Source organism: Coptis chinensis, chromosome 6 (genome assembly GCF_015680905.1).
Source record: "Coptis chinensis isolate HL-2020 chromosome 6, ASM1568090v1, whole genome shotgun sequence".
Taxonomy (NCBI): domain Eukaryota; kingdom Viridiplantae; phylum Streptophyta; class Magnoliopsida; order Ranunculales; family Ranunculaceae; genus Coptis; species Coptis chinensis.
Genome location: NC_141461.1, coordinates 1,324,764 through 1,587,661, shown reverse-complemented (window position 1 = coordinate 1,587,661; position 262,898 = coordinate 1,324,764). Strand labels below are relative to the sequence as shown.

At 36.2% G+C, this 262,898-nt stretch overlaps 26 protein-coding genes, 3 long non-coding RNA genes, 2 other non-coding genes and 3 pseudogenes across 85 annotated transcripts; 17 read left to right on the top strand and 17 right to left on the bottom strand.

Moving 5' to 3' along the window:
• Positions 1-15,363: 15,363 nt before the first annotated feature.
• On the bottom strand, positions 15,364-17,908 carry LOC147490583 (uncharacterized). Its single transcript, XM_086566543.1, has 2 exons — positions 17,248-17,908; positions 15,364-16,013 (listed from the first exon to the last, which is right to left on the bottom strand). Exons 1-2 carry the CDS (start codon positions 17,500-17,502, stop codon positions 15,600-15,602), a joined length of 669 nt encoding a protein of 222 aa, XP_086422669.1. The 5' UTR covers positions 17,503-17,908; the 3' UTR covers positions 15,364-15,599.
• Positions 17,909-25,091: 7,183 nt separating this feature from the next.
• On the top strand, positions 25,092-25,460 carry LOC147490582 (uncharacterized). Its single transcript, XM_086565385.1, has one exon. It carries the CDS (start codon positions 25,092-25,094, stop codon positions 25,458-25,460), a length of 369 nt encoding a protein of 122 aa, XP_086421511.1.
• Positions 25,461-39,977: 14,517 nt separating this feature from the next.
• Positions 39,978-44,999, top strand: LOC147490581 (uncharacterized). Of its 28 annotated transcripts, XR_015199372.1 has the most exons (12): positions 39,978-40,249; positions 41,332-41,361; positions 41,550-41,579; positions 41,774-41,796; positions 41,984-42,013; positions 42,208-42,271; positions 42,738-42,836; positions 43,035-43,155; positions 43,709-44,027; positions 44,161-44,215; positions 44,436-44,596; positions 44,704-44,999. XR_015199372.1 is itself a non-coding variant. In XM_086567030.1 (11 exons), the coding sequence occupies exons 1-11, from the start codon at positions 40,121-40,123 to the stop codon at positions 44,508-44,510; spliced, it is 975 nt and encodes a 324-aa protein (XP_086423156.1). In that variant the 5' UTR covers positions 39,979-40,120; the 3' UTR covers positions 44,511-44,722. The 28 variants fall into 28 exon arrangements, 27 of the variants coding, with proteins under 27 accessions (XP_086423156.1, XP_086423159.1, XP_086423160.1 ...); XM_086567030.1 differs by having other exon boundaries at positions 39,979-40,249; positions 44,436-44,722; XM_086567031.1 differs by having other exon boundaries at positions 39,980-40,249; positions 41,767-41,796; positions 42,208-42,237; positions 44,436-44,722.
• Positions 45,000-45,396: 397 nt separating this feature from the next.
• On the bottom strand, positions 45,397-46,402 carry LOC147490580 (uncharacterized). Its single transcript, XM_086567058.1, has one exon. It carries the CDS (start codon positions 46,183-46,185, stop codon positions 45,634-45,636), a length of 552 nt encoding a protein of 183 aa, XP_086423184.1. The 5' UTR covers positions 46,186-46,402; the 3' UTR covers positions 45,397-45,633.
• Positions 46,403-47,725: 1,323 nt separating this feature from the next.
• Positions 47,726-52,331, bottom strand: LOC147490579 (trihelix transcription factor DF1-like). 8 transcript variants are annotated; one of them, XM_086565616.1, is made up of 5 exons: positions 52,247-52,331; positions 51,274-52,079; positions 51,086-51,190; positions 50,286-50,808; positions 47,726-49,128 (listed from the first exon to the last, which is right to left on the bottom strand). In XM_086565616.1, the coding sequence occupies exons 4-5, from the start codon at positions 50,654-50,656 to the stop codon at positions 47,928-47,930; spliced, it is 1,572 nt and encodes a 523-aa protein (XP_086421742.1). In that variant the 5' UTR covers positions 50,657-50,808; positions 51,086-51,190; positions 51,274-52,079; positions 52,247-52,331; the 3' UTR covers positions 47,726-47,927. The 8 variants fall into 8 exon arrangements, with proteins under 8 accessions (XP_086421742.1, XP_086421744.1, XP_086421747.1 ...); XM_086565618.1 differs by having other exon boundaries at positions 51,394-52,079; XM_086565621.1 differs by lacking the exon at positions 52,247-52,331 and having other exon boundaries at positions 50,286-50,574; positions 50,665-50,808; positions 51,274-52,119.
• A 1,072-nt stretch (positions 52,332-53,403) lies between these two features.
• LOC147490578 (uncharacterized) lies at positions 53,404-55,193 on the bottom strand (annotated as a pseudogene). The gene is made up of 2 exons (XR_015198445.1): positions 55,021-55,193; positions 53,404-54,846 (listed from the first exon to the last, which is right to left on the bottom strand). The product of XR_015198445.1 is annotated as an uncharacterized LOC147490578 (transcript).
• Positions 55,194-59,136: 3,943 nt separating this feature from the next.
• Positions 59,137-61,791, top strand: LOC147490577 (sm-like protein LSM3B). The gene is made up of 3 exons (XM_086566579.1): positions 59,137-59,356; positions 60,158-60,253; positions 61,483-61,791. The coding sequence occupies exons 1-3, from the start codon at positions 59,231-59,233 to the stop codon at positions 61,561-61,563; spliced, it is 303 nt and encodes a 100-aa protein (XP_086422705.1). The 5' UTR covers positions 59,137-59,230; the 3' UTR covers positions 61,564-61,791.
• An 878-nt stretch (positions 61,792-62,669) lies between these two features.
• LOC147490576 (uncharacterized) lies at positions 62,670-83,595 on the bottom strand. Of its 2 annotated transcripts, none has more exons than XR_015199106.1 (2): positions 83,463-83,595; positions 62,670-64,368 (listed from the first exon to the last, which is right to left on the bottom strand). It is a non-coding gene; the product is annotated as an uncharacterized LOC147490576 (long non-coding RNA). The 2 variants fall into 2 exon arrangements; XR_015199105.1 differs by having other exon boundaries at positions 62,670-64,362.
• A 5,823-nt stretch (positions 83,596-89,418) lies between these two features.
• Positions 89,419-91,480, top strand: LOC147490575 (rust resistance kinase Lr10-like). Of its 3 annotated transcripts, none has more exons than XM_086566874.1 (4): positions 89,419-89,934; positions 90,123-90,300; positions 90,402-90,479; positions 90,579-91,480. In XM_086566874.1, exons 2-4 carry the CDS (start codon positions 90,192-90,194, stop codon positions 91,460-91,462), a joined length of 1,071 nt encoding a protein of 356 aa, XP_086423000.1. In that variant the 5' UTR covers positions 89,419-89,934; positions 90,123-90,191; the 3' UTR covers positions 91,463-91,480. The 3 variants fall into 3 exon arrangements, with proteins under 3 accessions (XP_086423000.1, XP_086422999.1, XP_086422998.1); XM_086566873.1 differs by having other exon boundaries at positions 89,419-90,012; XM_086566872.1 differs by having other exon boundaries at positions 89,419-90,300; positions 90,579-91,477.
• Positions 91,481-93,726: 2,246 nt separating this feature from the next.
• LOC147490574 (uncharacterized) lies at positions 93,727-97,176 on the top strand. The gene is made up of 3 exons (XR_015199284.1): positions 93,727-93,984; positions 95,046-95,141; positions 96,914-97,176. It is a non-coding gene; the product is annotated as an uncharacterized LOC147490574 (long non-coding RNA).
• Positions 97,177-98,196: 1,020 nt separating this feature from the next.
• Positions 98,197-100,085, top strand: LOC147490573 (uncharacterized). Its single transcript, XM_086566870.1, has one exon. The coding sequence runs from the start codon at positions 98,282-98,284 to the stop codon at positions 99,728-99,730; it is 1,449 nt and encodes a 482-aa protein (XP_086422996.1). The 5' UTR covers positions 98,197-98,281; the 3' UTR covers positions 99,731-100,085.
• A 630-nt stretch (positions 100,086-100,715) lies between these two features.
• LOC147490572 (exocyst complex component SEC5A-like) lies at positions 100,716-111,273 on the bottom strand. Its single transcript, XM_086566869.1, is given in 22 exon segments — positions 100,716-101,116; positions 101,554-101,769; positions 101,927-102,076; positions 102,236-102,292; positions 102,405-102,482; positions 102,823-102,916; positions 103,270-103,510; positions 103,614-103,729; positions 104,037-104,247; positions 104,332-104,458; positions 105,252-105,395; positions 106,221-106,301; positions 106,303-106,410; positions 106,525-106,659; positions 106,802-106,876; positions 107,422-107,526; positions 108,028-108,186; positions 108,272-108,399; positions 108,887-109,081; positions 110,292-110,386; positions 110,471-110,622; positions 110,903-111,273. Coding segments are annotated over 22 exon segments (3,222 nt in total). The 5' UTR covers positions 111,242-111,273; the 3' UTR covers positions 100,716-100,900.
• Positions 111,274-113,466: 2,193 nt separating this feature from the next.
• On the top strand, positions 113,467-118,739 carry LOC147490571 (G-box-binding factor 4-like). The gene is made up of 4 exons (XM_086569084.1): positions 113,467-113,706; positions 113,799-113,870; positions 115,196-115,225; positions 118,148-118,739. The coding sequence occupies exons 1-4, from the start codon at positions 113,482-113,484 to the stop codon at positions 118,232-118,234; spliced, it is 414 nt and encodes a 137-aa protein (XP_086425210.1). The 5' UTR covers positions 113,467-113,481; the 3' UTR covers positions 118,235-118,739.
• A 1,068-nt stretch (positions 118,740-119,807) lies between these two features.
• LOC147490570 (uncharacterized) lies at positions 119,808-120,964 on the top strand. The gene is made up of 4 exons (XM_086565798.1): positions 119,808-119,972; positions 120,068-120,183; positions 120,268-120,624; positions 120,767-120,964. Exons 1-4 carry the CDS (start codon positions 119,837-119,839, stop codon positions 120,827-120,829), a joined length of 672 nt encoding a protein of 223 aa, XP_086421924.1. The 5' UTR covers positions 119,808-119,836; the 3' UTR covers positions 120,830-120,964.
• Positions 120,965-122,632: 1,668 nt separating this feature from the next.
• LOC147490569 (uncharacterized) lies at positions 122,633-124,887 on the top strand. The gene is made up of 2 exons (XM_086568691.1): positions 122,633-122,745; positions 122,839-124,887. The coding sequence occupies exons 1-2, from the start codon at positions 122,718-122,720 to the stop codon at positions 123,768-123,770; spliced, it is 960 nt and encodes a 319-aa protein (XP_086424817.1). The 5' UTR covers positions 122,633-122,717; the 3' UTR covers positions 123,771-124,887.
• On the bottom strand, positions 123,902-129,539 carry LOC147490568 (uncharacterized). Its single transcript, XM_086568690.1, has 3 exons — positions 129,037-129,539; positions 126,206-127,826; positions 123,902-125,412 (listed from the first exon to the last, which is right to left on the bottom strand). Exons 1-3 carry the CDS (start codon positions 129,440-129,442, stop codon positions 124,254-124,256), a joined length of 3,186 nt encoding a protein of 1,061 aa, XP_086424816.1. The 5' UTR covers positions 129,443-129,539; the 3' UTR covers positions 123,902-124,253.
• A 2,392-nt stretch (positions 129,540-131,931) lies between these two features.
• Positions 131,932-134,190, top strand: LOC147490567 (polygalacturonase-like). Its single transcript, XM_086565998.1, has 4 exons — positions 131,932-132,452; positions 133,057-133,346; positions 133,530-133,758; positions 133,854-134,190. Exons 1-4 carry the CDS (start codon positions 132,009-132,011, stop codon positions 134,070-134,072), a joined length of 1,182 nt encoding a protein of 393 aa, XP_086422124.1. The 5' UTR covers positions 131,932-132,008; the 3' UTR covers positions 134,073-134,190.
• Positions 134,191-144,057: 9,867 nt separating this feature from the next.
• LOC147490566 (protein BYPASS1-LIKE pseudogene) lies at positions 144,058-145,780 on the bottom strand (annotated as a pseudogene). Its single transcript, XR_015198591.1, has one exon. The product of XR_015198591.1 is annotated as a protein BYPASS1-LIKE pseudogene (transcript).
• A 5,373-nt stretch (positions 145,781-151,153) lies between these two features.
• On the top strand, positions 151,154-151,275 carry LOC147490565 (U12 minor spliceosomal RNA). Its single transcript, XR_015200551.1, has one exon. It is a non-coding gene; the product is annotated as a U12 minor spliceosomal RNA (small nuclear RNA).
• A 5,030-nt stretch (positions 151,276-156,305) lies between these two features.
• Positions 156,306-163,165, bottom strand: LOC147490564 (serine/threonine-protein kinase rio2-like). 2 transcript variants are annotated; one of them, XM_086565672.1, is made up of 14 exons: positions 163,019-163,165; positions 162,901-162,947; positions 162,738-162,808; positions 162,552-162,665; positions 162,289-162,464; positions 162,091-162,179; positions 160,465-160,582; positions 160,292-160,365; positions 160,091-160,138; positions 159,386-159,554; positions 158,027-158,152; positions 157,318-157,422; positions 156,943-157,008; positions 156,306-156,857 (listed from the first exon to the last, which is right to left on the bottom strand). In XM_086565672.1, exons 1-14 carry the CDS (start codon positions 163,100-163,102, stop codon positions 156,672-156,674), a joined length of 1,473 nt encoding a protein of 490 aa, XP_086421798.1. In that variant the 5' UTR covers positions 163,103-163,165; the 3' UTR covers positions 156,306-156,671. The 2 variants fall into 2 exon arrangements, with proteins under 2 accessions (XP_086421798.1, XP_086421799.1); XM_086565673.1 differs by having other exon boundaries at positions 157,318-157,419.
• Positions 163,166-166,328: 3,163 nt separating this feature from the next.
• LOC147490563 (chaperone protein dnaJ GFA2, mitochondrial-like) lies at positions 166,329-178,246 on the top strand. Its single transcript, XM_086566054.1, has 19 exons — positions 166,329-166,466; positions 166,800-166,971; positions 167,057-167,129; positions 167,210-167,278; positions 167,484-167,575; positions 167,891-167,974; positions 168,244-168,282; positions 168,997-169,104; positions 170,690-170,734; positions 170,837-170,924; positions 171,030-171,094; positions 171,183-171,257; positions 171,900-171,972; positions 174,034-174,125; positions 174,240-174,311; positions 176,492-176,548; positions 177,322-177,370; positions 177,644-177,710; positions 177,811-178,246. The coding sequence occupies exons 2-19, from the start codon at positions 166,885-166,887 to the stop codon at positions 177,911-177,913; spliced, it is 1,338 nt and encodes a 445-aa protein (XP_086422180.1). The 5' UTR covers positions 166,329-166,466; positions 166,800-166,884; the 3' UTR covers positions 177,914-178,246.
• A 1,096-nt stretch (positions 178,247-179,342) lies between these two features.
• On the bottom strand, positions 179,343-182,412 carry LOC147490562 (tubby-like F-box protein 8). Of its 2 annotated transcripts, none has more exons than XM_086566052.1 (5): positions 182,160-182,412; positions 181,241-181,697; positions 181,038-181,125; positions 180,460-180,592; positions 179,343-180,320 (listed from the first exon to the last, which is right to left on the bottom strand). In XM_086566052.1, exons 2-5 carry the CDS (start codon positions 181,586-181,588, stop codon positions 179,612-179,614), a joined length of 1,278 nt encoding a protein of 425 aa, XP_086422178.1. In that variant the 5' UTR covers positions 181,589-181,697; positions 182,160-182,412; the 3' UTR covers positions 179,343-179,611. The 2 variants fall into 2 exon arrangements, with proteins under 2 accessions (XP_086422178.1, XP_086422179.1); XM_086566053.1 differs by having other exon boundaries at positions 182,244-182,412.
• A 9,789-nt stretch (positions 182,413-192,201) lies between these two features.
• On the top strand, positions 192,202-192,274 carry TRNAF-GAA (transfer RNA phenylalanine (anticodon GAA)). The gene has a single exon. It is a non-coding gene; the product is annotated as a tRNA-Phe (tRNA).
• A 332-nt stretch (positions 192,275-192,606) lies between these two features.
• LOC147490560 (WAT1-related protein At1g43650-like) lies at positions 192,607-196,818 on the bottom strand. Its single transcript, XM_086565682.1, has 7 exons — positions 196,479-196,818; positions 196,335-196,397; positions 196,131-196,247; positions 195,781-196,039; positions 195,272-195,430; positions 194,091-194,242; positions 192,607-193,068 (listed from the first exon to the last, which is right to left on the bottom strand). The coding sequence occupies exons 1-7, from the start codon at positions 196,679-196,681 to the stop codon at positions 192,921-192,923; spliced, it is 1,101 nt and encodes a 366-aa protein (XP_086421808.1). The 5' UTR covers positions 196,682-196,818; the 3' UTR covers positions 192,607-192,920.
• Positions 196,819-202,587: 5,769 nt separating this feature from the next.
• On the bottom strand, positions 202,588-205,092 carry LOC147490559 (uncharacterized). The gene is made up of 2 exons (XM_086566875.1): positions 204,514-205,092; positions 202,588-203,236 (listed from the first exon to the last, which is right to left on the bottom strand). Exons 1-2 carry the CDS (start codon positions 204,766-204,768, stop codon positions 202,823-202,825), a joined length of 669 nt encoding a protein of 222 aa, XP_086423001.1. The 5' UTR covers positions 204,769-205,092; the 3' UTR covers positions 202,588-202,822.
• Positions 205,093-208,295: 3,203 nt separating this feature from the next.
• LOC147490558 (uncharacterized) lies at positions 208,296-208,805 on the top strand. The gene has a single exon (XM_086565383.1). It carries the CDS (start codon positions 208,296-208,298, stop codon positions 208,803-208,805), a length of 510 nt encoding a protein of 169 aa, XP_086421509.1.
• Positions 208,806-215,290: 6,485 nt separating this feature from the next.
• LOC147490557 (uncharacterized) lies at positions 215,291-219,684 on the top strand. Of its 12 annotated transcripts, XR_015199303.1 has the most exons (11): positions 215,293-215,597; positions 216,232-216,261; positions 216,450-216,479; positions 216,667-216,696; positions 216,889-216,918; positions 217,417-217,515; positions 217,714-217,834; positions 218,395-218,713; positions 218,831-218,885; positions 219,106-219,266; positions 219,374-219,684. XR_015199303.1 is itself a non-coding variant. In XM_086566915.1 (10 exons), the coding sequence occupies exons 1-10, from the start codon at positions 215,469-215,471 to the stop codon at positions 219,389-219,391; spliced, it is 861 nt and encodes a 286-aa protein (XP_086423041.1). In that variant the 5' UTR covers positions 215,291-215,468; the 3' UTR covers positions 219,392-219,684. The 12 variants fall into 12 exon arrangements, 10 of the variants coding, with proteins under 10 accessions (XP_086423041.1, XP_086423038.1, XP_086423045.1 ...); XM_086566915.1 differs by lacking the exon at positions 219,106-219,266 and having other exon boundaries at positions 215,291-215,597; XM_086566911.1 differs by having other exon boundaries at positions 219,106-219,684.
• A 385-nt stretch (positions 219,685-220,069) lies between these two features.
• LOC147490556 (uncharacterized) lies at positions 220,070-220,948 on the bottom strand. The gene has a single exon (XM_086566921.1). It carries the CDS (start codon positions 220,850-220,852, stop codon positions 220,304-220,306), a length of 549 nt encoding a protein of 182 aa, XP_086423047.1. The 5' UTR covers positions 220,853-220,948; the 3' UTR covers positions 220,070-220,303.
• A 1,466-nt stretch (positions 220,949-222,414) lies between these two features.
• On the bottom strand, positions 222,415-225,344 carry LOC147490555 (trihelix transcription factor DF1-like; annotated as a pseudogene). The gene is made up of 3 exons (XR_015198279.1): positions 224,973-225,344; positions 223,416-223,817; positions 222,415-223,348 (listed from the first exon to the last, which is right to left on the bottom strand). The product of XR_015198279.1 is annotated as a trihelix transcription factor DF1-like (transcript).
• A 2,569-nt stretch (positions 225,345-227,913) lies between these two features.
• LOC147490554 (uncharacterized) lies at positions 227,914-230,011 on the bottom strand. The gene has a single exon (XM_086566055.1). It carries the CDS (start codon positions 229,452-229,454, stop codon positions 228,123-228,125), a length of 1,332 nt encoding a protein of 443 aa, XP_086422181.1. The 5' UTR covers positions 229,455-230,011; the 3' UTR covers positions 227,914-228,122.
• Positions 230,012-231,728: 1,717 nt separating this feature from the next.
• Positions 231,729-232,549, bottom strand: LOC147490553 (alcohol acyltransferase 9-like). Its single transcript, XM_086565382.1, has 2 exons — positions 232,431-232,549; positions 231,729-232,323 (listed from the first exon to the last, which is right to left on the bottom strand). Exons 1-2 carry the CDS (start codon positions 232,547-232,549, stop codon positions 231,729-231,731), a joined length of 714 nt encoding a protein of 237 aa, XP_086421508.1.
• A 12,629-nt stretch (positions 232,550-245,178) lies between these two features.
• LOC147490552 (sm-like protein LSM3B) lies at positions 245,179-248,280 on the top strand. The gene is made up of 3 exons (XM_086566662.1): positions 245,179-245,354; positions 246,638-246,733; positions 247,972-248,280. Exons 1-3 carry the CDS (start codon positions 245,229-245,231, stop codon positions 248,050-248,052), a joined length of 303 nt encoding a protein of 100 aa, XP_086422788.1. The 5' UTR covers positions 245,179-245,228; the 3' UTR covers positions 248,053-248,280.
• Positions 248,281-248,742: 462 nt separating this feature from the next.
• LOC147490551 (uncharacterized) lies at positions 248,743-256,876 on the bottom strand. Of its 2 annotated transcripts, none has more exons than XR_015199168.1 (3): positions 256,778-256,876; positions 249,713-251,476; positions 248,743-249,087 (listed from the first exon to the last, which is right to left on the bottom strand). It is a non-coding gene; the product is annotated as an uncharacterized LOC147490551 (long non-coding RNA). The 2 variants fall into 2 exon arrangements; XR_015199169.1 differs by having other exon boundaries at positions 249,713-251,421.
• A 1,912-nt stretch (positions 256,877-258,788) lies between these two features.
• Positions 258,789-261,188, top strand: LOC147490550 (rust resistance kinase Lr10-like). The gene is made up of 3 exons (XM_086563754.1): positions 258,789-259,606; positions 259,703-259,780; positions 259,880-261,188. The coding sequence occupies exons 1-3, from the start codon at positions 259,498-259,500 to the stop codon at positions 261,085-261,087; spliced, it is 1,395 nt and encodes a 464-aa protein (XP_086419880.1). The 5' UTR covers positions 258,789-259,497; the 3' UTR covers positions 261,088-261,188.
• The last annotated feature ends 1,710 nt before the right edge of the window (positions 261,189-262,898 follow it).

Here is a 262,898-nt window from a genome sequence, read left to right as displayed (position 1 = left end):
AACATCAGCTCAGATTGCAATAAAAGGGTGCACTCCTATATTACCGAATTTAAAGTGACACAGAATTTAAAGTTACTTACAAATAGATGAGAAGGAATCTCAAGCTGGGTGTTGAGATTAACATGTTCCATCCATTGCAAACAAACTTTACCACGGAAGAAAGACATAATAATTTGTATTGTATTATGTCCTCCCAAACTTTACCTCATCATCACGTAGTTAGTTTCTAAATTAGAATTGGAAACATGACCGCCACCACTATTTCTCCTAAACGGTGATGAACAAGTAAATTGGTTTTGGAAACCAATTACTACTTTGGTTCTTCACGTTCTCTATAAATACCCCACGGTATTTGAGAATTAAGAAGACACAACTAAGAGAGATCATAGTGTACGGGCGTAAGCGAGTATATTATTGGAGCAATAATTAGTATAAGACAATAGCCAAATTTGTGAGTGCATTATGATAGAGTAATAGCATAAATTTGTGAGTGCCAAAAGTATGTGCGTGTGAGAGAGAGATTGGTGTTTGTGTGAGGCTTGTGACATTGTAAACAACTCTTTGACTATAGTGGATTTTGGTGTGTTTGTGGACGTAGGCAATTGCCAAACCACGTAAGTTTCTTGTGTTCATTTATTTTTTGTTCTTTCATCATTGCTTTAGTGGTTGTATTGGTATTCTTGTTTTGTCATTGATTCCAAGATCTTGAGGATAACTGTCGTTAGTCAGGATTAGTGTGATCTCTAATTCTTAACAACTGGTATTGGAGCGTGGTTTGTGAATCGAATTACTGGAGGTGTTTGAAGAAATTCTTGAGTGGTGAATTCCGCCGTTGTTTGAGACAAGGTGTTTGAAGAAAATTTCTTGAGTGAAGATTACTCCACCGTAGTTTGGTTCAAGTGGGAGCAATGACAACCGAGAAGACGACAACCATGGTTTAGAGGTTTGATGGTATAAACTTCGGCTTTTGGAAGATGCAAATAGAGGATTATCTTTATCAGAAAGATCTATATGAACCGTTGGTAGGAAAAAAGTCTACAACGATGGAACAAGCTAGGAGCATGGGATTCGCTTGATAGAAAAGCATTGGCGACAATCCGATTGAGTTTGTCTAGGTCTCAGAAATTGACATCAAGAACGAAGACATCGTCTCTCATGAAAGCTCTCTTAAGTATGTATGAACAACCCTCTGCAACGAATAAGGTACATCTTATAACGAAACTCTTTACATTGAGAATGTCTGAGGGAGATTCTTTCAGAGAACATCTTAATTTGTTCAATAAGACCAAAGACCAACTTGAGTCAGTTGAGATCACTTTTAGTGATGAGGTGATGGCTTGCGCGAATTCTTGGGCGAGATGCCACCGAGTTGGAAAGCCACAGTTTACGCAATTAGTCGTTATTTTGGTAAATCTAAGTTGAAATATGATGAAGTTGTTAGTATAATACTAACCGAGGAGATCCGGGCGTGGATAATGCCTCCACTTTCGTGTCCATTGATCACAAGAGTAGATGAATGATCGAAGTTCATACAAAGGCCGACATCGGGTCGAACATAGAAAGGGGAGATGGAAATCTCATAGTCTTGATGATATTGAATATGAACCTAGAGATACAAGTGATGATTTGTGTTACAATTGTGGCATGCCAGACCATTACAGTTATGAATGTAAAGCTCTAAGAAATAACAACAAGAACAAGAATCAAGATGTTAATGTTGTTGAAGTGGATGATGACGCATTGATATATTCTATGGAGACATCGGTCAGAACATAGAAAGGGGAGATGGAAATCCCATAGCCTTGATGATATTGAATATGAACCTAGAGATACAAGTGATGATTTGTGTTAAAATTGTGGCATGTCAGGCCATTACAGTTATGAATGTAAAGCTCAAAGAAATAACGACAAGAACAAGAATCAAGATGTTAATGATGTTGAAGTGGATGATGACGCATTGATATGTTCTATGGAGAAGAACAATTGGGAGTCTTGGGTCATAGATTTCGGCGCATCATTCCATGGTACTTCAAATCGGAAGTTCTTTGTGAACTACACCAAAGGTGACCTAGGCAAGGTATTCCTTGATGATGATCAACCTTGTAACATTGTTGGCAAAGGTGATGTGCAGATCAAGTTGAAAGGGTTTGCATGGAAATTGAGGGATGTGAGACATGTCCTTGATTTCTATGGGGCAGTTGGCGGATGAAAGTTATGTGACAACCTTTACTGGTGATGCTTGAAAAGTTTCTAGGGGTTCTATGATAGTGGCAAAAGGAAAGAAGAGTGGTACTCTCTATAGGACCATTGATGCATGTGGTTCATTTGCTATTGTGTATAGCAAAGAAGATCTGGATGTGTGACACCACAGACTTGGTCACATGAGTGAGAAAGGAATGCAAATCCTTCACTCAGTTAGAAAACTACCCATGTTACAGTCGACTGAATTTGGCTTCGTGAGAATGCGTTAGAGAACAAAAACAGGTGAGTTTTCGAATGTAAGCGTAACTCTAAAAGCGTAAAAAGCTTGAGTTAGTCCATACGATATCCGGGCGCGCCTATAGTCTCCTCCCATGGCAGAAAGTCATATGTTGTGACTTTTATTGATGATCACACGAGAAAGGTGTGGGCATATTTCTTGAGACATAAATCTGAGGATTATGGAGTGTTCATGAAGTGGAATGCCAAGGTTGAAAATGAGACAAACTTGAAAGTAAAAGAGTTGAAATCCGGTAATAGAGGAGAGTACGTTGATGCAGGTTTGAGGAATGGTTGTGCAGATAATGGAATGGGGATGGAATATACTTTGCGAGGGATGCTTCAACTGAATGAGGTGGTAGAGTGTATGAACAGATCACTGATAAAAAGAGCTAAGTGTATGTGTATACTAGCAGGTATGCCCAAGCAGTTCTGGGTAAAGACCATTAGCACGACATCTTACCCGATCAACGAGAGGATCGCCAAAGATCATTGCCACGTACTGATGGCGGTGTGCCTCGGTGCTATGATAAAGCATTGGAGGTTGATGATGCAAGCGAGTGGGAGTTTGCAATGAAGAATGAGATGAAGTCCTTCATCTCTGATTACACAGTGATATTCTCTCAAGTTGTGAAACTAAATACTACGATGTCAGTTTCGAGTATTGTTATAGCAGAAGATTTACACCTTGAGCAATTAGAAGTGAAAACTGTCTTCCTCCATGGTGCCCAAGAGGAAGAGATGTATGTGCAGCAATGTGAGTGTTTCATTGAATTGGGTAGAGAGAATATGGTATGCAAGCTAAGAAAGAGTTGTATAGTTTGACACAAGCCCCTAGACAGTGGTACATGGTTTGCATGCGCCCAGATATTTTCCGTCGTTGCAAAGGGAGCTTCATTAGCGTGTTGATGACCAATCGCGGCAAGCTTCGGGAAGCAATGAAGTGGATACTGCGATTTCTAAGAGGTACTACTGATGAATGCATATGTTATGTGAGAGGTGATGTGCACTTGCAAGGGTATATTAATACAGACTTTCCAGGTGAAATTGATCGCAAGAAATGCACTACTTGTTATGTCTTTACAATGGGAGCTACTGCAGTGAGATGGGACTCACAATGGACAAAGACAGTGACTATTGAGAAGCTGAAGCTATGTCTAGCTTCAGTTGGTCTTCTAATTTGAAGATCGTGGATGAAGCACACCATTATGCATTGGAAATGCATTGAGTTGATTTACTTTGGTTATCGGTCTCCACGTGGGAGATTGTTAAGTATGGAGCCTGATCATCACGTGGTTAGTTTCCAAATTGGAATTGGAAACATAGACCCGCCAGCACTACTTCTCCTAAATGGTGATGAACAAGTAAATTGGTTTTGGAAACCAATTACTACTTTGGTTCCTCACGTTCTCTATAAATACCCCACGGTATTTGAGAATTAAGAAGACACAACTAAGAGAGCTCATAGTGTACGGGGCGTATAGCGAGCATATTATTGGAGCAATAATTAGTGTAAGGCAATAGCCAAATTTGTGAGTGCATTATGATAGTGTAATAGCATAAATTTGTGAGTGCCAAAAGTGTGTGCGTGTGAGAGAGAGATTGGTGTTTGTGTGAGGCTTGTGACATTGTAAACAACTCTTTGACTAAAGTGAATTTTGGTGTGTTTGTGGGCGTAGGCAATCACCAAACCACGTAAGTTTCTTGTGTTCGTTTATTCTTTGTTCTTTCATTATTGCTTTAGTGGTTGTATTGATATTCTTGTTTTGTCATTGATTCCAAAATCTTGAAGATAATTATCGCTAGTCAGGATTAGTGTGATCTCTAATTCCTAACAAATCCGTCTCCTCAGTCTTCAAGCAACGAATCCGTTGCTAGAGCTGTTAACTTCTCTCATTAACATCAAAATTGGTTGCTAGAGCTTCAATGTTTAGGCAATTTCAAACATGTGGATCAAATGCCACAATTATAGGTAACTTCAAAACAGGTTTTATGTTGCAATCGTTCACAAATCTAAATTGGCGCTCATCAAATTTTGGATGAATATTGTTATGTGCTTTGAATCCGACTCACTTGCATAGGCTAACGTTAGGTTTTGGTTGATACTTGAAACGAGCTTCCTAGACACGTGTTGGAGTTATCCCTCACATGAGGAGAGAAACCGAGCGACAAACGGGCAAACTTCGACATCGCGAAGTCGAAGCGCTACCAAGGCCAGATAAGGCGCGACTTCGCGCCGAGTTCCAAGAACATAGGCGACCAGCGCCAAGTGGCAGCGCCAGCTCCGCTTCAGTCTTTAGCGCGACCAGCGCCAGAGTGTGAGCGCCACCTCAGTCTAATTTCGTGGGCCCTTGCTACAAAGTACCCATTGAATTTGGTTTTGGAGATAAAACCAAAATCAAGGTTTTGGAAAACCTAACCTAACAGAACCAAACAAGTCGGAAGATTGGAATCCGGACTAAAACAAAGAGAAAAAACCTTTACGAGATACAACCCTCAGAAAGAGATAAAGAGTGATCTAGTAAGGTGAGAGACCGAAAAGGAGAGATTGTAATCTTCCTTCCCACTTTATTAAGAACTGGCTCTTGTGGAAGTAGGCATCATTGGCGAACCACGGTAAAATCTTTGTGTTGTGGTTTTGCTTTTTACTTGCTTTTACATTATTATCTGTTGTTAATAGTTGTTTAGCGAGTTGGGCATGTTAGTATAGGTAGTTTGTGATATTTGAGATTCATCTGGAGTTGAAGTGTGTTCATACAAGTTATCTGTGTAATGGGGGAACCGATTGGTATTGGTATAATCTCCCAACAAGTGGTATCAGAGCCTTGGTTAGAATAGCCTAGGGTGTTATCCGAATCTTGGTCAGAAGGTGTTTGACGAAATTCCTGAGAGAAGATTTGAGGTTAAATAACTTGTAGAGATGGACCATTCCGTGAACACTCGTATGATGAGTCTGAATAGGAAGAACTACACCATCTGGAAAGCCAAGATGGAAGACTTGCTATACTGCAAGGACTTGGCACTTCCCATTGAGAATGAGGGAGTAAAACCAGAAAAGACTGATGAGGCTGAATGGAAAAAGCTTGACAGAAAAGCTATTGGGTACATTCGACAATGGATAGACGACAGTGTCTTTCACCATGTGGCCCAAGAGACTACAGCCTTCAGTCTATGGAAGAAACTCGAAGACCTTTATGAGAGGAAGTCGGGTGGAAACAAAGTGCTAGTCGTTAAGAAGTTTGCAGACACGAAGTACCAAGAAGGTTCTTCAATGTCTGAGCATCTTAATGAAGTACAGAATATCATCAATCAGATGCATTTGATGAAGATCAATTTGGGAGACGAAGTTGAGGCTTTGTTTCTATTAGGCTCTCTACCCGAAAGTTGGGAGACATTAGCAGTTTCTCTACATGGAGCAGCCAAGGATGGAATTGTTACCATGGAGATGGCTACCACGTCTTTGTTGAATGAGGAGACTAGAAGGAGTGCAAGAAGCAGCTCTTCTAACTCAGAGGTCCTTTTCACAGAGAAACGGGGAGAGGTCGAAGCGAAAAACCATCTCGCTTCTAGAGGTGATGACGTGTAAATCTAGGGGTGAAGCTAGAACTCCTAAGGCGGAGGCAATGTTACTATTGTGCCACCAAAGGCCACTTCAGATATGAGTGCGGAAAACACCAAGAGGGATGAGAAGAATAACCGTGGTACATGAAGACATGGTGCGAGGAACGGAAACAAAGCAGAGATACCACCGCACTAGTCGGCGACCCAGTGGGAATTGTGTCGATTGTGGTGTGTCTTTGCCTTAGTACCTCATGTCGATACGAGTGGGTGATAGATACAGAGCATCGTCCTATCACGTCACAATCAAGACAAGGGATTCTTCACTACCTACAAACGGTGAATATGGTGAAGTAAGGATGGGTAACAATGGAGTCTCAAGATTATAGGCATTGGAGATGTTCATGTAGAAACCAATGTCGGCTACACCTTGACACTCAAGGATGTAAGACATGTCCCCGACATACGGCTAAGCCTAATTTCTTTGGCCGGAAATTAGATGATGATGGCTTTGTAAACTCGTTTGGTAACGGGGTATGGAACCCACCGCAGGTTCCATTGTAGCAGCCAGGAGGAAAAAAATCTTGCTCTCTTTACAAAACACGGGCTAGTTTGTGTAAAAGCGAGAATCAACGCGCGTAAGAAGAAGAAGAAGCATCCGAATCGTGGCACAAGAGACCGTGTCACATGGGCATAAAAGGGATGGAAGTTCTTGCTAAGCAAAAGGCCATGCCGCACATTAAAGGTACACATTTAAATACATGTACTCATTGTTTGGTAGGAAAGCAACACGGGTGTCTTTCCAAAGATTCCTGCCTCACGAAAGGACAATCGCCCTTGAAGCTAGTGCACAATGCAACTTATGTGGTCCTATGAGAGTGAAGTCCCACCGGGGAGCTTCGTGACTTCTTGACATTCATTGATGATCGTCAAAGAAAGATATGGGCCTATAGTCACGAAGACCAAGGATGAAGTACTTGGCGTGTTTGAGAAATTCCACAAAGATGGTGGAAAGAGAGATCGAAGTTGTTGAAGTGTATTCGCTCCGGATAATGGGGTGAGTACATTGGGCCATTTGAAGAGTATTGCCAGAGTCATGGGATTCGCCATGAAAGCAGACCGTTCCCAAGACACCGCAAATGTAATGGAATAGCGAGAGAGAATGAACCGCACCATTGTAGAGAGGATAAGATGCATGCTATCTCACTCTAAGCTACCTAGAAGCCACCGGGTAGAAGCAATCGTCTGGTATGTGCATGTGATCAACCCGTCACCAAAGAAAGCCTCCGAATAGTGATTATCCGCAGCAGAGTATGGTCGAGCGAGATGTTGATTATGGATACTTGAGGTATTTGGGTGCGGGGCATTTGTGCATATTCCGGCGATGAGAGATCCAAGCTTGATGACAAAGCCAAGCGGTGCATTTTTCCGGTTATGGAGATGAAAAGTTTGGTTACAAACTCTATGATCCGATTAACAAGAAGGTAATCCGGTCGAGATGTTGTGTTCTTAGAAGACCAAACCATAGCAGACTTTGAGGAGGGTGAGAAGCTACGTGCTTTCACCAATGATCTTGTTGATTCGGAACCGTAAGTTCCCACTAACGTGGAACGTCGAAGGCATTGAGAATGCAGAGAACCATGAGTTTGAAGCTCATGATGAGAATCCTATATTGCTCATGATGGGATAGAACCTATTGGTATAGAAGATGCATGAGATGCATGAACCACCACCGAGAGCAAGCGAGTAGTCAACCTCCCCGAAAAATCACCGCCAGATGGGGCAAGGAGGTCCGACAGGGAGAATAGTTTCAACCAGTATCCACCACACATGCGACGCGCTTACTATCGGATGGTGGAGAACCTATGTACTATCAAGAGGGCACTTGAAGGTACGCACAAAAGAAAAATGGTTGAAGGCCATGCATGACGAGATGGATTCTTTGCATAAGAATCACACTTATGAAGTTAGTTGAGAAACCCACGGGAGAAAAGTTCTCAAGAATAAGTGGATATACAAAGTCAAGCATGAGGAGAACAATCCTCACCCAAGGCACAAAGCTCGCCTTTGTGTGAAGGGATTCGGTCAAAGGAAAGGGATTGACTTTGATGAGATTTTCTCTCCTCAGTAGTGAAGATGACTTCTATCCCGGGTGGTATTGGGTATGACCGCAAGTATGAACCTAGAGGTTGAGCAGCTAGATGTTAAGACAGACTTTTCTTCATGGAGACCTTGAAGAAGATGTCTACATGGACCCGACCCGTAGGGTTTTGAGGTCAAAGGCAAGGAGCACCTAGTATGCAAGGCGATAAAAAGAGCTTGTATGGGTTGAAGCAAGCACCGAGACAAAGGTACATAAAGTTTGATTCCTTTATGGTGAAGCAAGGATACAAGAAGTCCGCTTCCATCATTGTCGCGTTTGTTCGAGATTTCCGATGATGGGGATTTCATAGTGCTATTCATTGTATGTGGATGATATGTTGATAGTTGGCCCCAAACATCAACAAGATATCCAAGCTGAAGAAAGACTCGAGTAAGTCCTTTGAGATGAAGGATTTGGGTCAAGCAAAGCAGATACTTGGGATCGCGGATCACTTTGATGAAAAGAGTGGAAAGTTGTGGCTTTCTCAAGAAAGCTACATTGAGGTAGGTGTTGAAGAGATTCAACATGGATCAATGAAACCCGGTCGGTTATCCGCTTGGTGGCCGCCCGCATGACCAAAGAGATGTGTCCTAAGGGTGAGCATGAGCAGAGTCGATGGAAAAGATTCCTTATGCATCCGCATGCGGTTAAGGCGCTTTGATGTATGCCATGGTGTGTACTAGACCGGATATTGCTTTACCGTTGGGGTTGTAAGCGATTCACCAAATCCGGGTAAAGAACATTGGGAAGGTGTTAAGTGGATATTGAGATATCTCCAAGGCACTTCCAAATCGTGTTTGTGTTTTGGTGGAAGTAAGCCCTTGCTTGAAGCGCTACACCGATCGCGCATATGGCGGTGATGTTGACTTCGATGAAGTCCACCTCCGGTTATCCGTTACTTTTGGTGGGGGAGCGGTTTCTTGGCAATCTAAGTTGCAAAAGTGTGTTGCCCCTCCACTACGTACCGTTTAGTATATTGCGTAGCCAATCGAAAGTGTTGCAAAGAGTTGCTATGGATGAAGAGGTTCTTCGACGAACTAGGGCTAAAGCGTAAAACAGTTTTGTAGTTCTATGTGGCCGGTCGAGGCGCCATCCACTTGAGCAAGAATCCGAGTTTTCATTCTAGATCCAAGCACATATACGCGCGTTATCATTGATTTAGAAGTACTCGAAGACAAGCATTTGTGTATCGAGATCCATATACCGACAAGAACGGGTCGGATATGATGACCAAAAGTCTTACCGAAGGTAAGTTTGATGTTTGTTGTCTTATTGCCGGAATGGCGACACTCCTCCCCGCTGATTTGGCAATTGCATGGAGGTAGCCCCCCTCACCGCTCGGGAGGGAGATTGTTGAGTTATCCCTCACATGAGGAGAGAAACCGAGCCGACAAACGGGCAAACTCGACATCGCGAAGTCGAGGCGCCAGCGCTTTCGAATAGAGCGACTTCGCCGAGTTCCAAGAATAACATAATTCGCCAGCCAAAGTGGCGCCCGCCAGCCGGCTTCAGTCTTTAGCGACCCGCCAGTCTAATTTCGTGGGCCCTTGCTACAAGATTCCCGCTAATTTGGTTTTGGAGATAAAACCAAAATCAAGGTTTTGGAAAACCTAACCTAACGTAACCAAACAAGTCGGAAGGATTGGAATCCGGACTAAAACAAAGAGAAAAACCTTTACGAGATACAACCCTCAGAAAGAGATAAAGAGTGATCTAGTAAGGTGAGAGACCGGGGCGAGATTGTAATCTTCCTTCCCACTTTATTAAAACCGGCTCTTGTGGAAGTAGGCATCATTGGCGAACCACGGTAAATCTTTGTGTTGTGGTTTGCTTTTACCGCTTTTACATTATTATCTGTTGTTAATAGTTGTTTAGCGAGTTGGGCATGTTAGTATAGGTAGTTTGTGATATTTGAGATTCATCTGGAGTTGAAGTGTGTTCATACAAGTTATCTGTGTAGTGGGGGAACCGATTGGTATTGGTATAATCTCCCAACAACACGTTCCTATACTTCTACTATCTATATACTAAAGCAGATCGAGACCTCTAATTGAGGATTTTCTCTTTCCTATGTGGCACTCTAATATGAGAGAGTTAGTTTTTTCTAATAGCCTACAATCTCACATACATAGAACCTCTTAGGAGAGTTTGAGTGTATTTCTAATTATTATATTTGGAGAGTTTGAGTGTATTTCCAATTCTTACATATTTGATCAAATAAAAAAAATTGCTAAAAAATAGGTGATTTGTAAAAGGTAATTTTCTATTATGAATCAAACACTTTTAGTGTTCAAATTCTTATATATTTGATCAAATAAAAAAATGTAATTTGTAGAATTCCTTATTACAAATCATACAATTTTAGTGTCTATGATAAAACACCGACTTATTTCGAATATATTCTTAACACGGCCTCAAAACATAGTTAAAAACAATTATACAAAAAATAATATCACAAAATATATAATAGAAAATGAAAAAAAAAAATAACGGCAAAGCAATAATGACAAATATTTTTAAAAATTGCTAAAAAATAAGTGATTTGTAAAAGGTAATTTTCTATTACGAATCAAACACTTTTAGTGTTCCAATTCTTATATATTTGATCAAATAAAAAAAATTGCTAAAAAATATGTAATTTGTATAAACTAATTCCCTACTACAAATCATACAATTTTAGTGTCTATGATAAAACACCGACTTATTTCGAATATATCCTTAACACGGCCTCAAAACATAGTTAAAAACAATTATACAAAAAATAACATCACAAAATATATAATAGAAAATGAAAAAAAAAAAAAAAAAAAAAAAAAAAAAAAAAAAAAAAAAAAAAAAAAAAGCAAAGCAATAATGACAAATATTTTAAAATATATATAATACTGAATGAAACTAACGTAAAAAAACAATTAATGGGAAACCGAAAACTGGATGCAAATGTATTGAACTAACCTCAAATAATATTTAACGGAAAATCAGAAACTGGATACAAATGCAAACATTAAACTAATCTTAAAGAGTAATTAATAGAAAATTGTAATATATATGGATACAATTGTATTAAACTAACCTCAAAGAATAATTAACGGAAAATCAAAACTTAAATGCAAATACATCAAACTAATATAAAAAAATAATTGTCGGCAAATCGAAAATTAGATGCAAATGCATTGAGCTAACCCTCAAAGATTAAATTTATAGGAAATCAGAAACTGGATGCAACTGCATTGAATTAACATTAAAGAAAAATTAATTATTAATTAGAAACATGATGCAAATGCGTGGAACTAATATTAAAAAATAATTAATGGGAAATCGGAAACCGGATGGAACTGCACTGAGCTAATCTCAAAAAATAAACTGGATGCAAATGTATTGAACTGACCTCAAGAAATAATTAATGGAAAATAGGAAACTTGATGCAAATTCATTGAACTAATCTCAAACAATAATTAATGAGAAATCGAAACTAGATGCAAATGTAACTTTATCAAATAATAAACGAAAATCGAAAACCGGATGCAAATGCATTAAACTAATCTCACGAGAATAATTAATGAGAAATCGAAACCTAATGCAAATGCATTGAACCCGACCTCAAAGAACAATTAACGGGAATTGGAAATTGGATGCAAATGTATTGAACTAATTGAAAAGAATAATTAACGGTAAATCAGAAAACTGGATGCAAATCAGTATTTGAACCGATCTCAAAAAATAAATAACGGAATTGAAATTGGATGCAACCAGATTGAACTTACCTCAAAATATAAATAACGGAAATCGAAACCTGGATGCAAATGCATTGAACTAACCTCAAAACATAGTTGGATTATATGTTGTGGAAATGTCTCGATAAGTATAGTTTTGCATTTAAAATGATGTTTACCTTATCTCTTTCCGTATGATTGGGAACTCTTTGCTATTCAAGTAGCTACAATATATATGAACTTCACCTTATTAGGCAATCTCACAAAACTTTAATCAAACTTCTATTATTAAACAACAAAATGAAGTTGAAGGGTTTTATTAAAGGTACATGAGTTATTTTTTTTAATGAAGAATGAGGTTTTCACGTTATAAGAAATTTGGTTGAGTGATCAATATAATATTAATATATAATAGTTTTGCATATTTGCAAATATTTTTTAAAATAATTAATATAACAACACCCGTTCGTAGATAATCTTTGAAGATTTTACATAGTAAGTCATGCATAATTTAAAGAATAATTAATGGGAAATCGGGAACTGGATAATCTTCAATGATCCCACATAGTAAATCAAACATAATTTACTTTTTATGTCATGTTTGCAAGGACACTACAGATGGATCAGTAGAAGTTGGTATTATACACCACATTGGATAATTAAAAAAAAATCGGAAATTGGATTCAAATACATAACTGAGCTCAAAGAGTAATTAACTGAAATTGGAAACTTTATGCAAATGCAATAAACTAAACTAAAAAAGTAATTAACTACAAATTGAAAACTGGGTGCAATTGCATTAAACTAACGTCAGATAATAACTAAAGGGAAATTAGAAATTGTATGCAAATCCTTGAAAAATATTTAACGGGAAATCGGAAACGGTATGCAAATACATCAAACAAACATCAGATAATAATTAATGGGCCGAGAAATCGGAAACTGGATGCAAATGCATTGAACTAATTAAACTCAAAAAATAATTAACATAAAATAAAAAACCGAATGCAACTGCATTAAACTAACCTCATAGAATAATTGGTGGGAAATCGGAAACTAAATGCAAATGCATTGAAATAATCTAAAAAAATAATTAACGGGAAATCAGAAACCAGATATAATTGCATCGAACTAACCTCTAAACATAAATAATCAAAGACTAGATGCAGATGTATTGAACTAACTTTAAATAGTTATTAACGGGAAATCGAAAACTGGATCCAAATGCAATGAACTAACCTCAAAGACTAATTAACGAAACATTGAAAAATGGATGAAACTACACTGAACTAACCTAAATGAATAATTATCGGAAAATTATAAATTTGATGTAACTGCATTGAACTAACCTCAAAAAATAATTAACGAGAAATCAAAAACTTGATGCAAATGCATTGAACTAACCTCAAATAACAATTAACATAAATTCGGAAATTGGATGCAACTGCATTGAACTAACCTCAAAGAATAATTAACAGAAAACCAAAAACTAGATGCAACTGCATTAAACTAACCTCAAAGAATAATTAATAGAAAACCAAAAACTAGATGCAAATGCATTAAACTAAAATAAGATATTAACTAACGGAAAATCAGAAATTGGATGCAAATGCATTGAAATATCCTCAAAAAATAGTTAACTGGAAATCGAAAGTCGAATGTAACTGCATCGCACTGACCTCAAAGCATAAATGTCCGCTTTTTTAGCCTTCTCACATGAGTAATTACGAGTAATTAGGAACCCAAAATGAAAGTGAGTTAAAAAAAACAGACTCTTACATGTATGCAAACTGTATAGAAATTGTAAACTATCGAACTAACCTAGAAAAACAATTAACAGTAAATCAGAAACTGGATGCAGATGTATTGAACTAACCTCAAAGAGTAATTAACGAGAGATTAGAACCTGGATGCAAATGCAATAAACTAATCTCAAATACTAATTAACGAAGCATCAAAAACTGGATGCAATTGTACTTAATTAACCTTAATGAATAAGTAACGGGATATCATAAAATGGATGCAATTGCACTGAACTAACCTTAAATAATAATTGATGGGAAATCAGAAACTTGATGCAACTGCATTGAACTAACCTCAAAGAATAATTAATGAGAATTGGGAAACTAGATGCAACGTACTACATTAAACTAACCTCAAAGAATAATTAATGAAAAATCATAAACTTGATGCAAATGCATTCAACTAATAACCCTAAAATATATTTGTATTATATGTAGGGGGAATAAATGTCTCGACAAATATAGTTTTGCATTTTAAGTAGTGTTTATCATACTTCTTTTATTGTGATTGGGAATGCCTTGCTATTCAAGTAGCTTCAATATTATCTTCACCAAATTGGACATTCTAAAAAAACTTCAATCAAACTTCTATTGTTAAAACTAACAATGAAAAGAAGTCGATGAGTTTTATCAAGGTTTGATGCTTCTTTTTTATAGAGAGTGGTACAAGAAATTTAATTGAGTATTTAATATAATTTTCATATCTCATAGCTATGCATAGTTGCTAATATTTTTTAGAATAATTTAATATAACGGCACCCGCTAAGAGGGACACGCTCATGTGATGAATCTTTTCAAGTGGGAGTAGTGTATTCTTTGAGGATATGGAAACAATCAATCTATTTTAGTGATTTGTACACATTAGTATGTAAGCTGAGCGATGATGATTTACCGTTAAATCACCATAAATCTAATAAAACTATTATACAAACTAGATCGAGTTTAAGATAATTTCATTTGAAAATTACGGATTAATATCCTAAACCACAAAGTGAAGAGGCTATCTCAATTTGATCCCTTAGTTTCCAAATACTTATACACCATAATTTCTTTCTCGGCTATCTCAATTTGATCCCTTAGTTTCCAAGTACTTATGCACCATAATCGCTGCTCATTAACGTATTTCGTTTATTTTCAATAAAAATATATTTTGATTCAAAATTTCCTGCTAAATCACCATAAATCTAAAAAAACTATTATACAAGCTAGATCGAGTTTAAGATAATTTTATTTGAAAATTATGGATTAATATCCTAAACCATAAAGTGAAGATGCTATCTCAATTTGACCTCTTAGTTTCTAAGTACTTATGCACCATAATCACTGCTCATTAACATATTTCGATTTATTTTCAATAAAAATATATTCTGATTCGAAAATTTGTGTGAGACATTTTATAAAGCCTTTTCAGCACACAAAATATTTAATAGATCCCGGGCGTATGCCCGGGTTCAAAATCTAGTTAGTACTGTACTAAAACCTTTTTTCCTTTTCGTTTCTTTTTCTCATCTGGTCGTGACTGGAGAATCAAATTTCTTAGATCTCACAGTCTCACTCATGAGACTCATTGGTAAGCACGTACAGCTAAAGTTGCTTGGTGCACGATGTGTATGATACAAAACTATACAAACAATTAACTCCAAACAAAACAACTAGAAGAGAAGCAAAAGACTAAATGAATCAATCCAATTCTTCTAACAATCCATGTGTTCATTGAAACGTAAAGAAAGAAGTAACAAATATGACAAGGATCAAAATCCAAAGGAAATCAAATTGAATTTAAGGGACATACACAACAATGCAAAAACAAATATTTCACATTACTATACTCTCTGCACTTCATTCTCTATCTTCATTTTCCATTTCAACCTTCCAAGCAGATGACACCGTCTAAACTTCAAGAAATTTTCAATGTCTAACATCCTCCTCTGCTGCTCTCGACTTTTCAGTCTTTTCCTCAGATTTTTCAACCTGTACAGCCTCAACAGTTGGTGCAACTTCAGTAGGTTTTGCTGTTTCAACTGTCGCTGGAGAGGCGACATCTATTTCCACTACCTTGGCTGTGATCTCCTCTGGTTTTTCAAGCTTTTCAGTCTCTACAGCAGGTGCTACCACAGCAGGTTCCTCTGTTTTGACTGGTTCAGAAGTTACCACAACTGGGACAGATTTTTCTTCTGCTGTGCTTTCAACCACTGTAGGAGTATCGACGACATTAGTACTTGATTCCTCGGTGATCTCTGCCTTTTGTTCTTCTTTAGCTGGCTCAGCAAGGACAGGTTCAGCTTGGGCTGTATCATCCTTACTTACATCCTTTGTTTCAGTCTGCAATATGCAAATGACAACCAAGGTTGAGGATGATAACATGGTCCACTACGATGCAAGACCTACATGATAGGCATTCCGCGCACAACTAGAAGGCGTATTTTTCGCATTGGTCTTACCAATGGTCTTTGTAAGACCAGTGCATGCTGTGGTCTTACTATTCCAAGTAAGATTGAGAATACAATTCGATTGGGTAGGCACATTTTTATATCGAGAGACTAACTCTTACAGTTGCACCTCAAGTATAACTCCTATAGGTGGAGATTTATTTGATTGATTAACAAGAGCTGCCAAAAAGTGACCATATATATAATTTTTAAGCAAATTGAGGATTGTCAATATGTTGTTTTAGTTGAGCAAATATGCGAGCACTATTAATAGAGTATTTGACACCCTTGTTTTTTTAACAAGTTTGGGGGTTAAGGCAGACGACCCTTGACCTGTTTCATTAAATAAACCAAGAAAACACTATTATTGACACCCTTACCATAAGAGATAAACAACATACGTACATACTAATGTTTAAGTACTTTGGGAGATCAAAAGTATGTTACACACACACATATATTCCAAACCAAGAAAAGATCAATGGGAAAAGCTACATGGGTAATAATATTGATTCAAACGGGTATAGTTGAGAATGGGCTCCACTGTCCTTGTAATCAATTAATATTAAAAAGTTGAAAGTTTGACCTTCTAAAATCAAGCCAGATGATATGAGCTGGACCAGCTATGGATGTTTAAAAATTGTCCAGAATTATTGGTATGAATCTAAATGGTTAAAAAAACAACGCAAAAGTTCAAAGTTTCCATAAAAAAATTGTAAATACTTTTGAAAAGAAAACAACAACTAGAGAAATAATAATTTGCTTACAAAAGCTCCACGAGGATTTGATTCTTCAAAGTTCATAATTTTTATGGAGAAAATTTTCACAAAATTCGTGATTAACACTTTAGTGTAAAGTTCTAAGAATTTTTTCTTAAAGCCCAAGACAAAATTATATTGGCTCTTACTGGCTGAGTTCGTCAACTTTACATTACATTTGATGGACAAGCCTCTATTTAGTCGTACGTGATAATATAAATGCAAATAAAACGTTACCAAACAAATTATAACTCACAGTTTTATCAAAAATCATAAAACACGAAAGTAAGATCAATCCATCAAACTTGAGGGGAAAAAAAAAGCTAATCAAACTTCGAAAGGAATGAAAGAAAAGTTAATTATATATACCTGCTTGAACAAGACACCAAGAGATCGCGTCTTGTTACCATTCTCATCAACCTCACCATCGCCGACAACTTCCTTTTCTTCATCTTCGACCTTCTTCACTTCACCTTCTTCCTCAACTTTCTTAACTTCTTCAACAATCTCTTTCGTTGTTTCTTCGTCGGTTTTCACTTCATGAGCCGGTGAACTTTCTTCCTTGGCTGGTGCAAGAGGCATAGCCGTCTCAGTAACTTTCGGCTTTGTCGCACAAGCACCCATGATGATACGATAAGATTTGTTTAAATAAACAGATGAAGAAGAAGAAGAACGGAGAACGGAGAACAAAGAAAACAGACCTTAGCTTGTCTATAAATCTTTCTCTCTCGTTTGTGTTAAGAGAGAAAGATTATGGAAGAACTAAATAGAAAAGAGGACAAGGCAAAGAATAACAAGAGAAGGGTGTGTGGAACGCGAGAAGTTTATGGGAAGGAGTTGAGATTTTTATAAAGAATGATTGAAGCGGTTTACTCGTTCCGACATTCTTTCTGCGGCGTTCAAACTTTTTAGCAAATTTAACTGAATCGCGATTCGTGACAGAGAGATAGATAGTTTATTGCACGTATTACTACTGGCTTTGGTGTTTTGTTGGACACCCTTCAATAATTATATTAATTTAATGAGGTTTTCTTCAATGCGGCAGGCCCTCTATAAATTCCAATGTGCGCTAATCTCAATCCCACATCTGATTTTTGTTTTAAAATCCAAAATCTAAAATAAACTTGTTAAACAATCCACCCTAAGGGCATCTCCAATGGGGAGTGTAAAGTTACACCTCCACGTAGGTACTATTAGGATTTTACAACTCTAATTGCATACTATTGTATAGCCTATAAATATTAACACTCTATATTTTTCCAATGGAGAAGTGTAAAAATAATTGGATTTTAAACTCAGACGTCAAAAATAATTGGATTTTAAGTGACGTCTCTCTTTAATTTAAATTGCAATTGGGACGTTACTTTAAGTGACGTTCGAGTTAAAAAATTACTTTAGAATTAGAAATGGACGTTACTTAAAATGATGTCCGATTTTTTTTTTATTCAGACATTGGTTAAAGTGTCGCCCGAGCTATTTATCAACTAATAGTAAGATGGGGAATTCCCCACCTCCTCTATCAACTAATACTCTATTATCTACGGTATACCACCCCTATTAGAAAGAGTTTTTTGACATTTGGAGTGTAAACTCTACACTTTATACGGGTTACACCCCCCACCCCCAATTGGAGATGCCCTTAACCATAGATCGAAAGTGGAAAGTGATATAAAACCTCGCTAGTTCGAAAAAAAAAGGAAAACAGTTGGCGCCAATCTCTCACACTCTTTTCGGGCCAGTTATAATTTATCCACTAAACTATCGAGTTCATCTCTATTGTTTTCCTCTCTCACTATCTTACAAGAGAAATCCTCTGCTATTCAAACTCTGGATTAGGCATCTCTCAAATACTCCTTCAGGTTTGGATATTGGTTTTTATAAATTAGGTACTGAAATTTATTAGCTTTTTGCTAAATTTCTGTGAGAGACTAATATACACAACCAATGCATATTATACATGTGTACGTCTAGCACAACTTATCGGATAACACTTCTCCCCGACGACCTCATTATGAACTCATAGCGAACTGACAATCTCTCCATGAGATCGTCGAGCAGGTCGCCCGAATACTCATCCACGAATTGCCATCACGATGCACCATCGTAACAGTCAGTAACGGACGAGCCAGCTGTCTCCATCAAGTCCAGAACTTCAGCCACGCTCATCAATGCTTCGCCATCAATGCTCCATAAAATCTCACATTAATACGACCTGAGCTGACAAAAGAGAAGACAAATGATCACCAAGAATACTATAAAAGCAGACTCCATTCTCCTTCCAAAGGGAGGGGAGGAACTTCATCCATAGAGGGTGGATCATATCCATTCCATCCGCTCACCCCAAATCGACTCCATCTGCTAGGGCTGGATCAACTCCCCCCGAGAGATCACCAAATCTACTCCATCTTCCCCCTAGGCTCTCCAGAAGAGACCTCTCTATCTACCATACCATATCTAATCACACCGAATCATGAACTACGTCTAACTTGATTCAGTTTCCTCAGGGAGAACCTCGATAATTAGGGCAGTTAAATCCTGAATCGAACTTCGATCATATCCCACAATCTTTCCCCAATTTCTCCCAAATCTATACATTTGTATGGTTAGACCAAACTTAACATTTACAATTTCTATAATAATTTACCTCAATAATTTATGATTTTAATATGGACATAATCTTGTTGTTCTTCATTTGATCAAAATTTTGGGTTTTTTCCATTATCGTATCATACCAACTTCGACATTGAAACTAATCGATGCTTTTTCACTTTGTAAAAAAAATGTTGTTAGGACTTTATTTTAGGTTGAGATAATGAGGGGACATGGGTGAGGTAGTTGCCTCAGCTTCTTTTTCTTCGTGGGTGTCATATTGGTGAAGATTCATGTTTACATGCACTGATGCTTCCCCTTCCTTTATTTAATTTGATATGGCTAGTCAAGTTCAAAATTTCTTCGCAGCCATATTGTTTGTGTTTGTAACATGTGTTATATGGAAATGGTTGAAACGGATTTGGGAATCATGCGTTGTTCAAATGTACATTATTCCATGTACTGAAGTTGATTTAAATGTTGATAATTTCAGTCACTTGATTGAGGGGAAAAGAAGAATATGTGCATTGAGTATAAAACTGGTTTGGCTTCTTTCATTTTCGTCCGGAACAAAGATACAATCACAACATTATTGTCAATAGTCCCTAGTGACACATACGAGGAAGATAAATAGTGCAAGATAAAATGAGGTATCTCAAACCTTTCATGCCAAAATAAAATATGAGCAGAATTAGTGCATTTTATCGAAATACTTTGATTTCATTTGGTTTCAATTATACTAAAGAGCTCAAGTTGCTGGTAGTAATTTTTTCTTTTTATGGATTATTGGATGTGATTGTTTGCTTGTAAATATTTTAAATGGAAACTTGAGATAGAACATAGTAATTTTGAAAAAAGTATGTTATAACTTATAAGTGACCCACAACTAAAAATTTGACAAAAAGGAAAGCAATTAATTTGGGTAAAGACTATACTGCTATTTAAAAATTATAAAATTACCTGTATTACATCTTTCCCGAAGTAGTTTATAGGTCAAAACACCTATGAATATCCTTTTTGCAACTTCAAAAGAAAAACAGGCAAAGCCATTGTGGTTTTTTTTTTTTTTTTTTGGTTTATAAACATAAGAAAAAACCTTACAATTTCCGTGTTGTCTGATTACTTCCGTTAGTTTGATACTAGAAATTTCCCATTCTTAATTGTAAGGTGAAACACAAACATGATATCTTTACTGTAATATTACCACTTAATACCCTTTTAATTAAAAGTATTAACTAATGAATGACATCTATATTAACAATACAGTGAGGCGATTGTAGGGCCCCCATCCCACGGCTAAACTTCTTTTTCTCGCATGGCGTGGACAATCTAAGTGAGAAAGCCGTCTGCTTTTTACGAGAACATCCGACCCGCGTTGGATTTAATCTAATCTAACTCTCTCAATCGTCTCTCTCTCTTCTCGCTCTCTTTTAGTTGCTACCACTCCCTCACTCTCTCTGTTTTAAAAACAACCTTAAATAATCTCTGTGTTTTAAAAAAAAAAAAAATTTATAGAGTTGTAGATCCAACAACAAATAATCTCTGTTTGTTTTTATAAAGTTTTTTTTTTATAAAGTTGTAGATCCAACAACCTCACTCTCTCTGTTTTAAAAACAACCTTAAATAATCTCTGTGTTTTAAAAAAAAAAACTTTATAGAGTTGTAGATCCAACAACAAATAATCTCTGTTTGTTTTTATAAAGTTTTTTTTTATAAAGTTGTAGATCCACGTAGATCCGATCGGTCATTATCTGACTTTCTTCGTTTCTGAGCTGCTTATTTCTATTTAGTCTCGGCGGTTTCTCATTTCTCAGGTGCATTTATTTTCATATGGACTCAAAACTTCAATACACATTTCTATTAAAGCTACTCTTCTCATTTGAAAGATCTCCATCATTTATTCACCGAGGTATCATGTTTTCTCGATTCCTACTTTTTTTTGTGCCTTGAGTTAGTCTTTATCTAATAATTGCTATCTTGTGCTTTATGATATTTCAGGTCATCACATCTATGCACGGTAATATTAAGGTACTTTCTCAATAATTTCAGTTTGCGTCTTTTGTTTCATTATTGTGCTGGGTTTCCTGTAAAAAAGTATTGTAAAAAAGTCTCTCTGCTGCAAAATGTGCAAAATGCAAGCGGGTATTGTTCATTTTGTAAAATAAGTTTTTATTCTTATTTTAATTTGAATTTAAATTCTTCATATGGAACAGTGTAATTGACAAAGAGTGTAATTGACAAAGAAAGGAAAAACAGTACAAGTTAGTTCAAACGCTTAATTGTCACCAACTCATTATGCTCTATGGATGTCTGAGAAACTTTTCTAATTTTCTTCTGCTGACTGAATTTCGTGCCATTGTCATGTGCTTCTAGGTAGTTCTTTGGAACTCGCTTCCGTATACTGGGACTTCACTCTTACATCCAAGTACTTGTAAGAATGATTCTTTGATTGTGTACTATGTGATGTAAGCTAGACATATTCATGCGTTTTACGTTCATGCCTTCTTCTTCACAGCCTCCTAAATGGCGGACAGGGGCAAGCGCCCCATGAATCCACGCGAGGATCCTTCAAACCATGAAAACCATAATTCTGATCCAGCCCAAGATAGGTTGACCCTTCAACCACCCCCCCGCCTTCGGTACTACTTCAACTTCTCACACTTTTCTATTATTTTGTTATGAATTTTACTACCCTTCGTACTTGTGCGCGATGCCCGTTGCTCCTAATTATTAAATTTTTTTCCTTCTTCTATATTGCTTAGTATTGACTTAATCTTTTCTGCTTTATCTTTATTAAGCAACCCACCAGACCAAATGTGGATAAGGGCAAGCCAATGCACCTGCCCGTCGAGGCACCTTCAAACCAAAAAGGCGTGTTTACATTCCCCCTCAAGATAGGTTGAGTCTTCAGCCACCTCGTGCCTTCCAGGTCTTACTTAAGTCACCTCATGACTTACTATCTATACATCATTGCTTTGATGCATTGCAATTAAGACTATTATTTATTTGTTTATTGTTCAGCGCCCAACGGATGACATTCCTCCCTCTCTTCAACCGTCGTCTGGTGCTCAGGTCAGCTTCGAATTGAACTTCCCCTATTATTAATATTGTCGATGTGTTTTATTCTACCATCGTCTACGATTATTTCTCCACCAAACTATATTATATATACTGTCTATCGTGTTACTATAGAGCTCTTACTTTCTGTCTTGTTTTTGAAATTTTTGAAATTTCAAATTGTTGTCACTACTCCAACACATTTATAGCTATTATTATATAGATTTTTATATTGTTTCCTTTGCTATAGATATTAACAAAAAGAATGATGGCACAACGTGTTAGAAGGGAACGAGAAAAACACCTTAAACAAAACAATAACTCGCACTGTTTGTTCGCACAATCTACCGCACCAGTCTTACCCGATTTCCAGCGGTTGCCCGGGTCCTCACAAAATATCTTTCCTACAAATCTATGTACTCCTCCTCAAGCTGTGAGACGCCCAACTCACCATAGCCCTATTACACCTATTCCTGGATTCGAGCTACTCACTTCCTCTGAATCTCTTCAACGAGTCGTGGGACATCTTAATCCTGTAAGGCTATTTACATATGTCCTCCCATCACGTGCTCAGACTGATTCTGCAATGGGTCATCAAAATGCAAGGTATTTAAATAGGCAATTATTTGTTACCGTATGATCTTTACTTTTACAAATCAACTCTTACATGTATTCTCTACATTATGCCCCGAGTCTTCAACCTCATCATTACTTCATGGGATACCACATCCAACAACATCAAATGGTGCTTCAACATTGCATCACCAAAATGCAGGGTATCGCGCTTTGTTCTTATCGAAAAATTTGTCATTATTTGCATTTTCGCTCTACTTTGTTCACCTGATCGCTATTATGTAGACAACAACAATATGATGGAAATGATGACATGACCGACAATGAAGATGATGTACTTCCTTCTAATGTTCTTAACCGTCCAATTGAACAAGGACGCCCTCCTTAGGGAAATGAATGTTCAGTGTCCTTTTCGCCATGCACTTCATTGGAAAGACGAAACGGTTGAGTAGATCGTTAAGCTAGCAAATCCTCGGTTTGGGACTTGCTGTTTGCAAGGAAAAATAAAAATGCCTCCATTGCGGACATTGCCTTTGCCCTTAAAACTTTGTATGCGAGGGAGATGATCGCAAGTCAAAGTCTTTTTCGAAAAGTCTAAGACAATACAATCTGAGCGTTTGCATTTACAAGTCTAGGTGTCGATGAACATGTCTTTGTTGGTCGAGGTCCACGACCTTTCACTATACATGGAGAACTTCTGGCACCGAGCGGGAGCTCTTATTCCCGATCCAGGCATTGGCAACATACTCTCAAACTCTATATTTATGATCCAAGTCACGGCATTGGATATTCGGCGACCGAAATCCTAATCGGATGTAGATGTTCTTAGGATCCCGCACGAAACTATGCTCCAATATAACCGTTTCTCGACACTTTCCTCCATGCATATGAGGTTCTTAGATCGGCTTACGGTGAGAATGATGAAAATCTCAACATCCATGCTTATTTACATTCTGGTCGCCATCGAATTGACGCCGCTACAACTTGCCATCACCGGTGATGAAATTCTTTATTTTACCCGGAGATGGTAGTGAAGCGGGACGATTATCGCGAGACATTGTGATTTATCTTAAAGGGGAAATGAATTTGTTCATATCGGTGAATGTCATCCAAAGATACTTACCTTTGCACTATGTGTTAATGTTTCCTCGTGGAGAGCTTGGGTGGTCACCGGATCCGAATGCGTTCGAACCCCTCAACTTCAACCACCACTGGCGACCGCCTCACCTGAGATGGACTTCTATTCTTACCTGCTTTTGGTAGCCAAATGAATATTCTTCTATTCTGCGGGTAAAAACTATTTCGGAATTCTTAGTTGATGCATGGGCTGCGCCGAGCGACGAACAGTCTGGTACTACTGATTTAGGCAAGATGTACCGTCTTTGAATTATATCAAAATCTCACCGATGTCCCAAAGTAGAAATCTTAAATCCGGATGAAGTTGGAAGCGTGGTAGTTCTACCCGGATCATCGTCGGCGATCAAGGCATATGTTTGAGATTTTCCGGGGACTCAATGGCTATAACTTCGGTTCAACAACCATCCAGATATATTCCTCACCATGACTGCGAACCCACATTGGGAGGAAGTTATGAAGGCCTTGCGGAAAGAACGAAAGCGCTCTTGTCGACCGTAAGTGGTAGCCCGTGTGTTTGAACTAAAGCGAAGAGCTTTAATGAGAGAGATCGAGACAAAGGTGTGCTTGGTATTGCTGTTGCACACATGTTTACACAATTGAATTTCAGAAACGTGGTCTACCACATATGCACGCTCTTATATATCTTCGACATCAAGACAAAATTCGTGTGCCTGCTCAGGTTGACCACATTGTTTGTCTTTGAATTTCCGATCCGGATCTTGAACTGAATTGTTTATGCTTTGTTATCAAATGTATGGTTCATGGGCCATGTGGCTTAAAAATCCAAGTTGTCCATGTATGGTAAATAGGCGTTGCAAAAAGTCATTATCCCCGTGCTTTTCGAAAATGTTACGACCATGGATAAGACTGGATATCCTATCTACCGTCGTCGTGACACTAGCAAGAAATATAATGTTAGAGGGCATGAAGTTGATAATAGGGATGTTGTTCCATACAATCCTTATCTTTCTAAGATGTTCGATTGCCATATTAATGTCGAAGTTTGTGCCGGGATACGTTGTGTCAAATACATTCACAAGTACATATTCAAAGGACATGATAGGACAACAGTGGTGTTCAATGACTTGGATGAGATACAACAATATTTAGATGCACGATATATCGGGCCACCTGAAGCGGCTTGGAGGTTGTTCGGGTTTTCTCTTCACCAAGAGAAGCCGGCTGTTGTGAGATTAGCACTTCATCTCCTGAATGCACCGAAGTAGTTTACAATCCTAATGAATCAACGGATGTTATTCTCTTAAAGGGCTCGGAACAAAAGTCAACTCTAACTGCATTTTTCGAAATTGTGCTTCGGATCCCGATGCACGAGGGCTTACATATCAAGAATTTCCAGAACATTATGTTTGGAGTAAAAGGTGGCATAGATGGACAAAAAGGACTCAAGCACTGCTATTGGCGAAATGTACTTTGCAAGTCCTAACTCGGTGAGCGGTTTTATTTGCGGTTACTTCTAAGCTGTTGTAAAAGGTCCATGATCCTTTGATGATCTAAAGAGAATTGGAAATGGTCCTCCACCCATTACTTTCAAAGAAGCATGTGTTATCGTGGACTTCTTGAAGACGGCAAATGAATGGGTGCAATGTTTACAAGAGGTCGCAATCATGCAAACCGGGTATCAACTTCGTCGACTTTTACGTACTATTCTCCGCGAGTTAAATCCGGTGCAACCTGAAGCCTTATGGAATGAATTTTGCGAAAGCATTTGTGATGACCTCCCATACAAGCTTCAAACCATGTTCTTCATTCCTCATCCAACGGATGCCCGGTACAAGATTATGGGTTATTTCTCTTAAATGATATTCTCTACGAGTTAGGTGGTAAAACTCTTGCTCATTTTCCTACAATGCATCCCCATTAGAAATTGGAGCTTGGTTGTTGGGAACGGACTTATATGGGAGCAAAGGCAATTTCAATTTGACCCACACAATGAAGAGGCACATGCCAATGTCATCCACTTTAAATCTTTGAGCAACACTTTGCATATAGTGAAGTGACAAATTCGAGAGGCTCATATAACAAATGACTGACTATTTTTTTTCTTGAATGGGGCAGCCGGCAGGGAAAAACTTTTGTTTACAACACCATTGCTGCTTACGTGTAGGTACTCAAGGACACATTGCTATTATGGTGGCTTCATCCGAATAGCTTCTTTACTATTGGCGGTGGTGGGACTGCTCCTCAACCTTTTGCATCCCATTAGATATTATGGATAACTCTGTATGTGGGTTCGATGGCGTTCACCACAAGCTGATTTATTCGGACAAAGCTAACCTAATCATATGGGATGAGGTCCCGATGCAAAACAAGTTCCGTTTGGAAGTTGTTGATCGCACACTTCCGTGATATTCAAACAATGACAACCCATTCGGGGAATCACTGTTGTTCTTGGTGGTGACTTCCGCCAATGCCTACCGTTATACCCGAGGGTCCCGAAACAAATTGTCCGTGCTTCCTTGCGATGCTCTTTTCTTTGGAATCACGTCAATGTTCTCCTACCTGTACACGTAACATGCGATTAGAGCGTGGCACTTATGAGAATTTACTATTTGCGAGTTCTTAACAAAGGTACCAACATTCTGTCCTAATTTATAATATTCCTCTATTAGAATTCTCATAATATTGTATTTCACATTTTATGTCATCGGGTTGGAAACGATCCCGGAGCGGTTATTGAGCTACCCTCAACGATCCATCATTGCACACATCTTCGGGACTTGATTTACGCTACATATCCTAATTTGGATGAAACTTCCACTTTCACCCCCGACTATTTAAGCTGAGCGGACAATTCTTTTCTGCGAGGAATGATGATGTCAATGCCATTAATGCGGCAGCTTTTCGTATGTTCCCGGGAGAAACTAGGACTTTTCCGCTCACGACAAGTTGGATGAAGCGGATGCAAATAATCCTACAAATATTAATCGGTATCCAAATGAGTACCTAAACTCACTTGATCCCCGGGTCCGCCACCATTTCGACTCAATCTAAAGAGGGTTGTCCAATAATGTTCTTTGCAAATATTGCCCCCCCAGAGATGGGTTATGCAACGGGACTTCGCTTGATGGTCTTGCAATGTCAACCACCGTTATCGGGCGAGAATTCTTCGGTGAAAAATCGAGGTAACCGTGTATTTATTCCAAGGATCTCTTTGTCACCATCCTCTTGATTTTCCTTTCAATATGACAAGAAGACAATTTCCTATCCGTTTGGCTTATTCCATGACTATAAATAAATCACAAGGACAATCCGTGAAGTTTGTGGGAATCGATCTTGGCTGAAGTTTTCAGCCATGGCGGTTATATGTGGCATTATCCGGGTGCACTTCCAGCCCATAAGTATTCTTCTACCTCCAAAACGCGAGAAGCTTACTACAAATGTCGTATACCACGAAGTCTTGCTTTAAGCATTTGTCAGTCGATGCATCGTAGTTTCTTTTCCTTATTATTAGTTTTATTTTATTTTCATGGTTGTTTACATTTACTTATTCAACAAGTCGATCTATTTGCACTCACTTTATTATTAATTCTTTTTTCCTTCTTATGTATCATTATGCGGTATGTATCGAAGTCGATGGTGACTCTGCATCAACCATCATATCCCGTGGAACATAGAAGCTCGGGATATACAATCCTAAAAGTCACGAATAATGAATTTGATGTCCGTTTTACAAAAGGAATTTATTGTGAAGTATTTATGAAATACTATGGTTAGTTTGGGTAGCGAGGCAATATATACAATTTAGAAGATAAATAACTGTAGTAATGCGCTTGCATGGGTCATTCCAGCCTAAAAGCATGTTTAGTTGGTTGGCTCTGCTTAGCTGAAATTTATTGTGGCTGGCTACAAACTCTTTCATGAATGCCCAAGTGTCTGCCGTTTTTGTACAGCCAAGACCTTTGTGGTTGTGTTTCTTTATGTATGACTTGGTCATACAGTCAGTCATTACTTAATCAACTAAAAAAGACAATTGAAAGCTACTAGGATATACAGCTTTAAGTTAGCCTCACAAGTATGCATCTCATTATGTTATTCTGTTGTAGGCATGGAGAGAAGCAGCTGAGGCTACACATGAAGGACTTGATCTTTGGGGGACGCTTTTGGGACTGCTTGGGCTGTTCTTAAGATATGTAAAGCACTCAACCCAATGGCAGCCATGAAACCCACTTCCCTTGTTAAATCTGCTGCCAAAGCTGCTGGTAAACATAAAAAGTAGCCACATTGGAATCCCAGGTCATTTTGTTTTGTTTATTTATTCTTGTTGCAGGAACTAGATAACTATCCTTTGGTTGAGCACGGTTCCTCAATTTACGTAAAATGCCGAGGTCTTCCTTTGCTGCTTTGTAGATATTATTGCTTTAGTTATTCCATACTCTGTAACGGATAATTAATATTATTTATTACGAAGGTGTTATATCGATGTTATATGCGTCAATAGTGTGAGTTGTTTATCTGTACCGGGAGGCAAGGGCATAAGTATATTGTTTCGTGCCGAAGGCGTGCTGAGTTATTTTGGCGCCGAAGGCGTGCTGAGTTATTGCAGCATGAGTGTGTGCGAGCAAAACAGATATGAACAATAAATGTTCGTACCCAAAACAGATATGAACATTGATTGTTCATACTTTCTTTAGGTATGAACAATCCGTGTTCATACCCAAAAAAAAACACGAACCCAAAACAAATATGAACATTGATTGTTCATATCCAAAACAGACATGAACATTGATTGTTCATACCCAAAACATATATGAACAATAAATGTTCATGCCCAAAACATATATAAACATTGATTGTTCATTTTTCGGGATAGCGACGCGCCGCGTCATACCCAAAAAAAACATGAACCCAAAACAAATATGAACATTGATTGTTCATACCCAAAACAGACATGAACATTGATTGTTCATACCCAAAACATATATGAACAATAAATGTTCATGCCCAAAACATATATGAACATTGATTGTTCATTTTTTGAATAAGCGGACACGGACCTTGAACAACGCTGCGGTGACTTCGGTTATATCTAAAAAAATGGGGCCGAAAATTAATTAATATTTATAATTTTATTTTATATAAATTAAACATTAAAAACTTAATTAAATGTATCAACATTCATAAATTCAAAACTATTAAAGATAAATAGCCACAAAATTAAGTTTAATATTTCCTAATCAAACTTTAAAAACATGTTATAAGTCTTAACAAAACAAAAAAAAATGAAAAAATTGAGTTTTTTAATATTATTTTGATTTATTTTTTATTTTTTTAGGTCAAAATCCCCGTCCTGACCATATTGACCGCGTCCTGACTGTGTCTTGACCCGCGTCCTGACCATGGACGCCCGTCGGACGTGGTCAACATATATCAGAACGTTATGATGGTCAGGAGGTCAACATATATCAGAACGTTATCGAACATTGATTGTTCATACCCAAAACATATATGAACAATAAATGTTCATGCCCAAAACATATATAAACATTGATTGTTCATTTTTCGATAGCGGCGGCCATCACCCAAAAACATGAACCCAAAACAAATATGAACATTGATTGTTCATACCCAAAACAGACATGAACATTGATTGTTCATACCCAAAACATATATGAACAATAAATGTTCATGCCCAAAACATATATGAACATTGATTGTTCATTTTTCGAATAAGCGGACACCGACGCTTGATTAATCGACGCCGGTGACTTCGGTTATATCTAAAAAAAATAGGGGCGGAAATTAATTAATATTTATAATTTTATTTTATATAAATTAAACATTAAAAACTTAATTAAATGTATCAACATTCATAAATTCAAAACTATTAAAGATAAATAGCCACAAAATTAAGTTTAATATTTCCTAATCAAACTTTAAAAACATGTTATAAGTCTTAACAAAACAAAAAAAATGAAAAAATTGAGTTTTTTTAATATTATTTTGATTTATTTTTTATTTTTTTAGGTCAAAATCCCCGTCCTGACCATATTGACCGCGTCCTGACTGTGTCTTGACCCGCGTCCTGACCATGGACGCCCGTCGGACGTGGTCAACATATATCAGAACGTTATGATGGTCAGGAGGTCAACATATATCAGAACGTTATGATGAGAAAACAGTATATATAATAGGCCGGTTTCGAAATGACATTTAAATGGGATTCTAAATATCAATTGGGCTTGGGTCAGCCCACCAAATAAAACCCAACTTCTCCAAACATTTACGAACACACAAGATAAGGTACTTACTCGTTTCTTCTTCACACTCGACTCTTTTTCACTCGAAATGGCAATGGTAGGCGCCAATTTCTCATTCTCCTTGTTCAAATGCAAAGAAACTACGCCCTCTCATTCTTCTTCTTTGTTCACTTTTAACTTGCCCATTTGTAAAAAAACCTTCACTTCAACTCCCAACAGAACTGTTTTTTCCAAGAGAAAAGATTTCCTCAGGAGAAACTCTTCTTCCATTGGTAAAACTAAAGATGAGATAAGAAAGGAAAAAATATACAGGCCATTGTTTTTCTTTTTCTGTTTTGAGTAGTGGGCTTATTTTGTTCTATTTTGTGAGCTAGATTGAAGCTGTTCCTCAAAAGAGATTGAAAAATTATAAGCAACAGAGTTCTGTGATAAGCAATAGGTATGAACATTGATTGTTCATACCTACCCATGCTGAACATCAGCTATGAACATTGATTGTAGCTATGAAAACATGAACCCAAAACAGATATGAACAATAACTGTGCATATCCCAAATTATGAACATTAGCTATGAACAATAGGTATGAACAAAACAGATATGAACAATAAATGTTCACACCCAAAACAGATATGAACATTGATTGTTCATACCCAAAACATATATGAACATTGATTGTTTATACCCAAAACATATATGAACAATAAATGTTCATACCCAAAACATATATGAACATTGATTGTTCATTTTTCGGAATAGCGCCGCAGGCGCGTCGATGTCTCGTGGGCCGTAGGCACGGGCATACCCTAGTAACTATATATTCTTTATACATCTCTTGCAGGTTTAACTGTATTTTTCGATGCATCTTCTTTGGGTTCTTTAGCCAATACCCCCACAGTAACAATGAAAAGGTGAATTCACATAATACTCATTTTACTTATTACAAGCACCAAGATAACCATTTGTTAAGTTATTGTTTTAGGCTGAGTTTGATAAGGATATGGGTGATTGCTCATTCTATCGCTATCTGGACTACTTCCCATAAGTTGTACAACCTTTAATTTTGGATATTGAAGATCCAAAAGGTGACGATTAACTTGGATTTAGGGCCTTGGCCATGGCATTTAGATGCGACAAAGGAAGGTTGGGTCCGAAAGTACGGTGATTTGATTTCAGAGTTGCACGAATATAAGGAAGAGTACATATGGATATTTTATCATGAAGACTTGATTCGTTGTGAGGGAAGTCTAGCTATTACACTTTAAGGGTGACACTCCTAAGAAGAAATGGATGTTGCTACCTAAACATGGTTATCTTGCAGCGTCAAAGTATAGCGTTGCAATTGTGTATTTCACAATGGCAAGTTGTTTAACTTTTCTGCCATTAAGGTCAACATTCAATGAGAATGACCATAAAGTCATTGGTATTGGGGGTGTTCCAAACCACTTTTTAAAGTTGAATTTGGAAGCAAATTGTCCAATGCCAAAGATAGCGGCGCTTTCGGAAAAACATCATCATGAAATCGCAGATGAGTTGAAATCACATTTCATGTTTTGCTTTGATGCATTTCCACTTCTCTCTTGCAAAGATAATAATTTGGGCGACTATATGATTCTGGATGAATCAGACTGACTTGGTAGAAGGCCTATAAGAGGAGAGGATTTCACATTTGTTGAAGCTTTCGCCCTATTATGGCTGCAGTAGACTTTAAGACCTTGGAATCTCGTAGCCAATGTTTTTTTTTCAAGTTTAATGCAATTGTTTAAGTTCACTTTAAATTTTTGTAGAAAAAAATAATATGTTCTTCATAATTTTGGATGTTGTTTGAAACAAGTTATTGCTTTCTCTTAAATTATTTATGCACAAGTAAAAAACTATCGAATCTAAAGCCTTGTGTGTATGTAAAATCACGAGTGATGTGATTTTGAGTTGTAATATGATCATGAACAGTTGTAATATTATCCCAAGTTGTAATATGATCATGAAATAGATGGAGAAAGAAACAAAAAAAAATGTGCCTCTTTCATATTAACAACCTTTCAAATAATGAGAGCTCTTACCCTTTTGAGCTTATGGATCCGGTTATTGACAAAGACAAACATTCACCATATGATAAGTAACAAGTTCAGAGAAATCAAAGCACCTTGACAGTTTATATTATGTCTTCTATGTCTCTTATATCTTAAAATTACCTTCAAAGAGCATGTTTGAGACATATCGACCAGTTTTAGTCATGATGATCAGACATTTTATAATGTGCTCGTTTACATATTCATATTGCTCTATAAGGCTTGGGTCTGACATGGGAACAAACCCTGCCTACAAAACATTATTGTGCAGTAAGTGATAAGAGCCCAAAACTGTAGTTTAAACCCTTTAATAGTATTTATATTTAGCCAATTATGTTATTAATAATATAGGTTTATATCTAATTACGTGCTTTTGAATATTTCAAGCTTCGAAGTTGAAGAAATGTAAATTCGTTACTAATTAGGTGCTAAAAGGAGCTAAATTGATTGCTATGAATGCTCTATGAAGAAAGCCCAAGTTTCATGGAGAAAAAGCCCTTAAAAAGCCCAAGTCAAAGCTGTTAATTGAAAGTCAAACCGGATTAGAAAGTTGAAGAAAAATCAACATAACTTCAAAAGGCCATATCTTTGGACTTAGACCTCGGATTTGGGCCCATTTTATATCAAAATGACTGGCTCAGAAAGCTCTTTCCAATGGTCTAGAACATGACTCTATCAAAGCAGTATAAGTTGGTTAAAACTTGTGCTACAGTAATACGACCAGAATTAGAAGTCTTGGATTCAACAAATTGGGTTATGGACTTGATTTATGGGTCCATAACCTAGCTTAAAAGCCCATGCATGAAATTGTAACCTAACCCTCTCCTATATAAAGAGGGTTAAGGCTAAAACAAAGTTGGCTACTCCCGCTTTAGTTTAATATAGTTTAGAGTTTTCTCTCTCTCTCTCTCTCTCTCTCTCTCTCCTTTTGTAGTTTAGTTTAGGTTAGAATAATTTAGTTTGTAGCCTCCATTAAATCCTTCAATAAAAACCCTTAGTTTAATATTCAATTTTTGTCTCTTTAATTTAATGTCTTCATCTTATTGTTTTGATATTGTTCATCCAATGAAGCAAGGCTAAAACCTCTATTAGAGGAGGTTAAAGAAACCATGTGAGGATGACTGCTTGTTAGAATAGTTGCTATTTAGAATAGAATTTCAAGTTCATTATTATGAGTATTTAGAGATAAACCTCATAATGATGAACTAGAGTTTAGAGCCACCATCAAAGAGATTTGTGGTGGAGCTAAACTCGCATGCTAGTGGTGGAGCTAAACTCGCATGCTAGTGGAACCTTGATTCGAGAGGACTTGGTATTCACTAGGGATCAATATTCCATTCGATGACTAACTAATAGTCAATCGAATTGCATGGTGGAATTTCCCCTCTCTAATTATTCTTCTCATCATTATAAACACTGTTTTAGCTTCTTAAAATTACTGTTTTCATATTATTATAATTACTCTCATCATTGTTCCTTTTGTTTGATTAGTTGAATTCTATTTATGTCTTGATAGTTTATGAGTGGAACGAATTCGTACTATTTATATATTGTATAATGAATTGAGAGTAGGAATATTGATCTAAGAACTTGTTTATGTGGATTGATTAATTGTGTTTACGCATAGATAGTTAGTTTACACGTAAATTTGTCTTTATCAGCAAGTACTTATTATGTAGTGAGTACTTATGAAATAAGTCCGGTAATAATACTCCCAACAAAAATGGAGTGCTACATTTGTGCAAGACATAATACAAGCTACTCAAGACACATACTATATAACACGTCCGTTTAAAAGAAAGCAATGCATGGCTAAAAACCTAGAGGATGAAAGTCAACTGCCTATCAGCCTATGGCAAATATTCTAGAGTAAAACATTCCCACTAGGCCCTTGAAAAATATTTAAAACTATCGAGGGATAGAAAGATATACAAACCCTAAAAACAAGGAAAGAAAAATAATGACAGTTAAGAGACTCCAAATCCCAGGTTGTTAATTTTTAGCGGCTCCTTTTTGTTTTGTACGAAAATGGAAAAGAAATCTGAAATAGGATTGCTTTTGTTTCGAAGTATTAAAAGCTTAAAAAAATCGGCTATTTTTCGAACTTTTGTTGCCCTTAATCCATGTTGTTATTCTTTGGTATTACTTTATCGGGGTTATAATAATCTTGAGTATTTTTGGCTCCCAGTTGGTTTCTCGAAGTGTTCCAAGGGAATTATCAGCCCACACACGTCTCATTTTTTCCGCAAAAATAGGGTAGTTACACCTCGCACAAAATCCTCAAAATTCCTAATCTATATCTTAATATTCAAGCTCCCACAAGGGGTATTTTTCAAACTCTATTAAAATTCCACGTCATCTCCTATTAAAACGAGAATTTCTTTTCTATTTTCTATTTAAAAAATGGAAATTTCTTTTCTATTATAGCGAGAATAATATTAAAACAAATTCTAACATTTTTAATTAAAGCGGGAATCTTTCTCTTATTAAAATGAGAATTTCTCCCTTATTGAAAATTAAACGAAAATCTAGCGTATCTAATTAAAACGGGAATCATTCTCCTATTAAAATAGAATCTCTCTCCCAATTGAAAAAACGGGTTTTTAAAACTTAATTTAAAACAATTTGTTAGAAAATTAAAACAGGTTAGCGACTAAAACGGTAGTCCCAATTTTCTAAAAAAAATATAAATGTTTTCAAAAGAGTCGGTGCGTATGCACGGGTCTACAAACTAGTTTTAATAGTTTGTCCCTCAGTCATAACTAGAAAGGAAATAAAAACAAAACGGAAACAAAACAAAAAATAGGAATCAAAATATGAAAAACACGATAGATGCATTAAGAACAAACTAACAAGAAGATAATATTATTGTTATTAACACGTTTTTGCGGAAAAAATATGAAGAAGAAACACACACGCTTGTTGGTTTATTCCACTTTACATTTTTTTTATTTATTTATTTTATTTCCTTTATGAGGGACAAACTAGTAAAATAGGGAATTTTGAGGATTTTGTGACAGTTGTAACCACCCTCTTTTTGCGGAAAAGATGAGACTTATATGGCTCAAAATTCCTTTGGAGCGTTTGGAGGAACCAACGCTGGGAGCTAGGTTTTTTGGGCATAAAATCTAATCTACTGGTTAATTTACACATAATCAAACTGTTAAATAATTCTCTAAATTAGTAACCTAGTTTTTTTGGGCATAGAATCTAATCTACTGGTTAATTTACACATAATCAAACTGGTAAATACTTCTATAAGGTAAATACTTCTCTATGTAAATAAATAGAACATCACCCACAATTTACAAATACTGTAACTTAATGCAGATTGAACCCAAAATTAAGTTTCTTTTTTTTTAGGCTGAGTAACAAATGCTAAAATTAAAAGAAATTAGCCCAGTTATAATGTGCCCTTAAGAAGAATTCCTAGTTAAGCAGACACATATAGTTTCGCCACTATTATACACAAGGTTTCTCCTTCCATGGAAAGTTGAAAGATTTGCACCATATTGGATTTTGGACCTTGGAATCCTTAACTTAATTAAAACTGGAGCGCTAGCCAGAACAACCTTGTTGATTTTGATTAGTGCGATCCCCAACAACATCACCTCTCCCCTCATTGGTCATATTCCATGAATCTTTGTCTCCGGCTCTCCGCTTCCAGTCACGACCAAGGGGTTTCTTTCTTTAGTTCCCTCCATTATCTTAGTTTCATCAATTATCTTTCATTAGACTTAGCTAAAAAGCTAGTGAATCATATCTAAGTATCTAATATACACAAAACCAAAACTACATTTAATGGGCTTCTAGGCCGCCACTTCTTATTCCACGGAAAGAACTAAAACTGCTAGGTAATGCAACGGAATATAACTTGCGTGACTTTGTCTAAATGGTAAACGCATGAAAAGATTGATTCACAAATTCATACTGAAAAAACAAAATTTACCGTTGCACCTTTACAGAATTACAGGTACCTTAAGTTGGTGGGGGTGGGGTTGAGCCTATAGCCCTACAATTTGCAGTGCGTTAAGGTGAACATTCTTGGTTCATTCCAAATTTAAGAAAAGAATTAGAATAAGTCATCGTGTTTGGCTTTACTTGACACCTTTAGCACAGCTCTTATGCTAGGCACGATTCAATGATCAATCCACCATTAAGGTTTGATTGTTTCCACCTTGGAAAGAGTTTCACATCTTAGAAGTCCCTCAAATAGGGAACACAGAAGTGAGAAAAGTTATTTTCTGGTCGGAATGACAACTTTTCAAACAATAAAGAAGTTCAACTGTTTTTATTGAAAATTGGGCGTCTTAGTCCTTTGAAATGTAGATTGGTCTCAGCAGGCTCTTTAGCTCTTATCATCATGTCTACTCTCCCAATTCTAAATCCACCGTAGAATTGTTTTTTCAGCAGATACATCAGTGTTGCCAAAAAAAATTTAAGCAATAGATGTCATATATACAATTTACAAACAAGAAACCTACATGGCCTTCGTCTGAGTACTAGTGTACAAAGATTCCTATGATCATCATTATCATTTTATTTACGACATGAGATTATTGATCCCAGAGGCCACAAGTATCCATCTATCCATCATCTGGTTGTAATTTTTACAATAAATTAAAGATGCATGGCGTCATTGCGTTAAACCAATTAGACAGCAATACAAAGAAAGCAACCTTGTGGTGTGTTGAAAATGAAAAGCAAAATCCTGGTTCCATGACTGAAATACATTATTCGTATATTTTTAAAGGTAGATGAATTATGGCAACAATACTTTGCATATGACTTGGAGCGTTAGAATATTCTTTTGTATACTGTACGTCTGTACGTGAAGTGGCGGAGCCAGGGGGGCCAGCATACACCCGGGCGTACCCTCACTTTGAACAAAAAAAAAAAAAAACTATTAGCTAGTTATGGCGCAAGTACACGACTGTTTGTAAAGTTACACAAACTTTACCAAGACGTTTAGATTCTTCTATTGAATGGGAACCTATTAAAGATGGTTCTCAAGTTAAGTTGAAAACTAGATATGGGAAATTTTTAAGAGCTAATCGTGCTTTATTATTATCACCTTGGGGAAGCTCTCTTACTCATGACATTCCACATAGAAGTATAGAACTACTACTCAAGAATGGATTTTATGGGATATTGATGTTTTAGAGTTTCAACATCATGCTGATTCACTACCGAAACCCATAGAAGAAGAACAAGTCTTAGAGGTTGGGTCTTTTGAGTCTTGATTTAATATTGTATTCTAAGAAAAGGGTATTTGTCAAAATTTGAAGCTGGGCTAATTTGTGTTTGTAATTTTGGATTTTGCAGTCAAGTGGTTCTTTCGCTAATTCGATGCAAAAGGCGGGAGATGATCGGATTATATATTATCGTACTGCTGATAATAATCAAAATGTTAACTACGCGATTGAAGAGGATTCGTTTAATTTTAAAGGGAATGAAATAAATGAATTGATTCAGAAGTTGGAAGAAAAAACTAGAATTGATAATATTACTATGAGTACTCCAGTCCGTATATTTCAAATATTACTATGGGTACTCGTCATGTATGATGTTAAGTATTTATCCGTATCTGATGATTTGGCAAATGGAGTTAACTAATTTCAAATTTTGACCGTTGTCAATTTTGACCGTTGTACAATTATGAAGCAAACAAATTTTGACCGTTGTAAAATTAGTTGACTCTGTTTGCCAAATCATCAAATACGTATAAATACTTAACAACGTACATGATGAGTACCCATATTAGTAATATTTGAAATATACGGTATCCTATTCTGCAAAAAAAATAATACAATACCCATAATGTAAAACCCACTATAGTTCAGTACCTATATCAATAATATTTTCAACAAAAAATATAGCCCCCTTTTCAACAATTGCATCACTTTATGTGACATGCATTAGTAAAACCTAATCATATCTAGAACCACTTGAGAGGATTAAGAAAATAAAAAATGTAGATGCAAAAACTACTTAAATTAGAGTCATTATCGGAAGAAAAAAAAAAAAAAAACTATTTAAATTATTTATAAAAATCTGGATATTAGTATATAAACAACATTAATGGGTCTAGAGATTTGCACGGACATTCAGTTTTGATTCTTTTCATTTTGGGTGAAATAAAAATTTCAAATAAGAGTTATGAATAATTAGTTAAAAATTGATTTTTACTTTTTTTTTTTTTTTTTTTTTTATATTTTGTAGTCAGGGTTGGCTCACCCTCATTCAATTTCCTGGCTCCGCCACTGTGTATGTCTGGCACCCCCAGACTAACACCCTTTGGTAAGAAGTAAAACAATAATGGTTATTCTTTATATGTCATTTTACACTCCATATGCCTATAGTTCTATGATATCGGGTTGCCGCGAGATCTCATATCCCACGGCAGGCAGTTGCCGCGATATTGCACAATTTACGACATTGGGTTGCCGTGAGATCCCATATCCCACGACAATCAGTTGCCGCGACATGTTTTTTTTTTTTTGTTTTTTGTTTTTTTTTCCACTTCAAATTTTGCATATTAAACACACACAATATATGGATACCTCATTTTCTTCTTTAAAGTTTCTTTATACACTCCAAGAATATCACTAAAACCATGACAAAAAAAATATACAATCGAACCATAATTTTACTATCTCGTGGTAAATATTTTCATATGCTATAAGAAAATTTTGTGATCAAATTAATAAAGAAGAGTTTTGATAATTAATACAAGCAAAGACTCCATTTTAGTAAACACAATCATCTCGTAGCAACTAACTTTTTTTTACAGTTGCTACTAAAAAAAATTAAAAGAAAAAAAGACCCACGACAACCACCTTCTGTGAGTTATGAGATCTCGCGGCAACTCAATGCCGTAGATTGTGCGTTCTCGCGGCAACTGCTTGCTGTAAATATTTTGTGTGATTAATGGAGTGGTGCTAGTACCTTTGAATTGGTCAAAAAGGTGCTAGTCCTATTTATGGGGGTGTCCATAATACAAAATATCGCGATAAATATCCATATTTCAACAAAAGATATATAAATATCACGATATATTTAGATATATATAAGACGCAAATATCCGTGATATTTCGATAATATTTATGATATTTTGCGATATTTTACTATATTTGGTGATATTTTGTATAGATAATAATTTTATTTAATATTTAATATTATATTTCAAATAAATATAAATTATATATTAAAAAATATCTATAATATCTATGATATTTATCGATATTTTATATATATATCCACAATATTTACATATGAAACAATGTCAAATATCTACAAAGAAAAAGATATATCCACGATACAAATCTATAAATCAGGAATCAATATTTTGGGGTGTAAATACTGTGGCACTTCTTTTTTGGGCCACTTAATTTTGTTGATTGGGCTTTGCCGCCAATTATAGCAAACCACTTTTGAGCTGCTCAGCGGAATCATAGGTTTCGGGGGTTGGTCTTTTTGAGTAGCAGTCCATTTTTTCTCATCTCCAAAAGTCCAAACCAACCATCCCTTTTGCAAAATCCATGGAACTTCATAATTCTGCAGAAAAGTTTTCCATTTTGCTATTTTTTTTTTAAAGAGAAATGCAAATGCAAATGCCCAAGTGGAAAACTCTGTTCATTTTAAAGAATTCTATCTCCTTGTATTCTCATTATGCTTTCTTTCACTCAACTACTGCAACTCTAGCTAAATGGAAGAACAAGTGGAATGATGTAAGTTCTCTTCTCTTAAAGTTATTATCTTTTCTCTTCTTTTACCTGTTTGAATTGTTTTTCTGGGTTTTTTTTATTGGTCAAAGACTTAAAGACTGAGAATTTATCATTGTTTAAGGTGTAGCCAGACTCTGTGACATTGTAATGTTTGGTCCTATTTTGAAAAAGAAACAAATTTCATGAACTGATGCTGAGAAAGGTTTGATATGCATGGTGGGCAAATCATTAGAACTCTTCATTTTGTTTGCCAGTAAGATGTACTTTAAAGTTCTAGCTGTTAGTTAGTTCATCAAAAAGGTCTGTAGGATTGAGGCAAACAAGGAATCGAGGCAAAGCTCAAACACTTTAAACCACATTTAAAACCAGTAATCTTGTTTATATATATACTAGGGTATGCCCGTGCCTACGGCCCGCGAGACCTCGACGCGCCTGCCACATTACCCCGACAACTCATCGCGCTTCGTCGCAAGGCGTACACGCATTTTAGGTGTAAAATATTCGGCACAAGACCAGCGAAACAACTCAATTTATAAATACACCCGCAAGGCCATCCCAATTACCCATTATCTATAAACCCAAATCAATTGGAGGCGCCAAACGGTTTATGGGCTTGCCCAACAATTTATAAGTCCAAAAATTGTTGTTGACTTTTGGTTGATTTTTGGATAGATCTCATAGTATTAACTACACTTAACAAAATTACACAAACTCTCCAAACACTTGGATCTGCCATGTCACAACTTAGAAAAGACAATGACAACCATTGGATGGAGTCTCTGTGGGCTCCACACCATTGCTTTTTATTATATATATATATATATATATATATATATATATATATATATCACATACTAAAAAGTTATAATTTCCTCATGTTTAAACATGACTGTCACCAATGGGTTGAGTAGGCAAGTTGGTGTGGTTTACTGGATGGCAAGTTTCATTTGTACACCTTTTAAAGCTTTATGTGTTTAGTAACTCAACTGCTCCTACGAGTATATCTCTGTTTTCCTTGTTTTTCCTTAAAAAGTTGGCGTTATCCTGTTTGCACACAAAGTTTAAATTGGAAAATCTGTTTGCAGGACCCAGGAAGAGTGCAACGACCTACTAAGGTATGCAAACCCAGAAGCAATTTTGATTAATCTGGTAGTGTAAGTCGTGGAACATATGGTTAGTCTGTTATGCTTTTAGTAACTCAACTGCTTACCTACAAGCATATCTCTGTTTTCCTTGTTTTTCCTCAAAAAGTTGGCGTTATCCTTTTTGCACGCAAAGTTTAAATTGGAAAATCTGTTTGCAGGACCCAGGAAGAGTTCAACGACCTACTAAGGTATGCAAACCCAGAAGCACTTTTGATTAATCTGGTAGTGTAAGTCGTGGAACATATGGTTAGTCTGTTATGCTTTTAGTAACTCAACTGCTTACCTACGAGCATATCTTTGTTTTCCATGTTTTCCCTTAAAAAGTTACGTTATCCTTTTTGCACGCAAAGTTTAAATTGGAAAATTTGTTGTCAGGACCCAGGAAGAGCTCAACGACCTACTAAGGTATGCAAACCCAGAAGCACTTTTGATTAATCTGGTAGTGTAAGTCGTGGAACATATGGTTAGTCTGTTATGCTTTTAGTAACTCAACTGCTTACCTACGAGCATATCTTTGTTTTCCATGTTTTCCCTTAAAAAGTTATGTTATCCTTTTTGCACGCAAAGTTTAAATTGGAAAATTTGTTGTCAGGACCCAGGAAGAGCTCAACGACCTACTAAGGTATGCAAACCCAGAAGCACTTTTGATTAATCTGGTAGTGTAAGTTGTGGAACATATGGTTAGTCTGTTATGCTTTTGGTAACTCAACTGCTTACGGACAAGCATATCTCTTTTTTCCATGCTTTTGCTTAAAAGTTATGTACTTAAGTAATCCTTTTTGCACGCAAAGTTTAAATTGGAAAATCTGTTTGCAGGACCCAGGAAGAGCTCAACGACCTACCAAGGCATGCAAACCCAGAAGTACTTTTGATTAATCTGGTAGTGTAAGTTGTGGAATGTATGGTTAATCTGTTTGCACAGAGTGGGAATCTCCTAGAACGGAGGTGTCTATTTCAGTTTCCTTCCTTGAAAACGGGAAGTTATTTTTTTATCACTGGAAAAATGCAACAATGCTGAAAATAAGGAAAAATCTAAAAATATGAGTGTGTGATGTTCTGGTGGATATTAACCACCCCACCCACACACAAAAAGTAGAGAAACAACAACAAAAAGAAGAAATAAAAGGAAAAGAAATCCATTCGTGATACTGATTCACCAATAGGGTGCATTAAATGTGTACACACTTGACATGGTCACCAAGTATATATATGGGCTTAAAACGGTGTTGCGAGAAACTTATATTGGTTTTGAGGTACTACACTGAGTGAAGTTTAAGTAGATTTTTTTATGTGCACCTGTGTCGGGAATATTTTATTTGTCCACTGACAACAACCTTTGGATTTAGACTAATGTCAGATATGAAATACGTCAAAGGCGTGCGGATGCAAAAAAGGCGCTAAATGATTTTATCTTCAGTAGAGGTTGCTCTACTTTGCCATTTAAGGTAGTCCTCTTATTTATGCTTGGAAAAATATATATGGTTGTGGCAACTTAAAGGTTTATTTATGTCTTCTTTCCATTGACTAGATGCAATGAAGAGATGAAGTCGCCTATCCAAAAATCAAGGATGCAATGTTGGCAAAAAACTATTATTTCCCATGTAGTTTTTTTTTTAGCTTGACATCTGGTGTTTACTGTCCAGAAAGCCAGTTCAACATTGGAGACTGACAGGGCAAGTGGCTGGGATGCAGTAGAAGCAGATAATTCTAAGAAGAAGCAGTCTCGATCAAAAAAGTTATGCCGTTCATCACAAGCTAAAAAAGGCGAGTCTATTGGATATAACCTATGTTACATGGACACGCCATATTTCAAAAAAAATCCGTGTCGGATACGTATCCACGTGTCCGTGTCGGACACACATGGACACACATATTGTATGTAACCTAAATTTCTTATATCTTACCGTGTCAGACACTTCGTATCCGTGTCGGATACGGACACACGTGTCCGTGTCAGTGTAACTTAGGATATAACTTTTGCTGTTTAAGCATTAATAACCCCTGACTAGGCATTGATATTTCTAGAAAATGTGTATTTTGCATTGTTTGAAACCTTAGTGGATGAGCGACATACTGCATATTATTTCTCTTTTGTAACATGTGATTAAGGTTCTTTGACATAGTAATAACCTTATTGGTATTGATACCTATAAGGTAATAGCCTTCTAATATCATAAATAACATAATAGACTCTATTAGTATCAATACCAAAGTTTCGAAGCTAAGGTCTCTTTTTTTTTTTTTTTTTGGGAAAGGGTTTGCATTTTTACAATTGCACCCTCTTACAACTGGGTATCTCATTGTGTCCCATGTTCAGGCAACCGAAGACGGAAGAAATTCTGTGCTGACTCTGACGAAGAGTCGGACAATGTCTTTCGAGCTACATTTGGAAACAGATGTTATACGTGGTCATTTAGAGACTGGGATGAACCCAGTTTCCAGACTTCTTCGGCTGAATTTGAGTGGAGAGATCAATCAAGGTGGAATAAAAATAGGAGAAGAGTTTGGGACTCTGCTAGTGATATTGATGATGATGATGTTGATGACAAGTCATGCATTGTAGGTTCATACTCTGATAGAATGGTTCTTGGTTTGCCACCAACAGGCCCTCTAAAGATTGATTTCGTCAAAAGCACGTAAGTAGGCTATTACTGTTGTGCATTATGAACGTGTAGTCATTGACATGGTAGTTTTTGCCTTTACGCTTGGAATGGGTAAAGAAAATGTTTCGCCTTTACTTACATGTACATTTCAAATTGCTTCTTATAGATTCCGCTCCTTGGCTTTGAAGTGGCATCCTGATAAGCATCAAGGTCCTTCACAGGTAAGGTTATATTTCTTGTGTGTCTTATTCATTTGTCAAGATGATAGATGGCATACTATTGTGAGTCTGTGACACAAGACTAGAGAAGGTAGATGAAGAGCATTAAATAAGTCGGGTAGGATTTAAAAGGGGGTACTACTTCTTGTTAACATATTGACAAAAAAAGCACTTAAACTTAGAAATGGTCCGTACAATTCTGATTCACATGTGTTTGGGACAGGCACAGGCCGAGGAAAAGTTCAAACAATGTGTCAATGCATACAAGGCCTTATGCAATGCCCTCCCTTCGAAATGAGCTAAGGGCAAACTCTTAGTGTTATTCTTCTGGACAAGTTCTTCCTTGGCAATGTTGTCCCCGCTACTGATGACTGGCGTCCAGTGGTGATCGACGTGAAATTATTTGCCTCAATAAAATTATATCCAATTTATTATTTTTTATCATTTTCTTGTTAATAAATGAAATATTGTTGATTTGAACTGTATATTAGGTATCACAATTTTGCTGAAGGCCTTGTGGTGGTGGCTGTTACTTCTTGTTTTTTCTTTTCCTTCCCCAGCATTTCAGCAATACTTATGTGTAATGTGTACACTGGAATGCATCCTGACCAATTTTTGTTACAACCCATCGATCACATCCTTCAATTATTCCATTGAAGACTTTTATGGGAATATTTTGAAAATCTGGTGCGTTTGTCTCTTTGATCAAGGTCATGTCATGTTTACTGAAAACAATAACAGCATGATGCTGGAGCTTAGATTTATAAGCACCTTCTGAAGTTTCTAATCATAGTTTTGCCAATGATTCTTGTGTTCATTAAGTTATTTGAGGGTTTTGATGAAATTTGACACGAGTTCAAGTAGCACCAGAAAGGCCAACAAAGCACCACTTAATAGTCTTACATTAGTCTTTTGTCTGTAATTTGCACTTTGAGATGCCCCATTGGAATAAGTGAATAACATGTCATTTGCATAAACTTGCTGTAAGATTTAGGCCTACATATCAGAATGATAACGATCACTTCCAATGAAAAATGTTTTAATTCCAAAACTATAAGATGACAGGGTATAATACAAATTCAAGAAAATTAAAACTAAAATTGAATTAACAGAAATAGTTATTGATAAAAATAGCATTCTAATAATTACATTAAGCAGGATTCAGTAAACTCATACTTATGGTCTTGTTTTAATAACAGTAACAAGAATGTTTTCTTTTCTTTTTTGATAAAGACTGGTAAACCAAGCATGGTATCAATGTTTAACTATTTCCATCATGCATCATCCATTGAACTTCTATTATAGAAAAACAACATAAAAAAAAATTGCAAAATTAAGCAAAATATAAAAAGAAAAAAAATTCAAATAATCCATTCTCCTGTAAATCCTGCTTACAGAACAAACCCTTTGTCTAGAACCTTCTAGAAACAGAGTAGAACAACAGAGGAAGAAACCATAAACCCATAGATCAAAATCAAGAAGCCAAAATGCAAAGCCCAATTCCTCTTGAACTTACCAAAATAACTCTCTGGTGGTTCTTGATAATGTATCTCAAACTCTTCAGCACCACTCTCATCTCCATCAATATTCCTACTAACCCTCATCTTCATCTGCCTTAATCTTTCAGTTGCAAGGCCCAAAGTTAACTTATGACACCTTCTTTGATACTTGAACCCATTAATGCATCTAAGTGTTTGAGCAACTGAAACATAGAAGATTATATGTGCAAGAGAAAGAAGCCCAATGGGTATCCAACAATGTCTACATTGTAATCTTGGTGATTGAACTTGGGCTGCAAAACAAGAACCAGAAAAAGGAAAAAAAAGAACTGAAAAAAGCTTCCAAAGTTCTTTCTTTTGAAGATCAACTGCTCTTTTTTTCTCTAAAGTTTTCTCAAAGTGAAGTTGAATAATGGTGTTTAGAGCTTGTAGTGCTGTTTCTTTGGGGATGATTTGGTGTTCATAGTCTGCCATAGCTGGATAGTTTGAGTGTATCAGTGTGGTGTAGAAGAAAGAGACTCTTTTGGAATATGGAGTTGGTCTTAGTTGCTACTTACTACTTACTAACGTTTACAGTGATGACTGTCGAGTGTGTTGTGAATTTTGGTATCTTGTACAGTTCTATGCAAGTATGTAGCATTAGTCGCACACATCAATCAATTAATTACTCATGGCCTCAAGGGACAATCATAATTTATAAGAGCATTTTTAGGTGGTAGTATCACATATTAAAATCTGAATTTTATCGGAATTCCAACTCTAGATGGTAGTAAATTCAATCGTATAATATATTCGTTTGCATTCTTGTTCGCAAATTTGGTAATTTAGATGCGGATATGAAGTGACATTGGTAATGTTGCCCAAATATCTGAATTTTCTCGGAATTCCAACTCTAGATGGTAGTAAATTCAATCGTATAATATATTCGTTTGCATTATTGTTCGCAAATTTGGTAATTTAGATGGGGATGCGGATGCGAAGCGACATTGGTAATGTCGCGGGCCATTGCAAATGTCGCCCAAATTATTTTTTGACTTTGATCAGCACCACGCGCCAGTGGTACTATCACGCGAGTTATTTTTATTTTTTACTTTTTCAATTTGGTGCAATAGTGGGAATATCGTGTGAGTTTTTTTTCTAACTTGGAGGCGACAATGGTAACCAATAGCGCGTGGTATAGTCTACAATCTCATTTGCAGTCGATATTTACCAACCTAGAGATGCTCTAACTATCTACTAGTATCTAGTGCCGAATTATAAGGATTTCTTCTTTTGTGAGGACTTTTGTATAAACCGACTTCACTTTTCTTCTTTTACAATAAAAAAAAATTATATAAAATGATCCATCTTAGCTAGAAGATTTATGTGAAAATGAAAGTAGAGTGTTTCTAAAATGAAAATTGCATATTTTGTATTGGGGAGCATGGGACCGTTGCTCTTGCATTTGTCCTATAATTGCGCAGGGTCGTTTGGCTTTGGGTGTTGGTGCCCCACGTAAAATAAAGAAGCGCATGTGAGCTTGGTCAGTTCTTTTTGTCATTAACTGCTTCACTTGATGAGCACTTTTGATTCTGCACTTCTGTTATCATTGTCCCTTTCAAGACCTGCAACGGAATGTTATATGGATCTGGGCCTTTTTGTCAATTAAGCATTCGGCCCACTGTATTTCTTGACATCATTTAACTTTCCCTCTCTTTCTAATGACGCCCTCTTGTAAGGGTGGAAGCTAATCAAGCCGAGCTTTACTATGTTCAAACTCTAAACTCCGTTCTTTTATTTGGCCGAACTTTAAGCGAGCCGAGCCCAAATAGCTCAGTTATTTTACACTATAAAGATGTTATAAACGAACTATAATATAGACTCAAGTTTGGCTCATTTAACTAAATGACCGAGTTCAAGCCGAGCTGAGTCGCTCGGCTCAAATTCTACCCTTACCCTCTTGTACTGTGATTGTGTTAATAAGTGAAGCAAATAGACAGCAAAACAATTTAGCGCAACTGCACAAGAGCCAAAAGCCAAAGTGCCAAACCTTTTCTTAAATATGGACTTTTGTGACATGTTTCTTTGTTTCTCCCCTTGATATGTTCACAAATTTTAACCAAACAACGTACACTTCGTACAGATTTTGCAGTATGAAAAACTCGTCTATTTTGAAGTTCATGGTACACGCCCTTCAGCTAGCTTTAAAGAAAAGCGTATCTGTCTTGGTTCTGGGTCTACTCAGTAATGGTCCTTGAAGAAGGGTTGTTGATTACATTCTCATAAACATCTTCAGCATCTCCATTTTCATGATCATTCTCGTTTCTGAGATCTTCGGCTGCCAAATCAAGGCCCATATGTTCTAGTCGAAGGGATTCAGATTGGTGTCTGTATTGGCTCGTCATGTGCATTACCAAGTCTTCTGCCTTCAAACCATAACTTGGACTGAGCACTTTGTCGATTTTATCCATCTTGTCTTTGTAAAGAGCTTCAAGTTGGTGAAAGTAGGGGCATGTCTTAGAATCTTCAGGTCGCATCTTGTTGCTCTCTTTAACCTTCCTGAAGTACTTGTTGATGTTCTCCCATTTCTCCTTGCACCTCTTAGCACTCCGATTGTAACCAAACCTTCTCATTGCCGCTGAGATTTCCTCCCATAAAGATCCTTTAGGTATATTACCTTGATACCTATGTTCAAGGTCACTCCGGAGCACAATCAAGGCCTGAACTTCAGCTTTAGGCCATCGAGAACAACTCATTTTGATGAAATTCCGACCTTTGTCCAAATGCAGATTGTCGACAGTTCTCTCCATTGATAATGGGCTATCCTTCTGTTCAGATACCTTCTCCAAAAATGCAATCACAGCAGCATTCCTTGTGGTTGCAGCTAGTCGCTCTTCGACTAGAGTCTCGTGCTCTCTGTTAAGTCTCTCCATTTCTTGTGTCTTCCAAGCTTCTTCCCTTGCCATATGCTCATGTTCGAGTCGCTCCAAAGTTTTTAAGAACTGATTTTGGAAGATCTCTTGTTTTCGTACTACCTCTTCTATTAAATTCTCAAAGAAAGTACTCCACTTCCTTTTCGTGTAGCCAGACTTTTCGCGTAAAGACGACCGTGGTGAGAGGGAAGTCGAGATGAATTCAGAAATATAAATATTTTGGCAAGATTGGTAAGCATTAGCCTGAGGGCTGTCTGCTGGATTTGTTGGTGTCACATTCAGTACTGTTGTTGATATTGGAATTGGATTTGGAATTTGAATCTCAAATGAAAGTGGTGGAAGAGAGGGACGGCTGTCTATAGCTTCTAATTGGTTAGAGAAACGGTAGGGTTTGCCATCAACTCTTGCAGCCCGCTCTTTTGTTCTTTTGTGGTACTTGTATATGTTCTCAAACTTCTCCTTGCATTTCTTCGCACTTCGGCAGTAGCCAAGCTCTGCTAGTTTCCTGATCACAACACTCACTTCTGTTCATTTTACCTTGTAAATACAAATAAAGACCATATAAAGGCAGTAACCAAGCTCTGCTAGTTTCCTGATCACAACACTCACTTCTGTTCATTTTACCTTGTAAATACAAATAAAGACCATATAAAGGGACTCGCATTGAAGATGAAAATGCACCAATTGAACTATTAAACAGGAGTCCTATTCTAAAAAATTCCTTAACATGGGAAGGTGTCGAGTATGGTACCTTGGTATAGTAGAGAAACTTACCTGTTTTTTAACAAGTTAGGATAAAGAATGTACAAGGTTAAGATCAATAAAAGCATAATATCTTTTAACAGATAAACTTACACCACGAGAGGCAAAACAATCAAAAGATAAATTATTAAAAGAAGAAGAAAATAACACACAGCTATACTTTTCACATTGGGACACACACACACACACACACACTAAAAAAAATAAAAAATAAAAAAATAAAAATTACGTCTAAGATCAGAGAGAAATCATACAATTGGAGTGAGGTTCAAATTTACCATAGAAATATTGGGAAAATAACCGATTCAAAGGGATTAACTAATGTCTTCGAAACAGAAATCAGCACTTTTTGAGGAAGTAATTTAGTCCCAATCAAAATTTAAACCCACCTTTTCAAATTACCATTTCTTTTGGTCAGTATAAAGACCAAAGTTATATCAGCTTTGTCCACAAACAATCAATTTTACTTGAACTTAAAGAAGAAACGTTTTGCTCAAATTAGTCCCTCCATATTTGAGCTTTCAAACTAGTAAATATATTTTTTTTCAACTTTCTATTGTCAAATTGGCTGACAGAGTGCCCATACATGGAAGGTTTCCCTAGAAAACTGAAATATATTTTGTGATGAGAATAGCAACTTAATTATTAGGAGGTGACCTGTATAAAGTTGTCTCTTTCGAGATTGTTTTGGCATGCTCTTGCATGATAATAAATATATTTTAAGAGTAAGGTTAATTATGTCCTCCCAATCTTGGTGTAAAAGTTTTCTCTATATTTTAACAAATTCTCGCTCCAATTCTGGATGTTCGTAGAAAAAGCTAACACAGATAATAACTGAAGAATAATGAAACTGTTGCCAAGAATTGAAGCGGCAAGTAAAAATAAAAATTGAACTGTTACCTAGAAATGGCTTCCCAAAGTGGACCTTTAAGTGTAGATTCTTTAAATGCGATGTCCATATCAGATCTAATCTTCAACAGAGCCAAAGTTTCTTGTCTGGGCCATCTAATAGCAACCGAACTTTGACCACCTTGTTCACCTCTTACACCATCTTCATCTACAATATCATTAACTGCAACTGAATTTCTGCAACCTTCTTCACCTCCATCTCCCGTGTAATTAGTGGATACTGAATTTTGGAGACTTTCTTCACCTCTCCCTCCATGCCCATCTCCAGCATCATCAGTAACTGGATTAAAAACGATTACCTCCTTAGCATCATTACAATCGGTGGTAGTATTGGGATAACTTACCAAACTAGTCACCAACATCGACTCACCGGAAAATTACAGTTAGATATCTAACAGTAGGAAGTAAATTCAGGAGTTCTGTGAAGATGGTTTGGATGAATTTATTGTGGTATCAAAAATTTGTCTTCAATGATGGAATCTTTATCTCTCTCTCTGTGCTCCTTTGCTATTTTCTGTAAGGGAAAATACGTGTTTGATGCTCTTCATGGTTGGTAGTAAATGTCAAAAGAAGTTAGAAAGATAGAAACAATTTCGTCAGCAGGAACAACAGCTGCAGATACCGACAAGAGTGACAATAAATTGATTTGTTTGGCCATCTAAATTTAGTTAGAAGTTAGCTGTGTAGGTCATCTTTGCTTTTTGAGAAGATGTTCCCTCGATATCATTATTCAGTTTCCTTGTTCCAATACTGTGGTATGATGGAATGTTTTACGGCTCAAAAGATCATACCTGAGAATGGTTGTCCAGGGAATTCATCTTACATCAGAGCGATCATATTAAACAGCGTGGAACTAAGTCATTGTATTCCAGCTCCAAGCAGGGGAGTGCGTCTACCTGTTTACAAGGGATATGTTGATCAAAATAGCAGTCAGTAAAAACCATTCTAAGCAACTTTGAAGAACTCCATTAATATTCACCTGAGAAAGCAATTACTCTCAAAAGCTAAAGACAACAGCTCATTTTCTTAATCAAGACCCTTAAACATGGTGCAAGAGATTTGACATGTTGGGACTTCCATAAAGGAATCAGAAGACTGCCTGGGAAAAGGTCTGTTCTACGGTAGACTGAAATGCACGAATAAGACCACAACTGAAGAAAATATGTCAAGCCATCAAGGTGGAAACTCTTGTGAGGTCAGTCTCCATTCGTAAATAAGTGGGTATGTATGCTTCGTTCTCATTTCATGGAATATTTGCATTCTGCAATCTGAAGTGTAAGTTCTCCACAAAACAGTAATCGTTGACAGATCTCATAACCACCATCATTACTGCTGTCGCAACTATCACCAACCCTACTAGCATCACCACCAAAGCTACTACGGCCATCACCACCAGCAAAATCAATTGGCATACCCAGTTGCCCACCACCAGCATTGCAGCCAGACACCACCACCTTCATCATAGTTAGTAAGACCACCACCAAAGCTACTATTCACATTACAACATCACCGCCACCATCACATTGCCACCGTCAAAATCATTACTGACACCACCAGGGCGACCACTATACAATAATCACCGCCACACCAACACCACCACCAAAGCCACCACTTTACAGCTCCCCTCACCACTGCCACCACCACTTTACAGCTCCCCTCACCACTGCCACCACCACCAAATCCACAAATTTACCACTTGCACCAACACCACCACTGTAAAGACACAGATTAAATGACCACTCTCCCACCACAACCATCACCATCAACACTAAACCACCGCCAAGCCTATGCCAAAGAAAGATTCAACTATCATTTTGTAGCCCTGTTTATCTTAATGTAAACCAACAGAAGAGAAAAATTAAAAATGAATAAATATATGCTAGAAAATTGTGCATCCTAACAAAAATGGAATCACAGTTATCTTTGAAAAAACGTAGCCATTAGTGTATTACCTTCTTCCCTCTTGAAAGAAATCCCTGGGCTTACATGCCAAGACACAGCAAATGTAGCTTTCAGTTCACTTGTTCATGCATCAAACCAATAATGACGACCAATCCTCCTGAACAAAAAAAAAGTACCGATATATACAATTTGTTCAGGGACCCTTTCAGATGTAATTGCAACAATGTGCTAGATCTGTTGTTCTAGTAAGTGCAGCTAAGAGTTCAAACACAAGTTATCACACATTTGGGGCTGCAACTACTGGGCGTGCAATAAATGACTAGTGTATAAGTCGCTTTCATATCTGGCATATAAATACAAGGAAGAACATAAAGCAATATGGATTAATTGCTTACTAAAAAAATTTGCTCACCTGAACACCACCATCCCAAACAAGAATGAGAGGCTCTTAATCTTTTTGATGATGAGGTCGCCCGAACTTCGATAAAAGACCTGGAAAAACTTACCTACTCTTCAACACTCCTCCCCCCTACACACATACACAAGACTGGCACAAGAAATCTTTAAACATGTACATAGTATCACCGTGACAAATCTTAGACCAAAACAACTGAAATATTAGAGGATTTGTAACATCAATCAATGTGTACATAGATAAGATATTTGGCAGCTGAAAAACTAAACTAAACATAGTATTGGTATATCAAATAGATAAGCATGTCAGTAACAGTCATAGTATTGGTATATCAAAATAGATAAGCATGTCAGTAGCAGTCATGACTACCGAAAATACATTGCACCACATTCCCGTCTTCTACATGGTCTCCATGGATATTTTCCTAGCATTGTCTCAGTCCTCTCCCAGCTGACACCTAAAGTGGAAAACTGAAATAGCCGTGCCAAGCTACCACACAGCAAGATCTAAGCCCAGCCAACTCACTCAAATTTGCTAGAAATTCAATCATGAGACGCACCAAATCGAAACTACAATTAACATATTCAAATGGTACAACCACATACATGAATATTAGAAGGAAACAATTTTTTCCATAATGCACACGATTGAGTAATATCACATTTTTAAAACCCACAACACATATATTTGCCCTTCCGAGACTTTTGAGCAAATTTGGGAATAGATAAGATGTATACATGAGTCGCCATCCTCCATTGATGTACAGGAAATTAAAAGTTTTTTTCAGCCCTGTGTATAATATGATGCCTTGCATCTGTCAGTTATAGCCAGCTTCTAATTCCTTCCGTTTCAATTCTAACGCCATGCAGCTCATTTTCAAGCTTCATCCGCTCATTTTCAATCCTCAGTTTATCCAGCTCTCGATCTTTTTTCCTGCTAAACCGTTGCCACTTGAACCGCTGCTTCTCTAGCTCCAACATTTGTGCCTGAATCTGCAACTTCTGTTCTTCCAACTGAAGTGAGCGAGACTTTATCCACTGCTTCTGTAACCAAGCTGTTTTACTACCTTCTGAGAGCATTTGATTCATGTCGACAGGGGTGTTCTGTGGGTGAGGATAAGATCTTTTGTCACAATCCTGAGTTAAGGGGTTTCCAAAACTCACATCTTCATGGTCATGCCCCTGCTTCATCCTCTTTGCAAAACCGCCTTGAAACCCAAACATGGCCCCATTATCATGATTCTCCTCAGGCTCGTCATCACGGTCGTCACTGTCAGCGTCTTGATCGCCGTCGCCAACATCATCTTGTTGGTTCTTTCTTGTATCATGCATTTCATCATCCTCTCTGCTTCTGAGGGCCAGTTGCAAGGACCGCTGCAATGATGGATCAGGAGGGAGATGCAGTCTGTTTCCATTGTGGTATGAGCACATCTCTTCATAAAACAGATGCTTTGAGCTTAAAATCTTCCTAACAGTCTCCTTAGCTTTCTCCGAAAGGTGGTCCATCATATCTAAAAGTGCAGGATTTTCAACAACCTTACATGAAGTGCCCCTTCCAAGGATGTCTGTGAGTCTCTTGTACCTCTTGTTGAGGTCATTGAACTTATCTTCACACTGCTGAGGCGATACATAATATCCCCTTTCAGCCATGACTTTCGAGACTGACTTCCACTTCCCCTTCTTTTGCATAATTGCATATTTTCTTCTTCCCCCATTGCTACATTCAGCAGCAGCATCCTCACCCATGTAAGAAACAACAGTGATCAGAAGTATCACCATTGTATCATTCCACTTCATCCTTTGCCATGGCGACCCCCCTTTCTTCCCTCTACCCGCTTCACAATGCCCATCTACCCCACCTTCAGTAAAACTGGGTTCATCCTCATCACTCGTCGTTGTCTTTGCCCTCTCCCCTTTATTATATTCCGCTATGGCCATCGTTTGTTCACACTCGTGCATGCTCCCAACCGTGAGGGGGAAAACATCGTGCATTGGTTGGTGAGCCATCGATCCCTGCTGAGAATTCGGCTGCTGTTGTTGATGCAAAGCATGTGGGTGTTGTTGATGATGAACGTGCATCCCCCCTTGCAAGTCTACAACTCCATACGAAGAACCCGAAATCAAACTCCCTGTCGATAAATTCCCCTCCATTTCTCACATTCCAATCAAACTCATCTCATATTCTCCTCAATTAACTTAATTCCAACACATCTTCCACAATAAATCTAAAGATTCTCTGTCATTAAACACTTGGATAGTAAAATCTCTAAAAATTTCAACTCAACAATCAAAAATGGCATGCCACAAAATCACTTAATACACCTCACATAAAAGTTTAACTAACAAAATATGGAAACTTTACTGGCAATAAATAAAAAACCACGCCAATTAACTTATCTGGAATTGATACCTTGACTAAAGATTGTAACTTTTGACATTTGAGCTGATGCCAATTTTTGCAATTACAGATTTGAATCGAGCATTTTTCAAGTGAGAGTAAAAAATTTAAAGATGACGAAAAAGAATAAAAGAAGACGCTTCTCTTATTCTCTGTTTGGCTTGGGGAAAAAAATGAGTTTTTTTGGGTGAAGGTTCATTGAATTGAGGGTTAATAGTGTGGGACCATCTTATTTTTATGTCACGGTCACAACGTCTCTTGTTCTAGACTTGTGGGTGAAACAGTGGACTAGTTTTCTTCTACGCATACACAATAATTTTGTCAAAAGTTATTGTTATGTTTGAGATTTTATTTCACCAACTATTAGACCTAACCTCGCTCATTTGTAGGTGTTTGATATTTTTACTAATGGTTCAATCTACTATTAAGTCTATAACTTACACCACATATTATAAAGATCTACCTCCTCCCATCCATTTTCTTAATATACCAATGTTTTTTAGGGGATTAACTAAATTTATGTTTGTGGATTGATATTCATTTTTTTTTTATAAGTATTTGGGATATAATGATCTACTCTCTCAATGAGACGATTCAAATTCATAAACATCTCATTGGTTCAGTTTTACAAAGAAATGAACATTGCTGTTTGATAAGATTTAGCGAGGTAAAGTTCAAAATATTTGGTTTTCAAATCTAGTTCAAGATTGTTAATTGAACTGTTAATGTGTTGATGTTGAGAAATTGCCAATTTCAACTAATGTAAGATCGATAGCTTCCACATTAATGGTCATTTCACTTAGTTGAAAAGTGAATAAGTGATTACCAAAAAAGTGACTCAGTGTATTTAGGTTTGTATTGGCAGCATGAATTGACCAACCTGTGGAATAAGACCATGTATACTAGTTTTTAGTGTTCCCGTCCATTTTATGAATTGGGGCCACAACTAACGAGTAGGGTATAAACCAAGTAGATTGTGAAACCAGAAAAAAAGATATTTGGGGAATAGGGTATAAACCAAGTAGATTGTGAAACCAGAAAAAAAGATATTTGGGTTTATGTGAGATAACGACAGGAGAGAGAAATACATCATTTTATTATTCATTGATTTCATTCAAGTTATACACTCAAAAAATTGAGCTTTCTTTTTCACCCACTCATTTTCTTCTCTCACAAATTTCTCCCTTCATCTTTCCAGATTAAAATTAGAGATCATAAATAGGAGGAGCAAACAACAAAAAAAACATAAATGGTCTATGATTAATTCTTTTTCCCCATCTCCATTCCAATCGACCGACCATCACTTTGATTCTTCAATAAAATTATGTTGAATTGAGTTTGGTTTTTCTTTTTGAAGTTATTAATACGGGTTTTTTTTTGTCGATTTGTGTGTGTGTGTGTTTTTTTTTTTTTTGAGATTTTTATTCTATTGGGAGAGTTGAAAAAAAATACAATGAGAAACAGCCACATGAGACAATCTCTCTAAAGAAAAAGAGACCAAACAATTTATAGAGTAACTACTTTTTGAGTATCCACCACTCGTTTTCTATATCCTAAACATGGTCGAGTACTATCGATCAAGCTTTTTATGTTTAGTGTGTAACACTATCATTGCAAAAGGAGTTCGTAAACTTCATATCTCCTTCATGTGCTATGTAAACTAGTGGTGTGCATGAAAAAATAGTAAAATCAACTTGTAGTATAGCTCTCTATACTTTTTTTGTTCCAAAAGTGTCGTACTCTCCAATGGCATATATATATATTACTAATAAGATGGTACTAATCGGTCAGTACCATGACCTTGTACATCCAAATTTAATACATGACCCAGGAAAGGTGGAGGTATCTTCCACCAATACAAAGACCCAGGAGGTAAAACATTGGTAAATTCAGTAGGTTGAGTGATGAGATGATCCTATGCAAAGACTCCAATTCAAATGAGTCACCAAATTGGAAGCATAATTAAGCAAACAATCGCCAGCCTTGTTTGCTTTACGATAATTCCATTCAATTCTTTTTTCAGCGAATCTTACTCAAGCCATCACAAATGTCATCATAGAGAATCTTAATTTAATGGGGACTTCCTGATCACATCTTTTGGGGAGCAATTCATGTAAATATTTTGAATCGACTTCAATAACAATATTCTCCATTTGTAACTTAATAAGAGCAAGAACACCCAACCTTAAAGCATAGAACTTCAAAGAAAGATGGAAGTAGCATACTGAATAGGAGCAAAGAATACCAAAGATAAAACCACCTAGGCTATCTCGAAGAATGCAACCAGCACCAGCAGCTCCTGGGTTGCCTAATGAGTTTTTTGGGTTGGAGAAAAAATGAGTTTTTTGGGTGAAGGTTCATTGAATTGAGGGTTAGCGTGGAACCAACTTTGTGTGTCTCATTTTATGTCACGGTTCTAGGTGAAACAGTGACTAGTTTTCTTCTACGTATACACAATAATTTTGTCGAATTGTCCGAAATATCGACAAGTCAATGTAATATTTCCCCAAATTATGTGGAACACAAAAGTTATTGTGATGTTTGAGATTTTATTTCACCAACTATCCGACCTAACCTCTCTCATTTGTAGGTGTTTGATATTTTTACTAATGGTTCAATCTACTATTAAGTCTATAACTAAGACAAATGCTACTTTAATTACTTGATTATTTACACCACATATTTTTATAAAGATCTACCTCCTCCCATCAATTTTCTTAATATACCACTGTTTTTTAGGCTTAACTAAATTTATGTTTGTTGACTGACTGATATTCATTTTTCTTATTTTATAAGCATTTGGGATATAATGATCTACTCTCTCAATGAGACTATTCAAATTCATAAACATCTAATTGGTTCAATTTTACAAAGAAATGACCATTGCTAGCTGATAAGATTGTCAATTGCAACTAATGTAAGATCGATAGCTTCGACATTAATGGTCCTTTCATTTAGTTAGTGAATAAGTGATTATCAAAAAAGTGATTCAGGGGCTATTTGTTTTTTTGGGTTGAGTTATAAGAGGGTCTTATAAAGTGGTTTGTTTTTTATTTTAAGTTCCTCTTATAAACATTTGTAAAAATAGAAAAAAAAAAATAAATACACGACATTCTATAGATGATTATTTGACAAATATAACCCTATTTTATATCATATTTAACTTGAATAGATTAATTTGAAACAAGCGTATAATTTGATTTTCGGTTTCAAATCAATTTTGATAATTAGAATATCGATTTTAAGAAATTACCTTAATTGACAGTGGTAGTGGTAGTGGAGGTGATAATATTGGTCTTAATATCACGGTGGTGGTGGTGGTAGTGGTAGTGGAAGTTGTAGATATTTTAATAGCACGGTGGTGGTGGTGGTGGTAGTGATAGTCTTAATAGTACGGTGGTAGTGGTGGTGGTAGTAGTGAAGGTGATGATATTGGTCTTAATAGCACTGTGGTAATGGTGGTGATAGTCTTAATAGTACGATGGTAGTGGTGGTGATAGTCTTAATAATGGTGGTAGTAGTGGCAGCAGTGGCGGTGGTGGCCAGAGCAATGAAATTATTTGAAGAAAAAGATAATGAAAAGGGAAAAAAAGATAAATGAGGCTAGGGGTAATAGATCCAATTTTGGTACTTATAGAATTGGAAAGATCTTATAAGACATTTCTAAGAATGCCTTTTATAATAGGCAAAAAACAAACAAAAAAAATATCCAAAATCACTGGAACAGGACACATCTTATAAGAGGTTATAAGACCGGTTTTATAATAGACAAAAACAAATATCCCTCAATATATTCATCAATCAAGCTTTTTATGTTTAGTGTGTAGCACTGTCATAGTATGATTACATTAGGGAAAATCTAGATTTGCGGAAGGAGTTCGTAAACTTCATATCTCTTTTATGTGCTATGTAAACTAGTGGTGTGCATGAAAAAAATAGTAAAATCAACTAGTAGTATATCTCTCTATACTTTTTGTTCAAAAAGTGTCATACTCTCCAATGTCAGATTATTACAACAACTGAAGACTTTTAGGACTTAATAGTAGTAAATTCGTTTTAGAACAGAATCGAAAGTTTCAACATAGGTCTACATTTCAATTGCCAGATGATTTATCGACATTTCACGAAACAAAGAGTCGGCATTTCCTGGCAAACAAAATAAGCGGCCGAATGTTAAAAACTGGGGTGGGCTGAAAGAAGAAGAAAAAAAAGAGTAGTAACAATGGCGAGTAGTAACAATGAAGAAGAGAGTGCAGTGAAAGAGCCACTCGATCTCATACGTCTAAGTCTTGATGAACGTATCTACGTCAAGCTTCGTTCCGACAGAGAACTCCGTGGAAAGCTTCACGTAATTTCATTTTCTACTTAATTTTCTCTGGGTGTTTATGTCATGGGCTTGTTGTTAATCTTCTGTTCACTTAGGCAAATTATTATACCCTTCTTTTTGCAATATATTTCGTTAGGCTTGTTATTGTCTTCATTGTGTACTCATGAGCTGGATTGTTTGAGTAAAGATCTCTTTTTTATTGGTTTCTTTAGGTTAGGGAAGTCTATCCTTGAGTGGTTCCCAGTCTAGGATGTTTACTTGGGTTTAAGCCATGGGGTTTATGCTTGGGTAGATATATAGTGGAGTTTATCTATAAACGGATCAAAGACAAAAAATTTAGTGTTTGTGTCCAGTTCCTTTAAATGTTTAAAATTAGAGTATGGCATGGATAAATTCATATAGTGATTGAAAGTTTAAATAAATAACCTTACCCCTGTATGGTCTCGAGAGCGTTGGAGCTATACTACTTTATGTTGTTTTTTGGCATCACTACTTCATAAGGTTCTTAGAGATAAACCGTCTTTGGTTTAGCATACCATCCTCCATAGTTTAAAAGAACATAGAGAGCAGGGCTTATACATTTGGAAGACTATGTTAGATCAGATGCTGGGTTTGTATTTTTGGCATTTTTTTGCTGTTTATTGTTTTCTTTATATAATTGGTGTGTTATCTTCTCACCAGCTCCCACCCTTGCTCCTTTTGTGCATTCATCATTGGTTCTTTAAGGAACAAATGAGGGAAGCAGCGTGGGAACTCTGCTCAAAACTTATCTGAGGTTTACTAACTATCTTTCACTGGTTTGGTGGTGGTTTTAATTTCCAGGCCTATGACCAGCATTTGAATATGATACTCGGGGATGTTGAAGAAACTATCACGACAGTGGAGATAGACGATGAAACCTATGAGGAGATTGTTCGGGTATGCCACTCTTTACATTACTATGTTAATTTAAGTTTTCAATTGGCGTTGTTGCGAATTTAATGCCTTAGGGAAGGTTTCACTTGAGATCATTTTTAAAATGTTTGCATAAATGTTGCTTGATAAAGAATCTGTAAGAGTGTTAGAATTTTTCTAACTTGGAATCTTGATAGTCTTTACTTTGGAAGTACAGTTGGTTTTCATATCCGCAAGTGATATTTAACTCCATAATAGGAAGGGAAATAACAAATATAGCCACATACCTAATCCGTTATGTTAAATTTGTTTACTTACTTACCCCTAAGTCTGTATTCTTGTATAAATAGGAAGGGAAATAACAAATATAGCCCTATACCTTTTCTCTTATGTTAGGTCTGTATTCTTGTATAAACATTGCTGCAAATTCTTTCATTAGCTATACTGATGAGATTCCCTATTACCATAGTTAGAGATTTGAAAATTTGTGGAATTTTGAGAATTTGAGTAGCTCAAAAACTGATTTCTGTACACTCTTGAGATGTTGACGTTATTGGATTACATTACCCAGTGACCCTATATCTCTGCTCATTAACCCGTTGACCTTATTGTACCTAGAAGTTTCCACATCATGTCTAACAGGATTTTGTGGTAGTGTTGATTTACGTAACATTTCTTTCTTGCTAATGTATAGCACAGAGTTCCCTTGTTAAGACCTTTTTGTAAGCTTCTGCCTCGAATGTTTGCTTCATTGCCTTCATGATCTTGATCAGCAGCTCTTAAATGTATAACCAAATAGCTTTAATTAAATTATTGTGCACACCAAAAATAAAGCATATATGATCCAGGCGTTATCTGAATTAATTGCACTTGACACCATTGTGCATTTAAGCATCATATGATCTAGTGCAAGCCTCAACTCTTGGTAGTCTTCCTCGTCACCTACTCATCGATCGCTTCATTGGCGTCGTATGGATATTTTGTTTGACAAAAGAAAGATCTACTTAGGTGATGAGAGGCTTTGTTCTTTGCGACATGATCCACTCTAGCATAAGAAAAAAAATCACAATTAGAAAGAAAGGAAATGACTTGAAAAACAGTGGGTACTGCATATGATGGAAAAGAGAAATCTAGTCAAACCGCAAATACTTCTCTACGTGTTTTATTAATTGTTTAATCTTAGTTATGCCTTTGATGTTTTGAACCGTTAATCATAAATATGATTTTGCTCTCTTGTTTTGTTTGTTTTTCAGACTACGAAGAGAAATGTTCAGTATCTGTTTGTTAGGGGAGATGGTGTAATATTGGTTTCACCACCATTAAGGACTGCTTGATGGAGATATACAGCGTAATCAGAAGGGATATTATTGCTGTTTCGCTGGATCATGTTTCTGTTTCTTTCATGTTTGTTAGGTTTGAGCCCCGTCCCGAACGACTATTTTTTCATCAACGGGATTGAAGTTTCATTGAGTTTGTAGAAGGTTGAAAATGTAATTCAGTCATTTTTTTTCAGCACTGGGCTCAACTTTTATGTCATATATATGAAATTATTTTAGGATGCTTCTTTTCCCCTCCTTTCTTTATTGCAGTCTATACAGTTGCTAAGTTGTCGAGATATTAGTGATTACTGACCCACTGACCCCCATGACTTGAAGTTGGAATTCACCCCGAGTGTTCTTGAGTTTCTTCAGTGGTTCCCACTGACATATATCATGATTGAATTGTCATCCAGTAACATTATACCCTTATGCCAAATGTCGGAGAATCTCTTGTTGCTAGTGTTGAATTCTGCTTTCCATTCATACTATGATTACTCTTAATAGAACTATGGGCCGATGTGGCATTGCTCAAATTCTAAGCTCCTTTTCCTCATATCTATCGTCTACGTCTCTAATTGCATGTCACTCTTTCTGTTACTACGGTTTACTTCGTGGAGAAAATACAGAATTAAACTTGGTCGAAGAAAACAGCTTAACGTTTCAGCTTATAGGACAAAAGTTTGAATAGTAAACCATGAACCTGGAGCCAATCAGCCAACTTAAATGATAATTGTTTCTCTGCGCAAACTATGATGGGTTTATAATTCCATGAGCGGAAGTGTGGAACTGTTTAATAAGAACTAGTTGCCTGGTTTCCATTTGAAGGATAGGGTGCAAAGGACGATGGATGTGGCGCTGGTATTCGGTTCACAGCCTTTACTGTTGCTTTCTAACCTCTTTCATTTAAGTGAAGCGTGAAGCTAGATAAGGCTTGAAGCTTTCGTCATTGTTTTTATAGAGTAAAAAGAAAGCCTCAAAGAGTGAAACATTCTCTCTCTACATACCACAGCTGTGTATGAGACATCTGGAACACCTGCAAGCTGCAGCTGCAGCTGAACCAAAGCCATCTACAAATGAAGTACAGAGTTTTAATGAAGTGTGTATTTACATAGAATTGAAAGTTTGAAACAATATCCTGGAATGGCATTCTGAACTCCGAATATTTGTCTGAATACTCTGAAGTGTATTTACAAGCAGCTGAGTATACTTGTCACATATCTGAGTATTCACTTGCTTTTAGTTGGTATTTGGAATAGAACATAAGAAAACCAACCTCACATACATACACATATAGGGGCAATATAAAAGTTGAGCTCCAAACATCATAATTACACAAAGACCGACAGAAAACTTGTTCTTCATTTGAGATGTATCTGAACTACCACGATCAGATCGGGATGGCAGGGACAAATTGCCATCATCACACATCACAAAGAAAACTTCAAAGGAATTACAGGTAGGATTTTGACCCAATCAGCAGCATTTCCATTACGGGAACAACACAAGATCACATTGCCTAGAGGTTTAATATGAGGTTCAATGATGTAGGACATCAAAATATTCTGCTATTAACATGAACACCCTAAATATACACTGGAAAATGGATCAGAAACGTGAGAGTCTAACAACATAATAAAATAAGCAGCTGACGATATATCACAGTCTAAAGAGGTTAAAATGGGATAAGCTTACTTCTATATGCAAGCCAAGGACACCTCAATATGATTTAACACGTCAAATGGTTTAAAAATCAACACACATGACACACATTATATTAGATAACTCCAGGGCCCTAACGCATAAATACTTGTATAGAAAATTTGGCAAATGCCTGTTACTATGGTTTTCAGTTTGAAAAGAAGATGTTTTCTGTTGAGGAAATTCTTTTCTCTACCTATTCTCTGTCAAACATGTTTTGGCAATATTTGCGCAAAAAAGACTCAATAGAGAGTTTGGTGGCCACGACTGATTGATAGAAGAAGTTTGACGAGCAAACCTCAGTTGATACAAAAGAACTTCCACAGAGTAGGAAAGCCAATTGCCAAGTGAAACTTGAACACACCATGAATTCTTCAATAGAAAAATTCACAAGCATGGTGAAGAATACCTTAGCAAATGCCTATTACTGTGGTTTTCAGTTTGAAAAGAAAATTCTTTTCTCTAGGTATTCTATGTCAAATGTGTTTTGGCAATATTTGTGAAAGTTTTACAACAAGGAGCACAAAAAGATTCAGTAGAGAGTTTGGTGTTTTGTTTTTTTGATTGGCAAGCCTGTTTTAAATGAGATCAGTAACTTTTTGAAGTTGGCGGGGTTCGACCCCAGACTTCTGGTATCATCACCCAAAGGTTTTACCAACTTTGCTAGTCGGCACCTGCAAGTTTGGTGTTCACGAGTGATTAAGAGAACTTTGACAAGCAAATCTCGTTTGATACAAAAGAAAATCCATGAAATAGGAAAGACAATTGCCAAGTGAAACTTCTCCACGCCATGAATTATTCCATGGAAAAATTCACAAGCATGGAGAATACCTTAGCAAATGCTTCTTCTTCCTGCAAAAAATTATACCTTAGCAAATTCTATAATAGATGGCAACTTCAATATATATATAGCAAATCCTAAAACCGGGTAGCGTGGGAAATAAGCAAACCGCGTGAAATTTAAAAACTCTTAGTCCAAGCCCGGTCAGATCTAGTCCAAAGCCCAGCCCATTATCACCCTCACGTAATCCACTTGGGTCCACTATCGAAAGGTTACAACTTACAACCTCCCCATATAAGATTCAGCAATATCAGGCCTCGAGGGTAGCTGAAAGCCTGAAACTAAAAGGATATTTTTTAAAACAATAGGGTATTCAAAACCAACCCGAACCCATATATTATCGTGCATCTATCAAATTATATCAATTAATTTTAACCACACAATTTATATAATCTATTCAAAATTAATCATAGAGAGCAAATCCAAAACCAAATCAATACCTATCGAAACTCAAAATTGAAACCATTACCAAAACAAAACCAAATTATCAAACCAAAACCATTTTTTATTAGTTTGGTTGGGTTGGTTAATTACATGGTCATTCGAATCCATTTGACCGTCCTAGTTGAAACTCGTATTTCCTAACCACTTTCCATTCCATATAATAATTAATTATATTAATTGCATAGCAATGAAGAGTGAGTGAAGATAGAGAAAGGGGGAGAGAGGTTAAACAGTTTGGTCAACGAGAATAACAAATAAATTGGATAGAGGGGGTGAGACAAGTGTGTAGATTGTATAAGAAAATCAAAACTAGTTTGGAGGGTGTTTGGTATCATTTTTATTGTAGTTTATTAACAATCCACAAAATAATTACTTTTCTCAAAAAAAAATATATAGAACAAAAAAAACCACGATTGAAATTGAATAATGGTAAGATCAAGAAAGACACATATTACAAATTCATTAGAAAATCACCATTTGAAATTTCATATTGGTATCGTAGACCCCAATTTAAATAAAACAAAAAAAAAACTTATTACTGAAAATAATACTTTTATTGAGAGCTTCAAAATGAATAACCATTCTCTAATTAATCCAAATCAAATACGCAAACTAATACATGGGCTAAAAAACCCTAAATTCTACACAATTCATCTTCAAAACTTTTTAACTAAAAAATGTTGTGAAAAGTGGGAGAACTAAAAAATGTTGTGAGAAGTTGGAGTAAGGTTAGAGATGGGTTTAGAGAGATGGAGATATAGAAAGATTGTGATCCCTAGTTTAAATTTTTGGTGGAGTTGATGAGACTTACTGGAGAAGAAGAATGACATAACGTATTTTTCTCTTTTCTAATTTACACTTAATTGGCATAATATACAATATACTATCACCATTTTTGCACTTTAGCTATTATATAATTTTGTTTTGTACACTTTCGTTCATTGTACTACTAGTTTTATTGGACTTTGATACTAGGTCCCATTTTCAGTCAGTCAAGTGCTCACACACAAGCTAAAATCCATGCACGTGAGCAGCATGTGATATCAATTTCTTCCATTTCTCCTCCTTCTTCAACACCTCCATTAAAAACACCCAACCAAAAATCAAGAAAACCAAAAAATAAATAAATAGATAATTGGTAACCAATTTCTCTAATTAAATATTTTAATCAAATGTCTCTTGAACCATCTCAACTCCTTCGTCATCATGAAACTATTAATCTTTAAAAATATATGTATCTTCCGGCAAATGGGTTGTTGGTATATGGTAAATGCACCCATCGTCGAACTCCCCTTTCTCTAATTTTTCTTTTTCTCAATTGGTGGGTTTTAATTGTGAAAGTTGATTGAATTGTACGGTTAAATGTGTATTCATACAAATGGGTATTTAATAATGGAGTATTTGATTCATTGATATATGGGCATTTTTTCAATTGAGTGATTTAGTTTGTGGAAATTAAAAATATATTGATTTAATTTATTAAAAAATTTAAATCATGTTTTGGTTGTGTTGGTGGTTGTACGTGGTTGGTGGTGGGGTGGTGAAGGTGCTGGATTAGGAAAAAGATGGAGAAAATGAAGCTAATAATTAAAGTATGTCCGCCATTGGATCATAATCTTGATTTTTCTTTCTACAGTTCAGATTACAACTTAAGTTTGTTATGAGATAAGATCTTTACCATTAAATTGGATGGTAGATGAATATTTAATCTTGTTAGGTGATGACGTGTGTTTTGAGTCGGTGTTTTTCAATAATAGTTTCTGAGCTGGTGTGGAGACATAAACAATGACTCTATACCACACCAGCAAAAACAATGACACGTGTAGGCCACGTTAGCTTTAGCTGAATAGAATTTAGGTCATAGTCGTCACCTGAAACAAAATTTATAGTACATTATACTGCAGTGCATAGAAAATTGTATAGTAGCTAAAGTACCAAAAAGGTGATGGTACATTGTATACTATGCCAATTGGCTAAATCTACTGTGCGCGAGATATATCGTGTGCCTTCACATCTGGGCTACTCACACACAGAGGTGATGGTGTATTTCACCAAAGAAGTACTGATCCAAAAACCCATACATCTTGCGTACCATATAGCATGCGCAATGAAGACATGCTCATGCCAATTAAGTGTTTAACGCTTTTATTTATTTATTTATCTTTTGCCCTTTAGTTCACCAGATCTTCTACTATCAAGTCGTTAGATCCGCGTGTCTTGACCATATTACACGCTATAGGACTCTTATAAAATATATGTGATTCTAATAATGTCGCCTATCAGATATATGATATGATTCTCATAATGTCGACTGATTAATTAATCCACGTCAATATTTTAATATGGCTTAATTAGCATAAAGTATAGACTAATTATGTTTACAAGAACGATAATTGATATCGATGAGAAAACTATAGGAATCGACCATAATAGTTTTATGAAGCTCATTACTAGAATAGTAGTTATGTTTTTTCTCAAAAGTCACGTGGTAGATAATTGATGAGCTAAGGCAGTTAAAATAAGTTTTCAGAGCTAATCAGTCAAGGAGCAATATATGCAATTAACTGTTAATCAATGATTAATCGTTGATTTAATATGATTAATCGACATATTAAAAGGAATAAGTAAGGGTTGAATTTGAGCCGAGTAGCTCGGGCGTGGCTAGTTTAAGCTCGGTTTGAGCTCGCTCGTTTAACTATATGAGCTGAGCTCGAACTCAAATTAAAGTTCGCGTAACAAATGAGCTTGAAGAAACTCGCCTCGTTTAGCTCAAATAGCATCTTTGTAGTGTAAACTAACCGAGCTACTCAGGTTCAATTTGAGCTCGCTCATTTAACTAAATGAGCCGAGCTCGAGCTCAATTTAAGACTCGTATAATAAATAAGCCGAGCTTGAGCATAGTAAAGCTCGGCTCATTTAGTTTGAATTCCACCATTAGGAATAAGGGGGATGGAGAAGAGAATATATATAGGGTTAGGATACGTGACCACACAGTCTTGAGCCACATTGTGGACACTGACCGATCCACACCTTTCATCTCCCCATCAACCCAACCGATCCTACGGACAACGGAAAAAAAACGAAATTTCGAAAAACCAAAATTTCGTAAATTTTGAAAACAAAAACACGAAATGTTTACCTTCTTCTCCAAAAAAAAAAAATCGATTGGACAATCTCCTCCAATTTCAAGCAGACAATCATTGTGACAATCGATGTGATAAACAATCAAAATAGGATTCAAATAAAAAATCGAATGTTTACCTTCTTCTCCAAAAAAATCGGTGTTTACTTAATCAATCTCCAAAAAAAAATGGATGGACACAAATACACTCTCCCAAAACAATTAAGGTTTGTGTTTACATTCTCTCTTTTAATCTTATCTCCAAAAATCAAGTTTCACTTCGAAAACAATGTGCTAATTAACCATTGTTGTGTTGAATTAAGGTGTTCATTGATCTAATCAATCTTCGTTTCAAGCTTGGTTTAAGTCGAGCAACCCTTTATTTTCACAGTTTGTTTCTTCCATTCAAACAAGATTTTGTTGTTCATAAATTGGGATTTTGCTTCTTTTTATGGAACTAATTGGCGTTGCTATGGGTTTGTTTGATATTTGTTTGCTTTATAAACATTTAAGTGGGATTGAATAATTAATTGAAGATATTTTGTTTGTTTTACTTGATTGGATTTATAAGAGATGAATGATTCAAAATAAATAAATCATTAAATCAAGCAATGAAGTTATGAACGGTGAACTCATCGAGTTCGGTGAACTCTATCGAGTTTTGAACTCTTCGAGTTCGAGTTTTGAACTCTGTCGAGTTTTGAACTCTTTCGAGTTTAAAGTTTTGAACTCGGCCTGTCGAGTTCGGTGAACTCTTTCGAGTTCGAGTTTTGAACTCTTTCTGAGTTCTTGAGTTTTGAACTTCAGAACTCGGTTTTGAACTTCGTGAACTCTGTTAGAGTTTTGAACTCTTTCGAGTTCGAGTTTTGAACTCTCTGTTAGAGTTCGGTGAACTCTTTCGAGAAGTTCGAGTTTTGAACTCTTTCAAAGTTCGGTGAACTCTGTCGGCCGAGTTCACCGAACTCTGAAAGAGTTCAAAGTTTTGAACTCTGTTATAAGAGATGAATGATTCAAAATAAATAAATCATTAAATCAAGCAATGAAGTTATGAACGGTGAACTCTATCAGAGTTTTGAACTCTGTTAGAGTTCAGAGTTTTGAACTCTGTTAGAGTTCAGAGTTTTGAACTCTGTCAGAGTTCAAAGTTTTGAACTCTGTCAGAGTTCGGTGAACTCTTTCAGAGTTTTGAACTACTCTGTCAGAGTTTTGAACTCTGTCAGAGTTCAGAGTTAACAGAATTGGCTCATTTGAAATGAAGTGAGTTAGGAGCCACCCTCGAAATATGTATACTTTTTCCTCTTTGTCTCCAGTTAATGCGCCTGTGAGCTACAACAAGCTTTTAGATGCATCCGCATTGTGCGCTTAGGTTTTAAGTTGTTCTTGGATCTCCGGTTTAGCCCCGACTTTCTATATAAAATTGGAAAACTCAACTTTTATTGGTTTGTTGGACAAGTGAAGTAGGGAAGAACTCACTTTTATGGTTGTGCATGGGCTTTCTTTTGTATTTAGTCGGATCGAGGGGACTTACGTGGAAATGTGTTTGAAGCTTGCGATGTTTTGGTTTTGAAAGACATTTGATTCTCTTGCGTAAAACCGGAGGCCTCTCTTTATCTCTTTCGCTCACATTGCCATGAAGAGAGTGTGGAATACCCTCTTCTCTTTAGTTCACCTTAACAATCATTGTAAGAGATCTGAATTTGTACAAAGTACGACATATGACATCGATTGCATTGATTTTATCTTAAGTCTTCTAAGCCATATTTCCAAGAGCCTCCTCTAACACTAGGTTTAAAGCCCAAATGTTCACCAAACTCGTGGTCAAAAATACTTTCATGAGTAATCGACCCGCATTGGACTAGGGTAATAGACTTGACCCCCCGCTTTGTAAAGGTTACTGCAGGGAAGATACTTTATGTGGTTGGTTTTCCTTCTTTTGACTATGTACTTTTACTATAGGCTAATGGAAGCCTTTTTTTCGTGAAGTTTTACTTAGTACCTCGTGACTTTACTTCTTTAAAGTCTATATGAAAAAAGAGCATTGATACAAAATTGGGAAGTTGAAGTTAGAATATCTAATGTGAAGGCGTGAGGCTAATTCTTAAATACGCTTTAGAGATGAAGTTGCAAAGGAAAAGGTGATTTGGATAGTTATACAATCGAGGTGGTGTCCAAGAGATATCTTCAAACCTTCGAGTGATGACAAAAATCAAATTTTGGATTTTGCTAAGTAACATGGACACTTTGTATATGACATATGGCCACTTCCATAGTTATTTATCTGTAAAGAGACACTTTTAAGGTCTTGAACCCAAGAGTTAGTTGTGTAACTAAAGAATAGAAATAGTTTTCTTTTTAATTAGTCGCGTCCTTGTGTCCTAGTTCAAATAGGTCGTAGTTTTCTTTTTATTGGTTTGTTAGACAAGTGTAGCTAAATGGATGTTTGTTTGTTTGGATTTTTGTTATCAGAGATGGAAAGAACTCTGTGCAATAGGTGTGGTGATAACACTCATTCATCGAGAAATGTTGTTGGTTGTCTTCGCCTTGTTGCATTCGAAAATGCCGTGGAAGTAGGATCCCGAAGCAAATCGAGCCAAATCCATCTCTTGGGAAAATTTTTTGACTGTCCGCTACGGAGACTTCCAATGGTTGGAAGACGCGAGAGCATCGCATTAGTACCTCTAGAGAATCTAAGATGCATAAATTTTGAATTGCGCTGGGTTTGAAAGGTTAACACAACAATGAAGAAAAACGGAAAATAAAGGCAGAAAATTCTTGAATTGCACCGAGTGTGGGAAGGATTTTGAATGGTTGGATACTTTGTTAGCTTGGTTAAGGAGCAACATTGAGTTGGCAGCGAGTTCAAGCTCTTCCACAGTCACCTCTTCCTCGTCTTCAAAAAAAGATAAAAAGTCAAAATTACACTTGAAATTGACGACGATGGTTTGTCGAAAGAATTCGAGTTTCATTGTAAAATTAGATGAGTGCGTGGTTGATTTCAAGTTCTTTGTATTGTGTTTTTTTTGTGAACTTGTGGTGAATGTAATTATGCTGGTTAATTCATTTTGTGAACTTGTCTGGTTAATCCATTTTGCTTATCTTGGTAACAACTTGTGGTGAACTTGTGGTTATGACTCATGTAACTATGACTCGGTTATAAACTTGTGGTGAACTTGTGCTTATCTATCAGAAACTATGACTCGATTTATTTGCTACGAATCTTGTGTTGATGTAACAATGAATAAATTTGATTGGTAGTTTGTTCTAATAACAATGAATAAGTTTGATTGGTAGTTTGTTCTAATAGTTTCGGCCGTAAAAATAAAAAAAACTAAATAAAAGCTCCATCACAGTTCCTACAATTTAAATAGTTTTTTTGTTGTCATAAACATAAAGATAAACAAGTTCCTACAAGCCGCCGAGAACAAGTACAAGCCGTCCGAGTATTGGTATTTCACGAAAACATACAAAAAAAACAAGTAGAGAATAGAAAAAAGACAATGAGAACACCGACTGAAAAAGCACAAGCTAACATAACATAACACAAGTCCGTACTAGTTTTACACTCGGCGACAACTTGCATTTTAGTTTGTCATTGCAGAACGTAATGTTTTGCCAAAACACATAAAATACTGTTTTTGCATCTTGAACGGTGTGGCCTAAACCCTAAACACCTTTTGAACGGTGTGGCCACACCGCTCAAGAGGCAAAAAACAGAACAACACCATTTTATCCAAGCTCAAATCCCAAACGACATGGCCACACCGTTTTGGGACTAAATCCAAACGGTTTGATCACACCGTTCAAGAGGGAAAAAACAGACCACCATTTTTATCAAGCTCAAATCCCAAACGGCGGCATGGCCACACCGTTTTGGGACCTAGTGAAAACGGTGTGGCCGCGACCGCTCAAGAGAGAAAAAAAACAGATCCACGCTCAAATCCCAAACGAAATTTCAGAAAAACAAAATTTTGCAAAGCAAAAAACACGAAATAAACAAAACATTACATCGAGAATTCTTCTCCAAAAAATTACATCGAGAATTCTTCTCCAAAAAATTTCTACCCTCTTCTCTCCATAATTCACGAGCTGGGTTCTCTCTTTGGGCGTGGTGCTTCTTTCACAAAAGGTAATTTCTCTATTTCTCATTAATTTCTCTATTTTGAATTTCCTTATGCATTTTCTCGACTAGCCTTATTATACATTTACACTTGTGACTTGCTTAAATGGACAACAATTTGTTTGAGTTGTAGTTGCTACTATACTTTGTTCACAATGCCCTTGTTTCCACAATTTTGACATTTTTGTTATCAGATGGACGACTCAATATTGATTGATGAAGTCGGAGAGAAGGAAGAATACGGTTCGGAGTGAGCTAATGTTTCAATTTTATTTTCGATTTCTACCAACTAATTCAATATCAGATATTGTACCGCGGTTAGTTTATTTGTTTTATTTTTGACGTGGACACATTTATTTGCAGATACGAGTCTTTTGCGGCACTTCGTGGCATTTTCTTCCTCTGTTCAACCTCCGAGTTTGAAGTGGAAGTGGAAATTGTGAAGCCACCATGTTTGGGAATGTGTTTTGAAACTCTTGAGGCAAAGAAAACAATTCTATATAGCTTACGGAAAATCGTTTGGATTTAGTCCAAGAATTGAAGCTCAAAAAATCAGTTTCTCGTTCGGATGAAGTTAGTAGTTGTCAAATGACTTGCTCGCGATTTGGGGTTTATAGAGATCGAGGAGGCAAAAATAAGAATGTGGATGGAACTGAGAAAGAAGTGAGAAAAAGAAACACAAATACTGCTTAAATGTGGGTGCCTTGCTTGAATGAGGGTGACAAAGCAAAATAGTGGAATCACGGAAAGTGATGAAATTTAGTAGCGAGCACAATCACAACCCGGGTTAGTCCGCAAAAGAATGCGTATGCCCTGTTAATAGAAATATGCCCGCTGCAGCTAAGGTGTTGATTGACTCATTTCGTGATGGTGGTGTACCTGTGAATAAAGTTGTTGATATACTTGACGGAGTACAAATTGGTTTTGATGATAGGGATTGTTGGAACCATTTGGGCCCCTCAAAAGAATACAAGAAACCGTGAGAGGTGATGCTACCGCGGTGCTTCATTTTTCAAGAAAAAAGTATAGAGGATCCTAATTTCTTTTTATGCAATACGGATGGATCATGAAGCAAGGGCCATTAATTTTTTCGGGTAGATGGTCGGTCAAGCATTACCACCTTCAATATTTTGGTGACGTGGTTTTCTTTGATACCACATATCGGAAGAATGTATATGAAATGCCATTCGCCCCCATTTCATCGAGTTAACCACCATATGCAATCAATCCAATTTGGTTGTGCACTACTTTTGGATGAAACGTAAGATTCTTTTTCAGTGGGTTTTGAGACTTGGCTTGAGCTATGGGCGGGGCGTGCCCCATCCGCAATTATCACAGATCAAGATAGAGCTATGACTCTAGCTATTGGTGCGGTATTCCCTAATACTTTCGACCTGATTCTATGGCATATTATGAAGAAGTTCCCTGAAAAACTTCCAAATTATTATTATCTAAGTCAAAATTCAAAAAAGAATTCAAACAATCGTATTCGCAAATATTTATTCCCTGATGTGTTTGAAAGGAGGTGGGCAGAATTGATGTCTAGTTTTAAGTTGGAGGAGAATGAATGGCTTCAAGAGATGTACAAGATTCGACACAAATGGGCTCCAGTTTATCACTTGATACTTTTTATGTTGGCGCCACTTCACTACCGGGCGCTTTAAAAGCATGAATTTCGTTTACAAGAACTTTTTCACATCTACGACAACTCTTAGAGAGTTTGTAGTGAAGAATGATAAGTGTTTGATGAGGATTGTTGAAAGAGAAAAAAAAGAGGATTATATTCTTGAACACTCGAATCGGATTATAGGCGAATTCATTTCTCTTGAAAAGTGCGACAAGTGTATACACAAGGAATGCTTATGATAGATTCAAGCAAGAATTCGTTAAATTTAAACCGAAGTATGTCCCGCATGATGATAAAAAGGTAATCGACATGAGAACCTACACTTATAAGTCGCGAAGTTACGGTGAAAATGAATGGAAGGTGAAGTTCAACCCAAATGACAAAAGAAGGTAATTGTGAATGCAAAACTTTTGAATTTCGGGGATACCTTGTGGACACCTCATAAAGGTATTTCGTGAGTCGCGATATTGAGATTCCCGAGCTCTTTATTCTTAAGAGGTGGATGAAAGGGGCAAATAAGTATAGCCGAAAGTATGACCGGGATCGGGTAAGTGGCCATGAGAACTCGAGGTAATCGAGAATTACTTCGACTTCAAATGGTTGCTAATCGGTTGGTTTATGAAGCCGCGGAAACCGATTCAAATTTTACCAATTAATGCTACAAAGACTGCAAGAACTGTCGCTGGAGCTCAAGAAACGAAGGAAGTTGACCACTCGGTGTTTCGGTTGTTAATTCATGCACTATTGCCGATAGTTCAAAGATCGCCACTTGACCTATCCCAAGTTTTACTTTTGAATCCTAACATCTCTCAAACAAAAGGAAGAAAAAAAAAGTCGAAGATTTATAAGAAAACTAAGGACGAAATGGTAGAATAAAAGGGGTCTTGAACAAGCATGCGCCAAAAGCCAAAGCAAAGACAGAGAGGAGATGTACATGTTGTAACAAAGTTGGTGTTAACCATGACAGTGATTTAAATTGTCCCGAAAATCCAAACAAAAAAGAAGCGGCCCAAAGTATAATATTGTTTCCTTAAGCTTAATTCGTAGTATCCTATCTTACACAATTGCCTTTAAAACTTAACGCTTTTCCATTCTTTTGATTTACGATTGGATGTAGAGTTAGAGGACGAGAGAATTTTAATTGAGAGGAGAACGGGAAGACGAGGATGGGGAGGAGAACTAAGACGAGGGGCACAAATGATAACATTTCCCTTTATCCAGGTTTTATCCCGCCAGATGGAACCTAGCAAGGAGCGGTGGTGGGGCTGTTTGAGGACACCGAATATCTACGCCATTCATGTCACCAACTTTATTTGGTGGGGCTGTCGAGTTCGAATTGTGAAGAAGTTTTAGTGATTTGAGTTTTATTTGGGTTTTAGTTATTTGGGTGAATTGTCGAGTTTTAGTTATTTGGGTGAATTGTCGAGTTTTTAGTTATCATAGTTTTAGTAAACTATTTATTCATTTTGGAACCAATCGGAAGTTTAGTAAATTATATGAACTTGATTATATGTCGAACTTGATTACCTTCGTAAGTTTTACAAGTCGGGTTTGTGTAAATTATATGAACTTGAGTTTTAGTATAACAGTTGAACTTGGATAAAATGGTGGTGTCTGCGTGTTTTTGCCTCTTGAACGGTGTGACCACACCGCTTGGACTTACTCCACCGCTTGGGATTTGAACCGGGTAAAAATGGTGTTGTCCGTTGTTGGTTGTTCCTTAGTCCCAAACGGTGTTGCCACACCGCTTGTTGGCATTCTTAAGACAAAACGATGTGGCCACACCGCTTGTCCTTAATTGACCAAACGGTGTGGCCACACCGCTTTTTAGTTCTTAAAAAAACGGTGCCACACCGCCGGGATTTGAACCGGGTTAAAAATGGTGTCCGTTTGTCCTTAGTCCCAAAATGGTGTGTCCACACCGTTTGGCCTTAGTACAAAAAACGATGTGGGCCACACCGCTTGTCCTTAGTCCCAACGGTGTGGCCACACCGCTTGTCCTTAGTCCCAAACGTGTGCCACACCATTTGGGATTTGAACCGGGTAAAAATGGTGTTGTCTCGGTTGTCCTTAGTCCCAAACGGTGTGGCCACACCGTTTTGTCCTTATCCCAAAACGGTGTGTGCCACACCGCTTTGGGATTTGAACCGGGTAAAAATGGTGTTGTCTGTTTGTCCTTAGTCCCCAACGGTGTGGCCACACCGTTTGGCCTTTAGTACAAAAACGATGTGGCCACACCGTTTGTCCTTAGTCCCAAACGATGTGGCCACACCGTTTGTCCTTAGTCCCAAACGGTGTGGCTACACCGTTTGGCCTTAGTCCCAAAACGGTGAGTAAAAATGGTGTTGTCTGCTTTGATGATTCGTGTTTGAAAGAGGGAATGAAGAAATAGTTAGAAGAATCGTAAACGCTACAAATTGTCCGAATTTTAAGTCGCCGAAAGCATTTCGTTTGAGTTTTTAGGAATCATCTCGAAGTTTTATTACTTTTTTTTTCAGAAAACCATGGGGTTATAGTCCGCCACTTTTCTAGCAAAACGCAATGAAGCGGGATATTGTCGGTGGGCTAAGCAATAAATTCAAATGAAGCAATGCCGCGTTTATCCGAGGAGACCAACAAAATGAAATGAAAAAATTATTAGATCGGGCTCGGGTCAAGTTTCGTGCCCCTTTGCAAGTCCATATACTTTCGTGCTATGATGAATCCATAGACTTATAGAGGCAATAATACACAACACAACATTTTGCACGTAACACAAACAAAAAAATAAAAGTGTAATCAATCAGTCGCAAAAGAATAGTGTTTGTTTGTGTAATCAATCCTCGACCACACCAATAATAACCATACACCCTCCGAAAGTACTAATAAGTTTTCAAAATCTATGTTATCAAAATCTAAAATGTGAAATGGATAAGTTACTCAAGCTTCTCGTGAACTCAGAGTAACATGTTTCAGAACAGAAATTTCAGGGTTAACATGTTTGTTACGCATGCTCAAATACTTTGACATCCCAAAAAATGACACTACAGCTTCTCCAAGACCAAAAGTCTGCAATCTCTCCCAAGAAGTGGACATAACTTTCAAAGAAATAAGCGGATATATAATAGACCACCGCTTTTATCGCCTAAAGAGAGGGCACTCAAGTCCGAACCCGCTTTCCTCACTTTCTTAACTTCAACTTCTTCAACATTCTTTGCGTAAACCATTATCGCGAACCTGCACCAAGAGGAACACTACAAGTCTTATAAGGATGAACATTGTAAGCAACAACGATTATTACAAATGTTTCCGATAAAGCCAAATATAATTAACTATGCAATAGACCTTTTGCAATCATTAAAGCGTAATATCTATTCTATTAAGGTCTCCAAATTCAAAGATTCAGTTCTCAGAATAGTCAAGAAGAGCAAACAAGCTTCTATTAACAGCCTATAAGATAAGTTCGTAATGATCAAGGCAAATTGGACAAATTTCCATCCTGATGAAGTGTGTGTGTCTAATATTTGTAAAGTTAAGTATCCTTTCATCAAATAAATTTAGTAGGGTTAAGTATCTTGAAATTCACCAAGAAAATTGAGTTGAATTGCCATTAGTATAACAGTTTGAAAGAGACAAACTTTTTAGTTTCATGGGTGATCAATGATTCCGGGATACAAGATAAATGTATATCAAGTTTACATGAGAAGGTGAATTATGTGGGTAATATTTGAAATTTTTAGTAGCATCCACTCTTTAATCAAAGAGTAATGGGAAAGAAGCAACTTCAATTCTCGAAGAAAATTGAGTAAACATGCCATTTGCATAACAGTTTAGAGTAGACAAACTAAGGCTTCTGTCTGTGGCAGTGGGGCTTTTGTTGTCGTTCAGTGGGTAGAAGGTGAAATCCATCGCTTGGACTGATAGTCCAGAGCAATTTACCTTTAGATAACTGGATACTTGTATTAGTGAATTGGGAATCATACTTTGTGTAAGTATCCTTAGGGCCTTCCTAAACCCCATGTTAGGGACTATCCCGTGCTGGTGGATCATGAAGGTATATCTAAACTTGCCTTGTTGTCCTAATCTGTTATACACTAGCACAATCCTTAAAGCTTTCCAGTTTCAAAGTCAACATGTGTGGAGAGGTTATTCCTACAAAACTAACCTCTCCACCTGCTTCCTCATGTTCACCATTTCCATTTCCAACACTCGTCCCAACACAAGATAAAAGGAGGTAAACTAAACCCTATGTTGAGTTTGGACTCAACATACCTAAATCCTATGCTAACCACTAAACCCTAAACTAACCAAACTCAACATACCTAGTATAAGATGCTCATTCACGATATCGTCCGCCAATGAACTTGCACCGGGTCAAATTGTATGCCTCCATGAACTCGCTACGTGCATCGTCACGAATCGCTAGTCCCACCCAATTGCGCCTTGATTGAGCAAGCGAGAAATTTCATCGACGACGGGTTTGTCAAAATTAAAACGAAAAACTACATTAGTATATACATTTACATTTATAAAATACCAAAACAAAACAAAACAAAAATTAACGCTGTAGGATATTAACTCACCGTGATTATGATATGGAAGACTCAGGGAGGAGTAGTGACTAAGATGATCGGGGTTTATCATTCTCATATGACTATTGTTTTCGCACCAACTCATGTATCTACTAACACACTCCCATGGATAAGACGGAATGGGTCCTCGTTGTTCAAGTTGAATCAAGTGATTCGCCATTTACTCCAAGTAGAAGATGCAATATTAAATTTCACATCATACCCGCGTCGGCCCGAAGTAGTTCGCTCGAGGTCTTTGGTCTTGGGGATCCGAGGGTACAAACTGCATATGACCTAACCGACGCATAACCCTCAAACATTGTAATTGCTTCGACATTATCAAGAAAGCATATAAATCCCTCGAAAAATGCTATTTCATCCACCGCCGTGATAGCTTTCGGACTTGCACATAGGGATACCATTCAACCTGTCAAATTAGCATATGATCGAGGAAATTAATCATTAACCACATACTAATAATATCAATTAATAAATAAAACTATTTACATACAAAAATGCTTACATCGGTACAAGTCATATTATCAATGGTGGCTCGGGTATGCTTCAATGCAGCTGTTGTGCTAGCATAAAAGATCGAGTAATCGAGTACCTACGAGCACGGCACATGCTCAACTGATAGTCCTCATTTGGGTATGGCCTGAACACCGGGAAGTACTCATAAATCCATGCCTACATTAATATAGACACCCAGTTAATATTGTAATAGATAGATAATTGAAAAGAAAAACAAAAAAAATAATACCGTAGGAGAGTGAAATAGCCCCAAAACACCCTTCACCTTGGTACTTGTGGCGGTCCCAAGACCCCTGCACAAGTAAGCCGTAAAGGTCGCACCCCACGCCAGAAGTCTCGATCTCGCAAATTTCGAAAAGCAGCCTCAGATAACAAACGGAACTGCCAGCCTTCCGACGGTCGGTGAAGGCGTACATCCAAAGAAAAATAACAGATAAGCTCTCACAAAGAACTGCACCTCTTTTTGGGTTGACGCTTTCTTCACAACAACCCCATTTTCATCACGTAAATCTTCATCGGTTACCTTCCCAAAGAAATCGCTTCATCAAGAAATCCATCCTAACTTTGGAAGTGAACTTATTGGATTTCATCTCCGTGATCTATCTTATCCATGGGTATGCCAAGATCTTTGTGGAGGAGTCTTTTTGTTCTGTCCAAAGGTCAAATCGGTGTCCCCACGCCAGCTGCTTTCTCGATCGGAACTCCTAAGAGTTGGGAAACATCGTCCAACGTGATTGTCATCTCATCGCCCCCACGGCATATGAAGAAACGTTGTTGGTCTCTCGAAGCCACCTCTCCACAAACGCAGACCAACACAGATCCCCGATGCCTGTATACACCTAAGACCGAGCACATAAGCCGTTCTTCTTTGAAGCTCCACGTGAAAAGTAGAACAGGTTTGAACACTCTCCGAGGATATCCCATTGTACCAACTTGTTTAGGTGCCCATGGCACTTCAACACCCCTCGCCCGCCTAAAACAACAAAAAACTTAGTATTAATGTATGCACAAGTTTCGTAATACAAAATTTAAATACTAATATTACCTGCCCCCCAAACATCGCGAGCCAATGCAGATAGTGATAGTCATACAACAGATGTGACACACAAGGGCCACCTCCATAAACACCTCTCTTGAACTCCAAGTCATTGTTAGACTTTCTCACAATATTCACCGGAGGTACAGTACATGGACTTCCTCGTCATCCTCCTCCTCCTCCTCCTCCGTCCTCTTCCTCCTCGGGCCGGTCTTTCTTCGTGATCATCAACACCCTCTTCTTCACTATCGGCATGACTTAGAACTACACTCTTCCCACGATCCATATTTACGCCATCGCCATCGCCATCGTCATCGGCCATCGCCATCTACATCTACATCTACATCTACATCTAAATCTAAATCTAAATCTAAATCTACATCTACATCTACATCACTAAGAACCGTGCCCCTTTCTTCTCTTTTTGATTTCCTAACTCTACACCACTTACAACATTACCGATCATCCGCTTTTCCGATCCCTCTACTTAACCGATGCGAAGTGGTTGTTCTCCTTCCTCTTTTTCAGGCTCCTCATCGCGACCAACTACTACTCCCCCACCTAACAACTTCTAGCACCCGCGGAAAACACTTTTGTCGCATTCTTCATTTCAGATTCTTTGTTCGAGGCATTGCTACAAAATAAATAGGAGTTAAAAATAAGACATTCAACTAATTCAAATTGTTGCAATACCAACGTGAAAAAACAAAGAACGAAATAAGGCGGTGTGCATGCCAATCTATATCTAAGTTCAAAACTCTGACAGAGTTCACCGAACTCTAACAGAGTTCAAAACTCTGACAGAGTTCACCGAACTCTGAAAGAGTTCAAAACTCTTACATAGTTCACCGAACTCTTTACAGAGTTCAAAACTCTTAACTCGAAGAGTTCACCTAACCCTCGACAGAGTTCAAAACTCGAAAAGAGTTCATCAACTCTAACGAGTTCAAAACTCGACAGAGTTCAAAACTCAACTCGAAAGAGTTCACCTAACTCGGCGAGAGTTCAAAACTCAACTTCGACAAGTTCAAAACTCGAAAAGAGTTCAAAACTCGATAGAGTTCACGAACTCTTACAGAGTTCAAAACTCGAAAGAGTTCAAAACTCTTAACTCGAAAGAGTTCATCAACTCCTCGACAGAGTTCAAAACTCAAAGAGTTCACCGAACTCTAACAGAGTTCAAAACTCAACTCTCGAACTCGAAGAGTTCACCCGAACTCGACAGAGTTCAAAACTCAACTCGACAGAGTTCAAAACTCTGAAAGAGTTCAAAACTCTGATAGAGTTCACCGAACTCTGACAGAGTTCACCGAACTCTGAAAGAGTTCAAAACTCTGAACACTGACAGTGAGATTGGTAGACTAAAGTTTTTCAATGAGTTCGACAATCGCATCTTAATCAATGGGCCTTTGTATCTACCAACTTAGTTGTCCCTCGCTACTCAACCTCAACAATATTAAATATGTTGCAAATTTTTCTGTCCTAAAAAAATAGAAATTGGATATTCGACAGATGAAAGAAAGGATGGTAGAAATAAAAAGAAATAACTAAGCGAACGTGTCAAAGTTCTAGGACAAAAGAAAAAAAAATTAGAGTAGTGCTTCTAGGTTTATAACATTTTATCCGCTCACACTCCTCGCCATACCAAATGTCCGATTCACGACCTTACATCTATGAACCTCTAAAGAAAAAAAAAAAAAAAAAAAGAAGAAATCGCTAAAAGAACAAACTCATTGAAAGAGTTCAAAACTCTGATAGAGTTCAAAACTCTGACAGAGTTCACCGAACTCTAAACTCTGACAGAGTTCAAAACTCTGATAGAGTTCAAAACCAATTGGATTAATATTATTTAAAGCCGGTAAAGTTTAATCATATCTGATGTATTACTAATGAGTAAGTAGAGGTTGTGGTTTCTAATCATATATGATGTAACTTTACCGACTTTAAATAATATTAATCCAATTGGTGACATATTTATTGGATTGTATGATTACAAGCTGGGTTGTCAGCTCAATTAATAGTTCCCTTTCATTCAACAATTTAGAGATCTAGATAATACTCACTAATGAGTAAGTAGAGGTTGTGGTTTCTAAATTTTACACAACATCGCAGACTAACTAAAGCTTGTCCTACAAAAAGGAAGACTTCCATAATAATTCATTGCAATACTTGCTCAATATACGGTCAAGTCAAAGCGACGATTTTTCATATCAAGATCAAAACATTTACTTGCATAGTCGAGCCAATGACCATCACATATAAGTTTTAACAACCAACATTTTATCGTCTCGGTAGTAATTTCGTCGTCGATTGACATCATAAAGTCCGATTCATCGCTGAACCAAAACCATCACATATAAGTTTTAACAACCAACATTTTACCGTCTCCGGTAGTAATTTCATTAATGTCGTTGACATCATAAAAGTCGATTCATCAATGAACCAAAAAACTTCATGTATCACATGAAAGATTGTGTTTAACATGAAAGTACACAAAAAAAAAATTATCAAAATTAGAAACAAATTATTAAAAGAAAAAAAATTATCAAAATTAGAAACAAATTATTAAAAGAAAAAAAATTCTTACTCGCTCGTTCCTCGCGTATGAATCGATCAAGTGCTTACCGGGCCCTCGCAAGAATAAATTCAATTACGAAACCGTAAGAGTATAGTACTTGAGATCAACAAACTAAGTGTACAATAATAAGTTAGAACCACATGGCAACTCACGGAAGAGGAACAAATTTACGGGTGTTTGGATTTGGTGCAGAGGTAGGTGGAGCAACCGCTTGTGTAGTTAGGGTAGGTCCGCTTAAAGTCATGAAGAATGCTCCATGAGATGACATAAGAAACATAAAGGTTAATCATCACTACACACTAGCTTATCTCATTGCAAGGAAAAGAATACATAATCATAATTAGTCACACATAAATTGAAGAAGAAATTTGTGAACTCTGTCGATCAAGAACCATTAATACCAAATAAGATTAATAATGAATTTGTGAACTCGTCATCAAGAACCATTAATACTGATTTGTGGAGAATACATAAAGGTTAATCATCACTACACATAAATACATAATCACCAAGAACCATTAATACCAAATAAGATTAAGTTGAGAGAATAATTATACCTAATTTCTTCTTCAAATGAATCTCTTTATAGATTTGTTTTCGCTTTCTCCTTTATAGATTTTGGAGAGAGATCGGTGAAATTGGAGGAGATTTTGTTTTTCACAACGATGAACTAATTAGAGAAGAAGGTAAACATTTCGTGTTTATGTCTGATTTCGTGTTTTTTGGTTTTTCTGAAATTTTGGTTTTTCTGAAATTTCGTTTTTTCTGTTGTCCGTAGGATCAGTTGGGTTGATGGGGAGATGAAAGGTGTGGATCGGCTGTGTCCACAATGTGGCTACAGTACCTGTGGCTGTATCCTAACCCATATATATATTAGAGAGTTTGTACAATAATTTGCATGTTTAACTATCGTTAAAGATAAGAAAATTTAAAAAAAAAAACTTTAAAGCTGTGTGTTGATGCACGTACAACTGATAACCATCAAAATTCCCCATATTCAGTGGGGAAAATGACAAGTTCACAAGAGGCATCATCATTCATTTGACTGGAAATGGAGGCAAATTGTGAGCAAATCTAATTTTATATTTTTTTTTCTAGCTAGAAGTGCTTCTGCTCTATGTAGGGGTGACTTCAAATCAAATAGGATCAGATTGATCTCTTTCCGAATTTTTTCGGAATCCAATATGCTAGCCAAATCCGATTCAGTTTTTTTTTTTTAATATTATTCAAAATCTATTTCCAAATTCAAAAAATTTGAAAATTTATAAATAATTCATAAATTTCATAATTATTGATAAATATTCACAGATCTCTTTACACCACAAAATTTCAAAACATACAATAGGAGAGCTAGTGAGTTTTACTTACCAAGGACGAAAAATTATCTTGTAATTGGCGAGGGAGAGAAATGTTTGAGAGGAGTGGGAGTGGGAGTGGGAGAAAGTGGCTAGGATTTGTTTTGTTTTGTTTTGTTTTGGAAAGGATAGAAACTAGAAAATGTTTGAGATCTAATCTAATTGACAACACCCATAGCTGTATGGATAATGACACGAGTTAATAACTTAACATTGCGTATTTGCGTGTAGAATGGACTAGTGCTGTCAAATGGGCCGGGCCGGGCCAGCTCGGCCCTCAAAACTTACAACCTTCACAAATTGAGGGCCGGGCCAAAACGGGCTAATAGAAAATGTATGAAGCCCTTGCCCGCTCTTCAGCCCATTATATAGGGGCTGTTAGAGGGTTAGAGAGTCGGCCGGGGCGGGTTAGGAGCTTTTTACTCACTGTAATCTTTGGGTGTGGTTAGCAAAAGACGACAAGGACTTCGGACTCCAAAGAAATTCAGGAAATAAAAACGTACATGTCCAATTAGTACAAGTGTACAACACATTTGAAAAGAACACTAGTGCCCAGATACTCAAACTTAGCCACCAGCCCACCACATCCTAAACTTTTTTATTCGTGGACTACAGCTTAAAAGATCAGATGTCACATTATTGCACGTAACAATACTCTACTTCCTTTACTCAACTAACCTACATAATTAATGAATTTGTGGACGTGCATCAAAAACATGTCGATCCACACGGCCATCAACTTATCATTCAATTATCGCTTCAACCGAAAGGCTTTCATCTCCGCGGCCATGATTGGGGACTATTGCTTGGAGGATGTCCAAAAAATACTCTCTGGGAGAGTCGAGAGTGTAGCCCATAGAGGAGCACCACAAAGAATTTTGTGAGATTGTTTTTGATATTTAAGTCTCGATGAGTTACCTACTCACCTCTCATAGTTTTGTCGGCTTGTTGCAATATTCCCAATCCACACTCCCCCCGTGGAAACATAGAAAATTAGGTGCTCCCCATCAGCATCGAACACATAAAAACCAATATATAAAGAGGCTTGGTACGAACAATTTAAAACAAACTAATATTCCCCGTAATTTAGCAAACCGGGCTAATATTAGGCCATTCAAATTTCTGAAAATGGTGTTCAAGAATCCAAAGAGCGGATAAACTATTTGGGCTTCCATGTTGAACAATTTTCACTCCTTACGGGTAAAGAATTATGCGTTAAATAAAGCAAACAGATAATAAGATGCATTCTGAGTATGGTAGTACACATAATAGATAATAAGATGCATTCTAATGTTGCATTCTGACAACATTAGAATTGATACACATAATAATATCTAGGAAGTACAAGTAACAAGTATCTCTAGTAAGTTAAATTTTATATGGTAGTACAACGATAAGACTACTCTATTCCATTTTCAAGATACCCTCTAACTTGATTTCAGAACTTTGTTGCTCCTCAATGGGTGACAAGTCCGACAAAAGGCTTACCGAAGCCTCGTCTGCAACTATTTGATGTTGCTGGGAATCAACAGGAAGAGCTTCTACAAAATTATCTGATGGCTTGCTCAAAGAGACACTTTTGTAATAGAAAAAATTTGTAAGCAAAACACATTGGAATTGTAAGAAAGCACCTATCAATGGCAGACGATGTCCTATCAGCAAAGCGAAAAGCGTGCATATTAACCATAATAAGGGGTAACATGGGTACATACCATTTGGCTCACCCAACATGAAGATAACCAAAGACTGCAGAAGTGCAAATACACGAAACTCGCAGACTAGCAATCTTCATTCAATATTGAAATACTGATCTTATCCCATACTACAATACAAACACTTAGACCCAAAATAGAGTGTTGATTTATGGTTACAAATACATGTATAATGTTTGGGATCCAACCATACAAAATGAGGAACAAATACATAGTTTAAGTCTCAAGTGGTTTATGGCCCCATCCACTGTCATGATTCAGCAATCAGGTCATGACTTCAAGGCATACCTGAACATGCAGCACAATGAGTCAACGACAATATACATGCCTTTTAAGAAAAATGTGGTCTCACTACTATAGAATGACACTTATACCACTGTTTTTAAGTGTGGTATAAATATATTTACCACTGTTATACAACCGTGACAATAGGTGGTGTGGTATATAATAATAGCAAAACTGTGGTATATATGTTTAACGGATACCACGGTTTTTCAAAGAACCGTGGTTTGTATGTCCATGATATACCACGGTTGTCAACAGAACCGTGGCATATAAGCTATTGAAACCATGGTTTATATTAGTGTATGTGTTATAATACGTAGTATATAGTTATACTAAACACTACGGTTTATGCCAAACCATGGAATATATATATATATATATATATATTAATAATAATACTAGTAGCATTCTTCCACTTAAAAACCGAACCTGCGTAACAAAATTTACACAGCCTGCCTACGTACTACATTTCCATTTTCCCAACAAATTTCAAAATGTACAATAAACTATCAAACATTGCCAAAAAAGATAATAATAATAAATAAAAAAAATTCCATTAATTTTTTGAGTGCACTAAGAAAACAAACTTCAAATTCCTTTTCATAAATTAAAAAGGTAAGACTCATATATTAAACTGGACCCAACATAGCTAAAACTCATCCTCATTCGCTTCTGGCTGAAACACCCCATTTTCCTGGATACCAACTCTACCACTATAGGATACCAACTCTAATACCATACAATCACACGAGTAATGATGTGCACTGAAGGCTCAGAAGCCCGAGCCATACATGTTCCCTTTTCACCAATTAAAATAAATCAAAACTAGGTTGATTTTCTCCCTCACTCCAGATGTGGTCGACATTTCACTCCCCTTAGTCGTAGGTGCTCGCTTTTGATTTGCTAAAGTAGCCATTCTTCCTTTCTTCTTGCCGGCTTCTGCTCTCAATTCTTGGTCGAAGTCCCTCTGCCTATAAGTTTGCTAAAGACTGGCACGAACAAACAAAAATGGAATACTCGGATTTCTATTTCCTCCATCTCTTGCACAGCCTTAGTGTAGCGCCCCTTAGCGCTTTTGGTCTCTCTCCTAGATCTGTGCAGGTCAAATAGAGAGTAAGCTCAAGCAGTTGACAACAAGCAAAGGATTGGGGATTCAGTACATGCATGTGCTAAGCGTGAGGTGTCCATTAGAAAAGAGAAAAAACAGTAACAATTCTAGCAGAGTGCGGTATATACTGAGTTTCATAATATAACATATTGGAATTCTATATTAGACCACAAAAATTAAAAGGAATCCATAACAAAGTAATCTTTCTCATCTTAAGCAACAATGCTTAAAGGCCCCCTCTTAAAAGAAGAGTTGAATCCACTTCCCTCGGTCTGCAACCCTGTGATAAACCTTCTGCAAAATATTTAATGACTCGTATTTGGATGGATTCTTCGAATAAAATGGCCAATGACATAGCCAAATTCAAATTGTAGTAGTTCAAAGTTCGACTTTCATTAGAAATTTCATAACGTATCTACCCTAAGGGACAACCTCGGACATTCAAAAATGAATCAAACAGTTTGTCCCACTACTCTAGGAAGAAGAATGATCCAAGACTGAGTCTTGAATAATTTAACTTTACATTTAAACAATTGAGCTTTCTTTCACTACCTTCCTTTGTTATCACCGCCTAAATCCATTAGAATCGTCGGTCTTTTTTATGCGGTTTTGCGAACTTCGCTGCAATGATACAAGTGAAATAACCTTTGTCCGAGTTGAGAATGGAGATTCACAAGAGAAATGCGGCTTCGATATTGAATTCATAGAAACATAAACAATATATTGCAAATAAAATCCGACACCTTACCTAAAAGGTTCATCTCCAAAGTACTTTTATCGCACCATTTGCATCCCTAGAGCACACGGTTGAGCATCTCTCGATTTTTCTATACCAAACATGTTAGCTAACTTATCAGAAAGCTCTTCGACGACCCAAGGACCGAAAGATCCGTGGTCCTTCCAACATCCTCGATTCGAAAAAAAACTTTACAAAGGGCGGTTCGGACCGGCTTCACTTAGCTACGCTCTACAAAGTAAGGGTGAGGGTTACATGCTCGTAAAAGTTTGTTGCATATGCATTTTACAAAAGCACATTATATATGTAATTAGACAAAATTGATATTTATACGAGTAATTGCATAATTCGGTGTACCAGACTCGAGTACAAAAATCTAGCCTTATACCAACTCCCGTCTCAAATACTACCCCTCCCCCAAAAGAAAGAAAAATAAAATAAAAATAAATATTTGCCACATTTGGTTTGGGTCCATAGTCAGATCTTTTCTTTTCACTTCCATACTCAACCCAAGGCGACGTTAGCTGCGAGGCGCTAGGGGTGACCCTATAGTGTAAGCAATGGGCCTACTCAGGCTTTCGATTGCATACTAATAAAGGTATACTCTTAAATGGGCATCCAACTTATAACCAATTGATGATAAGTGGAGAGGCCCCATGAATCATATACTTTTATGCATGGCTTAACATATCCCATGTGGGACTAACATCTCAACATATAGAAATCTTTACGTGTAAACTTATGATAATGTAAACTCGAGTACATATGATAAGTGTAAACTTGTTAATGTCACTTCTCATTTTTTTTTAAATCTTTTATTGGATAAAGAAGTATCTACATATAGCCGCCAAGTCAAGTAGTATTTCTTCTTACCAATCCATTAAAGGGGGAGGGGTGGTTTACACAGTCGAAATCCCCATTTTACGACAGTAACATTTATTAAACAGTACTCTTTTTATTTGTTCTTTTCCTTTTGTTTTGGATTTAAGAGTAGTGAAAAAAATATTCACTTTATTAAATGTAGTGACATGAGAAAACTAATCTTGAGAGATTCAACCTGTCGGCAACCATGGTGAAAATGAGGGGCTGGGAAAATAGGGTTTGTTGTTTAGTACTTTTTATATTAAGTACAATGACAACTTTACCCAATTTCTAAAAGGGTAGATATTATAACTTTAAGGGTATTTTAAGTAAAACAAAATTTTAATATGGTAATAAGGTAAATAGGTAATTATAGATGAGGGCTTATTGCAGGGCTGAATGAGGGCCTAATTAGGGTCGGGTTGTGGGCCGGGCTTAAAATTTGAAGTCTAGGCCCACCTCCCTCCCTTCATGTTTGAGGGGCGAAATGCCTATCCTCAAATCAATGTGGGCTTTGTTTTGAGGGCTTTTTCAGCCCATGGGCCGGATCGGGCGGAGGGCTTAAGGGCTATTTTGACAACACTAGAATGGACTAGCTGCCTAGCTTTATGGTTCCAGGATAATGACATCACTAAATACAGTACAAGAATTCACAAGTCAAGCAGTGTTTAGAAATCACTCAACACAGTACAAGAATTCACAATTCAAGCAGTGTTTGGAAAATCGCCTAGCTTTATGGGTCCAGGATAATGACATCACTGAATACAGTACAAGAATTCACAAGTAAAGCAGTGTTTAGAAATCACTGAATACAGTACAAGAATTCACAAGTCAAGCAGTGTTTAGAAAACCGGACCGGTGGTTGACCCTCCTTGAGTTTTTTATTAGACTCTCGGTCTAAGTTTAAACCGTGGTTGAACCGGTTCTAAACCAGATCATTTTTATTATAATTTTTTTTTTTTTTTTTTTGAAAAATTAATAATATAGGAATTAAACTTAGCACCTCTCCAAACCAACATACTATTATGTGTTTTTTGTATAAGAAATTCATTTTGTTATACAAAATAATATTAAAATAAAATATGTATTTATTCATTTTGTTATTATAATTATTAAAAAATTGGCTAAATAAACATCAATCAGTCTGACTGAGTCGAACTATGGTTGAATCTGGTTAAACCATTTTAACAAAAAAATCGGTTCGATCACCAGTTCAGTTTTCAAAACATTGAAGTCAACCGATACTTGGTGCCAAAAGTCCAAGTCGAGCTTTAACTTTTGAATATTCCCGGCAATATATGCATCCCCTCCCCTTGAAAATAAGTGTCCACCAAAAGAAAGACAGAGAACTTTTTTTTGACAAAAATGAAGATTGCACTACACCATATATTGCAATTCTTATTCTTCTTCTCAACTTTCTTCCATCCCATTTACTCGGCCACCAACTCAACCGACTACTACAACCAGTGTGCACCATCAACATGTGGAAACTCAATCTTAAAATTTCCTTTTGGAAGAAGCCCACTTTGTAGTGGTGTAGACAGAACGATAACATGTGAAAACAGCTCAGTTTATATCACAGTTGAAGAGACACACAGGAAGTTCAAATTGTTACAAAACCTTACAAATGAAGTCTACACCAATAAATTAATAAGAATTGTTGACACATCTTTTTTTGGTTGTGGTACTATTTCTTCTTATACTGGTTTATTGCCAAATTCAGGTGAAACACAAAATTGGGCCATGACAGATACTTTTCATAGCACTTCTGGTTATAGGAGAGGTATTTTTTTAAATTGTACTAAAGAACCTGATAAAGATACTCTGGGTAAAATGATCAAGTCTCCTTGTTTGGAGTGTGGTGAGACTAGTAATTTTTGTTTTTATTATGATGGGTTTCTTGATCATGTTGATTATTGTAGTCTATTTAGAGTTAATATTCCAGTTACTATCTATGGTAATCTTGGTAAGGTTGGGAATTTGCGAAGAGTGCTTCAAGAAGGATTTGAGGTTAGTTGGGATGAAGATTGTAATTCATGTATGGAAAATGATGTCGGAAGATGTGGGTATTTGAATCAAGAAAGGAAGGCTAATATTGAGTTGAATTGCTTTTGTAGTGATGGGGTTCACAAACACAATTGCACTGATGGTAAGTAATCAGGAAGTGATTATTTATTTTTTTAGATTCAAGATTGTCATGTTGATCCGATCCTCTGGTTGATTAATGTAGTTTTTATTGTTGTTTTGAAGGGGATCCTGTTATTCTTAATGCTGTAGGAATGAATTTTCCAAGCAAACCTCACAACAAGACGATTCGACTTATTTTAGGTAAGTTAATAACAGGTTCAAGTTGTTCTTTAACATGAGAGATTCATTTGGTTTGGATCTATAATACAGTTACTGATCTATTTCTTTGTGTGAAAAAAGGGATTGGGTTGACCGGAGCAGCATTCATATTTCTATGTGCCTTGTACATTTCATACAAACGAAGGCATAAGAAACATAGTCGTTTTAGAAGCACAGATGATCATGAGTTGCAGCGCTACTTTGAGCGGGACAACGGTACAACTCCAGCTTCAATAGAGACTTTCTTGCACAACTACACTTTAGAAAGGCCAACCAGATTTTCCTACAAGCAACTCAAGAAGTACACCGATAACTTCTCTCAAAAGATTGGCCAAGGAGGCTTTGGTTCAGTTTTTAAAGGCCAACTTCCCAATGGCTTCATCATTGCTGTTAAAGTCCTCGATGAGACTACTAATCAGATCGAGACTCAGTTCCTCAATGAGGTCTTCACGATCGGCTGCATACACCACAATCATTTAGTTCGGCTTCTTGGGTATTGCTTTGATCATTTTAGAATAGCTCTTATTTACGAGTACCTGGTGAATGGTTCTCTAGAAAAATACATTCTCCAAAAGAAGCATATGAACAAAGGTCAATCCAAAAACACATCGTCACCTCAAGATGTACCAGGAATAATGACTTTGACTTGGAGTCAACTATTTGACATTGCCATTGGAACAGCCAAAGGACTTGCTTATCTCCACGAGGAATGTCGAAATAGAATACTACATTGTGATATTAAGCCGCATAATATCCTTTTAGATGACAAATTTCAGCCAAAGGTGTCAGATTTTGGGTTGGCAATGGCTTTGAACAAAGAGAATAGTCACATCTCAATGACACATGGTACAGGCACTCCAGGCTACGCTCCACCAGAAATGTGGTATGAGAAGTTTGTTGGAATCTTCATGTGTATTTCAAATACTTGTGTGTTGTTTAGTCCCACATTGATGAACCACCACTAGCTAGTGAGGTATTTGAGGTGAACCTCTAGCATAAGGGCGTGCCCTTAGGGTACAAAGGCTTTTGTGTTAGGAGGGAGGACTCACCCAAAGCCACCCGCCCGCCCCGCACCGAGCCGTGTCGTGGGCTTGGGCATTTAGTCTAGTAGAGTTTCGGCTGGAGTTGACATAAACACAGCTACAGAAATCGTGCTGCCTCCATACACACCAGCGAAACAGAAGTTGAAGTCGTGATACACCCTTCTCTTACCTACACGAAACAGATAAGTCTTTGATTGCTTTCTTCTTCTTCTTCTCTTCTTCCCGTCGTCCCCGCCAGAGAGAGTTATATTGCTGTTCTAGAGGGTAGTCTATTCTAGTGCAAAAGTTAGACCGCTGTTAACCATTGAATCCTCGTGAGGAAAGACGCCACCGCCAGCCTTTCCTCGCACCATTGAAAGGGCTAAATCTTTCCTTAAGACTGACCTAATCCGCGCCTTGGTTATTACACGCTATTCGTCGTCCTTTTTCTATTGTTTTTCTTTTATCCGCATACAACAAAGTTTGGTCCAAAGGACGATAAGTCCGATGTCTATAGCTTTGGAATGGTTGTGTTAGAGATGGCGGGGAAGAGGAGGAATTTTGAGGTTGATGTTAGCAAGACAAGTGAGATGTACTTCCCTAAGTGGGTCTTCTCAAGATCATGTACGTAACACATATGGTGATGGAGGAGGTTCAAAATGGCATGAATGCCAAGGTAAAGAGGAGGAAGAGATTGCAATGAAATTGGAAATGGTAGGATTATGGTGTATCCAGTTTGAACCTTCGAGGCGGCCTTCCATGAGGAAAGTGGTAGATATGCTAGAAGGGGACGTGGGCCATTGAGATTCCTTCGCCCCATTTGATACCAACATGTTAATGTATGGATATGGAAGGGAAGTCGAATCATACCATAACAATCAATACTCTAAACCATAGTACAAAATATCAGGATATAGATATTTATCGATATTCAATTTCTGGATATGTATCGTGGATATATCCCCCTCTTTGGGAATATTTGACATTGTTTCACATGCAAATATCGTGGATATATCCAAAATATCGACAAATATCATAGATATTGTGGATATTTATTGATATATCATGATACATTATTTATATTTATTTGAAATATAATAGTAAATATTAAATAAAATTGTTATATATACAAAATATCGCCAAATATCCATAAATATCACAAATATCGCAAATATTAACGAAATATAACTGATATTTGCAGTCGTATATATCTCTAAACATATCGTGATATTTAAATATCTTTTTCTGAAATATAGATAGATATCCCCAAATATCGCGATATATCGGGATATTTTGTACTATGCTCTAAACTTCTATAAAAATACAGAAAGTACGGAGTTCTTCAAATTGAATGGTCGCTCATTTGCGGACTTGCACAATGCTCTAAGGGTTGATTTTTGGTAGATATTACCTTCATATTATGAATAGTATCTCCACAAAAAATTAGCTCAATCGGATGTGTCTAGTCTTGTCAAAAGAGTGTTAAAATTCTGGACCGTCAGATAAATTTCTAACTTAAACACAACCTTTGGTAGGGTTAGACATGTTCAAAGAAGCTGATTTTTTGTGGAGATCACATCCTCATAAAATCAGTTTTTAGTTCATTGTATAGGAGATAGAATTGCGTATGTTAATTAGATATGTCATTTTCTGTATCTCAACGTAGCCAATATATATAGGCTATTTGGCTTTTGGGCTATTTTTCAATTGGATAATTTGCAGTGGGTCACCTATTGATCGTTTATTTGTATTTAGGTCAAAATTGACGGTTGCACATCCATATTTTATATATTGACACATTTACTCTTATGACCAAATTCTAATTTACCGTTAAAGTTTGGAGGCCAAACCCTAATTTTGAGATAAGACTTGGGCATTTAATAAAGTGCCTAAATTTGTTATAATTCCGATTGTATGCTCTAATTATATGCATCTTTTATGTAATTGGTAGTTGACCTTAAATATAATAACCAACTCTAAATTGATATAAAATTAGCCGTTAATTGGGGTGTACAATTTTATATTTTTTTTTAAACCTATTTTAAATAAGATCAGTGACTCTTTGATGTTGGCAAAATTTTACCCACTTTGCTAGTCGGCTTGCTTAACTTACGTTAATGAAAAACAAAAAAATAGTTGGTGTACTTTTGTTGTTCATGGTAAGCAAATAGTTGGTGTACTTGTTCAGGGTCTGTGGGTAACTAACTATGAAGCAGAATGTAGGACCTGCAGATCAGCAACAAGGTTGGTTGTTCACTTGTTCTAGCATTTCATGGACCGAACACACCATGACACAGTGCCAACATGTGAACTGCACGTGTGTTTCATAACGACAATCCACATTTCCGAAGAAGAAAAACTCGAAAAAAGAGAGCCACGAAATAAATTCATTTCAACTCCTCTTCTTCTGCTCTTCTCTAACGCGCGCAGATGGAGAACTATTCCTATACATGAGTTTGTGCTTGGTAAGTTATGGATTCCACCAACTTTTTGAGTATATATGATATGTCGCTGTGGTTATTTGTGTGTGCTTGTGCATTGAGATAAGGTTGAATGCATTCCTTCCTCCATATCAAGTTTGGTCCGTCTACTTTATACTTTTCCCGTTTGTTTGTTTGTTTATCTCATTGATTTTTGCTCGGGAAGGAAGTTGTTTGAGTTTAGCTAGTCCTATATAAATGTTTAGTATAGGGAATGTGTTGTACCTAGTCTAGGATGTAAGCCATGGGGTTTATGCTTGGGTAGATCTGTCGTGGAGTTTATCTTTGTGTGGTTTTAGGGTAATAGACGGATCCAAGGCAAAGATTTTGTGTTTGACCATTTCCTTTAAATGGATTAAATATAATTATGGAATGGATAAAATTATCTAGTGATTGAAAGTTGCAATGAACAGCCTTACTCCTGTATGGTCTCGACTCTCGACTCTCGACAGCGTACTGATATGCAGTGGGGGCGTGAACGGAGAGGGAGAGGGAGAGGGACAAAGAGAAGAGATGAGGAATGAGGACTGACAGAAACCAACCAAATGACTTTTTGTCCACATACCCCCCACTCGGCCCAGAACGTTCGCTCCGCTCACTTGACTACCTTTATATTGCTTTTGGGCATCACTAGTTCATTTTGTTCTTAGAGATAAACCGGCTTTGGTTTAGCATACTATCCTCCAAAGCCCAAAATAAAGCTTTTCATATGGTGTTGGAAGTCTTGTGAAATAGAGAGGAGGGGTTATGCATTTGAAAGACCTTTGTTAGATCAGCTGCTGAGTTTATAAGTATGTTTGGCCTCTTTTTTTTGCTGTGTATTGTTTTACTTTATAAAATTGGCGAGTTGTCTTCTCACCAGCTCCCTCCCTTACTCCTTATGTGCATTCATCATTGGTTCTTATAAGGAACACATGAAAGAAGCAGCGTGGGAACTTATGTCGAAGTGAAAGCTTTACCGGTGGGGGGATGAATTATTTGTGTGTTATGATTCTCTCTCCTGAGGTTTACTAACTAGCTTTCACTGGTTTGGTTTTAATTTTCAGGCCCATTACCAGCATTTGAATATGATACTCGGGGATGTTTAAGAAACTATCACGACAGTGGAGATAGATGATGAAACCTATGAGGAGATTATTCGGGTATGCCACTCTTTTCACATTTCTATGTTAATAAGTTTTGAATTGCCATGTTGCAAGTTTAATGTCCTAGGGAAGGTGTTACTTGAGATAATATTTGTTGCATAAATATTGTTTGATAACGAAACTGTCAAAGTGTTAGAATTATTCTAAACTTGGACAATGTATATTTTCTTTAGTTTGTAAGTAAGGTAGGTTTTCATATCAACACATGATAATTATCTCCATAAGAGCATCTGCAATGGGAGGTGTAAAGCGTAGAGTAGGTAAATTTCACACCTCCAACTTAAAAAAGACACTCCCAATGGAGTATGTATACCGTATATGTTAGCTAACAATTTGTAAACTCGTTGGGAAATTCCCCCCCTGGGATACACACCACTTAAAAGAGACAGGCATTATTTGGTCTCACGTGTGTGTTAAAATGATTCAGACGATTTTCGAAATGGCGTTCCTGCTGTGTTAGGTCACATTAGACCACAAGACAAGAATTCCAAAAATAAGTATTATTACACAAAAGAAACAAAAAGCCACGTGTTGACTTTTTAAACTGGAGGGAAGTTGTACTGTATTTATGACGGCATGTCATTTCTGATGACGTTTAGATTAGAATTTAGAAAACACACTAGTACATTGTTTTATATAACGCCCGTGAACTTAATTTACAAACTGCTATCACTCTCCATTGGCTCATCACCTAGGGTGTAAATCTAACACTGTATGGTAACGTGGAATTGCGGGGGTAAAAGTCTAGTGGCTCCTATGTGGAGCCTAGGTGGAAGTGTATATCTACACTCTCCATTGGAGATGCCCTAATAGGAAGGGAAATAACAGATATAGCCCTATACCTTTTCTCTTATGTTAGGTCTGTATTCTTGTATAAACATTGCTGCAAATTCTTTCATTAGCTATACTGGTGAGATAACCATAGTTAGAGATTTGAAAATTTCTGGAATTTTGAGTAGCTCAAAAACTGAGTTCTGGAAACTCTTGAGATGTTAACGCTTTTGGATTACAATACCCATTGACCCTTTTTTTTTCTTTGCTAGTTAACCCATTGATCTTATTGTACCTAGAAGGTTCCACATCTTGTCTAACAGGTTTTCATGGTAGAGTTAATTTACGTAACATTTCTTACATTAGCGTACTTGCTGATGCAGAGCACATAGTTCCCTTGTTAAGACCTTTTCGTAAGCTTCTGCCTTGAATGTTTGCTCATGCTGAAGTCAAGCTTCATTGCATTTATATATTAATTATGATCAACAGCTCTTTAAAATGTCTAATCAAATAGCTTTAATTAAATTATTTTGCACACCTAAGAAAGAAAGCATATATGATCCAGGCATTATCTGAATTAATTGTACTTGACAACATTGAGCATTTAAGTGTCATATGATCTAGTACAGGCCTCAACTCGACAACTCTTGGTAGTCTTCCTCGTTACCACTCTGAGGCTCTGAGTGGGGTCGATCCCTTCATTGGCGTCATATGGGTATTTCGTTTGACAAAAGAAAGATCTACTTAGGCGATGAGAGATTCTTTACGACATGATCCTCTCTAGTATAAGAAATAAATTCACAATTAAAAAGAAAGAAAATGACTCAAAAACAATGGGTACATAGCATGTGATGGAAAAGAGAAATCTAGGCAAACTGCATATACTTCTCTACACGTTTTTTTTTTTTTTTTATGGTTTAATCTTAGTTATGCCTTCGATGTTTTGAACAAGTTAATCATCAATATGATTTCGCTCTCTTGTTTTGTTTGTGTTTCAGACTACAAAGCGAAATGTTCAGTATCTGTTTGTTAGGGGAGATGGTGTAATATTGGTTTCACCACCATTAAGGACTGCTTGATGGAGATATACAGCTTAATCGGAAGGGAGATTATTACTGTTGGACTGGATCATGTTTCTTTTTCTTTCATGTTTTTTACATCAACGGGATTTGAAGTTTCATTGAGTCTGTAGTAGTAGAGGTTTATGTCATATATGAAATAATTTCCTCTCCTTTCTTTATTGCAGACTATAATACAGTTGCGATGTGTGTTGAAATATTAGTGATTACTGACCCACTGACCCTATCTTGAACTTGGACTTCTTCTTTCACCCCAATTGCTTTCTTGAGTTTCTTCGGTGGTTCCCACTGACATTTATTATGATTGAGAATTGTTTCCAGTACAGATTCTAAAGCTCCTTCTCCTAATATTCAAGTTCTAAAATATTAAATTCGGTGAATATTTTGATGTATCTAAAAACTGATATATATATTGAAAATATCAGAAATATCTATTTTTTTTATTGACTAGTCAAAATTTTGTGTTGTATATTAATATATTAGAAATATTGTTGATTATATTGTAAATATTGTCAATATATAGGTTAAAATTAACAATATTTGGTCAAAATCAATAATATCAGTCAAAGTTAACAATTTATATCGTATATATCAGTTGATATATATCGTTATATCGAGAATTACAATATATATCAAGAAAAAAAATCAATATTCAATTGAAATATATCGAATATATTTATATCGGTATATAAAAAAACAATATATATCGATAATATATCAGATATATCGGCAATATTTTGAGCCTTGTTTAGATCTACGTCTCTAAGAGCATTTGCAATACTGGTGGTTTTGAGAGATGTTACATTCCGTCTCAATCAAAATGCTTCTTAACGGAATCTAACATTTCGCATTTCATCGAGATTTTTTTTTCACCTCTGTATTGCACAGCTTCACTTTGCTTTTTGGTGAAATGAGAGGAAATAAATGTCTACGTGGAGGTGGCTAGGAGGCTTGCATTACAAATCCTCTAATTCTTGATGGAGGAGAAAGAAGAGAATTAAACTTGGTAGAAGAAAAGAGCTTTACGATTCAGCTTATTATGATGTGAATTGCACGTGTATTTCATTGAAATGGATAGTCGACAGAGTGGTGTACTAGAATTATATCTCGTAACGCGTGAAAGCATATACGTGGCGTTGATCTTAATTACACCGCGGTCCCCAAACCAATCATTGTTGCTTCCCATATATCTCTTGTGTTTCATTTCTTCCAAAAGAAAATAATAAAAACGAGACCCAAGAAAATAAAAACTCTCTCTTCCTCAAATGCCAAAACCCTAAAATTACAATGGAAAACTATCCTTACACGTCATCATACCCCGATTCACACGACTCATCACCCCGATCTGAATCATGGGATGACCAACAACAACAACAACAACAATCATCAAACTACAAAGTGAAATTCATGTGTAGCTACGGTGGAAAAATCCTCCCGAGACCACACGATAATCAACTGTCTTACGTTGGTGGAGATACGAAAATCTTATCAATGGATCGAAACATTAAATTCTCAAACATCATCTCAAAACTCTCAACGATTTGTAGTGATTCCGATATTTGTTTCAAATATCAATTACCAGGTGAAGATTTAGATGCTTTGATTTCAGTTACTAATGATGAAGATCTTGAACATATGATGCTAGAATATGATCGTCTTTATCGTAGTACTAGTACTGGTGGTGGTGGTGGTGGTGGTGGTGCTAGACCAGCTAGATTAAGGCTGTTTTTGTTTGTTTTGAATAGTAATAATAATTCAAATCAATCGAGTTTTTCAGCTGATGGTGGTGATAAACCGAATCAACAGTGGTTTGTAGACGCGTTGAATTCGGTACCTAGTATTCAATCATCGTCTCCATGTTCTACTGCTTCGAATCAAGATTTCTTGTTCGGTTTCGAAAAGCCGAAATTACCGGATCCGAAGATTGAATTATCGATTTCAGAACCGAAATTGCCTGATATTTCGGATCGGAATGATGAGATTCAAAGACAGATACAGGAGTTACAGAGGCTGCAGATTGCAAATCAGGAACAACAACAACAACAAGCTATGTTTATTAGGAAAAATGAGGAGAATCTAAATATGGCTGGTAGAGGATTTCAAGGTGATTTTTTCATGCCGGAAAAACCAGCTCCGACGGTTGTTCCGGTGCCACGTCAGATGCCGGCTGGTGGTTATTGGCAAGATAGAAATATGTCGGCAGTGACCGGAGGAGGGTATTCAGATCCGGTTCCCGGAGTAGAAAGTCAGATACAGCAAAACCAACAGCAACCGGTGTATATTGTTCCGCCACCGGCGGTGGCGGGAAGGTATAATACTCCGGCGATGAATGTGCGACAGGTTACCGGACAAATGGGTGGTGGTCAGGGTTATTATGGAGTAGGAGTAGGAGTGCAACAAAGAGGTGTACCGGATGTTTACAGGGAACAACCGGTGTATAGTATGGGCCCACCACCACCACCAGTGCTTCAGCAGCAACAGATGCAGCAGCAACCACAACAAGTACAGGCACTGCCTCAAATCACGAAAATGATGATGGGAGAAACAGGTGGGTATAGTACACAAGTGGCGTTTGATAGTGCGGGAAGGCAAGTCTACTATACTGCGCCACCACCACCACCAAGTGGAGTAGTGATGACTTCTTCTTATCCAACGGCGGTTACCACTGTTGGTGTGGACCCGAGACAAGCTGGTGCTTTAAATCCTGATGTCAAGGTTGTGAAGCCACCTCTTTGATTTTTAATATACTAATTTTGAATAATAATAGTGTCAGTAAAACTATAAAAAAAAACATTCTATGTTTGGTATCGATCAGCTCTGAGTTATCTCACTATCCGGTGGACATTAATATTTTATATTTATATATATATATATATAACAAAAGTTGGCTTGTGTCGACAAGTGTTACTTAAGTTGTTGAGTTGTACTTGAAATATTATATTCTTCGGGTACGCTATAATTGTTTTATTTTCTATATGTTATCTATAGGACTTTTTCATGGTTGAGAACATTTTAAACATTTCTGTCATTATGTTGAGAAATGAGAATGACTTGAGTTTTGGATGAGAATAACAAATATATCTTGGAAGAAGTCTTTCATTTAGTAATTATTGAAGCATTTTATTTACTAGGTTCTCACTTTTCTAAGCTACCGACAGCGCTTCAACTTTTTGAGATGCTTCAGGACTGCTTAGGAGATATGATTCAATATTGCTTTTGAGTATGAACAGTGGAAATTCTGAGTGGGCCCAAAACGGAACAAAAGCTGCAACAATATTGGACATTTTCCCATTTCAAATTGTTCAAAGCCAGTCTAAATTGGTTTCTCTAAGCCAAGACAATCGAATATCACTAGGAGAAAGGATTGAGATATCCAGTAGAACCAACATCGCCTGGTTCAATATATGTTTAGGGCATTATTCAAACGCTGCAAGCAGAAGCATGGGACTGCTACAGTTATGGCTGCCGTGTATTTCACAGGACCACTAATCATTGGTCATACCAAAGAAACCTTTTCGGACCTGCGGCAAAATCAGTTAACCAAACCCAATGGTTCGAATCTTGGCGTACAACATATCCCACAAAACTTATAGATACAGTTGACGAAAACAACAAAACTTTTCTATGGATAAGCAATTGGTAATCAACGTCCTCTCCATAAACAAGAGCTTTCAAATGCATCACTACGTATGCTAATACAGGCACACTTCACAAGCACGACTAAATAGCAAACAACTCTCTTTTCTTTTCTTTTTTTGGTTCATTTGAAAAAATATTCTAAGAAATCAATGCATTCGTAGTATTGTAAAACTAGAAACAACTACAATAAATGAAAAATAAGCTTATATTTTCATGATGAGTTATTACAACACAGATACATCAACCAATAAAGAATAACAATTGCCGTCATCTGCGTCTTTGCCTTGAAAACCCTGGGGACCCAACTGGCTGTGATCCTCTGAAGCTTGGAGAATCCATTGTTCCTCTAAAATTAGAGTAAGCAGATTTAACGGGTTCAGGAACCGAGTCTAATGGAATAGACTCCACAAAACATGCAGTATTGATCCGTGTCCTCTCGAGCTCAGCTTGGAGCAGTTCTGTGCTATACTGTTGTGCAAGTGCCTGAAGCAAACATGGAGCTAATTTAACAGGGGGTAAAGAATATTGTAGTGGAGGGGAAATATATCTCCACTCCCTCTTCAATAACTTGGGCATAAAACTCAAGGAGGTTGGATCCACGAAGACTTGGATCCTAAGTATGTTGCATGGACACTCCATATTTCAAAAGTAATCGGATGCGTATCCACGTGTCCATGTTGGACACACAAATACCTATTGTATTTGATAATATACCTTAATTTTTTATATTTCCGAAAAGATGATTATTACAGGCTAAACTCATCCTATGGACACAATTTAGGTTTAACCCCATAGGAACCAACTGTTCAGTGGTTTTGAAGCCCTTTACACATGTATCTTGTTAACCTAATATGATCATATTTACTCATTCTTAAAATATCAGAGAACAAGTGAAAGAGTGATTACAGGAGAAGTCTTACTATTAAGTCATCCGGTGACACACTCATCCCTTGGTGTCTATCATCAGCAACTGCTTCCTCACTCCCACGAGTTGGACGGCGATGATGCCCAGGATTTTCTGAAATTTCCGTCACATTCTCACAGGCTTTCTCTAACAACACTGCTTGCAAAGACTTGAGAGACTCACTTGCATCAGGTGTAAAATACGGATTTAGTATAGTCTCGAAATATTCAAGCTGCAAAAGAACATGTCAACAATTCATCCGTTTAGAAACCATGCCTGACATTTGCTTGCAGTAATTTTTATTCTTTTTTAGTCGGAGCTTAACACAGAAATATTCTATAATTAATGCAAGAAACCGAGGAAAGCCTGAGTGCATAGCATAACTTCACCTCAAGCATGAGCTGACAGAAACCATTTGGGTCCAATGACTTGAGATTTTTGGCTTCGTTCTCATGGAAAAGACTAAGAAACGTATCAATCAAGCCTTCCACAAGAATGCCCAAAGTTTTATCCAACAGGGGTTTGGCACCAGAAAAGACCTGAAAAAAAAATGCAAAGCAGACATGGCAAGAAGAAGAAGAATAACTTTAATTTATCAATTTTTGCACATGAAATACATACGTTACGCATATCAGTTTACCACTGTTGGAAGCAAAAGGAACAGGGCGGGCGGGAGGGGGGGAAGAGAGAGAGAGTACCTCTGCATGCACAGCAACAAGGGTGTGCAGTAACTCCACGGCAGCATCTCGTACACCCTACCAGATATATCAATTTTCATTAGAAAAGAAGTTACAATTGTATAGACGAGTTTGATTTAGAGAGAATTCAAACTAAAATGCCAACTTATGTGACTTTATCTGCTCATACTTTGACAGAAGGTGCTCCTCCCCATTGAATCCCAGCATCCAGTAGATAGTTTACAGCGGCCACTCTGATGACGTTTGCCTGATGGAAAGCACAAGACTCTCATGTCAAATTGTTACAAACAACTTAGCAAAGCACAGCTATAAAGTATGCAATGAATGAAAGAAATAGATTTCTCAAGCTCCACCAGATGGCTGAAGCTTGTGCCTCCTTCAAGCTTTTGACACATTAAATAAGCATTTGGTGAATGGTATTGCTTAACACTTCACAGACAATTCAATTTGCTACAAGCAAATTTATCTACAGTCTTTGCATTGTTCCTATACACAGCTGACAAAGAAGAGGAAGAATACTCTCGACAACCAACATTTTTTGAATACAGTCAATAGTCAATACATCAATGACGCAAGTTATACTATACCTTAGCAAAAGTATACTGTGCAAGTACTTTTTCTTCAAGTGCCAAGAAAGACATGACTAGATCACGTATATCAGTATCATCTTCGTCCTTTACCCTGCAACAAAAACAAAAAGAAATGTGCAAAACTTCTATTACTTATTAGTTGATTTCAAAATCAAGCAACTCAGATAGTGAAATAGGCATCTAAGATGATAAATGATATGATAGAAATGCTTAAAGCTTGGTGTGAATGGCTCAGTACTCGTATCCCTTTGTATCACTAACTTATTTCTAAAGTAAACTAGTATATAATTTGGTGCTTGAAGCAAGAAATTTGAGTAAATGGATTCCACCACAGTAGCATGCAGGTTCGGTTTCAGATTAAGTTTTACAAATTGAGGAACTTGGCTTTCACCCAAACTAAAGTAGGAATGAGGGAGCAATGAGAGAAAAACTACTAGTATTCACCTTGACTGCATCCAAATATGTTTGTACTTGTTGTATAGCTCATAAGATAGTTCGTCTTTGCAGTAACCAATGTTACTCAAAACAATTAATAACTTTTGGTGTGGATCACTGATAACACTCCCAGGGTGAAGACCACATGTATTTCCTTCAGGCTCTTCAGAATGTCCATTTTGCAAGGATGAAATGTCCTTTGTTCGATTTATTCTGACTAAGTTCACCACCAATTTAAGCTCTAGATAACCTGATTGATGAGCACATAACAAACACACATACTCAATACTTGAAGAAAAAAATAATTCAGGCTAAACTGCGTAATCAGGGACTGTGACTATACCATTCTATACCTGCAAAATCCAGGAAACAGTTCAAAAATGCAAGCCTGATAGATTCTTGAATTTCTTGAAGTTGTATGAACATGTCCTCCGACTTTGCAGCCTCGCTTCTTAGAGTCTGAACCATCCTGGAATAAACAATAGTTAGAGACGAATGCATTACGACATAACAAGACTCACGCAACATTGTAATTATATTTTTGTTTTTCTACTTATTATGTATTTTAATATCTCAATAGTTTATCAATCAAAAGTACAATAACTTTTTCTTTTTTAGAAAAACAGCAATATCTGAATATCATAAGAAAATTGTTGAAAGGCGGAGATGCCATGCGGAACGATACATCAATGGGAACAACTGATCCAAGATGGACTCTAAAAGAGCGAGAGTGAACATACTTATGCAGTTATGCAACAGTGAGCTTGAAAACTTACAAGTTGATCTGGTCCGTTGCAGAAATCATCATAGTACGGAACTCCAGAGGCAATATAGAAATTGTGTATGGAGATCTGTTCCTTTCAAGAATGGATACTGGGATCCATGATTCATCGTTTGATATTTCTTCTGTTGTAGCCCGCATCCAAGAACATAGCCTTAATATGTACATCTTTGTGATTTCAAAGTGGAGTGTGCGTAAATTCCTAACTGGCTCAGACAAAAAAAAATGCTTTCAAACTTAAGTCAATGAAAAGAGAGATCAAGTTAAAAGCTAAAAGCTAAGGTAAATACCAGCACTGGGAGGAGCGGACTCCTTCCCCTCAATGGCATGGCATGCTCTAGATATTTCTTCTATGGCATCATTCATGTATGGACGGAGAATATTAGTCTCTTCAAGATCATGAAACGTACTATGAATCTGCAAGAGCTAACTTGAATTAATTTCTATCTGTCTAACTAAATGACTCGAACAAAAGTAACTAAGCTATGCAGGAAATTCAAGGTATACCATCAAAACCGCACCAGACTCGAGTCAAGTAATTGACTCTTGGGAAGCAATCATATTTGTTAATAGAAGATAAACAGAACATATACAAGATAATAATGGTTGTTGAACACAAAATATGTGTATAACAGTATGTTTGGACTTTGGAGTAGGATGTTGAATGCATTTAGAGGCAATAAGCACATTTATTCGAGGGTCAGTCTATATTTTGAATTAATTTAGACCAGTCAAACCTTTAGATGAAGCAATAGACTGTACTGCAGATTCGGTACAGTAATAGCCAGTCCTATAACAACCGGCTAGGTGGTACCTCGGCGTCTCTCCTAGGCCTCTAATCAATTAGGAAACTGGCTGGGCTGACTGGGAGGATCAGGGGTAAAGAAGCCCAACCAAAAGTCCCAAAAGGGATAAAGAAAACCAAATTAGGGCTATAGGGAAATGTTTACTTGAAGATCTCTTAAAAAAAATAGAAATGAAAATAAAAATAAGAAAATCAACCGTCTAGTGTTTTTCAGTCACTACTAAAAGTACTTTGTTTTCTTTTGCAAGTGAAGAGGAAAAGTAACACGTCGGGACGTAGAACAAAGTACAGTGCTTGAGGAAAAGTACACTGCTAATCGGAATATCATAGGTCAAGATTATTCAAACTTGTCCCACCTACGGGCTACCCCTTCATGTCTAGTATGAATGGAGAGAGTATACTCGCCTTAGCTTCGTATGCAGATATAGTAGTCCGTATCATTCCAGCAACTTCATCCAGAGAATGATTTGAATATTTCACGTCACCAACTTTCTCGTCTGTCTTATTTACAGCTGCTTTAACATTTGCTTCAGCAGCAACTTGGGATGACTACCACAAAAGATATTAGAGATTGATAATGAAGGTCATAGGTTTTTAAGTGAAAAAGAAGCAAATACTAGTACTGTAGGGCAAGAAAGAAGGCTTAGAAGAAAGAAGCGGATATAAGTTTTCCATGGATACCATAATAATGAATAATCCACTGGTCATGCTTGAAAGGATATAACTCTACACAAGTGCATAATATGTAAACTTTTCCTCAAGGAAGTGCATAATATGTAAAATTTTCCTCAAGGAAATACAAGTTAAAAAAGAGCACCGAAGAACATGAAGTGGATAGAGAATCATAACAAGTACTAAGCTTGAATTCAAGTAACGATACCCACATGTAAAATTCCAATTAGTATCCAACTCAATGAGCACGAAATGCTAGAGCAAAAGATTCTCATATTCCTTTGTACAGTTGAGTTTCTTGTACGTAACACACATACACAAATCTTGTTCCTTTGTATAATTGAATACGAAGTATGTGACCAGGATAGCAAATTTGAGGTAGAAATTAACACGCATGTATAGAGAAGATTAGAAGTCTAGAAGAGTGATGGTGAGCATGTGTTGAATTGTGCGAAGGAAGCATTCTCAAGCATTTAAAGGAACCCATAATTGTTAAGCTTCTTTAAATGCTATTGACCACCTTGGATTACATATGTTGTGCATATATATATATATATATATATATATATATATATATATATATATATATATATATATATATATATATTTGAAGGAATATATATAAACATCCTAAGATAATTTTGAAGGACACTTTGGCATGGCAATGTGACAATCTAGACATAGTAGAGAGAAATACCTTACCTTGGCAAACTTCCCACTGAACACAGAAAGGGCAACCTTCCAGAAGGCTGGTATATGATGGATAAGTACAGATGTTAACCTTCCGGATATACCTTCCTCTGAGAGCATCCACTTCTTCACCATTCAAATCTACAGGCTGTCTGTCCACTGGGAAGTGACTATCCCCAGAAAAGGAATAGTCGACATCTGACTGATTACAATGTAAGAGACCAAGTATTAATAACTTTTAAATCATAATGAGATGGACAATTCAAGGCTTTCACACTAACTGCCAAGTTAGTTAAATTATGTTGGTTACACATACAGAACCGTTTGAATCTTGTTGGATTTGCCTCCACCTTGCATCCAAAAGCTTTCCAAGGATTTTATTATGCAAAGCTTCCATCCGCTTCATGATCCATTGTGCATCTTTCGAAAGTAAACCTCGAATCCTGTGATTCTGCTCCAAAAAAGGTAAATTGGATGAAAGTGAAGGGATCTATAAAATTACAGAAAAGCCTTGAAAGACCAGATATTTGATAAAATAACATTTTTAAGACATGGGTTCTTAAATGCATAAGCAGCTATGAAAGATTGCTGACCTGTATACTAAGATAGTGCCAAACTGGGTCAGACCCAGGTTCCAACTCCAACAACAGCCGCACAGTGTTTTCAAGCTAAGAAAGAATACTGCATAGGTTAGCAGCATAAAAAAACACAGAATAAGTAGTACGGGCAAGAATGAATATGCCTTGGAGTTGGAAGCAACTACTACTAGAAAATGGACGCAACGTTGATGAGTCGGACATAAGAATCACTTGACCCAAATTCACATTTTAGAAGCAACTACTACTAGAAAATGGACACAAATTTGATGAGTCGGACATAAGAATCACTTTACTCAAATTCACATTCTGAAAACTCCAAAACTCTACAAGGATAATCCTATTTGATTTTCAGAAGGAATTAGTAAATGTTGCATAAATACAAAGTCCAGGACCCCAGGCTAATAAGAGTGCCATGAGATTCAAAGTGGGAGTTGTAAACAACTATGAGGTTTCATTATTGTCTCATTACAGGTCTCTGTCATCAACAGATAGTGAACTGATGCGGAAATAGGATAAACATTAAACAGGACAGTTAAAATTCTACATGCATCAACATCAAGTCGCAAAACATGACATTAAAATTGCAAATAAGGGGAACAGAGAATGAGATTTACATCTGCTAGGTCTATTTCTGGATCTTCCATTGACTTATAAAGCATGCCTTTGAACTCATGCATCACTTTCTCCACCTCCTCAAGAACACGTTTCAGTATTCCCACCTGAAAGTATAAGATAATTCTCCATGATCCAAATAAGTTGTGTAAAAAAGCTGTGACAGTTAATCAAAGAGCGCCTTAAGTTTTAAGAATGCATGTGCTTCAAACATCTTGATAAATCAGTGACTGATCAATCGGTAAATATCACAGATAACCTTTTTTTTTTTTTTATAGTTGGAACTTTACTCCCAAACCCCTTAAATTACCTATATTTCAGGAAAGTGGAAATCCAACCCAACACTTGACCAGTATGCCACTGGACATCTCAATTATAATTTCAAAGAGGGATGCAACATGAGGGCAGATAAACTAAAAGCTAGAACAGCATCCTCAAAGACACACATTTTTACTGCAGGGTTTGTATAGTACATAAGCTAGACTGAAAGATTAGGTGGGGAAAAAGACTCTCTTAGTGTGGTGAACATGGGCTCAAGTGTCTACTTAACAATTAATAATGAAAGCCATACTAATGTAAAAGGTAAAATGGAAGGCACTGTTACATACGTGAGAAGGCAGAACTATTGACTTTGCTTTCATGTATTCCCTGACAGCTAAGTCATATTCACCCTTGCTAATGTTCCCACGAATTGCACTTGGCAAATTAAATAGTGTTCTGAACCTCTGGAGCATTCCTTGAACCGACCTGATCTTCTCAGCTTGAGCCTGCATTTATATCACCTAAAAACATCAACATAATCTAATTAAGTTTATCGTAAAGTTTTATATTCAAAATTGCATGTAGTCCAACCTGCCTCTCAAATAGAGGTTCAAATGCACGGTTTGCAAGTGAACTCACACTCTGTATACTATTATACAAGTGAGCAGTTCCTGCACCTTCAGGATCCTCCTCTATCCGCTTCAACTTTGACTCAATGTCTGTTTTCAACCAAATGATAAAGTAAGTTATAAACCAGAAGCAACTAATACAATAAAATATAATTCCACCAACAACCGTAGGTTCAAATACAAGTATTTAAATTTGTCCCACCACCATGACCCACATTTGCATGATCATGTACATCCCTGACCGCCTCCCCCTATCAGTAGATAAATAACTTAAAACCAATGAACTTCGTTGAAATTTTTATAAAAGATTTGAGTACTCAGAGTAGAAGTGTAGTCTGACAAAGTTAAACCGGGCATTGGCCAGTCCCTTTGCCATCCCCCAGTGTATAATGACTATAAGCATATTAATTGCTTAGTGTAATCTTGATTTAACTTGACCAAGTCAAACTTTAAAAGGCACACTCTTGTAACTTTAAACACTGATAAGCATACTAAGCTATAACAAGCACTTTACAAAAGAAAGCAGTACGAGGCTGAATGAAAGAAAATAATTATGCAGGTCAAAGTTGTACCATACCATCGATAGTAGTTTTGCAAGAAACAAAACAATCAAAATTTTCTTTAACTAATCTCTTCTTTTGTTGAGTCCTTCCTTTGAGATCAGTTTTTAAAGCAAGCGCACCAGCTTCTAAATCTGCTGCACATGTATTTTGGTGTATCCTTGACAAGAATAGCTTTGGATCGAATTTCTCAGAGACAAATACTAATTTCTCTGCAAAAAGATAAAAAATAAATAACTCAATAGCTATCCACCTACTAGATAAAAAAAAACAGCCTGTTCACAACCAACAAGTTTCAAACAATGTTCAAGGAGGAAATGAAAAGATTTAGAGATGATAAAAACTCGAAGAGTCATGAGTTACATAATCACTTGTGGGCCAAGCCTGAACACAGCCGCCCGCCTCTAAAGGATTTCTTCTCCAACATGATTTGTCAGGGAAGCATGATTCCAAATATGGAACTTATATGCCTCCTATCATCCAGAGCAGACTCTGGGCCAATTGACAAGATGATCTGCTTGTCAAAGAAAATCCACCAAATGATGTCTTACGTGATGGCATGGAGCCTGTTCAAGATGTTAAGGCTCAATTTATGAAATGAATGGATTTCACTAGTAATATATAAGAAACAGGTGCGACATAACATAAAGGCACTGTCGATAGTTAGTCCTTGACCAATTTTTGGTACATGTTATCCAAATTTAAAAACTCAGAGTGTGGATGCGTGAAGGAGAGAGGTGTCAAACCACAAGGCTTTACAATGCAGATTGAGCTGCAACTTTTAGACTTGAGCGTCCACTCTTCGAAATTTTTTAAACTTGATATTGTGGAAGATTCCAAAAGATGGAAGCTTCTAAAGAGTTAATTCTATTTCACTTCATAAAAGACATATATAAACCAACACTTCATGCTAAACGTAATCTTAGCTGAGTTCCTAAAACCCTTTCCTGTTATGTAACACATTATATCAGCATTTTGAATATTTCCAGACTATTGTACATGCGCCAACATGGTTTTTTACTTAGTGTTGACTTTCAAGTAGGATCATTGTCAAAGTGTCACCAAAAGAGTACATAGATGTGGGCAGTACTTATAAAGGAAAATACTTCCCGCTCTTCTTTTTAATAACAAGTTTTAATTAGATCGATCTAAAGAAAGATTAAAAAGAAAATAAGAGAGAGGGAGAGTCAGAAAGTATGCCACAGAATCCAAATATCTAAATCGATAGAGACATAGAGACATTAAGCTTCTATGATTACAATGTTTACCTTGGCAAAAAAATCTTCTTTTACAGGTGAAGCAATGATAATAATAATAATAATAATAATAAGAGAAAGAAAAAGACTTACGCAACCATTAGTAAACACAACAACAGAAATCACAATACAGTATCAATGATTCAAATGTTACAAGCTGAATTACCGCGAATGCTGTTATCTAGAGACTCCTTATCAAGCTTGGCAAGAGAACTTTCCGAAGATTCAGTTATCAACCTCAATGATTTGTTGTCTATAATCCTGTTTAACATACAACATTAAGTTAAGACTTTTGAAAGTACGACAGAGTAACAGAATACCAAGATTAAAAAAAAAAAACTTTACCCTAGTCCAAGTGGATCAACGCATTCCATCCCTCGAGGAAAGGAGATCAAATTGGTAAGTCCCTTTCGAGCAACTGGTACTCCCTTCGGTTCTAATTGTTGAACTAATGGCACTGCTCTTGTTTCTCTCATTTCACGTACTCTTCTACCAAGCTGAAAAACAGCACAGTAAATTTAACAAGATGAATTTAAGTTACATTTTATTATTAAAAAAAAAAAAAAAAAATTACCTCAGCTGAAAAACAGCACAGTAAAGTTTTTATTGTTTAATTTTTCATTATTTCTTTTTTTAAACACCTCCCTCTCCACCCATACCATTACTTCCTCTCACTATTACCACTTCAACAAATTTGATATCCAAAATCTAAATTAACTAATCTATTAAACACATTCATTTAAAAAAAAAAAAAAAAAAAAAAAAAAAAAAAATTACCTCAGCTTCATCAACATGTTTCCAGCAATCAGGTTCAGAACCATCCCAACTCCGAACATCTTCTCTTTTCTTGCCAGTAGGTTGACGACGATCTTTATTAGAAGAAGAATCATCATCACCAGATGATATACTAAGTAACTCCACTTCAGAATCATCGTCATCTATCTGTTGCATCTTTGTGGAAGGTTTACGAGGTTGAACGAGTGGTTTGGTTTTGGTTTTGGAGGAAGAAGAAGAAGAAGGAGGGGGTTTATGGTAATTTAGATCTCTTTGTGATTGTTCTTTTAATGCTATTTGTAATAACTCATCTTCGTCTATGTCGTCACTATCGCTTGACATTTCTTCTTCTTGCGTTCTTCAGATCTGTTTATAGGATAGAGAAATAAATAGTCATGGACGAGGTGTATTTTCCCGGGAAATACCGTCAAGTCTCCGGACGATATTTTACAATTACGATATTTCATTGGAAATACCGGGAAAACGTGTTTTTTCCTTTAATTTTTCCCTGACCTAAACGGCTCAGATAGTAGTATATTCAGTGCATGCCGTAAACATTCCAAGGCCCAAAATATCGATATGGATGAATATATAAATTATCTAAACTGATATATATTAGATATATTGGAAATATCGGATATATCCATTTTTTTCACTCACTAAAAATTTTGTTTTGTATATCAATATATCGAAATATAGGTCTATTATATCGAAAATATTAACAATATATCGGCCCAAAGTCAACAATATTGATCAAAGTCAACAATTTATATTCTGGAGAGCATCGATATATCGGAAATCTGATATATATATATCGAGAAAAATGGTTATCACCTATGTAGGGTGTATAAAATATATAGGAAATAGCCATTATTATTATGCTCTTTTTGCGGAGAACTCCTCAAACTTACTTTAATAACCCCTGGCATTCAACACTCCACTTCAAATCGTAACAGTCCAACCAAACTTTGACATGGTTGATATTATCACCTGGCCCACCGAAACATACCTTTGCACTAAGATGATTCGGATCTAACTCATCTGTGATTTGACTCAGTCAGGACTTTAGAAGCAACAAACAGGAACCTTGTGCGGTAGGATTACCCACTCGAGTCTCGAGGGCAAGGAACAAAATCATAATTATATCGTTTTTTGGGTATCATAGATATTGATATATTTGATATATATCACGAATATTGAATATATATATTTTTTGATATATATCAAAATTTCTGATATAATAATATATATCGAATCGATATATTGATATAAAATTTGTGACCCGATATTGTTGGCTGGTGACTAAATAATGTTGATTTTACGGTCAACATATTGTTGATATTTTTGATATAATTAAGTGAAATGAGCGAACATTTAGGAAGGGGGTTATGCGGACAAAACCAACTTTTTTGGTTTAAATCTTTCCTAAATCATCTAAAATCTTCATTTTCGCCTTACGTTTCTCTTTTCTACCTTTTAAATTATATCTCCACAATCTATTCACCATCCCCCATTCCATCTTCCCCATTAAATTTCAAACCTCCCTTGCTTAACAATATATGCTGGTATAATATTTTATATATCGATATAAAAACAAAATTTTGACCAGGTCACAAAAATTTGGATATATCAATTATTTCGAATATATCCAAAAATATATCGATTTTTTAGTACACCAATATGTTCACCGACTGTACCTGAGCACGTCGTTTCAAGAGTTGCTTTGGAGCAGTTTGAGTGGTGCACTCATGACTCATGACAACTAGCACAAATTTCTATACATTTAGTCTACATGATTAAATTGTTTCACGAAAGTAGGACAGGCATAACTAAAATCAACACGCATACATCCACCATACCTAACAAACCCTCCAATATTCTAGAGAGATCAAACATACACTTGAGGACGATCTACTCCAGTTAAGAGCACAGTAAGAAATTTCTACCGACTCAACCCGGCCCTTTATAAGCGGCAACTGGTTTCCATTTATAGCAAAAAAAAAAAAAAAAAAAATTCTCTGCACTCGAATTGAAAGTGTTGAAAAATAAATAAATTTCAAAACCTAACCCTAGAAAAGGGAGATAAAAAATGGCGTCATCAAAAGTGATGGCGTCTTCAACATCATCGACTAACAATTCGGATCTACCTAGAAAACAACGAGTACATATTCATCAATTGATCTAACAAATGATACTAAAACTACGGATCAATGAGTATGGATGAATTAATTAGAAACATTTACGGTGAAAATCCACCACCTCCGTCAACTCCACCACCACCTGACATAGTTATTGACGGAGTACTTGAATCACAATTGCAACAAACTGGTACAAAGACTGCTGAAGAAGTGTGGAAAGAGATTTCAGGTGGTAGTAATAATAATAATAATGAGGATGGAATTGAAGAAGAAGAAGAAGAGGAAGAAAAGAAGATAGGAAGGTTAGAGGAGATCAGGAGAAATGACTTTAGAAGAGTTTTTGACTAAAAGCTGGAGCGGTTAGAGGGAGGATATGAAGATACCGCAAATGGTTGGACCGGTACATGGATTTGTTGTGGATCCGGTTTTTGGATTCTACTAGATATGCTGCTGCACGACAAAGGAGGAGGAGGTGGTGGTGGTGGTGGTGAAGGTGGTGGGTCTGGTTCGGGATCGATTCTTTGGTTAGGAAATGGTGGGGATAGAGCTGGTGGTGGAAGAGGGAAGAGAAGAGCGGTTTTGGAACCTATTGATAAAGTTGCGCAACAGAGACAGAGAAGGATGATTAAGAATCGAGAGTCTGCTGCTAGGTCTAGGGAGAGGAAACAGGTCTAGTTTGGATGATTTGTTTATTGATTTTTATTGGACTAGTTTGTTTAGAGTTGATTTAATTTTTTTTTTTGTTATTATTATGCGTTTAGGCGTACACGGTGGAGTTGGAATCCTTAGTGACACAATTGGAGGAGGAAAATGCACGACTTCAAAAAGAACAGGTGAAACTAGTTTTGGATTTTTTTATTATGGTAGTTGTAGTTTAAACCAATTACTGTGTTTTATAAGTTATGAAGTGGGATTTAGTGTGTGAATTTTAGTAAACAAGTAATGTAACCCTGTGGAAGTAGTGTTAACAAGAGAAATTGGGTCATTTACTGTCCAGTTTGATCCCTTCTAAGTGAATTGAACATTAGATTTTCAGGAAATTTTCACTTTATTTTTGCATTATCCTTTCTGGTTATGAGTGGAAGTTAAAAAAGTTTACTGTGATTGACTTTCATCTACGCGTGGTAACTAAGTCTTGTCTTTCACTAGAGTTGAGCAATTTCTTATATGCATCAATTGTGTCTGATTCCACTCAGGAACATTTTTGGGAATTCAAAATTAGAATGTATTTTGGAAAAAATTCCTCGTCTATTGTGAGGATGGGAAAACTTCATAGTAATATTTGAACGAGTTTTTATACTGTTTCATAAGATAGGCAGATAAGTGGATGAGAGAAATGTTTTTTTTCTCACCAGCAAAACGGGGATCATTTAGCAATTTAATTGGTGGACATCTTATTTCCCCATATGACTATGTCATCTTTCTTCTTTGGGTCTCTCAAGTTTCAAAACTTCAGTTTTGTTGTTTCTACTTTCTAGTAGGTCTAATATTTTTGTAATAGTACTCATTGCATCTGTTTTCACTTCTTTGCTTTCTATTGTTCCCAACGATTAGCTATAATTAGAACACTAGGTACACACACTTAATCAAACACAGTACAAAGTGCATATGTTTATGATTTTCTTATTTGTTGAGAACAGTCGTTTTATGTATTATAAAATGAGTTCTAATACTACAGACAACTCCCCTCTGACCCCTACCCTACACACTCACACGAAAAAGGGATTTTGAATGTGTTGGCTATTGTGTATGTGACATCTACTATACATGGAAGAGCAGTCCCACCCCCACACCCAACTGTCCAAGTTATTTTGGGGGTTGAATCAATGCAAGCACATGCGAAATCACTGTGGGCTGGATGCTAGGACACGCAGTAGTGATGATATTTCTTTAGAAATTATTCATTTTTGTCCTTCAATGGTCTTCTGCTGTAACTGATTCCTGGAGTCGTTTCTAAATGCATTGTTGCTGTTTGTTTTGTCACCAATGGATTACATTATGTGATATTTTTATTTGGATATTCAGTAATGCATATTGCTGTTGACATTTCCATCAACTTGTGCTTTGATATGTTTTGTCAAATTGTTTGTGTATGTATCCAGTTCTGGATCTTGAGCTTTTGAGAAGATAGTCAACTAATAAAAGTGTTAAATTGCAGGCAGAGCGAAGCAGGGAGAGGTACAACCAGGTAAGTGTTGTGTATTCCAATTGTATGTTTTATTTTACACTGTTTATGACTGATTTAATTACACGACAGGATTCAAAGGCTGAAGAATATTTTTTGGAAATTTGTTTTGAATTACATTTCTATTAAGCTGAAGTGGTAGACTAGATTTCAGTTTAGTGAAGAGCGTTTAATAGGCCATTCTGAAGAGTTCTCTTGAATGCTTTGATTTGTGATACTACTTTTTTTTTTTTGGTAGGTAAGCAGGGGTTTTAGAGGGTCCCTTACCCCTTTCATAAATAAAATAATAAGAGCTTTTACATTCTTGCATATTCCTTGCCTGTAGCATCTTCATATACAATTTTCTTAACATCTTCAGAAAATGAACTAGGTACTATCTCTATGAAGCTGAGAGTAGGAATATTGCCAACTTATTAGCTTCCCTATATACATGGACAATAGAAAATGCTTCCAGTTTCCCTATATAGTGGTGTATATCATCCATTATGTTCTTTGCCTGCCATGGGTATTGATTTTGGGCCTTCAGAAATGAGACCACATTACTTGAGTCCGTCTGGGCTTTAATTCTCATTACATTGTGGCCTTCAGCCAACTTGAGTCCGTGCATTAATCCTTGTAGCTCGATTATTCGCGATGCTTTTTAAACTCTGTACTTCCCTTTGCTGCCGCCAAAACTTCTCACTGTGATTCCTTATCACTGCTGACCATCCTCCACGCGTACCTTGCAATGTCCCATCGGTATTCAAGATACTTACATCTTCTCCATCTCTCTCCCATTTGCACCACCTGACCTGCCTCCTCTCGACTTCAATATCTAATCTCCACATCTGTTCCAGTCGCGTTCTACTCGGCCCCTCACTCATCTTATACTGACATGCTCCGAGAGCTTTGTCTTCCATATCATTCAATACCACTTGTCTTATGTGCTCTGCTGCTGCCTGCTTATTCTGAAACACCCTTGATTCCTTTCTTGCCAGATCTCATACACAAAGCCATTGAACATCAGCTTCAAGCATCTTTATCGCATCCGTCCCTTTTGATTTCTCGATGATCCATTCAATACCACTTGTATTTGTGATACTACTCAGTACTGGTGATTAGTTTGTTTATGATTTAATAGACTTATATATTTTATATCTTGCCGGTTTAACACTGACCATAGCGTTTGATGGTCTCTGTCTTCTTAATATTGGTTATACAAAGTTAGTTGATACTTTTCTTTCTATGTTCTGGAGTTTCTTGTTCTGGTTTCTCGTGTGCTTATATACATCACTTGTATACATGGCTGCATCTACAGCATCTCCACTTAGCTTGACCAATCCTCCTCCACCTAATAAGATTCCTGATGCATATCAGAGAAATGTGGGGTTTACGGTTTAGCCGGTGATTTGTGATTGGCTGCTAGACCGACAAATTTTGACTAGAACGGTTTTGCAGGAGTTTTGAAAACTTCAAGCACTTTTTGTTATTTTCTCTGAGGGATAGCCCCCATTGATTCTCAGAGGATTAGTATTATGTTCTAATTAGAGTGTGATTTTGTTCTACATATCTCAAGGATGTTGCATCCAGTCAATAGCATGTTGGGTGGATTCTTAAAATTGACAATGTGACCCTTGCATTGTGAAGCCCAAATTGAGTTGGGTCTTGGGTGGCATTGAGTTGAATCTCACCAAAACTTGGGTTTACTCCAAGGTTATTAGTAGTGAATAATGGGATCATGCTGTCTCATAATAGAAGAAGTATGAATTGGGTGTTGGAATATGGAAAAAAAATTCGTACAAGAATTATTAGTTAATATAGGGTTATATACTCTCCCTGCCTTTTTTTTTTTTTTTTTTTTTTTTTTTTTTTTTTACCAGACTACCAGTAATGCTAGCGAAAACAAGGAGTTATTGGAGTTGCTTCGGGTTTTAAACATTTATGTAAGCAGGCTGTTTTGAGGATTACAAGGGGTAGCCTTGGAAAAATTCTGGAGCTTAATGATTCTTTATTGGGAAGGGGCTCATTATATAAGAATATACCATGGTTCGAATTGCGTAAGAAGTTGTTGAAGTTTAAAAAACTCCTTTGTTAGTGACAGCAGAGTTCTCATTGATGGTTAACAATTATGACTTTCTTGACCAATTTTAGTTTACGTGGAGGATATAATTCACGTGATGGTCATAGATAGATTCGAGGTTTGAAATGCCATTTCCCTTTGTATTTCTTTGTTGTATTGGTTGTTATTTTACTGTAAGATATCTCATCCAGCTTGCATAGCGCCTCTTTACATCTGTCTTGATGGTTATTTTGTGATTCGTCAAAGTTTCTTTTTTCTGTAGAATAGGGTGTTTTGCTTTCGTGTCCTGCTTATATTCAGTTGTAGCAAATTGGGGATGCATCTGTCTTTACTTGTGATGCCATTATTTTGTTATATATATGATCATTTTAACCTAGGTTGTGAAATAGCAACATCACGGTGTTTCTCTGTACCTACTTAACAGGGAATATGATTGTGTATTTGTATGTTGATCTATGGTGTAAGTTTTATTCAATTGGATTGAAATGAATTTCTTGTTGTAGTACTATTTTTTCTGTATGTTGATCATTTCTCGAAAGGGGGTTTCTTTAGATTCACATCAGTTTGCCATTATGATCTTGTCACACTAGAAATGATGTAGATGCTTAGTTCCGTTTTCAAGTATGTTGTCATTGTGTGTTATGTCAATCATTTTCTGGAATTCTTGTGCCCCTCTTCTTTGGTGTTACTTTGTTGCTATACTTTTTGTGTTTTGCCTATGAAGTTGTGTTATAGCGGTTTGACCTGGCTCCTTCCTAATTGCATTTGCTAAACCAATTGTTTGAAAGGTTATATAATGTATGAAGATGAGCTAATATTATGCTTGAATTTTCTGTGATAACTATCGACTTCTTTAAAGATTGCAGCTCATGGAAAGTTTGATTCCAGTTGAAGAAAAGCAAAAATCACTACCTCGACAAGTTCTTAGGAGAGCTTGCTCAGCACATTGGTAGAGCTTCTGTTTTATCCCCAATAGTTTGAGATGGAAGGAGTGTTATTCTTCAAAGCTCACGATTCAGCACAAACAGATGGCAAAATCTTGTAGTTGGAAATTTGATTTAGTGGAGACACTATTTAGAGAGAGCTTCAGTACAAAAACTAGCAAGAAAGAAACTGATAATTTTCTTTATACAAGCTGTTGGGAGCCCACTTCAAATAGTACTCAGACAAGTTTATGAGGCTTTATTGATGCTAGTTGGTGAAGAATGAAGAAGAAATAGAAATAGAAAAGAAAAAACAAAGAACATTATCACTTACATAAAGCTGTTACCCCATCTGCTGCAATTAGGGGGAGAAGCTTGAACTAATGTGATTTATATACTAGAGTAGCCCTGATAGAATAGTAATGCTATATTGTAGTACTTTGTGTATATCAACTCAATATATAGCTGATGGTCTTGTTTCTGCAATTTATTTTATTTCGGCTCTATGAGAAATAGGGAAAGTTTTGTTACTGAATTATGCTCGTGAATGACTAATGCTGCTATCACGACTTTCAACTTGGAAACGCACTTAGAAATTAGGCAGTTGTGCCACTCCTCTCTGTTGCAAGAGAATGAATTACTCCACAAGTCTGTTGAGTCGTTTTTCTTTTCTGGGAAAATCTACCCGAAGGGTGCATGCTTGTGCCCCGCCTTGTAGATTGTAGTAAATATTATTCTTAGCACATTTCTCTCTCATAGAGCAAGCAATGTGGATGTGAAGAAACGATATTGAGATTTCAGGCTCCACGATCAAGTTTGTGTCGATGGTGCTCAGATGTTGACTTTTGATACATCAATAATTTGTGCTGGGTGTGCAAACAGCGGTCTTTAGGCCACTGGGTCTTCTTAGTCCATTTCTCTTGAGATTGTTTGTTATTCTTAGTCCAATACATATGGATAAACGTATTTCAAGTTTGTGTCGAAATCAATGATGAGGACTTTGGGCGATCAATGGTTTTCTATGACTTCTCTGATTAATGATCAACTTAAATCAATGGTTTAAATAATAGGCTCAAATAAGTGGGTGGGTTGGTGTAGTATTAGTGATGTGCAAACTATGCTTTCATTAAAATTTAGGCCACATACTTTTTTTTTTTCCGATAACCCCAGGCCACATACATATACATACTTGTTGGAGTTATTTATGTTACATAATTAATTATTAAAGATCCCTCTCTCACAGAACCAATAAAGTTCACAAAAGAAAAAGAAAGGATAAAAAAATCTGCAGTTGTGAATTGTGATTAAACAATTATCTCCCTAATCATTTTAGAATAATAACCATAATCACTGCCTACCATCCTTTTTCCTTCTTTCCCAACCCATGTGTTCTCTTTTTACATTTAATTTCATATAATAACTTGTGCAAAGCAAAATCACTTCACTTTTCTTACTGTAAAACACAGTCTCCAAAAAGCTTCAAGGACCATCTTTCCCTGTGTCCTGCATTTATCCCATTCCCCTAGCCAAACACACCCGACACTGTTGGCCTACTGCAGTCTATCTCACTCAAACATAAAAGTACAAATTTTAAAACAGCAACAGCTTAATTAGAATACAAAGAGAAAAACAATGGAGACCTCATCCTCCATGCTCTTCCTCCTTTCTCTCTTCACATTACTTCTAAAACCCTCTATTTCTACAACTATACTTGTAGATGGACTTGCAGAGTGGAAAAATCCCAGTGTACTTGTTGGTGACACTATCAGTAAGTTAAACAACATTTTTTTTTTTTTTTTTTTTTTCTTTTTTCTTATCACACTTATAAAATAAAACTGACATGTCTCTTGTTCTCTCTTTCAGTTTTCAGACACAAACTACACTACAACCTCTACATTTTCCAGAACAAAAGAGCCTTCAAAGTCTGCAACTTCACTCAAGCTATCCTTCTCACTAAACCCAACTCCAACTCCTTCACGGTATCATTTCTTCCCCTTTTCTTTAATTGAGTATTTTCAAATATTTAGCTGAACTAGCATTTTTCTCTGTGTCTGTGTGTTTAGTGGCACCCCTCACGCCCTGGTTACTTCTACTTCTCATTCAACAATGGTTCTCTAAAAGCGTGTCGAGATGGTGACAAGCTTCCAATAAGGGTATCTCTAACACCACCAGAATTAGCACCTCAGGAAGCTCCATCACCAAGCTCTGGCGGGCTTGTGTCATCTACTCCAGCAACTCAGTGGCGTTTCCTTTCACCTCAACCAAGTTCAAGTCCAGCACCAACAAGTACTAAACCTGTATTGCCAGATAAAGGTGGTGGAATACCTTTTATCAACAGTAATCCAGCTGTTCCTCTGCCTACTGGTGAAACTGATGCTGCCACAATTAGCCCATTACCCATTTCTAGTGGTGTAGTACAGGTATCCATGTGCTAGTTTGCTTTGTTTTTTTTCACTTTTATGTTTTAGATGGTCTTTGTCTTTTGTCCCTCTTTTGGGAAATGTTATGAAAATTTTTGAATTAATGGAGTTTCATTGGATTCTTTGTTCGGTGGTTGTGCAGATGGTGGGGCTGCGTTCACTTCAAATTCTTCTCTGTTTTATGGTATGGATGATGCTTTACTAAAAATTGTATATGATGGGCTGGGTTCAGTTGGAAACTTGGAATATGTTTTTATGTCACAAAGCTAGCTAGTTAGAACTTAGAAGTGATTTTGTAATCCATTCAACTTTTAGAGTGAGAACTCATGAATTCCTTCAACTTTGCCTTGTATCTAGTATAGTGTAGTATGTGCTTAGATCATAACTAAAATTAGTCTTGTTTTTACTTTGTAATCATTTCATGAGCATCTTTACTATGCTTTTGACATCCCATCAATTATCCTTGGCCATTTTTTTCTTTCCCTCTTTCCCATCAATCTGTTGGCTTGAAAAACCTCTAGGACTAATCTAGCTTTACTGGTAACTATTTGTAGAGAATGTCTTTTTTGTTGGTAGACGGTAGACCCTCCAAAGAATAGTTATAGGCATTTTTATGTCTGGAGTCATTTCATAGCCATTTCTTCCTTTATTTGTACACAGTATAATTTTATAGCTATATTTGTAATGATGTAATGATGTAGCCATTTCTTAATAGGGTCATTATTTGAGTTCTTCATTTCGTATCAAGTTGTATGATTCTCATCGTCAAAACCTTACGTAGATAGAATGATTATGGTTGATTCATTGCTATAATGCTAAGAGTATAGTAATGCTAATGCAAGTCAATGAGGGGGTACACACCTCACAAGTTAGTTGCGTCCATCATTTCTCTTGGCAGTGGGAATCATTCCATATTTCTATGTATGTACTGGCTATTCTGGCTTCGAAGTAATTGGGAGTGAGCCTATTTGAAGTGATTAGGTTGTCAAAAAGGAACCTCTGGCTAAAGTTTTTAACACGATAGGAATGTCTAATGCTCTCGTAGTTTTTAATAATGTTTAGTGTTATTGTGCTAAGGCCACGGGATCATAGTGTCTGTGTCTCACAGTGGGCTGGACAACTAACTTTCACATTTATAGAATGAGGTAAAGCATGCGAACTGTCAAAGACAAATGAAGTGAAGTATACAAGAGCACGAGCTCAGTACCTAGAGTAGAATGAGGTATTATGAAAATATTGAAAATTTGAAATCACATGCACGCGAGTTATATGCTGAATGCTGGATTTTTATTAGGTACTGGCAATTAGTAGGTGATCATCTTATTGTCTTTGATGTCTGTCAAGTGTCAATAACCTTAACTCCTTAAGGTTGATCATCTCCTCGCAACCACCTTTATAAGTTCTTTCTTAACATCTGTATCTTGCACCCCTAAAGATTGTCTAATTCAATATTGGAGATTGTCTAAAGTTTGGTTCTAGCTCAGAAATTGAAGGGAAAAAACAACTAGAGGTTTCAGCAATATTGCAACCTAATTAGCTAACTAAAGGTGGCTTCAATAATACAGTACCAAGATCTGGGTGATTCATGATCAGGTCTAGTGTGAAACCAACCTCGACGTATGAGTAGTTAAGAACAAACCTTCATTTTTGGCAACTTTCGGCTGACTCAAATGCCTTGTAGAACATGCCATGGGATAAGTGCAACACAAGTACTTCTGAAATTTGTCAAACTGACAAAGCTGTAAACTAAAGTGTAGCTACCATTCTTCCCTCCAAAGCAAAATAATAATAAAGCACCCATTGCCTCCCTTATTCCATCTGTGATACCAATCTCAAATTAAGAATCAATGGATACGTGCTCTAGAGTTTAGACTCCTACAGTACCTACCTCCTAATCCTATTTAGATTGCAACATTTCATATATTATTCTTCTACTTACAATCCCAGAAAATCAAGAAGGTGAATTGCAAGCGATAATGGAGTTAAATTAGGACTCAAAATCCACGAAAACCAAAGATGATCTTACGACTACTGATCTCCGCATAGCTAAAGATCACTCTGGCATTCTCTTCCTCTCCAGAGAAGATGAAAACATGTTTGTTCTCACTGCTCATCTTAAAGGTAACCTACTTCTTTTTGTTCTCCATGTTATCATTTTTCTTTTTGGTTATTGTGCTATGTTTGTGAGATTGTGAATGTCTCGCATTACTGCAGGTTTCAAAAGGAAGAAAATCAAAATTAATATAAGCAAAGATAAGTCACAAATTTCAATAAGTGGAGAGAAACCAGTTCAAGAGATGGTGATGAAGAGATGGATAATGCACAAGAAAGAAGTAGAGTTGAAAGGCTTCAAAAAGGTTTTCCGGATTCCTAATAACGTGAATGTTGATAAAATCCAAGCCAAGTTCAACAAAGAAGACACAATCTTATCCATTTTCATGCCGAAAGCAAGCAAAGGAATCCAACGAATTAAAATAGAAGAAGTAATAGAAGGTGAGAGTTCTCAAACAAATCCAGTTCAAGCAAATGAAGTACAAGAAACAATTCAACCAGAAATTAGAGATGTAGTTGAAGAAACGACGTTGAAAAAGTTACCTGAAACCGAATACGAAGAAGCAAAAGAAACAGTTTCTCCAACCAACGTGATAGAAGTTCCTGAAACAATAGCAAAAGATCAAGTTGAACAAGTTACAGAGCCGGAACCAGAACAGGTACTTGAAGCCCAAGAAGAAGAAGATTCTTCATTACCAGAACAAATGAAGAATGAAGAGAACATTGAAGAACCAGTGAAAGTTGAAGAAGATCAAGAACTTCAGCATCCGAAACCTTTACTTGAGGATCAAGTTAAAGAGATTCGAAATGAAGATATTCAAAAAGAAGAAGAAGCAATCAAAGAACAAGTGAAAGAAGAATCAGAAAACTTGCCAACTCATATTCCAGAACCCAAAGATCAGTTGAAAGAAGAACGGGCTGAAGATCGACAAGAAGAAAGTTTTAAAGATGAGGAAAATGGGAGGGAAGAAAATAAGAAAGTGGAGGAGAGGCGGTTTTGTGGGCCTTGTATTTTCGCGGGATCAGCTTTTATTGGGTTTCTTATAGTACTTGTAATTCAATTGATAAGAAGCAGTAATAAGTCCAAAAAATGATTACTGATCATTTGACAATTTGTTCTTATTAGTAATAATAAAAAAAATGTTAGGCTTCTGTCTCAAATCACTAACAGTATTATCTTGCTTCACAATAATCTGTGTCTACTAGAAGCAGCAAAACAATCATTTGAATAGAGCAAAAAATTACAATATCTTATTGTTAATATAATAGGTCTGCACCATTAGGGTTTTAATTATCCAGAAGTTATCCAAAAGTTCATAGCTTGCAGGAATATCAATGCCAACAATTTCAAAAGAAGAAGAGGAGGAAGGAGCCTCAAAGTTAAAAATACAATCCAATCCAGTTAATGAGACGATGGAAGCAAATCGAGACTCACCTTCCAGTGCTAATCTTCAACTCAAAGCATCAAAAGGGCCCTATGAAGTACATAAAAACAAAATAATCCTAATCATGATGTGTCTGAATCTTTCTTCATGATGTTCATATTAAACTCAACCTAAGAGGGCTTTCAACAGTCTTCAAGTCTGGATTTTCGAGTCAGATGAATTGTTCAAACTTCCCAGTATGTTATTTAGAAGCTTCCCCTTATCATCCACAACTGGTCCGACTTCATCCGGAATGAAGGAGAAGGTCTTAGAAGGCTTCTTCCGTCGTCCTCCAATGAGAATCTCTCGGGTTTTATCCACCCAAACCTCAGACGAAAGCTTAGACTTGTTCCTACAAGAATCCACAAGATCGTCACTGTCATCTAACCTACTCTTTTTTCCATTGTCATCCTTGTGCCATGAATCAAGAAGCTGTAGGAGCGAGCTGTCTTCCTCACTCTTCCTGGTCACCCTTTTTCCATCCAATCCATCTCTGACGGGAGACTCTCCATCGGAATCTGAAAACTCATCTGACAAATAAGAATTGTCATCAAAATCTAAATTTTCCTTTCCTTCCTTTGTTTCTGCATTATTCTCTGACCTCATGCAGTTCTTGGGCTTAGAGATAGGCCCAAGTTCCTTCCACGCACTATCAGGATCATTGTCCTTCCACGCACTATCAGAATCCGAGTCACTTGCCTTTTTGGCACCATCATTCTCCCATACACTCTTGGGGATAACAGCTTTTGATGATTTTGCTGAAGATAAAACAAAATTGAACTCTACGGCTATCCCGGGGATTGTTTCCAATAGGCCTGACAGTTTCGGGTAACCAAGCTTCTGATAATCCAAAGCGTACCCATATTTTTCAAGAAACATAGCTTTGAAGCAGCTCATACCGAACCCTGCTGGTTGGTTCTTTAAAGTTTCCAGCACAAGTTTCTGACAATCTGCTAATATCTCACTTTTGGACTTCCCACAAGCAACTTTGTTCCTTTCATTAGAACCTGCTACAGTCCAACTGTAAACTTTGTTTCCATTTCCACTCCCATGATTAACTGATCTCTGCAAGTTAGAGTTTGACAAATCTGATGAAAACAAAGAACTCAATCCATTTGAAATGTGAGGCTTAGATGCAGAGGTTGATGTAGACAAAGGATGAATTAGTGCAAAAGGGAAAGTTCTGGAGATGTTTTCTTCTACCCATTTCTTCTCAGAAATTATTACATCTATTAAGTGATTGAGATCATCAATGGAAAGAGTGTTAAGATGTGGAGCATAGACCTTCTGCAACTGCTGTGCAAGCTGTTCCCTGCAGAAATCCAGATCAATAAGAACTCTGATTAAAACTATACTGTCAGGGAATGGTGTTCTCAAAGTTTTGCAAAAATGTAGATACTATCAAATAAATATATGGGAGAAGGTGGCGGCGTCTATAAGAGATGTAGGGACATGGCACGGCAAAAGGAATCGATTCTTCACATACAAATTCACATTTTAAAACGAAAACATATTAAATTCAGAAATTAAAGTAAACATTTTCTATAAGGCTGACGTAGATCACAACACTGGAAATCTAATATGCAGGAGTGTCACCAACATATTATTTGACAGATCCGGTGGAGTAAAGTGTTGTTTTCCTTACACAGCAATAAGCTGCCTCAATATGACACTCACATTGTTCCAGTTTATCGGATCCAGAGAGACTTATATACCATCTTTTTAGATTGGTAAACTGAAATTTCACTATAAAAAAAGAGGGAAAAAAGAAGAAGAAACAATGTATGTTAAGAAGTTCTATACTTAGAGTTGGGTAAACATCGTGCCAAATCTGAAGAGTACGTATTTTAAAATTACTTCAAGCTACAGGAAAAAAAATATTGCCAAAAAAAACATAAATGGCCAATTGTGAACTTTGGAGTCACACTATAATTGGGAAGCTAATGACTCTCAAGAAAGGGAAAATGCCCAAGACAAAAGTTAAAAGAAACAAACCAAAAGAATTAATCACCATTCAATGTGAGGGGCTGGATGGCCAAGAATTAATCACCAACAAAACAGGAACACAAATAATGAGAAGGATTTATACAGAGTTGGAGAGAAACCTGGTTTTCGATTGGGAGATCAAGGCTGCACCTTTTGGAGTGTGTAAGAATAACTGCATATTCTCCCAAAAAGAAACCTTTGAGAATAACTCACTATTGTCAGTTTTATTGTTTGTTTGATTCAATTCTTCCCCACCTTGTTCACTTGTATTATCAGGATTTGCCTTGGATTTCCCAGATCTCCACCAGTTCACAGTCCTACCAAACATACCTACTCTCCGGCTTGATTTATTTCTCCCTTCAGAATCCGTTATATCTTTTTCTGTAGAAACTGATTTATTTATATTCGACAAAGAATCTAAACGGGAAACTGATTTCTCCTCAGACTCTCCCTTCTCAACATTATCAGCACTAGCAGAACAAAGTTCAGGAGAAGTAGTATCCTTAACAGAAGAGTCAACATTACGGCCAAAAAAAGTTCTCCACATTCTTCGAAAAAGTCCCACCTTAGGAATGGAGTCACTTTGCTCCGTAGGATTGGAATCAACCTCCTTAAGATCTACATCGTTTTCTTTGTGGTCAACTGGAGGAGGAGCTTCTGTGGTTGGGGCATGTGCTGGTGATGATGATTTTTCTTTCACATCTGTCCTTGAAACACATTTTTTGCCTTTTAGTTCAGCAGTTACCATTTTGCTCCTGCCACTATCATTAGCTTCCAAACCTGTGGACTGTCTCAATTTAGAATTAACTGGTTTGGCAACTTTTGGCTGATCAACTGGCCCAACGACCTTTTGTCCATCAACTGGCTCAACTTTTGGCTGATCAACTGGCCTAACGACCTTTTGTCGATCAATTGGCTCAGCAACTTTAAGCTGATCAATTGGCACAACAACCGTTTGTCGATCAACTGGCCTAACAACCTTTTGTGGATCAATTGGCTCAGCAACTTTAAGCTGATCAACTGGCTCAACAACCGTTTGTCGATCAACTGGCTCAGCAACTTTTAGCTGATTAACAGGCTTGAGATCTTTTGGCAGATTAACGTTTTCGGCTAACTTCGGCTGAATACCATGGACAAGTATCTGACCCTCCTCAGCCATATCAAGCTTCAACACATTGGGTATTGACCTAAGCAAGTGAGAGAATTTTTTATGTCCAAAGAAGTCTTTATCCATCTGCACCTTGTTTTTCATTAATTCACTGCGGAGCTCTGTAATAAGAATTCCTTTGGGATATAAACTCACTACTTGACGAATCCGATTCACAGTAGCGGTTGGAATTGGCCGAATTTTAGCATCTGTGGTAGCATCTGAAGAATGTTCAGCTTGCACACAAGCTGGCTGCCCCGTTTCTGGGAAGAGGTCTTCTAGAGGCCCTTTATACTGGCCATACCAAGACTCCCATGGGCCATCTGGGGGCTGGTTAAAATGCTTTCCATTATAATTTTCCCCTCTAACCAGATGGTTCCAATGCCACATGATACTTGCAGCACTGCAAAGTACACCAGGAGCAGATTCACCACTGGCAAGTAATATATTGTAGTTATTCATCCTCAAACGATGTAAAATGTTTGCAAAGTCTGTGTCCCCAGAAATTATGAAAAGATGTGCTGGTGGAGGATTTTGAGATACCCAAAACACAAGATCAGCAAGAAGAGCCCTGTCAGCACTGTTCTTTCCACCTGCATCAAAATAAGTGTGATTATCGCTGGCAAGTTAACAACGAAAAAGGAACTGGGAACATACTGATTCCAGAATAGTGTAAGTATGTTTGGCACCAAATGGTGATTTATAAACTTCGTGTTCAGATTGGCAAACAACCCGAATGCACGAATCCATAACGGTTATTATTCTATTCTAATGTAACACGTAAGGAAACACAATAGCTAAAATTCATGTAACCAGTACACAAGGAACAGTCCAAATAAATAAAAGGTCCGGGTACAAAAAAATTTAAACAATTGTGGCTGCAAAGAAAGAAACACTTAAAAACCTCAGATGAATGTTTATACTTTAATTTGATTTTCCAATACATACAAGGTTATCCAACTAAACAAACTCCAAATATATTGGAGGACAACATAGTTTAAACTTGAAACAAATAGCACAGGTAAATCATTAAGGAGCTACTTTGAGAGTTTGAGGGCTTTGTGGGAAAAAAATCCCGTGGTATGTAGCGCATCAAGGTCAACTATACGAAAATGCCTTCTGAATTCAAAGGGACAGATCCCTTTGCCTATCCCGTTCATTTCATCATTTGGCATATCCAAGGTTACAAAGCATTTCCAATGCCGCTCAGGTGCAAAAAACCAATGAAAGTGAAACCAAATGTTACATAGGAAGACATAACCTTACGAGGAAAATACAATATGAATTTACATTCAACACATACCAAGACTCAAAGCTCTTTACAATTACAAATAGGAAACTGTAATTTCTTAAAAGTCGTCTAAACCAACTCATAATGAACCTAAAACCTTAAAGAACTTCAAATCAATAAATGAGAAGCTCAAAGAAACAAACCCTGCAACACAAAACCCACCTTGTGGACCCAAGATCTATAAGACAAACTTCAAGCACGAGCCATCGCTACTCCCAGTCATGATTGAATCCGTCAACAATTTTGGATATCAAACGGCCAAACCAAAACTCATACCCCCAAAATACACACAAATAATCTTGTTTCTTGTCTTTAAAACCTTACCACGAAGATTCTGGCTGAATCATGCGCGGAAGAATTTTAAATTCACAAAACAAAAGGATAAACTACTCATGTATAAACTTTCAACACCAAATTCTCATCCAATCAATTACAAGCATTTTTTAGGACCATTTCCAAATTCCACAAAGCCTAAACACCAAAACAATTTAAACAAAATCACAGAAACTAACCGCGAGGAACATGATTAAGCGAAACACCAGTCAAAGAAAGAATTTCCTGAGTATTCCTGGAAAGCTGAATAAAATCGCCAAACGCCGTAATACTAACAGGCCCTTTAATCCCATTAACTCTAAGTGCAGAAGTAATCCTCTGTGCAACTTTCATAGCATTCACACCACAAGGCACATTACAATTCTCAAAATCCCACCACACTGAAACTTTAACATTCCTATTCTGTTCGTCATTACAAACATTTCTATTATATTCATCTGAAGAAGAAGAAGAAGAAGAAGAGAAAGAATGTGAATTTGTGGTTCTTTTGGTAGAAGTTGAATAGAAGAGGAAGAAATGAGAGTAGAGTGAAGTTGTTGATGAAGAAGAACGGAAAGAAATGGTTTTTGAGGCTATGGAATTCATTTGGTGTGTGTGTGAGTGTGTGAAGTGAGTGAGGGTTTAGGGTTTAAGGGGTTTTAAGGATAGAGAATTAAATAAGGTTGGAGAAAGGCTTTATTTTAGGAATGAAAAGGAGAGAGGGTTCCAAAACCTTTCTTAAACCCTACAAAATTTACTAAAACTATATATATATATATATATATATATATATATATATATTTTTTTTATTTTTATTTTTATTTTTTTTTATTGGCAAACCTATATTAAATGAGATCAGTATTTATAGTTAATATATATGAAAGTTGTTGGTTAGAGATAAATAACATTTTTGGTTAAACCAAAATTTGTTTTAATTGATTAGAGATGGTTAATTAGAATTATGGACAAAAGAACTAAGAGATGCACCAAAACAAATTTACTCTCTCAATTCGAAAAATCTCCACTCACTTTCCTTTCTCACTCTCCACTTTTCAATCCTAGTTTTACCAAATCAATGTCGACCCAAACCCGTACCATTTCCAGCACTCACAACTTTTCTGTGTAATTTTATTTATATTTTGTTAAAAAATATATAATTGTATAAATAGCAAAATGAAAAGTATGTTTTACACAAGTTAGTGTTTTGTGTAGGCTCCTCCAACGTTACAGAAAAAAATCTAGTTCAAAATAACAAATTGTTCCATAGTCGGTATATGAACTCGGGTCATTTCTCCATATATAAACAAGAATAAAATATAAATCAAAGTGATCCTTGGTATATGGTAATAAAGTTTTTAATTAACTTCAACTAATCAAACATAAGTTATTCTACAACCTATAATACTACATCATATTTTTTGTCTAATATACATTTTTTATTGATTCATAGAATACATCGGCACATAAAACCTAAGAACGAAACTTTTGAATTTTATTATCTTACAAATTTTAGCTAATTTATTAATTAAGTATATTAACCAAAATCAATATTAAGAAAACCTATTATTTAAACGTGATAATTAATTTAGCAAGATTATACTATAAATAAAGAGTTTAAGAGTAATCAAACCCGGTACTTCGCCCTAGCCCTCAATTCTCTAAAGAGAGGGCTGAAATGAGAGCTAGGGCTTCACAATTTTAGCATTGCCCCTCATAGGCCCGTCCCTCACTACATGAGAGGGCCCGGCCTTCAAGTCATACGAGTTTAATGGTTTGAAGGCCGGCCCGGCCCGTTTTATACGCCTAGTCCTGGAGGCTGGAAGCCTTCAAATCATACCTTTGTCTGGGCGTCTGGTTCAGGACTCATTGGGCTTGCCCCAACTGGGCTTCTCCTAAACCCAAACTGACCAAAGGACATTAGGCCTCAGTTTGATTCGGGCTTTGGGCCACATATTTCTCCCGACTTCTCTTAACAAATTTTCTCATCAATGTAACTTGTATTTTGCATATGGGAAATTTGGAACACCTCCAAAATCCTAATTAAGTTATCAATCAAAATGATACTTGTTAGAAACACAAAAATATAAGGGATAGAACTAAAGAAGCGCAAGAATTCACTGCTGAAAGTCAGGTGAACTAGATGAAAGGGAGTTATATGCACGACACGACCACTCCAATGAGGAGATGGGACACTAGGACTAGAAGCAACATACACCCGGCCAAGCAAGCGTGTCAAGAAAGCATGCTTAGGTGAATTGGAACAAAGAAAATCGAAGTCCCTGTATCAGGGGAGTTAACTAAATCACAGAGAATGTTCTTATCTAGAAAAAGAAGAGGTATGTGGAATAAAATAGATGTAATTCTCTTGGACGACTTATGTATATTTTGTTATATTTAAACAATGAAATTGGATTGGATGATCCTTTGACGAAAACAAGCCGTAACGCCTGTGAAAATAAGATTTTCTATCTTTTGGCCAACATTCATTTCAACAAAAAAATATAGCTTTCTGTTGAATTAGTTATATGTTTTTTCTAACATTGGTTTTGTTTGTACGAAATCTCATACTCTGATGTCAGTACTCCATGGTTCCTTTTGCTTCGACCTCTACCATGAGATATTTTATATGTCATTATTAGAGTACATCAAGATAAGATCATGCGATTTGTAAGAACAATGGGAAATGATCACATACAATAACTACAAAATTAAACGTCGTATTAACACTGAAAGTTCTAGAAATCAAGGATGTGGTATATATATTTGTATTGCAGTACGTTTAATTTCAATGGTGTGTGTGTTTATAAGGTGCCAAGAAAATTGTAGTCCAAAATCATCTAGTACATTTTCTAGGCTAGCTTGTGAAACAAAAATTACCATTTTCAATTTGTCTTTGTTCCGCGCGTTAAGGCATTTTGTAATAAACAGGTTCTGAAGTTCCAACATGTCACGTAAGTGCATGGCTCTAAATCTCGCCGCAATTTGCTACATGCCTAAATTTTTAAATGGCAACCAAACCCTATATAAGAGTCTAACTACGAGCTCTATGGTTTTATATCAACTTACAATAACTTCAACAGTTAACCGAAAAAGAAACTTCCAACTTCAATATCTATAAAAGTGCTAGGCGGTTCGATTCAAATATAGCATTCTCATCAGGCTTCGATCAAGTATGAAACACTATGACATGTTTTCCTTTCTCCCACTTCTTTTCGTCATGTTGTTCTCATTATCAACAGCAAATACGGTGTATGATGTGGTTCAACTAGGTGCTATATCTGATGGTAAAACAGATTGCACCAATGCCTACCTCAAAGCATGGACACTGGCTTGTAACACGGTTGGCTCGGCAACAATCACTGTTCCACCCGGACGATATTTGCTAAAAGAAATCGTCTTTGGTGGAGAGTGTAAGAATTCAGATACCACCATATATATTAATAATGAAGCGACGTTAGTAGCACCATCAGATTACAATGTCCTTGGCAAAAGTGAGGCTTGGATTAAGTTTGAGAAGGTCAATGGTGTTTCCATATATGGTGGAACTCTCGATGCACAAGGGACTGCTTTGTGGGCTTGTAAGTCCGGTAATGGGAAGTGTCCTGATGGAGCAACGGTACGTATGTAAATGCAACTTAACCCACTTCTAGGACAAAATCTGAACAGAAATCCTTAAACAAACTTTGTGCTCACTATAAACAATTACTTCTATGGTACTTCTATTTCTATCACTATGATATTTCTTGCATTAATTAAGTTTATGAATGATCTTCTTGTGAAAATTCGAATCAATTTTCGATGCATTATACAACTCTTTATTCTAGAACGATTTGACACCGGTTTTACTGTCAAAATATTTTATTTTAGTAAGTATATAATCTAAACAAATTAAATCTTCTTCCTTGACGAAAAAAAAATAAAAGCCATCTCCTTCCTGCCAAAACTTCTTCATCACTATACTACTATTACAACTTTTGATTTTTGATGAACTAACAATCTAAACATACGTAGCTTGTCTTCTATTTCCATTGGTTTTACAGAAGAGCATTACTTAGTTGACTTCATTGACTTGAATGAGTCTTGTCCTGAATCCTGAAGGACTTGAACAATGGGCTGAACACGCGTACTTCATGAGTAGATGCTAAGCTAAACTATTGTTTCTGAATCTGCTCGATCATAAGATGCATGTGTAAACTGACTAGCTTTTTATTGTGTTGCAGTCACTCAAGTTTATTGGTTCCAGAGACATTGTGATCCAGGGATTAGCATCGACAAACAGCCAGATGTTTCATATCGTCATAAGTGATTGCGAAAATGTCAAGGTGCAAGAAGTGGTCGTCACAGCCTCAGGCAATAGCCCTAACACAGACGGCATACATGTGGAATCATCAAGTGGTGTAACAATCACGAGGACTAGCATTAAGACAGGAGATGATTGCATCTCCATTGGCCCTGGGACTACGAACTTATGGATCGAAAATGTTGCATGTGGCCCTGGACACGGTATCAGGTGTGTGTTTGTGCAACAGCTGCAATCCTGAAAGAAAGTTCGTTTAAATGACAATATTCAGACTGCTCTAATATGAGAAAATATCTATCCTTGTCAAATTCCAGTTCGAGTTCATTTACTTTCTTTTTGAAATTAATGCAGTGGCCGGTACTAATGTGCGAATTATTGATTCTTATATTGCAGCATTGGAAGTCTAGGCAAGGAGTTTAATGAACAAGGAGTGCAAAACGTGACCGTCAAAACTGTTGTTTTCACAGGTTCTCAAAATGGACTGAGGATAAAGACATGGCCAAAACCAAGCAACGGATTTGTAAAAGATGTACTTTTCCAAGATGCCATAATGAACAACGTTGAGAACCCTATCATCATCAACCAAAACTATTGCCCTCACAATGACGATTGCCCCAATAAGGTATATTGGTATAATACTAGAACATGTACGAATTTTGGTTCAAAAAATGTATGTAGTTTTACTTCTGTATATATGTTCTGTTCTTCTTAATGTAGGGTTCCGGTGTGAAGATTAGTGATGTTACATACAAAGGGATCCATGGAACATCAGCTACACAAGTTGCGGTAGAATTTCATTGCAGTGTCCAGCAGCCATGCCGTGGAATCATATTGGAAAACGTGGATCTAACTTATCAAAACAAAGCTGCGCAATCCTCGTGTACAAGTGCAGATGGATCTACTTATGGCGTAGTTCATCCATCAAGTTGTTTGTAGAAACTAGAAAGTACATTTATCTACTTAGTAACACAAACTAGATCGAAGATATAAGCAATTGTATTCGTTGGTGATATCCTCACCGTACCATTTATACGTATTACATCACATTATGAGATTGAATGCTTGAATACGCAACAATTGCAAAAAAAAAATTGCTACTTGTGTGTGCTATATACAGCAGGATAATAATATTCCAAGAACTTAGAATAGAAAAAAAAATAAAAAATAAATAAATAAATAAATAAATAAAAATCACAGATGAGTTCAATTAGAGGTAACTAGAACCTTATTTTTCATGTAATGCAAAAGATCGAGTTCATCTTTGTTCTTCAAAATAACTTGAAACTTACTCAATTTCCAAGTACTAACCCAATTCATGAATCATATTTTGAAGAGTATATTGGTTTTGTTTCTCATTAAGTTCGATTATGGTTAGCGCCCTTTTACATAACTGTGATGAACTCCAATGACTCTTTAGTACATTATTTGTTCTACCAGGTAACTGTTGGAATCTTCATGTGTATTTCAAATACTTGTGTGTTGTTTAGTCCCACATTGGTGAACCACCACTAGGAAGTGAGGTATATGAGGTGAACCTCTAACATAAGGGTGTGCCCTTAGGGTACAAAGGCTTTTGTGTTAGGAGGGAGGACTCACCCAAAGCCACGCGCGCCCACCCCGCACCAAACCGAGTCATGACGTGGGCTTGGGCTGTTTGTCTAGTGGGTAGTGGATTACCAATTGCCTAAGAATTAGAGAGGTGTCCTTCTCCATCTATGATTCGATCATACCTCTATATAAACACTGCTGTGTTCATAAGAGAGATCAATTACAGCCGCCAGAGAGAGTTATATTGCTGTTCTAGAGGGTAGTCTGTTCTAGTGCAAAGTCAGTTATATTGCTGTTCTAGAGGGTACTACCCTCCGCTCTAGTGCAAAGTCGGTTATATTCTTTGTTCTAGAGGGTAGTCCGTTTCTAGTGCAAAGTCGGATCTAGCTGTTAACCATTGAATCCCGTGGAGGAAAGGAAGGCATGCTTGTTGCCTTTCGCACCATTGGAAGGGCTTAAATCTTTCCTTAAGGACGGACATTTAATCCGTGCCTTGGTTATTACCGCTATTCCTCCTTGTCTTCTATTGTTTTCTTTATCCGCATACAACAATCTTAAGGAAAGATCAAGATGTCTACACCTCGTTAATACCACGATCAAAGAAACTAATGCAGGTCATGGAAGTAACCGCTATATGAGAGATCTTTGCACCTCTACTTGAATGCTCGCATAACTTACCCAATGTGTCAAAGATTGAATCCTTGTGGCTCACACTTCAAGCGATGGAGAGAAAGGGTGTTCACAGCCCTAGATGTACTCAACTATGCAAAGTATCTCAATCGATACAAAGATCCGGTGGAAGGTTCTAATGATTTCGAAAGAAATCAAGGCTTTAGCTCAATGGGAATAAGGTATGTCGTCATGCTATTTTGAGTACCTTGTCCAATGAGATTTTGATATTTATTGTTCAAATAAGAATGCACATGATATATGGGAGAGTTTGAACAAGAAATACATAATAGAGGATCTTTGGTACTTTCGAGAAATATGCTATTAGGGAATTTTCTAAAGTTCCATATGAGAGAGGATAGAGATGTAACGTCTCAAATCCATGATTTTCATGTCTTGATTAATGATTTGAAAACCGAGGGTATTAATTTACCCGAATCCTTTGTTCTTTGGATGTTTGATTGAGAAACTCCCCGAGTCTTGGAAACACTATAAAAATAGTATGAAGCATAAGCGCGTAGCATGACTCTTGAGGATGTGATCATTCACATTCACATAGAGGAAAAGAACAAGACTTCGGGATGAGGTGTTGTCTAAGGAATTTCATTCTAAAGCCAATATCGTTGAAGGTAATCCCAAAGAAATCTAACAAAACCTCTAAGAAGCGTAAGTCCAACAAAAATAAGAATTTCAAGGTCAAAGGCACTTCTTTTAAAAGGAGTGGTACCGGCAATGGAAATTGTTATGTTTGTGGTAAACCCGGACATAGGGCTTTTCAAAGGCGGACACAAGAAAGACAGAATCGATGATCCTCCCAATGCTAATCTAGTTGAGGGAGATGATATTGTTTCTTTGTCGTGTCAAGTGTTCATAGCCACCGGAAGAGGAACTTGGTACTAGATTCGGTGCCACCCGCCACGCGTCTGTGGTGATGTTGAAGCCTTCTCGGACTACATACTAGTGAAAGATGAAAAGGTCTATATGGGTGACTCTAGGTGCGTTTCTGTTGAGGGAACATGCAAGGTTCTTCCGAAGTTAACTTCGGGAAACCCTTTCACTTAGTAATGTTCTTCATGTTCCCGAGATTAAATTCGAATCGATTTACGTCCCTACCTGGGGAAAAGCGTCCAAGGTGACTTTTGAGAGTGACAAGTTTGTTACGACAAAGAATGAGGGTTTTGTTGGTAAAGGTTATTGTAATAACAGTGGTATTTTCATGTTGAATGTACTTGACAACATTATTATTAATAAGAATGAATCGCTTCGCTTATTTGCTTGACTCTTTTTAATATATGGCATGGTAGACTAGGACATGTGAATGTTCAAGATATGAAAAGGATGAAAGCATGTGGTTTATTGTCTAATATTTCTGATTTTTCTAATGATAAATGTGAAATATGTCTTTGAGACTAAAGCCACGAAGAAACCACAATAAATCGTGTCTAGAGATAAAAACCGGATTACTAACTCTTATTCATACGGATTTGGGTGAATTCGTATACCATGTCTAGAGGGGGAAGTTTTATTATATTACATTCATAGATGAGTTCTCTAGTTACACCATGGTATATTTACTTAGACACAAGCATGAGGCGGTGAGATGTTTCTCAAGTACAAAGTCGGTTGAAAACCGAACAACTGTAAGATTAAGAGACTTGGCCCGATAGGGGTGGAGAATATGAGTCTAACCCTTCCGGGACTTTTGTGACAAGAGTGGCATTATTCATGAGACTACTCCACCATACTCTCCTGAGTCTAATGGAGTAGCCGAAAGGAAAAACAGAACACTTAAAGAGATGATGAATGCTATGCTTGTAAGTTCTGGAGCTTCCCTGAACTTGTGGGGGGAAGCAATCCTATCTGCTTGCCATATACAGAATAGGATACCCAACAAGAAAACAGGGAATAAGACACCATATGAGTTATGGAAAGGTCATGTACCTAACCTGACATATTTAAAAATGTGGGGGTGTCTTGCTAAGGTTCTTGTGAACGAACCTAAAAAGAGAAAATTGGGACCTAGAACTGTTGATTGTATGTTCATTGGTTATGCTCATAATAGTGCTGCATATAGATTTTTAGTAGTAAAATCGATAATAACCTTTGTCGATGCTAACACTATTATAGAGTAAAAAATGCCGATTTCTTTGAGAATTTGTTTCCTTTGAAAATTGGCATTGAGAGGTTGGTATAGGAGTGTAAAAAAAAACCGTTGACCCATCATCCGGTAGGGTACCCGGTCTTCACCCGCCACCCAAACCCGCGACCGACCGAAAATAGACCCGCCCGCCCGCCGCTTTTATGCGGTCGGGTTATGGGTGTAGGTTCTATGTTCAAACCGACCGTCAAAGCCGCTAACCCGCGACCGTGTCAAAACCGTTGACCCAATCCGGTTGACTCGCTGAATTTCAAGACTCTAACTCTAATATTTTTTTGTATTTTGTTTATAATTTCTTTTAACTTTTGTAAAATTTGAGAGATATAAATACAAACTTATGAGTTCAATATCAATTTCACATATTCAAGTTTGAACATTGGAAAAATATCGAAATTCAAATTCAACTTTTGAATTTTGGAGAAGATAAATCATTCATCCTTGTATTCATTTTGAATTATTTTAGTTTATATTTCATTGTTTTGTACCATAGATCCTCGCTCCCATCTTCATTTTATCATGCTATGGAAAATAATCAATTTACAAATGGTAAATCCACGATAAATAAGTTTCAAATTTACAAATATGGTTTTGGATTCAAATTCAAGTTTTTTATTTTTTTTATTTTTATTGATTGATTCCATTTTTTCTCTATCTTTGTGAATTGGAAATATATTACTTGCAGAATTAGAAAGTTTTTTTTTAGTGAAATTGGGTAAAAATGATAATTTTCACCCGACCCGGATGACCGCCAAAACCCATACGTAAGGCCACCCCAACGGGTCAGGTGATGGTACTAAGACATGACACTTCAACCCGCCCGCCCGCCCGTCGGGACCACTGATTTGTATCCCCTAACCCGCCCGCCCATCCCGCCCATCACTATTTGACCCGCGGTTGACCCACCCCCCCACCGTATTACACCCCTAGGTTGGTAGCTCCTAGTGAACAACAATCAACAGATCCCGAAATTTCTGAATAAGAAATTGGAAGAGTAAAAGAGACGGAAATCCACCAATTTTGGTGATGACTTTTACACATTTCTTCTTGATGATGATCATGACGATATAATGAGGCAATCAGTTCGAGATGCTCCTTTCCTCGGAAGGATGCTATACACTCGAACTAGATTCGATTATAGCTAATCACACATGGGAGATAGTTGATCTACCTCACGAGGCTTAAACCTATAATGTTACAAGTGGATCTTCAAAAAGAAATTGAAACTAGATGGTTCCATTGAGAAATACAAGGCTAAACTTGTAGTCAAGGGTTCTCTCGGAAAAAAGGCATTGACTATTTTGATACTTATGCTCCCGTAACTAGGATTTCTTCTATAAGAGTTCTAATGGCTCTAGCTGCTATTCATAATTTATTTATTCATCAAATGGATGTAAAACCGCATTTTTGAATGGTGATCTTGATGAAGAAATATATATGATGTGACCGAGGTATCTGATAGTACCGGGAATGAGCATAAAGTATGCAAGTTAGTTAAGTCTTTATATGGGTTGAAACAAAGCCAAAACAATGGCATGAAAAGTTTGATGTGTCATGATGTCTAATGGATATCACATAAATGATCTTTGATAAATGTATTTACTTCAAATCTTTTGATGTGAATTCATATGTGATTATCCGTCTATATGTGGATGACATGTTAATCATGAGTCCTAGCCTTGATGTTGTGAGAAACACCAAGATGTTTTATCCTCCCAATTTGAAATGAAGGATTTGGGAGAAGCCGATGTGATTCTTGGAATCAAAATCATCGAAAACAATGATGGCTATAAACTTTCACAAGAGCATTATGTTGAGAAGTTTTGAAGAAGTTTAACTTTTATGATAGTAAGCACATATGGACACCTTATGAGGCAAATAGTGAACTTGAAAAAATGCTCAACATGGTGTACTTCCTATCTAGATATGCCCAAATTATTGGTAGTCTCATGTACTTGATGAATTGCACTAGACGACATTGCTTATGCGGTTAGCGAAGCTAAGCGGATACACTCATTGTCCTAGTCGAACATTGGAGTCGTTAGAGATTAGCCAAGTACTTGAGAGGAACAATGAATTACGGCATAAGGTTTAGACAAACTCCACCGTGATAGAGGGTTATTGTGATGCAAACCGGATATCCGATTCTCATGATATCAAGTCCACTAGTGGTTATATTTTCACCCTAGGTGGAGGTGCGGTCGCTTGAAAATCTTCTAAGCGGACCTTGATAGCTCGTTCAACCATGAAGTCCGAGCTTATTGCTTTAGATAAAGCAAGTCTCGAGGGTCGAAAGTGGCTTAGAAACCTCTTGGCGATCTTCCTATTGGTACAAAACCGCCTCCACCGCATACCTATGCATTGGATTTGTCGGTCCGCAATAGCAAAGGCAAAGAGCAAATTGTATAATGGGAAAAGGGCATATTAAATGCGAGACTACAGATCTATAAAGCAAATTTGTTGGAATCTGGAGTTGTGGCTCTAGATTATGTGAAGTCGAGTTAAATTTGGCCGATCCTCGACAAAGCCACTTAACAGAGACAAGTGGTTGATACGTCGAGGGGATGGGACTTTTGCCTTAGATAGAGGGCTTACATCGACGGCAACCCCACCTATGTGATTGGAGATCCCATGAAGTAGGTTCAAAGGGAAAAACAAGTCACCTCTCGTTAAATCTGGTATGCTATTGTCTTTATTTGAGACGCGTCCACTCTATGACTAGATAGCATTATTGTATACTTTGTATAACTTGAATAGCAATGAGAAAAAAAGGATGAGTTATTTTACTCTTAATGGAATCCATAGTCCATTATTTTTATGAGATAGTGTATTTTAACCGCTATGTACACTTGATGGATATCCACCTACGTGAATGTAGAACTGGTCGGTTCTTATGAGTATTCGTGCAAATACTCTAGAGCATTCACATAACACGAAGCGCTAAGGGCAAAAGCGCAACACCGCAGAACGTATATATAATGAAGGAGCAATGTGGGTGCATGTCCTCTATTTTACTACAAGGGAATGTTGGTTCAAAAAGATTTTTTAATCCACCACTTTCAATGTATTATAAGACATGTTACCCTATGGTAGGTTCAAGCCCTAAAAGCACCAAGATCTTATGCATTGTTTTTTCGATTCTCTCTGGCATTTTGTTAACCCATTTCTTTTGTAATATCCTATTCCAAAATAGTGGGGGACTATAAGTATTTTGAAATAGTGGGGGATTGTTGGAATCTTCATGTGTATTTCAAATACTTGTGTGTTGTTTAGTCCCACATTGGTGAACCACCACTAGGAAGTGAGGTATATGAGGTGAACCTCTAACATAAGGGCGTGCCCTTAGGGTACAAAGGCTTTTGTGTTAGGAGGGAGGACTCACCCAAAGCCACCCGCCCGCTCCGCACCGAGCCGAGTCGTGACGTGGGCTTGGGCTGTTTGTCTAGTGGGTAGTGGATTACCAATTGCCTTTCCTTAAGGACAGCCTAATCCGTGCCTTGGTTATTACCTGTTATTCTGTCCTTGTCTTCTATTGTTTTCTTTTATCTGCATACAACAGTAACGTCGCTCCTCGCAATATAATCAATACCCACCTACACAAAGCATGAAATAAATCTGAGAATAAGACTAAATATATAAGCTGGTAACTCTCAACTTTACACTGTTACACTAATTAGTATACATTATAGTGTCAAAGACTTCAATTTCATATCAAAACTTTTAGGCTACTAGCACCAGAAAATGGCCATTTACTTTCAGGCTACTGACATATGTTAATTTAGTCCACCAGGAAACAAATTGGTCATGCATAATGTGTCACTATTTGAAAGTGTAATTGAAGTGTTGAACACCACAAAATAGTTGATTACAGTACCTATTGCAAAGTAAGTAATGAAGTCTCATAATGAGGTCCTCTTCTTCTTCAGTTATATTTACTACTTTGATGTCAGGCCTTAGATAGTTCATCCACCTTGGACTGTAGCTATTTGGATACCTATTCAGTCCTGCCATGGCATTCCACCACAAAATGAACAATAAAGAAGAGAGTGAAAACAAATAGCTACTTACAAGTATCAACAAATACGAATACCACATTCATCATGAAACATGGCAATTGTATGCGGCTACGTAGCAAATTACATACACATAGCCACACAGGAAAGAAAGTTCCCATTGGCGTCGATTTAGTCTAATGTTTCTAATCACTCTATGTGAGCTTCTCAAACAATTTCATTTCATATGTTATAGCTGGAATAAAGTACAGCTAACGTAGGGATATATCCCCATTTCCATTTCTCATCACGATGGACTGTAATGTAGTCCTTAAGCCTCTTATCTTCTTCTTGAGTCCAAGTTCCCTTGTTCAGCTTATCCTTTCCCCTGCTGCCAACCTTCTTAACCATTTTTCCATTCTTTCACTCTTTGATTTGATGTGATCTTCCCTGTCACACCAAAAGCTTTAAGTGCTTTTTTAATCTCTCTATTCTATACTCAAGAAAAACCACTAAGCATGGCAGAAGTAGTTATTCTCGTCTAGAAGGCGAAAATTGACACATCTATCATGTCAGCGGGAAATTGTTATAGGCCATTAAATTGGACCCTGGCCTTTGGACCCAGTGTAGGTAATGAAAAGCAGGCTTATTGAGTTGCTAGATAGTATGCATGTGCAACATCATTGTGTATGCAGCTTATGGACCGACCGTGCCCCACCCTGCAGTCGTTTGGAATCTTGAGTGCTAAGCAATTTTGCACTAGAAATTCATCACGCATTGATCTCACCATGTCCAAAACTAGCGAAAATTCGCCAGTGAGGCATGTCTTTATCAGTCTCCATAAATAATAAAAGTTGATGTAATGCATCCAACAAAGAAAAACCATGCAAAACCTTTTTGAGTCGATCTTTATAGCAAGCTCTCGAAACAGCTAGCAAGTTGTTGGTGACAAGGAAGTGAACCCAATATGGCCTTTTGCCTTGGCAGCTGTGGAAAGAGGCCAACTCAGTTAACATTGTTTCTCTCGTTCACACGGACAAACCCAGTTAGCCAGTTGTGGTCCAGTCTCCAGGTTGTATATGCCAATTGCCACGATAAGTTGATCAGGCCCTTGGTAAACTCCGACTGAATTATGCTTTAAGAGACCATATATAATCACCAAAAACTATTCCCAAACTATTTTGCCTCAACACTGGTCTTCTTTTTGTTCATTCCCCTTATATTTTCAAGCCCCGAGTGCTACAAGCACTAAATTTCTTTTGGGTGATGGAATTTCACATATAATGATATTAACATTTAGCTGTTCAAATGATATATTCTGGTTGTGACTGAACTTGACCAATTGACCAAATCACTTGACGAATTTAAAAGAACGCGAGGTCAGCTATTCATTATTTCAATTCAAATGACCAACGACTGCTATATACGTTTTGGACCACAATGGCTGTGAAGTAAAAAAGCTATTTCTGTTGAGAGTGTTAGACACTTGGACATAGTCAAAGGAGCATTTTTCGTGGCGTATGACTGACAGGAATTAAGGATTTTCAGGACTTGAACGTTTTGGAGAACAACATGTTGACATGAAAAACAAATATCCATGAGACACAGCAGCACGTATAAAGGAAAATAATACTTAACTGGACCTTAACAAACCTCTAATAGTATAATAAAACACTAAAGCAGCACTAATTAAGAGGTTTTCATTGGAAATGAAATATTCTATTGGAACTTCTACCACTTGAGATATTTAACCTCAATAATATAATAAAACGGTTTAACCGACAAGTGCCAAACTGATTGCCAAGTTCCAACCCACACACAGCCCATCTGAATGGTTTTGTAAATGCACCTTCTAGATTGAAATATTCAGCTTTTCTTGGTAAGCGTTCAGTTACATTTTTCTATCTGCAGTGGAATATGTTCTGATCCAGGAATTGAGCAAAGTCTAGAATACGTGAGTATGTGACACTTTAAAAGTTTAAAGTTCAAATAACTCAGTCCAGAAGACACAGATTACTTGTCCTTTTTTCTGTTTTTTGGATTGCCACACATGTTACCAATTATCACATTGAGTTCCCTTCCACCATTTCTTCTACTCTCTTCCATATCTGTAATTTTACTTAATGATACCTAAGCAAGCTTTCTTCATAACATTAGATTTCGAACACAGACCCTACCTAACCATGGTCGATTTACTTAAAATGTTCCTCTCGACTACAATTATTATTGAGTATTTGAGCAAGGTCTTAAAACAAGACCATATTGTAGCTATATATATATATGTAAGTTAATAACGTACACCATACTAGTTACCACCATAGGCCACAACTTGGATCAAAACGCATTGATCCGGTTGCGTAGATCTCTAAACAGAACCACAAGCTTAAAATTCTTATACAAACTCAAAAAATTCATGGCAATTTCACTAACATTGGAATTCAACCAAGCATTTCAAAAACTCTGACAAAGAGTTGTGACACCAATGTAATGACTAATGGTTAGCACTAAAAAAGAGATGCGAAACAAAGGAAATCATTTTTGATATCAAGACAACTGCTTATCAAAAGGGGAATTCTATATACCATTGAGAACAAAGAAAAACACATTCAGTTGCAACTTAATCAAGGAAATGCTGAAAATTATACAATAAAGACACAAGCATTTAACACCTTAATGGAACAGAAACATCCAATCCAAATCATTTTCTTTACAAAATATATGACGGTAGATACATGAACGCTACCTGCTTAACTATTATTGTTGGTGGAGACTTCATTTTTCCTCTTCTGCGCCACGAGTTGCATCCCAGGAAACCAAAATCATAGCATCGTACCAAAATTGTACATTGCCCATGAGCTATGGACCAAGTCATATCACTCGGGATGGTTTGGCTTGCTCAAGCAATCAAGACCTTCAGTTCGATTACGCAGGATCCTATGGAACAGTTCTCTTACTCGGCGTTCAAGTGGATCCAATCCTTCCTTCATTGCTTCACATATCCCTGCCAACTCCTGCACACCTTGCATCACCTCCCCCTCTCGATCTTCTGTCAATGGGAATTGAACAGAATCAGCCAATTCATTCATGTGGCGGGCACACTTCTCAATCTGATAAATCTCCTTCATTAACCCGCTAGCATTTTTCCGCTCTCGTTTTTTTGATTCCTCCAGAATTTTATCATGAAGGGACATTATCGAAGGGCCCCAAGAGAAATGACGAGGTACTGCAAAATGCACCTGAAGCCCCCGATCCTGGCATGGAATTGCAGCAACAAGAGCCCACATTACAAACAGGAGAATTGAACTCATAGTGAAAACAGCCACAACAAGTCCATTGGTAGCCATAATCTCATTCCCTCTTGGCGGAACCAAGTTGTTTGATATTGCTTGAAGCTGCTTTGCAGCTGACCAAGAGCGTGAAACGCTCCATGACAGCGAGCGGAAATGCCCATGAGGACGAGGGTCCTTATGAGTAGTATTACGCCCAAAAGATCGATTCCTATGTGCAAGAACCCCTCCAGAATCTTTCTCATCCAGCATCGCAATTGTTAAATCAGTCAAAGCCTTCTTCGCCCTGCGAAACTGCCCTTCCCCAAGTGTCCTCTGACTCGAATCCAAAGCAGTAAGAACAATTTCCAAATATCTCTGCCACTGTCTAATCAATTCCACCCCATCTCTAATAGCATTACAAACATCCAAAGCCTTCACACTCCTTTCAAAATACTCTGCAATAAATCGATCCATAGGCTGTCTACACAAATGCCCCTTGTTATTAAACAAAATACCCCTAAACTCCTCTTGACAACAAATGAATTCATCAAGAAGACGCCTTATCCACCCCAACGAAAGCAGATCTTCATTCGAAACCGCAGATAGATCATTGAACCTATCAGCTACCTGTTTCTGAAATTGTTCCAATTCTGCTTCTTGAGCTGAAGCCTCATTATTTCCATCCATGTTATGTACCTGATCACGCCTTATACTCAAAATTGAACGCCCTAATGATGCAATTGAACCCTGGTATTCCGTAGCAGGCATCGTCACATCAGCCCCCTTCCTCTAAATCACTAAAAAAACCCACAAACAATCCTCAATTCTCAATCAAATGTAATATAAATTATATAATTAAAAACAGGATTAAATAAAGTTTCAAGATTTCAAGATGAGAAAGTGAGGATGGATCTTGAAAACCCGGGGCTCTTTAAGAGAGGGAATGTGCACCGCGTCCTGAGTTAAAGGAGAGACCAGAAAAATAACCCAAAAAAATATGTAAAATCTAAATATGGAAAAAGTCATCATTAATTTCTAATTTAATTTACCTTTTAATTAATTAATTAATTAATTATTATCGTTTTGGGAGAAAAAACATGGACCTTAAACTTTTGTATACCCGAACACGGTCTCAAACACGGTTCGCACACGGACACAGACACGGACACGGCTTGGGTTAGTGGGAGTGGGTATTGGGTTATTTGTGGATCCATTTTTAAGGGTGGAATTCAAGCTAAACAAGCCGCTTAGAGCATCTCTAGGTGGTGGTAGCATACTCTTCAAATTTGAAGAATCTTCAGAATCCGATAAAGAAATTTCACCAACTCTAAAGGTCGCAAATTCGCGATCGCGAAAATTCATTGGGGACCCACCTGCGACATTAATTAGATTGTACGATATTACCATCGTCGCCCCAAATTCAAAAAACTCACGCCAAGATTACTAATGTCGCACTAAATTGAAAAAATTAAAAAAAATAACTTCATACGACATTAGTAGCAAGACCAGCGCCAAGCACACGGTGCTAGTCAAAGTAAAAAAAAAAACTTGGGGCGATATTTGCAATGGCGCCACGACATTACTAATGTCACTCCGCGATCCCGATCTAAATTGCCAAATTTGCGAACAAGAATCTTGACAAGCGGTGATGCGACCACGAAATCGACCACCTAGAGTTGAAATTCGGGAAATTCCGACGCATTTCTTCAAATTTGAAGAATGCGACTACGGATACGTCCACCTAGAGATGCTCTTAGTTTGCTAATTATACGAGTTTTAAATTGAACTCGAGCTCAGCTCATATAGTTAAACGAGCTAAGCCCAAGTCGAGCCCGAGCTGCTCGGTTATTATACACTATAAATATGCTACAAATATGCAAACTGTGCTACGTATCGATGTTTTTTTTTTATTGAAGTCTTGAAACCTGTTATTCGAGATCGATAATTAGTATGGTTTTTTTGGATTCTAATTGTAATTACATAGAGGAGGCACATCTAATTTAATATAAGGGATAATTATATTATTTAATTGACATTAGGGAATTTTTTTTTTCTAAATTATTAATAAAAGAAAGCTTGTTCTAAATTCAGGGAGAAAAATAGAGAATAATTATATAATTTAAGTTACATTAAGGGGTTATTCTAAATTATTAATAAAAGGGGGTTTCTAATTTTTGTGAGAGAGGTGTTTATAAATTGAGCAAATAGAGAGATTTCAATTTGCCTACTGGATAGTGAAAAGTAGGTTTCTCAAAACCCGGCTATCATATAATGTAGAGATTCGAGCTAAACGAGCCGAGCTTCATCAAGCCCATTTGTTACACAAACTTTAATTTGAGCTCGAACTCAGCTCATATAGTTAAACGAGCGAGTTCGAACCGAGCTAAACGAGCCAAGCTCTGAGCCCTCAACTCAAATTCCACCCTTATCCATTTTGCTCCACTTGTATGTCTATATGTATTTTTGTTGTTTTGTGTACGTACGGAAATTTTATCAAGGACGTGGTGGAATGTCGTCTGGTTATATTGTCCTTGTCAAGATATATCAACAATTTTATACAACTACCATCCTTATTAGCAACTGAGACGTGCCTACAGTGATGATTAAAATCAACTCTATAGTTTTTATTCAGGGTGTAATAGCTAATTACTACATTAGAAAATGTAATTGAGCTAATTTTTTAAATTTTAGACAAAAAATTAACAAATTCACGGTGTAATAGCAAATTACTACATCAAGTGTCCGGCCATTTATGTTTTGGACTCCCTCTGTCAAACAAATATAATCTTGAATGAAACCATAAGACTTTTGTCAGCTCTTGATACAGACTTCAGAGGCTAATTTAAATAGGTGCGAGTCGTCACTCAAAAAAATGTTCTTCGTCACAACTCACAAACTTAACATTAGAAAGAGCCAAAGAGGGCATTAAAAAATTAAAATTAAAATAAACGAGGCTAATATAAACAAATTAGAATATTCATCAGTCCTGCACTCCAGTATAATATAATTCTTAAAAGTACAGTATCAATAATTAAGATCTATGAATTTGGCTCTGAGTTCAAATAAGTTGAGTCTACTTATGAATGCGGACAAGTTAGTAAAACAAGTTATATGTGACTCAAACAAAAAGAACAGGTCTCAAGTTGACTAAGAATGATTCTTGAAATAAAATGGACTAAACTTTAAGGACTTGAGATCTCTACAACCGGGGTACAGAGATTATTTCTGTAACCGTGTTATCTTGTTGTTGATCCGAATCCAAAATGTATGTGTGCACCGAGATGCAAAATATATGTGTGGTATAGAGATCTCTGTACCGGGTTATAGAGTAACCGGCCTCAAACTTTAAACATAAAAACTCACGTTCCATGATAACATATTGTACCACGGAAGAAGTGGAAACAGTCATCTTTGAATAAGAAACGTCCACATGTACTGGTGAGCAATGTCTTAGGTTACGGGAGATGTGGAGCGGCACAGACTTGGTCGTGAAATGATTCTGGAAAGAGAAATCAGTATTTCAGAGGACCCCCAGAGTTGACATGTTTGTCGTGTTATACTGCTTGAATGGCTAAGAACAGTTCACTGGTCCTAACACACGTAAACATCAGTGTGATGGAAATGTTACTTTCGTGGTACGTATAAGAAAATAATTGACTCTCTAAACTTCGCACGTGAGTTTTTTGGTGGTGGTGTCCACTTGTCTTGTGTAGATATGTTGACAACAGGGCCGCCCAAGCTTAGATGTGGTTAGGGCTGTCAATGGGCCGGGCTAAACCCAAAGTCCGATTGAATCCAAACTAATAAGATAGGGACTTAGGCCGAGTCCAATGGCTCTCTATCCCTTTAACACTACTTTTAAAGGGATAGAGAGCCATTGGACTCAGCCTTAGAACTTAAATGTTGTCCGATAAGACTATCGGGCCAATTGTGGACATACCTCCAACCCAAAAACTAAAGTTATTTTTTTAGTTTTTCAAATAAGTACTATTAAATTTGTAACTACTAGTATCCACAAAATGTTAAGAGGCTTGATGAATTAGTGTTGTAGTGACACATATAAGGCTTGGGTTCGGGTTTTACGACACTCTATTTCAATTTTTTTTAGATAAATAATAAAAAAATACACTATTTCCATGTAACTTTAGTAGACCTAGGTCTGGCCCGAATCCAATCATGTCCAACGGACCTAGACCGGGACTTGGACATTCTAAATGTAAATATAATTTGGACGGGACTTGGACATAGGTGAGTCATGTTTAAGTCTAGCCCGTTGACATCCTTAGATGTAGCCTTAGACGGCCGATAAGTGAGGCATTTTTTTTTTCTTTTAAAAATTTATTGAAAAATTTAAAGCAATGTGTGTGACAGAGACTAGAGACGATGAGAAGGAGAGATGTGGGTCAATATGCATTTAATATATATGTCTTTAATTAGTTAAGTTGAGAAGAAGCATTGGAAAATGCGCCCCATAAAATGTGGAGATTATAACATATATTGTGGGATTTTATAGTTTCTTTGATTATTTCTAATTAAGATATCTAACTAAATGAGGACACTCCCACAAAAATTAAGATAACTATACACTGACAATCATTAAATTCATCATATAACTCCTAGATGCAAATCTTGTAGTGGTCTATTGCATTAAATTTTCTTCAAACCAATTCACTTCTCAGAGTTAGTGTGTGGGGAGAAAACAAATCGACTCATAATATTCATTTTTGTGCTTTTTTTCTTTATAAAATATGGTAATATCAAATTTATGTAAGGAGAAATAAGGAAATTTTGAGGCCTTCTAAATTTGAGGCCTTAGGCAGCCACCTAAGTCGCTTTATGGATGAGCCCACACTGGATGACAAGATGACTAGGCACCAATAAAATCAATAAATTGGGTAAGAGAGCCTCTTTTAGAACAGTTCACACTTAAAAAGATTGAGAAATATTATTTTATAGATTTACTACTATTTACATACTTTTTATAAATAGTGAAAATTACTAGTACAAGGAGAAAAATTAGATTAAAAGGCTTTGACTATAACTACCCATGTTTTTTTGTGGAAATGCACAATTTAGTTATTGGGTTTTGTAATAATTTTTTTTTTTTTTTTTTTTTTACTCATAAATAACTACCAAATATTTTCACTAAAAATAATATAATTCACTTATAACCACCGAGTAATAATAACCACCTACTTTGCATTTTAAATGCATATTGTGTATCACAAAATAAAAATCACCCCCATAATAAACGTATATATTTATATGTTGCATATGCATTTTAAAATGAAGATGCACAATATATTTTAAAATATAGGAGCGCAATGCATTTTAAAATGCAGGTACAAAATGCATTTTATTATGCGCCAAATTAAACTACTATGAAATGCAACGAGGCAACGAGCTGATTTATGTTTCAGCGTTTAGAGATTTAGGGTTTATGCTTAGGGTCAAGTTAATATGGGTTTATGGTTTATTGTTTTAAGATTTAGGGTTCAATGGTTCATGCTTAGGGTTTAGTATTTAGTGTTTAGAGTTTAGGCTTACACTCTAGTTTATTAGGGTTTAGGGTTAGGGTCTAGTTTATAGGGATTTAGGGTTTAGTGTCTAGAGTTTTAGGTTTTAAGCTTAGGTCAAGGTCTAGTGTCAAGTGGTTTAAGGTTTCTCTTTCTCTCTATCTCCGTACGTATTTTCAATAACCAAAAACAAAACAAGTATACACTAAATTGTTAACCCTTTCACAACAGACCCTAAGCCTAAACCCTAAACCGTATGACATTAGACCCTAAGTCTAAACTTTAAACCTATAGACCATAAACCAACTCGTTGCATTTCATAGTAGTTGGTCGAACTCACTATATTTTAAAATGTATTGTGCATCTGCATTTCAAATTACATATAAATAAGTTTATTACATGGGTGGTTTTTATTTGTGATACCCCATATGCATTTTAAAATTCAAAACATGCGGTTATAAGTGAATTTTATTATTTTTAAAATGCATTTTAAAATTTATGTAATTTTTAGAGATTATAGGAGAGGTAATCTCATTGTTTTTCGGCCTTCACACAGAAGTAGTTGCACATAATTAAAAGATGATATTTTTGTCAATTGTTTTAGAAAATGGGTAAACATGTGTCGGATTCTATTCTGGTTATGGTCAAACTCGGGTGTAAAAACTAAAAATATTATGCCTCAGTTTTTTGCAGTCTAAACAATTCTTAACCGACTCCCTTAAACTAATTCCCTGTAAAATGAGTCTGAAGTCTGAACAAATTTTAGGCATTACTAAACCTTGATTAGAATGGCCGGCATGAGTGCTAACTCAACTGGTAAATAACCAAGCTAGCTAGTGGTGAGAGCCATTCTCCGTGCTAAATAACCAAGCCTTAAACTAATGAGTAAGGAAAACAAAGCGAGTGGTGAGAGCCATTCGCCGCGCTAAACGCAATTCTGCGCAATTATTTTTGGAAGGGTTATAGGCTATTAAAAAAAAAGGCTGGCCAAATAGGGAGTATCTTTGACTGAGAATGAGGAGTGTATCGCTGTTGGTAGGCCAACCTAGCTGCACAAGTGGGAAGCTCCATTCCAAATATTTTTCCGATTTGTATGAGTTTGTAATAGGTTATGATATAGACATGACTTGTAGAGAATGAAATAGGGGGCAGCATGTTGCCCACCCTATACACCATCCCCTTTTATACTTCTGTTACAGTTTTAATGAATTCAAACTTACCAAGCATAAAAAAAAAACCCAAGCTACCTAGTGAGCTACTCAAATAAGTCAGTTTGGATTCTAATAAGCTCAGCTCATTTCTCTGACTCGCGCGCTCAAGCTCGTTTCTATTATGATATGAGCTGAGCCTAAAATGATTTTTTATTGATCTAATCTGCAAAGTATTACGTACTGTTTTGCAAGATGTTTCATATATTGGCAAGAATCTTAGTTTTACTTTTATTTTTGTTTTATAGATGCAAGAAGCTTACTTGGAGGATTCAATATTCAATCAAAAGGTAATATATTCTACTCACTACTGCCAATGGGAATTTGGAATGAAGTAGTTCCACTCTATCTATTACTGAATACGAAACTGATTTTTCCTTGGTTAAGATATTTTCGTATCAGCTAATCAAGGCCAAATCCCGTTCGAATTGATAAAAGATTCTGGTGTTTAGTATCACACTAGTCAGTCACGTACTATATTCACACCTGCATATCCCAGTTTCTACGATATATGACAGCGTGCAAGTTGGACTGAGTTGTTTCTTCTAGAGATAATGTGTGAGTTTTAGTTCAATAATATATCTCCTCTGCATGGTAAAACTTCAATATAAAACATGACTACTAAAAGCCGAGTAGAATATCTGCCTTTGGTTGTCGCAGAGAATAGCATAACTTTGTTATAGAAGGTCTGCCTTTGGCTGTCGCAGAGAATATAGTGTAACTGTTTGTGAACAATTTATGAAGAAATTATGCATCTATTAGTGGCTAGTGCTACAGTATATGGACTATAATAAGTTGTTAATAGGCTAAAACAGTAAAAATAAGGATATATCACTTAGTTTCTCTGTGTATATTAAAAAGAGTAAATTTCTGATTCGGCCATGATAATGTCATTTTGTTTTTAATCCGGCCATTGTCAGCAACTCGGTGCAAAAAGTTGCTGACATTACCCCACTAATTGTTGACAAAATGCGCTGAGTTGCAATTTGTGGCCAAATTGGGAACACATTGACATTATCATGGCATATTGTATTGGGCAGACCCAAAAAAAAAAACAATTATTACAAGTGTGTCATTCGTCCCAAAAAAAAACAATTATTACAAGTGTGTCATTGGTCCCAAAAAGTTGTTTTGTGTTGAGCACTTTCCAAACCAACGTGAATTTCTCATTTTCAGCCATTCTCTTCTATTCTCTTCTCTTCTCTTCTACCATCCTAAATCTTAAACTATGAAAACTATATCCTAACACTAACATTAAACACTTACTTTGAATATGCACGTGACTAGAAATTTGAATATGCATGTGTAATGCGATTGGTGAATGAGAAAATTCGAAAACCCCAAGCTTAAACGACTTCGGCTGGAGTTGGATTCGTTGTGCACCAAACGGTCACGGTCCGGTCACCGTGCGGACCGAGAGTCCAAAACGATGTGGCCACGTGGATTGGGATTTGAACTTAGAAAAATCCCCAACGATATGGCCACACCATTTGGACTAAATCCCCAACGATATGGCCACACCGTTTGAGATTTGAACTTTGAAAAATATAAAGTTATGTTTTGGCCTCTTGACCGGTGTGGTCACATCGTTTGGACTAAGTCCCAAACGATGTAAGCGTCGTTGGGACTTAGTCCAAACGATGTGACCACACCGGTAAGTTTTTCTAAGTTCAAATCCCAATCCATACGGCCACATCGTTTTGGACTTAGTCCGCATCGTGTGACCAACCGCTTGGTTTACCAACGAACGACCACTCCAAATGGGTCGTTAAAAGAAAGGTTTTCAATTCAACTTTTACCAATGACACACTTGTAATAATTGTTTTTTTTTTTGGGTCTGCCCAACACAATATGGGATCCGTCAGTAACAAATACCTTAAAAATGGTATGTAACGAGGTTCAACCTTATCATTTAGTATTATAGATCTCCTAATTCTTCACAAAATCAACGTGGTTCTCAACTCTGAATGTTGAATGCTAAATGGCCCACATTTTGAATGGTAAACTAAAAAAAAACATGTTTGTTTTTTGTCATAAATATCCTATTCTGAATGCCGAATATAAATCATTTGGCCATTTTTACTATTGCAATCTATTTGAACACCAACTTGATTGCATCTAAGAACTTCATGTGTGTCCCCTCCTCCAATAGGTATTTTTATTTAACTAACACAACCACTGCACCTTTAATTTTAAAATAGATATTTATATAAGCCAAACTCATAATAGTTCATCGAAACAATTAAATTGAATTTGTTCTCTCTAATCTTTTTTTTTTTTAAGGAGTGAATGAAGTATATATGTAGAAATATATATCATTGTAATTTTTTTCGATATCATGCATGCATGTATAAGCAGTGGCGGAGCCAGGGGACTAGGGTACTCCCTGGCTCACCCTTAACTTTCCGGGGAAAAAAATATAGTATCAATGTACCACTCGAAAAAAAAAAAAAGAACCCTTCACGCACTTCACTTCTCCTCCCTAACTCCCTTCTCAATTATTCTATTAAAAGTCTTCTACTCTTCTTGACTTCTTGTGGAGTAACTAGGTAAGACTCACATTATTTAATTTCTTGTTTTCTATTTTATCTTTTTGTACTGATTCCTAAACCATATTATTTAATGACAACTCTTCCTTAATTTCTTGTCGTGAATTCACTAAATACTTAGGTTTGCAACTGTAAGAGCAATTTGTCGGTTATCTAATATGGTTAATTAGGTCTATTTCTGGTTGTATTTAGGAGTTTTTGAGGGGAGTCAATGTGTTCTATTGTTAATTATAGCTATCATTATTGCGACTGCCGACTGAGACCTGAGGTGTGTTTAATTAAATGGCGGAGTTCATTTTTGTTAATCGATGGAGGTTGTGTTAGGAACTTAGGGATGAGTTTTTATGGCAGATGCAAGATCCCATATTAGTGTTCCTTATGAAGATTGAAGATGTTCCAACCCATGCTAGGGTGTTGGAAAATAATGACTGTAAATAGGTCCTTATGTAGATATGATGACTTTTGGTTAGAGGTTGTGGAAATGGACTCGTTACTTCATTAATGAAGTCGTAAACTCCGTATGTGATCCCCGGTTAATGGGACGCTTTGTCTTTCTCTGTAGGTGTTCAATAAGGAATTTGTACCATGATCTTGTTTGACTAGTGTTTTCATTATTTGTTCAGTGGTGGGTTTAAAATGTTAAAAATGCTCCTATTGAGAATTTTACTCTTGTAACAATGCACCGCTTGCCAAGATTTGCCCCACGTTTCGCAAAGGGTTGCATACATTAGCGTTGGAATTTTCCCTTTCACTTTAATATTCCTCGTTTAGTTGTCTCACTTTTCTACCGGCTCTTGCCCTCTTCTCTAGACATTACATTTTAGAGACTCTTGATCAAATATTCCTATTGTATCGTTTTTTAAGATATTTGATGTTCGAAATACTTGTTTTGTGGTTGCATTTGAATTATTAATTAGTTAAAAGAAATTAGTTATTTATTTATTTATTTTTGTATGTTTGGTTGTCTGGGTGGCTCACCCTCACTCAAATTCAAATTCCTGGCTCCGCTGTATAAGCAAGAGGTGGCCATATGCATGTTTAAGTAAGAGGTGCCATAATTGTTGTACCAGTAAAGATCTTTAATAAACCTATTATTCAAGGACCATCCAACGCATGACATACCATGTGGAACAAGGTGGGACTTTCTTTTATCATTTTATGATGAGGCAATACTTGAACTGGCCATCTCAATCGTGAGTCTCGCCTTTAAACCAAGTGGCTACCTTGCCCAAGCACTCCCCAACGTCAGGCAAGGACATTCAAGCGTTGCTCCTCCTGGACAAGTGCATATAGGCAGTATGTCATCCCAAGCAAGTAGAGTCCTAGAGACATGTCTACCTTTCTATTATCTCTGGGTTAATCTTCGTTGAACTCGTAACGTTTCAATCGTGATCCCACTTGGCAAATACAATTCAAAATAGAAATTTTTAGTTTTAGGAATGCAGAAAATTGGATTACATTGTTGATGTGTAGTTCTCTCTTACAAGTACAACCATACGCAAGTCGCAACACTGACGGTGTGTACAGGTACAAGCACAACAAATGTCTGCTTCCTTCCATGACACACATTTTTTTTCCCATTCGAATCTAGTAAAGAGTTCTTTCACCTCAGCTCAATATTGAGGAAAAACTATGAAGGATGAAAAACCGATTTTAAAAATAATTACACTTGCATTGTGATGTCAAAGTACACAAATTTTAATTTTTCTGTACGCATTTTAATAACCAAACTTGTTGAAACAGACTATCGTTTGTCCATCCCTGGAATCCAACGTGCTTTCACAACTTGTTTCTTTCAAATTGTCTTGCAGATTTAATATTCAAGCAAGTGGTGCAGCATGGATTATATAAAAAAACGTGGGCCAAATAAAAGTTTATTTTTTTGGCTTAGTTGACCTTTAGTAGCAAATCAAAGACGAGTCTTCAATTTTTACTATCTTCAATTATTAGTTAGAATTCAACCATATTGTTTTGAAGTGGCAATTCTTCCTATCAAATTATCAAAATTGATGATCTGGAATTTAAAAAACATCCCCACTCTTAATCCTAAAACATCCAACCAAAACAAGATAATATATCCACCCTACTCCAATAATAGACAAATCTTGAAACAAAGAACCTCCAACAGAACAGGAAAACAGACCTTTCATTGTAGATTTGTAGTCCAAGATACATCACCCCTTTCTGGGGCGTTTGGTCATAGTAAGAATAAATAAATAAACAATTTGGTATCAATCTATTTAGCAGAATAAACGCAAGGCACTCAATGAAATATTGAAATGAAACTAAATTTTTCCATACGCTTACAAACCAAGCCACAGATACGAATATGGCTAAAATAAGTACAACATGGGAGGCGATTGCTGATTCATGAAGTAGTTGCCTTTCGTAATTGCTGGTTTTCAAAATGATTACACATTTTCTTTCTATTTTTTTATTTATTTTATGATAAATGGTTCTTCATGCTATTTAAACTGTTCACTCGGAATAACTTAAATTGGAAAGGAGAATCAACCTCAACAAAACTACAACTTTATCTGTCTCTTGCTAACCATATCCAAAGCTTGTAGCGGTGAATTGCACACCTAATGAAACATCAGATCCAATGCAGGTGAATCTAATATTTTCATCACCAAATGCCCATTTGTTTCTGGACTTTGGAACTATTAGAACTCTTGCCACCCTTGTCCTTATAGGAATTTCTCGAGGCAATTGGCCTCCGCCTCCCATGAGCTGCTGCAATTGCATGCCGTCTCTGCTTGTGCAAACGCTTTGCAGTGTCAGTGTCAGCATCGTTTGGGTCCTGATTACCCTCCTAATGGAAAAGTATTAATGTCTTCACTCAAGAGCAAAAAAAGAATATTATAATAAGTAACATAAAAGGACGGCTCAAGTAATACCTCTTCACTTGCATGTAATGGCTCATGTCCAATGCTTTCAACAGATTTATCCTCACCAGTTTCATCCTTTTCATCAAGAATTCCCGCTTGTTAGCATGTAAACAAAAAATTTGGCGTATTACTATATTTTTGTGTGTGTGTGTGTGTGTGTGTGTATAACTAGTGTTATGATTAGCACTGAAACCAACACTGCATGCTCATCTATAGATAATATGGATGTATTGTACATAAAACAACATTATGAAATTTACCACTGCAAGACACTTGAAAAATATCTGAACATCACTACAACTTAATAATGATTTAACATTTGGTATCAAAACCCAAATAGGAAGAAACTAGACAATAATGTGAAAAAGATCATCCCGAGCATACCTTCTCACTTGCTTGCAGCGTCTCCGGTCCATTGTTGACATCAGCATTACATAAATGCTTATCCTCGCTCCTTTCCTTGTTTTTGGTACTCACAGTTGATTCCTGCTAAAATAGGAAACGGGCATAAACATCATTTTCAATAGAATAAACACGAAAAGTAGTGGAAATGTAGCTATGCAGTAACACAATGCAAAACACTTTAACAGTTAATGGTTCAGAATCATGTTGGATGGCAGTAAATATAGCATCACCAATTCACAATAAACTTAAATATTGCAACTACCTACGCATGTGAAGATACCTGAACAGGAATGGGAGCCAATAAATTTCTTCCTAAAGTTTCTACTGGAAATACAGTCAGCAGTTATGAATTTTGATAAAACACAAAATGAAGCTCTATTAATGTATAAGGTATTGATTATGTAATTGTAAAAGAAAAGAAAAAAGATAAGTAGGAAACACTTAAGCTAGCAGTTATAATATAAGTAGGAAACACTTTGAGAATCAGCAGAAGTTAGGAGATGAAAGCAAAACATAGAGGGAGATGGAAACTGTGAAAGTCCAAGGAGGATGAGCTGCCTTTGTCTTTAAGAGCCTCAGGAAGCAAGCCTCTTGAGGTTAAAAACCAATGCTTGGTGCTAATCAACAAACATGTCCCCTTGTAATTATAAAAATTCTATCAACTAAATATACTGGAACGACAACCTACTTGATCCCCCAAATTCAAGGAGCCCATATTCTTGATGCCAACTTCAATGTATCTTTCATCCTCAGTGTCAACATCAGACTCGCTATCATCTGACTCGTTATCAATCTCATTTGTTCCAGTCAAAACCTGTATCATACAACTGCATCAGAACTCGGGAAATAATATATATATCAATAAAGCAGGCAATTAAATGAATCAATAACTGTTGTTCCGAATAAACTACTTCAGGACATATATGACCAGTTGCATTACAATCAAATCAAAACAACAACATGGATCTAGCTTCTCCTAAGTGTGAGCAACACTCAAATCGACTCCCCCTCCCCCACCCCCCCCCCCTTAATAAAAATTGTTATGAAAATGTAGGGTTTTGATCCCAGGCCTAACGTAACAACTCCCACAGACTTTAACAAACATGCCAGTTGGCACCTGCACTTGAGCTAACACAATTACAAATTTTCTAGTTACTCCACCTCATTAAAGCACACATAACAGCACTTTAAAAATTATATGAAGAGGAACCACAACCACTTCAGCTTTAAAGATTTCTGGTCTAGCTACAAGAAAGTAGCATGATACAGATTTGAAGAGATAAACAATGAATAAAATTACGCCAAGTAGCGAAAGTTCAAATTGTTAGTTGACTCTAAGAGTATACTTTTGTGCAATTTTCAACATCAATCTTGAAATGAGCTACATGTTTTTGCTTTTATTCATCTCCTCTTCCATTGGAAAAAGCACTCCCACTTCTACACGTGTCCCTGTCTTTGAAGTAGATATGCTATCCTTACATACTCTAATGCACTCTATCGCCTGTAAGGCCCCTCCAGATACTAAAGCTTCTTCACATGGTATGTATTTTACTACCCTTACGATGCAATGGCCCAACATTTTCAAATTAGACCATTACTGCCATCATTGAGCAAAATTATACATTTCTTTACTGAATTAGAAATTTAGGATACCCACATTTTATTTATTTATTTATTATATTAGGTTTCAAGAAACCCACCAAGAAAAGAATCAAAATGAATGTTTAAGAATACAAGCTCCAAAACAAGCTTATAGAGTTAAAAGGAGCACAACACAAGCATCTTCCTATTAAGAAGGGTATCATCAATTTAAACTACTAACATTTCTCTGTTTTCTTTTTTATCAATAAAATATGATGTACAATAAAATTGGTAAACTAGTAACCAGCTGTTTGTGGTAGCAGTGTGGCGCAACTCTATATAGGGTAGCACCTTCATTTCTCCTACCGTGAACAATGAACAAGGCCACCTTTAGTATCATCAAAGGATTGTCTTCTTCATTAGACAAAATTAACACTGAATAAAGAGCAAGAGTTCACCCAATTACCTTCTCTATTTCTTCCTGGTTCTTTCTGGTAAATCCACTGGCCTCAAGTTCCTTGTCTAGGAAACCAAACGATTTCTCTATTGAAGAAAAAGAAGGCCTTCCACTGGTGTCTTTATCCAAATCTGACCTATCACATTCGCCAGTTTCCTCTTGAAAAGATATGTTAAACCTAGAAACCAGATGTGGGAAACAAGCAATCAGAATGCAAGAAACGACCCACCCAGAAAACCAATGTTTCACAAGGGCCCTTTGCGGGAAGAGGGGAACAAACAAAAGGGTTTGCCCCATCAAAGGTTGGGAAAGAAGAGGTCATCTCCATCAAAATTCAAAGGCCTCTTATTTTGGTCGCCAACGGTGTTTAAAGAGTCCACGGAAGTGCCCTTTGACGACTTTGTTACCATAAGGGGTATCCTTTCCAGTTAGAACTTCAACAGATAAAATTTGGGCCTTTTAGCATGCTTGATGGATGTAATGCTATTATTTTTTCTTCAAAACTCTAGTTACCCCAAACGACCTTTGCTCGGTTTGAGAACATAGAATTTGAAACACAATTAAATATCCGTGAGAAGGTTCTAGCTAATTTTGGAAACAAATTCAGAAAGGGTGGTGACACAAGATGTTAAGAAAGACAAAAAGAAATAAACTGGTTGCAAAAAAAAAAACATGCAGTAGCTCCATAACTACTTCTAGCATTATATCCATTACCTCTTCTTGAAGAATTTAAAAATGCATTCAACATCACGGTCAAAGTACCTGAAACAGGGGAAGGAATTTTTAAAAACAGGCTTTTCTGTGCATCTGAAAGAATGACACTTAAGAGAAACATCTAATGAAGATCATGAAGTCAAACTCAATTCAAGGAAATCTTTTAAGTATATCTGATTACAGAAACAGCAATGTACATACATCTGGGCATTAGAGTGAGTTACAGAGACCATCTGAGGGAAGTCAATCATCGTCACCTTTTCATCATCGTCAATCTACATCATAAGAAAATTAAATTGATATATTAAAAATAATGGTACCAGAGAAAAAGTACAGGAATGAGGGGAAAATATTGAAAATAATATATTGCGTACCATTATATTAAATTCGTTGAAATCACAATGAATAAGGCCATGTTCCGCCATACGAATGACTAGATCCATGATTGTTCCAAAGACCACATCAGGGTTTTGCACTTGCTTCACCTGCACACTACACGTTTGGGCGGGAGGGGGATCTATTCAGTGTCTACGTAGCTAAAGACGTGTTAAACTAATGTCTGTCAAACACAAACATAATTCTGATGTACATAAATTAGAAACAGTTCAGATATGGCAAACAATAGCTTATCCAACCAAAATGAGTCAACAGATGCTATTTTATTCTGGTAGGAAAATCATGTCTCCGCCTCTGTGCATCTTACAAGTTCAAAGCAATGTCAAATTGGCTGTAGAGTGGCTCAGCTTAAAACCTGTAACTTGGAAGAGTGGCAAAACATCTTGTAGAAGCTCATGTGTTGACTTTCTTTGGGGTTCAACTAATGAGCAAGGAGATACCACCTAATCTCTTTGAAATAAATGACGAGGACTCAGGGTTCCAACGATTCATTTTTCAATTATTCATTAATTAAAGGTGGCTAACTTGAACCTTCACATTGCTAACCAATGGAAAAAAAAATGATTCGAGTATGTGTATACTCTTCCTTAAATGGACATTCAATCCTGACAACCTAGATAAGGAGGTCTTTTCTTTCTCCAGGTTCCCCAACATATAATGGGGTACGAAGGCGTGAGGGGAAGCACATTCATCCAGGGAGCAGTTTTATCTTCTACATCATTGCTCTACAACAACAACAATATTAATAATAACAACAATATTAATAATAACAACAACATTAACGTATACCTGTACAGTCATATGATCCTAAAGGCTTCACATTAAGGATGCAATTATCATCATATTTCGTGTGAAGATGGGGGTTGACTATGAGTTGATGGAGTAGTCTTCCTTTTTTGTTTCTTTTACGTTTTTCTTTTGTAGCTTGTAAAGTAGGTTATGTAAATCCTACTCCTATTTGATTTGGATATATAAATATATACGCACTGTTCTAAAAATCGGTCTAGGCGGCCGTCTAGGCGGTCTCTAGGCGCTAGGCGGTGCCCAACCGACTCGCCTAGGTCCTAATCGTTTAAAAAATCGGTGGACCGACTAGGCGGGTCTAGGCAGACCGATTAGGAGGGCTAGGCGGGTCTAGGCGGCCTCTAGGCGGTTTAGTCAATTTTTTTTTTTTTTTTTTTTGAATGATTAAATGTCAAAAAATAAAGGCCCGTGTAGGCTTAAGATTTGAATGAGTTTAAAAGACTTAAGTCTAATGTAAATTATATGCCACTATAACAAAGAGTATGTTTTTATATGAAGTCCATATTCCTCAACTATTACGTATTTTTATAATAAGTATCTTTGTTTGTGTTTATTTTTTGAGTTATGGTAAATGATTTTCTTTATTTCTTGTAGTATATGTGTGTATTACTATATATATTAGGGGAAAAAAACCGCCTAGCGCCTAGCCCGTCTAGGCACTGCCTAGAAGGCCTAGGCGCTAAGCGCTCTCCTACCGCCCGACTACTGCCTAGCGTTTTTTAGAACACTGTATATACGTATACTTTATCAACCCAAAGGAAAAAAACTATTATCATTGACAGTTAAAAATGAATTCTTACAGTGGATAACCAGGTACAAGTGACATAACCACACAATGCCTATTGTGCTCCACAGCATCAGGAACAGGGAAACCATGGGCTTGCAAAGCCTGCATGAGTGAAGCACCATACGTTATATACAAACATAGTGCTCGGGAATTAAAATCTAGTCAAACACACATTTTGGAAAAAATATGAAAGAACGAAGCGAGAAGGAACCTTCATGAAGGAATATTCTTTCAACGCAGCCAGGCGCGACAAGTAGAGCCAATTATAACTTTGACGGTGCTTCAAATAATCACGCTTAGATTTCACAGCCCTAAAAGAAACTCTACCCAACCTATGCAGCTTTATCGCCAAAACCTTTCCATCTTCCGTAGCAACCTCAAATATATCTTACAAAATAGTCATCACTGCCAATATCAATAATCAACATAAATCCATATATTATCAAAACTCCATGCAATAAAATAGCTGCTTACCAGACTCTTTCCCGACACCCAACTGCCGACCAACTGCTGTAAACACTCCCCGTTTAACCAAAGTACTTATCGCAAGATAATCATAACCAAGGTATGTCAACCGAAACCCATCGTCTGCAAACAACAAACTATTATCAAATCCATCTTTAAATGAGGCCATTTGCTATTAAATTACTGCCTACTTACATTTCGTAGAGTCGTGATGTACCAGCTTATGCTTAAGTAAATTTTTCAACACCTTGTAAGTACCTCCACGCCTAAAACGCATAAATAAATTGTCTTTTATATATAACACAGACACTATAATTAAAAAAACACAATAATTTAGCTTTTAGAATATTATTATTACTTTAAACATGCAATTCTGTCAATAAGCTCGACCGGGACAATTTCATGCTGCAAATGATTCAAATAAACGAATTTAGAGCCCAATAAAAATTAGTAAATAAAAAAAGTAAAGATTATACATTTCGCATTCCCATTTCGACAGCAGTAAGAACCCGGAAATCATCTTTGGATAGATATCGTAACGCGTTCACGTCAAGCTTCATGGAGTTTTTTTTGTGTTTTTTTTTTATTACGGTTTAAGAGACAGTGATATGAGAAGAAGAGAACACGGGGTTAGGGTTTTGGGACAAACAAGTGATTAGTACGGGGTGAGAATAGCCGAAGAACGAAATCTCGATGAATGTTGAAATGTTTATTAGTTGTGAAATTTAGAGTGTTGGGGCATATAATTTGCGCGAAATAAAAACAAATAACTTTCCAACCGTCTAGTAAAGGTGGGCTGTGGCCTAGGTTTTGAAGAATGAGTCTGGCTCTCATTAAGCTCTCATTTGGGCCTCATACGTTTTTTTGTTATTTTATATTATATTTATGTATTATATTTTAATTATCTAAATTGTATAAAAAAAATCGTTAAATTAGTTTTCAATAGATGATAGATTATAACATAATATAGCATATGTGTTTTTTTGTAATTGATTGAATGATAGGTATATATAAGTCATGTATAAAAACAAATCCAACCTAACAACATAGTTAAGTATGAAAAATGTAAATATTTTAAGAGAATTATCTCTTTCACCATCTCTATATCTTATTTTATTTTTTTCTAAAAACATAAGAATTAGTTTTGTATATTTAGTTAAAATTGATATACATAATCAAAGTATGATAAAAATAAATAAAATGTCATTAAAAAAAATAAACTAGTAAAATATAATTAGATCGGGCCCGACCCAACCCTCATATTGCCCTAAAAAATGATGGTCGAGGGAATTGAGTTTTTATGCTTGACCCTACTCGACCTGACCCTCAATACAAAATAGGGGCGGGCTGATCCAATCCTCAATCATGAGAGCTTTTATGGTTTAAGGGCCAGGCGGGCTAGCCCCAACCCTTTTATCACCCATAGCCTGAACCGAACCGATTGGGTTATGGTATAACCGATATTAACCGATCCGAATCAATCGGTTTTCATATATTTTAAATTAAATAAATTAAATATATATATTTTAATATATATTATATATGATGGGTCGGTTTGGGTAGGATTTAGAACTAAACCGACGACCGAACCAACTATCAATTTTCACATGTATAAACCCGAATTAAATCAACTAATAAACATAACCGACCGGTTCAATTCGGTTTGGTCGGTTTGGTCAGTTTTATGCACACCCCTAGTTTGTAGCTCGTCGCATATATCCCATAATTCATTTATATGAATGACATGGATCCAAACATACATTTTCAACGGTTGGTAAGGCCAAATTCATCTCCAAACACTCGCCTACTAACCACAAGATATCCTTCAACGACTGTCTTGAAGAGAGATATATACGAACTTGTGTAGTAGCACGATAGCTCCTACCTATAGCTGTTAATGAGTTTCAAGAACCCGATAACCGAACTGAACCAAACCGATAAAAACGATTTATGTTTTGGTAATTGGTTTGTCCTCTTCCGACTCAAAATCGAATTGAACCGAACCGGTGATAAGATATATTTATGATATATATATATATATATATATATATATATATATATATATATATATATATATATATATATATATATATATAATTTATCAATTGTGTGGCTAAAATTAATCGATTTAATTTTGAATTTATTCCAAAATCTAACCCAAAACCGATCTATTGATAGCCTTACTCCTACTTGAGTTGCCAAGTCTTCACTTTTTTTTATGTTTGAGTCTCCTTCTTTATGGGCCGCTGATAGGGTGGAAATTTGGCCCTAACGAATTTAATCCGCCCCCCACCCACCCAGGCCTAAGCCCTATAAAACCCTTTACAACTAAAGCCCTCACAGAGTTTAGAGGCAGGGGCCAATTCTACCCTAATGCCTTCTAAGGGCAAGGTCGTGGAGTAAGGTTCTCAAATATAGGCCCTAATTCCTAACTAAGCCCTAACCAAGCCCTAGCTATAATTTCACTATAAAATACACAACTAAAACTATCCAACTTCTTGTTACATATTTTTAATTAAAATAACACTGTCCTTTATAATTTATCACTTACCGTATGGGTATTTCTAATAACTTGTCTTATATCATAAAAACTTGTAAACCTAATTGTTTCTATCTCACAACTCACGTACACCTCACAACTCCCCGTCTAACTTAGTCGCCAAGAACAATAATGAGCACTGGGCACTAGCATAATGAAAAATAGGTTGACGTCAGAAAAAACTCATTTTATACTCTTACTAGGGTATGCGTGCGCCCTCTGACCCAGAGACCTCGACGCTACCGCTGCGACATTACTAACAACTCATCGCTTCGGCCGCAAGGCGCATACACATCTTAGGCGTAAAATATTCGCACAAGACCCGATTGAAACAACTCAATTTATAAATACGACCGCAGGCCATCCCAATTACCCATTATCTATAAACCCAAATCAATTTGAAGCGCTTAATCAGTTTATGGGCTAATTTGCCAACAATTTATAAGTCGAAATGCAATTGTTGACTTTTAGTTGATTTTTGGATAGATCCCATAAGTATTGATTACACTTAACAAAATTACACAAACTCTCCAAACACTTAGATCTGCCATGTCACAACTTAGAAAAAACAATGGCAACCATTGGATGGAGTCTCTGTGGGCTCCACACCACTGCTTTTTATTAGATAGATTTGTCTTTGTGTTTTTCAATGTTAAATGTAATTTTGGTGAGATTTGAGTACAAGAAATAATGGATTTATGTCAGTGAAAACTCATTCTAAAATGTGTCTTGTGCATTTTAACCGTAATTTTGAAATATAAATACGAGTCTCTACGTATTTCTTTTTATTAGATTGTGGATATCATTTTAAATTGTTGGACTTATCAAATTATTACTAGATTGGTTGTTACTCAAATTTCAAAGTGGTGGACTTTGAGTTTGCAAATCTTTGAATTTTTTTTTTTTTTTTTTGTAATATAAATGAGTTTTAAAAATGATCACGAAGAAAAGAAGAAAATATATAGGCCTACCGAATCCCGCCCCTAAACTGTTAAAGAGGGCTTAGGGTAGGGTCAGGGCTTGAAATTTAGACTTATGACCCGGCCCTATGGGGACTTTAGCCCGGCCCTAATAACTGAAAGGCTTTAAATGTTTCGGGCCGGGCTAGCCCGACCCGACCCATTGCCCACCCCTAGCCAGTGATGGAGTTAAAAATTGCGTTGCTAAAAAAAAAAAGTGACGCGGGCCTCCAAATCTCCACTAATTTGTACCCCCCTCGGGTGTAATTATACTCTTCCTAAGTTTCTGGAATTCTAGAACCATCTCACGCCATCTCCTTAAACCTTCACAAAAACAAAAACAAAAACAAAAAAAATTACCTCCTCTCACCACACGCCTCCACTCATCCATTTTCTCCATCGGAGCAACGACGCCATTCATCACTTGTAATTTTCTCACACCTCTTTTTCTTTTCATTTACTGTTTATTTGTATATATAAACTCTTGTGTTTCATTTTCAGCTTTTGGTGTCAAAAGTTTTAATTTTTGGAGTGTTTAAGTAGTAAATAACTTGATTAGTTAGTTCTTTGATGTTGTTCCAATCAAATAAGTTGTTTAAATACTTTTCCCAAGTGTTAAAATGTATAAAGAATGGTTTTTTATTTAGATAAAAGTTTATGGCTAATGTTCACATTAGGGTTGTTGAAACACTGTTTATAAGTTTTTGTGCTTTAAGTAGGAAACATTGAATTTGTATGTTTTTGTTATTTGGATTGCAGGTTAAAATCTGTTGTTGGTCATGACACTGTAGCTCAAATTGAACTCTTTGTTGAGACTCAAATTTGTTTAAGAACACGAAAACAAATGGTGCGGTCTAGTGGTGCTAAGCTCGTTTACTTTTTATCTCGAAGGTCTTTTAGCTCCCGTCTTTGGAAAAATGCCCCCTACACTGTAAGTTTTTGTATTATTCCCCCGTCCTATTTTTATCCCTGTTTAGTCTACTTTGGTTGGTTGACTGTCCCTTTAAATACTACAGCTAGATAATGCATTGCATTGTGGATTCTTTTCGGGGGTTAACAATTCGCCTCGAATACCTGAATATTTGAATGGTGAGTTTTACTCTATACTCCGTTTAACTAATAAATTCTCATTACTGGGATTGATTGTTCTTCTGCTTTGTTTACCACAGTTAAACAAAGGCTGCTGGATGGAGGTTTATATGGCAGTTTGGGGGTGGCAAGGTTTTTTCATGCAACAGGTATGGCGAAAAGTCCTTTTTTTTTTTTTTTTGTGTCTGTTAGCTGTCTCAAGGTCGAGAATTTCCTTCCATATATTTATCTGCAAAACTTATATTTTGCAGTAAGAACCATTGCTCTCCAATATTTTATTCCTTCTTATATTTCACTTTTCTTTTTTCATTGTACATATCTGCTTAAAGGTTTCTCTGAATTCACATACTGTAGGATCGAAGTTTATGGCGGCTAGAGACTATTATGATGTACTTGGAGTTAGCAAGGATGCTGATCCAGCTGAATTAAAAAAAGCTTATTATGGGGTAAGGTTTCCCCTTCAAAATATTTGATAACATGTCTTCTGTTATTTGTTCTTTTAGTTGTTGTTATTGTTGTTGTTTGTTTTTATTTATTTATTATTATTACTTTTTGTTGATTAAAGTGCCAGAGGTGGTCTCACAATATGAAATAGGTTGTCAGCTCTGTACATGTGTATACACATTGAAAAACATTCTCTGGGTTTTGCTGGACAGTTTGGCACTTTGATAGCAACTTGATTACAATTCTTTGATCACATTTGCTTGTACTACATTGTATTCTTCTTTTATATTTCTTACCTATGTCTATGCTTTTGGTAGCTTGCAAAGAAGCTGCATCCGGATGTAAACGAGGACAAAGCTGCTGCTGAAAAAAAGTTCCAAGAAGTTCAAAAGGCTTATGAGGTATAAATGTATAATTGATAACGCGTAATAATTTGTGTATTCTTATGCCACTGCATTCATTTAACTTCATATAGCAACGAAATTTCCAAATTTTAAATTGTTCATTATAGAGAGAGCAGTTATTAATTCGTGCATGTGACATGCCATTAAACTTTACATTGGTTTTGCTTTCTACTTGTATCTAACTACAAAGCTCGTGTTGTTTTTGTTGTGCGGGTAAACCTTTTTTTTGTTGTTGTCTAATTAGTGTTTCTTATGTGCTCTTGTAGGTTTTGAAAAATGATGAGAAGCGAGCTACGTATGATCAGGTACTCACTTACTTTTTTTTTGGTCAGTTCCATCAAATTGTTAAACAAATGAATGGATTAATAATGATGTTATTGACTGACGGAAATGAAATATCTATTCTACCCTATAATGCGGCGTAGGGGTTTGAGCCATTTGGGCGTGGCAAATCCGTTCACACCACTTCGGACGCTTTTGTCCCCAGTTTCCATCTTAAATTACATAAGAGTCTGCTAAATACAATTGTAATAGTTATTATATTTTAGGGGCTAAAGTGTAATTTACCATAAAGATGAAACTTATTTTATTAATGGCGTACAACTTCTTGATTGAGTTGTCTCCATCAATACAAGATATTTGGACGATTATGCCCCTATTTTGCATCTTAAATTACATGATAATTGTGTTTATATCATTCTAATAATTAGTATATTATAGGGGCAAAAAAGTATTAAGCATTTTTTTTATTTCTTTATGATAAAATCGGTCTGTACAAATTAATTGTGGCATAGCCTCGTGCTCAAAACTAGTGGTATAATATGTCCCCAGTATATGCAGTGGATGTTGTTCTTACCCATGAGTATGGACTTGGGTCTTACTGTTTTTAATGATTGTAAAAGGCCTGCACTGCTTGTGATCCATCCATATTTTTATGCTTATTCCTATTGGCTATTGCTGAGTTGATTTGCTCTCGCTGACTAAATGTATTGTTTTATGCATTTTTTTTTGGAGTAAAGCTTGGTCATGATGCTTTTGAGCGAGCTGATTCTGGAGGCGGTGACCCTGGTGGATTTGATGGAGGCTTCAACCCCTTTGATATCTTCAGTCGTGGTGATATGGGTGATGTAAATTACTCTTCTTATTATTTGTTTTTTCATTCTGCTGTTTTTTCATAATAAAATCCGGAGAGTGAAACTTTTGTAACTATGGGAACATTATTGTGTTGTTGTTTTCAAGTTATGTCTTCACGCTTTGAGGCTCTTAATTTCGCCAGTTGGCTGTGTAAGTTCTTGCAAGATGGAGAAGGATGAATGTTTGTTCAAGAAACACATATTTTTCTAGTATAAATAGGAAAATGAATAGTCTAAAGGATGCTTAGGGGTGTTTGTCAACATGTCTAAAAGCCACTTGTGGTTTTCTTGGATAATAAAAGCCAAAAGCTTGTTTGGTATTATTCTAGGGGGCTCTGTAATTTTTTCTTGTGCATTTTCATGTGCTCAAGTCCTTTGGTCGTCCTGGTTCCCACCAGCCGTTCTGCCTAACCAGGTCTCAGATTCGAGTTTGAAGAATGACATTTTCTTTTTCTTTTTCGCTTTTAGTAGTAATTTTTTTAAAAGGGCAGTAGGGAGGTTCGATACTCGGTACACGATGAGAAACAAAGAACTTTATTCCACTACGCACATAAACTTCTCTGAACCTAAGTTGAGAATATATAATATAATTAGTTTATTACTTATCCGTTTGCTGATTTCATTATTTCCTAATGTTACATTTAAATTGTTTATGCAAAAACTAACTTTTAACTTGGCTTTTTAGTTTTTTCTTTTTAGCTTTAAAAAATTGTGATTTGCCAAACGAGCTTATGCTTTACATTAAGTAAAAAAAATAAAAAAAATCAAGAAAAGACTTTTTAGCTTGATAGCTTTTGGTTTTTCCATAGTTGCCAAACGGCCCCTTACTTTTTTTATTTTATTTTGGTGGAAGAAATTAGGTCCAAGGTTGCACTTAGTGAAATCTCACATACTAACTGTTTTTGTGTGGGCAAGTATAAAAGTGGACATAAATTTATTTTTAGGGTTTTGTGGTAATTTTCTTTCGAATTGTTGACCTGCCTCTTTTCAAATGATTTCAGTTAGCTGTTTTATTGATTAACTTCTATTGAAATCTGAATTTTTATCAGAGTATAAATCTGAATGACGGTTAGATGTGTTGAAATACATCACTGCTAGCTACTTGGTCAACCTTACAATTTTAATATACCACCAATAGATTACGTTTTACTCAACCAGATGTGACTCTTTCTTTGGTTATTGTCCATACTCCATACACATGCTCTTGGAGTTCCATTGTCTGCTATATTTAAAAATGAGAACCCATAGCTCGATCGGACTCTGGAGACTACTTATATCTTTGCTTAAATTTCATCATAGTAGGGGCTAGTTCTTCTTAATTCATAAAATATTACTTTAGTAAACAGAATAAAAATGAAGTGGTGTCTTTATCCAGATGGCTTGTCTGGTTCCATTTTACTTCAACTCATACTTAATGACCCTTTTTTTTTTATCCCATATCCTTGAAATTTGCCAAAGATGGTACGTGGTTTTAATATTAATATTTGCACCACCTATACAATCACTGTTACTACAATGGATTCCTCTAATTAGTAACTCTATACCTGAATGATGTGACACTTTGTTCTATGAAATACAGATCTTCAATGGCATATTCGGAACCAAAGTAGCGCCAGATGTCAAGGTTTTTTTTTTTTTTGCCCTATCTATGGACTAAATTAGGGACTCTCTTTTTTGTATCTCCATAGAAGTCATTAATAACCCTTTTTCACTTCTCTGTGTGTAGATTTCTCTTGAACTATCCTTCATGGAAGCTGTTCAGGGGTGCTCCAAAACTGTGACATTTCAAACTTCTGTAACTTGTGAAACGTGTGGTATGATGACATTCTGAAAGTCGCCCAGTTCACATTTAAGTTAGCTGAATCTTACTGACCTGTTTACTTGGTAATGGTCTCAAAATCTATGTACCATTTTTTCAGGTGGGACAGGGGTTCCTCCTGGAACCAGACCTGAAACTTGTAAGCCTTGCAGAGGATCTGGAATGGTTGGTGCCCTTGGAAACAACTTTTTGTTTGTCTAGATTCACTTTTCGGAATTCGTAGTTATTAGATTGGCAATGTACTATGTTGCAGATGTATATGCAGAAGGGGCCATTTAGGATACAGTCAACATGCCCAACATGTGGAGGAACTGGGAAGACTGTGACGGTATTAACCTTTTCAATTGTTTCTGTATCTTTTCGTTTTGAATTCAGCATGAAGATATCTATATTCTGTTTATAGTAAATGTATATCTATTCACATGTTTATGGTACTACTATCTCAATGTGATGATAATCTTTAGTGGAATGTTAATAATGTGCATGCCATGTGCGTTTTACTAAACAGTATATTATTGTCACATAAACGTAGTGGTATGTTTCAATGCAACAATGTTTATTAAATTTCGGGGTGAGTGCTACACATGGTTAAAGTGGTCGCAGCTGTTTATGCTGTAGCTTTTCCTTATAGGCTCCAATATTTAGCGTTTTCAGTAGCCATGCGTGTGTTTTTTCGCTCTTGCTTTAATCACACTTCGTTTTTGTGTGGTAGTGTCAGGGTTCTCTGAATTGACACCCCCCCCCCCCAAAAAAAAAAAAAAACGCTCTAAAAATAACAGAAAGAGCAAGAGAGTGGGGGAGGAGGAAACTGCTGTTATGAATTTTTTTTATTCAGCTGCTTTCTATGGGTTTTCTCAGCGAATAGATGGTCGTTGTTTCAGTGCAGCAGCTAAATTATTCCCAGATTAATGAAGTTATTCCAGTGTGGTTATTTCATATGGGGGTTTTAATTTGTATGGTTTATGTACAGAGCTTCTGCAGGTCATGCGGAGGACGGCGTGTTGTGAAAGGATCAAAGACGGTCAAGATAGATGTCATGCCGGGTGTGTGCTATTTCCTTTTTCATCTAAATAGTGGCCTGTCTTTTACTCTGGCTTGTAGTTGTAGACTTGCAGTCAAACAAGGCCGGTTGACCTTTATACTGGAGAAACTTAGCAACGTCCCACTCATTTCTTTCTGTGATGTTCATATATCTCACATTCTTTGTAGAGTTTGTGACTTTGTGCTGAATTTTAATCTATTCCGCTCTCTATTTTATATCTGAAGTAGGTATATATTGTTTTATTTCCTTCTCTGGCATCTTTTGGCTGAGGCTTTTCCCGTTGTGTAATTTATTGGATATATTTGTTCTATTTGTCGTACTTTTGTATATTTACTTTTGTTTAATTATATTATTGTTGTGGATCAGTTCACTGTTTCCTTTGTTGGTTCTTACTTTCCCCATTATATCTGAAGATAAGTTAGGGCTTGTTTTCATAGTTGTTGTAAGCACTATTGGCACATAGGTAATCTCTGTTACCGGTAATTCCCCCAAGCATCAATTTACAGGTGGTCTAGATTGTGTATTGAGTATAGGGAAAATTATTTCAGTGGTTTGTCCTTGTTAGTCCTGAACGACGTTATTTTTTGCGCTAGGCACTCCAAAAAGCACTTGTCCGTCTGCCCTTGTCTTTTACTACCCATCCCAAAAAAAAAAAAAAAAAAAAAATCGCTCAATGCCCCCTCCATCCTTCTTCCTCAAGACCTCACCCACTTCTTCCTTCTCCACCTCCACCTCTGCCTCCGCTTTCTAGTTCATTCGGCCCACCGTTTCCTGTATACTAGTACTATTAACTGCTCTTTTTTTCAATGTAGATTTCCCCCTTCGTGGAAAAGCTTTTTCAATTGTAAAGAATGGGAAATACCTATCGATATCCAGTCAGGTCTTACTTGTAAATTATAGCAAAACATTTTTTAAAAAAGGAAGTAACTATATGTGAATTAAAATCAATTGAAAAATAGACGTGAATCTTTTCTTGAGAGTGAATTTGGTGGAAAATTGAACTCATATAAGGGAGAATATGATGGAAGTTCACAAAAATCCGATGAAATAGTGTGTTGTGGCTTCTAGGACAAGGAGAATTTACATGTTCTGGATTCTATAAAGTTAGCTCGACCAAAGCAAGAAATACAATATGACCTTGCTAATTTGATACTAGGTTTGCTTAATAATAGATAATAGATTTTGCTTGGGCCAATGTAAGATAATAGGTTTCAAAAGGTTCCCTGTAGAGTTCTATGTGCCCCACTTATTACATGAATTAATAATAAGTATATATATGAGACCAATACATGACATGCAGTGTTGTAAGTTGTAGAATAGGCTAGTTTGATCAATAGAGGTTGATTAAATACTCTATTATGATATGTAAGGATCATATAATATCACTCAGATCTATACATATTTCCTAGCATATACATAATTGAACATTTTTTAAATCAATAAAACAGTATATGTCAAGGACTATGCCTTCTGACCTGATCTTGGGCCTTGGTGATAGCATATGATCATTAGCACCTTATATATCGCACATAATTTATCCAAAAAAAAATATACATATTATAAGTGATTATTATAAGCCAAAAAATACTTGAAAAAAATTAATAACTATATTGTTGCAGGTGCCAACTAGTAAAGTTGGTAAAACCTTTGGGTGATGATACCAGAGGTCTGGGGCTCGAACCCTGCCAACATCAAAGAGTTACTGATCTCATTTAAAATAGGTTTGCCAAAAAAAAAAAATCTTTATCGATTAATTAATATTTTTAATTGACCGATTAATTAAAACCCCGCATTTAATTAATGGATTTTTCTTGGTCCCAAGGGTAATCTCTTATCGAGGTTCTACTGTATGTTTTATGGGGCGATTGCCAGGTTTCCAATGTGTACTGCTTGTTTTGGATTGTGTGGCTTTCCAAGAATGAATATAGGGGTTAGGGTCAGGAGAATCTATTTCACAAATGATCTGTCCCTAGCATACATTTCAAATTGATATTTCACATCTCATGTGGTTCTTATTTTTAGTGATGTTGCTCAGCTCGTTAGAATTTTTTAATGTGTGCAGGGATTGATGATAATGAAACTCTTAAGATCTTCAGAAGTGGCGGGACAGATCCTGAGGGCAACCATCCTGGTGATCTTTATGTTACTATCAGAGTATAATCTCCCGACTTTTTATTTATTTTTATTTTTATTTTTTTCCTCTTGCATGTTTTCTGCTGGTATACTTGTTATTGTTTACTTGAAATTTGGCTTCATTAACTTTTGCAGGTTAAGGAAGATCCAGTCTTTCGAAGAGAAGGAGCTGACATACATGTTGATGCTGTTTTGAGTGTGACACAAGTAATTCACTAATTCTCAATCACTATAACCTCATTTTGTTATATCAGGACCCCATCCCTGGTTTTCTGTCCGTTGTTCTGGAACACTCAGGTGTGCTTTATAAGGAAATGGGCATGACTGGGGGGTTTCGTAATGAATTCCCCGCATTGACCCGACTAGGATATATTTCAAACAGGCAGTTATATTTATTTATTTATTATTTTTATTTTTGTGTGTGTGTGTGTGTGTGGGGGGGGGGGGGTGTTCAACGTGGATAGTTGAGTGGACAACCTGGGAATGTGAATAGGGTTGGTTCTGTTACACCAGGTTGGTCAGGTTACTTTGTGTGTTTGGTGGGGGTGTTAACGTGGATAGTTGAGGGGTCAACCTGCACCTAGCCTTAGAGTTGCACATGACCTGGAGTTCTTTAAGACTCGGGCTGAGCTCTTGCAGTGAACGTGAGTTTTATTGGTTTGGTTACACCTGGTTGGTCTGGTTACTTGGGTTACACTTTTATAACAAGGAAAGGTATGTCATAATAAACACATTAGAGCATGGACTGGAATTGTGTGAGATTTGGATTCAGAATTACCCAAGCAATTTATATGAGTTTAGAATGTGTTTACTATTAGGTGTTCATATCCTTGACCTGGGTCTTTAGATCATCCCTGCTCCCTGTCTTTTGTGATTATTCACTACACTGGGAAAAGCATGTATGGTGAGTAGGGCTGTTCACAAAAACTGAAAAACCGAACCGCACCAAACCTGCTTGTTCGGTTATCGGTTTGTCAAAATGAAAACCGGCTGACTTCGGATCAGTTACGGTTTGTAGACTCGGTTAACCGACTTAAACCGAACCGAATATATATTAAACATATTTTACCATTTATAGCCTGTATTGAATAGTTGGTTAACCAATTTCATAGTCTAGCACGTAACAACCCTTTCAAGATGGCTTGAATCGATACATTTATTGAGACTTTATTCTCTGATGGATTCATGTCTCCCATGTGGGACTAAAGTTCCATCTCTATCATCTGCCAGTGAAGTTTTGTTAGGACTTGAACCAAGACAAACACATTCTCTCAAAGTTGCTATAACCTTTCAAAACAAATGTAGACCCTCAATATTCTCATTATGAAGCTCAGTAGCTCTCAAGGTCACACTATTAGTTCATTTCTTTAGGCAATAGTTGTGTCTACTTTTGCTAGAAATGATGTGCCAATCAATGGGTTCTACAATTGAAGCTTTGGTTTTTTGGGGTTTCTCCTTCAATGCATGTGATATTTTTTTTCCTCATCACCATCAAATTACCACTTGGTTAATGGAATTGAATCAAATGGAGCAAAACCCAAACTCATACAAGACCTATCACCCAAAGTGTTAACAATAAAATTGTGTATGTAATTGAAATTGGAGGTGGAAGAAAGAAACAATAGAAACTATGTTAGAAATGGGGTTGGTTAATAAGTTAGTTCAATTACAATGATTACAATTGAATGAATGTTGGATTGATGTATGAAGAAGATAAAGAGATAATTGAATTATGAAGTACTAGATGTGAGTTGACACTTCCAGCAAGTGTGAAACACTCATAAACTTCAAAGGCGAGCTCAGGTTCACTTTAGTTCCACATTGTCAAAAAAGACAACACTATAACAGTAAGTAGTTATAAAAATTGAGGGCCTTGTTTCTCATTTAACGTTACAGTCTAAGACTTGTCTAAAGTGGACGTCAGATGGGCTTGTTTTTCGAGGCCCATGTAGTTGTAACATAACATTGATAGGATATTTCAGAACCGAAATTTAGAACCGAACCGACCTGAAATTTCTACTCGGTTTAAAACCGGTTTTCATAAGTGGACGGTTTGGTTTCGGTTTTAAATGTTGGAAACTGATTACTTCAGTTCGGATCACAGTTTTACCTAGAACCGGACTGAACCGAACCGTGGACACCCCTAATGGTGAGACAGGTTAGCAGGGACATATATAAGCAGAAATAAAATTGAAACCAGAGGAAAGTACAATCAAATACTAGCATATAACCAAATTTCAGCATTTGCATTTCTATCTATGCATCCCTTTTCTAGTTATTGCTTTAGGTTGTCCCTTTTCTGAAAGTAGCCAATTTCTAAAGCTCTTTACCAAGTAAAATTGTTTAATTTTAATTGTTTTTAATTTTTTATATATTATTTGTTTCAGGCAATTCTTGGGGGAACCATTCAAGTTCCAACTCTTACTGGAGACGTTGTTGTTAAGGTTTGCTTGAAGTTCTTCTCTATTTTGATTTTTTTAATTTATTTTCCGTTGTTGTTGTTGTTTTTGTATGTTTTTAAACTCTTACGGTTGTTAACTTTGAAAGGAAAATATATATTAAAAAAAAAAAAGTAAGTGACTTTAGGTTCAATGTTGAACTGGAATTTAGTTGGTCCAAAATTCCAAATTTAAATTAATCGAAGGTTTGGATCCAGCCAGACATTATTTTAAGCCCTGTAGACTTGGATAAAACTGAACTATTCTATTGTTTATTGAGCAGCTGATACTCTTCTTGTTGGAACAATCTTAGCTTAATATCCTGATTGGTTAGTGGGTTTTGCCACTACTTTGCCTCTTAAGTGATGTATTGGGAAATTTGAAATCAGTTGGCAGAACTTGAGTGTGTTTGATTTGTTGGAATTATTCGTGCACGCATCTTTTGATTTTAGTGGGAGCTTTTCCTGCTCAAGATCTCTAATCCCACCCTACCTCTTCCACTGGCTGTACATATGCAACTTTCCATTACAATCACAAATTAGAGCAGTTTAGTGGTGATAAATTTGTAGAAAATAAGGATTCAAGTCTAATCCCAATGTACCAATTGAAATGAAGTTTTCGACACGAAAACTCGCACAAATCAAACAGACCCTATACTTTTGTTGGCATTCTTTTACAAATAAGTTTGCAGCTTGCTTGCTTTAGTTGGGAGGTACTGTTTCTTTCATTGCTGTTTCTACTGTCATCCTCGTAACCATTAATTATGTTCTGCCTTGCAGGTTCGAGCTGGTACTCAGCCTGGTCAGAAGGTTGTCCTGAAGAAAAAAGGTGAGGACGCTGCTTGAATGTCGTGTTTCCTTGGAACCTCCACTAATCTTTTATTGTAACGTTTCCTTATAGTTTGAGATAGATTGTGCTACTGGGATGTTAAGAATTGTTTTCTCACAGTAAATGCACCCTCGAATGTGGTCAAAATAAGTAGTATGTGATGAGGCATGAGAGTTTAAATCTGTTTTCTCACAGTAAATGCACCGTAGAAATTGTTTCTACTCTGTAAATTAATTTTCTATAACCCTTTTAAATTGGTTTCTTTTTTGTCAGGAATCAAAACTAGGAGCAAATCATCATACGGGGATCAGTATGTTCACTTCAATGTCATCATGCCAACGTAAGCTCTCTCAGTTGATAATGCAACATTATGATTGTGTCTTTGAGCTCAGTATTGTTGTATCCTTGTAAACAATTCTGATTAACTGCTTTATTGCCAGAAATTTGACTCAAAGACAACGAATGTTAATCGAAGAGTTTGCCAAGGAGGAGCAAATAGAAAATGATAAAGGGGCTGGTGCTGCTGCTGGAGCTTCGGGCTAAATGAAAGAGATCTCAGAGGGTTTAAAATTTCAATTTATAACCGGACATCTTCAATTAAAATTTTGTAGGTGAAGTTTAGGTTGTCGCTGTGCTACCATATTATTAAATCTAGGTGCCCTTCTCTCAAGTGGTGTTAAATTGACTGAGCACTATGGAATCAGAAATTAACGTTGTACATAACTATTTGTTACAATTAATTGCCTTAAAGTGGATACGTGTGTATTTCCATAACGAGGCAATAACTTTGATCAAACTTGATAGTTTTATTACAGACCGGTGCTTTTGTAATCAATTTTAATCTAATTTTTAAGGTGGTAAAACTCTGATCTAGAAGATTTGTCTCAGAAGTTGAGTCAAGATTGATGAAGATGTAGTTTTTACTTTCTATTTTAAGTTGCGTGTATTGAGTGTATAGGTTGGCAGTGATCTGCATCCTCTTCCACATCCATACGGGTAGGCAGTGGGTTCATCTCTTGCCGCTCATCAGGTGGAAGGATTTGGGAGTTTAAAGACTAGAAATAATGTTGGTGACGAAGTGGAGGCCTGTTATGCCTTTTCCCATTGCATGATCAAATTCAAGTTGCACCTTTTCACCTGTTACACATGCATGATCAAGGAGATAAGGAGCTCCAACTTAACACTAAAAGTCGAGTGGTAATGATCTTTGCTGGCTCTACTCTTGTAAACGATAGAAGAAACCAACATCACCATAATTGCAACAGCTTATCTCCAGCTGTGATTGTCCTTGCTTGCATTTATTTAGAGCAATTTTGAACAGGTAAGCTGTTTGATGAACATTGATTCAATGAGCTTAAGATTGGTTGTAACTGTGGTATCCCGTTCCATGACTTGCATCTGCATTCAGTCGAGGTGCTTCAACCATGGTTCTAAACCACCTTAAACAGTAAAGTAAAGGCTGTGCTTTATACTTTCTTCTCTATTAGGATTCTCGGTCAATCTGTCGACTTCACAACTTAAATTGTAAATCTTTAAACATCTGGAACGAGTAACAATAGACAGATTTCCATCTCCCATGAATGTTCTTAACAACAAACCAGACAAGTTGGTGAACTACGTCTTTATCTTCTTTTTCAGACCTTATATGATCAAACAAACGAACAGATTTCATTGTGCATTCTAAACAGATTTCATTGATTTAACTCAGGGCAGTAAAACATTAATGCCTCATAGCACTCCATACATTGTTTAAAGAAAATCCGATTTTAATGACATCTATGCAATCAAACATACTAAGGTGGATTTAACTCAGGGCAGTAAAACATTAATGCCTCATAGCACTCTGATACATCATAAACCATTTTGCTGACATCTATGCACTCCGAAACTCAAAAGTGGACAACTAGAGAATCCGGTCAGAAGACAACTTAAAGATGAAACTGCCCATAATTCAGAGATAAAAGCATCACGAAAAGCAAAATAGAAGAAAATTTTAAAATTATAAGAGTATCGTGAAAGTTTGACTTTAATGATATGACAAACAACAACAAATTTTAAGAGAAAACAGGGGCGCAAATAATTAGATCTCCGACTAAAGTGAGCAGTTGTCCTGATGCTGCACCAGTCACAATAAGTTTACAGATGGTGAATGTATTAACACTCACTATCTCATCTCATCTCATCTCCTATCCTACTGAGAAAACGAAGTTTTATAACCGGCACATTAATATCAGCCTTTTTCTATTCACAAGCCAACTTAGTGTCAAAGCTACTCAAGCAGATGGCAAAGGCCTGAAATGCAGAGAGAGGATAGCGATAATCCATAGTGAACATATCTTTCCCAACCTTGCCAAATTGCAGTATGACCTTATCATGTTCTGGGGGTGCTGGCTGGGATGGTGTTGGTGCACCAGCGGCAGGCTGGGTTGCAGCTATAAGCTGGAAATTTTTCACAGAGGCAACTGTTACCCGTCCACGGAAGTTCAGGCACCAGCACTGTAACTGTTCATGCCACCTTGGGGCCTTGTTCCTCAAAACCAATGGTCTCTCCTTGCCTTCTTCATCATCATCACGAGACCCGACAATGTCAGAGAAACGAGAGCTACTAAATTCCACTGATTGGTCAATTGACTTTGAGAAGGAGATGCTCCTAAACGAGTCCTCAAGAGACCTTGAAAGGAGCTCAGGCTGCCCTGGGACAGTACCGCCGGCATCAATAGCTGATGCAGGAATGGAATGCATGGTGCAGTGCATCCTGCGTGGTCCACGTGTTCCTAGAACATTTAGCTCATATGTAACTTGGGCAATATTATAGCTGCCGGTTGGGACTTTTGGTGAAACTTTCTTGGAGTAGAATCTACGACTTGTCCTTCCGGGTGGAGAGATCATAGCACCTGTGTATGGAGGCTGAGTGTCGTAGATGATGAATTTTGTACCAAGGAAATTTGACCTGTATCAGTGTCATGCCAAATTTTATCAGAGTATGATTTAAAATGATTTGGAACATTGTCAATGACAATATTGGAAAGACATTCATCGGGACTTAAGAAGGAATTCGGTAGCTAGAGGCATCTTATTCCTTTGGTTACCTTAATTTTCCAATGTAGGTGTTGCTTGATCTAGAAATGTTATCAGCATGCATGGAGATCACATATTCAGTGCAAGTTGTTCTGCGGTTCCTTTTTGCAGAGAGAAGAAACTTCCCGTTTTCAACAAGTAAAGCTGTAAAAGTAAAAGGCTGAATCTGAGCTTGTTTGCTGCCAATTAAGTCAAAAGACATGAAAAACCGGACAGCTTCATGCTTCTTCGGAGGAATATATATATATGGATGTTAATAAGTTGAGTGATTTATTGACTCACGACCAATATTGACCAGTAATTATAGTTGTGAAAAGGTGTACATACGACACAATAAATTCAATTTTAAAACGTCACAATGAGCTACTCTATACATCGTACCACTAGATATGCAAAATCATTAGCCCAACACAAAACATCAAAGATCAACTGAAGAAGAGTTAAATAAGTATTAAATGAACCTCAACAATAGATCAAGTTTCACACACCTCACAAGAAATAAATTCAACTAGGCAAGACATGTGACTCCCACCTTACATGATATACATGGATTATAGTAACTGGTCAAACCAAAGTTACGAGAGCTTACCAGGGCTAAGACAGAGGAAAAGGTGATAAGTCAGATTAGATTTATCCCTCTTAATGAAGCATTGAATAGTTCCATCACGAGGCCCAGGCTGCATAATTCAGATAAAGCAAGAATTAGTTATGTAGCATTCTTACTATCACAGAACTTCTATCTTCTTCTAGAGCAACAAATTCCAAATAACATCAACAGTTGAAAAACCTCACCTGTTTCAAGGAAACTGGGAAGGTTAGTTTCCCACAAAACTCCGGACTTCTAACAATTTCTTGGCACATTTCCCTCCAAGACCTGCATACAGCAGCACAAGCAACAACATGCTTGCGGGAAGGCCACGTCGTCTCACTTGCCTCCAACCTCTTGATAACATCACGTAGTAGTTCCGGAGGAAGACTAGCCCAACGACTATGTTGTATTATCAATGGTTGGTCATTTAACTCATGAACTGAACTCTGTGACTTCCCTCTATGATGTCCAGACAACCTAACCTCAAAACTCCTTCTGGATAAACTCCCAAAACTATCTCTTACATCACGAACTATGCTTCGGAATGACATCTAACCCCACTAACTGAATGAATGATATAATTATTTCTTCCCAAGACAACACAGAATAAATATATCTCAAATTTTCTCTACAGATCCTCAAAAATAGACATTTATTTCACTGCAAAAGAAACACAATTAATTCATATTAAAACCATTTTCAACAACTAAAGTAAACTTTTTTCTGCCTCCAAAGTGTCTAAATTTTCCAGATTTAATCCCTGGACTATTTTTCTATCACCCAAACACTTAAATTAGGAAAAGAAACCAACTTTGCAACATGAGCTAACTGTAACCCATGTTTTATCCATAACTAACTGCGCATTTTAGCAAGTTTAAGCACTGACCACTAAACTAGTGCCTTAATATTCGGCCCATGAACAACTAGTGCAATAACTGAAAACAAATCCATGAAAACAAACCGCCCCCGAGTTCAAAAACTCGAAAAATCCAATCTTTACACCAAACACCTCATTATCTTCACTAAAAACACTGATTTATCACATATTTCAGCTCAAAATGTCATAAAAACAAGTCAAATTAAGACCCACTCAACAATAAGTAAAAAAACAGAGATCTGTACCTGAAATGGAGATTCTTTTTTGGCCAGGGATGAAAATGAAGATGGACACAGAGAGAGAGAGAGAAACTAGTACGGTTATACTACCTTTGAATTAAGGGTGACTCTTAGAACACGGTTTCTGAGCTCATCTGCTTTCTTTTTCTTTCTACACTTTTCTCTCTCTGCTCTCTTTAACACGGAACTCAAACATACATTAAATCCACTTGATGAATTATATATTTGATTACTTTAAAAACTTTAATGTTTTTTTTTTATGAGTTTTATTTCTGATTTATTTATAGAGACAAAAACTATGCTACCAAGAAATTACCTGCTGTTTGACTTTTTGCCGTTCCGTTACAAGTTTTTTTTTGATGGAGACAGTCTCGATATTTACTACATCCGCGTAGGGGGCTAACATTTCAGATATGTGGTCCGGAGTTGGTCTTCTAAAATCAAAACCCGAATCAATTTCGGATTGGACTCGGGTTAGAATATCAAATAACCGAAAAGCTCTAGCCGGTCTGCATATATGCATGTATATATTTCATTTCTTATATTTTGTTATATTGTTTTTTTTATAAGAGCATATTTATGAGTGATACCAACCTAGTATCAAATACCAAATTTCCAACAATTTGGTGTTTTTCAATTTCAGGAGAGTCACATGTTGATGAAAACACAAAAAAAAACCAAACCAAATACCAAATCGGCCAATATTTAGTTTCAGATTTGGTGTTGTATCAAACTCTCACGCGGTTTTGGAAAAATCGCGTGGTGTTTCTAACACCGCATGGGTTTGGGCTTTTAAGTGGGTTTCAATCACACGGTTTTGCAAAAACCGCGCACGAGATTAGAAAAGAAAATAAAAAAGAAAATTGATGTACGATATATTGTGCGGTTTTTGAAAAACCGCATGAGCTTGGGCTTTTAAGATGGGCGTTTATTCAAAACCCAAAACCGCGTAGTTTGATGTCAAAAATTTGATGTTGCTCCTGAAGTTGTTTGGTGTTTTTTTTATTCAAAATTTTGGTGTTTTTTTGGTAGCTCTCCTAAAAATGCTCTAAGGATTTATTCTTGTCAAAAATAAAATTGAGAACATCAATTTTAGAGAGAATAATTAAATCAATTAGGTTAATGTCTCTTTCAAATAATCAAATCCCTTTAATTTAGTTAGAATATTGAATTTCAGTGTTATTTATCTCTTAATTTATTTATTTAACAGTGAAAATGTGTTCAGTTCTATACGGTTTAACATTAAACTTGACTAACCCAACCCAACCCGATCAATTTTAGTTGGGTTTGCGTTGAAAATTTAAAAACCGACTAGAGTGTGGTCCCAGGCTCGAATTGAAACATTTGTATCTCGGGTTAGGCTTGGATTAGATTTCAACTCGACCCAACCCGTCTGAGTTCCATCGGATTGAAATATTTGCACCTCGGGTTAGGCTTGGATTAGATTTCAACCCGACCCAACCCGTTCGAGTTCTACCCCTACACCTCTCGGATTAGGCTCGGATTAGAATTCAACCCGACCCAACCCCCCGGGCGAGTTCCACCCCTACACCCGCGGGCATTTTAGCACATCGACACGTGAAATACTCTCAATTTCACGGTATTTTGTATGACTCCGTGTGATGCGGTAGTGGGTACTACTAGTTCATTTTGACTTTAAGATTGATGGGCCCGTGTTCTTAGTGGACCAACATGCCAAATTTGGGCCCCAGTGAACATGGGTGTCGACAAGTAGGTGTTGAAGTCGTCAGTAAAAGTTTTGTATGAGGGTGAGCTGAAGGCGATGATGATACATTTCCAGACTCTATAAAGAAGAAGTTGCCATTGGCATGTGCTCATTATTTCCAAGTTTTTTGTTTTTGTAAAAGATATAAGTTGGTTTGTAGATGTGATGGGCATGACCTTGTTCCTTAACTACTGATCTTGATCACCATGTCGAGTTCATTTATTACACAAAATTCTTATGCCATACTAATTTTGTTTAGATGTGACTCAATCATGAATTCCGTTTCATGATATTTGATATTTTGAAATCAACATTTCTATTATTATTAAGAGAAAGATGACATACACATCTAGTTTTGATCTTGTACTACAACTTTGCATCCATGAAGTTTTAATATCAAGCACAACATTACAATAATACATGATTGATGACTAGAATAGCATGCCACTTGCTAACTTAAGGGAAATTTCAATATTATTCTAATCTATCATACCTTATCTCATGATTAAAATACCTCTTATTCCATCAGAATTACTACTGTTTTGCAACTCCCTTTCAGTCTCACTTCAGCCACCAAGAAAGAGCCATACACCCGAGTTGACTCCGAATGTCTTTGCAGGCTGCCCTCATTTGAAACTTTGAATAGGTCTCCCAAGACTTCTTTGAATCTAAAATGGACTCGAGATCTCTACAACCAGTACAGAAATTATTTCTGTAACCGTGTTATCTCGCCGTTGATCCGAATTCGAGATGTATGTGTGTCTCGATATCTATGTGTGCTCCGAAATGTATGTGTGTGCGCCGAGATACGAGATGTGTTTGTGTGGTACATAGATCAATTTCTGTACCTGATTATAGGGAACCGGACTACAAATCTAAAATTACATGGAATATATTCGTGTTACGGAAAGTGATAAACTCCAAGAGTATTAATTAGTTCATGTGATCAGCAAAAACAATGACTCAGGCATGCAACATGCTCTCACCATGTTACCCTTATCCGGTTTGTAATACTGACATGCGGTTTTAAAAATTAATTTCATAATTTAAACAACATGTTCTTTCCTGTTTATTTCTCCACATAAGATCTCTGATTAATTAAATAAATATAATAGATTCGAGGTTGATTAATATTAATTTAAATCATTTTATAAATACTATGTCTCCTTTCAAATTCTCAATGTCATAGAATAAGAAACCGTCGAATATACCATGTGCCATACGGCCCATACCTTGTAAATCAACTGTTGGTCACACGATTTTAGTCCTAGTAACTCGAAATTGTGACAAATTTTCTGTTTCCGACCTTACAGAATATTCACCTAAAGACCTAAAGTAGAAGGTGTCAAAAGCTTCAAAAGGCATCAGATTTCTGTGAAAGTATCAAGTTTTCAAGTCGTCGATCAAGTTTGGTATTAATGTGTGCCTCTGTCCCAGGAACATGCACATAACTGACTGATTTGTTAGCGTTAGGACAAAAATAGATACACTGTATGACTGAAGCAGATGATTTTAAGGTCTGTAAGTTCAGGTGCTTTGATTAGTAAAATATTGTCCAATGGCTTGAAGGTAAGCCAAGTGACAGGGTTTGTAATTGTAGGAAGGTGATATTTGCGGATTGTGGAAGTGTGGAGGAGTTGTGTTGCATTAAATTTAAGGTTGTTTAGCCCGTTGAGATTATTTTCATGGTTAACTATTTTTATATATATATGGTTAATTGGTTTGGTTAACTGCCCTTTTTATTTTCCGTAAACAACTAAGAATTGGTAAATGATGACTTAAATGTCTTAAATCTCACTTCTTCCTGAAGAATAATATAGAGGAAATCTCCTATGGAAAGTCTCACGAAGTTCATTAATCACGAGAGTGCACAAACTGAAAAGATATAGATCATTCTTTTTGGTGTGTGTTCCAGGCTTTTCTCTTCTAAATTTTAGGAAATGGTTCTTAGTTGTCACTACAGGTAGGTACTTGTACTAATGTACTATTTCATAAGAACATTAAATAATGTCATGGATTCATGATATGCATATTCCCATTAAACTTTAAAATTCACAAGATGATGCTCATTTTGGACCACCTATCCATCTTTTTATAGTATAGTGTTTTTTTTGGGAAGGACAAAGTCATTGCAGCTACAAGATATGAGGAACCTATAGTTCTATAAATGCATTATGCCAACCCATTAGGCCATGAGATGCGATCCGTAGAGCCCCCACTCCCCAGCTCACTATCTCACTTTCAGTCAAAAAAATATCAATTATCCGCTCCATAGATTTCGCTTCAGCTACATTGTTGATTCTTAGTCATTGGATTCACTTAATCTCAATACCTGTAATTAGGAATAAAAACCCAAGTTGAACTTTACTGTACTGTGTCTTGTATAATACTAATTTTTTATATCTGCCTATTCTTCAGTAATCAGGATCAAATGATCAATTATCAGGTTCGATATGTTACCAATTGACCCATCGACAATTATTTAGAGGCTTCAATAGTTTCTTTATTGAGTACTCTTCTTTGTTAAGTTTGTAATCGGTCGACACAATTGTTAATATAAATATATCTGACATGGTCTCTGGGTCCAAAATTTTACTGGTATTTGCATTTTGTTCAATGGTCTTTTAAGTCCGCGTATGTGTACGTCTATGTTCGATTAAAATTTTAAACAGCAATCGCTTGTCAATCTGTAATAATCTTTTTAGTGTTTAGCTAGGTTTGTTTGAAATTTAATTTGTCTAAAATCACATATTATGAACTATCTCATGCATTCTACCATCTTAGCATCTTGCATATAAAGAATCGAAAAGCAGCCTCACGAGTCAAATTATTCACACTTGGTCGTCTGGTTGCTAACTTAAATTTCATGTGTTAGGTAGATTGACAGAGACAGAGACGGTTCTAGGCAAAGGTGAAGGGTGTCAATGGTTGATTTTGCTTCCTCTCATACTCAAAATCGGAATTGAAGTCTTTCAACCTTTCAAAATTACCGCTCCTTTGAAACTGCTAGATTAAGGAGTTTATATATTCATATATTCAAGTCAGAGGAAAAAAAATGGGAAATATCTGTGGACTTAAATTTGCAACATCGCCCATTGGTTATTGGCGTAAAGCTTAAATTCAATTCCAAAATTAAATTACTGAAGAATTAAAGTACGTTTATAGATTTAATTTTGCTCCAAATAAATAGCCAATTCTTCTGGTGGTTCTAAGAAATTCATTTTAGGACCGTAGGTACTAGGTAGTGGTAGAAGGACAATCAAACATTCATCAGATCTAGCATGAAATAGGAAAATAGTTTACCTAATAGTTTATAACATAGTAATAACTACGCTCTTAAATGTTTCTATACTAGAATATGCCCTGTGTCTTAAAATGGAAGTAAGAATATATAAAGGCCTATGGAAATGTTTGGGCATGCATACATGCATGATGAAATCTAAGACAACTTAGGATGACTTTACTAAGATGGTTGCATGTCTACATCCCAACAGCAATATTTGAATGTTATTGCCCAAAGCAGAAAAATGGTTTTGCTGTCCCAACTGTGTCTTCCTCCTCAATGATGATCAAATTATACGCATGTACCGCTTATGGATCAACTGGTTGGTAGCTAGCTATTATAGTTTTGTCTACCCTATCTTATTAGACATCAAAATGGAAGTAAGAAAATATATGGAAAAACATGCATTATCATTCAAGTCTTTGGTTGGAATAATGGTGTCTAAATTAAAAGGCATTTAATTTCCTCTAACCATTCCAAGATCAATTCAAAGAACATAAACAAATCGATCACAAAAGCAACACTACGTTATTCCACTTTAGAGTACTTCATCCCTTCTTCCCTCAAAATTTGCATCATGTTTAAGTTCGGCCCCCTAATCAACAAGAAAAATATATAAAAGTTTGTCCCATAAGTTTTTAGAGTACGTGAAAATGTTCATTCATTAACACTTGAATTAAATGTTCACAACATGGAAATTTTAATCGTCAACACAAATTACCCAGTAAAAATTATGTTTCGGTCCAAATATCCTTGCACGGGATTGGTTGGATAGCTGGGCAGCAATCTTTTGGGACAGCAAAACTGAGTTCGTCTACTTATTATGATCCGACCTTGGATAGAATATTGCGTTATTATGTGTACAAAAGATTGAGTTGTGAATATTACTTCAATGGTCATTTTTTAAGTGGATAATAAAGTGTCGATGATTGAGTGTTTGACAAGAACGGATAAATGAAGTTGAGAAATCACATTTCTTAATATTTTTTGTGAAATAAATCTAGAGGGAGTGGTTGTTATAGTGGTTTTCCATTAACTCCACTCACCTAATTCAAGCTTTTCCATTGATGTTGCTATTGTAGCCACGTCTACAGGGCGGATGCAGGATTCTCCACAAGGGGGGCTATTAGTCTTAATTGCCACTACTATTTAATTTTTGATATTTTTAAGAGTATAATTCATAAATAGTACCACTAAATATTATTTTTTTGCAAAGTTGGGGGGGATATAGCTCCAGATAACCAATTCATAGATCCGCCCCTGCAGACTATAGCTTTTATGGCTGTTGGGGTGGATTTATGTTCTCCGGCCATTCTCATTGGTTTCAAATAAATATCCAATTGTACTTGCACTAACGAGTCACAGGTTAAATCTAGAAACTTCTCCGAGGGAATTGTACTTTTAAATGTCTGTTTGGCGGAAAATTATAGGATTATCGGGGATTCCAAGTAGATTTTCTTTATGTTTTACTAATTGAATTACATATGTAGTGCAATATAATGTGGCATGCACATGTACGTTTGTTGTTTGTAAAGACCTCGTTACTCGATTTTGAGATTATTCAGTACATTTGATAGGAAGCCTTTACCTAACATTCAACTAATTGATGTAGTGTCAGTGTGTCACAATATGAGTTAATCGCGATCTTATGCTATGCAGCCACTGCAGCCTCCGATGTAAATTGCAATTTGCAACCATTTTTAACTAGTCCATCGTACATAACCTGATATGATTGCACCATTTTTAACAACATAATTTTTTATCAAATGCAGACAAAAACATTATGAAATTTCACAAGAATAGGCAATACATTTAGGAAAGGGTTTTAAGGACATATTTTATCTTGACACGTAAACAAACTCAAAATCGTTAGGACAATTATAAGTTTTGGATTAGGCTAATTTTTTGTAGATATAATCTCATAACTATTTTAAACATTGTCACAAATAATAAAAAAAATCAAAAATTTCCAAACTTGAATTTACCAAATATAGTATAAAAAATAGTGAAAATTAACGGTCTACAATTAGCCAAATTTTATAAATTGTTAACTACATTTGGTAAATTTGATTTTATTTATTTATTTTTTTGATTATTTGTGACAATATTTAGAATAGTTAGAAAATCATATCTACAAAAAATTAGTCTAATCCAAAATTTATAAATGTCTTAACGATTTTGAGTTTGTTTACTTGTCAAGATAATACGTCCCTAGAACCCACCCCTCCATTTATAGGGGGTTTCAGTATTTAGAGATTCTGAACTATGACTTGAACTCAATCTGGGTGAAAGTTTTGATGGGTAGTTGGGCGTGGAGCAAACAAAGCAGTGAAAGCACTAGATTTTGTGCTCCTAACTTACAGTAGCAATCAAAGCTCCTCTGGTGGAGCAGGTCAGTACGTGGCCACAATCTGATAATCTAGTTCTTAAACCAAAACTAAGTATCAATCTGACAGTAATAATGATTCTTTTCTTTTTTTTGTTATTCCAAGTTACCAACAACAACGATTTATTATGGTATAGTGGAGAACTGGAGATGGCAATTGCATTTTATTAGCTTTCCTTATACTATGGTAAAAAGATTCAAGCAGTGTCTCAAAATATCATTTGTTCCAAAAAAGTGTTCATTTTAATACACAAAGATCTAAAGGGAGCGTGACTTTAGAGTTTAGACACAGGCATGCTTAAGAATGATGGAGAGAAGGGAATGTTCCACAGTCCACACTATTCAAAAGAAGTGATTAGGAGTTCATGACATGGATTTCCTGTGTAAGTTTTGTAGACTAGTGTGTACCCGGGCCGATCCGGGCCTTCAGCCCAGCCTATGGTCCAGCTAAGCCCATCCGTCTTTATATACTTTGAGGTGCGGTGTGAATTTTTTAAGTCCGAGGGTGCAATAATTGCGCATTACTCCATTGAATATTTGGTAGCCATCTCACTCTACTCGATTTGACAGTCTAGCCAACTTTTTGAACATGAAGGATAAAACGAGCATAGACTTCACAACTACTACTGTTTGTCTGCCTTATAGCATCTCCAACGGGGTGTAAAATTACACTTTCATACATAGTACAAAATATCCCGATATATCTCGATATTTGGAGATATCTATTCATATTTCAAAAAAAGATATATAAATATCAATGATTATTCAAAAATATCCAAATATCGGTGATATTTTAACGGTAATATTTTTATATTTGGGGATATTTTATAAATATTTTGTCCACTAATAATTTTATTTAATTTTACTATTATATTTCAAATAAATATAAATAATGTATCATGATATACCAATATCCATATCCATAATATTTTTTTTGATATTTTGGATATATCCATTTTCTATTTTCATGTGAAACAATGTTAAATATCCCCAAAGAGGAAGATATATCCACGATACATATCCAGAAATTGAATATCGATAAATACCCATATCTTGATATTTTGTACTATGCTTCCATATACTTATTTAGGTGTCATTAGGATTTTATTATTCCAATTGTAAATTATTATAGAGTTCATAAATATCCACTCTTATTATTTTTTCAATGTTACTACTCTAATTATAAATTATTATAGAGTCCATAAATATCCATTTTTTATTATTCTCAATAGAAAAGTGTAAAAAAATTCAATTTTAAACTTGGACGTCACTTGAAATGATGTCCGAGTTTAAAAATTTTAAATTGTGACTTTAGAAATAAATAGGGACGTCACTTGGAGTGACGTCCGAATTTGTTTTTACTCAGACGTCTGTTCAAGTGTCGCTCGGGCTTTTTATTAGCTGATAGCGAGAGGGGAAATTTTCCACCCTCTCTATCAACTAATACTCTATTATCTATGGTATAATACTCCCATTGGAAAGAGTTTTTTGATATTTGGAGTGTAAAATTTTCACTCTATACGGTTTACACTCTCCATTGGAGATGCCCTTAGAAGATATTAAGAAGATGTACATATTAACTTGGTAAGCAAACACAAAAATAATATTGTTGGGGAGACCCTAATTTCCCATATAGCAGGGAGGAAATCCTAATTGACTCATCTAGTTGGGATAATACTCTTTAGCCCATATTACTTTCACGCATTCCCCGACCCTTTTTTTCTTTTGTACAACCATTGACATTGTCTTGCTTATACATATTGAACCTCACAACATCACTCAACAAAACATCCCACTGAGGAGAAGAATTTATATTGTCACTATTGAATTCATGAACAGATTGTTTGGCCTTGAGATCACTAAGGCGATGTACGAGGATAAGTATTTTTTCCATGATTTCGCGCTCTAGCTCCTTCTCTATTTCCAGTGCAAGTTCATTTCTCAATCTGATTTCCTCTTCAGTCATAGGCATTGAGAAGAACTCCCTACTTTTACTCTCTACTTTGTATGAATCCACGATGACATTCTTGCTCCCAACAATTGAAACAGATGATCCCTGGTGTTCCGACATGAGTGTCCTAAGTTAATAGTTGAATTTTATTCAAGATATATAACAGATGACTGGTGATAAGAACAATGTGTTGGTTTTTATAATCTGCGCTGCACGTACATATTGATGCCGGCAAACTTATTATAAAACTTAGAAAGAGGCACAAATAGAATTCTCACCATATGGCACTGTTAGACTATAAGGCTGGTTAATTTGTACTCAACCAGCAGTCAACCAGTCAGCCGGCCTTGGTTCATCTGCTAATATCGGTTGAGATTAGACTTACTAAGTTACTATTGACTTCTTTGTGAATAAATTGGTGAATGTTGAATTGCTGGTGTCATATCAACATGATTGGTAGGTTTAGTCCTTACCATTTGCATGGTTGTTCACCTGTTTTAATTTTTTGTTCTTCCATAGGATTCAAATTGACCAGATAGATTTTGGTACCAGTCACCGAATTGAAGTAAAAATATGCAATTAGTAGAAGAAAGCGTATGAACAAACAACCAAGGTTTGGTGCGCAGTTGGCTAAGGCGTCTGTCTTCTGAGTTATGCTGAGGTCGGAGGGTTCGACTGTCTGAGCCTCATATTGTATCATTTGCGGGGATAGCTCAGTTGGGAGAGCGTCAGACTGAAGATCTGAAGGTCGCGTGTTCGATCCACGCTCACCACATCGTTTTCAATTGATTTTTTTTTTGGTGGACAAAATGTGTGGGCAAGCCTGTTTTTAAAGAGATCAGTAATTCTATTGATCGTTTTCAATTGATTTTTTTTTTGGAGGACAAACCTGTTTTTAAAGAGATCAGTAATTCAATTGTGTGTAGCGGGTTCGAATCCTAGACCTCTGGTATCATCACCCAAAGATTTTCAATTGATTTTGGCAACCCTGAAAGTGCCAAATTTGAATATGAAATTCCTACTTTGCATTATAACATTGAGCAAGACCGATCAAAATGATATATCCCTACTTCAGTCTAGATTAATCATTTACCAATCACAATGCTAAAGGAACTAAATTGAAAATAAATAAATAATAATCATAATCAAAATTTGAGTTACGTTGAACACTTGCTCTAAGCAAAACAGCTTTACTTTTATTTATTTTTTTATTCGATAACGATTTTAATATATATTTTTTTACTTATTGACACTTTTTTCGGTTGGGGGGAGGGGGAGGTATATATTCCACAAACTGGTATGCAAAACAGCCAGGAAGAAAGCTATATGCATGAAGATTTTTCATGTAATGCTCACAGATGGAGTTGTTCATCTGTAGTTGGAGAATATTAATTTTGTCCATTCATGGCCATCAGATCTACTCACTGATGTGTAATAATACTCTCTAAAACAACTTCCTCTTTAACTTCTTCTGCTTGGGCGTTTGTTTCATCTGTAACGCACTCCTCTTTTTTCTTGCCCCACAAAACACTATAGAGGCCCCCAACTAGCAACAAAGCACCTCCAATACTGCAACAAGAATGACAAATTCACAATGATTACTTAATTGCAACAATATCAAATATAGCAAAAATAATGTAGAAATCTAGAGTCCGCGACCCAAATATAGCAAAAATACTGTAGAAATCTAGAGTCCGCGACCCATTAACCTCATAAATCACATGCTTGCTTACTGTAGCTCTCAGTATGGTCCCATTAATTAATCAGCTTTTGGATGCCCTATCAACACTTTAATATGTTGCGCCTTCTAAAGATCAACATCAATGGACTATTGTGAAATTAAAAAGAAGCAAAAGAATATAAGAGCGTTCTTAAGGAGAAATAGAGTCTACGCTTGTAATGATAAAGAAGGTAAAGTCGCTAATGAAAAAACAAAAAGATGAGAAATCTTGAGGACTACACTAAAGAGTTTTGGGATGATACTTTGAGACTCACTTATAGGTGTTGTGCTTGTAAAAATTTCTTTTGCAACTATGAGAAAGCACAAACTCATCTTAGGAAGGATCATCCTAAAATTGTTAAAGATATCATGACTAGGAAATAGGACTACTATCTCTACTTTCTTAAACTCGATTGTAGGATGACTAGGATGTTATCTTATGTATGTTAGGTTTGAAGTCTGTTGATATAGTGTGGTTGTGTTCCTCCTTTTAATGATCTAATTCTTAAGAAGGCTTATAAGGTTTAATCTTTTGCAATAATAACATGTGGGGTCTGCCTTAATTCCAGCTTAATTTTTCAAAAAAAAAAAAAAAAAAACTTTAGATATGCAAAAAAAAAAACTTTAGATATGCACAGCCCTAATGGATAATTGGACTAATATCAAGAATAGTCCATGTTACGGATAAACTTCCCCTATTATAATTCTTTTTTCTATGCCTCCACATAAGGAGCACTGAGCACAGAGCATTTTCAAAAGAACACTGCTGATACGTCTTGGTCTAATGTGGTCAGGTAGACCATTGACGCATGGCGTTAAATATAGCAAGGTAGTTATTTACAAATCCAATTAAGTGAAGAAAAGAAATGACCTTGTGAAATAAATCGTCTCCTTCCATAAGAACGCTGAGAAGATTGCTGTAATAAGAAGTGCTAATGGAGTGAACATAGCTGTGAACACTGGTCCTTTCTTCTCTATGCACCACACTTGCAGCCAGTAGGTGATCCCAGTGACTACTATTCCCTGCCATATTCAATAAAGAAATTATTTAACCAGGCCGCGCCTCAAATCTTTGATTTAGATAGACAGTGTCTATGTTTGTCATTGCAACTTATCCAGAAAACAAACGGTATTGCTTAGTATAGAACAAGCTAGATACATTGCATAGCCTTTTGGAAGAAAGTTTGATACATACGAAAATTTTGAGGGGTCTAGCTCTCTTTCTATTAGTCCTTACTATGGAAATTCGAATGATATATGCGAACTAGGTTCAACCGTTCAAAGTTTTAGCAAGATATAACGCCTACATCATTCTATAACTTTGTAGCGGCCCTTCTAGCAAGACCAGCAGACTCTCAAAACACTATTATACTGCAATAGTTTTCAACTCAAATCTCAATGCATTTGTTTTTTTGGATTGGTAAGCCTGTTTTAAATGAGATCAGTAATTTTTTGATGCTGGCGGGATTCGAGCTCTAGACCTCTAGTATCATCACCCAAAGATTTTACTGACTTTGCTAGTCGGCACCTACAATCTCAATGCATATGAATTGACGGAATGGATTTTTTTCGGATTGAGAAAACACAAAATGGTAGATATGACCAAAGGTTCGTGACCAGAGAGTCATCAGTGAGAAAGTATATTACTACTAGTCCGACCAGAGTCATGGTTTGAGACTTTGAGTTGATAAGAATTCATAAAGGTAACTAACACTAACTATATGTACAGGCAAGTGAATGTGATTGGCAAAAATACAAAATGCCAATGATCCTGCAGGGGCATACATGTAGACCGAGGGACCTGCAGCTCTATGTTCTTTATCTATTTACGCATGTGGTACACATGCTATTATTAATGCACATTGTTGATTGTGACAGGTCATTGTAACTCCTCCAAGTGATATATAGAGAAAACAAAATCTAAATGGACAGAAAGTGCAGTGGCAATCTATACAGATTTTTGCTTTTAGATTCAGTCCATTAGTGTTTACTTTGTGGCAACAGAATTTTGTACTTTATAAAGGCAGGAGTTGATGGAAGTAGGGAACATACACAGTACAAAACCGATGAGAGTTGAAGATTCCAACCAAGTTTCCATGATGAAAGATTTCTATCAAAACCAATGGCCCAAATAGCTGATAGAATGCAGCTAAAGAAACATTGTATGCTGGTCAGGCGTATTTTGGCTGGATATATTTTCAGGAGGGGACCCTACAAACGGAAAGCCAAATGAAAATAAGAGACCAAAACAATCATATAACCACTACAATTAGGCTAACAAAATTTTTGAGTCACATGAAGGAAAAAAGTGCCAAGAAAGTTGTATATTGAATTATGGAGAAGTTGCGTATAAGCTGATTTTGAACTTGTAGAAAGCAGGGGAACAACTAAAGTCCAGTAATCCTAGTTGCGGCCGTTGTCATGTATTGATTCATGTAGGTTCAACAAACGTATAAATTTGAACAAAATTATATCTGGGCCGAGTCACGGAGCAGCAATAATATTTACGCACCACAACATGCCAATTTAATGGTGGCATTTCTCAATGCTACTAAACTAACCTGCATAATAAGCCACAGTGACCAAGCTGTGTTTGCCAAAAGCATGGTAAGTGGCCCTTTAATCCAGTCTAACTTGGAATTAAAATCAATTGCAGATGAGTTCGGGCTGGAATCTTCCTTGTGAGCTGTTGAGTACCAATTCATAAATTTTACGGGAGGACCTTTATTGAAAGCCACCAACAGTGCCCCTGATATACATAATACCGACCCAAACACCTTTGCCACTCCATAAAGATGTCTCATTGAAATGCTCTCCATCCTGATAACATTTGTAATAGGTGACAAAATAACTAAGAGTCCTTTAAACAATCTAGATACTTAAATTAATTACAAAAAGCTGTATTTGTTACCTTAGAAAAGTAGCCACGATAAATGTAATGGCAGGAATTGTATTAGTGGAAGCAGCGGCAAATGTTGCTGAGGTGTAGTTGAGTGCGGCATAATAGAGATTCAAACTTAAAGTCATCCTGAAATTTTCGTACTTATACCTCAATCATCATGAATCTATGTATCAACATTTAAAAACAAAGAAGAAAAAGAAAGAAGCTTTTTACCCAAATAAAGACGCTAAGAATATTCTGAAGAGTACAGGACATGACATTGGTGGAGCTTGCTTCCTAGAGATAAGTCAGGCACGTCAATAACTAAACAACTACACATGCACCATGGTAGAAACAACTATAATTTGAATGAAGTACCTTTCTAGTAAGAAACTGAATGGAGCTAAGGCAAGCAAAGCAAAGGCTTGCCTATAAACCACAAATACACAAGGGGTCATTCCTACATCAATTGCTGCCTTAGAGAGCAAGGCCATGCCAGCATACAGAAATTGTGTGAGGAGCATTGCAAGATAAGGCTTTTGGGTCTCAGTAAACACTGAAATACTAAGAAAATTCTTCATATTGCTTATAGTGAATGCTTTAACTATAAGATGCTCCTCTATTTATAGTGTTTCAAACGAACCTGCAACTTATTCTTGCAAAAGTATCTCCTGTGCTGTTGTCAGACCAAACTTAAGGTTAGCAGGAAATTTGCCACAGAAAGATTTTGTCAATGGACCCGTTTTGTAGTGCACATTTTTATTTTTATTTTTTCGATACGGCTTTTTGGTTTTTGCTAAAAATAAATGAAATGTGCTGATCATTGGTGTTTCGATTGCTGGAAAGTGTAGCATACCAAAATTTTACCCGTGCTGGTTTTGGAGAGGACCCTACATCCTAATTTCCTTTCTCTGTCTTGATGATCATTTTAATGGGCACAGTCATTAGCAATACCTGTCGTAACATTATGTGCTCATAGACAATAGGAAATTAATCCTAAATAAAATGTGCTCATAAACTTTACCATATAATTGGTATCATATCCAAATACATATCTCTTGATGGGATTCCATCATTAGTAAAGATAAATTTAAGTATTCAGTGGAAATTCTCAGTAAGGATGTTGAACCCTAGCCACTACATTTAAGTATCAGCAAGGACCAGGTTGTCTAACTTCTAATTAGAAAGTCATTTTAGACAACTCTTTTGGACTTCATAACAACTCAAATATGACCAAGTGCCTCTTGTTTATTTCTTTTCGTAAAAGATTGGACCAACATAGCATAGGGTTAAAACTGTGAACCATTTACGATTTCAGCTGCGGAGTTCAAATAATTAAAGGTTTCTCTGATATATGTTCTCTCTTTGAAGTCACCGTTGGAATAATAATTAGAATATATTGCAGTGTTGTGTGCCACTTATGATATGTAGATCCTGATCATATTTTTCAACGCACTTATGTCTAGTACATTGGTACATAATATTTGGATCTCTTGAGGAAGTTACTTGGCAAATGCAAAGAAGGTTAATTTGCTTCGATCAGCTAGATAGTTCATAGTTAAAACTTGTAAGAATCCTCAATATCAAAGCTTTTTCGAAAAAGGTGGTTAAGTGGTATGCACCGTCATGGAACATCAGCTCAGATTGCAATAAAAGGGTGCAGTCCTGTATTACAGAATTTAAAGTGAGACAGAATTTAAAGTTACTTACAAATAGATGAGAAGGAATCTCAAGCTGGGTGTTGAGATTAACATGTTCCATCCATTGCAAACAAACTTTACCACGGAAGAAAGACATAATAATTTGTATTGTATTATGTCCTCCCAAACTTTACCTCATCATCACGTAGTTAGTTTCTAAATTAGAATTGGAAACATGACCGCCACCACTATTTCTCCTAAACGGTGATGAACAAGTAAATTGGTTTTGGAAACCAATTACTACTTTGGTTCTTCACGTTCTCTATAAATACCCCACGGTATTTGAGAATTAAGAAGACACAACTAAGAGAGATCATAGTGTACGGGGCGTGTAGCGAGTATATTATTGGAGCAATAATTAGTATAAGACAATAGCCAAATTTGTGAGTGCATTATGATAGTGTAATAGCATAAATTTGTGAGTGCCAAAAGTATGTGCGTGTGAGAGAGAGATTGGTGTTTGTGTGAGGCTTGTGACATTGTAAACAACTCTTTGACTATAGTGGATTTTGGTGTGTTTGTGGACGTAGGCAATTGCCAAACCACGTAAGTTTCTTGTGTTCATTTATTTTTTGTTCTTTCATCATTGTTTTAGTGGTTGTATTGGTATTCTTGTTTTGTCATTGATTCCAAGATCTTGAGGATAACTGTCTTTAGTCAGGATTAGTGTGATCTCTAATTCCTAACAACTGGTATCGGAGCGTGGTTTGTGAATCGAATTACTGGAGGTGTTTGAAGAAATTCTTGAGTGGTGAATTCCGCCGTTGTTTGAGACAAGGTGTTTGAAGAAAATTTCTTGAGTGAAGATTACTCCACCGTAGTTTGGTTCAAGTGGGAGCAATGACAACCGAGAAGACGACAACCATGGTTTAGAGGTTTGATGGTATAAACTTCGGCTTTTGGAAGATGCAAATAGAGGATTATCTTTATCAGAAAGATCTCTATGAACCGTTGGTAGGAAAGAAGTCTACAACGATGGAACAAGCTAGGAGCATGGGATTCGCTTGATAGAAAAGCATTGGCGACAATCCGATTGAGTTTGTCTAGGTCTGTAGCCTTCAACATCAAGAACGAGAAGACATCAGCGTCTCTCATGAAAGCTCTCTTAAGTATGTATGAACAACCCTCTGCAACGAATAAGGTACATCTTATAACGAAACTCTTTACATTGAGAATGTCTGAGGGAGATTCTTTCAGAGAACATCTTAATTTGTTCAATAAGACCAAAGACCAACTTGAGTCAGTTGAGATCACTTTTAGTGATGAGGTGATAGCTTGCGCAATTCTTGGGCAGATGCCACTGAGTTGGAAAGCCACAGTTTCTGCAATTAGTCGTTATTTTGGTAAATCTAAGTTGAAATATGATGAAGTTGTTAGTATAATACTAACCGAGGAGATCCGACGGCAGTCGGATAATGCCTCCACTTCAGAGTCTGCATTGATCACAAAGAGTAGATGAATGATCGAGTTCATACAAAGGCCGACATCGGTCAGAACATAGAAAGGGGAGATGGAAATCTCATAGTCTTGATGATATTGAATATGAACCTAGAGATACAAGTGATGATTTGTGTTACAATTGTGGCATGCCAGAACATTACAGTTATGAATGTAAAGCTCTAAGAAATAACAACAAAAACAAGAATCAAGATGTTAATGTTGTTGAAGTGGATGATGACGCATTGATATATTCTATGGAGACATCGGTCAGAACATAGAAAGGGGAGATGGAAATCTCATAGCCTTGATGATATTGAATATGAACCTAGAGATACAAGTGATGATTTGTGTTAAAATTGTGGCATGTCAGGCCATTACAGTTATGAATGTAAAGCTCAAAGAAATAACGACAAGAACAAGAATCAAGATGTTAATGATGTTGAAGTGGATGATGACGCATTGATATGTTCTATGGAGAAGAACAATTGGGAGTCTTGGGTCATAGATTTCGGCGCATCATTCCATGCTACTTCAAATCGGAAGTTCTTTGTGAACTACACCAAATGTGACCTAGGCAAGGTATTCCTTGATGATGATCAACCTTGTAACATTGTTGGCAAAGGTGATGTGCAGATCAAGTTGAAAGGGTTTGCATGGAAATTGAGGGATGTGAGACATGTCCTTGATTTGAGAAAGAACTTGATTTCTGTGGGGCAGTTGGCGGATGAAAGTTATGTGACAACCCTTACTGGTGATGCTTGAAAAGTTTCTAGGGGTTCTATGATAGTGGCAAAAGGAAAGAAGAGTGGTACTCTCTATAGGACCATTGATGCATGTGGTTCATTTGCTATTGTGTATAGCAAAGAAGATCTGGATGTGTGACACCACAGACTTGGTCACATGAGTGAGAAAGGAATGCAAATCCTTCACTCAGTTAGAAAACTACCCATGTTACAGTCGACTGAATTTGGCTTCTGTGAGAACTGCGTTAGAGAACAAAAACAGGTGAGTTTTCAGAATGTAGGCAGAACTCTAAAAGCAGAAAAGCTTGAGTTAGTCCATACAGATATCTGGCGGCTAGCTATAGTCTCCTCCCATAGCAGAAAGTCATATGTTGTGACTTTTATTGATGATCACACGAGAAAGGTGTGGGCATATTTCTTGAGACATAAATCTGAGGATTATAGAGTGTTCAGGAAGTAGAATGCCAAGGTTGAAAATGAGACAAACTTGAAAGTAAAAGAGTTGAAATCCGGTAATAGAGGAGAGTACGTTGATGCAGGTTTGAGGAATGGTTGTGCAGATAATGGAATGGGGATGGAATATACTTTGCGAGGGATGCTTCAACTGAATGAGGTGGTAGAGTGTATGAACAGATCACTGATAAAAAGAGCTAAGTGTATGTGTATACTAGCAGGTATGCCCAAGCAGTTTTGGGTAGAGACCATTAGCACGACATCTTACCTGATCAACAGAGGACTGCCAGTATCATTGCCACGTACTGATGGCGGTGTGCCTCGGTGCTATGATAAAGCATTGGAGGTTGATGATGCAAGCGAGTGGGAGTTTGCAATGAAGAATGAGATGAAGTCCTTCGTCTCTGAACAGTGATATTCTCTCAAGTTGTGAAACTAAATACTACGATGTCAGTTTCGAGTATTGTTGTAGCAGAAGATTTACACCTTGAGCAATTAGAAGTGAAACCTGTCTTCCTCCATGGTGACCAAGAGGAAGAGATGTATGTGCAGCAATGTGAGTGTTTCATTGAATTGGGTAGAGAGAATATGGTATGCAAGCTAAGAAAGAGTTGTATAGTTTGACACAAGCCCCTAGACAGTGGTACATGGTTTGCATGCGCCCAGATATTTTCCGTGCAGTGGGAGCTGTTAGCAGGTTGATGACCAATTGTGGCAAGCAGTACTGGGAAGCAATGAAGTGGATATTGCGATTTCTAAGAGGTACTACTGATGAATGCATATGTTATGTGAGAGGTGATGTGCACTTGCAAGGGTATATTAATACAGACTTTCCAGGTGAAATTGATCGCAAGAAATGCACTACTTGTTATGTCTTTACAATGGGAGCTACTGCAGTGAGATGGGACTCACAATGGACAAAGACAGTGACTATTGAGAAGCTGAAGCTATGTCTAGCTTCAGTTGGTCTTCTAATTTGAAGATCGTAGATGAAGCACACCATTATGCATTGGAAATGCATTGAGTTGATTTACTTTGGTTATCGGTCTCCACGTGGGAGATTGTTAAGTATGGAGCCTGATCATCACGTGGTTAGTTTCCAAATTGGAATTGGAAACATAGACCCGCCAGCACTACTTCTCCTAAACGGTGATGAACAAGTAAATTGGTTTTGGAAACCAATTACTACTTTGGTTCCTCACGTTCTCTATAAATACCCCACGGTATTTGAGAATTAAGAAGACACAACTAAGAGAGCTCATAGTGTACGGGGCGTATAGCGAGTATATTATTGGAGCAATAATTAGTGTAAGGCAATAGCCAAATTTGTGAGTGCATTATGATAGTGTAATAGCATAAATTTGTGAGTGCCAAAAGTGTGTGCGTGTGAGAGAGAGATTGGTGTTTGTGTGAGGCTTGTGACATTGTAAACAACTCTTTGACTAAAGTGAATTTTGGTGTGTTTGTGGACGTAGGCAATTGCCAAACCACGTAAGTTTCTTGTGTTCGTTTATTCTTTGTTCTTTCATTATTGCTTTAGTGGTTGTATTGATATTCTTGTTTTGTCATTGATTCCAAGATCTTGAGGATAATTATCGTTAGTCAGGATTAGTGTGATCTCTAATTCCTAACAAATCCGTCTCCTCAGTCTTCAAGCAACGAATCCGTTGCTAGAGCTGTTAACTTCTCTCATTAACATCAAAATTGGTTGCTAGAGCTTCAATGTTTAGGCAATTTCAAACATGTGGATCAAATGCCACAATTATAGGTAACTTCAAAACAGGTTTTATGTTGCAATCGTTCACAAATCTAAATTGGCGCTCATCAAATTTTGGATGAATATTGTTATGTGCTTTGAATCCGACTCACTTGCATAGGCTAACGTCAGGTTTTGGTTGATACTTGAAACTGGATCGAGCATCCTAGACACGTTCCTATACTTTAGTACTGTACTAAAACCCTTTTTCCTTTTCGTTTCTTTTTCTCATCTGGTCGTGACTGGAGAATCAAATTTCTTAGGTCTCACAGTCTCACTCATGAGACTCATTGGTAAGCACGTACAGCTAAAGTTGCTTGGTGCACGATGTGTATGATACAAAACTATACAAACAATTAACTCCAAACAAAACAACTAGAAGAGAAGCAAAAGACTAGAGGAATCAATCCAATTCTTCTAACAATCCATGTGTTCATTGAACGTAAAGAAAGAAGTAACAAATATGACAAGGATCAAAATCCAAAGGAAATCAACTTGAATTTAAGGGACATACACAACAATGCAAAAAAAAATCCTTCACATTACTATACTCTATGCACTTCATTCTCTATCTTCATTTTCCATTTCAACCTTCCAAGCAGATGACACCGTCTAAACTTCAAGAAATTTTCAATGTCTAACATCCTCCTCTGCTGCTCTCGACTTTTCAGTCTTTTCCTCAGATTTTTCAACCTGTACAGCCTCAACAGTTGGTGCAACTTCAGTAGGTTTTGCTGTTTCAACTGTCGCTGGAGAGGCGACATCTATTTCCACTACCTTGGCTGTGATCTCCTCCGGTTTTTCAAGCTTTTCAGTCTCTACAGCAGGTGCTACCACAGCAGGTTCCTCTGTTTTGACTGGTTCAGAAGTTACCACAACTGGGACAGATTTTTCTTCTGCTGTGCTTTCAACCACTGTAGGAGTATCGACGACATTAGTACTTGATTCCTCGGTGATCTCTGCCTTTTGTTCTTCTTTAGCTGGCTCAGCAAGGACAGGTTCAGCTTGGGTTGTATCATCCTTACTTACATCCTTTGTTTCAGTCTGCAATATGCAAATGACAACCAAGATTGAGGATGATAACATGATCCACATAACAAAATGATCCACTACGATGCAAGACCTACATGATAGGCATTCCGCGCACAACTAGAAGGCGTATTTTTCGCATTGGTCTTACCAATGGTCTTTGTAAGACCAGTGCATGCTGTGGTCTTACTATTCCAAGTAAGATTGAGAATACAATTCGATTGGGTAGGCACATTTTTATATGGAGAGACTAACTCCTACAGTTGCACCTCAAGTATAACTCCTTGAGGTGGAGATTTATTTGATTGATTAACAAGAGTTGCCAAAAAGTGACCATATATATAATTTTTAAGCAAATTGAGGATTGTCAATATGTTGTTTTAGTTGAGCAAATATGCGAGCACTATTAATAGAGTATTGACACCCTTGTTTTTTTAACAAGTTTGGGGGTTAAGGCAGACGACCCTTGACCTGTTTCATTAAATAAACCAAGAAAACACTATTATTGACACCCTTACCATAAGAGATAAACAACATACATACATACTAATGTTTAAGTACTTTGGGAGATCAAAAGTATGTTACACACACAGATATATTCCAAACCAAGAAAAGATCAATGGGAAAAGCTACATGGGTAATAATATTGATTCAAACGGGTATAGTTGAGAATGGGCTCCACTGTCCTTGTAATCAATTAATATTAAAAAGTTATAAGTTTGACCTTATAAAATCAAGCCAGATGATATGAGCTGGACCAGCTATGGATGTTTAAAAATTGTCCAGAATTATTGGTATATGAATCTAAATGGTTAAAAAAACAACGCATATAATTGAAATCTTGAACAAAAGTTCAAAGTTTCCATAAAAAAATTGTAAATACTTTTGGAAAAATAAATAAAAAACAACTAGAGAAATAATAATTTGCTTACAAAAGCTCCACGAGGATTTGTTTCTTCAAAGTTCATAATTTTTATGGAGAAAATTTTCACAAAATTCGTGATTAACACTTTAGTGTAAAGTTCTAAGAATTTTTTCTTAAAGCCCAAGACAAAATTATATTGGCTCTTACTGGCTGAGTTCGTCAACTTTACATTACATTTGATGGACAAGCCTCTATTTAGTCGTACGTGATAATATAAATGCAAATAAAACGTTACGAAACAAATTATAACGCACAGTTTTATCAAAAATCATAAAACACGAAAGTAAGATCAATCCATCAAACTTGAGGGGAAAAAAAAAGCTAATCAAACTTCGAAAGGAATGAAAGAAAAGTTAATTATATATACCTGCTTGAACAAGACACCAAGAGATCGCGTCTTGTTACCATTCTCATCAACCTCACCATCGCCAACAACTTCCTTTTCTTCATCTTCGACCTTCTTCACTTCACCTTCTTCCTCAACTTTCTTAACTTCTTCAACAATCTCTTTCGTTGTTTCTTCGTCGGTTTTCACTTCATGAGCCGGTGAACTTTCTTCCTTGGCTGGTGCAAGAGGCATAGCCGTCTCAGTAACTTTCGGCTTTGTCGCACAAGCACCCATGATGATACGATAAGATTTGTTTAAATAAACAGATGAAGAAGAAGAAGAACGGAGAACGGAGAACAAAGAAAACAGACCTTAGCTTGTCTATAAATCTTTCTCTCTCGTTTGTGTTAAGAGAGAAAGATTATGGAAGAACTAAATAGAAAAGAGGACAAGGCAAAGAATAACAAGAGAAGGGTGTGTGGAACGCGAGAAGTTTATGGGAAGGAGTTGAGATTTTTATAAAGAATGATGGAAGCGGTTTACTCGTTCCGACATTCTTTCTGCGGCGTTCAAACTTTTTAGCAAATTTAACTGAATCGCGATTCGTGACAGAGAGATAGATAGTTTATTGCACGTATTACTGGCTTTGGTGTTTTGTTGGACACCCTTCAATAATTATATTAATTTAATGAGGTTTGCGCTAATCTCAATCCCACATCTGATTTTTGTTTTAAAATCCAAAATCTAAAATAAACTTGTTAACAGGATAAATTGGTTTGGAAAAAAAACAAGTACATAAAATACCAAATTTACCCTAAAACTAATCCACCCTAAGGGCATCTCCAATGGGGAGTGTAAAATTACACCTCCACGTAGGTAGTATTAGGATTTTACAACTCTAATTGCATACTATTGTATAGCCTATAAATATCCACACTCTATACTTTTCCAATGGAGAAGTGTAAAAATAATTGGATTTTAAACTCAGACGTAAAAAATAATTGGATTTTAAGTGACGTCTCTCTTTAATTTAAATTGCAATTGGGACGTTACTTTAAGTGACGTCCGAGTTAAAAAATTACTTTAGAATTAGAAATGGACGTTACTTAAAGTGATGTCCGAATTTTTTTTTATTCAGACATTGGTTAAAGTGTCGCCCGAGCTATTTATCAACTGATAGCAAGATGGGGAATTCCCCACCTCCTCTATCAACTAATACTCTATTATCTACGGTATACCACCCCTATTGGAAAGAGTTTTTTGACATTTGGAGTGTAAACTCTACACTTTATACGGGTTACACCCCCCACCCCCAATTGGAGATGCCCTTAATCATAGATCGAAAGTGGAAAGTGATATAAAACTTCGCTAGTTCGAAAAAAACGGAAAACAGTTGGCGCCAATCTCTCACACTCTTTTCGGGCAAGTTATAATTTCTCCAGTCAACTATCGAGTTCATCTCTATTGTTTTCCTCTCTCACTATCTTACAAGAGAAATCCTCTGCTATTCAAACTCTGGATTTGGCATCTCTCAAATACTCCTTCAGGTGTGGATATTGGTTTTTATAAATTAGGTACTGAAACTTATTAGCTTTTTGCTAAATTTCTGTGAGAGACTAATATACACAACCAATGCATATTATACACGTGTACGTCTAGCACAACTTATCGGAGAACACTTCTCCCCGACGACCTCATTATGAACTCATAGCGAACTGACAATCTCTCCATGAGATCGTCGAGCAGGTCGCCCGAATACTCATCCACGAATTGCCATCACGATGCACCATCGTAACAGTCAGTAACGGACGAGCCAGCTGTCTCCATCAAGTCCAGAACTTTCAGCCACGCTCATCAATGTTTCGCCATCAATGCTCCATAAAATCTCACATTAATACGACCTGACCTGACAAAAGAGAAGACAAATGATCACCAAGAAGACTATAAAAATAGACTCCATTCTCCTTCCAAAGGGAGGGGAGGAACTTCATCCATAGAGGGTGGATCATATCCATTCCATCCGCTCACCCCAAATCGACTCCATCTACTAGGGCTGGATCAACTCCCTCCGAGAGATCACCAAATCTACTCCATCTTCCCCCTAGGCTCTCCAGAAGAGACCTCTCTATCTACCACACCATATCTAATCACACCGAATCATGAACTACGTCTAACTTTATTCAGGTTCCTCAGGGAGAACCTGATACGTAGGCAGTTCGTCCGGAACGAACTCAGTCATATCCACAATCTTCCCCCAATTTCTCCCAAATCTATACATTTGTATGGTTAGACCAAACTTAACATTTACAATTTCTATAATAATTTACCTAAATAATTTATGATTTTAATATGGACATAATCTTGTTGTTCTTCATTTGATCAAAATTTTGGGTTTTTTTCCATTATCGTATCATACCAACTTCGACATTAAAACTAATCGATGCTTTTTCAGTTTGTAAAAAAAATGTTGTTAGGACTTTATTTTAGGTTGAGATAATGAGGGGACATGGGTGAGGTAGTTGCCTCAGCTTCTTCTTTTTCGTGGGTGTCATATTGGTGAAGATTCATGTTTACATGCACTGATGCTTCCCTTTCCTTTATTTAATTTGATATGGCTAGTCAAGTTCAAAATTTCTTCGCAGCCATATTGTTTGTGTTTGTAACATGTGTTATATGGAAATGGTTGAAACGGATTTGGGAATCATGCGTTGTTCAAATGTACATTATATATTCCATGTACTGAAGTTGATTTAAATGTTGATAATTTCAGTCACTTGATTGAGGGGAAAAGAAGAATATGTGCATTGAATATAAAAACTGGTTTGGCTTCTTTCATTTTCGTCCGGAACAAAGATACAATCACAACATTATTGTCAATAGTCCCTAGTGACACATACGAGGAAGATAAATAGTGCAAGATAAAATGAGGTATCTCAAACCTTTCATGCCAAAATAAAATATGAGTAGAATTAGTGCATTTTATCGAAATACTTTGATTTCATTTGGTTTCAATTATACTAAAGAGCTCAAGTTGCTGGTAGTAATTTTTTCTTTTTATGGATTATTGGATGTGATTGTTTGCTTGTAAAGATTTTAAATGGAAACTTGAGATAGAACATAGTAATTTTGAAAAAAGCATGTTATAAGTGACCCACAACTAAAAATTTGACAAAAAGGAAAGCAATTAATTTGGGTAAAGACTATACTGCTATTTAAAAATTATAAAATTACTTGTATTACATCTTTCCCGAAGTAGTTTATAGGTCAAAACACCTATGAATATCCTTTTTGCAACTTCAAAAGAAAAACAGGCAGAGCCATTGTGTGTGTGTGTTTCTTTTTTTTTTTTTAAACATAAGAAAAAACCTTACAATTTCCGTGTTGTCTGATTACTTCCGTTAGTTTGATACTAGAAATTTCCCATTCTTAATTGTAAGGTGAAACACAAACATGATATCTTTACTGTAATATTACCACTTAATACCCTTTTAAAGTATTAACTACTGAATGACATAACTATATATTCTTTATACATCTCTTGCAGGTTTAACTGTTTTTTTCGATGCATCTTCTTTGGGTTCTTTAGCCAATACCCCCACAGTAACAATGAAAAAGGTGAATTCACATAATACTCATTTTACTTATTACAAGCACCAAGATAACCATTTGTTAAGTTATTGTTTTAGGCTGAGTTTGATAAGGATATGGGTGATTGCTCATTCTATCGCTATCTGGACTACTTCTCATAAGTTGTACAACCTTTAATTTTGGATATTGAAGATCCAAAAGGTGACGACAACTGTGGATTTAGGGCCTTGGCCATGGCATTTGGGTACGACAAGGAAGGTTGGGTCCGAGTACGAGCTGATTTGATTTCAGAGTTGCACGAATATAAGGAAGAGTACATATGGATATTTTATCATGAAGACCTGATTCGTTGTGAGGGAAGTCTATTACACTTTAAGGGTGACACTCCTAAGAAGAAATGGATGTTGCTACCTAAACATGGTTATCTTGCAGCGTCAAAGTATAGCGTTGCAATTGTGTATTTCACAATGGCAAGTTGTTTAACTTTTCTGCCATTAAGGTCAACATTCAATGAGAATGACCATAAAGTCATTGGTATTGGGGGTGTTCCAAACCACTTTTTAAAGTTGAATTTGGAAGCAAATTGTCCAATGCCAAAGATAGCGGCGCTTTCGGAAAAACATCATCATGAAATCGCAGATGAGTTGAAATCACATTTCATGTTTTGCTTTGATGCATTTCCACTTCTCTCTTGCAAAGATAATAATTTGGGCGATTATATGATTCTGAATGAATCAGACTGACTTGGTAGAAGGCCTATAAGAGGAGAGGATTTCACATTTGTTGAAGTTTTCGCCCTATTATGGCTGCTGTAGACTTTAAGACCTTGGAATCTCGTAGCCAATGTTTTTTTTCCAAGTTTAATGCAATTGTTTAAGTTCACTTTAAATTTTTGTAGAAAAAAATAATATGTTCTTCATAATTTTGGATGTTGTTTGAAACAAGTTATTGCTTTCTCTTAAATTATTTATGCACAAGTAAAAAACTATCGAATCTAAAGCCTTGTGTGTATGTAAAATCACGAGTGATGTGATTTTGAGTTGTAATATGATCATGAACAGTTGCAATATTATCCCAAGTTGTAATATGATCATGAAATAGATGGAGAAAGAAACAAAAAAAAAAATGTGCCTCTTTCATATTAACAACCTCTCAAATAATGAGAGCTCTTACCCTTTTGAGCTTATGGATCCAGTTATTGACAAAGACAAACATTCACCATATGATAAGTAACAAGTTCAGAGAAATCAAAGCACCTTGACAGTTTATATTATGTCTTCTATGTCTCTTATATCTTAAAATTACCTTCAAAGAGCATGTTTGAGACAGATCGACCAGTTTTAGTCATGATGATCAGACATTTTATAATGTGCTCGTTTACATATTCATATTGCTCTATAAGGCTTGGGTCTGACATGGGAACAAACCCTGCCTACAAAACATTATTGTGCAGTAAGTGATAAGAGCCTAAAACTGTAGTTTAAACCCTTTAATAGTATTTCTATTTAGCCAATTATGTTATTAATAATATAGGTTTATATCTAATTACGTGCTTTTGAGTATTTCAAGCTTCGAAGTTGAAGAAATGTAAATTCGTTACTAATTAGGCGCTAAAAGGAGCTAAATTGATTGCTATGAATGTTCTATGAAGAAAGCCCAAGTTTCATGGAGAAAAAGCCCTTAAAAAGCCCAAGTCAAAGCTGTTAAGTGAAAGTCAAACCGGATTAGAAAGCTGAAGAAAAATCAACATAACTTCAAAAGGCCATATCTTTGGACTTAGACCTCGGATTTGGGCCCATTTTATATCAAAATGACTGGCTCAGAAAGCTCTTTCCAATGGTCTAGAACATGACTCTATCAAAGCAGTATAAGTTGGTGAAAACTTGTGCTACAGTAATACGACCAGAATTAGAAGTCTTGGATTCAACAAATTGGGTTATGGACTTGATTTATGGGTCCATAACCTAGCTTAAAAGCCCATGCACGAAATTGTAACCTAACCCTCTCCTATATAAAGAGGGTTAAGGCTAAAACAAAGTTGGCTACTCCCGCTTTAGTTTAATATAGTTTAAGGTTTTCTCTCTCTCTCTCTCTCCTTTTGTAGTTTAGTTTAGGTTAGAATAATTTAGTTTGTAGCCTCCATTAAATCCTTCAATAAAAACCCTTAGTTTAATATTCAATTTTTGTCTCTTTAATTTAATGTCTTCATCTTATTGTTTTGATATTGTTCATCCAATGAAGCAAGGCTAAATCCTCTATTAGAGGAGGTTAAATAAACCATGTGAGGGTGACTGCTTGTTAGAATAGTTGTTATTTAGAATAGAATTTCAAGTTCATTATTATGAGTATTTAGAGATAAACCTCATAATGATGAACTAGAGTTTAGAGCCACCATCAAAGAGATTTGTGGTGGAGCTAAACTCGCATGCTAATGGTGGAGCTAAACTCTTATGCTAGTGGAACCTTGATTCGAGAGGACTTGGTATTCACTAGGGATCAATATTCGATTCGATGACTAACTAATAGTCAATCGAATTGCATGGTGGAATTTCCCCTCTCTAATTATTCTTCTCATCATTATAAACACTGTTTTAGCTTCTTAAAATTACTGTTTTCATATTATTATAATTACTCTCATCATTGTTCCTTTTGTTTGATTAGTTGAATTCTATTTATGTCTTGATAGTTTATGAGTGGAACGAATCCGTACTCTTTATATATTGTATAATGAATTGAGAGTAGGAATATTGATCTAAAAACTTGTTTATGTGGATTGATTAATTGTGTTTACGCATAGATAGTTAGTTTACACGTAAATTTGTCTTTATCAGCAAGTACTTATTATGTAGTGAGTACTTATGAAATAAGTCGGGTAATAATACCCCCAACAAAAATGGAGTGCTACATTTGTGCAAGACATAATACAAGCTACTCAAGACACCTACTATATAACACGTCCGTTTAAGAGAAAGCAATGCATGCCTAAAAACCTAGAGGATGAAAGTCAACTGCCTATCAGCCTATGGCAAATATTCTAGAGTAAAACAGTCCCACTAGGCCCTTGAAAAATATTTAAAACTATCGAGGAATAGAAAGATATACAAACCCTAAAAACAAGGAAAGAAAAATAATGACAGTTAAGAGACTCCAAATCCCAAGCTGTTAATTTTTAGCGGCTCCTTTTTGTTTTGTACGAAAATGGAAAACAAATCTGAAATAGGACTGCTTTTGTTTCGAAGTATTGTCGCTTAAAAAAAATCGGCTATTTTTCCAGAACTTTTTGTTGCCCTTAATCCATGTTGTTATTGCTGGTATTACTTTATCAGGTTATAATAATACTGAGTATTTTTGGCTCCCAGCGTTGGTTTCTCGAAGTGTTCCAAGGGAATTATCAACCCACACACGTCTCATTTTTTCCACAAAAATAGGGTAGTTACACCTCGCACAAAATCCTTAAAATTCCCAATCTATATCTTAATATTCAAGCTCCCACAAGGGGTATTTTTCAAACTCGATCTATTAAAATTCCACGTCATCTCCTATTAAAACGAGAATTTCTTTCCTATTTTCTATTTAAAAAATGGGAATTTCTCTTCTATTATAGCGAGAATCATATTAAAACAAATTCTAACATTTTTAATTAAAGCGGGAATCTTTCTCTTATTAAAATGAGAATTCCTCCCTTATTGAAAATTAAGCGAAAATCTAGCGTATCTAATTAAAACGGGAATCATTCTCCTATTAAAATAATAGAATTTCTCTCCCAATTGAAAAAACGGGTTTTTAAAACTTAATTTAAAACAATTTGTTAGAAAATTAAAACGGGTTAGCGACTAAAACGGTAGTCCCAATTTTCTAAAAAAAATATAAATGTTTTCAAAAGAGTCGGTGCGTATGCACGGGTCTACAAACTAGTTTTAATAATTTGTCCCTCAGTTATAACTAGAAAGGAAATAAAAAGAAAACGGAAACAAAACAAAAAATAGGAATTAAAATATGAAAAACACGATAGATACATTAAGAACAAACTAACAAGAAGATGATATTATTGTTATTAACACGTTTTTGCGGAAAGAAGATGAAGAAGAAATACACACGCTTGTTGGTTTATTCCACTTTACATTTTTTTTTTTTTTTTTTTTTATGAGGGACAAACTAGTAAAATAGGGAATTTTGAGGATTTTGTGACAGTTGTAACCACCCTCTTTTTGCGGAAAAGATGAGACTTATATGGCTCAAAATTCCTTTGGAGCGTTTGGAGGAACCAACGCTGGGAGCAAAAAATCACTCAATAATACTTGCACCCTCCACATGTATAATGTATTGATCCAACAGTGGATATCTCCAGCGAAGCGGTTATGTCCAGTGTATAAATTAGTAACCTAGGTTTTTTGGGCATAAAATCTAATCTACTGGTTAATTTACACATAATCAAACTGTTAAATAATTCTCTAAATTAGTAACCTAGTTTTTTTGGGCATAGAATCTAATCTACTGGTTAATTTACACTTAATTTACACATAATCAAACTGGTAAATACTTCTATAAGATAAATACTTCTCTATGGTAAATAAATAGAACATCACCCACAATTTACAAATACTGTAACTTAATGCAGATCGAACCAAAATTAAGTTTATTTTTTTTAGGCTGAGTAACAAATGCTAAAATTAAAAGAAATTAGCCCAGTTATAATGTGCCCTTAAGAATTCAGCCTTCCTAGTTAAGCAGACACATATAGTTTCGCCACTATTATACACAAGGTTTCTCCTTCCATGGAAAGTTGAAAGATTTGCACCATATTGGATTTTGGACCTTGGAATCCTTAACTTAATTAAAACTGGAGCGCTAGCCAGAACAACGTTGTTGATTTTGATTAGTGTGAACCCCAACAACATCACCTCTCCCCTCATTGGTCATATTCCATGAATCTTTGTCTCCGGCTCTCCGCTTACAGTCACGACCAAGGGGTTTCTTTCTTTAGTTCCCTCCATTATCTTAGTTTCATCAATTATCTTTCATTAGACTTAGCAATTTCAGTGTAAAAAGCTAGTGAATCATATCTAAGTATCTAATATACACTACATTTAATGGGCTTCTAGGCAACGGAATATAACTTGCGTGACTTTGTCTAAATGGTAAACGCATGAAAAGATTGATTCACAAATTCATACTGAAAAAACAAAATTTACCGTTGCACCTTTACAGAATTACAGGTACCTTAAGTTGGTGGGGGTGGGGTTGAGCCTATAGCCCTACAATTTGCAGTGCGTTAAGGTGAACATTCTTGGTTCATTCCAAATTTAAGAAAAGAATTAGAATAAGTCATCGTGTTTGGCTTTACTTGACACCTTTAGCACAGCTCTTATGCTAGGCACGATTCAATGATCAATCCACCATTAAGGTTTGATTGTTTCCACCTTGGAAAGAGTTTCACATCTTAGAAGTCCCTCAAATAGGGAACACAGAAGTGAGAAAAGTTATTTTCTGGTCGGAATGACAACTTTTCAAACAATAAAGAAGTTCAACTGTTTTTATTGAAAATTGGGCGTCTTAGTCCTTTGAAATGTAGATTGGTCTCAGCAGGCTCTTATCATCATGTCTACTCTCCCAATTCTTAATCCACCGTAGAATTGTTTTTTCAGCAGATACATCAGTGTTGCCAAAAAAATTTAAGCAATAGATGTCATATATACAATTTACAAACAAGAAACTACATGGCCTTTGTCTGAGTACTAGTGTACAAAGATTCCTATGATCATCATTATCATTTTATTTACGACATGAGATTATTGATCCCAGAGGCCACAAGTATCCATCTATCCATCATCTGGTTGTAATTTTTACAAGAAATTAAAGATGCATGGCGTCATTGCGTTAAACCAATTAGACGGCAATACAAAGAAAGCAACCTTGTGGTGTGTTGAAAATGAAAAGCAAAATCCTGGTTCCATGACTGAAGTACATTATTCGTATATTTTTAAAGGTAGATGAATTATGGCAACAATACTTTGCATATGACTTGGAGCGTTAGAATATTCTTTTGTATACTGTACGTCTGTACTTTCAAATCTTTATTTTTTTTGGGGTGCGGTATTGCCACCCCGTACTAACACCCATTTGGTAAGAAGTAAAGCAATAATGGTTATTCTTTATGTTATTTTACACTCCATATGCCTATAGTTTTATGACATCGGGTTGCCGCGAGATCTCATATATATCTCACGGCAGGCAGTTGCCACGATATTGCACAATATACGGTATTGGGTTGCCGCGAGATCCCATATCCCACGGCAATCAGTTGCCGCGACATTTTTTTTTTTTTTTTTTTTTTTCAAATTTTGCGTATTAAATACACACGATATATGGATATCTCATTTTCTTCTTTAAAGTTTTTTTATACACTCTAAGAACATCATTAAAACCATGATAAAAAAAATATACAATCGAACCATAATTTTACTATCTCGCGGTAAATATTTTCATATGCTATAAGAAAATTTTGTGATCAAATTAATAAAGAAGAGTTTTGATAATTAATACAAACAAAGACTCCATTTTAGTAAACACAATCATCTCGCGACAACTAACTTTTTTTTACAGTTGCTACTAAAAAAAATTAAAAGAAAAAAAGACCCACGACAACCACTTTTTGTGAGATATGAGATCTCGCGGCAACTCGATGTCGTGGATTGTGCGTTTTCGCGGCAACTACTTGCCGTAAATATTTTTGTGTGATTAATGGAGTGGTGCTAGTACCTTTGAATTAGTCAAAAGGGTGCTAGTCCTATTTATGGGGGTGTCCATAATACAAAATATCGCAATAAATATTCATATTTCAACAAAAGATATATAAATATCACGATATGTTTAGATATATATAAGACTGCAAATATCTACGATATTTTGATAATATTTTGCGGTATTTTACTATACTTGGCGATATTTTGTGTAGATAATAATTTTATTTAATATTTAATATTATATTTCAAATAAATATAAATTATATATTAAAAAATATCCATAATATCTATGATATTTATCGATATTTTATATATATATCCACAATATTTACATATGAAACAATGTCAAATATCTACAAAGGAAAATATATATCCACGATACACATCTATAAATCAGGAATCGATATTCATATGGGTGTCAATACTGTGGCACTTCTTTTTTGGGCCACTTAATTTTGTTGATTGGGCTTTGCCGCCAATTATAGCAAACCACTTTTGAGCTGCTCAGCGGAATCATAGGTTTCGGGGGTTGGTCTTTTTGAGTAGCAGTCCATTTTTTCTCATCTCCAAAAGTCCAAACCAACCATCCCTTTTGCAAAATCCATGGAACTTCATAATTCTGCAGAAAAGTTTTCCATTTTGCTCATTTTTTTTTAAAGAGAAATGCAAATGCAAATGCCCAAGTGGAAAACTCTGTTCATTTTAAAGAATTCTATCTCCTTGTATTCTCATTATGCTTTCTTTCACTCAACTACTGCAACTCTAGCTAAATGGAAGAACAAGTGGAATGATGTAAGTTCTCTTCTCTCAAAGTTACTATCTTTTCTTTTCTTTTACCTGTTTTAATTGTTTTTCTGGGTTTTTTTTATTGGTCAAAGACTTAAAGACTGAGAATTTATCATTGTTTAAGGTGTAGCCAGACTCTGTGACATTGTAATGTTTGGTCCTATTTTGAAAAAGAAACAAATTTCATGAACTGATGCTGAGAAAGGTTTGATATGCATGGTGGGCAAATCATGAGAACTCTTCATTTTGTTTGCCAGTAAGATGTACTTTAAAGTTCTAGCTGTTAGTTAGTTCATCAAAAAGGTATTTAAAACCACATTTAAAACCAGTGTATTTTAAATTTCATACTAAATAGAGGTACACACCTTCTCGGCTTGTATCTTGTTTATATATATATATATATCACATACTAAAAAGTTATAATTTCCTCATGTTTAAACATGACTGTCACCAATGGGTTGAGTAGGCAAGTTGGTGTGGTTCACTGGATGGCAAGTTTCATTTGTACACCTTTTAAAGCTTTATGTGTTTAGTAACTCAACTGCTCCTACGAGTATATCTCTGTTTTCCTTGTTTTTCCTTAAAAAGTTGGCGTTATCCTTTTTGCACGCAAAGTTTAAATTGGAAAATCTGTTTGCAGGACCCAGGAAGAGTTCAACGACCTACTAAGGTATGCAAACCCAGAAGCACTTTTGATTAATCTGGTAGTGTAAGTCGTGGAACATATGGTTAGTCTGTTATGCTTTTAGTAACTCAACTGCTTACCCTACGAGCATATCTTTGTTTTCCTTGTTTTTCCTTAAAAAGTTGGCGTTATCCTTTTTGCATAAAAGTTTAAATTGGAAAATCTGTTTGCAGGACCCAGGAAGAGTTCAACGGCCTACTAAGGTATGCAAACCCAGAAGCACTTTTGATTAATCTGGTAGTGTAAGTCGTGGAACATATGGTTAGTCTGTTATGCTTTTAGTAACTCAACTGCTTACCTACGAGCATATCTTTGTTTTCCATGTTTTCCCTTAAAAAGTTACGTTATCCTTTTTACACGCAAAGTTTAAATTGGAAAATTTGTTGTCAGGACCCAGGAAGAGCTCAACGACCTACTAAGGTATGCAAACCCAGAAGCACTTTTGATTAATCTGGTAGTGTAAGTTGTGGAACATATGGTTAGTCTGTTATGCTTTTGGTAACTCAACTGCTTACGGACAAGCATATCTCTTTTTTCCATGCTTTTGCTTAAAAGTTATGTACTTAAAGTAATCCTTTTGCATAAAGTTTAAATTGGAAAATCTGTTTGCAGGACCCAGGAAGAGCTCAACGACCTACCAAGGCATGCAAACCCAGAAGTACTTTTGATTAATCTGGTAGTGTAAGTTGTGGAATGTATGGTTAATCTGTTTGCACAGAGTGGGAATCTCCTAGAACGGAGGTGTCTATTTCAGTTTCCTTCCTTGAAAACGGGAAGTTATTTTTTTATCACTGGAAAAATGCAACAATGCTGAAAATAAGGAAAAATCTAAATATATAGCTGGCGAAAGTGTGTGATGTTCTGGTGGATATTAACCCACACACACACAGAGAAACAACAACAAAAAGAACAAATAAAAGGAAAAGAAATCCATTCGTGATACTGGTTCACCAATAGGGTGCATTAAATGTGTACACACTTGACATGGTCACCAAGTATATATATGGGCTTAAAACGGTGTTGCGAGAAACTTATATTTGTTTTGAGGTACTACACTGAGTGAAGTTTAAGTAGATTTTTTTATGTGCACCTGTGTCGGGAATATTTTATTTGTCCACTAACAACAACCTTTGGATTTAGACTAATGTCAGATATGAAATACGTCAAAGGCGCGCGGATGCAAAAAAGGCGCTAAATGATTTTATCTTCAGTAGAGGTTGCTCAACTTTGCCATTTAAGGTAGTCCTCTTATTTATGCTTGGAAAAATATATATGGTTGTGGCAACTTAAAGGTTTATTTATGTCTTCTTTCCATTGACTAGATGCAATGAAGAGATGAAGTCGCCTATCCAAAAATCAAGGATGCAATGTTGGCAAAAAACTATTATTTCCCATGTAGTTTTTTTTTTAGCTTGACATCTGGTGTTTACTGTCCAGAAAGCCAGTTCAACATTGGAGACTGACAGGGCAAGTGGCTGGGATGCAGTAGAAGCAGATAATTCTAAGAAGAAGCAGTCTCGATCAAAAAAGTTATGCCGTTCATCACAAGCTAAAAAAGGCGAGTCTATTGGATATAACCTATGTTACATGGACACGCCATATTTCAAAAAAAATCCGTGTCGGATACGTATCCACGTGTCCGTGTCGGACACACATGGACACACATATTGTATGTAACCTAAATTTCTTATATCTTGCCGTGTCAGACACTTCGTATCCGTGTCGGATACGGACACACGTGTCCGTGTCAGTGTAACTTAGGATATAACTTTAGCTGTTTAAGCATTAATAACCCCTGACTAGGCATTGATATTTCTAGAAAATGTGTATTTTGCATTGTTTGAAACCTTAGTGGATGAGCGACATACTGCATATTATTTCTCTTTTGTAACATGTGATTAAGGTTCTTTGACATAGTAATAACCTTATTGGTATTGATACCTATAAGGTAATAGCCTTCTAATATCATAAATAACATGATAGACTCTATTAGTATCAATACCAAAGTTTCGAAGCTAAGGTCTCTTTTTAGCTTTTTTTTTTTTTTTTTGGAAAGGGTTTACATTTTTACGATTGCACCCTCTTACAACTGGGTATCTCATTGTGTCCCATGTTCAGGCAACCGAAGACGGAAGAAATTCTGTGCTGACTCTGACGAAGAGTCGGACAATGTCTTTCGAGCTACATTTGGAAACAGATGTTATACGTGGTCATTTAGAGACTGGGATGAACCCAGTTTCCAGACTTCTTCGGCTGAATTCGAGTGGAGAGATCAATCAAGGTGGAATAAAAATAGGAGAAGAGTTTGGGACTCTGCTAGTGATATTGATGATGATGATGTTGATGACAAGTCATGCATTGTAGGTTCATACTCTGATAGAATGGTTCTTGGTTTGCCACCAACAGGCCCTCTAAAGATTGATGTCGTCAAAAGCACGTAAGTAGGCTATTACTGTTGTGCATTATGAACGTGTAGTCATTGACATGGTAGTTTTTGCCTTTACGCTTGGAATGGGTAAAGAAAATGTTTCACCTTTCAAATTGCTTCTTATAGATTCCGCTCCTTGGCTTTGAAGTGGCATCCTGATAAGCATCAAGGGCCTTCACAGGTAAGGTTATATTTCTTGTGTGTCTTATTCATTTGTCAAGATGATAGATGGCATACTATTGTGAGTCTGTGACACAAGACTAGAGAAGGTAGATGAAGAGCATTAAATAAGTCGGGTAGGATTTAAAAGGGGGTACTACTTCTTGTTAACATATTGACAAAAAAAGCACTTAAACTTAGAAATAGTCTGTACAATTCTGATTCACATGTGTTTGGGACAGGCACAGGCTGAGGAAAAGTTCAAACAATGTGTCAATGCATACAAGGCCTTATGCAATGCCCTCCCTTCGAAATGAGCTAAGGGCAAACTCTTAGTGTTATTCTTCTGGAACAGTTCTTCCTTGGCAATGTTGTCCCCGCTACTGATGACTGGCGTCCAGTGGTGATCGACGTGAAATTATTTGCCTCAATAAAATTATATCCAATTTATTATTTTTTATCATTTTCTTGTTAATAAATGAAATATTGTTGATTTGAACTGTATATTAGGTATCACAATTTTGCTGAAGGCCTTGTGGTGGTGGCTGTTACTTCTTGTTTTTTCTTTTCCTTCCCCAGCATTTCAGCAATACTTATGTGTAATGTGTACACTGGAATGCATCCTGACCAATTTTTGTTACAACCCATCGATCACATCCTTCAATTATTCCATTGAAGGCTTTTATGGGAATATTTTGAAAATCTGGTGCGTTTGTCTCTTTGATCAAGGTCATGTCATGTTTACTGAAAACAATAACAGCATAATGCTGGAGCTTAGATTTATAAGCACTTTCTGAAGTTTCTAATCATAGTTTTGCCAATGATTCTTGTGTTCATTAAGTTATTTGAGGGTTTTGATGAAATTTGACACGAGTTCAAGTAGCACCAGAAAGGCCAACAAAGCACCACTTAATAGTCTTACATTAGTCTTTTGTCTGTAATTTGCACTTTGAGATGCCCCATTGGAATAAGTGAATAACATGTCATTTGCATAAACTTGCTGTAAGATTTAGGCCTACATATCAGAATGATAACGATCACTTCCAATGAAAAATGTTTTAATTCCAAAACTATAAGATGACAGGGTATAATACAAATTCAAGAAAATTAAAACTAAAATTGAATTAACAGAAATAGTTATTGATAAAAATAGCATTCTAATAATTACATTAAGCAGGATTCAGTAAACTCATACTTATGGTCTTGTTTTAATAACAGTAACAAGAATGTTTTCTTTTCTTTTTTGATAAAGACTGGTAAACCAAGCATGGTATCAATGTTTAACTATTTCCATCATGCATCATCCATTGAACTTCTATTATAGAAAAACAACATAAAAAAAAATTGCAAAATTAAGCAAAATATAAAAAGAAAAAAAATTCAAATAATCCATTCTCCTGTAAATCCTGCTTACAGAACAAACCCTTTGTCTAGAACCTTCTAGAAACAGAGTAGAACAACAGAGGAAGAAACCATAAACCCATAGATCAAAATCAAGAAGCCAAAATGCAAAGCCCAATTCCTCTTGAACTTACCAAAATAACTCTCTGGTGGTTCTTGATAATGTATCTCAAACTCTTCAGCACCACTCTCATCTCCATCAATATTCCTACTAACCCTCATCTTCATCTGCCTTAATCTTTCAGTTGCAAGGCCCAGAGTTAACTTATGACACCTTCTTTGATACTTGAACCCGTTAATGCATCTAAGTGTTTGAGCAACTGAAACATAGAAGATTATATGTGCAAGAGAAAGAAGCCCAATGGGTATCCAACAATGTCTACATTGTAATCTTGGTGATTGAACTTGGGCTGCAAAAACAAGAACCAGAAAAAGGAAAAAGAACTGAAAAAGCTTCCAAAGTTCTTTCTTTTGAAGATCAACTGCTCTTTTTTTCTCTAAAGTTTTCTCAAAGTGAAGTTGAATAATGGTGTTTAGAGCTTGTAGTGCTGTTTCTTTGGGGATGATTTGGTGTTCATAGTCTGCCATAGCTGGATAGTTTGAGTGTATCAGTGTGGTGTAGAAGAAAGAGACTCTTTTGGAATATGGAGTTGGTCTTAGTTGCTACTTACTACTTACTACCGTTTACAGTGATGACTGTCGAGTGTGTTTGTGAATTTTGGTATCTTGTACAGTTCTATGCAAGTATGCAACATTAGTCGCACACATCAATCAATTAATTACTCATGGCCTCAAGGGACAATCATAATTTATAAGAACATTTTTAGGTGGTAGTATCTCACCTGTCAAAATTTTCAAATTTGAAAAAATAATTTGGAAGAGAATTCCAACTCTAGATGGTAGTAAATTCAATCGTATAACCTATTCGTTCACATTCTTGTTCGCAAATTTGGTAATTTTGATGAGGATGCGGAGCGACATTGGTAATGTCGCGCGCCAATGCAAATGTCACCCAAATTTTTTTTTGACTTTGACTAGCACCACGCGTCAGTGGTACTGTCACGCACCACTACTAATGTCGTGCGAATTATTTATTTTTTTTACTTTTTCAATTTGGTGTGATAGTGGGAATGTCACGTGAGTTTTTTTTCCAACTTGGAGGCGATAGTGGTAATATCGCGACAATTATTGTCTTGCCATCAAGACCAATGGCACGCTTACTATCGTGGTAAGTCTATTTTTATTTTTACGGTTGATATTTGCGACTAGTTAGAGTTGGTCAAAATTTGTGACCAGTTTCTCCAAATTTCTTCTTCAAATTTAAAGAGTATATTACCACCAACTTAGAGATGCTCTAACTATCTACTAGTATCTAGTGCTGAATTATAAGGATTTCTTCTTTTCTGAGGACTTTTGTATAAATCGACTTCACTTTTCTTCTTTTACAATAAAAAAAATTATATAAAATGATCCATCTTAGCTAGAAGATTTATGTGAAAATGAAAGTAGAGTGTTTCTAAAATGAAAAATGCATATTTTGTATTGGGGAGCATGGGACCGTTGCTCTTGCATTTGTCCTATAATTGCGCAGGGTCGTTTGGCTTTGGGTGTTGGTGCCCCACGTAAAATAAAGAAGCGCATGTGAGCTTGGTCAGTTCTTTTTGTCATTAACTGCTTCACTTGATGAGCACTTTTGATTCTGCACTTCTGTTATCATTGTCCCTTCCATGACCTGCAACGGAATGTTATATGGATCTGGGCCTTTTTGTCAATTAAGCATTCGGCCCACTGTATTTCTTGACATCATTTAACTTTCCCTCTCTTTCTAATGACGCCCTCTTGTAATGGTGGAAGATAATCAAGCCGAGCTTTACTATGCTCAAACTCTAAACTCTTTTTTTTATTTGGCCGAACTTTAAGCGAGCCGAGCCCGAATAGCTCGGTTATTTTACACTATAAAGATGTTATTTGAATTTATCAAGCCAAGCTTCATAAAACTCGTTTGTTACACAAGCTATAATATAGACTCAAGTTTGGCTTCCGAGCCGCTCGGCTCAAATTCTACCCTTACCCTCTTGTACTATGATTGTGTTAATAAGTGAAGCAAATAGACAGCAAAACAATTTAGCGCAACTGCACAAGAGCCAAAAGCCAAAGTGCCAAACCTTTTCTTAAATATGGACTTTTGTGACATGTTTCTTTGTTTCTCCCCTTGATATGTTCACAAATTTTAACCAAACAACGTACACTTCGTACAGATTTTGCAGTATGAAAAACTCGTCTATTTTGAAGTTCATGGTACACGCCCTTCAGCTAGCTTTAAAGAAAAGCGTATCTGTCTTGGTTCTGGGTCTACTCAGTAATGGTCCTTGAAGAAGGGTTGTTGATTACATTCTCATAAACATCTTCAGCATCTCCATTTTCATGATCATTCTCGTTTCTGAGATCTTCGGCTGCCAAATCAAGGCCCATATGTTCTAGTCGAAGGGATTCAGATTGGTGTCTGTATTGGCTCGTCATGTGCATTACCAAGTCTTCTGCCTTCAAACCATAACTTGGACTGAGCACTTTGTCGATTTTATCCATCTTGTCTTTGTAAAGAGCTTCAAGTTGGTGAAAGTAGGGGCATGTCTTAGAATCTTCAGGTCGCATCTTGTTGCTCTCTTTAACCTTCCTGAAGTACTTGTTGATGTTCTCCCATTTCTCCTTGCACCTCTTAGCACTCCGATTGTAACCAAACCTTCTCATTGCCGCTGAGATTTCCTCCCATAAAGATCCTTTAGGTATATTACCTTGATACCTATGTTCAAGGTCACTCCGGAGCACAATCAAGGCCTGAACTTCAGCTTTAGGCCATCGAGAACAACTCATTTTGATGAAATTCCGACCTTTGTCCAAATGCAGATTGTCGACAGTTCTCTCCATTGATAATGGGCTATCCTTCTGTTCAGATACCTTCTCCAAAAATGCAATCACAGCAGCATTCCTTGTGGTTGCAGCTAGTCGCTCTTCGACTAGAGTCTCGTGCTCTCTGTTAAGTCTCTCCATTTCTTGTGTCTTCCAAGCTTCTTCCCTTGCCATATGCTCATGTTAAATTAAGCTCCAAAGTTTTTAAGAACTGATTTTGGAAGATCTCTTGTTTTTAAATTACCTCTTCTATTAAATTCTCAAAGAAAGTACTCCACTTCCTTTTAGTGTAGCCAGACTTTTCGCGTAAAGACGACCGTGGTGAGAGGGAAGTCGAGATGAATTCAGAAATATAAATATTTTGGCAAGATTGGTAAGCATTAGCCTGAGGGCTGTCTGCTGGATTTGTTGGTGTCACATTCAGTACTGTTGTTGATATTGGAATTGGATTTGGAATTTGAATCTCAAATGAAAGTGGTGGAAGAGAGGGACGGCTGTCTATAGCTTCTAATTGGTTAGAGAAACGGTAGGGTTTGCCATCAACTCTTGCAGCCCGCTCTTTTGTTCTTTTGTGGTACTTGTATATGTTCTCAAACTTCTCCTTGCATTTCTTAGCGCCCGGCAGTAGCCAAGCTCTGCTAGTTTCCTGATCACAACACTCACTTCTGTTCATTTTACCTTGTAAATACAAATAAAGACCATATAAAGGCAGTAACCAAGCTCTGCTAGTTTCCTGATCACAACACTCACTTCTGTTCATTTTACCTTGTAAATACAAATAAAGACCATATAAAGGGACTCGCATTGAAGATGAAAATGCACCAATTGAACTATTAAACAGGAGTCCTATTCTAAAAAATTCCTTAACATGGGAAGGTGTCGAGTATGGTACCTTGGTATAGTAGAGAAACTTACCTGTTTTTTAACAAGTTAGGATAAAGAATGTACAAGGTTAAGATCAATAAAAGCATAATATCTTTTAACAGATAAACTTACACCACGAGAGGCAAAACAATCAAAAGATAAATTATTAAAAGAAGAAGAAAATAACACACAGCTATACTTTTCACATTGGGACACACACACACACACACACTAAAAAAAATAAAAAATAAAAAAATAAAAATTACGTCTAAGATCAGAGAGAAATCATACAATTGGAGTGAGGTTCAAATTTACCATAGAAATATTGGGAAAATAACCGATTCAAAGGGATTAACTAATGTCTTCGAAACAGAAATCAGCACTTTTTGAGGAAGTAATTTAGTCCCAATCAAAATTTAAACCCACCTTTTCAAATTACCATTTCTTTTGGTCAGTATAAAGACCAAAGTTATATCAGCTTTGTCCACAAACAATCAATTTTACTTGAACTTAAAGAAGAAACGTTTTGCTCAAATTAGTCCCTCCATATTTGAGCTTTCAAACTAGTAAATATATTTTTTTCAACTTTCTATTGTCAAATTGGCTGACAGAGTGCCCATACATGGAAGGTTTCCCTAGAAAACTGAAATATATTTTGTGATGAGAATAGCAACTTAATTATTAGGAGGTGACCTGTATAAAGTTGTCTCTTTCGAGATTGTTTTGGCATGCTCTTGCATGATAATAAATATATTTTAAGAGTAAGGTTAATTATGTCCTCCCAATCTTGGTGTAAAAGTTTTTCTCTATATTTTAACAAATTCTCGCTCCAATTCTGGATGTTCGTAGAAAAAGCTAACACAGATAATAACTGAAGAATAATGAAACTGTTGCCAAGAATTGAAGCGGCAAGTAAAAATAAAAATTGAACTGTTACCTAGAAATGGCTTCCCAAAGTGGACCTTTAAGTGTAGATTCTTTAAATCACGATGTCCATATCAGATCTAATCTTCAACAGAGCCAAAGTTTCTTGTCTGGGCCATCTAATAGCAACCGAACTTTGACCACCTTGTTCACCTCTTACACCATCTTCATCTACAATATCATTAACTGCAACTGAATTTCTGCAACCTTCTTCACCTCCATCTCCCGTGTAATTAGTGGATACTGAATTTTGGAGACTTTCTTCACCTCTCCCTCCATGCCCATCTCCAGCATCATCAGTAACTGGATTAAAAACGATTACCTCCTTAGCATCATTACAATCGGTGGTAGTATTGGGATAACTTACCAAACTAGTCACCAACATCGACTCACGGAAAATTACAGTTAGATATCTAACAGTAGGAAGTAAATTCAGGAGTTCTGTGAAGATGGTTTGGATGAATTTATTGTGGTATCAAAATTTGTCTTCAATGATGGAATCTTTATCTCTCTCTCTGTGCTCCTTTGCTATTTTCTGTAAGGGAAAATACGTGTTTGATGCTCTTCATGGTTGGTAGTAAATGTCAAAAGAAGTTAGAAAGATAGAAACAATTTAGGTCCAGCAGGAACAACAGCTGCAGATACCGACAAGAGTGACAATAAATTGATTTGTTTGGCCATCTAAATTTAGTTAGAAGTTAGCTGTGTAGGTCATCTTTGCTTTTTGAGAAGATGTTCCCTCGATATCATTATTCAGTTTCCTTGTTCCAATACTGTGGTATGATGGAATGTTTTACGGCTCAAAAGATCATACCTGAGAATGGTTGTCCAGGGAATTCATCTTACATCAGAGCGATCATATTAAACAGCGTGGAACTAAGTCATTGTATTCCAGCTCCAAGCAGGGGAGTCGTCTACCTGTTTACAAAGGGATATGTTGATCAAAATAGCAGTCAGTAAAACCATTCTAAGCAACTTTGAAGAACTCCATTAATATTCACCTGAGAAAGCAATTACTCTCAAAAGCTAAAGACAACAGCTCATTTTCTTAATCAAGACCCTTAAACATGGTGCAAGAGATTTGACATGTTGGGACTTCCATAAAGGAATCAGAAGACTGCCTGGGAAAAGGTCTGTTCTCACGGTAGACTGAAATGCACCTAATAAGACCACAACTGAAGAAAATATGTCAAGCCATCAAGGTGGAAACTCTTGTGAGGTCAGTCTCCATTAAGAAATAAGTGGGTATGTATGCTTCGTTCTCATTTCATGGAATATTTGCATTCTGCAATCTGAAGTGTAAGTTCTCCACAAAACAGTAATCGTTGACAGATCTCATAACCACCATCATTACTGCTGTCGCAACTATCACCAACCCTACTAGCATCACCACCAAAGCTACTACGGCCATCACCACCAGCAAAATCAATTGGCATACCCAGTTGCCCACCACCAGCATTGCAGCCAGACACCACCACCTTCATCATAGTTAGTAAGACCACCACCAAAGCTACTATTCACATTACAACATCACCGCCACCATCACATTGCCACCCGTCAAAATCATTACTGACACCACCAGGGCTGACCACTATACAATAATCACCGCCACACCAACACCACCACCAAAGCCACCACTTTACAGCTCCCCTCACCACTGCCACCACCACTTTACAGCTCCCCTCACCACTGCCACCACCACCAAATCCACAAATTTACCACTTGCACCAACACCACCACTGTAAAGACACAGATTAAATGACCACTCTCCCACCACAACCATCACCATCAACACTAAACCACCGCCAAGCCTATGCCAAAGAAAGATTCAACTATCATTTTGTAGCCCTGTTTATCTTAATGTAAACCAACAGAAGAGAAAAATTAAAAATGAATAAATATATGCTAGAAAATTGTGCATCCTAACAAAAAATGGAATCACAGTTATCTTTGAAAAAAACGTAGCCATTAGTGTATTACCTTCTTCCCTCTTGAAAGAAATCCCTGGGCGACATGCCAAGACACAGCAAATGTAGCTTTCAGTTCACTTGTTCATGCATCAAACCAATAATGACGACCAATCCTCCTGAACAAAAAAAAAGTACCGATATATACAATTTGTTCAGGGACCCTTTCAGATGTAATTGCAACAATGTGCTAGATCTGTTGTTCTAGTAAGTGCAGCTAAGAGTTCAAACACAAGTTATCACACATTTGGGGCTGCAACTACTGGACGTGCAATAAATGACTAGTGTATAAGTCGTTTCATATCTGGCATATAAATACAAGGAAGAACATAAAGCAATATGGATTAATTGCTTACTAAAAAGAATTTGCTCACCTGAACACCACCATCCCAAACAAGAATGAGAGGCTCTTAATCTTTTTGATGATGAGGTCGCCGAACTCGATAAAAGACCTGGAAAAACTTACCTACTCTTCAACACTCCTCCCCCCTACACACATACACAAGACTGGCACAAGAAATCTTTAAACATGTACATAGTATCACCGTGACAAATCTTAGACCAAAACAACTGAAATATTAGAGGATTTGTAACATCAATCAATGTGTACATAGATAAGATATTTGGCAGCTGAAAAACTAAACTAAACATAGTATTGGTATATCAAATAGATAAGCATGTCAGTAACAGTCATAGTATTGGTATATCAAAATAGATAAGCATGTCAGTAGCAGTCATGACTACCGAAAATACATTGCACCACATTCCCGTCTTCTACATGGTCTCCATGGATATTTTCCTAGCATTGTCTCAGTCCTCTCCCAGCTGACACCTAAAGTGGAAAACTGAAATAGCCGTGCCAAGCTACCACACAGCAAGATCTAAGCCCAGCCAACTCACTCAAATTTGCTAGAAATTCAATCATGAGACGCACCAAATCGAAACTACAATTAACATATTCAAATGGTACAACCACATACATGAATATTAGAAGGAAACAATTTTTTCCATAATGCACACGATTGAGTAATATCACATTTTTAAAACCCACAACACATATATTTGCCCTTCCGAGACTTTTGAGCAAATTTGGGAATAGATAAGATGTATACATGAGTCGCCATCCTCCATTGATGTACAGGAAATTAAAAAGTTTTTTTTCTCAGCCCTGTGTATAATATGATGCCTTGCATCTGTCAGTTATAGCCAGCTTCTAATTCCTTCCGTTTCAATTCTAACGCCATACGCTCATTTTCAAGCTTCATACGCTCATTTTCCATCCTCAGTTTATCCAGCTCTCGATCTTTTTTCCTGCTAAACCGTTGCCACTTGAACCGCTGCTTCTCTAGCTCCAACATTTGTGCCTGAATCTGCAACTTCTGTTCTTCCAACTGAAGCGAACGAGACTTCATCCACTGCTTCTGTAACCAAGCTGTTTTACTACCTTCTGAGAGCATTTGATTCATGTCGACAGGGGTGTTCTGTGGGTGAGGATAAGATCTTTTGTCACAATCCTGAGTTAAGGGGTTTCCAAAACTCACATCTTCATGGTCATGCCCCTGCTTCATCCTCTTTGCAAAACCGCCTTGAAACCCAAACATGGCCCCATTATCATGATTCTCCTCAGGCTCGTCATCATGGTCGTCACTGTCAGCGTCTTGATCGCCGTCGCCAACATCATCTTGTTGGTTCTTTCTTGTATCAAGCATTTCATCATCCTCTCTGCTTCTGAGGGCCAGTTGCAAGGACCGCTGCAATGATGGATCAGGAAGGAGATGCAGTCTGTTTCCATTGTGGTATGAGCACATCTCTTCATAAAACAGATGCTTTGAGCTTAAAATCTTCCTAACAGTCTCCTTAGCTTTCTCCGAAAGGTGGTCCATCATATCTAAAAGTGCAGGATTTTCAACAACCTTACATGAAGTGCCCCTTCCAAGGATGTCTGTGAGTCTCTTGTACCTCTTGTTGAGGTCATTGAACTTATCTTCACACTGCTGAGGTGATACATAATATCCCCTTTCGGCCATGACTTTCGAGACTGACTTCCACTTCCCCTTCTTTTGCATAATTGCATATTTTCTTCTTCCCCCATTGCTACATTCAGCAGCAGCATCCTCACCCATGTAAGAAACAACAGTGATCAGAAGTATCACCATTGTATCATTCCACTTCATCCTCTGCCATGGCGACCCCCCTTTCTTCCCTCTACCCGCTTCACAATGCCCATCTACCCCACCTTCAGTAAAACTGGGTTCATCCTCATCACTCGTCGTTGTCTTTGCCCTCTCCCCTTTATTATATTCCGCTATGGCCATCGTTTGTTCACACTCGTGCATGCTCCCAACCGTGAGGGGGAAAACATCGTGCATTGGTTGGTGAGCCATCGATCCCTGCTGAGAATTCGGCTGCTGTTGTTGATGCAAAGCATGTGGGTGTTGTTGATGATGAACGTGCATCCCCCCTTGCAAGTCTACAACTCCATACGAAGAACCCGAAATCAAACTCCCTGTCGATAAATTCCCCTCCATTTCTCACATTCCAATCAAACTCATCTCATATTCTCCTCAATTAACTTAATCCCAACACATCTTCCACAATAAATCTAAAGATTCTCCGTCATTAAACACTTGGATACTAAAATCTCTAAAAATTTCAACTCAACAATCAAAAATGGCATGCCACCAAATCACTTAATACACCTCACATAAAAGTTTAACTAACAAAATATGGAAACTTTACTGGCAATAAATAAAAAACCACGCCAATTAACTTATCTGGAATTGATATCTTGACTAAAGATTGTAACTTTTGACATTTGAGCTGATGCCTATTTTTGCAATTACAGATTTGAATCGAGCATTTTTTTAAGTGAGAGTAAAAATTTAAAGATGACGAAAAAGAATAAAAGAAGACGCTTCTCTTATTCTCTGTTTGGCTTGGGGAAAAAAATGAGTTTTTTTGGGTGAAGGTTCATTGAATTGAGGGTTAATAGGGTGGGACCATCTTATTTTTATGTCACGGTCACAACGTCTCTTGTTCTAGACTTGTGGGTGAAACAGTGGACTAGTTTTCTTCTACGCATACACAATAATTTTGTCAAAAGTTATTGTTATGTTTGAGATTTTATTTCACCAACTATTAGACCTAACCTCGCTCATTTGTAGGTGTTTGATATTTTTACTAATGGTTCAATCTACTATTAAGTCTATAACTTACACCACATATTATAAAGATCTACCTCCTCCCATCAATTTTCTTAATATACCATTGTTTTTTAGGGGATTAACTAAATTTATGTTTGTGGATTGATATTTTTTTTTTTTTTTTAAGCATTTGGGATATAATGATCTACTCTCTCAATGAGACGATTCAAATTCATAAACATCTAATTGGTTCAGTTTTACAAAGAAATGAACATTGCTGTTTGATAAGATTTAGCGAGGTAAAGTTCAAAATATTTGGTTTTCAAATCTAGTTCAAGATTGTTAATTGAACTGTTAATGTGTTGATGTTGAGAAATTGCCAATTTCAACTAATGTAAGATCGATAGCTTCCACATTAATGGTCCTTTCACTTAGTTGAAAAGTGAATAAGTGATTACCAAAAAAGTGACTCAGTGTATTTATGTTTGTATTGGCAGCATGAATTGACCAACCTGTAGAAGGAATAAGACCATGTATACTAGTTTTTAGTGTTTGGTCCCGTCCATTTTATGAATTGGGGCCACAACTAACGAGTAGGGTATAAACCAAGTAGATTGTGAAACCAGAAAAAAAGATATTTGGGGAGTAGGGTATAAACCAAGTAGATTGTGAAACCAGAAAAAAAGATATTTGGGTTTATGTGAGATAACGACAGGAGAGAGAAATACATCATTTTATTATTCATTCAAGTTATACACTCAAAAAATTGAGCTTTCTTGTTCACCCACTCATTTTCTTCTCTCACAAATTTCTCCCTTCATCTTCCCAGATTAAAATTAGAGATCATAAATAGGAGGAGCAAACAAAAAAAAAACATAAATGGTATATGATTTATTCTTTTTCCCCATCTCCATTCCAATCGACCGACCATTACTTTGATTCTTCAATAAAATTATGTTGAATTGAAGTTTAGTTTTTCTTTTTGAAGTTATTGATACGGGTTTTTTTTTGTCGATTTGTGTGTGTGTGTGTGTTTTTTTTTGAGATTTTTATTCTATTGGGAGAGTTGAAAAAAAATACAATGAAAAACAGCCACATGAGACAATCTCTCTAAAGAAAAAGAGACCAAACAATTTATAGAGTAACTACTTTTTGAGTATCCACCGCTCGTTTTCTATATCCTAAACATGGTCGAGTACTATCGATCAAGCTTTTTATGTTTAGTGTGTAACACTGTCATTGTAGAAGGAGTTCGTAAACTTCATATGCTCTCTATACTTGTTTTGTTCCAAAAGTGTCGTACTCTCCAATGGCATATATATATATATATATATATATATAGGGGTAGGTTCCGTTTACAACACTTTTTATACAACGTTTTATACAATACCCTCCCACCGGACCCTTCAAAATGTTTTAAGGGCTAATTTTTTGTAGATAAGATGTTCTCACCATGGATATAATCTCCACAAAAAATTGGGTCCTTTGAACATTTCTAAGTTTGCCAAAAAAAAGTTACAAAATCGATATTTCTAGACCGTTGATAAAAATTCATAGGTTGAGAACAAATTTTCTCATGGTTATGAGTTTTCAAATGAGTTGAATTTTTGTGGAGATGATCTCCATGGTGTGGAGATCATATCTACAAGGAATCAAGGCTTAATTCATATTTTCAAAAGGTATTGTATAAAATGTTGTATAAAAAGTATTGCAATAATTTCGAACAAACACTCTAAATTTTGAAGCAACGGCTTCAGACAAGCAAATGCAAACCACAATTGATCTGCTAGGAGATGCTTCACCATCCGGTAAGATGACACAAACCTGTGGTGTAGGTGTTAAATCAATAGGACCTGCATACATTGGCAGCCCCCACCCAAAATCCGCAGACTCATATATAGAAAACCTTGTCCATTGAGTAATTGTCAATTTTCCAGCAAATTCAAGCCTCATGGGTCTATCTACCTCAATGTAATCGATCATTGATCTTACATATTCCTCTGTTACATTCTGGCGTGCCTCATGAACTAATTGTGCTATAGCTGAGAGTTGTCCCTCTACCAGTTGTGAGACACTGCTGGTTGCGCATGCTAAGCACACCACATTGCCATAAAATCCCTCTTTCAAAGGTGGGTTTGAGAGCTTTTGGCGAGCATTTACCGAAAATGTTAACCGAAGTTCATAGTCTAGTGGACGTACATTCAACTTGGTAGCAAGAAATAATTTATTCTTGGCTAATCTTAACACTTCTGGACTGGTTTAAGTTTCCTGCATCGTTTCCATAAAATATCTCTTCGAAGATCCTACACTCCGCAATTGAACCCTCAAATCCATCATCATGTAAACCCTCGATTTTATCACCAAATAACATTCTTGTCATCTCCTCCAAATCCCACTTCTGCTAAAAAAAAATCCCTTCCATCAGAAATCCAATAGCTCCAACGCACAATAGTTCCACTTCTGGGAAAACACAATATCATAACAGAGAAAGCAACGAATATAATTTTTTTTTATGGAAACGAATATCAGTGTACAAAAATGTTGAGCTAATTGTTTAAGTTGAACTTGAAAGTCTTGGCTAATCTTATAACGCTTATGGACTGGTATGGCTTGCCACAAAGTTGCAGTTAGGCTTGAGCCGTCGTCAATTCTCATGAACTCAACATGTGGGACAGCGATTCGTTCTTCTCTTTCGTGTTTTTTTTTGGTGTAAAAGCTTAAAAGCTACGAAGAAGAAGAAAGTTTTTCCTTTTGCGAAACAAAATGTTATTTTTGCCCGTTATTTTTTTAATTATTTGCTTGGTTTTCTAGAAATAGATCTGACTATTAGATTTTGTTTGATCTGAGGGTCGGCTGGGTATGTCAAGATAGTATGTTAGAATAGTACTAGATTTTGGACCCGGGCATACACCCGGGATCTATTAAATATTTTGTATGCTGAAAAAGCTTTACAAAATGTCTCACACAAATTTTCGAATCGGAATATATTTTTATTAAAAATAAATCAAAATCGTTAATGAAGCGTGATTATGGTGCAGATAAAGTATTTCTGAAACTAAGGGATCAAATTAAGATAAAGATATTCACTTTGTGGTTTAGGATATTAATCCGTAATTTTTTAAATAGAATTATCTTAAACTCGGCTCTAGCTTTTTTTTATAGTGACTTAGCGGCAAATTTTCGAATCGAATATATTTTTTATTGAAAATAAACCAAAATATGTTAATGGCCGGCGATTATATGTATAAGTCTTGGAAACTAAGGGATTAAATTGAGATAACTTTTTTCACTTTATGGTTTAGAATATTAATCCATAATTTTCAAATAGAATTATCTTAAACTTAATCTAGTTTGTATAATAGTTTTATTAGATTTATGGTGATTTAGTTAGAAATCATCACCATTCAAATTTTATGTACTAATGTGTACAAATCACTAAAACAGATTGATTATTTTCATATCATCAAAAATACACTACTCTCATTTGAAAAGATTTATCACATGAATGTGTCCTATGAGCGGGTGTCATTATATTAAATTATTCTAAAAATATTTAAAGCAACTATGCATAACTATGAAAAAATAAAAATTATATTAATTACTCATTTAAATTTCTTGCACCATTCTCTATAAAAGGAAGCACAAACCTTGATAAAACTCATCGACTTCTTTTATTGTTAGGTTTAATAATATAAGTTTGATTAAAGTTTTGTGAGAATGTCCAATGTGGCCAAAATAATAATGAAGTCGCTTGAATAGCAAGACATTCCCAATCACAATAAAAAAAAAAATTAATAAATACTTATTTAAAATGCAAAACTATATTTGTCGAGACATTTATTCTCTCACATATAATACAAATATGTTTTAGGGTTATTAGTTAAATGCATTTTTCAATCAAATTTTTGATTTTCCATTAATTATATATTATTTGAGATTAGTTTAATGTAGTGCGTTGCATCCAGGTTTCTAATTTTTCATTAATTATTCTTTTTAAGGCTAGTTCAATACAATTTATATCAAGTTTCCAATTTTTGTTAATTATTATTTGAGGTTAGTTCAATTGCAATTGTATTCACTTTATAATTTCCAGTTAGTTATTCATTAAGGTTAATTCAAGATGCAGTTCCATCCAATTTTTGATGTTTAGTTAATTAGTCTTTGAGATTAGTTCATTGTATTTGCATCCATGTTCCAATCTCCCAATTACTTACTTTGAGGTTAGTTTAATACATCCTCAGATCTAGTTTACGATTTCCTATTAATTGTTTTTCTAGGTTAGTTCGATAGTTTACAATTTCTATACAGCTTTTACATATATGTAAGGGTTTGTTTTATAAATTCACTTTCGTTTGGGTTCCTAATTACTTTCGTAATTATTCATGTGAGAAGGCTAAAAAGTGGACATTTATGCTTTGAGGTCGATCGCGATCACGATTTACATCCGACTTCCGATTTCTAGTTAACTATTTTTTGAGGTTATTTCAATGCATTTGCATCTAATTTTTGATTTTCCGTTAGTTAATATCTGATTTTAGTTTAATGCAATTGCATCCAGTTTTTGGTTTTCCGTTAATTATTCTTTGAGGTTAGTTCAATGCAGTTGCATCCGATTTCCGATTTTATGTTAATTGTTTTTTTAGATTAGTTCAATGCATTTGCATCAAGTTTCTGATTTCCCGTTAATTATTTTTTGAGGTTAGTTCAATGCAGTTACATCAAATTTATAATTTCCCGTTAATTATTCACTAAGGTTAGTTCAGTACGGTTTTATCCATTTTTCAATGTTTCGTTAATTAGTCTTTGAGATTACTTCATTGCATTTGGATCCAGTTTTCAATTTTCCGTTAATAACTCTTTAAGGTTAGTTCAATGCATCTGCATCTAGTTTCTGATTATTTATGCTTTGAGGTTAGTTCGATACAATTATATCCGGTTTCTGATTTCCCGTTAACTATTCTTTGAGGTTATTTCAATGCATTTGCATTTAGTTTCCAATTTCCCACCAATTATTCTATGAGGTTAGTTCAATGCAGTTGCATTCAGTTTTTTATTTTTTGTTTATTATTTTTTGAGTTAAGTTCAATGCATTTGCATCAAGTTTTTGGTTTCCCATTAATTATTATTTGAGGTTTGTTTGATGTATTTGCATACTATTTCCGATTTTTCGTTAAATATTTTTCAAAGATTTGCATCAAATTTCTAATTTCCCGTTAATTATTCTCTGTCGTTAGTTTAATGCAATTTGTATAAAGTTTCTAATTTCCCGTTAATTACTCTTTGAGCTCAGTTATGTATTTGAATCCAGTTTTCGATTTCCTTATAATTATCTAATGTGGTGTGTAATACCAAGTTCTACTGATCCATTTGTAGTGTCATTACAAACATGACATAAAAAGTAAATTATGCTTAATTTACTATGTGGGATCATCGAAGATTATTCAGTTTTCGATTTCCAGTTAATTATTATTTAAATTATGCATGACTCACTATATGGAATCGATCTTCAAAGATTATCTACGAATGGGTGTTGTTATATTAATTATTCTGAAAAATATTTGCAAATATGCAGAATTATTATATATTAATATTATATTTATCACTAAACCAAATTTCTTATAACGTGAAAACCCCACTCTCCATTAAAAAAAAAAACTTGCATTTGATAAAATCCTTCAACTTCATTTTGTTGTTTAATAATAGAAGTTTGATTGATGTTTTGTGAGATTGCCTAATAAGGCGAAGTTCATATATATTGAAGTTACTTGAATACGAAAAGAGATAAGATAAACACCATTTTAAATACAAAACTATATTTATCGAGACATTCCCACAACATATAACCCAACTATGTTTTGAGGTTAGTTCAATTCATTTGCATCCAGTTTCTGATTTTCCGTTATTTATATTTTGAGGTTAGTTTAATGCGATTTGCATCCAATTTCCAATTCTCGTTATTTATTTTTTGAGATCAATTCAATGCCGTTGCATCCAGTTTCTGATTTATCGTTAATTATTTTTTTTTGTTAGTTTAATACATTTGCATCCAATTTCCAATTTCCTGTTAATTGTTCTTCAAGGTCAGTTCGATGCATTTGCATCCAGTTTTTATTTCCGTTAATTATTACGTGAGATTAATTTAATGGATTTGCATCCAGTTCCTGATTTCTCGTTTATTATTTGATAAAGTTGTATTTGCATATAGTTTCCGATTTCCCGTTAATTATTTTTTAAGATTAGTTCCACGCATTTGCATTATGTTTCTAATTTATAATTAATTTTTCTTTGAGGTTAGTTCAATGCAGTTGTATTCAATTTCCGATTTCCTGTTAATTTAATCTTTGAGGGTTAGCTCAATGTATTTGCATCCAGTTTCCGATTTTATGACAATTATTTTTTAATGTTAGTTTGATGTATTTGCATCCAAGTTTTGATTTTCTGTTAATTATTTTTTGAGGTTAGTTTAATATAGTTGTATCCATATTCCGATTTTCTATTAATTAATTTTTAAGATTAGTTTAATGCTTGTATTTGCATCCAGTTTCCGATTTTCTGTTAAATATTATTTGAGGTTAGTTCGATACATTTGCATCCAGTTTTTGGTTCCCCATTAATTGTTTTTTTTTTTCCGTTAGTTTCATTCAATATTATACATATTTTAAAATATTTGTCATTATTGCTTTGTCGTTATTTTTTTTTTTCATTTTCTATTATATATTTTGTGATGTTATTTTTAGTATAATTGTTTACGCCGTTAAAGATATATTTCAAATAAATTAGGTGTTTTATCATAGTTTCATAGACACTAAAATTGTATGATTTGTAATATAGAATTAGTTTCTACAAGTCACTTATTTTTTAGCAATTTTTTTATTTGGTCAAATATATAAAAATTAGAACAATAAAAGTGTTTGATTCGTAATATGAAATTACATTCTACAAATCACCTATTTTTTAGCAATTTTTTTTTTTTTATTTTATCAAATATATAAGAATTGACAATACACTCAAACTCTCCAAATATAAGAATTATAAATACACTCAAACTCTCCAAAGAGGTTCAATGTAGGTAGGATTGTAGGCTATTAGAAAATACTATCTTTCATATTATAGTGCCACATAGGATTAGAGAAAAATCTAACTCTCATATTAGAGTGACACATAGGAGAGAGAAAATCTTCCTTTAAAGGTCTCTGTTTTAGTATATAGATAGTAGACTTGCATTTGCATCCAGTTTCCGATTTCCCGTTAAATATTATTTGAGGTTAATTCGATACATTTGTATCCAGTTTTCAGTTTTCCATTAATTGTTTTTTGACGTTAGTTTCATTCAGTATTATACATATTTTAAAATATTTGTCATTATTATTTTACCATTATTTTTTTTTCATTTTCTATTATATATTTTGTGATGTTATTTTTTGTATAATTGTTTTTAAGGATATATTCAAAATAAGTCGGTATTTTATTTTATCATAGACACTAAAATTGTATGATTTGTAATAGGAAATTAGTTTATACAAATCACCTATTTTTTAGCAATTTTTTTTTTTATTTGATCTAATATATAAGAATTGGAACACTAAAAGTGTTTGATTCGTAATAGGAAATTACCTTTTACGAATCACCAATTTTTTAGCAATTTTTTTTTTATTTGATCAAATATATAAGAATTGAAAATACTCTCAAACTCTCCAAATATAAGAATTATAAATACACTCAAACTCTTCAAAGAGATTCCATGTACGTGGGATTGTAGGCTATTAGAAAATACTATCTTTCATATTAGAGTACCACAGGATAGAGAAAAGGCTAACTCTCATATTAGAGTGCCACATAAGAGAGAGAAAATCCTCTTTTAAAGGTCTCTGCTTTAGTATATAGATAGTAGATGTCGACGTAGCCGGCCCGATATATATATATATATATATATCGGTTTGTCTAGAGTGCCACTCTTATAGTGACACCCTTATCTCACACTTCTCTTGGTCCGTCAGATCTGTTCTTTAGATTATCAGATCTAATTCACTAAAAAATCGCGAAATTTCAAAATTTCACACTATTTCAAAATCGAAAAAACGAAAAAATAAGAAATTGGTTTGGAAGGTCTTCTTCTTCTCCACCCCAGAAACCAAGCTTCTCTATCGATGACCAAGCACCACGCGATGACCAACTCATTGAAGAGTATCTCATTATGAGAAATCAAAATCGACCATTACCCGTCAACAATATCAAACAAATCAATGTTTATAAGCATAATCCATATGACCTTGCAGTCGCGTTTAATTTGTTTATTATCTTGGGGGTTTTTTTTTTTTTTGTGAACATTTGTTTAGTATATTAATGCTTAAGTCATTAGTTTTATTAGCAACACAATTAATCATCATGGATTGAATCTAGTCGATTTAAAAAGAAGGAAAAAGGAAGAAGAACAAAAGGTTAATTTTTTAAGAAGTACACCTAAAGTATTCTAACATACAATTTCTACTTTTATATCATCGATATGCTTTATTAGTTTATTTATTTTTTTTTTTAGAGGTCGTTAGATTAATTATTTCGTCTAACGCAATGAACGGACTTAGTTTATTTATTTTCCATGTCGATTCTTGTTTATGTTGTAGAGATGTTCAATTTACACGAAGAGGTTGATTAGAATGAGGTTTTCTGATGCCTCTGCTCGAGTGACATGAAATTGTGGTCATTCAAGGTTACTTTCGGGTCAGCGACAAGCCTGTGTGATTAATGTCAATTACAAAGGGTGAACTCTCTGTCGAGTTTTAAATTCTCGAGTTTTGAATTTTGTCGAGTTTTGAACTTCTGTCGAGTTCGGTGAATTGTCGAGTTTTTTGAACTCTTCGAGTTTTGAATTGTCGAGTTCGCTAAACTGTCGAGTTCGTTGAACTAACATATTCGGTGAACTCTGTCAGAGTTTTGAACTCTGTTAAAGTTTTGAACTAGCATATTCTGTTTAACTTTTGTTTGTTCATTTGTTTTTTAATGTTATTGGTTTAGGGTTCCATAGTTATTACATATTCAAGTGATTTTACATTTGCATATTTTGATATTTTTTAATTTTTTATTTTTTCCTTCTACAAAGGAAAAATTCGATCTATAAATGAGGTGCCCTTATTGTGGAAGCTCAGTTCTTAATAGAGTCTCGAATACCCAAATGAATCCTGGACGATCTTTCCGTGTTTGCGAAAAAAATGACAAACGTTTGCCTAAGGATAAGAAATGTAGGTATTTTAAGTGGGTGGATGAAGAAAATAATTGTGGAAGCTCGTCGTCGTTGAATATAAATGAGAGTCGAGCTCCCACATTTTCCCCAACTGAGAGTCGAGCTTCTATTTGCACAAGGAGGATAACGACTGATTCGGAAATTCACTCAATCGGAATGTTAATATTTAAGTTGTTGTTGGTCTGTCTTCTCTTAGCGGTTTTGTGTATTATCAAGTGGCTGGTTAAGGTGTTATTGGCTTAAGTTGCTTTGGATGTCGTGTGGCGTTGTCGATGATGAGTTATTCCAAGGCATGTGTTGTTGGCAGTTAGGAATGATGATGAATTGGGGAAATTGCTTGCTGATGCTGCTGATGGGGTGTTGCCTAATATTCATAATGTTTTGTTGCCAAAGAAGATTGATAAAGGTGGTGAGAAGATTCCTGCTGCTTCTCAGCCTAAGGCGTAAAAGTCTCCTAAGAAATCTTGATTGGTGGATTGGTGGTTTAGGTCTTATGGATAATGTTTAGTTTTTTTTTTAGTGGTTGGATATGTACTGTGTAATTGAAATGAACTTTAGTTTGACCTATAATATGAATGGATGAACTTTAATTGAAATTCTACTGATTAAATGAGAAGAATGGATGTTTCTATTAAAGGTGGTGAGAATGGATATTGCAGTGTCTATTGTTTGCCCTTCCTTGACCGAAATAAACTTTGACAGAAAAATAAATTCTGACAGGAAAAACTCTGACAGATTAAATGATTTGTAAAAACCATGCCATTTCGTTTCTGAGACTGCAAGCATCTTTTCTCACCACTTCGGTGATCATTTAGCACACCAAATAAACTTCGGTGATCATTCCGATGAAAAAATAAACTCGGCGAAAATAAACTTTGATAGTAATCATGCGATTCGAAATTTGGGCTATGTGACTTGCAACATCTTATTGATTCTCTAACGTAACTTGGTCCGATCGGTTTCTAGTCTCTATATTCTCCATTTAACTTGCAACATCTTATTGATTCTCTTACGTAACTTGTTACGATCGGTTTTAACTTATTGAAATTGGCTTGGGCGATCTCTGCGATAAAAAATAATTATGTATGCAGAGATACAAAACTTGCACCAAAACTTGCAGAGATACAAACACATCATACAAAAACTCGGCCACTAAAACATTAACAAAATTAATAGTGTATTATATGCTACTTTAACCTTAATGCAAAATAATCTAGTTAAAACCGGAAGGAGCAAGTAAAACATTATAATTAATGAAGTGTAAAAAGTGTAGTAAAACATTATAATCAATAGGATACAATAGTGATTACTCTACTAAAAAGTTTACATCGGCAAGCTATAGTACACAAAGACAATATAATGATCCGGAAAATCAACGGTGGTAGTAAGCTTCTTTCCATGTTAATGACCCCCATTCACATATAAAGGAATTCACTTCCTCTAGCCTTTCATCATGTGGACAATGACCTGCAATTATCAGAATGTACAAGAAAATTGAGATCTCAAAAGGGGGAAACAACAGTCATCATAAATAGATCTTCGGAAGAAGTGGTAGGGATACAATTACTGGTTAGTTTAGTAACAACGAGACATAACGATGTAGTAATTAACTGGTTTATTGTTTAAGTGTAAGCATCAAGATTACCTGCATCCAATTCTCTGATCTCAATCCCAATGCAACACTCCCTAAGTTCCGAGCCGGTTTTTTTGACTTACTGCTATGGAAAAAGACATGAAGTAGAAAAGAACAAGAAGAAAGGTGTAGATGGTAATCAGACAAATACTGGAGTGAAACATAAATCCAAACTAGCTATGTCACCAGGACACAACAACACAAAATGGATATCAGTTCAGTAACTTTAAGTATCAGATATATTATAGCACCATCTTGAAATATCAGGACCTTGGCAAAAAGTAAGGATACTGCCCGAAGCATTTCACTGATAAGCCAATCATAAGCTCGTTCTCTGTTCTGCAGACATACACAATTTCTATTAAAACCCTATACAGTATAGCATCAAAGATAATAAACGACAGCAAAGTTAGAATTGAAGCAACCTTACAGTAGGGTAGCAAAAAATATAAGAGCATTTGTGTAAAAAAACAATAAAAAAGGATGTGCCAAAGCCTAAACCACTAAATTTGGAGGTGGTTTGATTTGGCACAAAGTTCCATCGTTCTAATTTGCTCTGCAAAGAAGGAACCAACATTCGAATCTTCGCAAAGAAGGACCATAGAAGAAATTTATTCAAAGAAGAAAAGTCTTCTCCTCACCCTTGTAATTGACATTAATCACACAGGCTTGTCAAAGACCCCAGGCGTAACCTTGAATGACCACAATTTCATGTCACTCTGAACAGAGGCATCAGAAAACCTCATTCTAATCAACCTCTTCGTGTAAATTGAACATCTCTACAACATAAACAAGAATCGACATGGAAAATAAATAAACTAAGTCCGTTCATTGCGTTAGACAGAAATAATTAATCTAACGACCTCTAGCAAAAAAATAAATAAACTAATAAAGTATACGATGATATAAAAGTAGAAATTGTATGTTAGAATACTTTAGGTGTACTTCTTAAAAAATTAACCTTTTGTTCTTCTTCCTTTTTCCTTCTTTTTAAATCGACTAGATTCAATCCACGATTATTAATTGTGTTGCTAATAAAACTAATGACTTAAGCATTAATATACTAAACAAATGTTCACAAAAAAACCCCAAGATAATAAACAAATTAAACGCACCTACAAGGTCATATGGATTATGCTTATAAACATTGATTTGTTTGATATTGTTGACGGTAATGGTCGATTTTGATTTCTCATAATGAGATACTCTTCAATGAGTTGGTCATCGCGTGGTGCTTGGTCATCGATAGAGAAGCTTGGTTTTAAGGTGGAGAAGAAGAAGACCTTCCAAACCAATTTCGTGATTTTTTTCGTTTTTTCGATTTTGAAATAGTGTGAAATTTTGAAATTTCACGATTTTTAGTGAATTAGATCCGATAATCTAAAGAACAGATCCGACGGACCAAGAGAAGTGTGAGATAAGGGTGTCACTATAAGAGTAGCACTCTAGACAAACCCGATATATATATATATATATATATATATATATATATATATATATATATATATATATATATATATATATATATATATATTACTAATAAGATGGTACTAATCAGTCAGTACCATGACCTTGTACATCCAAATTTAATACATGACCCAGGAAAGATGGAGGTATCTTCCACCAATACAAAGACCCAGGAGGTAAAACATTGGTAAATTCAGTAGGTTGAATGATGAGATGATCCTATGCAGCACTCCAATTCAAATGAGTCACCAAATTGGAAGCATAATTCGCCAAACAATCAGCAGTCTTGTTTGCTTTACGATAATTCCATTCAATTCTTTTATTGCGAATCTTACTCAAGCCATCACAAATGTCATCATAGAGAATCTTAATTGAATGGGGACTTCCTGATCACATCTTTTGGGGAGCAATTCATGTAAATATTTTGAATCGACTTCAATAACAATATTCTCCATTTGTAACTCAATAAGAGCAAGAACACCCAGCCTTAAAGCATATAACTCAGCAAAGATGGAAGTAGCATACGGAATAGGAGCAGCAATACCAAAGATAAAACCACCTAGGCTATCTCGAAGAATGCAACCAGCACCAGCAGCTCCTGGGTTGCCTAACGAGTTTTTTGGGTTGGAGAAAAAATGAGTTTTTTGGGTGAAGGTTCATTGAATTGAGGGTTAGCGTGGAACCAACTTTGTGTGTCTCATTTTATGTCACGGTTCTAGGTGAACCAGTGACTAGTTTTCTTCTACGTATACACAATAATTTTGTCGAATTGTCCGAAATATCGACAAGTCGATGTAATATTTCCCCAAATTATGTGGAACACAAAAGTTATTGTGATGTTTGAGATTTTATTTCACCAACTATCCGACCTAACCTCGCTCATTTGTAGGTGTTTGATATTTTTACTAATGGTTCAATCTACTATTAAGTCTATAACTAAGACAAATGCTACTTTAATTACTTGATTATTTACACCACATATTTTTATAAAGATCTACCTCCTCCCATCAATTTTCTTAATATACCACTGTTTTTTAGGCTTAACTAAATTTATGTTTGTTGACTGACTGATATTCATTTTTCTTATTTTATAAGCATTTGGGATATAATGATCTACTCTCTCAATGAGACGATTCAAATTCATAAACATCTAATTGGTTCAATTTTACAAAGAAATGACCATTGCTAGCCGATAAGATTGTCAATTGCAACTAATGTAAGATCGATAGCTTCGACATTAATGGTCCTTTCATTTAGTTAGTGAATAAGTGATTATCAAAAAAGTGATTCAAGGGCTATTTGTTTTTTTGGGTTAAGTTATAAGAGGTTATTATAAGAGTTATAAGAGGGTCTTATAAAGTGGGTTGTTTTTTATTTTAAGTTCCTCTTATAAGCATTTGTAAAAATAGAAAAAAATAATAATAAATACACGACATTCTATAGATGATTATTTGACAAATATAACTCTGTTTTATATCATATTTAACTTGAATAGATTAATTTGAAACAAGCGTATAATTTGATTTTCGATTTCAAATCAATTTTGATAATTAGAATATCGATTTGAGGAAATTACCTTAATTGACAGTGGTAGTGGTAGTGGAGGTGATAATATTGGTCTTAATATTACGGTGGTGGTGGTGGTGGTGGTAGTGGTAGTGGAAGTTGTAGATATTTTAATAGCACGGTGGTGGTGGTAGTGATAGTCTTAATAGTACGGTAGTAGTGGTGGTGGTAGTAGTGAAGGTGATGATATTGGTCTTAATAGCACGGTGATAATGGTGGTGATAGTCTTAATAGTACGATGGTAGTGGTGGTGATAGTCTTAATAATGGTGGTAGTAGTGGCAGCAGTGGCGGTGGTGGATGGTAGTGGTGGTGATAGTCTTAATAATGGTGGTAGTAGTGGCGGCAGTGGCGGTGGTGGCCAGAGCAATGAAGTTATTTGAAGAAAAAGATAATGAAAAGGGAAAAAAAGATAAATGAGGCTAGGGGTAATAGATCCAATTTTGGTACTTATAGAATTGGAGTATCTTATAAGACATTTCTAATAGAATGCCTTTTATAATAGGCAAAAAACAAACAAACAAAATATCCAAAATCACTGGAACAGGACACATCTTATAAGAGGTTATAAGACCGGTTTTATAAGAGACAAAAACAAATAGCCCCTCAATATATTCATCAATCAAGCTTTTTATGTTTAGCGTGTAGCACTGTCATAGTATGATTACATTAGGGAAAATCTAGATTTGCGGAAGGAGTTCGTAAACTTCATATCTCTTTTATGTGCTATGTAAGCTAGTGGTGTGCATGAAAAAAAATAGTAAAATCAACTTGTCCGTGAGCGGAGCGAACATTTTGAAGAAAGGGGGTTATCTGAGACAAAACCAACTTGGTTGGTTTCTGTCTGTCTCTCCCATTCTCTTCCTTCTCTTTTTTCTCTTTTTTTCTCTCTCGCTCTCCCTTTTCCTCTCCCTCTCCTTCTCCATCTCCACTCCTCCATCTTCCTCTCCCACTCCGCTCACCCCCACTGCTTAGCAGTATACTAGTAGTATAGCTCTCTATACTTTTTGTTCAAAAAGTGTCATACTCTCCAATGTCAGATTATTACAACAACTGAAGACTTTTAGGACTTAATAGTAGTAAATTCGTTTTAGAACAGAATCGAAAGTTTCAACATAGGTCTACATTTCAATTGCCAGATGATTTATCGACATTTCACGAAACAAAGAGTCGGCATTTCCTGGCAAACAAAATAAGCGGCCGAATGTTAAAAACTGGGGTGGGCTGAAAGAAGAAGAAAAAAAAGAGTAGTAACAATGGCGAGTAGTAACAATGAAGAAGAGAGTGCAGTGAAAGAGCCACTCGATCTCATACGTCTAAGTCTTGATGAACGTATCTACGTCAAGCTTCGTTCCGACAGAGAACTCCGTGGAAAGCTTCACGTAATTTCATTCTACTTAATTTTCTCTGGGTGTTTATGTCATGGGCTTGTTGTTAATCTTCTCTTCACTTAGGCAAATTATTATACCATTCTTTTTGCAATATATTTCGTTAGGCTTGTTATTGTCTTCATTGTGTACTCATGAGCTGGACTGTTTGAGTAAAGATCTCTTTTTTATTGGTTTCTTTAGGTTAGGGAAGTCTATCCTTGAGTGGTTCCCAGTCTAGGATGTTTACTTGGGTCTAAGCCATGGGGTTTATGCTTGGGTAGATATATAGTGGAGTTTATCTATAAATGGATCAAAGACAAAGATTTTAGTGTTTGTGTCAAGTTCCTTTAAATGTTTAAAATTAGAGTATGGCATGGATAAATTCATATGGGCTGCGTTTGGTTCACGGAAAATGGGAGAAAAGAAAATGTTTTCCTGGATTCTAAATTCTATTAGGTGTTTGGTAGACCATGGAAAATGATAAACAGAGAAAACATTTTCCATTCAGGGTCACTATTGAGGAAAACAACATCCTTTTTAAAACGAGAGAAGTTGCTTTCCTTTTGTCTGTCGGCCGAGATTTGCTGAAGTTATTCCATCGTCGTCGCTCGAGAGGAACTAGAAAATCACTAGTGTATAGAGTTATCAGGTTTTAGGTGGGGTTTGATCCAGTGGACCAGTTTTTAAAATTGTGAACCAAACAACTAGAAAACACATTCCTCAAAAATGGATTCTGGCAAATTAGTTTCTGGATTTTCTCTTTCTTTGAGAATCAAAATTCGTTGAACCAAACACAGCCTAAACCAATGGCTGTGTTTGTGTCCAGTTCCTTTAAATGTTTAAAATTAGAGTATGGCATGGATAAATTCATATAGTGATTGAAAGTTTAAATAAATAACCTTACCCCTGTATGGTCTCGAGAGCATTGGAGCTATACTACTTTATGCTGTTTTTTGGCATCACTACTTCATAAGGTTCTTAGAGATAAACCGTCTTTGGTTTAGCATACCATCCTCAATAGTTTAAAAGAACATAGAGAGCAGGGCTTATACATTTGGAAGACTATGTTAGATCAGATGCTGGGTTTGTATTTTTGGCATTTTTTTGCTGTTTATTGTTTTATTTATATAATTGGTGTGTTATCTTCTCACCAGCTCCCACCCTTGCTCCTTTTGTGCATTCATCATTGGTTCTTTAAGGAACAAATGAGGGAAGCAGCGTGGGAACTCCGCTCAAAACTTATCTGAGGTTTACTAACTATCTTTCACTGGTTTGGTGGTGGTTTTAATTTCCAGGCCTATGACCAGCATTTGAATATGATACTCGGGGATGTCGAAGAAACTATCACGACGGTGGAGATAGACGATGAAACCTATGAGGAGATTGTTCGGGTATGCCACTCTTTACATTACTATGTTAATTTAAGTTTTCAATTGGCGTTGTTGCGAATTTAATGCCTTAGGGAAGGTTTCACTCGAGATCATTTTTAAAATGTTTGCATAAATGTTGTTTGATAAAGAATCTGTAAGAGTGTTAGAATTTGTCTAACTTGGAATCTTGATAGTTTTTACTTTGGAAGTACAGTTGGTTTTCATATCCGCAAGTGATATTTAACTCCATAATAGGAAGGGAAATAACAAATATAGCCACATACCTAATCCGTTATGTTAAATTTGTTTACTTACTTACCCCTACGTCTGTATTCTTGTATAAATAGAAAGGGAAATAACAAATATAGCCCTATACCTTTTCTCTTATGTTAGGTCTGTATTCGTGTATAAACATTGCTGCAAATTCTTTCATTAGCTATACTGATGAGATTCCATATTACCATAGTTAGAGATTTGAAAATTTGTGGAATTTTGAGAATTTGAGTAGCTCAAAAACTGATTTCTGGACACTCTTGAGATGTTGACGTTATTGGATAACATTACCCAGTGACCCTATATCTCTGCTCATTAACCCGTTGACCTTATTGTACCTAGAAGTTTCCACATCATGTCTAACAGGATTTTGTGGTAGTGTTGATTTATGTAACATTTCTTACTTGCTAATGTATAGCACAGAGTTCCCTTGTTAAGACCTTTTTGTAAGCTTCTGCCTCGAATGTTTGCTTCATTGCCTTCATGATCATGATCAGCAGCTCTTAAATGTATAACCAAATAGCTTTAATTAAATTATTGTGCACACCAAAAATAAAGCATATATGATCCAGGTGTTATCTGAATTAATTGCACTTGACACCATTGTGCATTTAAGCATCATATGATCTAGTGCAAGCCCCAACTCTTGGTAGTCTTCCTTGTCACCTACTCTGAGTGGGGTCGATCGCTTCATTGGCGTCGTATGGATATTTTGTTTGACAAAAGAAAGATCTACTTAGGTGATGAGAGGCTTTGTTCTTTGCGACATGATCCACTCTAGCATAAGAAAAAAAAATCACAATTAGAAAGAAAGGAAATGACTTGAAAAACAGTGGGTACTGCATATGATGGAAAAGAGAAATCTAGTCAAACTGCAAATACTTCTCTACGTGTTTTATTAATTGTTTAATCTTAGTTATGCCTTTGATGTTTTGAACCGTTAATCATAAATATGATTTTGCTCTCTTGTTTTGTCTGTTTTTCAGACTACGAAGAGAAATGTTCAGTATCTGTTTGTTAGGGGAGATGGTGTAATATTGGTTTCACCACCATTAAGGACTGCTTGATGGAGATATACAGCGTAATCGGAAGGGAGATTATTGCTGTTTCGCTGGATCATGTTTCTGTCTCTTTCATGTTTGTTAGGTTTGAGCCCCATCCCGAACGACTATTTTTTCATCAACGGGATTGAAGTTTCATTGAGTTTGTAGAAGGTTGAAAATGTAATTCAGTCATTTTTTTTCAGCACTTGGCTCAACTTTTATGTCATATATATGAAATTATTTTAGGATGCTTCTTTTCCCCTCCTTTCTTTATTGCAGTCTATACAGTTGCTAAGTTGTCGAGATATTAGACACTGAAGTTGGACTTCACCCCGAGTGTTCTTGAGTTTCTTCAGTGGTTCCCACTGATATATATCATGATTGAATTGTCATCCAGTAACATTATACCCTTATGCCAAATGTCGGAGAATCTCTTGTTGCTAGTGTTGAATTCTGCTTTCCATTCATACTATGATTACTCTTAATAGAACTATGGGCCGATGTGGCATTGCTGAAATTCTAAGCTCCTTTTCCTCATATCTATCGTCTACGTCTCTAATTGCATGTCACTCTTTCTGTTACTACGGTTTACTTCGTGGAGAAAGTACAGAATTAAACTTGGTCGAAGAAAACAGCTTAACGTTTCAGCTTATAGGACAAAAGTTTGAATAGTAAACCATGAACCTGGAGCCAATCAGCCAACTTAAATGATAATTGTTTCTCTGCGCAAACTATGATGGGTTTATAATTCCATGAGCGGAAGTGTGGAACTGTTTAATAAGAACTAGTTGCCTGGTTTCCATTTGAAGGATAGGGTGCAAAGGACGATGGATGCGGCGCTGGTATTCGGTTCACAGATGAAGACCCTTTACGGTCGCTTTCTAACCTCTTTCATTTGAGTGAAGCGTGAAGCTAGATAAGGCTTGAAGCTTTCGTCATTGTTTTTATAGAGTAAAAAGAAAGCCTCAAAGAGTGAAACATTCTCTCTCTACATACCACAGCTGTGTATGAGACATCTGGAACACCTGCAAGCTGCAGCTGCATCTGAACCAAAGCCATCTACAAATGAAGTACAGAGTTTTAATGAAGTGTGTATTTACATAGAATTGAAAGTTTGAAACAATATCCTGGAATGGCATTCTGAACTCCGAATATTTGTCTGAATACTCTGAAGTGTATTTACAAGCAGCTGAGTATACTTGTCACATATCTGAGTATTCACTTGCTTTTAGTTGGTATTTGGAATAGAACATAAGAAAACCAACCTCACACACATACACATATAGGGGCAATATAAAAGTTGAGCTCCAGACATCATAATTACACAAAGACCGACAGAAAACTTGTTCTTCATTTGAGATGTATCTGAACTACCACGATCAGATCGGGATGGCAGGGACAAATTGCCATCACCACACATCACAAAGAAAACTTCAAAGGAATTACAGGTAGGATTTTGACCCAATCAGCAGCATTTCCATTACGGGAACAACACAAGATCACATTGCCTAGAGGTTTAATATGAGGTTCAATGATGTAGGACATCAAAATATTCTGCTATTAACATGAACACCCTAAATATACACTGGAAAATGGATCAGAAATGTGAGAGTCTAACAACATAATAAAATAAGCAGCTGACGATATATCACAGTCTAAAGAGGTTAAAATGGGATAAGCTTACTTCTATATGCAAGCCAAGGACACAAAATCTGAGCAAAAAGACCAGAGTCACAACTCACAAGGTCTGAAGTAGTCATTTGACAATGTTGAAGCACAGAATGTGACTTGTGTGCCTTCCCCCATTATTTAAGTCAGGTTCCTAATTCGCCCCCAACAGCAACAGCAACAACTAGAGATAGGAAAACGTATTGCAAGTGGTGAGTACCTAAAACATTTAGGAGGCACTGCTAGACTCGAATGACACGGAAGTGTAGTGGTATCCCTACTTCCCTTGGCATCACGCCCACACCATAAACACAAGATCACGAGGAGATGGCCATAATCATAAGGTCCAAAGAAACATTACAATAGGCAAGACAAGACACAAACAGAAAATAGAGCCAAAGAAACGCCCTTCTCCTTTGAATCTCAGACCCTAATATCACAAATAAGATCTAAAAAGAAACTGCTGATGAAAACCCTGAAATTTTAATTTTCTTTTCTATATTTCGTATAAAATCTGGGTTTCACTGCCCTGAAAAAACCAGCAGAATCCACAATATTTCACAGAACTCAATATGATTGAACACGTCAAATGGTTTAAAAATCAACACACATGACACACATTATATTAGATAATTCAAACTAAAATATAATAGAAGAATGGATTACCTTGATGTGAACACATTGTTCAATTGCAAACACATGTTCTCCAGGCCCCTAACGCCATAAATACTTGTATAGAAAATTTGGCAAATGCCTGTTCCTATGGTTTTCAGTTTGAAAAGAAGATGTTTTCTGTTGAGGAAATTCTTTTCTCTACCTATTCTCTGTCAAACATGTTTTGGCAATATTTGCGATAGTTTTAAAAAATGAGCAAAAAAGACTCAATAGAGAGTTTGGTGGCCACGACTGATTGATAGAAGAACTTTGACCAGCAAACCTCAGTTGATACAAAAGAACTTCCACAGAGTAGGAAAGCCAATTGCCAAGTGAAACTTGAACACACCATGAATTCTTCAATAGAAAAATTCACAAGCATGGTGAAGAATACCTTAGCAAATGCCCATTACTGTGGTTTTCAGTTTGAAAAGAAAATTGTTTTCAGTTGAGGAAATTCTTTTCTCTAGGTATTCTATGTCAAATATGTTTTGGCAATATTTGTGAAAGTTTTACAACAAGGAGCACAAAAAGATTCAGTAGAGAGTTTGGTGTTTTGTTTTTTTGATTGGCAAACCTGTTTTAAATGAGATCAGTAACTTTTTGAAGTTGGCGGGGTTCGACCCCAGACTTCTGGTATCATCACCCAAAGGTTTTACCAACTTTGCTAGTCGGCACCTGCAAGTTTGGTGTTCACGAGTGATTAAGAGAACTTTGACAAGCAAATCTCGTTTGATACAAAAGAAAATCCATGAAATAGGAAAGACAATTGCCAAGTGAAACTTCTCCACGCCATGAATTATTCCATGGAAAAATTCACAAGCATGGAGAATACCTTAGCAAATGCTTCTTCTTCCTGCAAAAAATTATACCTTAGCAAATTCTATAATAGATGGCAACTTCAATATATATATAGCAAATCCTAAAACCGGGTAGCGTGGGAAATAAGCAAACCGCGTGAAATTTAAAAACTCTTAGTCCAAGCCCGGTCAGATCTAGTCCAAAGCCCAGCCCATTATCACCCTCACGTAATCCACTTGGGTCCACTATCGAAAGGTTACAACTTACAACCTCCCCATATAAGATTCAGCAATATCAGGCCTCGAGGGTAGCTGAAAGCCTGAAACTAAAAGGATATTTTTTAAAACAATAGGGTATTCAAAACCAACCCGAACCCATATATTATCGTGCATCTATCAAATTATATCAATTAATTTTAACCACACAATTTATATAATCTATTCAAAATTAATCATAGAGGCAAATCCAAAACCAAATCAATACCTATCGAAACTCAAAATTGAAACCATTACCAAAACAAAACCAAATTATCAAACCAAAACCATTTTTTATTAGTTTGGTTGGGTTGGTTAATTACATGGTCATTCGAATCCATTTGACCGTCCTAGTTGAAACTCATTATTTCCTAACCACTTTCCATTCCATATAATAATTAATTATATTAATTGCATAGCAATGAAGAGTGAGTGAAGATAGAGAAAGGGGGAGAGAGGTTAAACAGTTTGGTCAACGAGAATAACAAATAAATTGGATAGAGGGGGTGAGACAAGTGTGTAGATTGTATAAGAAAATCAAAACTAGTTTGGAGGGTGTTTGGTATCATTTTTATTGTAGTTTATTAACAATCCACAAAATAATTACTTTTCTCAAAAAAAATATATAGAACAAAAAAAAAAACGATTGAAATTGAATAATGGTAAGATCAAGAAAGACACATATTACAAATTCATTAGAAAATCACCATTTGAAATTTCATATTGGTATCGTAGACCCCAATTTAAATAAAACAAAAAAAAACTTATTACTGAAAAATAATACTTTTATTGAGAGCTTCAAAATGAATAACCATTCTCTAATTAATCCAAATCAAATACATAAACTAATACATGGGCTAAAAACCCTAAATTCTACACAATTCATCTTCAAAACTTTTTAACTAAAAAATGTTGTGAAAAGTGGGAGAACTAAAAAATGTTGTGAGAAGTTGGAGTAAGGTTAGAGATGGGTTTAGAGAGATGGCGATATAGAAAGATTGTGATCCCTAGTTTAAATTTTTGGTGGAGTTGATGAGACTTACTGGAGAAGAAGAATGACATAACGTATTTTTCTCTTTTCTAATTTACACTTAATTGGCATAATATACAATATACTATCACCATTTTTGCACTTTAGCTATTATATAATTTTGTTTTGTACACTTTCGTTCATTGTACTACTAGTTTTATTGGACTTGATACTAGGTCCCATTTTCAGTCAGTCAAGTGCTCACACACAAGCTAAAATCCATGCACGTGAGCAGCATGTGATATCAATTTCTTCCATTTCTCCTCCTTCTTCAACACCTCCATTAAAAACACCCAACCAAAAATCAAGAAAACCAAAAAATAAATAAATAGATAATTGGTAACCAATTTCTCTAATTAAATATTTTAATCAAATGTCTCTTGAACCATCTCAACTCCTTCGTCATCATGAAACTATTAATCTTTAAAAATATATGTATCTTCCGGCAAATGGGTTGTTGGTCTATGATAAATGCACCCATCTTCGAACTCCCCTTTCTCTATTTTTTCTTTTTCTCAATTGGTGGGTTTTAATTGTGAAAGTTGATTGAATTGTACGGTTAAATGTGTATTCATACAAATGGGTATTTAGTAATGGAGTATTTGATTCATTGATATATGGCCATTTTTTCAATTGAGTGATTTAGTTCGTTTATGTGGAAATGAAAAGTATATTGATTTAATTTATTAAAAAATTTAAATCATGTTTTGGCTGTGTTGGTGGTTGTACGTGGTTGGTGGTGGGGTGGTGAAGGTGTTGGATTAGAAAGAAGATAGAGAAGATGAAGCTATAATTAAAGTATGACCGCCATTGCATCATAATTTTGATTTTTCTTTCTACAATTCTGATCACAACTTAAGTTTGTTATGAGATAAGATCTTTACCATTAAATTGGACGATGGATGGATATTTAATCTTGTTAAGTGATGACGTGTGTTTTGAGTTGGTGTTTTTCAATAATAGTTTCTGAGCTGGTGTGGAGACATAAACAATGACTCTATACCACACCAGCAAAAACAATGACACGTGTAGGCCACGTTAGCTTTAGTTGAACGGAATTTAGATCATAGTCGTCACCTGAAACAAAATTTATAGTACATTATACTGCAGCGCATAGAAAATTGTATAATAGCTAAAGTGCAAAAAAAAAAAGGTGATAGTACATTGTATACTATGCCAATTAAGTGTTTAACGCTTTTATTTTTAATTTTTTGCCCTTTTAGTTCACCGGATCTTCTACTATCAAGTCGTTAGATCCACGTGTTTTGATCGACCATATTACATGCTAGAAGGACTCCTATAAAATATGCGATTCTCATAATGTCGCCTATCAGATATATGATATGATTCTCGTAATGTCGACAGATTAATTAATCCACGTCAATATTTTAATATGACTTAATTAGCATAGAGTATAGACTGATTATGTTTACAAGAACGATAATTGATATCGATGAGAAAACTATAGGAATCGACCATAATAGTTTTATGAAGCTCATTACTAGAATACTGGTTATGTTTTTTCTCAAAAGTCCCGTACTAGATAATTGATGAACTAAGGCTGTGTTTGTTTAGTGGCAAATGGGGGTGGCAAATAAAATTTTCCCACTAGATGCACCATTTGCCAGTGTTTGGCTGCATTTAAGGGTAGTGGCAAACACTATTTACTATTTGCCAGCAAATGAAATTTTCCCACTAGAAGTGGGAAAATAGAATCCAGCTCCCCCCCTAAACTCTTTTGCCACCCTTTATTTTCCCACTAGGGCAACAATAATTTGCCACCATCTCCTCTCTCTCTTTCACAGCCGCAACTCGATCTCTCAAGCCCTAGCTCTCAAGAGGTAATCTCTCGCTCTCATCTCCTCTCTCTCTCTCGCTCTGCTCTCCTCTCTCACTTGTCTCTTCATCTGCTCTCCTCTCTCACTTGTCTCTTCATCTCTCTATCTCTCCTTCATTAATTTTTCCCACTAGAAATTTTTGCAAACAAACACTGACAAATTAAAATTTTCTCACTACAAATTAGCCGGGCAAAACTCTAGTGGGAAAATGCTGGCAAATCTAATATTTTCCCACTAGAGGTTTGCCACTAAACAAACACACCCTAAGGCAATTAAAATAAGTTTTCAGAGCTAATCAGTCAAAGAGCGATATATGCAATTAATTATTAATCAGTGATTAATCGTTGATTTAATATGATTAATCGATATATTAAAAGGAATAAGTAAGGGTGGAATTTGAACCGAGTAGTTCGGGCTTAGCTCGTTTAAGCTCGGTTTGAGCTCGCTCGTTTAACTATATGAACTGAGTTCGAGCTCAAATTAAAATTCGCGTAACAAATGAGTTGGATGAAACTCGTCTCGTTTAGCTCAAATAGCATCAGGTTCAGTTTGAGCTCGCTCATTTAACTATATTAGTCGAACTCGAGCTCAATTTAAGACTCGTGTAATAAACAAGCCGAGCTTGAGGATAGTAACACTGAGCTCATTTAGTTTGAATTCCACCATTATGATTAGGAATAAGGGGGAGGGAGGAAAGAGAATATATATTACAGAGTTTGTACAAGAATTTGCATGTTTAACTATCGTTAAAGATAGGGTTTATTAGTGAAAACCCCTCATTTTATGACATGCTTTTGTGTTTACCCCCCAAATTTTAAATCATCACAAAAGTCCCCCCACTCTGTCCTGCCCGTTCAGAAATCATCCATATTTGCTCTATTGCCTAAAGTATCCCTGGGGGTAAACACAAATATATATAACTCTTATGTGAGTGTTCTTAGACATCCACGAAACAAGCTGCCAATAACAATTGACTTTGAGGAGGGGATCTATGGTATTTCAAATCTAATGGATAATGTTCATCTCCTTCATCTTGCTTTTGACCATCGACAACCACCAATATATATCTCCATCATATCCGACCACCACTTAGTGCTGCCACACCGTCGAAAAATCAAGATACAAAAATCCAATCCAACTCACCAGAAACTTCTATTTCGTTTTGAGTAACTCAATAAAAAACCAAAGCTTCGAATCGATAAAGCAAAAAGTAAAGATTTAAGTAAATGTCGGGTTTTAAGAGAAAGAGACGCCCTCTTCATCAAGAAATTGAAGCTGTATGTGGTAACCAAGCTATTGGCAACCATTAATGGTGCTTGGTTCTTTGGTTCGAAAACCCATTAGTTACATGTGTGACAAATGTCATTCTCACTATGATTCAATTTGGTGTGAATGTGGAGTCAGAGTAGAGTATTGCTCAGCTCCTGAATTCGCAGTTCCTTTGTGTCTTGAAGCTTTTCAATAACTTGAAGAAAAACTAATAGCTTCTAGTCTTTTCAGAAATCGGCGAGACACTTTGGCAAAAAGTGTGAGAGCTCAATCAAAACATTCCCAACCTATAATCAAATCAGGATAGATGAAACATAAGGTTGGTTAATGTAAAGTCTAATTAGTGATGTATGTATGTATACTTGAAAGACGGGGAGTGAGATGAACTGATCGAGCTTAAGAGTGAGCTTAAGAGCTTAAGAGCTAGTTCTGGGTGCGCTTCACGCTGCGAATCTAAATACTGCAAACCCGCCATGCTTTTTTTCTTTGCTTCGATTTCAGTCAAACCTTAGTAAGTAGTATAGAGAGCACTAATTAGACCTGGCTTAACTTTGATTTTCTCAGAGATGTAATATTTTCTTATTCCCAGAGATGCAAAAAGACTCATATATTTGTGTTTACCACCAGGGGTATTTTTGGCAATAGAGCAAATATAGATGATTTCTGAACGGGGCCAGAACGGAGTGGGGGGACTTTTGTGATGATTCAAAATTTGGAGGGTAAACACAAAAGCATGCCATAAAATGGGGGGTTTTCACGAATAAACCCTTGAAGATAAGAAAATTAAAAAAAAAAACTTTAAAACTGTGTGTGTTAATGCACGTACAACTGATAACTATCAAAATTTCCCGTATTCAGTGGGGAAAATGACAGGTTCACAAGCGGCATCATCATTCATTTGACCGGAAATGGAGGCAAATTGTGAGCAAATCTAATTTTATATATTTTTTTCCTAGCTAGAAGTACTTATGCTCTATATAGGGGTGACTTGGAATCGAATATGATCGGATTGATCTCTGTCGGAATTTTTTTCCGAATTTTTTCGGAATCTAATATGCTAACCAATTCCGATTTAGCTTTTTTTTTGTATTATTCAAAATATATTTCTAAATTCATAAATTTTAGAAATTTATAAATAATTCATAAATTTTGGAATTATTAATAAATGTTCACAGATCTCTTTACACAACAAAAATTCAAAACATACAATAAGAGAGCTAGTGAATTTTACTTACCAAGGACGAAAAATTATCTTGTAATTGGTGAGGTAGATAAATGTTTGAGAGGAGTGGGAGTGGGAGTGGGAGTGGGAGAAAGTAGCTAGGGTTTGTTTTGTTTTGGAAAGATAGAAACTAGAAAATGTTCAAGATCTAATCTATTTGACAGTGTAAATTTGTTAGATTATAAGTACATATTTTCATAATAAATCGGCAATAATATCATAAATTTCAAAACTTTTGGATCAGATCGAATCGGTTTTTAGAGTTATATTTGAATCCGATCCAATTTTGTTTTTGAATTTTTAGAAATCGAAAAAATCGGATATCGGACCATGTAAACTGCATCTAGAGCCAGACCAATTTCGAGTAAGATTTCGGTAAAATCGGAAATTCGGCGAAGAAAAACACCCCTAGCTCCATGGATAATGACATCAGTTAATAACTTAATATTGCGTATTTGCGTGTAGAATGGACCAAGGTCCAAAATACCGAATTCGGTAAAATATTTCGATGTACTAAAAACCGGTATATATCGGAAATATCTATTTTTTTGTTGACCAATCAAAATTTTGTTTTGTATGTCGATATATCGGAAATATTGTCGATTATATCATAAATATCGTCGATTATATCGGAAATATTATCAATATATCGTTCAAAGTCAACAATATTTGGTCAAAATCAACAATATCGGTCAAAGTCAGCAATTTATATCGGATATATCGGTCGATATATTGTTATATCGGAAATTACGATATATATCGGGGGAAAAAAATTCAATATTCGGTTGAGATATATCGAATATATTCATATTGGTGTACAAAAAAATGATATATATCGGTGATATATCAGATATATCGGCGATATTTTGGGCCTTAGAATGGACTAGCTACCTAGTTTTATGGGTCCAGGATAAATTACATCACTGAATACAGTAGAAGAATTCACAAGTCAAGCAGTGTTTAGAAATCACTGAATACAGTACAAGAATTCACAAGTCCCGCTGAATACAATTCACAAGTCAAGCAGTGTTTAGAAATCACTGAATACGGTACAAGAATTCACAAGTCCCGCTGAATACAATTTAGAAGTCAAGCAGTGTTTAGAAATCACTGAATACAGTACAAGAAAGTCCCGCTGAATACAATTCACAAGTCAAGCAATGTTTAGAAATCACTAAATACAGTACCGAAATTCACAAGTCAAGCAGTGTTTAGAAATCACTGAATACAGTACAAGAATTCACAAGTCCGTGTTTAGAAATCACTGAATACAGTACAAGAAAGTCCCGCTGAATACAATTCACAAGTCAAGCAGTGTTTAGAAATCACTGAATACGGTACAAGAATTCACAAGTCCCGCTGAATACAATCTAGAAGTCAAGCAGTGTTTAGAAATCACTGAATACAGTACAAGAAAGTCCCGCTGAATACAATTCACAAGTCAAGCAATGTTTAGAAATCACTAAATACAGTACCGAAATTCACAAGTCAGTACCAAATCACTGAATACAGTACAAGAAAGTCCCGCTGAATACAATTCACAAGTCAAGCAGTGTTTAGAAATCACTGAATACAGTACTGAAATTCACAAGTCCCAGAGGGTGGTTGACCCCGGCCTAAGCTTAAACCGTGGTTGAACCGGTTCCAAGGAGTTGAACCTAGCACCTAAACAAAATAATCCAAACTCTAAACCAGCATGCTATTATGTGTTTTTTGTATAAAAAATTCATTTTGATATATAATACCAATTAATATTGAATTAAAACATGCGTTTATTTATTTTATTATTGTAATTATTAAAAAATTTGTTAAATAAATATCAATCGGACAGAGTCGAATCATAGTTGAACCATTTTAACAAAAAATAGGTCCGATCACCGGTTCGGTTTTCAAAACATTGAAGTCAGCGATACTTGTGCCAGAAGCCCAAAAGTACATAACCGAAAAAAAAGTCGAGCTTTAACTTTTGAATATTCCCGGCAATACATGCATCCCCTCCCCTTGAAAACAAGTGTCCACCCAAAGAAAGACAGAGAACTTTTTTTTTTTTGACAAAAATGAAGATTGCACTACACCATATATTGCAATTCTTCTTCTTCTTCTCAACTTTCTTCCATCCCATTTACTCGGCCACCAACTCAACCGACTACTACAACCAGTGTGCACCATCAACATGTGGAAACTCAATCTTAAAATTTCCTTTTGGAAAAAGCCCACTTTGTAGTGGTGTAGACAGAACGATAACATGTGAAAACAGCTCAGTTTATATCACAGTTGAAGAGACACACAGGAAGTTCAAATTGTTACAAAACCTTACAAATGAAGTCTACACCAATAAATTAATAAGAATTGTTGACACATCTTTTTTTGGTTGTGGTACTATTTCTTCTTATACTGGTTTATTGCCAAATTCAGGTGAAACACAAAATTGGGCCATGACAGATACTTTTCATAGCACTTCTGGTTATAGGAGAGGTATTTTTTTAAATTGTACTAAAGAACCTGGTAAAGATACTCTGGGTAAAATGATCAAGTCTCCTTGTTTGGAGTGTGGTGAGACTAGTAATTTTTGTTTTTTTTTATGATGGGTTTCTTGATCATGTTGATTATTGTAGTCTATTTACAGTTAATATTCCAGTTACTATCTATGGTAATCTTGGTAAGGTTGGGAATTTGCGAAGAGTGCTTCAAGAAGGATTTGAGGTTAGTTGGGGTGAAGATTGTAATTCATGTATGGAAAATGATGTCGGAAGATGTGGGTATTTGAATCAAGAAAGGAAGGCTAATATTGAGTTGAGTTGCTTTTGTAGTGATGGGGTTCCCAAACACAATTGCACTGATGGTAAGTAATCAGGAAGTGATTATTTATTTTTTTAGATTCAAGATTGTCATGTTGATCCTCTGGTTGATTAAGTTAGTTTTTATTGTTGTTTTGAAGGGGATCCTATTATTCTTAATGATGTAGGAATGAATTTTCCAAGCAAACCTCACAACAAAAGAATTCGACTTATTTTAGGTAAGTTAATAACAAGTTCAAGTTGTTCTTTAACATGAGAGATTCATTTGGTTTTGATCTATAATATTGTTACTGATCTATTTCTTTGTGTGAAAAAAGGGATTGCAGGGTTGACCGGAGCAGCATTCATATTTCTATGTGCCTTGTACATTTCATACAAACGAAGGCATAAGAAACATAGTCGTTTTAGAAGCACAGATGATCATGAGTTGCAGCGCTACTTGGAGCGGGACAACGGTACAACTCCAGCTTCAATAGAGACTTTCTTGCACAACTACTCTTTAGAAAGGCCAACCAGATTTTCCTACAAGCAACTCAAGAAGTACACCAATAACTTCTCTCAAAAGATTGGCCAAGGAGGCTTTGGTTCAGTCTTTAAAGGCCAACTTCCCAATGGCTTCATCATTGCTGTTAAAGTCCTCGATGAGACTACTAATCAGATCGAGACTCAGTTCCTCAATGAGGTCTTCACGATCGGCTGCATACACCACAATCATTTAGTTCGGCTTCTTGGGTATTGCTTTGATCATTTTAGCATAGCTCTTATTTACGAGTACCTGGTGAATGGTTCTCTAGAAAAATACATTTTCCAAAAGAAGCATATGAACAAAGGTCAATCCAAAAACACATCGTCACCTCAAGATGTACCAGGAATAATGACTTTGACTTGGAGTCAACTATTTGACATTGCCATTGGAACAGCCAAAGGACTTGCTTATCTCCACGAGGAATGTCGAAATAGAATACTACATTGTGATATTAAGCCTCATAATATCCTTTTAGATGACAAATTTCAGCCAAAGGTGTCAGATTTTGGGTTGGCAATGGCTTTGAACAAAGAGAATAGTCACATCTCAATGACACATGGTACAGGCACTCCAGGCTACGCTCCACCAGAAATGTGGTATGAGAAGTTTGGTCCAGTGACAGATAAGTCTGATGTCTATAGCTTTGGAATGGTTGTGTTAGAGATGGCAGGGAAGAGGAGGAATTTTGAGGTTGATGTTAGCAAGACAAGTGAGATGTACTTCCCTAAGTGGGTCTTCTCGCATCATGTACAGAACACATATGGTGATGGAGGAGGTTCAAAATGGCATGAATGCCAAGGTAAAGAGGAGGAAGAGATTGCAATGAAATTGGAAATGGTAGGATTATGGTGTATCCAGTTTGAACCTTCGAGGCGGCCTTCCATGAGGAAAGTGGTAGATATGCTAGAAGGGACCGTGGCCATTGAGATTCCTTCTGCCCCATTTGATACCAACATGTTAATGTATGGATATGGAAGGGAAGTCGAAATTGCGCCATAACTGAATACTCTAAACCATAGTACAAAATATCAGGATATGGATATTTATCGATATTCAATTTCTGGATATGTATCGTGGATATATCCCCCTCTTTGGGGATATTTGACATTTTTTCACATGCAAATATCGTAGATATATCCAAAATATCGACAAATATCGTGGATATTATAGATATTTATTGATATATCATGATACATTATTTATATTTATTTGAAATATAATAGTAAATATTAAATAAAATTGTTATATATACAAAATATCGCCAAATATCCATAAATATCACAAATATCGCAAATATTATCGAAATATAACTGATATTTGCAGTTATATATATCTCTAAACATATCGTGATATTTAAATATCTTTTTCTGAAATATGGATAGATATCCCCAAATATCACGATATATCGGGATATTTTGTACTATGCTCTAAACTTCTATAAAAATACAGAAAGTACGGAGTTCTTCAAATTGAATGGTCGCTCATTTGCGGACTTGCACAATGCTCTAAGGGTTGATTTTTGGTAGATATTACCTTCATATTATGAATAGTATCTCCACAAAAAATTAGCTCAATCGGATGTGTCTAGTCTTGTCAAAAGAGTGTTAAAATTCTGGACCGTCAGATAAATTTCTAACTTAAACTCAACCTTTGGTAGGGTTAGACATGTTCAAAGAAACTGATTTTTTGTGGAGATCACATCCCCATAAAATCAGCTTTTAGTTCATTGTATAGGAGATAGAATTGCGTATGTTAATTCCATATGTCATTTTCTGTATCTCAACGTAGCCAATATATATAGGCTATTTGGCTTTTGGGCCATTTTTCAATTGGATAATTTGCAGTTGGTCACCTATTGATCGTTTATTTGTATTTAGGTCAAAATTGACGGTTGCACATCCATATTTTATATATTGACACATTTACCCTTATGACCAAACCCTAATTTACCGTTAAAGTTTGGAGGCCAAACCCTAATTTTGAGATAAGACTTGGGCATTTAATAAAGTGCCTAAATTTGTTATAATTCCGATTGTATGCTCTAATTAGACGTATTTTTCATGTAATTGGTAGTTGACTTTAAATACAATAACCAACTCTAAATTGATATAAAATTAGCCGCTAATTGGAGTGTACAATTTTCTATTTTTTTTTAAACCTATTTTAAATAAGATCAGTGACTCTTTGATGTTGGCAATCTTTGGTATTATCACCCAAAAATTTTACCGAATTTGCTATTCGGCATTAATGAAAAACAAAAAAATAGTTGGTGTACTTTTGTTGTTCATGGTAAGCAAATAGTGTTAGAATAGTTGTATGAACACAGCAACTAAAGTAGAACAGAAGGAACAGTAGCAATGAAGAAACAAGGACAAGGATGGAAGGGAATAACCAAGGCGCTGATTAGAACGTCCTTATGGAAAGATTTCGCCCCTTCCAATGGTGCGAAGCGACAACGAAGCGTCTTCTTCTCCATAGATTCAATGGTTAAGCGCGACCGACTTTGCACTAACGCGACTACCCTCTACAGAGCGGCAATATAACTCTCCGCACGTGAGAAGAAGAAGAAGAAAAGGACTGGTTTGAGTTTTCGTTTCTCCTCGAGTTGAGTTCGATCAAGTCTATTTTCTATGGACTCACAAATCCATTTATAGAGATTAGGAGAAAGAGAGACCAACTCCTAATAAACACCTCTTGAAACTTGATTTAAAAAAAAAGGCAAAACAAGTTTAGGCTATTATTGGTCAAACCACTACCCACAACAAGCCCGAGGGCCCGAACCAACCCTACCCGATGGTGGATAACCAACG

Coding starts and splice junctions, on each gene's coding strand:
- LOC147490552 (XM_086566662.1), top strand. CDS start 245,229: ATGGCGAGTAGTAACAATGAAGAAGAGAGTGCAGTGAAAGAGCCACTC. Junction 245,355..246,637: donor AACTCCGTGGAAAGCTTCAC/GTAATTTCATTC, acceptor TTTAATTTCCAG/GCCTATGACCAGCATTTGAA. Junction 246,734..247,971: donor CCTATGAGGAGATTGTTCGG/GTATGCCACTCT, acceptor TCTGTTTTTCAG/ACTACGAAGAGAAATGTTCA.
- LOC147490581 (XM_086567030.1), top strand. CDS start 40,121: ATGCAAATGCAAATGCCCAAGTGGAAAACTCTGTTCATTTTAAAGAAT. Junction 42,272..42,737: donor AAGTACTTTTGATTAATCTG/GTAGTGTAAGTT, acceptor CTTTGGATTTAG/ACTAATGTCAGATATGAAAT. Junction 43,156..43,708: donor TTCATCACAAGCTAAAAAAG/GCGAGTCTATTG, acceptor TCCCATGTTCAG/GCAACCGAAGACGGAAGAAA.
- LOC147490573 (XM_086566870.1), top strand. CDS start 98,282: ATGGAAAACTATCCTTACACGTCATCATACCCCGATTCACACGACTCA.
- LOC147490554 (XM_086566055.1), bottom strand. CDS start 229,454: ATGGAGGGGAATTTATCGACAGGGAGTTTGATTTCGGGTTCTTCGTAT.
- LOC147490569 (XM_086568691.1), top strand. CDS start 122,718: ATGTTTGTTCTCACTGCTCATCTTAAAG. Junction 122,746..122,838: donor TCTCACTGCTCATCTTAAAG/GTAACCTACTTC, acceptor GCATTACTGCAG/GTTTCAAAAGGAAGAAAATC.
- LOC147490580 (XM_086567058.1), bottom strand. CDS start 46,185: ATGGCAGACTATGAACACCAAATCATCCCCAAAGAAACAGCACTACAA.
- LOC147490553 (XM_086565382.1), bottom strand. CDS start 232,549: ATGATATTGTGTTTTCCCAGAAGTGGAACTATTGTGCGTTGGAGCTAT. Junction 232,324..232,430: donor GATGACAAGAATGTTATTTG/GTGATAAAATCG, acceptor AACTTAAACCAG/TCCAGAAGTGTTAAGATTAG.
- LOC147490562 (XM_086566052.1), bottom strand. CDS start 181,588: ATGTCATTCCGAAGCATAGTTCGTGATGTAAGAGATAGTTTTGGGAGT. Junction 181,126..181,240: donor TCCCAGTTTCCTTGAAACAG/GTGAGGTTTTTC, acceptor TGAATTATGCAG/CCTGGGCCTCGTGATGGAAC. Junction 180,321..180,459: donor ACCTACATTGGAAAATTAAG/GTAACCAAAGGA, acceptor ACACTGATACAG/GTCAAATTTCCTTGGTACAA.
- LOC147490568 (XM_086568690.1), bottom strand. CDS start 129,442: ATGAATTCCATAGCCTCAAAAACCATTTCTTTCCGTTCTTCTTCATCA. Junction 127,827..129,036: donor GCTTAATCATGTTCCTCGCG/GTTAGTTTCTGT, acceptor ATTTTGATGCAG/GTGGAAAGAACAGTGCTGAC. Junction 125,413..126,205: donor ATCTCCCAATCGAAAACCAG/GTTTCTCTCCAA, acceptor GGATTTCTGCAG/GGAACAGCTTGCACAGCAGT.
- LOC147490577 (XM_086566579.1), top strand. CDS start 59,231: ATGGCGAGTAGTAACAATGAAGAAGAGAGTGCAGTGAAAGAGCCACTC. Junction 59,357..60,157: donor AACTCCGTGGAAAGCTTCAC/GTAATTTCATTT, acceptor TTTAATTTCCAG/GCCTATGACCAGCATTTGAA. Junction 60,254..61,482: donor CCTATGAGGAGATTGTTCGG/GTATGCCACTCT, acceptor TTTGTTTTTCAG/ACTACGAAGAGAAATGTTCA.
- LOC147490579 (XM_086565619.1), bottom strand. CDS start 50,656: ATGTTGGTGACTAGTTTGGTAAGTTATCCCAATACTACCACCGATTGT. Junction 49,129..50,285: donor CTTTGGGAAGCCATTTCTAG/GTAACAGTTCAA, acceptor TGTTGTGATCAG/GAAACTAGCAGAGCTTGGCT.
- LOC147490571 (XM_086569084.1), top strand. CDS start 113,482: ATGCTGCTGCACGACAAAGGAGGAGGAGGTGGTGGTGGTGGTGGTGAA. Junction 113,707..113,798: donor GGTCTAGGGAGAGGAAACAG/GTCTAGTTTGGA, acceptor TTATGCGTTTAG/GCGTACACGGTGGAGTTGGA. Junction 113,871..115,195: donor CACGACTTCAAAAAGAACAG/GTGAAACTAGTT, acceptor GTTAAATTGCAG/GCAGAGCGAAGCAGGGAGAG.
- LOC147490557 (XM_086566911.1), top strand. CDS start 215,469: ATGCAAATGCAAATGCCCAAGTGGAAAACTCTGTTCATTTTAAAGAAT. Junction 215,598..216,231: donor GGAAGAACAAGTGGAATGAT/GTAAGTTCTCTT, acceptor ATCTGTTTGCAG/GACCCAGGAAGAGTTCAACG. Junction 217,516..217,713: donor GCTCAACTTTGCCATTTAAG/GTAGTCCTCTTA, acceptor TTTACTGTCCAG/AAAGCCAGTTCAACATTGGA.
- LOC147490567 (XM_086565998.1), top strand. CDS start 132,009: ATGAAACACTATGACATGTTTTCCTTTCTCCCACTTCTTTTCGTCATG. Junction 133,347..133,529: donor GGCCCTGGACACGGTATCAG/GTGTGTGTTTGT, acceptor CTTATATTGCAG/CATTGGAAGTCTAGGCAAGG. Junction 133,759..133,853: donor ATGACGATTGCCCCAATAAG/GTATATTGGTAT, acceptor TTCTTAATGTAG/GGTTCCGGTGTGAAGATTAG.
- LOC147490564 (XM_086565672.1), bottom strand. CDS start 163,102: ATGAAGCTTGACGTGAACGCGTTACGATATCTATCCAAAGATGATTTC. Junction 160,139..160,291: donor ACTCACTCTAATGCCCAGAT/GTATGTACATTG, acceptor CCCCTGTTTCAG/GTACTTTGACCGTGATGTTG. Junction 157,009..157,317: donor CGCTGCAAGCAAGTGAGAAG/GTATGCTCGGGA, acceptor CTTGATGAAAAG/GATGAAACTGGTGAGGATAA.
- LOC147490582 (XM_086565385.1), top strand. CDS start 25,092: ATGGATAAGACTGGATATCCTATCTACCGTCGTCGTGACACTAGCAAG.
- LOC147490563 (XM_086566054.1), top strand. CDS start 166,885: ATGGTGCGGTCTAGTGGTGCTAAGCTCGTTTACTTTTTATCTCGAAGG. Junction 167,279..167,483: donor AAGGTTTTTTCATGCAACAG/GTATGGCGAAAA, acceptor CACATACTGTAG/GATCGAAGTTTATGGCGGCT. Junction 171,258..171,899: donor GAACTGGGAAGACTGTGACG/GTATTAACCTTT, acceptor GTTTATGTACAG/AGCTTCTGCAGGTCATGCGG.
- LOC147490558 (XM_086565383.1), top strand. CDS start 208,296: ATGGCATTTGGGTACGACAAGGAAGGTTGGGTCCGAGTACGAGCTGAT.
- LOC147490559 (XM_086566875.1), bottom strand. CDS start 204,768: ATGGGTGCTTGTGCGACAAAGCCGAAAGTTACTGAGACGGCTATGCCT. Junction 203,237..204,513: donor TTGGTGTCTTGTTCAAGCAG/GTATATATAATT, acceptor TGCATATTGCAG/ACTGAAACAAAGGATGTAAG.
- LOC147490570 (XM_086565798.1), top strand. CDS start 119,837: ATGGAGACCTCATCCTCCATGCTCTTCCTCCTTTCTCTCTTCACATTA. Junction 119,973..120,067: donor ACTTGTTGGTGACACTATCA/GTAAGTTAAACA, acceptor TCTCTCTTTCAG/TTTTCAGACACAAACTACAC. Junction 120,184..120,267: donor CCAACTCCAACTCCTTCACG/GTATCATTTCTT, acceptor CTGTGTGTTTAG/TGGCACCCCTCACGCCCTGG.
- LOC147490556 (XM_086566921.1), bottom strand. CDS start 220,852: ATGGCAGACTATGAACACCAAATCATCCCCAAAGAAACAGCACTACAA.
- LOC147490583 (XM_086566543.1), bottom strand. CDS start 17,502: ATGGGTGCTTGTGCGACAAAGCCGAAAGTTACTGAGACGGCTATGCCT. Junction 16,014..17,247: donor TTGGTGTCTTGTTCAAGCAG/GTATATATAATT, acceptor TGCATATTGCAG/ACTGAAACAAAGGATGTAAG.
- LOC147490550 (XM_086563754.1), top strand. CDS start 259,498: ATGGAAAATGATGTCGGAAGATGTGGGTATTTGAATCAAGAAAGGAAG. Junction 259,607..259,702: donor CAAACACAATTGCACTGATG/GTAAGTAATCAG, acceptor GTTGTTTTGAAG/GGGATCCTATTATTCTTAAT. Junction 259,781..259,879: donor AAGAATTCGACTTATTTTAG/GTAAGTTAATAA, acceptor GTGTGAAAAAAG/GGATTGCAGGGTTGACCGGA.
- LOC147490575 (XM_086566872.1), top strand. CDS start 89,517: ATGAAGATTGCACTACACCATATATTGCAATTCTTATTCTTCTTCTCA. Junction 90,301..90,401: donor CAAACACAATTGCACTGATG/GTAAGTAATCAG, acceptor GTTGTTTTGAAG/GGGATCCTGTTATTCTTAAT. Junction 90,480..90,578: donor GACGATTCGACTTATTTTAG/GTAAGTTAATAA, acceptor GTGTGAAAAAAG/GGATTGGGTTGACCGGAGCA.
- LOC147490560 (XM_086565682.1), bottom strand. CDS start 196,681: ATGAAGAATTTTCTTAGTATTTCAGTGTTTACTGAGACCCAAAAGCCT. Junction 195,431..195,780: donor CACTGTGGCTTATTATGCAG/GTTAGTTTAGTA, acceptor TTCCGTTTGTAG/GGTCCCCTCCTGAAAATATA. Junction 193,069..194,090: donor GAGACGATTTATTTCACAAG/GTCATTTCTTTT, acceptor TTCTTGTTGCAG/TATTGGAGGTGCTTTGTTGC.